This window comes from Heptranchias perlo, chromosome 2 (assembly GCF_035084215.1).
Source record: "Heptranchias perlo isolate sHepPer1 chromosome 2, sHepPer1.hap1, whole genome shotgun sequence".
NCBI classification, from domain to species: Eukaryota; Metazoa; Chordata; class Chondrichthyes; order Hexanchiformes; family Hexanchidae; genus Heptranchias; species Heptranchias perlo.
The window spans coordinates 20,877,474-21,120,420 of record NC_090326.1 but is presented as its reverse complement, the minus strand read 5'-3'; the positions used below and the strand labels follow the sequence as shown (position 1 = coordinate 21,120,420).

General features: G+C 43.5%; 1 protein-coding gene and 1 non-coding gene across 2 annotated transcripts; one reads left to right on the top strand and one right to left on the bottom strand.

The window, feature by feature from the left end:
• Positions 1–16,957: 16,957 nt before the first annotated feature.
• On the top strand, positions 16,958–17,031 carry trnat-agu (transfer RNA threonine (anticodon AGU)). The gene has a single exon. It is a non-coding gene; the product is annotated as a tRNA-Thr (tRNA).
• Positions 17,032–26,579: 9,548 nt separating this feature from the next.
• Positions 26,580–220,231, bottom strand: LOC137335711 (genetic suppressor element 1-like). The gene is made up of 16 exons (XM_068001011.1): positions 219,725–220,231; positions 161,351–161,569; positions 128,512–128,708; positions 100,721–100,884; positions 89,175–89,384; positions 88,218–88,406; positions 80,074–80,438; positions 73,284–73,560; positions 54,270–54,925; positions 51,938–52,050; positions 51,195–51,474; positions 49,008–49,124; positions 38,943–39,305; positions 37,044–37,256; positions 32,089–32,192; positions 26,580–28,567 (listed from the first exon to the last, which is right to left on the bottom strand). Exons 1-16 carry the CDS (start codon positions 219,774–219,776, stop codon positions 28,448–28,450), a joined length of 3,639 nt encoding a protein of 1,212 aa, XP_067857112.1. The 5' UTR covers positions 219,777–220,231; the 3' UTR covers positions 26,580–28,447.
• Between the last annotated feature and the right edge of the window lie 22,716 nt (positions 220,232–242,947).

Genomic DNA, 242,947 nt, shown 5'->3' with positions numbered 1-242,947 from the left:
TATCAGAGATAAAAAAACACACAAGTAAAACTCCTGGATTTCTGAAATAAAAACACGAAACAGCGCTGAGGGAGCGCTGCACTGTCGGAGGGTCAGTACTGAGGGAGCGCTGCACCGTCGGAGGGGCAGTGCTGAGGGAGCGCTGCACTGTCGGAGGGGCAGTGCGGAGGGAGCGCTGCACTGTCGGAGGGTCAGTACTGAGGGAGCGCTGCACTGTCGGAGGGTCAGTACTGAGGGAGCGCTGCACTGTCGGAGGGGCAGTGCGGAGGGAGCGCTGCACTGTCGGAGGGGCAGTGCTGAGGGAGCGCTGCACTGTCGGAGGGGCAGTGCTGAGGGAGCGCTGCACCGTCGGAGGGTCAGTGCTGAGGGAGCGCTGCACCGTCGGAGGGTCAGTACTGAGGGAGCGCTGCACTGTCGGAGGGGCAGTGCTGAGGGAGCGCTGCACTGTTGGAGGTGCAGTGCTGAGGGAGCGCTGCACCGTCGGAGGGTCAGTACTGAGGGAGCGCTGCACTGTCGGAGGGGCAGTGCTGAGGGAGCGCTGCACTGTCGGAGGGGCAGTGCTGAGGGAGCGCTGCACTGTCGGAGGGGCAGTGCTGAGGGAGCGCTGCACTGTCGGAGGGGCAGTGCTGAGAGAGCGCTGCACTGTCGGAGGGGCAGTGCTGAGGGAGCGCTGCACTGTCGGAGGGGCAGTGCTGAGGGAGCGCTGCACCGTCGGAGGGGCAGTGCTGAGGGAGCGCTGCACCGTCGGAGGGGCAGCGCTGAGGGAGCGCTGCACTGTCGGAGGTGCAGTGCGGAGGGAGCGCTGCACTGTCGGAGGGGCAACGCTGAGGGAGCGCTGCACCGTCGGAGGGGCAGTGCTGAGGGAGCGCTGCACCGTCGGAGGGGCAGCGCTGAGGGAGCGCTGCACTGTCGGAGGTGCAGTGCGGAGGGAGCGCTGCACTGTCGGAGGGGCAACGCTGAGGGAGCGCTGCACTGTCGGAGGGGCAGTGCTGAGGGAGTGCTGCACTGTCGGAGGGGCAACGCTGAGGGAGCGCTGCACTGTCGAAGGGGCAGTGCGGAGGGAGCGCTGCACTGTCGGAGGGGCAACATTGAGGGAGCGCTGCACTGTCGGAGGGGCAGTACTGAGGGAGTGCTGCACTGTCGGAGGGGCAACGCTGAGGGAGCGCTGCACTGTCGGAGGGGCAGTACTGAGGGAGCGCTGCACTGTCGGAGGGGCAGTGCTGAGGGAGTGCTGCACTGTCGGAGGGGCAACGCTGAGGGAGCGCTGCACTGTCGGAGGGGCAGTACTGAGGGAGTGCTGCACTGTCGGAGGGGCAACGCTGAGGGAGCGCTGCGCTGTCGGAGGGGCAGTGCGGAGGGAGCGCTGCACTGTCGGAGGGGCAGTGCGGAGGGAGCGCTGCACTGTCGGAGGGGCAGTGCGGAGGGAGTGCTGCACTGTCGGAGGGGCAGTGCGGAGGGAGTGCTGCACTGTCGGAGGGGCAACGCTGAGGGAGCGCTGCACTGTCGGAGGGGCAGTACTGAGGGAGTGCTGCACTGTCGGAGGGGCAACGCTGAGGGAGCGCTGCGCTGTCGGAGGGGCAGTGCGGAGGGAGCGCTGCACTGTCGGAGGGGCAGTGCGGAGGGAGCGCTGCACTGTCGGAGGGGCAGTGCGGAGGGAGCGCTGCACTGTCAGAGGGGCAGTGCGGAGGGAGCGCTGCACTGTCGGAGGGGCAGTGCTGAGGGAGCGCTGCACTGTCGGAGGGGCAGTGCGGAGGGAGCGCTGCACTGTCGGAGGGGCAGTCCTGAGGGAGCGCTGCACTGTCGGAGGGGCAGTGCGGAGGGAGCGCTGCACTGTCGGAGGGGCAGTGCGGAGGGAGCGCTGCACTGTCGGAGGGGCAGTGCGGAGGGAGCGCTGCACTGTCGGAGGGGCAGTGCTGAGGGAGCGCTGCACTGTCGGAGGGTCAGTACGGAGGGAGCACTGCACCGTCGGAGGGGCTTTGCTGAGGGAGTGCTGCACCGTCGGAGGGTCAGTGCTGAGGGAGCGCTGCACTGTCGGAGGGTCAGCGCTGAGGGAGCGCTGCACTGTCGGAGGGTCAGCACTGAGGGAGCGCTGCACTGTCGGAGGGGCAGTGCTGAGGGAGTGCTGCACTGTAGGAGGGTCAGCACTGAGGGAGCGCTGCATTGTCGGAGGGGCAGTGCTGTGGGAGTGCTGCACCGTCGGAGGGTCAGCACTGAGGGAGCGCTGCACTGTCGGAGGGGCAGTCCTGAGGGAGCGCTGCACCGTCGGAGGGGCAGTCCTGAGGGAGCGCTGCACCGTCGGAGGGGCAGTCCTGAGGGAGCGCTGCACCGTCGGAGGGACAGCGCTGAGGGAGCGCTGCACCGTCGGAGAGGCAGTCCTGAGGGAGCGCTGCACCGTCGGAGGGGCAGTGCTGCGGGAGCGCTGCACCGTCGGAGAGGCAGTGCTGAGGGAGCGCTGCACCGTCGGAGGGGCAGTCCTGAGGGAGCGCTGCACCGTCGGAGGGGCAGTCCTGAGGGAGCGCTGCACCGTCGGAGGGGCAGCGCTGAGGGAGCGCTGCACCAACGGAGGGGCAGTCCTGAGGGAGCGCTGCACCGTCGGAGGGGCAGTCCTGAGGGAGCGCTGCACCGTCGGAGGGGCAGCGCTGAGGGAGCGCTGCACTGTCGGAGGGGCAGTACGGAGGGAGCGCTGCACTGTCGGAGGTGCAGTACGGAGGGAGTGCTGCACTGTTGGAGGTGCAGTGCTGAGGGAGCGCTGCACTGTCGGAGGTGCAGTGCTGAGGGAGCGCTGCACTGTCGGAGGGGCAGCGCTGAGGGAGCGCTGCGCCGTCGGAGGGGCACCGCTGAGGGAGTGCTGCACTGTCGGCGATGCCGTCTTTCAGGTGAGATGTTAAACCAAAGCCCCGTCTGCCCTCTCAGGTGGACGTAAAAGATCCCATGGCGTCGTTTTAAAGAAAAGCAGGGAGTTCTCCTCGGTGTCCTCTCAAATGTCCCTCAACCAACATCACTAAAAACAGATTATCTGGTCATTTATCTTATTGCTGTTTGTGGGATCTTGCTGTGCGCAAAATTGGCTGCCACGTTGCCTACATTACAACAGTGACTACACTTCAAAAGTATTTCATTGGCTGTAAGGCGTTTTGGATGTCCTGAGGTCATGAAAGGCACTGTATAAATGCAAGTCTCTCTATTTTTCTTTAAAATGCTGGAAATATAGAGCCAGGTCACCAGCATCTGAAAAAGCAAGGTTAACATTAAGCGTGCAGACTCCATCCCAGAACTGTTCTGACGCAGGGTTTATGCTTGAAACGTTCACCTATCTCTTTTTTTTCTTTTCAGACATTAATGAATCTTCTGTGCATTCCCACTATTTTCTGTTTCTATTTCATGGTATCAATCAGATCTGATAAATATCAGTCATTAGGGACAATATTCATTCAGTTCAGTTTACAAATCTGACCAATTTTAAAGTGCATCTGATCTGTTCTAACCCACACGTTAGTTTAGCCAAAGAGCATGAAGTACAGATTATCCTGAGAATTGAAGAAAGTTATACGATATAAATGCATTTGGTTTTGAGCAGGCACGGTTTATCCACTCTCCTGATAATTCATAGTAACTGTGGAGTGTATCTCACTGTATTTCACTTGAGAGTGAAAATAAACACAGCTCTATATTTTTAAATGGACTTCTGATCAGTCTTGCTTGTGGAGCTCAATACATTTCCAACGTTGGCAGCTTTTTGCATAGAACTACATTGAATCTATAACACAGAAACAGGCCATTCGACCCAACTGGTCTGTGCCGGTGTTTATACTCCATAACAGCCTCCACCCATTCTAATTACTTCTTCCCACCTTGTCTTTATATCCCCCTATTCCCTTCTCTCTCATGTATGCATCAAGCCTCCCTCTTAAACACATCAATGCTATCTGCTTCAACCACTCCATGTGGCAGCAAGTTCCTCATTCTCACCACTCTCTGTGTAAAGAAATTCCTCCTAAATTCTTTATTTGATCTCTTAGTGGCTATCTTATATTTACGCTGCTTTGTTCTGGACTCACCCAACAAGTGGGAACAGTTTCTCCACATCCAACCTATTGAACCTTCCTACTTTTAAAGACCTCTGTCAGGTCTCCTCTTTGTCTTCTCTGTTCCAGAGAAAAGAGCACCAGCCTACTCAATATATCCTGATAGTTGCATCTTCTCAATTAACAGCTGTATCATTGCAGTTCAAATCCAATGATTTGATAACAGGAAATTGCTTCTGGCTATTTTTTACCCAGTGACATGACATCCACCTACAGGTGGGCAAGAGAAAATCTCCGGGAGTGGAACTGCACCAATTCCTTGTCAGGACTGACAAGATACCTGGATCAACACTTTCTCCTTTAGTTCAATAAATCTGTAAAACACTAGATGCTGGAACCACAGGAACATTAACCTTTTTATTTATTCAGGATATACCATGTTGGTATAAATATTGTGCTTTGTTGCTTTTTAATCTGTTATAATGCCCAAAATTTTAAAAAGCACAACTTTTTTTTTTTAAATGGAGTCCATCAACCAGACCGTCACTGAAACCCCATTTTGTGGGATCTGACCATCGTAAAACACAGTGTGTCAAAAATCAGAAGAAGGTGACGGCTTCTTAGCCTATCAGATTCAAATTCTAGACGATGGGTACAATAAATATACTTCCTATTAGTTCTGTCACATTTGCTGAGATTGTATGAAATTTGTAAAAAGGATCTTGCTTATGATATGTTCGTACAGTCAGCAACGTAACAGTGCTCAGGGTGGAGGTTGTATTTCACTTATGTAGATTTTGCATCTGTAATAATGTATCAGTTTGAGCATAAGAATTTCCCTTAACACCAGTAAGCATGCAGTTCTATTCAGGGTGGCAATGGGTTTTGACCAGAACAGCTACAAGTGACTCTCAGAGGGATGGCACCACAAATGATAAAAAGGCAACCTGGGCAAATTAAAATTTGGTGCCAGTAAACTTAGATGATAATTTGCATCCATGAAGCAATCAATTTTCAGCAATGCCCACCAATGGCGGAAAGCTTCAAGTGAACTGCTGGATATCGCATGGTCAACTCCATGTTCATCCAGGCATGAACCAAAGATGGGAACATGGCCAAGCAGTCGGAAAGAGCCCAAGATCGGGAAGTGTCAATGTTTCAGTATGGGAATCTGTGGATTCTCCCTCGTTCAATTAAGCACAACCAGATGGACCAGAGTGGGGAAGTAGGCATGTCTCTCTGTCTAATGTTCAGAGACTAGCGTCTCAAGAACTCCGTATTCTGCAGGTTCTCAGTATCGACCTATTGGCACATTATTTTGGTTGCTGTATATGCTAAAAATATTTTCTGGAATGGTAGAACACTTTTCCTTTATATAGTTGACACAATCTTTCAGAAGTTAGGAATGGGGTGGAGGGTTCAGGAGTGTATCAGGGTGTCACAAAAGTGTGTCAGTATTTGCAGGGGGTCCTCCATACAGAAAAGTTTAAAAATCACTGCTTAAGAGCAAAATAAAAATAAGAACACATGGGGGTAAATTTTAACATACCGGGGGGTCACTACACATGTGTTTTCTCGAGTGATCGCGATTCAATTGAAGGCCTTTAATGTGACTTTCAGGTTTCGCATCTCCGAGCTGCGCAGTGGCCATACTGCGCACCCAAATGACATGCTGGGAGCTGGAGTATTTGAAGGGCCATTGCAAGCATGGATTTTGAGGGAGAAAGGAGAAATCAGCAATATGGAGCAGACCAGCAGTGACTCTTCGCTGGAGTTGCTACTAGCCGGTGTGAGGACCAGGAGGCAAACATTGTACCCGGCTGATAGGAGGAAGCGCCCTGCCTCTGTCACCAAGAAGGCCTGGCTTGAGATGGCAGAGGAGGTCACCAGCAGCAGGAGCACCATCTCAAGGACTTGGATGAAGTGCAGGAAACGCTTTAATGACCTAACCAGGTCAGGAAAAGTGAGTACAGTTACTGATTCACCTGCATTCTGTGGTGTACATCACCTACCCCCCCCTCCCCACTCTGTGTGGCCAAGCCCACTCCATCACATCACTCCTCACACCCACTTAAGTCTCATTATCAACTTACTTTCACTTTCTGTGTACTTCCTCTCCTCCCCATTTGTGAACCCACCTCTCCCACTCACCCCAATCCTGATGCAATGTGATCAATCTGTCTGATATTCACCCCCTGATGCACCTCTTTCACGGGCAGCCTGACCCACAGCAATGCATCCTCGCTCACTCTCACGTCTGTTCTTTCTCCCCTTGTAGGAGAAGAGAGGGCAAAATGGACGGGAGAGGAGTCGGACTGGAGGGGGGCCACCACAAGTAGTGGCCCCTGACAGAGGCAGAGGAGGAGGCCGTGGAGCTCAGCTGAATGCCTGGCCATCGGAGATGGCAAGACTGGCACCCCGCAAACGGCTGGTGACAGAACTTTAACATCTCTCACACATAACATGAATTGATGTTATCAATGATTGACCTGTTGCACACTTCAGTATGGTCATCGCAACATTACTTATGCGATGATTCTTAATATTGCTGTAAGTTCTCTTCCAGGGCTTTCAAGGATTGCTGAAGCAGCAGACAACATGGACGAGGGCGATTCCTCAGAGGAGCTCCCTGCCTCTAAGGGTGCACCGTCACATCTTAGTGAGCCATGCACCAACACAGATACTCACACCTCGGTGGGTCCTATTAGAGAGGTAGTTGGGTTGTCACCTGGTGATTCACCACACACAAGCGAGCACGAGCAGACACTGGTGGCAGGGGCAGCTGTGGAGAGTCCGCGTCGGTGGGCGCACTCCTCTCCAGGCTCTGCTCAGCTGGACACAGATGCTGAACCCGGGAGGCCATCCTTAAGAAGGAGAATGATCGAGGTAGAGATGCACCTTTGCAACGTACTGGATGACATGCTACGCTCACTCTCCACAATAGCGGAGAGGATGGAGGAGTCCACCTCCAGCATTAGTGGATTAATGTTACAGGTAAGTGCGGGAAAGTCTGCGATGGAGAGAGTGGCCGCCTCCATTGAACTTCAAGCACGGTTCACAAATGAGTCCAGTCAGGCCCAGACAACGGCCGTGCGGACTCAGGATGACCAACATTCTCTCGCCTTAAACAGGCTGACAGATACACTAGCACTGGCCTCACAAGGCATCACAGATGTCCTCCAAGCCGTTGTCCAGCAGAGTGGTGGAAGTGATGTGGCCCTGGCCCTGGCCCTGGCCCAGGAGAGGGATAATGGCGAAAAGGGAGATGGAAGTGAGGACTCCACTCAAAGCGCTCCCATGTCTCACCCGTTGTCCCCCCCCCCCTCCCAAACAGTACCCGACATGCTGCCTCCTCTCCCTATGTCCAAGCCTGCCCCTGCACAGGTGCAGGTGGAGCAGTCTTTGGCGGGGGCCTCACGGGCTCCAAAATCCAGAGGTTGTAGGCCGAAAGCATCTCAGCAGTCAGGGCATCAATCTAAGTAACTTGCCACCACCTCTGCTGAAGTCACAGGGGATGCATTATGTAGTAGCGCAAGGAAGAGGAAGACTAGGGTTTTGTCATCACCAAGGGTACGCACAAGGGTGTCTGACAGAATGTCATGCTTTTCATTTATATTTGTTTTTTGTTAAATGCACATTAAATGATATGATTCTCACCATCACTGCCACGTCTTGCCCATTCTTGAGTACCTTTTGTGAAAGCGCCCTTTCATGTGCTTCATCATGAATGCCAAGACATGATGCCACCCATTGGGCGCATGTACAATGGGTGCATGCGTGGTTGAAAGACAGTTTTATGCAAACGTCAGGGGAAGGGGGGGTGGCTGTTGTTGGTGATGGTGGTGGTTGTTCCAGGTGGTCTGAGTAGTCCACTATCTTCAATTTGCAGATCTCATTATGAGAACCTGTTAGATATGAGTGACTCCCTGGCATCACCAGCAGCCATGTGCGCCGCTGCTCTGGTGATGGGTTCCCCATCTTCGTCGTCCTCCTCCTTCTTATCATCATCTTCTTCAATGTTGCCGGCAGATGAAGATGCTTCATGAACGCATTCGAGCTCCTTCACTTGTAACCCTCTCTGTTGAGTGATGTTGTGCAGGATGCAACACATGACTTTTATTCTGCTCACCCTCGCTGGTGAGTACTGAAGGGCTCCCCCAGATCGATCCAGGCAACTGAAGTGCATCTCCAGCATTCCAAGGCTTGTTCAATGACAGACCTGGTGGTGATGTGACTTTCACTGTACCGCTGCTGTACCTCATTGGTGGGGTTATTCAGAGGTGTCATGAGTCACGTCTGCAGGGGGTATCCCTTGTTTCCAAGGAGCCAGCCCTTAAATCTGTCTTGTGCGTGGAAGAGGGCCGGGATGTTGGACTCGCGCAACTGAAGGAATCATGGCAGCTGCCCGGGAATCGGGCACACACCTGGAGAAACCTCCTCCAGTGGTCGTAACCGGCTGCAAATTGATGGAGTGAGATCCCTTTTGGTTGATGAACAGTCCTGGCTCATGTGGAGGTGCTTGGATTGCTACGTGTGTACAATCAATTGCTCCCTGCACCCCTGGGAAGTCAGCCAGAGAGTGGAAACCCACTGCCCTCTCGGTCTGGCTGATGTCCTCACAGGGGATGTTGACATAGTCGGATGCCCTGGCAAACAAGCCATCCATCACCCGTCGTATACACTTACATGCAGACGACGGAGAGACCCTAGTGATGTCACCAGTGGGTCCCTGGAAGGAACTGAAGGCGAAGAAATTGAGCGCAGTGGTGACTTTAACTGCGATGGGCAATGCGTGGCCACTAGGCCACACCATCCCGACTTGGAAATATATCGCCGTTCCTTCATCGTCGCTGGGTCAAAATCCTGGAACTCCCTTCCTAACAGCACTGTGGGAGAACCGTCACCACACGGACTGCAGCGATTCAAGAAGGCAGCTCACCACCACCTTCTCAAGGGCAATTAGGGATGGGTAATAAATGCCGGCCTCGCCAGCGATGCCCACATCCCATGAACGAATAAAAAAAAAGGCCCAGCTGGGAGCAGCTCTGCATGAAGGAGCCTGCAGATGTCTGCGACCACCTGCCAACTCACTCTCAGCCTTTGTAGGCTCTGCTCCTCAGAGAGGTCCAGGAAGCTCAGCCTCTGCCTGTAGACCCTCCCACGTGAGTAGTGCCTCCTGCGACCTCGGCCCCTCCATTGATCCCCTCTCTGCTCTTCTGCAGGTCCGTGTGGCACACTTCTGTCTTGAGGAGCTGCAACTCCCAGAACTTCACGCCGTGCCCGCCCCGGATGCTGATGTGCCTCCTCCTCCGATGAAGTGCTGAATAAACCCATTGCGCCCCCCCCCCCCATCCAGATGGTATCAGTTTGATGGGGTCCAAAATGTAGGTAAATATGTCTGAACAAAGAAATCTGAGTCTAAACACAAAGAACTCCCAGCCAAGGGTTTACCTGAGAGAACTGATCGGCCGGCTGCAAAACTCACCTTTTCTTCACGCGTCAATCACTGGTTTAAAGGGCCAAATGAGGGCTGTCTGCAACTCGCCTCCGTTTCCATGGCGTCTTTCAGAGGCCACGGGAGATACGTTCAGAAGCAGTTAAAATGGCTTGGCAAGTTCAAACCACAAAAACTTAACATTTTTAAGTACTTTAAGTACCTCAAATGGCTCTTAAGGCAGGATTTCCAGGAGTCAGAAGCGTGCACGTACCCAGGCGGGCCTATCCGCCCCCAACCCACCCATTCTTCGGGGTTAAAATTTACCCCATGGTGTTAGAACAGCTGAATGGACAGGAAATCGGAAGTGAAAAAACAAACAGTGAGTAAACGAAAAGAAAAAACATCCTTGTGGAGTAAACTAGAAGAGATATTAAAATCATTAAATTGCTGCCTTCAGCCAGACTTCAAGTGACTGGACATCTTGCAGGAAATTGAGAGATATTTAAACGATGGTGAGGAGTGTATTTGGCAGCTATTGGAGAGATGAAACAATTGCAAAGATGAAACAGACATTTTCCGATATGTTCAAAAAATAAAACACAGATGCCGGAAATCTGAAACAAAAACAGAAAATGCTGGAAACGCTCAGCAGGTCAGGCAGCATCTGTGGAGAGAAGAAAACAGAGTTAACGCTTCAGGTATAGCCCTTCATCAGGACTGGGAGAGATTGCAGGTGAACAGTTTATAAAAAGGAACAGGGGGAAACAAAAGACCGCATGCACAAGAAGAAGAACTGAACGTTCCATACTTAAGAAAAGTCATACTTGCTCTCGAGGCAGTACAAAGAAGGTTCACTCGGTTAATCCCGGGGATGAGGGGGTGGACATATGAGGAGAGGTTGAGTAGATTGGGACTCTACTCATTGGAGTTCAGAAGAATGAGAGGCGATCTTATTGAAACATATAAGATTGTGAAGGGGCTTGATCGGGTGGATGCGGTGAGGATGTTCCCAAGGATGGGGGAAACTAGAACTAGGGGCATAATCTTTCAAAACTGAGATGAGGAGAAACTTCTTCACTCAGAGGGTAGTAGGTCTGTGGAATTTGCTGCCCCAGGAAGCTGTGGAAGCTACATCATTAAATAAATTTAAAACAGAAATAGACAGTTTCCTAGAAGTAAAGGGAATTAGGGGTTACGGGGAGCGGGCAGGAAATTGGGCATGAATTTATATTTGAGGTTAGGATCAGATCAGCCATGATCTTATTGACTGGCAGAGCAGGCTCGAGGGGCCAATTGGCCTACTCCTGCTCCTATTTCTTATGTTCTTATGTAAGAAGAAGAATGAGCTGTAAAGCGATTAGGTGGAGAACAGAAGATGGTTAGGTGACAGAAGTGCTAATAGTGCAAGACAAAAAGAAGGCACAACGAAAGAAATCAGAGAAGTAAGAGATATATACGAGACCCAGAGAATAGGAGAATAGTTAAAGCAGGAAAGCTAATTGAAGAAGGAAGTACCAAAAAGATTGGCAAATGCTCCCGTGGCCCAGGAGTCTGGTGGAAGAGAAAGGCAGGTCGACAGCAGGGGCGCAGACTACCTTGCCGGGAGTGTACTGCTCCAATCGATGGAAAGGAAATCAATAGAAAGGAAAATCTGGCAGGGTGTATGACGGGCAGCGAATCCACATCCCCTACCCTTAAAGACACGTCCCCCACCCTTAAAGACACGTCCCCCACCCTGAAGCAGATATGTACCAATGATAGAAGTTGAGTTGCTGGCATGATATTTGAGAACACCTAATTTGATTTGCCAGGAGTAAAGGTGCTAAAAGATGGCTGAGCGCCTTAGGAAAAATCCAATCTAGTAACAAGGTACTCACAGTAAAGGTTCAGATTGACATGGGGTATGGTACATTTATTTAGGAATACAAAGATCAGCTTCAAGGATTAGGTAATTTGCTGAGCAAAACCTATAGGGATTAAGAAAAGTGAGCCAGTGATTTATCCATTTTTGTCGTGGGAAAAGCTAAAATCTAAAAGTCACAAAGAAAATCAATGAACCAGAATGGGTGAACTCATTAGTATTTTCTACATTACCACAGTGACTACACTTCAAAAGTGCTTAATTGGCTGTAAAGCGCTTTGGGACGTCCTGAGGTCATGGAAGGCGCTATAGAAATGCAAGTCTTTCTTATTTTCTCTTTAATTGTTGACAAAGGGAATTATAAATTGCAATTTTGCTTGAACCTCAGAGAACTCAACAAGGAACACTTCAAACTTCCAATTCGTGAGGAAATTATGGCGCAGTTTGATAATGCAAAGTTGTATGAATACTTGGGCTTTTGGTAACTGACACTAAATGTAGCAAGTTTCAAGTTACATATGTCCAATAGAATCATAGAAGTTTACAACATGGAAACAGGCCCTTCGGCCCAACATGTCCATGTCGCCCAGTTTATACCACTAAGCTAGTCCCAATTGCCTGCACTTGGCCCATATCCCTCTCTACCCATCTTACCCATCTAACTGTCCAAATGCTTTTTAAAAGACAAAATTGTACCTGCCTCTACTACTGCCTCTGGCAGCTCGTTCCAGACACTCACCACCCTTTGAGTGAAAAAATTGCCCCTCTGGACCCTTTTGTATCTCTCCCCTCTCACCTTAAATCTATGTCCCCTCGTTATAGACTCCCCTACCTTTGGGAAAAGATTTTGACTATCTACCTTATCTATGCCCCTCATTATTTTATAGACTTCTATAAGATCACCCCTCAACCTCCTACTCTCCAGGGAAAAAAGTCCCAGTCTGTCTAACCTCTCCCTATAAGTCAAACCATCAAGTCCCGGTAGCATCCTAGTAAATCTTTTCTGCACTCTTTCTAGTTTAATAATATCCTTTCTATAATAGGGTGACCAGAACTGTACACAGTATTCCAAGTGTGGCCTTACTAATGTCTTGTACAACTTCAACAAGACATCCCAACTCCTGTATTCAATGTTCTGACCAATGAAACCAAGCATGCCGAATGCCTTCTTCACCACCCTATCCACCTGTGACTCTACTTTCAAGGAGCTATGAACCTGTACTCCTAGATCTCTTTGTTCTATAACTCTCCCCAACGCCCTACCATTAACGGAGTAGGTCCTGGCCCGATTCGATCTACCAAAATGCATCACCTCACATTTATCTAAATTAAACTCCATCTGCCATTCATCGGCCCACTGGCCCAATTTATCAAGATCCCGTTGCAATCCTAGATAACCTTCTTCACTGTCCACAATGCCACCAATCGTGGTGTCATCTGCAAACTTACTAACCATGCCTCCTAAATTCTCATCCAAATCATTAATATAAATAACAAATAACAGCGGACCCAGCACCGATCCCTGAGGCACACCGCTGGTCACAGGCCTCCAGTTTGAAAAACAACCCTCTACAACCACCCTCTGTCTTCTGTCGTCAAGCCAATTTTGTATCCAATTGGCTACCTCACCTTGGATCCCGATACTTCTTATGGGAGGTACAGGTTCTTGTAGCCTCCCTGTGACATTGGGGGTGATTTTAAAATGGAGCCGGGAAGGGGGCGGGGGGTCAATTTGAGGTCGGGAAACCCATTGAGGTCGGGAAACCCATCAGTACGGGTTTCCCGGACGTCCTTACGATTTTGACGTAAGGACGTCTTTTATTTTTTTTGTTGGTTTCCCGTCTGACTGACCGGCTGATTGACAGGCTGGTCTCAGTCGGACGGGAGATCAGCCAGGGAGAGGACGTCTTCAGGTAAGTCTACAGGTGCCCTCCATTGTTTGCATGGATTGGGGGGGGGGGGGTGGAAAGGGGGGAGCATGGGTGGGCAAGGGGCATGGGTGGGCAAGAGGCATGGTTGGGCATAGATGGGCACGGGTGGGCATGGGGGTTGTGAGTCATGGGAATGGGATTGGGGCTCAGTCACCGGGGGGGGGGGTTGCCGGGATCAGGGGTCATCGCAGGGGTCCGTGATCGTTGAGGGGGATGGTCAGGGGTTGGAGGGTCGGGGTCGGAAGATCGGGGTCGGGGGTGGGAGGGGGAGGATCGGGGTCAGGGGATTGGGGTCGGGGGTCGGAGGAGGAGGAGGAGGATCGGGGTCGGAGTCGGAGTCGGGGGTCCACAATCTGTTGGGGGGAGGGTCCTTTTCAAGGCGTAAAACAGAAGGCCCAGAAATCCCAGCCTCCCAGGGTTGAAATCAGGAATTAGTGAAAAATAAAGGCCTGAAGCCTCCTTGTAAGGTTTTAAGGCCTGACCCGCTTGCTGGGAGCGGGTTGGTCACCTGCTCCTCGTCCCACTCCCGTGAAAACCGGAAATGGGCAGGTTGGAAGCGGGTTGGGAGCGGGTCTGAAATGATGGCAATTTTCAATGCCCTACCGCCCCCAACCCACCCGTTTCTTACTTTTAAAATTGAGCCCATTGATTTTGATTTGGAAACATATCACCAAACCATCCACGTGATATATGAGCACACTGCCGGTGTTGACACGATGATGGAGGACATAATGGTGTGGGGGTTTCCAAAGAGGAATTTAATATCAGACTTCAAAAAGTACTTTGAGTTACTAGAAGAGCCAGCCTGAAACTTAACAAAGACAAATGGGTATTCAGAGTTACTAAAGTGACATTTGCTGATGATATCATCACCTAGTGAAATTCCTGAAGGAAAACAATCTACATGTTAAAAAAAACTAGTTTCTCAATACAACCATGTACAGATAATTATTAGTTTCATGAAGTAAAGAATTTCTGTTTATATTACATGTAAATAAGAAATAGAAAGGGAATAAATAAGTGCAAATATTTATTTGTTTTGAAAGGAGATGTAATGATTCATCAGATTCATGAACTTGAGTATAAAAATGTATACCTTTACTTATAACTGTAAGTGTTAAAAGTTTCAATGTGAGCATGAGAATTTACAAATGTTCCTTTAATGTTTCAATTAATTTGTTAGAATTAAAGAAGCCTGCAAGATGGAGTTTGTAGGCAGAAGTTGAGCTGTTGAATACAAAATTGTTTATAACCATAATAAATCTGGTTGTTATTCTTTTAGAACTTGTTGCTGGATTATTAGGAATTATAGAGACAACATAAATATAAGAGCATATAAAAAACTGCAAATGCTAGCAATCTGTAACAAAAACAAGATGCTGGAAATACAAAGCAAATCCGCCAACGTCTGTAAATACAGAAGGCAAGCTGATCTATTGGTCAGAATGGTTAATAGAATCATAGAATCTTACAACACAGAAGGAGGCCATTCGGCCCATACCCCGGCTTTTTCCCCATAACCCTGCAAATTAATCCTCTTCAAGTACATGTATAGTTGCCTTTTGAAAGTTCCTATGGAATCTGATTCCACCACCCTTTCAGGTAGTGCGTTCCGGATCTTAACAACCCTCTGTGTGAAAACATTTCTCCTCATTTCCCCTCTAGTTCATTTGCCAATTATTTTAAATCTATGACCTCTGGTTACAGCACGGAAGGAGGCCATTTGACCCATCAAGTCCATGCTGGCTCTATGCAAGAGCAATCCAGCTAGTCCCACTCCCCTGCCCTTTCCCTGTAGCCCTGCAATTTTTTTCCTTTCAAGTACTTATCCAGTTCCCTATTGAAGGTCATGATTGAATCTGCCTCCACCATCCCCTCTGACAGTGCATTCCAGATCTTAACCACTCGCTGTGTAAAAAGGTTTTTCCTCATGTCACCTTTGGTTCTTTTGCCAATTGCCTTAAATCTATGTCCTCTGTTTCTTGACCCTTCAGCCAATGGGAACAGTTTCTCTCTGTCTAGACCATTCATGATTTTGAATACCTCTATCAAATCTCCTCTAAACCTTCTCTGTTCCAAGGAGAAAAACCCCAGCTTCTCCAGTCTATCAACGTAACTAAAGTCCCTCATCCCTGGAATCATTCTAGTAAATCTCTTCTCCACCCTCTAAAGGCCTTCACATCTTTCCTAAAGTGCAGTGCCCAGAACTGGACACAATACTCCAGTTGTGGCTGAACCAGTGTTTTATAATGGTTCATCATGACTTCCTTGCTTTTGTACTCTATGCTGCTATTTATAAAGCCCATATGCTTTTTCTAACCGTTTTCTCAACCTGCCCTGCCATCTTCAACAATCTGTGCACATATCCCCCCAGATCGCTCTGTTCCTGTAAACCTTTTAGAATTGTACCCTATGTTGCTCTATCAAAACCCCTCATAATTTGAATACCTCTATTAGGTCTCCCTTTAACCTTCTCTACTCTAAGGAGAACATTCCCAGCTTCTCCAATCCCTCCACATAACTGAAGTCCCTCATCCCTGGTATCATCCTGGTAAACCTCCTCAGTACCCTCTCCAAGGCCTTGACATCCTTCCTAAAGTGTGGTGCCCAGAATTGTACACAATACTCCAGCTGAGGTCTAACCAGTGATTTGTAAAAGTTTGGCATGACTTCCTTGTTTTTGTATTCAATGCTACTATTTACAAAGCCAAGTATCCCATACAGTTTCTTAACCTCCTTATCAACATACCCTGCCACCTTCAAAGATTGTGAATATGCACCCTCAGATCCCTCTGCTCTTGCATTCCCCTCAAAATCGTACCATTTAGATTATACTGCCTTTCCATGTTGTTCCTCCCAAAGTACATCATTTCACACTTATTCACATTAAATTGCATCTGCCATGTGTCTGCCCATTTCACCAGTCTATGTCCTCCTGAAGTTAAACATAAAAACACAAAAGAAAGACAAATTAACAGAAGAACACACTGTCTTAATGTTGTTTCTTGGGCACAACCTGTAAAGAAAACTGCGTTTAATTAAAAAAAATTAGTAAAACAAACCCTGGCGGTCAATTGGGATCCTATTGCGTCTTTGGGCCAGATTGTGCCGGTGACCTACAGGTGCAGGAAACAGCAGGTCAGTCAGTACCGGTGGAGGGAGCAAGACACGATAAAAATGTGTCAGGTGTGAACCTGTTGAGTGTGTGTGTGTGTGCATCCAGCATTTTCTGTGTTTTGTCTTCAGATCTCCACAACAGCTTTTTTTTTTGCAGTTTGTGTCGTAGGTTGTGTCTTGTTTTAGTTTAACAAGTGCCAGGAGCCCACAGGCTAGTTGACCGTGCGGGGCTGGAGAAGACCAGGGCTCTGCACGGACCGAGACTTTGTGCTGCGAGCTGGGCGCGTGACCCGGGCACCACTGATACTCGAGGTTCCATCGGCGCGCGCTCCGCCTGCTCTCTGCTCCTTCCCCTGTCTGACCCTGATCCGATGGCCAGGGACGCTGTCAACAGGGTGACACCGATCGACCTCCCCCTCCCCACACGCGTAAAATGAACGAACGGGCAAATGCATCGACCATCGCTGCGTCATTCAACTTAAAAAGCAGCGGAGGACGCACTTAAGCAATCACCAACAGGCTGCAGAGACTGGAAGTTGCAAACGTTTGTCAAAGTTTTGTAGCCTTGCAGCCAAGGCACTGCCGCGGCGCCGTGGCTTAGTTGGTTAAAGCGCCTGTCTAGTAAACAGGAGATCCTGGGTTCGAATCCCAGCGGTGCCTGCCGATGGTTTTTTTTCCCCCCCACACCTTGTTGTTTATACATTTTACAATCTTTGCATATGTGGCGAATATCCATTAAATACTAGAAATAATTTAATCCCTGTAGTTTATAGCATTTAAACATTTTACACCAGTAAATCAACGCGTAAAGTCTATCTGTTAGGTTGCCCCCTAGTGAAGTTTTTTTTTGGAGGAGTGGCAGATCAGAAACATTTCGAGAGGATGATCACCTCGCATTTCGTCTGTCACAGTTACTTTAGGCGTCACCCTTTACACGCAAATTTCTGCAAATTAACTCAAACCTTATATTCACAAAACAACAAGAAATCACAATTTCAGCCCCTATTAATTTATTTTTGGTGACATAATTGTTGCAAAATCTAGTGTTTTATCCATATCTTTTCATTATACTACCTTTGGAGTTAAAAGCTGGTTCACTTAGAGAAAATTACCCAGTCTGTTTGAAACAATTGATAAGTCTCTTGCAGGTATCAGCGAGACATTAATATATAAACGCCTTAAACTGAACCCTTATTTACTAATTTGTTCTGCTCATTGGCTTTAAAGGAGCCGTCACAGTTAGATTCTTTCAACAGCTGTTTGGTGGCTGTTTACATTAAACCTGGCAACTTCCTGAGTGCCATCTCCTTGGAGACAGTTTATGGGAAGCTCAGCCATTATCTGTGACATTTTAATGCAAACAGGAAAGATACATGCTTGATTTTTTTGTTGCTTTTAATGGCACATAAAATAATTTTGTAAATATTCTTTGGGGAGTCAGGGATCAGCTCTTCAGTTCTTCTGAAGCCATCAGAGAGAAGGGGCAGAGGGCTACGTGGAAAGTTATGTAGCAAACTCCCATGTAAAGTTTTTATTAAGGGATGTTATCAAGTCCAGTTTTACTGTGAGGCTTAACATAGGAGTTTCAACTGTGTATTTTCTATATTCTCAGGTGTTTTGTACGTTATTCTAAATCTGCTGTTTGTCTATGCCACTGTTTTCTTATCTATTTATTGTTAATATTTTTTTTCTGTATAGTTTATAGCCTAAGCCACAGTCTACTAGAGTTTTCTACTACTTTCCCAAGTCAAGGAGATCAAGTGCCGGCATGTGATATATCCAGTAAGCCGAATACAGTGACAGGCATTTTCTGTTTACATAAGAACATAAGAAATAGGAGCAGGAGTAGGCCAATTGGCCCCTCGAGCCTGCTCCGCCATTCAATAAGATCATGGCTGATCTGATCCTAACCTCAAATCTAAATTCATGTCCAATTTCCTGCCCGCTCCCCGTAACCCCTAATTCCCTTTACTTCTAGGAAACTGTCTATTTCTGTTTTAAATTTATTTAATGATGTAGCTTCCACAGCTTCCTGGGGCAGCAAATTCCACAGACCTACTACCCTCTGAGTGAAGAAGTTTCTCCTCATCTCAGTTTTGAAAGAGCAGCCCCTTATTCTAAGATTATGCCCCCTAGTTCTAGTTTCCCCCATCCTTGGGAACATCCTTACCACATCCACCCGATCAAGCCCTTCACAATCTTATATGTTTCAATAAGATCGCCTCTCATTCTTCTGAACTCCAATGAGTAGAGTCCCAATCTACTCAACCTCTCCTCATATGTCTGCCCCCTCATCCCCGGGATTAACCGAGTGAACCTTCTTTGTACTGCCTCGAGAGCAAGTATGTCTTTTCTTAAGTATGGACACCAAAACTGTATGCAGTATTCCAGGTGCGGTCTCACCAATACCTTATATAACTGCAGCAATACCTCCCTGTTTTTATATTATATCCCCCTAGCAATAAAAGCCAACATTCCATTGGCCTTCTTGATCACCTGCTGCACCTGCATGCTAACTTCCTGATTTTCTTGCACTAGGACCCCCAGATCCCTTTGTACTGCAGTACTTTCCAGTTTCACGCCTTTAAGATAATAACTTGCTCTCTGATTTTTCCTGCCAAAGTGCATAACCTCACATTTTCCAATATTGTATTGCATCTGCCAAATCTCCGCCCACTCACCCAGCCTGTCTATATCCCCCTGTAGGTTTTTTATGTCCTCCTCACTCTCCACTTTCCCTCCCAACTTTGTATCATCTGCAAACTTTGATATGTTACACTCGGTCCCCTCCTCCACATCGTTAATATAGATTGTAAAGAGTTGGGAACCCAGCACCGACCCCTGCGGAACACTACTGGCTACTGGTTGCCAGTCCGAGAATGAACCATTTATCCCAACTCTCTGCTTCCTGTTTGACCCCTGGATTCACTACAATTGCGCAGATATCAAGTGTGTAGGGAATGAATGGGCACACTCCAGTTTGTGGGGAGCAAAGGCTCACTTACATGAATAATTTTTGGTGCGGAGCATGAGGAAAATATCTGAAGTAAAAGTCCAAAAAAAATAACTCCAATCAATAAACACATCACTGTTTCTGAGCAAATCTCACAAATTTCCTTCCAAATCCTTTCAGGGGTGGTTGTGCACTTCTCCCTCATTCACTCACAGTGGGTGATTCAATGGAAGATCTATTCATATGTATGATATATTAAAATACTTATGTAAGGTTCACATTGCAATGAAACCTGCAATGTAAACATTTCCCATGGGAATTCCAATGTTAACATGTCAATACTTACTTGTAACATTCCAGTAATACCACTAGGTGGCATTACAACGGGAATTCCAATGTTAATATCGCCGCTGTTCCTTGTCTCACCACCAGGTGATGCTGTAGAACCGGATCACCCCGTTATAGCTCCTGTAGGGCTCTCCATCTGTTCAATTTCTGGAGTTGGTATTACATTTTACTTAAATTTTTCTGAAACTTCAGAGTAGATTTTTGTCTTCACTGCTTGGGCGATAAACTGGAGGAAAATCAGACGGGTTCTATAACAGGCGGATGATCACTCCGCCAGTTTACTTTTAATATATAAATGTTACCATATTTTTTTAAAGGGATAGGCCAGTTTTACCAAAGAATTGCCTCAAATGGCCTAAATTTAGCAAATCACCAATTCAGTTTGGCACTTCTATCGTTAAATTAAAATTTCCTCTCAGCCCCACTCACCCATGCCCTGGCTGGCCCCACTGATTTTTTTTTGTGACTCTCTTCCTGTGCCCTGCATTCTCCGCCAGAAAATACAGGCTCTGCCCTGGATCTTTAGGCCCAGCTGCCAGACCCTTCTTGTAGCCCAAAAGGCCCTGACGTCTTCCCCTCCAAGCGGCAACTGGCACCTGGCACTCACTGACAGGAATCGCATCACATGGCCCTCGGTAGCCCTCATCCCCGCCTCACTGGTGCCTCGCAGTCACGGAAATTTTTGCAGGCTTTGATGTGAATGGAAGAAAATCCATGAGATATGTAAAATGGCCTGTGGAGGCGCTATCACCCGATTTTTGCCCGGCAATAAATATCAATAACTTGCATTTATATAGCATCTTTAATGTTGTAAAAAGTCCCAAGTCGCTTCACAGGAGTGTTATCAAACAAAATCTGACACCGAGCCACATAAGGGGATATTAGGAGAGGAGAGTTAGGTTTTAAAGAGCGTCTTAAAAGAGGATAGAGAGATAGAGAGGCAGAGTGGTTTAGGGAGGGAATTCCAGAGCTGAGGGCCTAGGCAGCTAAAAGCTTGGCCGCCAATAGTGGAGCGCAAGAAGCCAGAATTGAAGGAGTGCAGAGATCTCGGAGGGTTGTAGGGCTGGAGGAGGTTACAGAGATAGGGAGGGGTGAGGCCATGAAGTGAAAATGACTCCCTATGACCTTGCAGTACAAATCTGGTCAGTTCTAATAAGAACATAAGAAATAGGAGCAGGAGTAGGCCATCCGGCCCCTCGAGTCTGCTCCGCCATTCAACAAGATCATGGCTGATCTTCTAATTCAACGCCATTTTCCTGCACTATCCCCATATCCCTTGATGCCTTTAATATCTAGAAATCTATCGATCTCTGTCTTGAATATACTCAATGACTGAGCCTCCACAGCCCTCTGGGGTAGAGAATTCCAGATTCACCACCCTCTTAGTGAAGAAATTTCTCCTCATCTCAGTCCTAAATGGCCTACCCCTTATTCTGAGTCTATGACCCCTGGTTCTAGACTCCCCAGCCAGGGGAAACATCCTCCTTGCATCTACCCTGTCGAACCCTGTAAGAATTTTGTATGTTTCAATGAGATCACCTCTCATTCTTCTAAACTTTAGCGAATACAGGCCTAGTCTACTCAATCTCTCCTCGTACGACAATCCCGCCATCCCAGGAATCAGTCTGGTGAACTTTCGTTGCACTCCCTCTATGGCAAGTATATTCTTTCTTAGGTAAGGAGACCAAAATTGTACACAATGCTTCAGGTGCGGTCTCACCAAGGCCCTATATAATTGCAGTAAGACATCTTTACTCTTGTACTCAAATCCTCTTGTAATAAAGGCCAACATACCATTTGCCTTCCTAATTGCTTGCTGCACCTGCATGTTAGCTTTCAGTGACTCATGTACAAGGACACCCAGGTCCCTTTGAACATCAACATTTCCCAATCTCTCACCATTTAAAAAATACTCTGCATTTTTGTTTTTCCTACCAAAGTGGATAACTTCACATTTTTCCATGTTATATTCCATCTGACATGTTCTTGCCCACTCACTTAGCCTGTCTGTATCCCCTTGAAGCCTCTTTGCAGCATCCTCACAACTCACATTCCCACCTAGTTTTGTGTCCTCAGCAAACTTGGAAATATTACATTTGGTCCCCTCATCCAAATCATTGATATAGATTGTGAATAGATGGGGCCCAAGCAATGGGCCCAAGCAATGATCCCTGCGCTACCCCACTAGTCAGTCTGCCAACCTGAAAAAGACCCGTTTATTCCTACTCTCTGTTTTCTGTCTGTTAACCAATTCTCAATCCATGCCAGTATATTACCCCCAATTCCATGTGCTCTAACTTTGTTCGCCAACCTCTGGTGTGGGACCTTATCGAAAGCCTTCTGAAAATCCAAATACACAACATTCACTGATTCCCTCTTATCTAATCTACTAGTTACATTCTCAAAGAACTCCAATAGGTTTGTCAAACATGATTTCCCTTTCATAAATCCATGTTGACTCTGCCAAATCCTATTATTATTTTTTAAGTGTCCTGTTATCATATCCTTTATAATAGCATTTTCCCTACTACTGATGTCAGGCTATCAGGTCTGTAGTTCCCTGTTTTCTCTCTTCCTCCTTTCTTAAATAGTGGGGTTACATTTGCTACCCTCCAATCTGCAGAAACCGTTCCAGAATCTATAGAATTTTGGAAGATGACAACCAATGCATCCACTATCTCTACAGCCACCTCTTTCAAAACCATGGGACGTGGATCATCAGGTCCTTGGGATTTATCGACTTTCAGTCCCATTAATTTCTCTAGTACTACTTTTTTTACTAATACAAATTTCTTTCAGTTCTTCATTCTCGCCAGACCCTTGGTTCTCTAGTATTTCTGGGAGGTTTTTTGTGTCTTCTTCCATGAAGACAGAGACAAAGGGCTCAATTTTAAACTTAAATTGCATGTGCGTTGGGGCGGGGCTGCGAAAATTGCAGAAAGGGTTCAGAAGCCGGCTCCAACCCGCCAACTTCCAACTTCCCCATAGACTTCACCTGTGTGCGCTCGGGCGTCCCGAATCCAGAAGTCCTGCTGGCAAATAAAGCAGGCGGGATGGCAGTTAAAGAACCAAATGTACCTCATTGAGGTACTTAAGGCACTTGTGACATATTAGGTAGTTAGAACGATTTTTAACTTACCTGGGCGGCTTTTCCACGGCTTCCGATTCACGGCTGGTTTGAAGGCCGGATCAGGCACAAAGAAACAAAATAAATTAAATAAAAAACCATTGCACAAAGTTAAAACACAAAATCAACCTACCTTTCCATCCTGCTCTGATGTCCGTTATTTCCTTCACCGATGTCCCTCTCAGCCCGATGTCTCCCTCTCCAATGCCCCTCTCAGCCCCCTATGTCTCCCTCTCCGATGTCCCTCTCAGCCCCCGATGTCTCCCTCTCCAATGCCCCTCTCAGCCCCCTATGTCTCCCTCTCCAATGCGCCTCTCAGCCCCCGATGTCTCCCTCTCCAATGCGCCTCTCAGCCCCCGATGTCTCCCTCTCCGATGTCCCTCTCAGCCCCGATGTCTCCCTCTCCGATGTCCCTCTCAGCCCCGATGTCTCCCTCTCCGATGTCCCTCTCAGCCCCCTATGTCTCCCTCTCCGATGTCCCTCTCAGCCCCGATGTCTCCCTCTCCGATGTCCCTCTCAGCCCCCTATGTCTCCCTCTCCGATGTCCCTCTCAGCCCCCTATGTCTCCCTCTCCGATGTCCCTCTCAGCCCCCTATGTCTCCCTCTCCGATGTCCCTCTCAGCCCCCGATGTCTCCCTCTCCAATGCGCCTCTCAGCCCCCGATGTCTCCCTCTCCGATGTCCCTCTCAGCCCCGATGTCTCCCTCTCCGATGTCCCTCTCAGCCCCCGATGTCTCCCTCTCCGATGTCCCTCTCAGCCCCGATGTCTCCCTCTCCGATGTCCCTCTCAGCCCCCGATGTCTCCCTCTCCAATGCGCCTCTCAGCCCCCGATGTCTCCCTCTCCGATGTCCCTCTCAGCCCCGATGTCTCCCTCTCCGATGTCCCTCTCAGCCCCCGATGTCTCCCTCTCCAATGCGCCTCTCAGCCCCAATGTCTCCCTCTCCGATGTCCCTCTCAGCCCCCGATGTCTCCCTCTCCGATGTCCCTCTCAGCCCCCGATGTCTCCCTCTCCAATGCCCCTCTCAGCCCCCGATGTCTCCCTCTCCGATGTCCCTCTCAGCCCCCGATGTCTCCCTCTCCGATGTCCCTCTCAGCCCCGATGTCTCCCTCTCCGACGTCCCTCTCAGCCCCCGATGTCTCCCTCTCCGATGTCCCTCTTAGCCCCCGATGTCTCCCTCTCCAATGTCCCTCTCCGCCCCCGATGTCTCCCTCTCCAATCTGGCCTCTTGCGCTCCACATACTTACCATCCTTTTAGTGAAAACATTCCTCCTGCATTTCCTATTTCCTCTTGTTGACCTCGTTCTACTACATTTCCTGCTTTGAAGACCAGAGGATCTGGCACAGTATCTCAGGTGATGGAGGTGAGTAGAATCCACAGACCATTCTATTATAACCTCAGCGCCAATGCATGTAGTGATTAGATTACATCTGACTGGAAAAATACATTTATGAATCACCCCATATCCTTGTGTGTGAAATGGCAATGTGTGAGGTTAGAATTCCTTGCTGAAAAAGACCAATTGTAAACAATTTTACAACACCAAGTTATAGTCCAGCAATTTTATTTTAAATTCACAAGCTTTCGGAGGCTTCCTCCTTCCTCAGGTGAACGTTGTTGGAAATGAAATCGCATTTATAAATCACAGAACAATGCTTGGTGATTACAGACAGTTTTTTCAACTGCCCGTTGCCAAGGCAATCAGTGTGCAGACAGACAGGTGTTACCTGCAAGGTCTCCGAATATACAAATCACCAAAAAAAGAGGTAGAAACATAGAAAAGACAGCAACTGACCCGTTATATTAAAAACAGATAACATTTGTTCGCTGGTGGGGTAACGTGTAGCGTGACATGAACCCAAGATCCCGGTTGAGGCCGTCCTCATGGGTGCAGAACTTGGCTGAATGTCCTTGACTGCTGAAGTGTTCCCCACTTCAGCAGTCAAGGACATTCAGCCACCGACCTTCGGGTAAGCGTACTCCAAGGCGGCCTTTGAGACACACGACAACGCAAAATCGTCGAGCAGAAATTGATAGCCAAGTTCCGCACCCATGAGGACGGCCTCAACCGGGATCTTGGGTTCATGTCACGCTACACGTTACCCCACCAGCGAACAAATGTTATCTGTTTTTAATATAACGGGTCAGTTGCTGTCTTTTCTATGTTTCTACCTCTCTCTCTCTTTTTTTTTGGTGATTTGTATATTCGGAGACCTTGCAGGTAACACCTGTCTGTCTGCACACTGATTGCCTTGGCAACGGGCAGTTGAAAAAACTGTCTGTAATCACCAAGCATTGTTCTGTGATTTATAAATGCGATTTCATTTCGAGGATTTCATTTCCAACAACGTTCACCTGAGGAAGGAGGAAGCCTCCGAAAGCTTGTGAATTTAAAATAAAATTGCTGGACTATAACTTGGTGTTGTAAAATTGTTTACAATTGTCAACCCCAGTCCATCACCGGCATCTCCACATCATGAAAAAGACCAAGTTCTTCCTGTGTTTATGAGAGACATTTTTTGGGTTCTTTTTCTTGGGTTCTACATTTGACTCACTGTATTCGGAGCTATGTTGATACATACACATTGTTAGAATGAAAAGCAAGAATTTGCATTTATATAGCACCTTTCACGACCACAGGACCTCCCAAAGCGCTTTACAGCCAATGAAGTACTATTGTTTATAAGTGTAGTCACTGTTGTAGGAAACACGGCAGCCAATTCGTGCACAGCAAGGTTCCACAAAAAGCAATGATCAGATCTGTTTTAGTGATGTTGGTTGAGGGATAAATGTTGGCCAGGACACCAGGAGAACTCCTTACTGTTCTTCAAATAGTACCGTGGGATCTTTCACACCCACCTGAGGGGGCAGATAGGACCTCGGTTTAATGTCTCATCCTAAAGACAGCACTTCCAACAGTGCAGCACTCCCTCAGAACTGCACTGAAGTGTCAGCCTAGATTTTGTGCTCAAGTCTCTGGAGTGGGACTCGAACCCACAACCTTCTGACTTCTGAGGTGTGTGCGCTACCACTGAGGCACAGCACTTATTTTATTCTGCCCATCAAGAAAGTTTTGCGAGTGAATTTTCTGGCCAGAAGGGGCCTTGTAGTTCTAGAGCTAGGAATAATAGATGTAAATTAGTTGTTTTCACTCCAATTTGTTCATAATGATGCTGGATTCCCGAAGGTTTTCTCATGAGGAGGAAGCTCAAGCTGAATTATTTGAAGCAGTTGTACAGTAAATTAGGGTGGTCTGGAAAAGTTTACTGCTTTGTCTGCACTAATTTACTTCAGATTCAGAGGCAAAGGTCTGGATGTTGAAAGTTGGCAGCTTTAACTACTATCAACGTCTTGAGTGGCTGCTGTAGAAAAGGTCTGGAATTGTTTCTTTCTATCACATAAGGAAGGTGGTGAAGGAAAGTACTACCATCCATTATACAACTAACTAGCTGATACTGAACTGCAGTCCCTGAAGAATTCAGAGTATGAGAATGGATGCAGGGTTGGAAGGAGGCAAAATCTTATATCCCCAAAGTAAAACACCTCTGCAGCAAGTGGCACAACTCCTCTTAAATGCATAACTGCATACTGGTGTGGTGATGCATTCTAACAGTACATACATTATACACATTAAACAGGGGATGTATGTATGAGTGTGCATGTGTGAATTCAGAAGTTTATAGAAATTATACAATGTTAAAGGCTTTCTACTGCTAAAATCTGATAGAAAAGTGTAAATCACACTGAACATACCAATAAAAAGGAGAAACGTGATGCGTACAAAACTTTATTAACAAATGCTTATTTTAGTCACAGCAGACATAATGAATAAATATTTAAAAATCATGACTTCAAATAATAAATACCTGTTACAATTTCAAAATTGTTGCTAATGGTAAAGGCTAGGCTTTGTTAAAGAACTAATTGGCTAGTCTTCTCTTAAGGATGTGACAGTTGGTTTGTTCAGTTGGCCAATGCTTAAAAATCACTGAGTAAAAGAAAACCAACTCATTTCGGAGGACTTTCGGTAAACAGTCATAATTCCAAATAATTCCACTAATAATTTAATAAAGAGCTACTTCTTAAAACAGTTTGAATGTTATCTTTTTAGTAACTGCTACGAAATGCTTAACTGAAGCAAAGTTTTAGTAGCACAGAGGCCATTTTCTTAAAAAAAACTACATTGCACAAAAGTGCATCAGACTGCATATAACAATTCCCTTAATGCTCACAATTATACATTATTCAATTAAAAAACTTTATTTTAGACAATGTTTTGCTAACTCCATTCACTTGAATTTTTGCCTTTCTAGGCAACTGAAAAACCTCACACAGTATATTCTGTTAAAAATATCTTGATGCTCGGGAATAAAGACATTTTATGATCCCTATTCTTCCTCAAAGTGAGGCCAGTTTCACGTACCTCTGTGACAGCAAGAAATCTGCTTTAATTAACTTCATTACAAAAAAATAGAAAGAGTACTTCAAGTAATTTCTAATATTAGAAGTGGTGCTGTGTAGTAAAAGGTAGTTTTTGCTCAGCATTTACATTATTTAAGCAACAAAGTAAAATAACAGATCTATTCTTTTACAAAATCCTGTCCCTAGCGCTGTTTTAATCTATTTACTTCAATGCAAATCTGTACCTTCTGACAACCAACAACTGGATTAAAAGCAAACCTGCTGCAGAACTTCAAAATATACATTTAACCTTATAATCACTGAATAATGCTGTAAAACTGCACTGTAATATACAAACCAAAAAAGGATTCACTGATAATATATATAAACATTAAAATTACATAGATCCAAATGTTAGGCAATGTGTGGCATTTCAAAAAAAATTACTTTGAAGGAAGTAGAGGATAAAAATGATGTTATGAATGCTGAATATACCCGCATCAAATTCCTTGCCCCATTATTTTAATAGAGGCAATAATCTGAAACAGGTTAACGCTTCTGTTAATGTAGTGAAGAGAGGAATTTCATAAGAGTGCATTAAGTGTTGGTGTCACATTGGTGACAGTCATTTCTACCCTTATTACTTATATGGGGCACACAAAATAAATGAATAGTTAATAATCTGCATCTGTATTTGCTTGAAACCTTGCATGTTCAGTTTATTTTATACAGCAGGCCTTTTCCATTAATTGCCCTTCTGGTTCAAATGTACAAAGAAATGCTTCGTGTAGCTAAGATACAAATTGTAAACAAAACAAAAATAGATTTTCCATTAAATACAGAAAGGTACTTTGATTACACATTCATTTCTTTAATGTGGCTGTATTTGCATTATTTAATATAACCTGAGGATCCTCAAGGTGTCAACATCCAACTTTGCATTTGAAGCCCTCAATGGATCAACGCTAAAACTACAGTGGCTTTGGATCTAGCTTGGCCGTGAAGGGTAAGCATGCAAGCTGAAGCACTGAGCTGTTTGGCAATGGGCACCTCCTGACAGTGGAGCGGCTCGGTTTGAGAATACTTTGAGAAGTCCCACGCTGTATCCTGACGATTCTTGAAAGAAATGATAACGACATGAATAGAAACTAATCAATCTACTCGGAAGGAGCAACTTATCTTGCAGCCAGAGCACGCTTTTCCCCGCTGGGGTTTCATCTTTGCTCGAGCGGAGTGAAGCTCCCCCGTTCACCTGTATGACGACGCGGGCAGGCAATGTGTCAGGTCAAGGCACTTGCGCAGGTGGTGGAGAGCAGCCTGCTGGTGCTGTCGCTCCATTTCATACCTCTGTTTGCACATTCTCAGCTCCTGCAGGAACAAAATGCCAGAGGAGTGGGTGTTTAATACCACGAACTGTTAATTAGAATTGAAAACAGTGGCCTTTCTTTAAATTTATTTGTGGAGGCAATTGAACCTTTGTTTTTAAAAATTGAGGTCAGCCATGTTTCATGCCTTCTTGGGTCATGGTGCATTAGAGGTATCAAGATGTGGGAATTGCAAATACATATTGAAGAACTTCTATAATTCTACACATTTTCACAGCACTACATATTGAGGGTTGACAGGACTAGGGACCACCCCTTGATTGAGTAGGGAGGATGGGTTGGTGATCTCACTCGGCACTGGGTGTGGGTTAGGTTTCGGCAGTATACAGTTTCTAGAGTTGTTCATCTGGGACTTCTCCCCTTTGAGTAACGGATTTTTAAATTTACACAACATACATTTTAAAAAAATTATTAAACCTTTGATGTTCATAGCTGGGATTTTCCAGTTTGGCAGAATCCTGATGGAAAGTCAGACGGGCAGACTTTGCGCCAACCCAACTAGGCTGCTGCTTATCCTGGTGAATTTGCCAGAGTCAGGCCCATTTAAGTGATTTGGTATCAGAGCTGGATTCCCACCTCTGCTGGGGGGAGGGAATGATTGCTGAAGGCCTTTGACAGCAGAGCAGGGCGGGCTGCTCGTGGGGCAGCTGAAGATTAGTCTGATTTAAAAAAAAAAAAAATTTGGTGGTTGCGGGAGTGTAATCAATCATTTCGTGACTGATTACATTCCTTGGGGACGGACTTAAGTTTTAAATATCCTCCCAACCGTCATTCAACGATTGCTGTCACCTTTGGTGAGAAATCCTAGCAGGGAGTTGTTGGAACAGCTTCCCAGCTGATTTCCAAATCCATTCACCCCAGATCCATCAGAAATTGGGGAGGAAAAAAAAAAGGTATCAGTAGATCAGGCCACATATATTTAATTGTTGCACTGGCTCAGGCAAATTGACTCACCAACTACGATGGAGAATTTGAATCTTTAGGAAGAACTAATAACTTTTTTTAAACTGCTGCAGCAGAACTGTTTTGTACTACACTCATATACATTTGATTCGTGCTATTTAATAATTGTTAGCACAGAAAAGCTGCGGTTTCCTAGGTAATGTTAGACAAAACATCATTGGTCTTTCTGACAAATTAAACTTGCAAAGTTCTAATTATCTCTGATGGCCAAGCATGCAAAATGTTATGGTAAGCAGCACTTGGGAGCATGGGGCGGGGCGAACTAGGTCTACAGTTAAGCTGTAGCAAGGATCTCATGTTTCCATGTGGTTAACAGGATAAGGCAACCCTGGAAACCCAAGAAGCTCTTTTCAAAATGATCCTGGTATGGTGCCTGAAAGATTACTGTTAGAAGCAGAATGATTAAAAACATAGCAACTAAACTACAGGGGAACTGCCCCCAACCACCCCCCCCCCCCCACCCAATTTATGTTTTTTGGTGAACTGTGTAGATTTTGGAATCAGTTCTTCTTTCAAGTATACCATGTTCACCGCTGTATATTAAGGGGTAACTTTTACCATGTCTGTCTTAATACCATCTCCCTCCACACCAACTCTGCGTTGTGATGCTCTCTTGTTTACTGAGTCATGTGAGTAACCCTTGCTTCAATTTGTAGATTATACAGGAACAACTCACTGCAATAGTCTTGGGTATTAAATGACTGTTGATATTAAACAGGGCTTGTGGTTCTTCTGTTAATGCAGAAACCACGTAAAACATCCTTTGTATAAACATGCACCAGGCAATAACTCTCTTTAACGGCCCTCAGGACATATTGTTTTACAGAGGATCCACTTGTATAGGGTCTTACTGCTTTAACTAACACTAGTAAGTCAACAGGAATAAGCAACAAGTAAAGACCAAGGGCTCAATTTTAAACTTAAATTGCAGGTGCATTGGGGGCGGGGGTGCTGCAAAAATTGCAAAAATGCAGACCGGGTTCGGAAGCCGACTCCAACCCGCCGACTTTCAAGTTCCCCACAGACGCACCCGTGTGCGCGCGCGGGCGTCCCGAATCCGGAAGTCCCGCTGATGATAGTTAAAGAGCCAAATGTATCTCACTGAGGTACTTAAGGCACTTTACTTGTGACATATTAGGTAGTTAGAATGATTTTTTTAAACTTACCCGGGCGGCTTTCCCACGGCTTCTGATTCATGCCTGGTGTGATATCACAATATCAACCTACCTTTCCACCCTGCTCCGATATCCGATGTCTCCCTCTCCGATGACCCTCTCAGCCCTGATGTCTCCCTCTCTGATCTCCCTCTCTTACCCCCTCCGATATCCCCCCGATCTTCCACTCTCCCCTCCCCCCGACCTTCCACTCTCCCCTCCCCCCGATCTTCCACTCTCCCCTCCCCCAACTGATCTTCCGTTCCAGCGCCGGATGATGACTCTCTCTCTCTCCCCCCACCTCGGCGTTGCAGCTCCTGTCGGCAGCCAGCCTGTCAATCAGGTTAGTTTTAATGTCTGGCATTAATCTTCCAGTTTGTTTCAAAACGCAGCACTTACATGTTATGGTCCTGAAATTCCTCTTGGTTGCCGTGTGAGGGGCGAGCCCTCCATCTGCCTCGCACAAGGTATATGATGGTGAGGGGACAGACCCAAGGATTCCCTATGCCAGGTGTTCCCACTCCTCGGGCTGCATGGGAAGGTGGCATATCTGCAAAGCAGGGTAAGGCATGCCGACCTGCACAAGGTAGAAGTGGGCCCCACTGGTGAGGCCCAGGCCCGGCAAATGGCCAGGACCCACAAAGGGAGCAAATGATTTGTTTAAAAATCTGAGGGAAAATTTCCCCCACCCCCCCAACTGTGTAATCAGTGGGCCGAGGAGAACGTGGCCAGGTTGGGGGATCTCTCCACCGCCCCTCAACCCCCCCACCCCCGCTATGGCGGGCGAAGGCTGAAGTTTCTGGGCACATAGGGCAGGCAGGTGGTACAGAAGTAATCGCTGGGATCAGGTCTTAATTTCGACCCCTACAAATCACATGAAATGTACATGTGATTTATGAAAAATGTACATATGATATGGACTTTGTAGTGAGCGTTCCCCCTAAAACTGATAATTACCAAAAACATTCTTCTTCCTACAATATCTGAAGACTCTGGTTTCTGATAGCATGCTGCACACAGCATAAAAAGGCTCCTCCAGTAGAGGTTACATCTGAAAGGACGAACATCAGCAAATATTCAGAGCTCTAAGTCCTCTGAAACATTCTTTTAAAATCACTGGATGTCTCTTTGAATTAAATTATGACAAATGATGGTTGACATTTTACTGTAATATACTGCAGGTACACCTCCCATTTTCACACAAGTGACCTGGTACTGGATGTCTTTTGCTGGAATTAAGAGAATTTGAAATCATCAGGACGGCAAAATGTCACATTGTGCCAAAACGCTCCAGCATGCAGGGGGTACCCTACTTAATAAACACCAGCTCTTAGAAGCAGCTTTGTGTCTAGGCATCTGGCTATTGTAGAGCCAAGTCATTTCTTACCAACATGTGTGCACTGAGGTGCTCTGCTGTCAAATTCAATTCATGATTTTTTTCCTTGAGATGATTCAGCTGCTCCTGAAGGACTCGCTGCTCCAGGTTTTTCTCTGCGTAATGAAAATAATTTAACAATTGCATTAATAAAAGTCACATAAGCTAGCTTTATCCTTTCTCTTCATATCATACAGTCATTTCCTGCCTCCTGTACACCGAGTCTGGCTTTTACATTTTTTTTTAAACAAGAACAAAATTGAAGCAATCAGGATAGTTTCTTTTTACAGTTCATTTTAACTACAGCTATCTCTGCAATGCACGATTATACACTGTGCGCAGTGAATTAAGAATATTAACAAAGACAGAAACATACCAGGCAGTGAGAGTTAAAACAGGAAGACTAACACATAAAGAAGAGACAACATGAATCAGAGAGGTATGAAGAGAGTAAGACAAATGACCATGTGAAAATGCAGACAAAGGAACAAAACAAAACTGGAACGAAGCAGGCCGGCAACATTCAGTGAAAATAATAACCAATGGGACAGGAAGATGAAAGACAAATTGCCAAACTTCTGATTTGTCTTTTTTTCTCAACATTTTTCCTCCAAACTGATTTATCATTTTGTTTTCTTTCTCTTTGATCTTAAATCCTGTTTAACATGGCACTTAACATTACTGCACTAGTGCTCTGGAAACAGTCCTGCAATATAACAACAACTTGCATTTATATAGTGTCTTTAACTTAGGAAAACGTCCCTAGGCACTTGAAAGGAGAGTTCTCAGACAAAAATTGACACCAAAGAAGGAAATATTAGGATGGGTGATTAAAAGCTTGGTCAAAGACTTGGTTAAGGAGTGTCTTAAAGGAAGAAAGAGGTTTGGGGATGGAATTCAAAAGCTTAGGGCCTAGACAACTGAAGGTACAGGCCGCCAATGGTGGGATAAAGTGAGCTGCACATGAGGCCAGAGTTGGAGGAATGCAGATTTCACGGAGGGTTGTAGGGCTAGAGGAGGTTACAGAGATAGAGAGGGGCAAGGCCATGGAAGGATTTGAACACAAGGATGAGAATTTTAGAATTGAGGTGTTGGTGGACTGGGAGCCAATGTAGGTCAGGCAAGCACAAGGGAGAAAGTTGACCAGGACTTGGTGCGGATTAGGGTACTGTTAGGATCTGTCTTCAGATGGTGTCGTCGAGGTGCAGAATGTAGATGAGAAATAGGAGGGGGCCAAGGATAGATCTTTAAGGGACTCCAGAGATAACGGTGTGGTGGCGAGAAAAGAAGCCATTGCAGAAGATTCTCTGGCTACGACTGAATAGGTAAGAGTGGAACCAGGCAAGGGCAGTCCCACCCAGCTGAACGATGGAGGAGAGGCATTGGAGGAGGACGGTGTGGTCGACCGTGTCAAAGGTTGCATCGAGGTCGAGAGGGATGAGGAGGGATAGTGCACCATGGTCACAGTCACAGAGGATGTCATAAGTGACTTTGATCAGGGCCGTTTCAGTGCTGTGGCAGGGGCAGAAACCCGATTGGAGAGGTTCAAACATGGAGTTGTGGGAAAGATGGGCATGAATTTGGGAGGCGACAATACTGTTAAAGAATATATATTTGCTTTTCCAGGTTTTACTGAAACCAAGGCATAACAGCTAATGCAAGAAATATGGGTAGGATAAAGTGTAGCAATATGGGTAAAAGATAGTTAGCCTAAGAAAGCTTCTGCACATAGCCTTTTTGAAGCCGTAAACTCATGATAACACATCATGAGCAAACGATACAGGAAGCAGAAGTTTAACATTTTAAATAGCTTACTTTACCAGCTGCCCAGGAAGGTATTTCACCAGAGACATGTGTAATGAAAGATAATTGACCACTGTCTTAAAGGATGATAATTTTTGACAATGGAACAGAATCTGATAAGGATGAGGCCCCCTTTGGTTGTGCATGTTCAGCAATCTGTTCGATGACTTATGAGTCATAAGATGCCCAACGAAATTAAACTCAATGACCTAAGGGTCACAAGCTAAAACTTGATGACTTAAGTGAATTGTAAAAGTCACAAATGTGACCATATATGGGCAACAAAATGACTATAAAGCGGGGGAAAAGTTCTTGCTATCTGTCACTTCGGCAGAACAGGAGAAGCATCCAAACCCAGCCAAGTGTCTTAAGTGTGAGTATGCAGTCAACTGCTTAATTACAGCTTGTATTAGAATAGGTCTGATTGACTTTTATTAACTGTCTATTAATGTAGTGTCTAATTAAGTTCGTATGGACTTTTGACTAATAAAGTAATATTTTGAACAAACGTCTTATGAGTTCATTAGAAACCAGAACTTAACAAGTACGCTCATCGACTTTGGAGAGGAAAGGGAGTTACATTAAGTTACATTGAAACTATAGCACAGAAACAGGCCATTCGGCCCAACTGGTCTACACCAGTGTTTATGCTCCACACAAGCCTCCTCCCTCTCTACTTCATTCAACCCTATCAGGATACCCTTTTATTCCTTTCTCCCTCATGTGTTTATCTAGCTTCCACTTAAATGCATCTAAGCTATTTGCCTCAACTACTCCTTGTGGTAGCGAGTTCCACATTCTTACCATTCTTTGGGTAAAGAAGTTTCTCCTAAATTTCCTATAGGAGTTATTAGCCAATATTTTATATTTATGACCTCTAGTTTTGGACTCCCCCAAAAGAGGAAACATTTTCTTCACGTCTACTCTATCAAACCTTATCATTATCTTAAAGACCTCTATCGGGTCACCCCTCAGCCTTCTCTTTTCTAGAGAAAAGAGCCCCAGCCTGTTCAGCCTTTCCTGATACAGATATCTTCTCATCTCTGGTATCATCCTTGTGAATGTTTTCTGCACCTTCTCCAATGCTTCTATATCCTTTCTATAGACCAGAACTGCGCCCAATACTCCAAGTGTGGTCTAACCAAGGTTCTATACAAGTTTAACATAGCTTCTTTGCTTTTCTATTCTATCCCTCTCGAAATGAACCTTAGTGCTTGATTTGCCTTTTTAATGGCCTTATTAACCTGGAGGTTGGAGATAGGGCAGTAGTTTGCAAGGGCAGAGGGGACAAAGGTGGTTTTTTTTGGGGGGGGGGGGGGGGGGGGGGAGGGCGGCAGATTTGAAAAGGAAGGAGACAGTACCTGAGGAGTAGGAGCCGTTTACAGTATCTGCTAGCATGGGGGCCAGGAAGGTCAGCAGTTTAGTGGGAATATGGTTAAGAGAGCAGGAGGTGGGTCTCAAGGGCAAGGTGAGCTCGGAGAGGCCATGAGGGGAGCTAGGAGAGAAACTAGAGAAAGAAGCAAGTTCAGGGCTAAGGCAGGGAGGAACCTTTGGGGGGAAGTTTGGCTTGGTGGGCAAGGGGAAGGGTGGGATGCAGTAAAGGCAGCTGAACAAATTAACAACTTTAATGATCCCTAACCATTAACCAACCTTCCTTATGTCTTTGCAATTTTTAAATTGTCTTTTCTTTTTGAGTTATTTTTCTCATTGTATTTCCTACTTTCCCTGTGATCAATGAGCTGCACATTTGCCTTTTGTAGTTGACTATGACTATGCTTAGATGTTGTGATAGGAATAAAGAGAGCCATTATCCACATATTCAGTGTTATTACAGCACTGGCTAAAGGGGTATTTCAAGATGGAAGAGGTTAAAAACCCTTCTTCTCCAGCATTTAAAATATGTAGATGTGTGCAATTATACGAATTTCACCTTTATGTACATTATTATTGGTATGACTGGAAACAGAAATATGGATTTCTGTAGCAATCTCCAGGAAACCAAACCAGATCTGAAGTGCTTCCAATGCCATTAATCATCTTCACTATTTCAACAGGCCATCAGCCAGGCTTGGTTCTAATCAGTTGAAGCTTACAGGAGTAATGCACTAAAATGAATTAGCATTTTGTGACACAAAAGTTTATTTGTTCCCCAACAAACATTTTGGCACTCTGACACTGTTTATTATTCTTTCTATGTGTCTCAAGGATCGAACATGTTATTCAAATATAAAGAGTGGAGTTTCAACTACATTTGAGGACTTACCCCTCTCCTCTTACAAGGACACATTTTGAAAATATTTTGTTTTTCATGCCTGTCAAACATGCATTATAAATGACTCACTACAATCAGGGGATCAAACATGTGGAACACAAGCCCCCTGAGCAGTGAAAACCAGGCTACGTAGACCATCACTGGGGACTGACCATTTCCTTATTTTTCCTGGAAGTCCCATCTTAATGGGCAGTTGTCAGACGGAGCTCGCCTGCTGGAGGTCCCAGCCATTTTGAGGCCCGGGCCTCATTTACATGCTGCCAGCGAGCTACGGGTGCCTTGCTGCAGTTCACTGGTTGTGGGTGGGTGGAAAATTGGCTGGCTCCCAGACTGAGCCGGCTGACAGTCAGAGCCTGAGAAAGGAAGGAGATCCGAAGAAGGGGGTCTTGGACAGGCTGGCAGCTGGCCCAGAAGCAGCATTCCAAATATTAAACATTTCTTGGATTTTTTTTCTGAGTGGCCTCCAGCAGTTCCTTTAAGGAGCACTGGTTAGGTCACTCAACGCTTGGTACCAATAGGTGCAGCATGTGTGGCGCACGCACTCCACCCATTTGTACTTCAAAATTACAGTCGGGGCCACTGGACCCCGATTTACAGGTGGACTGAAACAGGCTGATGCTCTGGTCGTCCAACTCAGGACCGTAACCAAGATGGCAGTGGCCGGAGCGTGAGAGTAAACGGGGCGCTAAGTGACCTGATGCCATTTTCAGGCCGTTATCGCCCCGCTTATGCAGGCTAAAATTGTCCCTTATGATTCTAATACATCATGGCTTCCAGGAAAAAGCGTTACCATAATTTTACATGGAATATAACCCAATCCTGTAGACGTTGCACAGTTGCATCCAAAGTGGTCTGCAAGTTTGGTTCAGTTGGACTCTTCTCTCATCCTCACCTTCAAGGTATTCTTGGTAGGCTTCAAGGACACCTGTCACTCCCTGCCATTTTGGCTGCTGATCCATTTCATCCTCACTGTCCAATTCCTCAGGCTGAGGGTTAATTTGTCTGCTTTGATCCATGATCTCAAGTGCTTGCTGTTTTGGTACATCACACAGTGATGAACTCTGAGTCAGTGAGCAGCAATTCCTGTCGCTCTGCCTATCACCCACTGAAAAGTTAATGAACAAAATGATATTTCAGTTAATAGATACATGCAAGGTGGATCAGTTACTACTTTGAAGACAGCATATTTGTGAAAGGATATAAAATATTTATTGGCTGAGATTAAACCTTTGAACTAAGTGTTAGAGTTGTCATGGTAAATAGCCATTATCAGGGATCTGTATAGTAATCTGTACTTTGGCGACAGCAATGGGCCGAAGAGGCTAATCTTTGGTCTCGTCATCCTCGTTTTTAAAACAAAATAACCTAAATATAATGGTTCTAAGTCGTATCTAAAACATGAAACGGACTCAAATGTACACAAAGGATTAGATTTTAATTGTAAATAAAAAATGGCTTGTTATCACAGCAGCGTTTGTCCCAAAGAGCCACCATTTGTATTGATGTAATTAGTCGAGGTTTACTCACACTTAAATTCATTACATGCTGCTACTTCATCTCAGTTTTACAGCCCCAGGTATAATTTGCAGTTCCTGAGTACTGACTAGTAGCGGGTACATTGTGGATCAAAAAAACCAAACAGACTGAGCACAAACCATTGACAATTTGATACCCTTTTTCATCACCATATGATGTGTACTGACATTAAACAAAGGATTGTACAGTATGAATCCCCTCACTGGTAGAAGAACAGGATTTCCTTACTGCATTGCAGTGGAGGGGATGGGAATACATTGTTACCATGTAGCAACTAGCAATGCTCTCCCTTCCCCCAGGTTTCTCCTCATATTGGAATATGGTTCCATGGGCATTGGCAGTCTTGAGGTGACTGACTCTACAGCCATTCCTCATGTTTGAGCCTGGACAGTGAGTGTTCGCAAACTACTTGAAAGTGGGAGGCAACGCTTTCAAGTAGCTTGATGCTATCCTCGCCTGATTTTTACATGTGCACAGGTTTCAGCACTTTTTTCTCTCTTGCCTCGGGACATTGACCTTGTTGATGTCTCTAAGAAATAGGCTAACTGAGTATAGTTCAGGGATCATACATGGGGCCACACCATGTGGTGGATTTATAAATTATGCCACCCAGCCAGTATCAAATATCACTTTTTTTCTTGAGGGTGACACACTTACTCTTTTTAAGTTATTTTTCCCCTACCCTTTTCTTTGTCTCCCTAGGTCGCAAATCATCTGCGCCTGAGACAATGCAGAGTTAGGAATGAATGACACAAATCAGAATTTAAATATTAATTTGATGGTGTTAAATTTAAATTTGTGCTAGGAAATACATTCTCAGCCAACAAACAGCTACGACGAGGGCTCGTGATTTGTTATTGCTCAGAAAATGGCATTTTCACTGCTTCCTGGATTTTTTTTTAACACAAATGGCACTATATTATGGGTAAGTGTAAAAACTCACGTAGTTTGCTACAGAATGTCATGCTGCAACAAATTACATTGCAGTCTATCAGCATAGGCTAAAGAAGAAAAAAAAATTCCACCCTCTGACCCAGCTCATTTGAACTTCCTGTTGCCCAACTGTGGCGAGGGATTGATGCCAGTCACACAATTTTCCAGGCTGGAGGAGAAGAATGCCAGGTGGTGAGTGCCCAGCAAGAAGAGAGATAACACAGGGCGAAGACTCGAGGGGTGAACTGGGTCTTTTAAATAAACAAAAAAAGTACAAATTATATTCATAAGTAGGGTGGCTTATCTTAACTTGGTGCATTACCTTTGTGCTGATCTGAAGCCTGGATTTTAGTGCTCTGCACAACAGACTGGCGGAACTTCTGCAAAAACTCGTCCAGCAGTTTGATTTTTCCATTCCTGTCAGTTACCATCCCCGATGGTTTAGCCTTGTCACTGGAGGCACTGCAAGAATCTGCTGCTCCCAGCTTGTCAGATTTGTTCTCATTTACGCTGCTTGTGTGATCCTTTGACACAGTCTCCGATGCTTCTGGTGTCAACAGTGGCCTGCGTCGCTCTGCCTGAGGCTGGGCTGGCAGTTCCTCATGAGAGCGAGCAGTTTGATTGCTGTCAGGTGGAAGCACCGAGAGACAGCTGATGTCAGCTACACCTGTCGTGCCGGGAGCATCTGCAAAAATAAAAACAGATCATCTGTTTGCTTTCTGATGTCTATATGAGTGTTTGTGTTCCTTGGTGTAAATAACCTGACAATAGCATTGCTCACATCTTGTGTCGAGAATTTTTCATCTGGGGACAATCTAGTTGTTTTGAATACTTGATTGAACAGCTGAGTCTAAACCAAACCTGACATAAAACCTGGTACGGATGCTTGCAGGGGTCAGCTCAGCAGTTGTGGCAAACTTTAGCTGGATGCCGGCAATGAAAGCCAAGTTAAGTTGATCTATTAAAAGCGGCCTAAGGGCTCATGTATTTCATGTCCCCACTGAAAATTGTGCACCATCCAGTTTGGTTTAGGTCAGCTCAGATTTCCTGCATCTCGTCAAAATTCCCAAAACTTCAGTGAGTAGAGAAATAAAATCACGTTGATTATGCACAGCTGGGGTCCTGCCTCGCTGAGGAAGGGACCCCAGATTGTAAAAATAATTCAATCCTCTCATCAATAGTAAGGTAATAATGTTTACACAGACCCAATGAGAGATCGCGTTAAGTCGTGTCAGCTTTTAGTTGTTTTCCATTTTGCTGTTCAGAGCACCCAATTAAAGCAGTGAAAAAATCATCACTGGCAGCTCTGCTCCTTGTTGATCAGCCTTTACCCTTCTCTGAGTGCAGGCCCTAGTACCTGGCAATCCACAATAATCTATTCCTGCCATTACTCCCCTTAAATAGGAAATTAAATTATGGCCAGCATGTCTGATTAGATTTTAGGAGCTCGATATTAGCAGGGCGGCGGGTTTGCAGCGAGGGGTCGACTGGGCGCGTGGGTAACGCGCCCAGTGAAATCAGGGTGCTCTGCATGCGATTTCAGCTTGATTGGAGCCACTTACTTGTGCTTCCGGGTTTCGCGCTGGAAAGCTGCGCAGCGGGCGGACTTGAGCATGCACAGCATAGGCTGTCAGCTGGAGGAGCCCGATTTAAAGGGGCAGTTCTCCACTGACTGATGCTGTAGAAAGGAGCCAAAATTACAGCATGGAGCAGCCCAGGGGGAAGGCTGCTCCCAGGTTTAATGATGCCTCACTCCAGGTATTATTGGATGGGGTGAGGAGGAGGGGGAGGACAGAGATCTTCCCTCTGCCAGGCGGGAGGAAGTGGCTTGCCTCTGCCACCAAGAAGGCCTGGCTCGAGGTGGCAGAGGAGTTCACGTGCACCACCAAAATATCGCGCACCTGCATACAGTGCAGGAGGCGCATCAATCACCTAAGTAGGTCAGCCAAAGTGAGTACACTTACTCATTCCCCTACACTCCGTCTGCCACATCACCGCCCCCACCCCACATCTCCTTCTGCACTGCCAACACTACTCTGTCACCTCACTCCTCACACCCACTCAAAACTCATCCTCATCTTACCTGCACTTACTCACCTCGCCAGTACTCATCCCGCCACTACCACTCAACCCAATCCTCATACAATCTCATGGCTCTATCTCATACGCACCCTCTCATGCATCTCTTTCATGGTCAGCCTCCCTCAACTTGCCACTACCTGTGCTGCAGCCACAGGGCATGCATTACATATGTGTAGTAGCCATGATGTGGAGATGCCAGTGATGGACTGGGGTGTACAAATGTAAGGAATCTTACAACACCAGGTTATAGTCCAACAGTTTTATTTGAAAATCACAAGCTTTCGGAGGCTTTCTCCTTCGTCAGGTGAGTGTCGAGATTCATTGAAAATTACCGCATTTATAGTCATAGAACAATGCCTGGTGATTACAGATAATCTTTCCAACTGCCCGTTATCAAGGCCATCAAATTAATTGAATAGTGTTCAGACAGAGAAACCTTAGATACCCCAGACAACTGAATATACAAACGGCCAGAACCAAAGAAAGAGAGAGAGAGAGAGAGAGAGAGAAACATCCGAAAGGAAGAGAAAGAGAGAGAATGACCAGTTGTATTAAAAACAGATAACCTTTTTTTCCCCTGGTGGGGTTACGTGTAGTGCGACATGAACCCAAGATCCCGGTTGAGGCCGTCCTCATGGGTGCGGAACTTGGCTATCAATTTCTGCTCGACGATTTTGCGTTGTCTTGTGTCTCAAAGGCCGCCTTGGAGAACGCAAGGCCGCCTTGAAGCGTTCTCCAAGGCGGCCTTCGAGACACAAGACAACGCAAAATCGTCGAGCAGAAATTGATAGCCAAGTTCTGCACCCATGAGGACGGCCTCAACCGGGATCTTGGGTTCATGTCGCGCTGCACGTAACCCCACCAGCAGGGAAAAAAAAGTTATCTGTTTTTAATACAACTGGACATTCTCTCTCTCTTCCTTTCGGATGTTTCTCTCTCTCTCTCTCTTTCTTTGGTTCTGGCCGTTTGTATATTCAGTTGTCTGGGGTATCTAAGGTTTCTCTGTCTGAACACTATTCAATTAATTTGATGGACTTGATAACGGGCAGTTGGAAAGATTATCTGTAATCACCAGGCATTGTTCTATGACTATATATGCGGTAATTTTCAATGAATCTCGACACTCACCTGACGAAGGAGAAAGCCTCCGAAAGCTTGTGATTTTCAAATAAAACTGTTGGACTATAACCTGGTGTTGTAAGATTCCTTACATATGTGTAGTAGGAAGCGTAAGGCAAACGTGTCGTGAGCAAGAAGGGGATGCACAAGGGTGTTTGAGGGTTTGTCATGGTTTTTACCTATATTTAATCTCTGATTAACTCACTTTACATATTATATTGTCACCACTACTGCCACGTCTTTGCGAATCTTGTCTGGTTTGTGCAATAATGCCCTTTCCTGAGGATCACTATGAAGACCCAGACCTGATGCCACCCATTGTGTCACTGCAGAGTGGGTGTAGGTATATTTGCAGGGCTGTTTTGTGCAGACGACTGAGAGACGTCAGCGATGTGCCCGGTGATACCCTGGAAGGATGCGGAGGAGAAGTTGTTGAGGGCAGTGGTGACTTTGACAGCGACAGGTAAGAAGATGGTGCTCGGGCCAGCCGGGAGCAGCTCGGCATGAAGGAGGCTGCAGATGTCCACGACTACATGTCAAGTGACTCTGAGCCTCCATGTGCACTGCTGCTCAGAGAGGTCCAGGAAGCTGAGCCTCGGTCTGTAGACTCTGTGCCGAGGGTAGTGCCCTCTGCGACGCATCTCTCTCTGCCGTTGCCCTCCCTCCTGTTGTGCAGGTGGATGTGTCACAGCACTGTGTTGTGGAGCTCCACGTGTCAGAGGTGGACAGCGTGGCCGGCGAGGCTGGTGATGCTGTTCGCCCTCTGAGGAGGTCATGACTGCAGCTATGGCGGCCCCCATCCGGAAGATGTACATCTGAGGGGGTCTGCAAGGTAGGTAAATGTGTCTGGACACAGGGTAAGCGTGCAAGTTTGTGAATTTAATTGTTAGGAGGAGGGTGGTGGAGGCTAAACTTTGTCCAAAGTGACAGAGTGGCCTCCTGCAATGAGTGAGGGTCTCCCCCCGCCCCCCCCCCCCCCCCGACCTGTCAAATGGACCTTTGCAGCTGCCACAGGCTGATGGCTGCAACACGTCCATTTGAACTGGGAGTGTATCCCCCAGTACGGGGGACAGTCTCAGTTAATTTCAAAATCCCAGCCCTTCTAAAAAATCAGGTCAATCAGGTCTGTAAACAACCTGAAGAACCTGTTTAAGTACTTTAAGTGGCACCCCGCCGGCTTTAAATGGCGGTGGGAGTCCCAGATGCGGGGGCTGTGCGCGCATGTCAGCGCGTCACTGGAGCCGGGCTCCAGACCCGCCCCAGGAATCCCCGATTTTCGCAGCCCCCCCGCCACGAACGCACCCGATCAGGGGTGCGAAAATCGAGCCCGAGATGTATGCTTGATTATCACTGGACAATTGCACAGCTAGGTAATCTCCACTGATCCAATATCACCAGTAAGGAAAAATGGGTGGAGTGTATAAAGGGCAATGATCCAATACCATCAGTCTTCCACCCCCGCTGAAGTTGAAAGTTACCCCCTTCATTGTTAGTTTTGAAATTAAATAATTGCAAAGAATAGTGGTATAAATTTAAGGATAAATTTTGGTACTCGTCAAGTAAGTGTGTGTGTGTGTGTGTTTGTGGGGGGAGGTGGTGAATGCCAACTAAGTGATACAGTGGGTTAGCATACTGTTCGTCAACCTCTGGATCCTGGATTTGAACCCACACTGCTATGATGAATACCTTCTCTCCCTGTAGACTGTGAGGTCCTAGAGTGACAAGGGAAACTTTGAACTTGAAATGTTGCTGTGCTTTAATGTCCATTTTGTGATGTGTTCTGAGTGATTGGGGCAGCTGTGTTTCTTTTATTAATGTGTTTCCTTTTGTACCTGAGAGTGAACATAAAGCAGGAAAGAATTAGCATAAAGGAGGGAAATCCTGGAAGAACTGTACCATTATTAAAGTTCGGAAGGAGTGGATTTGAATAAAGTCCTGAATTGAAACATGTCGGCCCCGAATTTCCTCAGGGATTCCTGAGGCAGGATTCCAATGCAGATGATTAGTGGGGGTGGAAATGGGGTGTGACCCAATAACACTGCGACTCTGCCCTGAAGATCTGGATATAGAGCAAGTGTTTCCTATGGGCAGAGTAGCAAAACACAACCAGTAATGTGCATATCAACCCCTTCTCCCCTGTGGCAAGAGACTACCGGGGCTGGCTTTGCTGAAATGTTGCTCATGGCATTAGGGAAGTGGGTCAGCATGTTAATGACTATTATTTCCCATGTGGGAGTTAGTGGCATTCAGAAGCTTGAGTGTGAGCTATAAAACAACACCATCTTCCTATTAGGAGGTGATAATGATGGTGATGGAGAAAGATCCCAGTCCCCAATCTTGGACTTCCCTAAGTTAAACTTAGTGGTAAAATCAGATGTAAAAGAACCACATATCTTGGGGAACTGACAAAAATAATGGTAGATTTTGTTTTTTTACCCTCTGACTCAGAGGCAGGAATGCTGCCACTAAGCCAAAGGCTCCCTACAATCAAATGAACCAACAGTGCAAAATTACCCGTAATTCGACAAGGCATTTGACAAGGTGCCACATCAAAGGCTACTACACAAAATAAGAGCTCATGGTGTAGGGGGTAACATATTAGCATGGATAAAGGATTGGTTAGCTAACTGGAAATGGAGAGTAGGCATAAATGGGTCATTTTCAGGTTGGCAAGATGTAACGAGTGGAGTGCCACAGGGGTCAGTGCTTGGGCCTCCACTATTTACAATCTATATCAATGACTTGGATGAAGGGACCAAATGTATGGTTGCTAAATTTGCTGATGGCACAAAGGTAGGTAGGAAAGTAAGTTGTGAAGAGGACATAAGGGGCTCAATTTTGAAATGGTGGTGAGTTGGCAGTGGGGTGGGGGCGGGTGAAGGTGCACGTGGCAAACCCGCATAAACAAAACTTACCATTTCCGACGCTATCACATTATAATTGATAATGATTAACATGCTCTCCGGGTTTCGCACCCGGCAGCCAGCCTGATTGATAGGCTGACTGCCTTCAGCAGCTGCAACGCGGCGGCGGTGGGGAGGTGGGTGGGGGAGGGGTGGGGGGGTGGGGGGAGAAAGAAAGCAAGACGTCATCCGGCGCTGGAAAGGAAGATGGGGGGGCCAAGAGTGGAAGATCGGGGGTGGGGGAGAGAGGGGAAGATCGGGGGTGAAGAGGAGAAGATCGGCGGTAAAGAGGAGGAGATCGGCGGTAAAGAGGAGGAGATCGGGTGGACATCGGTAGGGTGAAGAGGGGGAGACATCGGACATCGGAGCAGGGTGGAAAGTTGGTTGATTTTGTGTTTTAACTTCGTGCAATGGTTTTTTATTTAATTTATTACGTTTATTTTTGCCTGATCAGGCCAGGCGTGAATCAGAAGCGGTGGGCAAGCTGCCCAGGTAAGTTAAAAATCGTTCCAAATACCTAATATGTCACAAGTAAAGTGCCTTAAGTACTCCAATGAGGTACATTTGGCTCTTTAACTATCATCCTGCCGGCTTTAATTGCCGACGGGACATCCGGTTTCGGGATGCCCGAGCGCACACAGGTGCGTCCATGGGGAACTTGGAAGTCGGCGGGTTGGAGCCAGCTTCCGAACCCGAACGGAATTGCCCCAATTTTCGGAGCCCCCCCACCCCCACAATTTCCCAGGAAAATCGAGCCCAAGGAGTCTGCAAAGGGATATAGATACGTTAAGTGAGTGAGCAAAAATTTGGCAGATGGAGTATAATGTGGGAAAATGTGAACTTGTCCACTTTGGCAGGAGGAATAGAAAAGCAGTAAATTATTTAAATAGAGAGAGATTGCAGAACTCTCAGGTACAGAGGGATCTGGGTGTCCTAGTACATGAATTACAAAAAGTTAGTATGCAGGTACAGCAAGTGATTAGGAAGGCAAATGGAATGTTGTCATTTCTTGCAAGGGGAATGGAATATAAAAGTAGAGATGTTTTGCTACAGTTGTACAGGGCATTGGTGAGACCACATCTAGAATACTGGGTGCAGTTTTGGTCTCCTTATTTAAGAAAGGACATAATTGCTTTGGAGGTGGTTCAGAGAAGGTTCACTCGACTCATTCCTGGGATGAGGGGGTTATCTTATGAGGAAAGGTTGGACAAGTTGGGCCTGTATAGTTTAGAAGAATGAGAGGTGATCTTAATGAAACATATAAGATCCTGAGGGGACTAGAAGGGGTAGATGCTGAGAGGATGTTTCCCCTTGTGGAAGAGACTAGAACTAGGGGACACAGTTTAAAAATAAGGGGTCTCCCATTTAAGATGGAAATGAGAGGAAATTTTTTCTCTCAGAGGGTCGTGAGTCTATGGAACTCTCTTCCACAGAGAGTGGTGGAGGCAGGGTCATTGAATATTTTTAAGGCTGAGTTAGATAGATTCCTGATTAACAAGGGAGTCAAAGTTTACAGTACATAGATGGGAAAGTAGGGTTGAGGTCACAATCAGATCAGCCATGATCTTATCAAATAGCAGAGCAGGCTCAAGGGGCCGAATGGCCTACTCCTGCTCTTAATTCGTAGGTAGGTATGTTTGTATTCGGCACTGTATTAGAACTAAATTGCCACCCATAGTGACCATAAACATACAACAGAGGGTACTCTTGTGAAGTTGGATTTAAGACACGGTGCAAAGGGAGCTTTACTTTCTCTGGCCCAAGTTATATCTAAATTTGAGTGTTGATGCTAAAACTGAGTGCAAAACATGCAAATTCTTCCAGATTTTAACCCAGGCTGTTTAAGGCAATGTGTCTTTCTTTTCTTATTAGAAATAATTACAAAACTGAATGGGAAGATTTAACATGGCTCTGTACATGGAAAGAGCTATAAGAAATGCCACCATCAGTACCACTTTCATACATTGTTTTCCCTTTGTCCTATGTCTTATAGTAGCCTAGTGAATGATGACTTGTTCCCACGTTTCAACAACAAGCAGTATGCTAAATAACTTCTCTGCACTTTTTTTCAAACTGAGAAACAGGGTGGAAATTTATCTTGAGTGGTAGTGTAAAACGGGTGGTATATCAGCCACCTGTTATACTCCCCCACCTGATAATAAGCTCCACTGACATCAACAGAATTGAATATCAAGCAAGGCGTATAACGGGCGGCCCACGTGATACTGCCCAAGTCGAATTTTGCCCCCATAATATTCCCGCAAACACGTCTATCACTGAACTTGCCAAAAATGTTTTTTAAGTCATTTCTCTGTTGCAACCAAAATGATTATAACACACATATACCCATCACTTTGTATACATGGGCAATTGGATTTACTGAAGCCCATCAACTGCATTTCAAAAGATAACTAATTCCCAGTGGAATCAAGGATGAGCAGAACGTTCTGAGGCATCTCCAACACAATCATTTTTGAGAGCATTCCAAATATTTTTTTATTGGTTCTGCTGAAAATAGGTGGAAGGGAATAAAATACAAACTTTCTTCAATTATTTAAAATAGTGAAGAGATACCATCATTGTGCTCCAAAGCGTTAAGTACTAAAGTTATTTCTTAAACATGTTAAAAAAAAATAAAAAACACTTTTGATCACCAACTTATAATCAGGATATTTCCCTGACAATGTCACACATTCAGGTTTCTCCTGTCAAACTATATAATAAAATATTCTGTGGAAGAGAGTTGATAATTAATTATGGCCGCGGCAGTATAATTCAACCAAAGAGAAATGTCAGTGTGGTTTACATATGTCACCATCTGTCCACACGTACTAGCGGGACTACTATATCAATATCAGCAGTGAATTCTTCAATTCTCTCAGGCAGACTGCAACGAAGCTGCTCCATCCCTCGATTTTAGATGGGAATGTCCTTCCAGGGAGGGGAGTGAAGTACTTCTAATGTAAATTACACTCCTCAGGCAAAAGTGTCTAAAAAGATCTTTAAAACATCCCCAACTTTAAAGGACACATTCTCAGATGAAACAATCTAACTGCAACATCACAAAGAACGGACATGCAGTGATTCCTGGCTGGAAGGACCTCCACTCTGGTTGGCTATCATTCAGAGGGGATTGGTATTCTTCCCTCTCATTGTCAAATTCACTCTTGGAAAATAAATAATGAGATGAGTATTGGTCAGGAATTCCCAAGACTGCAATGGCAGACAGCTGAGAGGATCTGTCAGATATGTCAACAGAGCAAGTCTTTTCTGTTCAGGAGCCCTACAATGCCAGGTTTCCATGATGATGCTTTTGTACTGCCAAAATAGGTATAATTCCTGTCAGTGAGGAGATACCTCAAACAACTTTCTTTCAATGCTTTTGAAAATGATTTTCTCTTCAAGCTCTTTTATTCTCTTCTCTTTAGTTCTCCCTATGCAATAATCATTCCTCAGCTGCAATAACCATCACAAGAACTTACTCCCAAGCCTTTGTCATTGTTGCTCTTGAGCAGGTCCCGAGGAAGAGTACGGCCTTCACTCTGATTCCTGTGTGGAAGACCCTGGCCTCTGGTTTGCATCAATTCCTGGCAGACTTGCAGAGATTGTGAGCTTGTTATGTAGTGAATAACTGACATGGACCTGTGCTGTACAACTTCACAGCACAGCATACTGGAGCAGAAATGTTTCAATAAATATTTGAACATATATTAACAAGATAACAAGGTGGATTAGACTCAAATACCAAATTATCACATCATCTTGCGGTGTCTTGTGAACAGGCCGTATAATGGCAATCTGCAACATTTGAACGCTCATTTCTAATAAAAACACAAGTGCTGGAAATGCACAGCCGGCCTGTCAGCCTCTGTTAAGAGTAAAGACAGGTTAGCATTTCAGGTGCAACCCTGTACAAGTTCTTTCCTTTGTTTTCTAGCTTTAATGAAATTGTAAACATGAGTATAAAAGATAGGCTTATGATTTCATACAAATAGCAAACAAAGAAAATCCTCCCCCTTAATGAGTAAAAGGAGATGATGAGGAAAAAATAATGGTCACAAAAGGTGGTGATCAAAATGTGTAATAATGAAGTTTAACTGCCACTCCTGTAAAGACAACACTGCTGAGATGATACATGTCAGACCACATAAAACTAATGGTGGTAGCAGGAAAACAGGTGAGCACCCACTCTGATCACTGCCATTACCCATTTCTTTCAGTATGATCACTATAGTTAGGACTGGAATATTGGTAACATTACTGTACAAACAGATGATTCCTACCTGAGCACAGAGTTGGGTCCTTGTCAGACTGAGCTGAATCTGGAGGTTGTGAATGTGTTTGGGAAGTGCATTTTTTCTCACTTTTACTTCGGAGCTTCAACAAAGTCTCTTCAACATCTGTAATGTAATAGTTTTACTTTACTATGCAGTACCATTTATGGTTAAAAAAAAATAAATAGAAAAAGAAACATTTTTCTGAGGTGGCATATTTGCTTGAGGATTGAAGGGCCAAATCCTTGTAACACAACTATTAAGTGGCTCTTGGATGATTAAGTTGCCTTTGAATTAGACAGTGTCATGATTAAATGGAACATTCAACTCCCAATGCATTTTACATTACTTGGAATCCTTTGACCATACCATTTACGCCTCATTCACTTCCATCCTTTCCCTCTTTCTCCTCCTATTCAATTCGACCCATTATTCTCTTTCCTCCTTCACTTATACCCATCTATCTCTCTTCTCCTTTACTTCTGTCTCTCTTCCTTCATTTCTGTCTCTCTATTCCCTTTACTTCCCATCTCCATTTCTTTCTCTCCTCCTTGACTTTTGTCTGTTTCTTCCTTCACTTTTGCATGTCTCTCTTTGTCCTCATCTAAATGTCTTGCTCTTCCCTCCTTTCTCTCTTCTACATTTCCTTTTTTCTTTGCCTTTCATTTTTGATGTTGTTAACTCTCCCTCCAGTCTATTTCTACAATTGTGGCAGCATGAGGGACTCAGCAGGAGTGCACTGGATTGACATTCAGTGCCCACACCCAGTGTTGTTTTCCCCTTTCAGTTGGGACATGCAATATCGGAGTTTCCCACGGGTAGGTCCCAACTGAAGGCGGAAAGCATCGCTACTGGAAGTATGATATCATCTGTCAACTTGGTATTTTTCTGCCTATAGGAGAGATCAGTTGGGCATGATTTTAAATGGGAAAAACGGGTGAGTTGGGTGCAGGGGGAGGGGTAGGCAGTAAAAATGTTAAAGATCTAAAACTCGCCCCCAACCCGTCCACTTCCAGTTTGCACGGAGGTAAGACGAGGAGCGAGCGACCAACCCGCTCTTAGGAGGTGGGTCGGTCGGAGCTTTCAAGGAGGCTGCGGGCCTCCATTTTTTACAGATTTTTTGTTTTTAACCCCTGGGGGCCGGGATTCCTGGGCCTTCTCCTTCACGCCACGTGAGAGGTGGTGATTAGGCCCGAAAGTGCAGGTAAGTGCCTTTATAGCACAGCTTGTGGGCCCAGAGGAGTAGGAGTGCTTCCCGTACACCCAACAAGCCTACCCACAGCGACCCCCCCACCATGACCTCCGACCTCCACCCCCCCCCCACGATCTCCGAAATGACTCTCCCCCGCCCCTGATGGCCGAGCCCTTCGATGACTGAACACCCCCCCTGACGACCCCCGACCCCCATCCCTAACACTTACCTTTTCACATCCTCTCCCTGGCTGCTCTTCCGTCCGACTGAGACCAGCCTGTCAATCAGGCCAGCCTGTTGGGCGGGAAACGTATACAAAAAAAGTAAAAGATGTTCTTACATCAAAACTGAAAGGGCGTGCAGGAAGCCCGTACTTCCGGGTTTCCCGTCAGGAATTCCAGCCCCCCCCCGCCCTCCCGTCTTCCCGATAAAATCATGCCCGTTGCGTATGTTGGGCAACTTGTACCATTTCCTTATACCCCAGAAGTATGAGGGTGGATTGTTAACCCTGAAATAATATCCCAGCCACTTCCTGTGCAAGGTTGAGTTTCAGTTCAGGAGTCAATGACTTGCGTGTGGAAGCTGTCTTTTCTGGTGAGTATGACCAGAAAAGGCAGGACCTCCAGTTCATGGAGTAGCGAGGTAGCAGTGGAAACAAAAAATAAATATATTGACCAGGATATTTATAATCATATTCAGCTATTTTTGTATGCAAGGTATGCTGGAACTTTCTGTTCATACTATTTTGGGATAGAATAAACATTCATTCGAATTTTCTACGCTAACTGCAGAAAAAAGGGAGATATTGCATTTCGAAAAAGTAACTTTGCTTTCTCCCTGCACTTACCCTACATTTATTCAAAGGTCAGCCACTTGACTTGAAAAAATTGTGAACATAAAAAAAAACACATTGTATTTTCCATTTATTGTTCAATCCTATCTATCCTGGGCTATTAACTCTCATTTGCAGAAGCTGTGATGTCACTTTAAGAGTGTTCACCAACCTTTCCTCTGTGCTGCAGTCAAGTGCTTTAAGTCGAAGAGTGCAAGAAATTGTTTCTTTTCCTCAAAATCAGTTGCCTTGTTCAGTTCATCTGGAGAGTGGCTGATAGAACGGACTCGAGGAGGAGGAAGAGGAAGAGGGGAGCGTCTTTTCTTCTTTAAACAAAGTGGGGACGGGCTGCGTTCTCTCAGCATCCTGCGCCGCTTTCTCATCTTCTGTTGTTTGACTTCTTCTTTTTTGCTCTGAGTGGTCAGACCCACTGCTCCAAGGAACAGTAGTTTCTGTGATGGGACGTGAAGTAGATAACAGAAATCATTTTAAATTAACTTTTTTTTTTATTCGTTCATGGGATGTGGGCGTCGCTGGCAAGGCCAGCATTTATTGCCCATCCCTAATTGCCCTTGAGAAGGTGGTGGTGAGCCACTAATATCTATCTGGCTACATAGAATGAGCATTAATGAATAAGCCTGCTAGTCTTTTCTTGTACTTCAACTATGTGACACATGTATTTCAATCATGTGGGACATAAAATTCAACCATGTAACACATGTAATTCAACCATGTAACACACAGGTGAATTAGTCAGCACTACATAACCGACCCTGGGGGATAAAATTCCCCCCTTAATGTCAGAATCTCAAGAAACATCTACAAATAATTGCGTTAAGCCCAGTTACACCGTGAACATGTTGATTTGAGCAATCACAAAGGATTACCACTTATATGAAATTTCTGTGCACCTACCCTAGGAGTGTCATCTAGCTTGAGAGGAGGTCGCTCTGTCAGTCTGTGTATCCTTTCTCTTATCTCTCCCTTGCAGACTTCGCCATCTGAAGAACTACGACCAGAATGCTGTCCTGAGAAGTGGAAATCAATAAAGAGAAATAAGTGCATCATAAAAAGTATGTGTATCACCAAAACAAAATCATAAATTTCAGTCTTATGCATTCAACCTCTATTGTAACACTTCTGCATCAAATTATGAAAAGGTGTAAATTAAGAAAAAGCAAAGTAGAGCAAGCAGCACTCAATCCTTTCAATTTATTCACTATAGTTACATCATTCTGACACAGCCCAAAACAGCTTGTTTACATCTGTCACACTCATGAGTTAAATGGTTCAGTCAATGCAGCTTATGTTATTTCGTTTCACTCACCGACTTTCTGACATGTATCCTCATGCACATTGGACCCAAAATCTGAGTTTGAGGCAGAGATCTGGCATAAAACTAACGGAAGAGGACAAGCGGAGGAGGAAAATAGGCGGGACCCAGAAACACTGGGTCTCTACCCCAATGGCTCCTTGGGATTTCCTGCTGGGGACAGGGGTGGGAATGGGAAAGGTGGTAGTTCCATCCGCTTCCCTGGTGGACTGATGTCAAGAAGGAGGTTGGGCTGGTGCGACCAGGAAGTGTCAGCTTGGCTCAGTGATAGTACTCTAGCCTGAAGGTTGCGGGTTCAAGCTCCACTCCAGGATTTGAACACGTAATCTAGGCTGAGATTTTAGTGCAGTATTGAGTGAGTGCTGCATTGTTGAGGTACTGTCATTCAGACGAGATGTTAAACCGAGGCTCCATCTGCCTTTTCAGATGGACTTAAAAAATCTCATGGCACTATTCGAAGAGCAGTAGGGGAGCTCACCCCGGTGCCCTAGCCAACAGCAAGGGTGTTCTCCCTCAACCAACACCACCAAACTGGCCATTTATATTGTTGCTTTTTTTGGGACATTGCTGTGCAAACTGACTGCCGCAGTTGCCTACGTAACAAGAGTGACTGTAATTCTGAAGTGCAGTGAAACCTATGAATTACGAACACCTAAGGGACTGGCATCAGCATGTGTCCTTATTTTCAAAATAGCCATTGTATGTACTGACAGGGGCTGTGGGGGTATTCAAACCCCGATACAGGCAGGCACAGGGGCTGCAGAGGGGATTCAAACCCCGATACAGGCAGGCACAGGGGCTGCAAAGGGGATTCAAACCCCGATACAGGCAGGGACAGGGGCTGCAGGGGGGATTCAAACCCCGATACAGACAGGGACAGGGGCTGCAGGGGGGATTCAAACCCTGGATACAGGCAGGCTCAGGGGCCGCAGGGGGAATTCAAACCCCGTTACAGGCAGGGACAGGGGCTGCAGGGGGGATTCAAACCCCGATACAGACAGGGACAGGGGCTGCAGGGGGAATTCAAACCCTGTTACAGGCAGGGACAGGGGCTGCAGGGGGGATTCAAACCCCGATACAGACAGGGACAGGGGCTGCAGGGGGAATTCAAACCCCGTTACAGGCAGGGATAGGGGCTGCAGGGGGAATTCAAACCCCGATACAGACAGGGACAGGGGCCGCAGGGGGAATTCAAACCACAGATACCGCAGGAACAGGGGCTGCAGGGGTGATTCAAACCACAGATACCGCAGGGACAGAAAGGAATCCAGTAACAATCCATCAGTCATCACGATCCTCAGACTCAGATACAGTACGTACTTTGAACATTTTAAAGTGTGACATCAGGCTGTATTTAAGGTGTAAATGGGCTTGGTACATTGAAGGCTGTCTGTAGTTCATAATTTGCGAGTGGCCGTGGTTTCAGAGTGCCTCTTGTAATTTTACAATGTAAGTTATTTGGGACTGTCAATAAGTCCCCATTTTTTGCAGGTGTCCGTTTTTTGGGAGTGTCCGTTTATACAGGTTTCACTGTAATTCATTGGCTATTTTGCACTTTAGGACATATAAGGTATCGTATAAAAGGAAGTTTTTCTTTTTCTTTCTTCCTATGTTTGAAGTTAAGGAGAAGGACATTTTCAAAGATATCTTAACTTAATCATTTTTAATTTTTGTGCTGGCTTTCCGACCTTCAAATATGTTGCACTAAAATTACTACACCCTGGAAACTGGCACACAAATTTATGCTATTTAAGGCAGCCAAGCCCTTTACTATATCCAAATTAGAGAGAGACAGCAGTGGTCATTTACAATTACAAAACTGTAGAAATAGGACTGAGGTGCAAACTGAATTAATGGGGTGGAGGAGGCTGTGCTTAAATATGGGGCAAGTTTACCACCATACAAATGTCATACCATTCATCCTGGCTTCCTTCAGATTCTTTTCTGCCAGATCTAACTTGCTGACAACAGGTCTCTGGGCTGGCAGCTCCTCGTTGTACGTGATGCTGACAGAGCCATCATTGCTATGAAGCATAGACGTATTGGGCACTAGAGAACTCTTTCTGTTTTTCAGACTCAGATCTGTTGCTCCAGAGGTGGCAGACAGGTCCAAACATTCTTTCTGTAGCTCTTCAAGGCGACTATCTGCAATTTGATGTTTGAAGTCACTGTTGAAATCTTTTATGGATCGATGATTCGAAGCCTGGCCCTTCAAGTGTGGCACCGTGTCAGTTTTTAAACTTGGCATTCCAGATTTCTTAATTACACTCACATCTTTATCAGTGCAAGATTTAGGAAGTTCTGGGTTAAAGTGTTCTCCAGTGGTCTTGTTGAAAGCATTATTTCTCAGATTATTGTTGTGAAGTCTTTCTGGGTCCCTCTGTGCATCATGGTTGATCCTGGAGCAGTTATTGCTGTAGTTAAGTGCTTGAGCTGGTTGAAGCGCATGAGCCGATAGAAAGGGTCTCGGCAGAGGGGAGGAATCTCTCAAAGGATGCTGTGGTGAGATGAGAGGGGGAGGAGCTCTTAAGCGTAGTGGCCAGTCCTGCTTTTCATCTTCAGGGATAACTCTGCAACAAAAATGTAGGTTTTAAGAAATTACTAACAGTTTTATTTGGTATTGCTTACATGAAAACTCTCCACAGATGCAATATCTTCAACAGATTATTTGCTAACACAAACTGTACATTTAAATTTATTTTTGATTATCACTCTTGTTTTTTTGCCCAGTAATGATGTTTACCAGAGCTCAGTTTTGAACCATTTCAACCAAAGTCGTTTTAAAAATTGTACATGTAGTTACTCTTTTGGAAGTCATTTTTCTTTTGGAAGTGTTTTATTTCAATATATTAGCAATGGAAAAATAAGCAATTTTAAGTTAATGCTGGAGCTCAAAACAATTAGACTTTTGTAAAATGTTTTAAAAAAAGACAATGGCCTCGATATTAACTCCCCCCACCCCTCCCCACAACGGACGGGAGAGTGGTTAAACGGTCAAATGCGGGAAACGCGACAATAACCCGCTGTGCACACGCTCGTTTCCGTTTTAACAGCGGCGGATAACGGGGCATCCGAGAATCCCACCGTGGAGAGGTGGGTCGGTCATTAATATATTTAAATCGGGCTCCTATAATGCGAATGGGAGCCCAATTTGGAATTAGGAGGTGCTGTACGGGTGTCCCAGGGTCGGGAAACTTGGCAGTGAAACCGAGGCAAGACTGAGCAGCACTTTATTGGGGTGGTTAAAGGTCAGGAGGCTCAATCTAAATAAAGACTCAGTGCTCACAGTTGCATTCTCAGTTCCCTCTGAGAAACGGTTTGGAGTGAGTACTTGTTGTGAGAGACTTATTTGGAGGTGTTCACACAGAGAACATCATGATGGGTGGTCCAATGGCTGCTTTTGATTGGACTTCGGACGAGGAAGGGAATGAGCATCATCAGCAGCAAGGTCATGCTGTGGAGGGAGCTACAGGTGGCCAGCAGAGAAGGGAGCAACAGAGGGGTCGAGGTCGCAGAAGGCACCACCCACCTATCAGGGTCTACAGACAGAGGCTCAGCTTCCTTGACCTGTCAGAGGAGCAGTGCTTCTGAAGGCCGAGATTGTCAGGTGGTTCCAGACATTTGCAGCCTCCTAAGAGAAGACCCCCGGTGCCTGCTGGACCTGGTGGCCACACATTACCAGTGGCTGTTAAAGTCACCACTGCCCCCAATTTCTTTGCCTCCGGTTCCTTCCACGGCTCTACCGGAGACATAGAGGGTCTTGCAGTTGGCTGCACATAAATACATAAGGCAGATAACGGATGGATTGTGTGCCAGAGCTGGGAGGTATATAAACTTCCCCTGCGATGACAATAGCCAGAGTGAGCGGGAACTCAGATTCGCGTCTCTGGCTGGCTTCCCACAGGTTCAGGGTGTCACTGACTGCACACATGTGGCAATCCGAGCACCACCAAATCAAACAGGAGCATTTATCAACCACAAGGGATTTCATTCCATCAATGCTCAGCTGGTGTGCAACCACAAGAAAAGGTTCATGCAGGTCTGCGCCAGATTCCCTGGGAGCTGCCGTGATGCTTTCATACTGCGACAGTCCAACATCCAACATGTTCAGACCTGGAACCACTCTTAAGTAGTGGCTGCTAGGCGACAAAGGATACCCCTTTCAAACCTGGCTGATGGCACCTCTGAGGAACCCCACCGATGAACAACACGAGCCATATGATAACCAGATGTGTCATTGAGCAAGTCATCGGCACGCTCAAGTTGTGTTTCAGGTGCCTGGACAGGTCTGGAGACGCCCTTCAGTGCTCACCAGTGAGGGTCTCCAGGATAATCATGGTGTGCTGCGTTCTGCACAACATAACGCAGCAGCGAGGACGAGGTGCAGGAGGAACAAGCGGCTCAACACACCTCATCTGACAAGGATTCCAATACCGAGGAAGAGGAAGAGGAAGATGGGGCTCCCAAAGCAGCCGATCACATTGCTGCTTGAGATGCCAGGGATGCCTCGAAGGTTCAGTTAGTCACTCACACTGGACCAAAGTAAGTATAACATCCCCCGCCCCTTACATAAGCAGTCCTGTAACCATCCATCCACTCGTTCCACATCCACCAACTGATGTCAGTCAATTCCATGTATTCACATTCAGCACCAAACAAATGGAAAGCAGAGTTGATACTCAGCATTCAAGAATGGGGAGCACGGGAAAGTGGTGCAAAGTAATAAATTTAAGGTGACTTAATAAATTAAATATATTAACAAATTTTCGGAAACACCCATGTGCATACCCTGGTGAACTATAAAGCTTTTCTTTTTCTCTCTCCAACACTTCTACAGGAGCTTAAGTGCAAGAGCTAAAGCACACTTGCTGTGGGTGCACCACAGATTGGACATCCACAAAGTGGAAACCCTGAAAAATGAGGCAGGGGGTGTGGTGAAATAACTCCTGTCTCATTTTAATTTCTTTCAATACTTGTACTTCTTCCAGATGCAGGCACTATGTCCCCCCCCTCAGGAAGTACATGAATAATGCAAAGGGGGCAGAGAGCTGGCATCCCAGGTCTCCAGCTATTTTCCGCTGCTTTTCATTCCCGGACACAAAGCAGAGGAAAATCATCACTATTGTCTCCACTTTGGGCACTCAACTTTAGAAAGGATGTCAAGGCCATTGAGGGGTGCAAAAAATATTCACTAAGATGATTGTACCACCATAGGCTATAGTTATAAGGAAAGATTAGAAAAACTAGGTCTGTTCTTTACAGCAGGGAAAGTCAAGAGGAGATGTGCTAGACATGTTCAAAATTATGGAAGGTTTGATGAGGTAAATAGGGAAAAAACTATTTCCAGTGGATGGTGAGTAGGTAACTTGGAAGGCATAAATTTAAGATCGTCACCAGAAGATAGAAGGGAGAAGTCAGGAGAATTTTTTTTACACTGAGGGTTATTAGGATATAAGATGCCATACAAAAAACAGGGGTGAAAGCAAAATCCACAATAGCTTTTAAAAGGAAAGTGAATAAATATTTCAAAAACAAAAATGGGAAAGGATAGGATTATGGGACCAAGTAAATAGCTCTTTCAAAGAGCCACCACTGGCACAATGGGCTGAATGGCCTTCTTCTGTCCTGCAAAATGTTATGATTCTCTACATGGTGCAACCCCTGCGGCTTCTGCAGAGGTAGGGACAGGCTGCTCTAATACCTGCTCTGACTTTTGAGGTGCTCACGGCGGACGACCTCTGGGTGTTGGAGCCGGTGAGGACCCTACCAAAGACTGCTCCTCCTGCACCTGTGCAGGGGCAGACTGGGCCAAAAACAGTTACAAATACATCAGCAGCCAGAAGCAATAATCCACAAACTAACCTGCAAATCCTGCATGATCCCTTTAAATAGCTCTGGTGGGGTGGGGCGCGCCATGCTGTTTACCACCTGTTCAGCTGTGCGAGGCTAAGACGTGCGTTGGCTGGAGTGTTGAGTTCCAAAATCGTAAATACCCCTTTAAATCAGTGTTGCGCACTGAACTACTGCATATTCTCACTTTACATGCTGCCGGCGTTCGTTATCTGTGTGTGCGCAAACGCCTTTAACAAGATGGCGTCCAGCACATGTCACGCTAGAAGTGGGCGCGCGCATTCCGGATGCCATTTTGGATCTTTAGGAAGCCGTTTAGCGCCTACAAAACAGGCGCAACGCGGCCCAATTTATGGCCCATAGTGCTTTGCTGCAGGGTGACAGAATTAATCTCTCAGACCCACATCTCCTACAAGACAAAGTCACCTTGACTTGACTTCAGCACTCAATGAAATATGATCACCCAAATCACATGCATTTCAACATTTGTACAATCCCATCACGAAATCATATTCGTCTCTTCTCTCCTCCAGGGCCATCACTCGAAGAACAGGAACCCCTGCCCAGAGATCATGAGGATTCCTCAGAGGAGCTCTTTCCTGCTGAGGGTGCACCGTCACAGGACACCTGTGTGCCAGGCACCAGTACAGATACGAGCACTTCGGTGTGTCCTGTTAGAGAGTTAGGTGGGATGTCACCAGGTGAATCACACTTCATGTGAGCACGAGCAGAGAGTGGTGGCAGGGACAGCTGTGGAGAGTCCGGGTCAGAGAGCGCAGTGGAGAGGAGGCAGCATGTCAGGTACTGGTTCAGGGTGGGGGCAAAGGATGAGAGGAGTTTGCACTTTCAGCTCCCCTATCGCTGTTGTCCCTCTCCTGGACCAGCAGCACATCACTCCTGCCTCTCTGCGGGAGAACAGCTTAGGGGTGATCAGTGACGTCTTGAAAGCCCACATCTAATCTGTCAACCTGTGTAAGGCGGTAGACATGTTGGCATTCAACGTTTGCACGGCCGTCGTCTGGGCCTGCAGGGACCGATCAGTGCGCCGTGATTCAAGTTCCACAGAGGAGGTCAAACAAATGTTTGAGCTGGACTCCTCCATCCTCTGGGACATTGTGGACAGTGTGCCTGACAGGACTACCAGTACCTCCCACAGTTGCTGCTGACCCTCTATCATTCTCCTTTTCATTGATGGCCTCCTGGGTTCAGCATCTGTGTCCAGTTGAGCAGAGCTTGGAGTGGACTGCGCTCTCTGACCCGGACCCTCCACAGCTGTCCTTACCACCACTCTCTGCTCATGCTCACATGAAGTGTGATTCACCTGGTGACATCCCACCTAACTCTCTAACAGGACCCACCGAAGTGCTCGTATCTGTACTGGTGCCTGGCACACAGGTGTCCTGAGATGGTGCACCCTCAGCAGGAAAGAGCTCCTCTGAGGAATCCTCATCATCTCTGGGCAGGAGCTCCTGTTCTTCGAGTGATGGCCCTGGAGGAGAGAAGAGACGAATATGATTTCGTGATGGGATTGTACAAATGTTGAAATGCATGTGATTTGGGTGATCATATTTCATTGAGTGCTGAAGTCAAGTCAAGGTGACTTTGTCTTGTAGGAGATGTGGGTCTGAGAGATTAATTCTGTCACCCTGCAGCAAAGCACTATGGGCTATAAATTGGGCCGCGTTGCGCCTGTTTTGTAGGTGCTACGCGGTTTCCTAAAGATCCAAAATGGCATCCAGAATGCGCGCACACGCTTCTAGTGTGACATGTGCTGGACGCCATCTTGGTAAAGGCGTTTGCGCACACGCAGATAACGAACACCGGCAGCATGTAAGCATGTAAAAGTGAGAATATGTAATAGATCAGTGTGCAACACTGATTTAAAGGGACAGATACAATTTTGGAATTCAACACTCTAGCCAACGCACGTCTTAACCTCACACAGCTTAACAGGTCGTAAACAGCATGGAGCACCCCACCCACCAGCGCTATTTAAAGGGATCATGCAGGATTTGCAGGTTAGTTTCTGGATTATTGCTTCTGGCTGCTGATGTATTTGTAACTGTTTTTGGAGGTCTCCTATACTTGAATACTGGGACGAGCGGACATAACCTACATGCAAAGGGTGGTAGAAGTTTGGAACGCTCTTCTGTAAACAGCAGTTGATGCTAGCTCAATTGTTAATTTTAAATCTGAGATTGACAGATTTTTGTTAACCAATGGCATTAAGGGATATGGGGCTAAGGCAGGTATATGGAGTCAGGTCACATGTCAACCATGATCTCATAGAATCATAAAAAATAGGAGCAAGAGTAGGCCATTTGGCCCTTCGGGCCTGCTCCGCCATTCAAAATGATCATGGCTGATCGTCTAATTCAGTACCCTGTTCCTGCTTTTTCCCCATATCTCATGATCCCTTCAGCATTAAGAAATATATCTATCTCCTTCTTGAATATATTTAATGACTTGGCCTCCACTGCCTTCTGTGGTAGAGAATTCTACACCCTCTGAGTGAAGAAATTTCTCCTCATCTCGGTTCTAAATGGCATACCCCATATCCTGAGACTGTGACCCCTGGTTTTGGACTCCCCAGCCATCGGGAACATCCTCCCTGCATCTAGTCTGTCTAGTCCTGTTAGAATTTTATATGTTTCGATGAGATCAGCTCTCATTCTTCTAAACTCTAATGAATATAGGCCTAGTCGACCCAATCTCTCCTCATACGTCAGTCCTGCCATCCCAGGAATCAGTCTGGTAAACCTTCATTGTACTCCCTCCATGGCAAGGACATCCTTCCTCAGATAAGGAGACCAAAACTGCACACAATACTCCAGATGTGGTCTCACCAAGGCCCTGTACAACTGCAGTAGGACATCCCTGCTCCTGTACTCAAATCCTCTTGCAATGAAGGCCAACATACCATTCGCCTTCCTAACTGCTTGCTGCACCTGAATGCTCGCTTTCAGAGACTGGTGTACAAGGACACCCAGGTCTCATTGCACCTCCCCTTTTCCCAATCTATCACCATTCAGATAATAATCTGTCTTTCTTTTTTTACAACCAAAGTGGATAACCTCACATTTATCCATGTTATACTGCATCTGCCATGTTCTTGCCCACTCACCCAACTTGTCTAAATCACACTGGAGCCTCTTTGCATCCTCCTCACAGCTCATATTCCACCCCAGCTTTGTGTCGTCTGCAAACTTGGAAATGTTACATTTAGTTCCCTCATCCAAATCATTGATATATATTGTGAATAGCTGGGGCCCAAGCACTGATCCCCACGGTACCCCACTAGTCACCGCCTGCCACCCGGAAAAAGACCCGTTTATTCCTACTCTCTGTTTCCTGTCTGTTAACCAATTCTCAATCCATGCCAGTATATTCCCCCCAATCCCATGTGCTTTAATTTTGCACACTAACCTCTTGTGTGGGACCTTATCAAAAGCCTTCTTAAAATCCAAGTACACCACATCCACTGGTTCTCCCCTATCTATTCTACTAGTTACATCCTCAAAAAACTGCACTAGATTTGTTAAGCATGATTTCCCTTTCATAAACCCATGCTGACTTTGTCCAATCCCATTAATGTCTTCCAAGTGTTCTGTTATCACATCTTTTATAATAGACTCTAGCATTTTCCCCACTACTGATGTTAGGCTAACTGGTCTGTAATTCCCTGTTTTTTCTCTCCCTCCTTTTTTAAATAGTGGGGTTACATTTGCCACCCTCCAATCTGTAGGAACTGTTCCAGAGTCTATAGAATTTTGGAAGATGATCACCAATGCATCCACTATTTCCAGGGCCACTTCCTTTAGTACTCTGGGATGTAGATTTTCAGACCCTGGGGATTTGTCAGCCTTTAGCCCCATTAATTTCCCTAGCACTATTTTTTTACTAATACTGATTTCCTTCAGTTCCTCCCTCTCACTAGACCCTTGGTTCCCTAACATTTCCGGGAGGTTATTTGTGTCCTCCTTTGTGAAGACAGAACCAAAGTATGTGTTCAATTGTTCTGCCATTTCTTTGTTCTCCATTATAATTTCCCCCATTTCTGACTGTAAGGAACCTACATTTGTCTTCACTAATCTTTTTCTCTTGACATATTTATAGAAGCTTTTACAGTCAGTTTTTATGTTCCCTGCTAGTTTACTCTCATACTCTATTTTTCCCCTCTTAATCAATCTCTTTGTTCTCCTTTGCTGAATTCCAAACTGCTCCCAATCCTCAGGCTTGCCGCTTTTTCTGGCAATTTTTTATGTCTCCTCTTTGGATCTAATACTATCCCTAATTTCTTTTGTAAGCCACGGTTGAGCCACCTTTCCTGTTTTATTTTTGCGCCAGACAGGTTGCAATTCCTGCACATGTTCATTAAATATTAGCCACTGCCTATCCACCATCATCCCTTTTAGTAAAGTTCCCCAATCTATCCTAGCCAACTCACACCTCATACTTTCGTAATTTCCTTTATTTAGATTCAGGACCCTAGTTTTGGATTCAACTACTTCACTCTCCATTTTAATAAGGAATTCTATCATGTTATGGTCGCTCTTCCCTAAGGGACCCCGCACAACTAGATTGTTAATTAATCCTTTCTCATTGCACAAAACCCAGTCTAGGATCGCCTGTTCTCTAGTTGGTTCCTCAACATGTTGGTCTAGAAATCCATCATGTACACACTCCAGGAATTCCTCCCCCACAGTATTATTGCTAATTTGGTTTGACCAATCTATATGTAAATTAAAGTCACCCATGATTATAGTTGTACCCTTCTTGCACGCGTCTCTAATTTCCTGTTTAATGCCCTCCCCTACATCTCCATTACTGTTTGGGGGCCTATAGACAACTGCCATCAATATATTCTGCCCCTTGGTGTTTCTTAGTTCCACCCATACAGATTCCACATTGTGATTTTCCGAGCCAAATCCTTCCTCACTATTGCATTGATTTCCTCCTTTGCTAACAACGCTACCCCACCTCCTTTCCCTTTTTGCCTGTCCTTCCTAAATATTGAATACCCCTGGATGTTCAGTTCCCATCCTTGGTCACCCTGCAGCCAATGTCTCCGTAATCGCAACTATATCATACCCGTTAATATTTATCTGCGCTGTTAATTCATCTACCTTATTGGGAATGCTCCGCGCATTAAGACACAATGCCTTTAGACTTGTCTTCTTAAGATTGTTAGTCACCTTAGTATTATTTTGCACTATGGCACTATTTGTTTTTTGCCCTTGTTTTCTCTGCCTTCCATTATTGCTTTTTCCCTTTCTGTCTTTTGTTTCTATCCTTGTTTCCCCCTTCTCTGTCTCCCTGCTCAGGTTCCCATCCCCCTGCCATTCTAGTGTAAACCTTCACCAACAGCACGAGCAAACACACCCGCGAGGACATTGGTCCCGGTCCTGCTCGGCTGTAACCCGTCCCACTTGTACAGGTCCCACCTTCCCCAGAACCGGTCCCAATGTCCCAGGAATCTAAATCCCTCATCTCATTGAATGGCGGAACAGGCTTGAGGGGCTAAATGGCCTACTCTTGTTCCTATCTTCTTATAATAAAGTTTCAATACTCTACAGGGAGTGGGCTGGCTAGCTGACTAGCAACAGCAAGGGCACTGGCAGAATGGCAGGGGTGGGATAGGAAAGCTGTCATCCTGAGAGAGGACAGCAGGTTCATTTTCCATGGAGCCACTGCCACTTGCTGCCTCCTGTTATGCGCCACCTTCTCCTGCGAGAAAGCTAGACATGTGTCGGTGAGTGTCCTGCAGGATGTTTGGGTGATATGCCTGTCATGGTTGAATAGCTGCCGGTGTGTGTGACCTGTGAGTTGAGGGTGTGCGGTGTGCAACAGTGGTAAGGTGTGAGGGTGAGAGGAAGCATCTGATTGGAAGAGTTGAGAACTGATTGAAAGAGTTTGTTGGTATGTGGGTGATGGGGGGGTGTAGTGTGTGGAGCAGTGGATACGGCTAGTGGTGTGGTTGGTAGGAGATGTCACCTGACAGTTGACCTCACTCACCTTGACCGTTCGTGTCAAAGCATTAAACTTCTTCCTGCACTGCATCCATGTTCGTGGTGCTATGTGCCTGGCATTGACTTTGTCCCCTGCTGCCCCCAACTGCCTTGGGTGCATATGTCTGGACGGCCTCTTGCCCCCCCCTCCCCCCGCGGATATAGGATGCTCCTCCTTCTGTCCACCTCTTGCACCAAGGCCTCTAGTGCATCTTGGTGCACGCTCTCTCGCAGACCTGGTATGAACTCAGATCAGTAGACTGGTGAGGTCTGGTGTGCTGATTGGAGGATGCGGGATTTTGTAGTGCGCAATCTTTATTCAATGTTTTAACATAACTCATGAGTTTGTAAACATAGGGACGGGACCTGCATCTGTGTTTTAGGTGTGCGGTTTCTGATCTCCGTTCAGATTCCGTGCGGACCTGTATCTTATATTTTGCAAATAAGAGGTGCAGGCTGCCTTTACATGGCGCTAGCCACTTGTATGATATTGGGCACCCCCCTGCTGGTGACAAGTCACTGAACAATGCAGCTAGGCCTGGCTGCTTACGCTGGAAGCAGGTAAATGACCAGGCAGCACAAATCTCACAGACTGCCTGCATCGGAACGACCGAGCGCAGGTTAATCGCGCACCGCCACCTCCGCGTCCAGATTCGGGCGGGGGGGGTTATCGAATTTAACCCACTGTCAGTTTCGCCATCTCCGCTGCTGAGGGAGGCAGAGATGCCGCTTATCTCCAAAGCCTCGTGTTCCGCATTGGTGACTTCAAAATCTGTGGGGGTCCGCCTCCAGTCCTTGCCCTCTCCCTTGTATTAGAATCATAGAATCAAAGAAGTTTACAACATGGAAACAGGCCCTTCGGCCCAACATGTCCATGTCGCCCAGTTTATACCACTAAGCTAGTCCCAATTGCCTGCACTTGGCCCATATCCCTCTATACCCATCTTACCCATCTAACTGTCCAAATGCTTTTTAAAAGACAAAATTGTACCCGCCTCTACTACTGCCTCTGGCAGCTCGTTCCAGACACTCACCACCCTTTGAGTGAAAAAATTGCCCCTCTGGACCCTTTTGTATCTCTCCCCTCTCACCTTAAATCTATGCCCCCTCGTTATAGACTCCCCTACCTTTGGGAAAAGATTTTGACTATCTACCTTATCTATGCCCCTCATTATTTTATAGACTTCTATAAGATCACCCCTAAAACTCCTACTCTCCAGGGAAAAAAGTCTCAGTCTATCCAACCTCTCCCTATAAGTCAAACCATCAAGTCCCAGTAGCATCCTAGTAAATCTTTTCTGCACTCTTTCTAGTTTAATAATATCCTTTCTATAATAGGGTGACCAGAACTGTACACAGTATTCCAAGTGTGGCCTTACTAATGTCTTGTACAACTTCAACAAGACATCCCAACTCCTGTATTCAATGTTCTGACCAATGAAACCAAGCATGCCGAATGCCTTCTTCACCACCCTATCCACCTGTGACTCCACTTTCAAGGAGCTATGAACCTGTACTCCTAGATCTCTTTGTTCTATAACTCTTCCCCAACGCCCTACCATTAACGGAGTAGGTCCTGGCCCGATTCGATCTACCAGAATGCATCACCTCACATTTATCCAAATTAAACTCCATCTGCCATTCATCGGCCCACTGGCCCAATTTATCAAGATCCCGTTGCAATCCTAGATAACCTTCTTCACTGTCCACAATGCCACCAATCTTGGTGTCATCTGCAAACTTACTAACCATGCCTCCTAAATTCTCATCCAAATCATTAATATAAATAACAAATAACAGCGGACCCAGCACCGATCCCTGAGGCACACCGCTGGTCACAGGCCTCCAGTTTGAAAAACAACCCTCTACAACCACGTCTTCTGTCGTCAATCCAATTTTGTATCCAATTGGCTACCTCACCTTGGATCACGTGAGATTTAACCTTATGTAACAATCTACCATGCGGTACCTTGTCAAAGGCTTTGCTGAAGTCCATGTAGACCACGTCTACTGCACAGCCCTCATCTATCTTCTTGGTTACCCCTTCAAAAAACTCAATCAAATTCATGAGACATGATTTTCCACTCACAAAACCATGCTGACTGTTCCTAATCAGTCCCTGCCTCTCCAAATGCCTGTAGATCCTGTCTCTCAGAATACCCTCTAACAACTTACCCACTACAGATGTCAGGCTCACCGGTCTGTGGTTCCCAGGCTTTTCCCTGCCACCCTTCTTAAACAAAGGCACAACATTTGCTACCCTCCAATCTTCAGGCACCTCACCTGTAGCTGTCGATGATTCAAATATCTCTGTGCTCTCTTCTCCTGCAACGGTGGCATGACAGACCTATGAGTGTCTGTAAGGCATGTGCGCATCCGATGGATGCAGTGCATTCGGTAAGGGTGACACAATCAGACAGATGCATCACGACTGGCACTGGAATGCATTTGAGGTAAATGTTGACAGTATCATTTGAGAACGTGTGCTGAGAATTGGGTGAGCTGACTGAGGTGGTATCAGATTACATGAGGATTGGGGTGAGTGGCTGTGGTGGGTGGAGGAAGGGGAAGGTGAGGAAGTGCATTGAAACGGAACGATGAGTGCTACTGACACTTAAGTGGGTGTGAGGAGTGATGTGAATGGAGTATGCTTGACAAGACAGAAGGGGTGCACGACAGGATGTAGGTGAATATGCAACTTTGCTCTTCTTTCCTGACCTGGTTAGGTCATTAAAATGATTCCTGCACTGGATCCATGTCCTCATAATAATGCTCCTGCTGCTCACCTCTTGGGCCACCTCCAGCCACACCTCCTTTGTAGTGGCTGCAGGTTTCTTTTTCCTATTGCTGAGAAACAAGGCCTCCTTCCTGACCCTTACTGCACCCAGCAATATGTCTAGGCATACCTCGTTCAATGTGGGCGCAGTCTTTGCCCTCCTTGCTTTAATTCTTCTCCTTCCACTTAACTAAAGATTAAACACAATACATAAAACTCCAAACCTCCTCCTCCATTGAATTTGTGAACTGGGCCTTTAAATAGTTGAGGTGAAATAGCGTCATGCGGGTGCGCATCATTCCTGCTCACACGCAGTGGAGTCGCAAAACCCGGAAGTTAAATGATAATGAGGCATCCCTGTTGAAATCGGATATTCCCACACGCTCCACGATCTTGCCCGTTTGTTGCCTGCTATCGGCGCCCCCCCCGCCGCTCAGATCCCGTCTCCGCGTTAATATCGAGCCCAATCTTCCTTTCAAAACCAACAGTACGTGTTCCATTATCCCTGCTGTCACAATGTTGTAATGGCGTTCAAGAAACTTACCACACTTTGAAAGCACGATTCAATGGAGATCATTCTATGACCGTGCAGGAGTTTGACGAATCAAAAGCAAGATGGAAACTTGTGTTAATTTCGCTCATTTTTTTTGCTGAGCTATTAATTCCCTAAAATCTCTGTGCATAAAATTGACTTATAAGCTCCATCAAAAGCTTAGTGGGTGAATGCACTGCCTCTGGTGTCATACTGAGCCCCACAGCTGTGATAGCTGGTCTCAGCCAGGGACAACTAATGGCCTCAGCACCTTCGTGATAGGGAGTGGAAAAAAAGCAGCCAAATTTCCCACAGCTAATCGCTATCCATAGGTAGATGCTCGGAGGGGGCGGAGAACGTGATGCTGAGGCTGGACGAGAAGCGGCCCGCAGTATTGTTGTGGAGGCAGGTAAAGCATTCCAGCTCCATCCGGTTCCACAAGAAATCAGTTTTTAAAACTGTTCTGTTCATTTTCTGATTGGAACGCCACTACACATGGGCGGAGGGTTCGCGTCGTAAGCTCCGCCCATGTGTCCCTTAAAATTGTAACCGGGGTCCTAACTACATCATTAGGACCCCGATCTACATGGGAAAGAGGCCTACTGCTTTTTTCAGGCAGATACTTTGGCCACCCCGTGTTAGGCTTCTGTGAAGGTTACAGCGGTCAGCGGGGCAGTAAGACTGCCAAGCCATTTTTAGGTCCATACTGCCCCGTTAACGCTGATTTCCCGAAGTGAAAATCAGCCCCATGTGTGATATAAGACAAGAGCATAAGTTATGTAACTTGAAATCCTAAGACAGTTGAGAACATCCCTAGAAAATTATGTTAATATGGAGCTCTTATGATGCAACCGTGTGTGCAATCTTCAGGTTGAGAAGCTTCATGGTTCTTTTTCTTCTGTTGTCTGAAGATTATCTTTGATCGGAAAGTGCTATTTTTTGAGGGGAAAGAAGAGAAGCTAGAATAGGCTGAAGTTCTTAAGTACAAAAACAGGAGCTCAGGGTGTATTGGATCTGTCTTTTGGGAAAATAGGAGACATACTTGGAAAATGGGACTTTTCAATTCCAAAGACAATCGAGTGAACTGGTTATGAGCAAGAAGCAGGTTTTGGAACTGAAGTTGTTGGATCACAAATATTATCAGTTTATCAAAACTATTATAGATGTTCCTCATGTTCAATGACAGCTGATGAAAAAAAGGACTTTTCCAAGCATCATTCAGGGATGAAGTTTCAAATATCCTTGACCACCATTTACCTTTGTAAACAATTTTACAACATCAAGTTATAGTCCAGCAATTTTATTTTAAATTCACAAGCTTTCGGAGGTTACCTCCTTCCTCAGGTGAACCTGAGGAAGGAGGTAACCTCCGAAAGCTTGTGAATTTAAAATAAAATTGCTGGACTATAACTCGGTGTTGTAAAATTGTTTACAATTGTCAACCCCAGTCCATCACCGGCATCTCCACATCATGGCTACCATTTACCTTGAACAAGGACTATTTATAAATGAGCATGCACAGGCTATAGTTTCAATTCATAACTAGCCATGATTCTAGAATGGACCTGACACATGACAAGTTCATATGTGGAATCATTTTTGATTCATCTAATTTTAGCCAGACTGCACCACTATATCCAATAAAGGGGTGGATGGGGGACAGCTGCTGCATACATTGAGTTCCTAAATAATCAATTGGTCTGGAGCCAAGCAAAGAAGCAAATGGGGGAATAACAATGGTGCTGCTGCTGCCACAATCACAAACCTTCAATAATACTGGCCTCTGCACAGAAAAGGAGCCAGATGGTGTTGCTTAATATGGAGGCTTGGGTTTGAGGCCAAGAGCCACTATTGATAACTGTTCGAGAGAGGGAATGAAAAAGAAAGAGGGTATGAGAGAGACAAGAAAGGAAATGAGAGAGACAAGGAAAGAGGAAGTGAGAGACATAATTAACAAGACAGACAGGGAGAAAGGAAACAAGAGGAGAGAGAGAATGCAAGAAAAAAAGGAAGAGGAAATGAGAAAGGAGAAAGGAAATGAAAGAGCTATGGAGGGAGGGAACGAGAAAAGCTAGGATAGAAGAAATGAGAAGCAGTGATGGAAGAAATGAGAATGAGAGAGGGGAAGAGAGAACGTGAGACAGGTGGAGAGGAAATATGAGAGAGTGAGCTAGAGACTGTGTGAGAGAGAAGGATTTTGAGATAAGAGAAGTAGAGACGGAATGAGGGGAGAGGAGGAATGAAAATGAGGGGAGGACAACTGGGAGAGAGTGGAACGAGAGAGTACAATCCAATCTCAAGTAAATAGCTGGAAATAAACCTTGTCAAAAATCACATTAATGGGTTAAGTTTCAAAATTTCTTTTTCATAGATTGTACAGCATAGAAACAGGCCATTCAGCCCAACAGGTCCATGTGGGTGTTTATGCTCCACAGAAGCCTCCTCCCACCCTTCTTCATCTAACCCCATCAACATATCATTCTATTCCTTTCCCCCTGTTATCAAACTTCCCCTTAAATGCATCTATGCTCGTCGCCTCAACTATTCCTTCTGGTAGCGAGTATCCACATTCTAACCACTTTTTGGGTACAGAAGTTTCACCTGAATTCCCTATTGGATTTATTAATGACTATCTTATATTTATGGACCTTAGTTCTGGTCTCCCTTGCAAATGGAAACATCTTCTCTATGTCTACTCTTCAAACCCTTTCATAATCTTAAAGACCTCTATCAGGTCACCCCTCAGTCTTCTCTTTTCTAGAGAAAAGAGCCCCAGTCTGTTCAATCTTTCCTGATAGGTATAACCTCTCAGTTCTGGTATCATCCTAGTAAATCTTTTTCGCACTTTCTCCAGTGCCTCTATATCCTTTTTATAATATAGAGACCAGAACTGGTCACAGTACTCCAAGTGTGGTCTAACCAAGGTTCCATACAAGTTTTACATAACTTCTCTGCTTTTCAATTCTATCCCTCTAGAAATAAACCCCAGTGCTTTGTTTGCTTTTTTATGGCCTTATTAACCTGCGTCACTCCTTTTAGTGATTTGTGTATCTGTACCCCCAGATCCCTCTGCTCCTCTACCACATTTAGACTCTTATTTTCCAAGGATATATTGCGTGATATGTTTATCTTTGAGTATATTTTGAGAATATCAGTGGAGATACTAATAGATATTGTAGGGTAAACTCACCAATCCTGCGTTCAAATGAAGTGTGGTTGGATATAGGGCTACAACACCGTAGCACCAACGCTCGAGTATTGCTCCTCACTGGGAGAATGAGATTTGTGGGGTTTTTTTGTTGGTATACAATTTCTTTTTCTTGCTATTGAGCCCTAATCAAGCTAACAAATAAATGGACGTTTGGACAAGATATTGAAGAACTATTGGTGCCGCTGGAACTGTACACAGGGGAGAGAATTAGAAAAAAAAATCAACTTAAAGTTGGCCTTATCGTGGTGGAAAAAAAATTTAATGCACCAAACAGCTCCTATACCATGGCAACAACCAGTGTATTACTTAACTTTTGGTGACCAACCACTATTATTTAACAAGAACACACATTGTCTGATTGCCTTTGTTAAGCAATCTGTAGCTTAATTTTTACCATTTGAGTCAAAATGCAAAACAGTGGCTGAAATGGGAGTGAATTACTGTCTGTGCCATCAGAATGTCAGAACATTGTTAGAAAATCAGCCCACTGACAAAGGGAACTGTTTTTTTTGTTAAGTTTGCTGCAAGTTACAAAAGCTATTTGTGCTTCACAAGGGAAAATTAATTCCATAGTGTATGAACCAAGATTAGTTACAAACATGAGATTTAATTTTCCAGATAATGAGGATTAATTAAGTAAAGTTTAATTAAACTGTTGAAACTTTCAAGATTTACTTTCAGTTCATTTCCTTTTCCAAATTGGCAAATAGATAGTAGTAATTTTATCTTGTAGGTCTATATTTATAACCAGCAAGTCAGTTTAGATCTCTGAGTTCCCAATGCAGGAGACGGAGTACTCAAACATGAACCGCTCTTCATTCTTCAAATGAAGTGATCCTCCATGTACCGTGAGTAGTAATCTGAAGACAGGATAGCTTCCCTCCTTCAGGGAAATGTTCCCTTTATAACATCATCCAAACACGCGACATTCCCCAAGCTCCACATTCTGTCCTCAAGCCGTCTCTTTTCTGATTAACGGCTTTCTAATTGCCCAGAATTCAGTTAGAAAAATGGGATGTAGCTATGGTCTCCGCCAGATCTGGGTCTGAGGTCCAAATTTAGCACGGCCTGATAACAGGAAAGGATTTTAGGGACCCAGTATTTTGTGGAGTTCTCCTTCCGTCCTAGGATTCGAGAGAAAACATCTGTCACCTGGTATTTTACACAGGTTGAGTAGTAAGTTTTCTCAACAACATAATAGTCTATATTACCTGTGGTTGTACGCAAATGGATACTTAGCCTTTCCTGGTTAATAATTCACCAAAGGTTGGAGAATAAAGTTCGATTTACGGGAGGGTTAGAGGGCTGAGTTGTCAACACGTCCTGTATAGTTGATCAGCATTTATCAGACCGTGCCTTCTTTCTTAATTTTTCCAAAGAGCAAGGGGATGAGAGGAAAGGTGGAGAAGCAAATAGTACTTTCCCCATTCAGCAAGTTGACAAGTTTTCAATGACTAAGGTCTTGAAATCGTTAAAGTGGTAATCATGGGTCAGCGAACACTCAAATTTCTGATTTGTGCTGCTGTCAGACAAAGCTCCCTACCAGCAACATGGACTTGGAAAATAATCCCTACTAAATATTGCCCCACCAGCTGAAACCGGGCATGGTGCTGAAGAGATTCCCTCCCTTCTAGAATCATACAGCACAGAAAGAGGCCATTTGGCCCACTGTCTCTGTGCCAGTTCTTTGAAAGAAAAAGGAAAGACTTGCATTCATATAACGCCTATCACGACCTCAGGACATTCCAAAGCACTTCACAACCAATGAAGTACTTTTAAAGTGTAGTCATTGTTGTAATGTAGGAAAGAGCTATCCAATTAGGCCCACTCCCCTGTTCTTTGCCCATAGCCCTGCAAATTTCTCCTTTTCAAGTATATACAAAATTCCCTTTTGAAAGTTGTTATTGAATCTGCTTCCACCATGCTTTCCGATAGTTCTTTCCAGATCATAGCAACTCGCTGCATAAGAAAAATTCTCATTTCCCGCCTGGATTTTTTGCCAATTATCATAAATTTGTATCCTTTGGTTACTGACCCTCCTGCCAGTAGAAACAGTTTCTCCCCATCTACTCTATCAAAACACTTCATATTTTGAACACCTCTATTAAATCTCCCCTTAACCTTCTCTGTTCTAAGGAGAACAATCCCAGCTTCTCTAGTCTTTCCATATAAGTGAAGTCCCTCATTCCTGGTACCATTCTGGTAAATCTCCTCTGCACTCTCTCCAAGGCCTTGACATCCTCCCTCTTTCTCAGGTTTACACAAGCAATAAAAGTTATGCTGGGTAAGAGATAAAGATCTGAAAGAAAGAATATGAAGAATGGGAAAGGAGAAAGAAAGAAAGAACATGCATTTATATAATGTGAATGGAAAATGCAGTGTGCTCTGAAGGAGGATAGCATGCTGGATAACATGAGCTTTGATTTTTGCACAAAAGAAAAGACAAATCTTTCTGGACTTAATGTAGATACTGCTTGTTCAGGAATAGTCTGTTCAAAGCCCCCGAACTCTTTGCTTGTGGAACACCAGCACTGATTGACATGTTACTCACCTGCTTCTGTCTCTCTCCTGCTCTGAAAACTGATGCCTTTGGGTCCTATCAAGCTGCTGAAGGTGATGCTGACGGAAGTCAATTCCACGTCCCGGTCGTTCCTCCTTCCCCTGTTGCCGATGGCTGTGGCGCAATGCACACTTCCCCTCCAAGGATGAGGAATATGAGGGAACATTTGGGGGGACCCCAAGTAGAGAAGAGGAAGCAGGTAGGGCAATAGGTTCCCGAGGCAATGTTCGCACCTTTCCAATTCCCAGAGAGGGCTCTTTGGCTTTATCTTTGAAAGAAAAAGTTGTCGATCAGAAAGGCCATTTTCTGCTTTTTAAAAATATATACATATAAAAAAACAACACAATTAATAATGTACCAAGTTATCGAATTTTGGGACAAATATTATTTTTAAGGATTATTAAATACAAATCCTACAACAATGGTTTTAAACACCACAGGGGGTGAAATTGGTCTTGGGTGGTAGCGCATAACGGGCGATAGCGAATCAACCGCCCATTATACATCCCGATGAAATCGAAAATGGGCGAGATATAGAATGGGCGGCCTATTCTCTATCGTCCGTTTTGCACTACCTTCCAAAACCACTTTAACCTCCATATTTCTTTATTATGGCCTGTTCTCTTTCCTTTGAAAAATAGCCTAGAAATGACTGCTGCTGATAATAGCAGATGAATGCTTAACTCGTTTAGCTGACATTCCTTTGACTGCTACGATAACGCAAGCATTAACACCATTGATTTCAATGGAAATGAAAATGGTGCAGTTTCTACAATGGGCAGCTGATCAATGCCAGCTTTACGCCTGGGTTGCAAGTAGAAAATCTACCCCAATGTATCTGACCTCGTTGCCCATTTAATGCGGGTGAGCTGAGCGTATAGTGCATTCCTTGTGAGAAAATTATCACGCCATAGTATCATAATAGCTACAGCACAGGAGGCTGCCATTCGGCCCATCATGCTTGTGCTGTATCTTTGAAAGAGCTATCCAGTTCGTCCCATTATCCTGCTCTTTCCCTAGCTCTGTAAATTTTTTCCCTTCAAGTATTTATCCAATTCCCTTTTGAAAGTTACTATTGAATCTGCATCCACCACCCTTTCAGGTAGTGCATTCCAGATCATAACAACTCGCTGCGTAAAAAAACGTTCCTCATGTCACCTATGGCTCTTTTGCCGATCACCTTAAAACTGTGTCCTCTGGTTACCGACCCTTGTGTCACTGAAAACAGTTTCTCCTTATTTAATCTAGCAAAACCGGCCGGATGAAATGTATCCCAGGCTGTTAAAAGAAGCAAGGGAGGAAAGCGGAGGCTCTGACTATCATTTTCAAATCCTCACTGGATACAGGTGTGGTGCCAGAGGACTGGAGGACAGCTAATGTTGTACCATTGTTTAAAAAGGGAGTGAGGGATAGACTGAGTAATTACAGGCCAGTCTGCCTAACCTCGGTGATGGGCAAATTATTGGAATCAATTCTGAGGGACAGGATAAACCGTCACTTAGAAAGGCATGGAGTAATCAAGGATAGTCAGCATGGATTTGTTAAGGGAAAGTCGTGTCTGACTAACTTGATTGAATTTTTTGAGGAGGTAACAAGGAGGGTCGATGAGGGTAGTGCATTTGATGTATTCTACATGGACTTTAGCAAGGTTTTTGACAAGGTCCCACATGGAAGACGGGTCAAAAAAGTACAAGCCCATGGGATCCAAGGGAGAGTGGCAAGTTGGATCCGAAATTGGCTCAGTGGCAGGAAGCAAAGGGTAATGGTCATCAGGTGTTTTTGTGACTGGAAGGTTATTTCCAGTGGGGTTCCACAAAGCTCAGTACTAAGTCCCTTGCTTTTTGTGATATATATTAATGATTTGGACTTAAATGTAGGGGGCATAATTAAGAAGTTTGCAGATGATACAAAAATTGGCCGTGTGGTTGATAGTGAGGAGGAAAGCTGTAGACTGCAGGAAGATATCAATGGATTGGTCAGGTGGGCAGAAAAGTGACAAATGGAGTTCAATCTGGAGAAGTGTGAGGTAATGCATTTGGGGAGGGCAAACAAGGCAAGGGAGTACACAATAAATGGGAGGATACTGAGAAGTGTAGAGGAAGAGAGGGAACTTGGAGTGCATGTCCACAGATCCCTGAAGGTAGCAGGACAGGTAGATAAGGTGGTTAAGAAGGCATACGGAATACTTTCCTTAATTAGCCGAGGCATAGAATATAAGAGCAGGGAGGTTATGCCGGAACTGTATAAAACACTGGTTAGGCCACACAGCTTGAGTACGGCATACAGTTCTGGTCACCACATTACAGGAAGGATGTAATTGCACTGGAGAGGCTACAGAGGAGATTTACGAGGATGTTGCCAGGGCTGGAGAAATTTAGCTATGAGGAAAGATTGGATAGGCTGGGGTTGTTCTCTTTGGAACAGAGGAGGCCGAGGGGTGATTTAATTGAGGTGAACAAAATTATGAGCGGCCTAGATATAGTGGATAGGAAGGACCTATTTCCCTTAGTAGAGAGGTCAATAACCAGAGGGCATAGATTTAAAGTGATTGGTAGAAGGATTAGAGGGGAGCCAAGGAATTTTTTTTCACCCAGAGGGTGGTAGGGGTCTGGAATTCACTGCCTGAAAGGATGGTAGAGGCAGAAACCCTCAATTCATTTAAAAAGTACCTGGATGTGCACCTGAAGTGCCATGGCCTACAAGGCTACAGACCAAGTGCTGGAAAGTGGGATTAGGCTGGCTGGCTCAATTTTGGTTGGCGCAGACACGATGGGCTGAATGGCCTCCTTCTGTGCCGTAAATTTTCTGTGATTCTAATTTTGAGCACCTCTATCAAATCTTCCCCTAACCTTCTCTGTTCTAAGGAGAACAACCCCAGCTTCTCCAGTCTCTCCACATAACTGAAGTCCCTCATCCCTGGTACCATTCTAGGAAATCTTTTCTGCACCCTCTCTAAGGCCGTGACATCCTAAAGTGTGGTGCCCAGCATTGGACACAATCCTCCAGCTGAGGCACAACCAGTGTTTTATAAAGGTTTAGCATAACTTCCTTGCTTTTGTACTCACTACTCCTCGATTAATAAAACCCAGGATCCCATATGTTTTTTTTAACAGCCTTTTCAACTTATCCTGCCACCTTCACAGATTTGTGTACATACACCCCCAGGACTCTCTGTTCCTGTACCCCCTTTAAAAATGTACCATTTAGTTTATAATGTCTCTCCTCATTCTTCCTTCCAAACTGTATCACTTTACACTTCTCTGCGTTAAATTTCATCTGCCATGTCTTTGTCCATTTCACCAGTCTATGTCCTCCTGAAATCTGTTACTATCCTCCACATTGTTTATTACATTTCTGAGTTTCGTGCCATCTGCAAACTTTGAAATTATACCCTCTATACCAGAGTCCAGGTCATTAATATATATCAAAATGAGCAGTGGTCCTAATACTGACCACTGGGAACACCACTGTATACTTCCCTCCAGTCTGAGAAACAACCGTTCACCACTAGTCCTGTAGCCAATTTTGTATCCATGCTGCCACTGTCCCTTTTATTCCATGGGCTTTAATTTTGCTAACAATTTACTATGTGGCACTTTATCAAATCACATCTACTATGTGGTACTTTTGAAAGTCCATATACACAACATCAACTGCACTACCCTCATCAGCTCTCTCCATTACTTCATCAAAGAACTCAATCAAGTCAGTCAAGCATGATTTTCCTTTAACAATTCTGTGCTGACTTTCCTTTACTCGCCCATAATTTTCCAAGTGCCAATTAATTTTGTCCCGTATTACTGTCTCTAAAAGTTTCCCCACCACCGACATGTTATGAAAATGGGAGCATGTTGTATAGCTTCAATGGTGGATTTGCATTTTTGACCTGCCTGATCTCTAAAAGCTGGCACAGCAATAGTACAAGGAATCTTTGGAGAAAAATGTCCTCAGTTTTAAAGCATTTTAGTTGTCAAGTAACATCTATCGGAAGGATTTTCTGTATGTTCTTAATGTTGAATATTACCAAATACAAGTAGAGACTGAAACCACAAAATGTTCCTTACCTTGCAATACAATTCAAGAAAAGTAAACAAATTTTTAAAACCCAGTCATTTTTCTCCAGGGCAGAAATTAGTTAGTCAAAGAGATTTAAAAAATCTACATTTCAAAGTTAACGTAGCACATTTCAAAACCCTGTCAAAAATAGCTGTCAGTTCCTCTAATCAGCAGAATTGGTCAGAAAGGAGTGTCTAAAGCAGCATATAACTGTTAATGAATGACCTCCTACATATGCAAAATAATCCTTTTCTATAACAACAGGCTAGAAGCATGTCAATAAAAGTTTCTCCACCACTGATGTTAGAAAGACTGGCCAGTAGTTGCCAGGTTTATCCTTCTCCCCTTTTTTAAACAGGGGTGTAACATTTGCAATCCTCCAGTCTCTGGCACTGTCCCCATATCTAAGCAGGATTGGAAGATTGTGGCCAGAGCTTCCACAATTTCCACCCTTACTTCCCTCAGTGACCGAGAATACATCCCATCTGGACCTGGTGACTTTTTTACTTTGAATACTGCCAATCGTTTAAGTACCTCCTCTTTATCTATTTTTATCCTCTCCAATATCGCTACTACCTCCTCCTTTACTGCTATAATGGCAGCATCCTCTTCTCTAGTGAAGACCGAAGCAAAGTATTCATTTGGTACCTCAGCCATGTCCTTTGCCTCCACAAGAAGATCTCCTAATTGGTCCCACCCTTTCTTTGACTACCGTTTTACTGTTTATATGTTTATAAAAGACTTTTGGGTTCCCTTTTATATTAGCCGTTATTCTATTCTCATACTCTCTCTTTGCCCCTCTTATTTCCTTTTTTAGATCTCCTCTGTACTTCCTGTATTCAGCTTGGTTCTCTACTGTATTATGAACCTTACATTTATCATAAGCCTCCTTTTCTGTTTCATTTTAATCTCTATATCTTTAGTCATCCAGGGAGCTCTGGCTTTAGATGCCCTTCCTTTCCCACTCGTGGGAATGTGTTTACTCTGTACCTAAACCATCTCCTCCTTGAAGGCCTCCCATTGCTCAATTACTGTTTTGCCTACCAATTTTTGATTCCAATCCACCTGGGCAAGATCTCTTTTTAACTCACTGAAATTTGCCCTCCTTCAGTTTAGTATTTTCACATTTGATTGTTCCTTGTCCTTTTCCATAACTATTCTAAACCTCATGATATTATAATCACTGTTCCCCACATACACCCCCACTGAAACATGCTCCACCTGCCCTACTTCATTCCCCAGAACTAGATCCAGCATTGCTTCCTTTCTTGTTGGGCTGGAAACACTGGTCAAGAAAGTTCTCTTGTACATATTTCAGGGACTCCTCCACCTCTTTTCACTTAACACTGTTACTGCTCTAGTCTATATTGGGATAATTATCACTACTCTATAGCTCTTGCATCTTTCTGTAATTTGCCTGAAAATTTGCTCCTCTATCTCCATCCCACTATTTGGTGGCCTATAGTGTACACTCAGCAGCGTAATAGCTCCTCTATTGTTCTTTAATTCTAACCAAATAGATCCTGTCTTTGACCCCTCAACTACATCATCCCTTTCCAGTGCTAGAATAGTTTCTTTGATTAATACTGCCACCCCCACTTCCTTTCTTTCCGTCCCTATTTTTCCTGAATACCTTGTAGCCAGGAATATTAAGTACCCAATCCTCCCCTTGTTTGAGCCAGGTCTGTTATTGCCACTATATCATGTGGCAACTTGTACCTGCAGCTCACCAACCTTATTTACCATGCTACGTGCATTTACGCACATGATTTCAATCTCATCTTAGACTGCCCTGTCTTATCCCTCCTATTTCTGAACTATTCTTTACTCGAGTGCTATTTGTCTCTCCCAGTCCTCTGTGCACCTTGTTTCTCCTTTATAATGTTTCATCCTGGTGCCAATCCTCCAGCCAAATTAGTTTAAACCCTCCCACAGCACTAGTTAACCTCCCTGCGAGGACACTGGTCCAAGCTCTGTTGAGGTGCAACCCATCCATCTTGAACAGATCCCTCCTGCTCCAGAGCCCCAGGAATCTGAAGCCCTCCCTCCTGCACCATTTCTCCAGCCACACATTAACCTACTATTCCTATACTCACTAGCGCGTTGCTCTGGGAGTAATCTGGATATTACTACCTTTGAGGTCCTGCTTTTTAACTTCCTCTCTAGCTCCTAAAACTCTGACTGCAGGACCTCAACCATTTTCCTTCCTAAGTCATTTGCTTCCACATAGACCACAACTTCTGGCTGTTCCTCTTCCCACCTCAAAATGTTCTGCACCTTCTCAGTGATGTCCTTCACCGTGGCACCAGGAAGGCAACACACCATGCGGGACTCACGTTGTTAGTTGCAGAAATGCAGGTTTTCATGTTCAATTTAAGCTCTCGCACATTTTGCGTAAGGCCACTTAAGGCTAACATTGTAAGAAGATTGTGTGCTGTGCTGATCCCTTTTACTCGGACTTATCCTGGAAATCAGAACATATACCGTTCTGTGTATAAAGGTCTATTGTCTTCCTATCAAAGTGTTTGGCAAACCTGTTTTTTGTTTGGGGGCGAGGTAGGGCAGGAGAGATGCATATGTCTTTTTTCGCATTTGCTCATGCATTTTTATGTGATTTATTTCATTGTGCTGTTTGTATTTAATTGGAAAAAAGCTTTATCAAATAGTGTTTGTGAAGATGGTAGCACTTTAAGTAAATCAGAGACCGAAAATTTTCAGACAATACCTGGTTGAGTAGATGGAATAATGCGCCATGAGTTTGTGTGTTCATCATTCCTTTGAATAGGCTGGAACTGTTCCATTGCAGAGATGAAATCCTTCCACCCTTCCAAACGTCTCTTTCCCGTATCACTGATTGGAATTGCATTCTTCCCGGCTCCATATTCAACGTCGAGGTCTTTTTCCTGCTTCATTTCTTTCCTTCGTTTAATCTCTTTCGCCCATTCCATTTCTTGCTGTTTTTCTCTCTTCCTGTCCTGTTCTGTTATTACTTCTGGCTCCCTTTCTCGAGGAGTCCCCCATTCCCAATCCTTTTCTTTCTCGTGTTCGCATTCCTTTTCTCGCTGTCTCACGTCATCATCGATTTGCGATCTGCGATCACAAACATAAGACATGTGTTATTTTTTTCCTCTTGTTTTATTTTCTTTATTCCCTTTTTTAAAGTTCCTCCCAACAGATGCCATTCATCAAATGAAAAGGAGGGTGGATGACTTGTTTCTAGGCCAATGTCACTGCAATGATAGTAGGGTGTTTAAAATATTATTTGCTAATGACACAAGGCTATATTGACAGATAATGAGCAGAAAGGATGATTATCTTCATATTCTTTGATGAAGTAATGGAGAGAGTCGATGAGGGTAATACGGTTGATGTTGTGTATATGGACTTTCAAAAGGCGTTTGATAATGTGTCACATAATCGACTTGTTTGCAAAATTAAAGCCCATGGGATTAAAGGGACAGTGGCAGCATGGATACAAAATTGGCTAAGGGACAGAAAGCAGAGAGTAGTGGTGAACAGTTGTTTCTCAGACTGGAGGGAAGTATACAGGCGTGTTCCCCAGGGGTCAGTATTAAGATCACTGCTCATTTTGATATATATTAATTACCTGGACTTGGGTATAGGGGGTATAATTTCAAAGTTGCAGATGATACAAAACTCGGAAATGTAGTACATAATGTGGAAGATAGTAACAGACTTCAGGAGAACATAGACAGACTGGTGAAATGGGCAGACACAAGGCAGATGAAATTTAATGCAGAGAAGTGTGAAGTGATACATTTTGATAGGAAGAATGAGGAGAGGCAATATAAATTAAATGGTACAATTTTAAAAGGAGTGCAGGAACAGAGAATCCTGGGGGTTTATGTACACAAATCTTTGAAGGTGACAGGACAAGTTGAGAAGGCTGTTAAAAAAGCATATGGGATCCTGGCATAGAGGCACAGTTTTTAAAAAAAAATCGTTCATGGGATGTGGGCGTCGCTGGCGAGGCCGGCATTTATTGCCCATCCCTAATTGCCCTTGAGAAGGTGGTGGTGAGCCGCCTCATGTTTGCCCAGTTTTGAGCTGCACTGTGGGCCATCAGCAGCAGCAGAATTGTATTCCAGCACAATCTGTAAGCTCATGGTCCGGCATATTCCTCACTCTACCATTACCAACAAACCAGAGGATCAACCCTGGTTCAATGAGGAGTGTAGAAGAGCATGCCAAGAGCAGCACCGGGCATACCTAAAAATGAGGTGCCAACCTGGTGAAGCTACAACTCAGGACTATATGCATGCTAAACAGCGGAAGCAACATGCCATAGACAGAGCCAAGCGATTCCACAACCAATGGATCAGATCGAAGCTCTGTTCTGAATCTATCCCATTTAGCACGGCGGTAGTGCCACACAACACGTTGGATGGTGTCCTCAGTGCGAAGATGGGACTTCATCTCCACGAGGACTGTGCGGTGGTCACTCCTACCAATACTGTCATGGACAGTTGCATTTGCGACATGTAGATTGGTGAGGACGAGGTCAAGTAAGTTTTTCCCTCGTGTTGGTTCGCTCACCACCTGCCGCAGGCCCAGTCTGGCAGCTATGTCCTTCAGGACTCGGCCAGCTCGGTCAGTATTGGTGCTACCGAGCCACTCTTGGTGATGGACATTGAAGTCCCCCACCCAGAGTACATTTTGTGCCCTTGCTACCCTCAGTGCTTCCTCCAAGTGGTGCTCAACATGGAGGAGGATTGATTCATCAGCTGAGGGAGGACGGTAGGTGGTAATCTGCAGGAGGTTTCCTTGCCCATGTTTGGTCTGATGCCATGAGATTTCATGGGGTCCAGAGTCAATGTTGAGGACTCCCAGGGCCACTCCCTCCTGACTGTATCTCACTGTACCGCCACCTCTGGTGGGTCTGTCCTGCCGGTGGGACAGGACATACCCAGGGACAGTGATGGAAGAGTCTGGGACGTTGACTGAAAGGTATGATTCTGTGAGTATGGCTATGTCAGGCTGTTGCTTGACTGGTCTGTGGGACAGCTCTCCCAATTTTGGCACAAGTCCCCAGATGTTAGTGAGGAGGACTTTGCAGGGTCGACTGGGCTTGGTTTGCCATTGTCGTGTCCAGTGCCTAGTGGTCCGATGCCGGGTGGTCCGTCCGGTTTTATTCTTATTATGACTTTTTGGAGCGAAATTTTACAACTGAGTGGCTTGCCAGGCCATTTCAGAGGGCAATTAAGAATCAACCACATTGCTGTGGGTCTGAAGTCACATATAGGCCAGACTGGGTAAGGATGGCAGGTTTCCTTCTCTAAAGGACATTCATTGAATTTAATTAATTAATTGAATTTAAATTCCCCAGCTGTCGTGGCGGGATTTGAACTCATGACTCCGGATTATTAGTCCTGGCCTCTGGATTGCGAGTCCAGTAACATAACCACTATGCGACCGTACAAAAGCAAGGAAGTTATGCTGACCTTTATAAAACACTGGTTAGGCCACAGCTGGAGTACTGTGTTCAATTTTGGGCACCACACTTTGGAAGGGATGTCAAGGCCTTAGAGAGGATGCAGAAGACATTTAGTAGAATGGTACCAGGGATGAGGGACTTCAGTTATGTGGAGAGACTGGTGAAGCTGCGTTTGTTCTTAGAACAGAGAAGATTATGGGGAGAATTGATAGAGGTGTTCAAAATCATGAACGGTGGTGACAAAGTAAATAAGGAGAAACTGTTTCCAGTGGCAGAAGAGTCAATAACCAAAGGACACAGATTTAAGGTAATCGGCAAAAGAGCCAGAGGCGACATGAAACATTTTTTTTAACGCAGCGAGTTGTAATGAGCTGGAATGCACTGCCTGAAAGGGTGGTGGAAGCAGATTCAATAGTAACTTTCAAAAAGGAATTAGATAAATACTTGAAGGAAAAAATTTACAGGGCTATGGGGAAAGAGCAGGGGAATGGGACTAATTAGATAGCCCTTTCAAAGAGCTGGCATAGGCACGATGGGCCAAATAGCCTCCTCCTGTGCTGTACTTAATATGATACTATGCAGATGGGCTGAGACACAGCAGATGGATTTTAATATGGACAGATAAAATGCAATGCATATAGAAACAGTAAATTTGTGTGTAACTTGAAAGGCTCTCATTTCGTGATAAGCTGGAATAAATGCTAAGCAAGGCAAGTCCGGCCCCATAGGTACACAAGCAAGTAACTCCCCTTAAAGGGGCAACACCACTAGTATTTCCAGGGAGAATGGTCTACCCAAATTGATTTGTAAAACTAAATCAACAAACTAAGTTAGAATGATAAAATTAAGATAAAAACAAAAATTCCATGTGGTGCCCATTAGTCATGGAAGTCATCCAGTGAACTGGTAGGCACTGCATGTTTGTGCCCATTGGATCACCCGGAAATCATTTGTTCTTTTTGTTGCCTGTTAGCTGGGATAGAAATGGAAAAGGATAGGGGTGTGATCAGTAATTATACCTTGAAAGTATCTAGTTAATGTGATGCAGTTGTTAAGAAGGAAAACTGAGCATTGAGATACATCAGGAGGGTATTGGATTCTAAGTTATAATGATGTATAGGTCAATGGTGAGGTAAGTCCAAAGTATGCTGTGCAATTTTGGTCACCCTATCTCACAAGGACTATCGATACATTGGATAGAGTTCAGTGTAGAGTGGCAAGAATGATTCCAGGCGTTAGGGGCTTGAGTTGTGAAGAAAGAATCAGATGACTGAGTTTATTTTCACTGGAGAAAAGACTGAATGTGATGCAGGTCTTTAGGACAATGAAAGGTAGAGATAAGTCGGCTACTTAGCTTGGGCAGTCGGCACAGAACTCAAGGGCATAATTTAAAAATACACAAGCCTTGAGCAAAACTAGAGATTTGAAAATTCTCCACCTCCACCCCCCACCCCGCTGAGGAATAGTAGCTTTGTAGAACACACTACCAGAAAATGTAGTTAATTCTGGATCGGCTGATACCATTGAAAAGGAACTGAGTTAATACCCATTGAAAAAGGAGTCTGAGGGTTATAGGTATTAATGGATCTGTTTTCACAGGGAAGTTAGAGAGTATAGAGATCTTGGGTGGGATTGGGATGAAGTCCATGACTGAGATAGTCATGCACGGACTGTGAAAGGAAGGGGCTTGAGGGCCAAATGGCCTTTTCTTGTTCCAAACTTTCTTGTGTTTTTTATGAGGAATGGCTCATCCAGCAGCTGGGATGTGATCTGCAGCTCATTTGCATTGGGAACTGTGGGTACAAACCTCATGCTCACATTTCCAAAGCACAGCTTTTTGTATTCCAATGTGCTGCAACGCACTGCCTTGGAAAAATAATTAACAAAAAATCTTTCGAAAGAGGAATCCTCACAATTTAAATTGAAACTAAAATACTTCATAGCGCTTTCCCAATTTTTCTGAACATACATATACTCTCTTTAACTTTACCATTGATCACAGTAAATCAGATCATTGCTGCTAATGAGGACAGCATAACTACTGCCAATAGCCATGTGAACTTAGTTTACATACTGGAAATGTAGTCAGTTCAGAACTTGCTGACTTCCAAAATCTGCGGCCATTCCAGCAGACTCCTGCCGCAACTTCAACGAGTGTCCATTAGAACGGCCGCAACTGCATTAGAACGGCCAGAAACTAGGCCAGGGCCTCGATACGCTAAGTCTCAGCCTTGCACCAATGTTTCTGGGATGGCCTTGTGGAGGTAGAGCCTTCGCCTACTCCTTACAGGGCCATTGATATAAGTGAGGCGAGGGGGATGAGAATACTCCTGCACTCCGAAACTTTGTTGACCCACAGCATATGGTTGGTGCAACTACACTTGGTAACACCAGGTCTACTGAATAATCAAGGGGCAGATATTGGGCCCACCTGGGGGTCCGGGCCCAGAAAATGGTCCGGGCCCCCAAATGTTTGACTGTTAAATGTTTCAAAAGTTTAAAGTGGCCCCCTTTTATAGTTGCACCAAGCCTGAGACTCTTTTGCCAGACTTTCTGGCCTCTTTTGTGGAGGACCGGGGGAATTTCCACTACGCTTTGTGAGAAGAAGTGCTTTCTGATATCACTCCTGAACAGCCGAGCTCTAATTTTCAGGTTATGCCCCTTTGTTCTGGGCTCTCCCACCAGAGGAAATAGTTTCTCTCCACCTACCCTATTGAATCCTTTAATCATCTTGAACACCTCAAAAAGATCACCTGTTAATCTTCTTTACTCAAGGGAATACAAGCCTAGTATATGCAACCTGTCCTCATAATTTAACCCTATTTGCCCCGGTATTATTCTGAATACGGTTAGCGGAGGAGGACTGGGGCAGGTGCAACTCGGCACTTATGCTGAGATGTGATACCTCATGGATTTCCGGAGCTGTTCCGTTTGCAATTTGATCCCAGATTAGTGACCAAGGTTGGGATCATTTCTTTCACTGGTACAACTCCCATCATTTCCCTCATTCATCGAGTTACATTGAGCCTACAGCACAGCAACAGACCATTCGGCCCAACTGGTCTATGCCCGTGTTTATGCTCCACACAAGCCTCCTCCCTCCCTACTTCATCTACCCCTATCGTCTGTTTAGTCTTTCCTGATAAGTATATCCTCTCAGTTCCAGTATCATCTTTGTGAATCTTTTTTGCACCTTCTCCAATGCCTCTCTATCCTTTTTATAATATGGAGACCAGAAGTGTGCACAGTACTCCAAGTGTGATCTAACCACGGTTCTATGCAAGTTTAGGATAACTTGTCTGCTTTTCAATTCTATCCCTCTCGAAATGAATCCCCAGTGCTTGGTTTGCCTTTTTAGTGACGCTCCTTTTAGTGATTTGTGTATCTGTACCCTGAGATCCCTCTGCTTCTCCTTTTTTATTATTCGTCATGGGATGTGGGCATCGCTGGCAAGGCCAGCATTTATTGCCCATCCCTAATTGCCCTTGAGAAGGTGGTGGTGAGCCGCCTTCTTGAACCGCTGCAGTCTGTGTGATGAAGGTTCTCCCACAGTGCTGTTAGGAAGGGAGTTCCAGGATTTTGACCCAGCGACAATGAAGGAATGGCGATATATTTCCAAGTCGGGATGGTGTGTGACTTGGAGGGGAACGTGCAGGTGCTGTTGTTCCCATGTACCTGCTGCTCTCGTCCTTCTAGGTGGTAGAGGTCGCGGGTTTGGGAGGTGCTGTCGAAGAAGCCTTGGCGAGTTGCTGCAGTGCATCCTGTGGATGGTACACACTGCAGCCACTGTGCGCCGGTGGTGAAGGGAGTGAATGTTTAGGGTGCTGGACGGGGTGCCAATGAAGTGGGCTGCTTTGTCCTGGATGGTGTCGAGCTTCTTGAGTGTTGTTGGAGCTGCACTCATCCAGGCAAGTGGAGAGTATTCCATCACACTCCTGACTTGAGCCTTGTAGATGGTGGAAAGGCTTTGGGGAGTCAGGAGGTGAGGCCCTAGCCGCAGAACACCTAGCCTCTGACCTGCTCTTGTAGCCACAGTACTTATATGGCTGGTCCAGTTAAACTTCTGACTCCCAGGATGTTGATGGTGGGGGATTCAGCGATGGTAATGCCGTTGAATGTCAAGGGAAGGTGGTTAGACTCTCTCTTGTTGGAGATGGTCATTGCCTGGCACGAATGTTACTTGCCACTTATCAGCTCAAGCCTGGATGTTGTCCAGGTCTTGCTGCATGCGGGCTCGGACTGCTTCATTATTTGAGGGGTTGCGAATGGAATTGAACACTGTGCAATCATCAGCGAACATCCCCATTTCTGACCTTATGATGGAGGGAAGGTCATTGATGAAGCAGCTGAAGGTGGTTGGGCCTAGGACACTGCCCTGAGGAACTCCTGCAGCAATGCCCTAGGGCTGAGATGATTGGCCTCCAACAACCACTGCCATCTTCCTTTGTGCTAGGTATGACTCCAGCCACTGGAGAGTTTTCCCCCTGATTCCCATTGACTTCAATTTTACTAGGGCTCCTTGGTGCCACACTCTGTCAAATGCTGCCTTGATGTCATGGGCAGTCACTCTCATCTCACCTCTGGAATTCAGCTCTTTTGTCCATGTTTGGACCAAGACTGTAATGAGGTCTGCAGCCGAGTGGTCCTGGCGGAACCCAAACTGAGCATCGGTGAGCAGGTTATTGGTAAGTGCCACTTGATAGCACTGTTGACGACACCTTCCATCACTTTGCTGATAATCGAGAGTTGGCTGATGGGGCGGTAATTGGCCGGATTGGATTTGTCCTGCTTTTTGTGGACAGGACATACCTGGGCAATTTTCCACATTGTCGGGTAGATGCCAGTGTTGTAGCTGTACTGGAACAGCTTGGCTAGAGGCACAGCTAGTTCTGGAGCACAAGTCTTCAGCACTACAGCCGGGATGTTGTCGGGGCCCATAGCCTTTGTTGTATCCAGTGCACTCAGCCGTTTCTTGATATCACGTGGAGTGAATCAAATTGGCTGAAGACTGGCTTCTGTGATGGTGGGGATATCAGGAGGAAGCCGAGATGGATCATCCACTCGGCACTTCTGGCTGAAGATGGTTGCAAACTCTTCAGCTTTGTCTTTTGCACTCATGTGCTGGACTCCGCCATCATTGAGACTCCAATTAGACTCTTATTATCCAAGCATTATGTGGCCTTCTTATTCTTCCTACCAAAATGCACCACCTCACACTTATCCATATTGAAATTCATTTGCCAATTACACACCCATTCTGCAAATTTATTAATGCCTTCTTGCATTTTAACGTAGTCCCTCAAAAGAAACCAAAAAATTGTTAAAAAATAATACACTGCAACTCAAGAGATAATACTCTATTCAAATCTACATTTCCCATAGCAAAAGATGTGAATGCTTTGTTTAATACTGACCTTCCTGCTGTAAGGACCGACAAATGATCCGAGCGTAAGCCTGAGAGAGAAGGGTGAGCTACATCCAGTGGCTGTCTCATGCCAGCGAGGGACAGATGCATATTGGCAGTTTGGAGAGGTGGAAGGGTACCAGGCTGTGGAATGTGAAAGAATGGTGCTTGAAGTGACAGGACATAAGGGTCATCGATTCTGCAAATGAAACACACACAGATTACTCAAGCTGTTCCCAAAGACTACAAGCATTTGTTCTGAGCAGCTGTTTTTCATTAACCCATAAACATTTAGAGCAACATTTTCTGAGACCCTGAGCCACCAGTGGGGCTTCACATGCAGCTGGTAGTTTATCGAAATATCTCAGGGGCAACTGCGATTTTCTGATAAACTGCCCGCTGACAGTGAAAATCCGTTGGTGGGATGGGATCGTGCAAAATTTCCCTCGTATTTACTTAAAGAAAGCTAATTCCTTGGCAAAACTTAACTTCAACAATGTTCTTACTATTTCCCCTGAAATGAAACCAAAGTGATGCTTTTCACCCTGATGGCAATATAGATAATTAAAATGATTTGAAAGCAAATAACTCGTAAAATAAAGTCGTGCCATGGGTGAGGCAACTGCTTTCAGTTTTAGTGCTATTTTTGTATCAATCACTAAAGTTGCTGCACTCTGTTACCAGCCTGCCGTTTTGAGTGGAGCATTATGGATATCAGACCTAGCACAAGCATATCATGCAAACCAAAGAACATTTACAAATCAAACCCATTCTAAGATAGCGTGGCATGGTATGGCAGTACTTCCTGGATTGCATGGTTCAAGTGCTTAAGTCAACTTATAAAGCTATATAGGAAATGGGAATCTTATTTGTCTAATGGAACCATTGGAAATTGATTTGAACTTTTTATTCAGTTTGGTACTCACATCAAACAAATATTTTTATTGTGTGCTACCAAGTTACTAACCTGTATGTTGGATGCTGATAAGGAAGATGGGATAGGAAGGCAGGATGGTAGTAAGCTGCAGATGCAGCAGCTGTTGGGGAATCCAATCCTAGCGAAGGCAGAGAAGACAATGTTCGGATTTCATCTCGTCCATGGTATGGACGAAAGCCTGCGAGAAAATCATCAGATCTGCTGCTGGAAGATACCAAGTGTGGAACTGGTCTCTGTAAACTGCAAATTTATAGGCTGTTAGGAAATACATACTATTAAAGCTGAGAATTCAAATGCAATTACTAAACTCAAGAGATAATACTCTATTCAAATCTACATTTCCCACAACTTTATAGGGTCTGAATGTTTGTCTTTTGGAAGATCTATGAATCTTCGGTATCTGCAACATATACGTCCCTATATTTCAACACAAATTCTCACAGGTCGGTCACCTAGCTACCCCATACAGGTGACATCCATTCCAATAGTATACTGATGTTTGGAACTAGAATTCTTTTTAAGATGAGAGATATTAAGTTAGGGAAAGGAGCATTCACTGCATTCACCATCAGCGTTCAGCACAACCTGTTCAGATGCAGATAAAGTTTCTAATGCGCTACCCCAACAATGTGCCTTCATCCAAAATTTCAGAGCAGCATCACGTTTTTTTGTACTTTTATTATTGAAGCTTCCCTGTGTGAGAATTGTGCTACTGCATTGTAGGTGCTAATTAGAACAAAATTTTGTATTGTAGATCCAAACTCACTGGAAACTAGATCAAAACAGCCCAAACACATTTCACTTCATGCATCAGTTTGGTTTGGATTCCATCCTGTGTCCCAGAGGTGAAAGAACAGCAACTAACCCACTGCACCTGACCCCTGTTCCTGAGTTAACAAAAATTCCAAATCATAGAGTGAGGATGTGGCACAAGACGTGGCTTTTAACATAACTGGCAAAAAAGCCAGGGGGAAATGAGGAGAATTTTTTTTATGCAGTGAGTTGTTATGATCTAGAATGCACTGCCTGAAAGGGTGGAGGTAGCAGATTCAATAGTAACTTTCAAAAGGGAATTGGATGAATAGAATCATAGAAAGGTTACAGCACAGAAGGAGGCCATTCGGCCCATCGAGTCCATGCTAGTTCTATGCAAGAGCAATCCAGCTAGTCCCACTCCCCCGCCCTATCCCCGTAGCCCTGCAATTTTTTTCCTTTAAAGTACTTGTCCAGTTCCCTTTTGAAACCATAATTGAATCTGCCTCCACCACCCCCTCAGGCAGTGCATTCCATATCCTAACCAATCGCCGTGTAAAAAGGTTTTTCCTCATATCATCTTTGGTTCTTTTGCCAATTACCTTAAATCTATGTCTTCTGGTTCGTGACCCTTCTGCCAATGGGAACAGTGTAACTCTATCTACTCTGTCTAGACCTTTCATTATTTTGAATACCTCGATCAAATCTCCTCGCAACCTTCTGTTTTTTTTTGTATTCGTTAATGGGATGTGGGCGTCTCTGGCAAGGCCATCATTTATTGCCCATCCCTAATTGCCCTTGAGAAGGTGGTGGTGAGCCGCCTTCTTGAACCGCTGCAGTCCGTGTGGTCAAGGTTCTCCCACAGTGCTGTTAGGAAGGGAGTTCAGGATTTTGACCCAATGATGATGAAGGAATGGCGATATATTTCCAAGTCGGGAACGTGCAGGTGGTGTTGTTTCCATGCTTGCTGCCCTTGTCCTTCTAGGTGGTAGAGGTCGCGGGTTTGGGAGGTGCTGTCGAAGAAGCCTTGGCGAGTTGCTGCAGTGCATCCTGTGGATGGTACACACTGCAGCCACTGTGCGCCGGTGGTGCAGGGAGTGAATGTTTAGGGTGGTGGATGGAGTACCAATCAAGTGGGCTGCTTTGTCCTGGATGGTGTCGAGCTTCTTGAGTGTTGTTGGAGCTGCACTGATCCAGGCAAGTGGAGAGTATTCCATCACACTCCTGACTTGTGCCTTGTAGATGGTGGAAAGTCTTTGGGGAGTCAGGAGGTGAGTCACTCGCCGCAGAACACCCAGCCTCTGACCTGCTCTTGTAGCCACAGTATTTATGTGGCTGGTCCAGTTAAGTTTTTGGTCAATGGTGACCCGCAGGATGTTGATGGTGGGGGATTTGGCGATGGTATTGCTGTTGAGTGTTAAGGGAAGGTGGTTAGATTCTCTTTTGTTGGAGGTGGTCATTGCCTGGCACTTGTCTGGCGTGAATGTTACTTGCTACTTATCAGCCCAGGCCTCGATGTTGTCCAGGTCTTGCTGCATGTGGGCTCAGACTGCTTCATTATCTGAGGGGTTGTGAATGGAACTGAACACTGTGCAATCATCAGCGAACACCCCCATTTCTGACCTTATGATGGAGGGAAGGTCATTGATGAAACAGCTGAAGATGGTTGGGCCTAGGACACTGCCCTGAGGAACTCCTGCAGCAATGTCCTAGGGCTGAGATGATTGGCCTCCAACAACCACTACCATCTTCCTTTGCGCTAGGTATGACTCCAATCACTGGAGAGTTTTCCCCCCGATTCCCACTGACTTCAATTTTACGAGGGCTCCTTTGTGCCACACTCGGTCAAATGCTGCCTTGATATCAAGGGCAGTTACTCTCATCTCACCTCTGGAATTCAGCTCTTTTGACCATGTTTGGACCAAGGCTGTAATGAGGTCTAGACCATCGGTCAGCAGGTTATTGGAGAGTAAGTGCCACTTGATAGCACTGTGAACGACACCTTCCATCACTTTGCTGATGATTGAGAGTGGACTGATGGGGCGGTAATCGGCCGGATTGGATTTGTCCTGCTTTTTGTGGACAGGACATACCTGGGCAATTTTCCACATTGTCGGGTAGATGCCAGTGTTGTAGTTGTACTGGAACAGTTTGGCTAGAGGTGCAGCTAGTTCTGGAGCACAAGTCTTCAGCACTACCGCCGGGATGTTGTCAGGGCCCATAGCCTTTGTTGTATCCAGTGCACTCAGCCGTTTCTTGATATCACATGGAGTGAATTGAATCGGCTGAAGACTGGCTTCTGTGATGGTGGGGATATCGGAAGGATGCCAAGATGGATCATCTTCTCGGCACTTCTGGCTGAAGATGGTTGCAAACACTTCAGCCTTGTCTTTTGCACTCACGTACTGGACTCTGCCATCATTGAGGATGGGGATGTTTATCGATGTTAGTTGTTTAACTGTCCACCACCATTCACAACTGGATGTGGCAGGACTGCAGAGCTTTGTTCTGATCCGTTGGCTGTGGAATCGCTTAGCTCTGTCTATAGCATGCTGCTTCCGATGTTTAGCATGCATGTAGTCCTGAGTTGTAACTTCATCAGGTGGACACCTCATTCTTAGGTTCACCTGGTGCTGCTCCTGGCATGCTCTTCTACACTCCTCATTGAACCAGGGTTGATTACCTGGCTTGTTGGCAATGGTAGAGTGAGGAATATGCCGGGCCATGACGTTACAGGTTGTGCTGGAATACAATTCTGCTGCTACTGATGGCGCACAGTGCCTCACAGATGCCCAGTTTTGAGCTGCTAGATCTGTTCTGAATCTATCCCTTTTAGCATAGTGGTAGTGCCACACAACACGTTGGATGGTGTCCTCAGTGTGAAGACGGGACTTGGTCTCCACAAAGACTGTGCGGTGGTCACTCCTACCAATACTGTCATGGACAGTTGCATCTGCGACAGGTAGATTGGTGAGGACGAGGTCAAGTAAGTTTTTCCCTCGTGTTGGTTCGCTCACCACCTGCCGCAGGCCAGTCTGGCAGCGATGTCCTTCAGGAGTCAGTCAGTAATGGTGTTACCGAGCCACTCTTGGTGATGGACATTGAAGTCCCCTAACCAGAATACATTCTGTGCCCTTGCTACCCTCAGTGCTTCCTCCAAGTGGTGCTCAACATGGAGGAGAACTGATTCATCAGCTGAGGGAGGGCGTTAGGTGATAATCAGCAGGAGGTTTCCTTGCCCATGTTTCACCTGATGCTATGAGATTTCATGGGGTCCGGAGTCTTCTTCAACAACATCTCCCAAACCCGTGACCTCTACCACCTAGAAGGACAAGAGCAGCAGACACATTGGAACAACACCACCTGCAAGTTCCCCTCCAAGTCACACACCATCCCGACTTGGAAATATATCGCCGTACCTTCATCGTCGCTGGGTCAAAATCCTGGAACTCCCTTCCTAATAGCACTGTGGGAGAACCTTCACCACACAGACTGCAGCGGTTCAAGAAGGCGGCTCACCACCACCTTCTCAAGGGTAATTAGGGATGGACAATAAATGCCGGCCTCGCCAGCGATGCCCACATCCCATGAACGAATAAAAAAAAACTCCTTCCTGACTGTACATCACTGTACCGCCACCTCTGGTGGGTCTGTCCTGCCGGTGGGACAGGACATACCCAGGGACGGTGATGGAAGAGTCTTGGACGTTGGCTGAAAGGTATGATTCTGTGAGTATGGCTATGTCAGGCTGTTGCTTGACTAGTCTGTGGGACAGCTCTCCCAATTTTGGCACAAGTCCCCAGATGTTAGTGAGGAGGACTTTGCAGGTTCGACCGGGCTTGGTTTGCCATTGTCGTGTCCAGTGCCTAGAGGTCCGATGCCGGGTGGTCCGTCCGGTTTTATTCTTATTATGACTTTTTGGAGCGAGATTTTACAACTGAGTGGCTTGCCAGGCCATTTCAGAGAGCAATTAAGAATCAACCACATTGCTGTGGGTCTGAAGTCACATATAGGCCAGACCGGGTAAGGAGGGCAGGTTTCCTTCCCTAAAGGACATTATTGAACCAGATAGGTTTTTACAACAATCCGGTAGTTTCATGGCCACCATTACTGATACTACTTTTTTTTATTCCAGAATTTTTATTCAATTCATTAAATTTAAATTCGCCAGCTACCATGGTAGGATTTGAACTTATGACTCTGGATTGTTAGTCCAGGCCTTTGGATTACGAGTCCAGTAACATACCCAGTGTGCTACTGTACCCGGCAGAACAACCCCAGCTTCTCCAGTCTATCCACGTAACTGAAGTTCCTCATACCTGGAATCATTCGAGTAAATCTCTTCTGCACCCTCTCTAAGGCCTTCATATTCTTCCTAAAGTGCTGTGGACACAATACTCCAGTTGTGGCCAAACAAGTGTTATATAAAGGTTCATCATGACTTCCATGCTTTTGTACTCTCTGCCTCTATTTATAAAGCCCAAGATCCCGTATGTTTTTTTAACCACTTTCTCAACCTGCCCTGCCAGCTTCAACGATTTGTATGCATATACCCCCAGATCTCTCTGTTCCTGTAACCCTTTTAGAATTGTGCCCTTTAGTTTATGTTGCCTCTCTTCGTTCTTCCTACCGACATGTATCACTTTGCATCTTGCTGCGTTAAATTTCATCAGCTATGCGTCCGCCCATGCCACCAGCCTGTCTATGTCCTCTTGACGTCTATCACTATCCTCCTCAATGTTCACTACACTTCCAAGTTTTGTGTCACCTGCAAATTTTGAAATTGTGCCCTGTCCAAGTCATTAATAAATATCAAGAAAAGCAGTGGTCCCTGTACCAACCCTTGGGCAACACCACTGTACACCTCCCTCCAGTCCGAAAAACAACCGTTCACCACTACTCTCTGTTTCCTGTTACTTAGCCAATTCAATATCCATGCTGCTACTGCCCCTTTTATTCCATGGGCTTCAATCTTGATGACAACCCTATTATGCGACACTTTATCAAACGTCTTTTGAAAGTCCATACACGCCACATCAACTGCATTGCCCTCATGTACCCTCTATGTTACCTCATTAACTAACTCGATAGAGTTTTTTGAAAACAATATGCCTTTAACAAATCTGTGCTGGCTTTCTCTAATCAATCCACAGTTGTCCAAGTGACTGCTAATTCTGTCCCGGATTATTGTTTCTAAAAGTTTCCCCACCACCGAGGTTAAACTGACAGGCCTGTAGTTGCTGGGTTTATCCTTACACCCTTTTTTGAACAAGGGTGTAACATTTGCAATTTTCCAGTCCTCTGGCACCTCCCCCCGTATCTAAGGATGTTTGGAAGATCATGGCCAGTACCTCCGCAATTTCCACCCTTACTTCCCTCAGCAACCGAGGATGCATCCCATCCGGACCGGGTGACTTATCTACTTTAAGTACAGCTAACCTTTCCAGTACCTCCTCTTTATCAAATTTTACCCCATCCAGTATCTGAACTACATCTTCCTTTACTGGGACTCTGGCAGCATCTTCTTCCTTGGTAAAGACAGATGTAAAGTATTCATTTAGCACCTCGGCCATGCCTTCTGCCTCCATGAGTAGATCTCCTTTTTGGTCCTTGGACTTGTGCTCCAGAACTAGCTGCGCCTCTAGCCAAGCTGTTCCAGTACAGCTACAACACTGGCATCTACCTGACAATGTGGAAAATTGCCTGGTAGGTCCTGTCCACTAAAAGGACAAATCCAATCCGGCCAATTACCGCCCCATCAGTCTACTCTCAATCATCAGCAAAGTGATGGAAGGTGTCGTCGACAGTGCTATCTAGCGGCACTTACCTCACCAATAACCTGCTCACCGATGCTCAGTTCGGGTTCCGCCAGGATCACTCGGCTCCAGACCTCATTACAGCCTTGGTCCAAACATGGACAAAAGAGCTGCATTCAAGAGGTGAGGTGAGAGTGACTGCCCTTGACATCAAGGCAGCATTTGACCGAGTGTGGCACAAAGGAGCCCTAGTAAAATTGAAGCCAATGGGAATCAGGGGGAAAACTCTCCAGTGGTTGGAATCATACCTAGCATAAAGGAAGATGGTAGTGGTTGTTGGAGGCCAATCATCTCAGCCCCAGGACATTGCTGCAGGAGTTCCTCAGGGCAGTGTCCTAGGCCCAACCATCTTCAGCTGCTTCATCAATGACCTTCCCTCCATCATAAGGTCAGAAATGGGGATGTTCGCTGATGATTGCAGAGTGTTCAGTTCCATTCGCAACCCCTCAAATAATGAAGAAGTCCGAGCCCGCATGCAGCAAGACCTGGACAACATCCAAGCTTGGGCTCATAAGTGGCAAGTAACATTCGCACCAGACAAGTGCCAGGCAATGACCATCTCCAAAAAGAGAGTCTAACCCTTGACGTTCAATGGCATTACCATCGCCGAATCCCCCATCATCAACATCCTGGGGGTCACCATTGACCAGAAACTTAACTGGACCAGCCACATAAATACTGTGGCTACAAGAGCAGGTCAGAGGCTGCGTATTCTGCAGCGATTGACTCACCTTCTGATTCCCCAAAGCCTTTCCACCATCTACAAGGCTCATGTCAGGAGTGCGATGGAATACTCTCCACTTGCCTGGATGAGTGCAGTTCCAACAACACTCAAGAAGTTCGACACCATCCAGGACAAAGCAGCCCGCTTGATTGGCACCCCATCCACCACCCTAAACATTCACTCCCTGCACCATCGGCGCACCGTGGCTACAGTGTGTACCATCCACAGGATGCACTGCAGCAACTCGCCAAGGCTTCTTTGACAGCACCTCCCAAACCCGTGACCTCTACCACCTAGAAGGACAAGAGCAGCAGGCACGTGGGAACAACACCACCTGCACGTTCCCCTCCAAGTCACACACCATCCCGACTTGGAAATATATCGCCGTTCCTTCATCATTGTTGGGTCAAAATCCCGGAACTCCCTTCTTAACAGCACTGTGAGAGAACCTTCACCACACGGACTACAGCGGTTCAAGAAGGCGGCTCACCACCACCTTCTCAAGGGCAATTAGGGATGGGCAATAAATGCCAGCCTCGCCAGCGACGCCCACATCCCATGAACGAATAAAAAAAAAAATCGGCCTCACCCCTCCTCTTACTACCCGTTTACTGTTTACATACCTATTGAATACTTTTGGATTCCATTTTATGTAGTTGAAACAGAAAAAATTGTAGGCTGTGGGGAAAGAGAGGGGGAGTGGGACCAATTGGATAGTTTTTTCATTGAGCCAGCACAGGTATGATGGGCCAAATAGCCTCCTTCTAAGGAATTTGTACCCAATTTAACCATGCAATTAATATGTGCACTGATTAGAACTCCACCATTGAAAATATTGTTGAAGGGGAATTATAGATGGTGTAATGGGATGGACAAATGTGATTTAAGGGGGACCATTCATCAGCTTTTATGATCAAATGGAAAGTTCAGTTTTGTTGGGAAACTGACTTCACAACATTTTTATCAAAGAACCAAAAGAATTAAAGACAAATGCAAAATGGGTAATTTACACTTTGCACAACTTTTCTTACGTATTCAACTTTAGCCTCTGCTACTGGAGAGATGTAATTTTAGTTCTGTGTTCATAACTCCATTAGCTGTACAAATTTATGAATGATTCATTTATAAACGGCTCATCAATCTGACTAATTATATGGTTTGCCCCCATTTATGCAACTCCCTGTGACTTGCTGTTTTATCAGCTTTCTGCAATATCAGCTCAGGGGTTCTTCCCAATGATCTGCAGTACAATTTCAGCAAAGGCCAAGATTTTGTGGATATGCCTTTCCTCTCAAGGTGGGGGAGTCTAGGACAAGGGGACATAACCTTAAAATCAGAGCAAGGCCATTCAGGAGAGAAGTTAGGAAACACTTTTTCACGCAAAGGGTGGTAGAAGTGTGGAACTCTCTCCAACAAGAAGCAGTAGCTGCTAGCTCAATTAATAATTTTAAATCAGAGATTGATAGATTTTTGCTAGCCACGGGTATTAAGTGATATGGTGTCAAGGCAGGTAAATGGAGTTAGGGTTCAGATCAGCCATTATCTCACTGAATGGCGGAACAGGCTTGAGGGGCTTAATGGCCTACTCCTGTTCCTGGGTTTCTATTTACTCAATGGATCAAATCCTTGAAGGTTGGGGAAGGGAATAATTTATGTGTTGCAAGGAAAAGCAAGATGGCATATAGGGTGTCATTTTACATAACCAAGCTACTAGCAGGGAACTTCGCCAGCTGGGAGTGGGCTTTAGAAATTCTGGTCATGATTTTGTGACCATGTAGATTAATAGTTTGAAAACCATGAGCAGTATGTGCATGAATTTCCAATGTGTACTCTCGGTGGGTGAGACTCCCACCAGCAGTGCGAAGTCTGAAAATTACTCTGGTAGACAAAAATTGCAAAAGAATAGGAGATGTTTTAAACTAAGAACGATAAATCGTGAAATTCCATCTCACAAGACCACAAACGTGTTTATAAAGTTCACAGGGTGGTAAGTTCATGTTGATATTCTAATGCTGTAGTGATTAGGAGAGTAAGTGACAGCTAAATATTTTTCTTTGGTGTTCCTGGCACAGAGCCTTATGACGGGCAGTACATATCAGCCCCACAATTAATGGTTGGAAAATCATGGGGTGTGCACCCTAATTCCTGATGTGCACTCCAGGCAGGCCAGGCTTTGAACTGGTAATGCTGAAGGTGAAAATTTATCCCAAGGGTGTCTTAAAGGTGGGTAGCTTTGTAGAAGTGATACATATTGGCCATTCAGTAGTGATACATACTGGTTAATCATCCACTTTTAAAGTCTCTTGTACAAAACTGTAACAATGTGCCTTTTTTAAAGACCGATTTGCTTGTGAAAATGATCATCATGTCTAACATGATATATTGCGGAATATACCGGATCGTAAATGGGTTGCTAGGTGCAGTGGTAAGGTACCTAGCTGACAGACAAAACAGAAAGTTGGCAGGGGCTGGCAACATCTTGGATCTCAAGTCAGGATCCTTTGCCAGCTGGCAACCGTGCATCTTGGAGCGGAGGCCATGGAGATGTCTGCAGCGGCCCGCTCATCATTTCTATCAAAACATTGCAAAACGCAACAACAACAAAAAATCAAATACACTACTTACTGGCAGAGAGTTCTCAAACCAGTCCAATTAAACTATGAGCAGATACGTTTCTTTGGAGGAGAACTACGCTTGCCATATGTTTTGCCCTATTTAACAAGCGGATTATAAAAATTGCAGTGCCAGGGGAATAATTAGGCAAATCCTAAGTTGATAGTACTATGCTCCTATGAGGAGCATTACCGCTGAGACTGTGCAGCTCCTGAGTTTTTGTTTATGAATCAATTTGTTTGTGTTTAAAACACTTCTGCAGCAGTTCCAGCACTGCCAGTAGTTGGATTGCAGCTATCCCTTTGGAATTCCATAACCAGATGTCTGGCAACAGAAGCTCAAAAGGAACAATTGAGACCCAACCGACTATAGCGTCATAAAATGATATGGCACTATAACTCAGAGTGATAAAGCAGTGAACCATTGTTATAAGGTGAGGAACGAAAGAGCAAAGAAATATGCAACATGAGGCTATTTGCCCTCCTAACTCCATCTCTTCCACAGACTGTATTCTAGTTGATCTACCATGGGCTTTTAAATTACGCTGTGAAATAAAAAACGACCCCCTGGACTTTATTCAACTTGTCAGTCGCCTCTCTTCCCTGCCATAAAGCCACCTTTAATGCGGGTGCTATTACCTCACGCGCACTTGAATGCAAACATGAGTAAATTTGCACATTCTCTGTTAACTGCTGCTGAACAGGTGTTTAACAAACAGCGGGTAAGTGCGGGCACATGTAATAAACTGGTTCATTTCCAAGTACAATTTTAGGAGCGTGGTCAAAAATTAGCAATCACTGTGTTAGTGCTGATGTATAAAATGGCTGCAACTCGCACAGAGGAATTTCATCTGTAACTCATCGAGTTACGTCATGCATCTTGGTTATGTTGTAGACTACGAGGTTAAAGATTGGAATGAGAAACCAGGATGTTTTATTGTGAATTTTACCTCACATTCTGGATTTTGTTTGTTGGAATGGGTGGATTCAGTGCTGGCTCATGAACATGCATCGAGGCTCAGTTTGGGCTTAGCTCCTTATCAATCAATGCAGGACAATGATTCTGATGTCTTTTTCTGCTTAATTTTCTGCACTCTGACACAGAAATAGAAACGAAGGAAAGACAGAGAGGAAGGCTGTGGCAGATAGAGTACTAAGAACTAAGCAATGCTGGTTGGAATAATACAGGACATAAGCTGGGGGACTGGGCGATGAGAGTTTAAAGTTTAAAAGGTTGCCATTCCTAACTATGCATTTGCGTAAGTCACATCCTGCACTACACAATATCTAAACTTCCACGATTAAATCAGCGATAATTACGATACTGGTGTGATGTAAATTTTTAATATAATAAAAACAGACAACATGCCTCACAATACAAAAATCATATTGGGGGGAAAAGGCCTAGTTGAGGGAAAAGAATTGAGTAAAATATATTACAATGTCAAAGTATTATTGATTGTAAGACTTGCGCTAATGAAATTCCTCTGTGCACTAACTGTTTCTTACTGGTTAACATACTGTGTCAGACTTCTGGGTGCGCTATTTTAAACGGTTTGACAACTTCCTAAAAATAGTACAGAGAGAAATTTCAACTTTCTAATACTGTAGCTGTTAAACCAAAAGCCACTGTTCTGGTGACAAATATAATCAGGATATATAAACACTTACTTGATGGTTGAATACGGTGACTCTTGGACGGAATGACTGGATAGATAAAAAGCAGGATGCGAGGAAGCAAGGTGTGTGGGCATTGGCGGCTTGTCCTTTTTTAGCAAAGACTCTGTGGAAAGTGGGTGGTCGCGACTTCTGGATCTCAGGGTGCTGTCTGAGGGCTAAGGAGAGAATATATAATTATTGTTAGATATCAAAAACCTTAACTCCAGCATCTGCTCTAAACAGCAAGAAGGAAGAATGTGTCATTTCACATACAATTAAACAATTACAGTTTGATTGGAGAGGTAATGGAGAAATACTCATTTGCATATTTGCATGCCGCTGCTTTCCTAATTAATCCTTCTCTCCGTTTGCAGTCTTACTGCAGCTGGCCTCTGTCTTTTTAGATCTGTGTTGCTTTCTCACTCCAGGGAGCTAATTTTGTGTGATTTGCAACAGAGGAAAACTGCATTAGTACCGAAAAGAGTGCCACAAATTCAGTTTAGTTGCGAGCACAGTGCGACAAAAGCAGATTAGTGCCATGCACAGTGCCCCAAATCCTGTTTAATGCCACATTTAAAGCCACAAAGACAGTTTCAAATAAAAATGCTATAAATGCATTTTACGCATGTGCCACTATTTGTACTCAGGTATTTTGAAGGAGGTGACTGAATGAAAGAAGTAAAAATAAATTATATGCTGTTGCCACCTTTATCTATTCCACTACGGGAACATTAAATTCAATCTTAGCAGATGTTGGGATCAACAACATTGATCCCAGGTGGCTGCCAAGTAATGACCTAAATCACATTAAAAAAGAATCAGGAAGATGAAGTGATAATACAAAGAGACAGAAGGGGGAATTATAATTCCCTCTGTCCAGTGGAAACCGGGCAGAACGGGACTTAAATTGGAAACAGTGTACTAACTGCTCGATTCCCTCCTGGTAGCCATTTTAACACCGCTGTTTTTCTCAGCGGCTGTGGTTGCCTGGCTGATTCAGGTGGGGGTCTCATATATTTATGCAAATTGGGGTCCTATCACATTGATAGGGCCCAAATGCAATTTTAACGGTTCACTGAGTGAGACATCCACTGCAAGGAAGAAGCAGAGGGTAAGATAAGGTAAGGTAAGGTAAGCGTTAATGTTCTCTTTATGTGGCCAGGAGGAGCCTGCTCACATCACTCTACACACATTAGGGGTAATTTTGAATTTGGGTGATAGCATACAACGGGCAATATCGATTCAGGCGTCCATTGTACATCTCTCCATCAATGGAAATGAAAATCGGGAGAAATGTATAATGGACGGCTGATCCGATATGGCCCATTTTACATTATCGCCCAAAGTCATAATGACCCCCATTGTGACAGGATGTAATGGTACGTAAATAAATATATTGGGGCTTGCTCACTATGCTGTATGCAGATTTTGATGGGCTATAATGCAATGTAAATCACTGCATGTTGGGACTAACATCGATCTATTGTGAAACCTGTACAAACAGACAACTCCAAAAAAGGGACACTCATTTACAGCCCCAAATAATTTACATTGTAAAATATACAAGCTGCATCTTGAAACAACGGATACTCACAAATTACGAACTACAACCTTCAATGCACCAAGTTACGAACATATGAATTAAGAGCAGGAGTTGGCCAATCGGCCCCTTGAGCCTGCTTTGCCATTTTGACATTTTGATAAGATCATGGCTGATCTGATTGTGACCTTAACCCTACTTTCCCGTCTACCCACTATAACCTTTGACTCTCTTGTTAATCAGGAATCTATCTAACTCAGCTTCAAAAATATTCAATGACCCTGCCTCCACCGCTCTCTGGGGAAGGGAATTCCACAGACTCACGACCTTCTGAGAAAAATTTCCACTCATCTCCGTCTTAAATGGGAGACCCCTTATTTTTAAATTGTGGCCCCTAGTTCTAGTCTCTTTCACAAAGGGAAACATCCTCTCAGCATCTACCTCTTCTAGTCCCCTCAGGATCTTATATGTTTCAATAAAATCACCTCTCATTCTTCTAAACTCCAGTGTATACAGGCCCAACTTGTCCAACCTTTCCTCATAAGATAACCCCTCATCCCAAGAATCAGTCGAGTGAACCTTCTCTGAACTGCCAGCAAAGCAATTATGTCCTTTCTTAAATAAGGTGACCAAAACTGCACACAGTATTCTAGATGTGGTCTCACCAATGCCCTGTACAACTGTAGCAAAACATCTCTACTTTTATATTCCATTCCCCTTGCAAGAAATGACAACATTCCATTTGCCTTCCGAATCACTTGCTGTATCTGCATACTAGATTTTTGTGATTTATGTACTGGGACACCCAGATCCCTCTGTACCTCAGAGTTCTGCAATCTCTCTCCATTTAAATAATATACTGCTTTTCTATTCCTCCTGCCAAAGTGGACAAGTTCACATTTTCCCACATTATACTCCATCTGCCAAATTTTTGCCCACTCACTTAACCTATCTATATCCCTTTGCAGACTCCTTATGTCCTCTTCACAACTTACTTTCCTACCTACCTTTGTGCCATCAGCAAATTTAGCAACCATACATTCGGTCCCTTCATCCAAGTCATTGATATAGATTGTATATAGTTGAGGCCCAAGCACTGATCCCTGTGGCACTCCACTCGTTACATCTTGCTAACCTGAAAATGACCCATTTATGTCTACTCTCTGTTTCCAGTTAGCTAACCAATCCTTTATCCATGCTAATATGTTACCCCCTACACCATGAGCTCTTATTTTGTGTAGTAGCCTTTGATGTGGCACCTTGTCAAAAGCCTTCTGGAAATCCAAGTACACCACATCCAGAGAATCCCCTTTATCCATGTTGCTTGTTACTTCCTCAAAGAACTCTAATAAATTAGTCAAACACGATTTCCCTTTCACAAAGCCGGGATGACTCTGCCTGATTGGATTGAGATTTTCTAAGTGCCCTGCTATAACCTCCTTAATATCAGATTCTAGCATTTTCCCTATGACAGATGTTAAGCTAACTGGCCTGTAGTTTCCTGCTTTCTGTCTCCCTCCTTTCTTGAACAGAGGAGTTACATTCACTATTTTCCAATCTGATGGAACCCTTCCAGAATCTAGGGAATTTTGGAAAATTAATACCATGCATCTACATTTCTGCAGCCACTTCTTTTAAGACCCTAGGATGAAGTCTGTCAGGACCTGAGGACTTGTCGGCTTTCAGTTCTAATATTTTTTTCAGAACCCTTTCCCTGGTGATTGTAAATGTTTTAAGTTCCTCCCTCCCTTTCACCTCTTGATTCACAATTATTTCTGACATGTTATTTGTATCCTCTACAGTGAAGACGGACGCCAAATATCCATTCAATTCATCCGCCATTTCCTTATTCTCCATTATTAATTCCCCAGAGTTAAGCAATTCAACAACCAACGGATCAGATCAAAGCTCTGCAAGTCCTGCCACATCCATTCGTGAATGGTGGTGGACAATTAAATAACTAATGCGAGGAGGAGGCTCTGTAAACATCCCCATCCTCAAAGATGGCAGAGTCCAGCATGTGAGTGCAAAAGCAAGGCTCACGCGTTTGCAACCATCTTCAGCCAGTAGTGCCGAGTGGATGATCCATCTCGGCCTCCTGCCAATATCCCCACCATCACAGAAGCCAGTCTTCAACCAATTCGATTCACTCCACGTGATATCAAGAAACGGCTGAGTGCACTGGATACAACAAAGGCTATGGGCCCCGACAACATCCCGGCTGTAGTGCTGAAGACTTGTGCTCCAGAACTAGCCGCGCCTCTAGCCAAACTCTTCAAGAACAGCTACAACATTGGCATCTACCCGACAATGTGGAAAATTGACCAGGTATGTCCTGTCCACTAAAAGCAGGACAAATCCAATCCGGCCAATTACCGTCCCATCAGTCTACTCTCAATCATCAGCAAAGTGATGGAAGGTGTCTTAGACAGTTCTATCAAGTTGCACTTACTCACCAATAATCTGCTGACCGATGGTCCAGACCTCATTACAGCCTTGGTCCAAACAGGGACAAAGAGCTGAATTCCAACGGTGAGGTGAGAATAATTGCCCTTGATATCAAGGCAGCATTTGACCGAGTGTGGCACAAAGGAGCCCTAGTAAAATTGAAGTCAATGGGAATCAGGGGGAAAACTCTCCAGTGGCTGGAGTCAGACCTAGCACAAAGGAAGATGGTAGTGGTTGTTGGAGGCCAATCATCTCAGCCCCAGGACATTGCTGCAGGAGTTCCTCAGGGGCAGTGTTCTGAGCCCAACCATCTTCAGCTGCTTCATCAATGACCTTCCCTCCATCAAATTGAATCCGGGACAGGGACTCAATAAAATTAACATAAGTAAAACAACAGTAATGAAGAAAATTAAATCACTGAAGAGTGACAAATCCCCAGGACCAGATGGTTTCCATCCCAGGGTTTCAAAGGAAGTCGGTGAGCACATTGCAGATGCCCTAACTATAATATTTCAAAGTTCTCTAGATTCGGGAACTGTCCCTCTAGATTGGAAAATTGCATGTCACTCCGCCTTTTAAGAAAGGTGAGAGAGGGAAACCAGGGAATTATAGACCAGTTAGCCTAACATCTGTTGTGGGGAAAATGCTGGAGTCTATAATTAAGGATAGGGTGACTGAACACCTTGAGAATTTTCAGTTAATCAGAGAGAGCCAGCATGGATTTGTGAAAGGTAGGTCGTGCCTGACAAACCTGATTGAAATTTTTGAAGAGGTGACTAAAGTAGTGGACAGGGGAATGTCAATGGATGTTATTTATATGGACTTCCAGAAGGCATTTGATAAGGTCCCACATAAGAGACTGTTAGCTAAGATAGAAGCCCATGGAATCAAGGGAAAAGTACGGACTTGGTTAGGAAGTTGGCTGAGCGAAAGGCGACAGAGAGTAGGGATAATGGGTAGGTACTCACATTGGCAGGACGTGACTAGTGGAGTCATGCAGGGATCTGTCTTGGGGCCTCAATTATTCACAATATTTATTAATGACTTAGATGAAGGCATAGAAAGTCTCATATCTAAGTTTGCCGATGACACAATGATTGGTGGCATTGTAAGCAGTGTAGATGAAAACTTAAAATTACAAAAGGGATATTGATAGATTAGGTGAATGGGCAAAACTGTGGCAAATGGAATTCAATGTAGGCAAATGTGAGGTTATCCACATTGGATTAAGAAAAGATAGAACAGGGTACTTTCTAAATGGTAAAGAGTTAAAAACAGTGGATGTCCAAAGGGACTTACAGGTTCAGAAAATAATTAAGAAGGTTAATGGAATGCTGGCCTTTATATCGAGAGGACTAGAGTACAAGGGGGCAGAAGTTATGCTGCAGCTATACAAAACCCTGGTTAGACCGCACCTGGAATACTGTGAGCAGTTCTGGGCACCGCACCTTCGGAAGGACATATTGGCCTTGGAGGGAGTGCTGCGCAGGTTTGCTAGAATGATACCCGGACTTCAAGGGCAGGCTACAAGAGCGGGTCAGAGGCTGGGTATTCTGCGGCGAGTGACTCACCACCTGACTCCCCAAAGACTTTCCCCCATCTACAAGGCTCAAGTCAGGAGTGTGATGGAATACTCTCCACTTGCCTGGATGAGTGCAGCTCCAACAATACTCAAGAAGCTCGACACCATCCAGGACAAAGCAGCCCGCTTGATTGGCACCGTATCCACCACCCTAAACATTCACTCCCTTCACCACCGGCGCACAGTGGCTACAGTGTGTACCATCCACAGGATGCACTGCAGCAACTCACCAAGGCTTCTTCGACAGCACCTCCCAAACCCACGACCTCTACCACCTAGAAGGACAAGAGCAGCAGGCACATGGGAACAACACCACCTGCAAGTTCCCCTCCAAGTCACACACCATCCCGACTTGGAAATATATTGCCGTTCCTTCATCGTCGCTGGGTCAAAATCCTGGAACTCCCTTCCTAACAGCGCTGTGGGAGAACCTTCACTACACGGACTGCAGCGGTTCAAGAAGGCAGCTCACCACCTTCTCAAGGGCAATTAGGGATGGGCAATAAATGCTGGCCTTGCCAGCGACACCCACATCCCATGAACGAATAATAAAAAAAAGTTACGAGGAGAGATTACACAAATTGGGGTTGTATTCTCTGGAGTTTAGAAGGTTAAGGGGTGATCTGGTCGAAGTTTATAAGATATTAAGGGGAACAGATAGGGTGGATAGAGAGAAACTATTTCCGCTGGTTGGGGATTCTAGGAGTAGGGGGCACAGTCTAAAAATTAGAGCCAGACCTTTCACGAGTGAGATTAGAAAACATTTCTACACACAAAAGGTAGTAGAAGTTTGGAACTCTCTTCCGCAAACAGCAATTGATACTAGCTCAATTGCTAAATTTAAATCTGAGATAGATAGCTTTTTGGCAACCAAAGGTATTCAGGGATATGGGCCAAAGGCAGGTATATGGAGTTAGATCACAGATCAGCCATGATCTTATCAAATGGCGGCGCAGACACGAGGGGCTGAATGGCCTACTCCTGTTCCTATGTTCCTATTGGGTCAGAAATGGGGATGTTCGCTGATGATTGCACAGTATTCAATTCCATTCGCAACCCCTCAGATAATGAAGCAGTCCCGCTGCAGCAAGACCTGGACAACATCCAGGCTTGGGCTGATAAGTGGCAAGTAACATTTGTGCCAGACAAGTGCCAGGCAATGATCATCTCCAACAAGACAACAGTGGCTGCAGTGTGTCCCATCCACAGGATGCACTGCAGCAACTCACCAAGGCTTCTTTGACAGCACCTCCCAAACCCACGACCTCTACCACCTAGAAGGACATGGGCAGCAGGCACATGGGAACACCACCACCTGCACGTTCCCCTCCAAATCACACACCATCCTGACTTGGAAACATATCGCCATTCCTTCATCATTGCTGGGTCAAAATCCTGGAACTCCCTACCTACCTTCTTAAGGGCAATTAGGGATGGGCAATAAATGCTGGCCTTGCCAGCGACGCCCACATCCCATGAACGAATAAAAAAAAACTCTCTAGAGGACCAACGCTCACTTTACTTAATCTTTTCCTTTCTAAATACCTGTAGAAACTCTTACTATTTGTTTTTATATTTCTAGCTAGCTTTCTCTCGTACTCTAATTTCTTCCTCTTCATTATTCTTTTAGTCATTCTTTGCTGTTTTTTATATTCTGTTCAATCTTCTGACATGCCACTAATCTTTGCAGAATTGTATGCTTTTTCTCTCAATTTGATACTATCTTTAACTTCCTTAGTTAGCCACAGATGGTACGTCCTTCCCCTAGAGTCTTTCTTTCTCACTGGAATGTATCTTTGCTGAGTGTTATGAAATATCTCATTAAATATCTGCCACTGCATCTCTACTGACATTTCCCTTAACCTAAGTTCCCAGTTCACTTTTGCCAGCTCTGTCTTAATGCCCTCATAATTGCCCTTATTTAAGTTTAAAACACTAGTCTTAGACTTAATCTTCTCCCCCTCAAACTGAATGCGAAATTCAATCATATTCTGATCACTGCTACCGAGAGGCTCCTTTACAATGAGGTCATTAATTAATCCTGTCTCATTACACATTACCAGATCGAGAATAGCCTGCTCTCTGGTTGCCTCCAGAACGTGCTGCTCTAAGAAACTGTCCCGAAAGCACTCTATGAACTCATCTTCCAGACTACCTTTGCCAATCAGATTCTTCCAATCTATATGTAGATTAAAATCACCCAAGATTATCACTGTTCCTTTCTCGCAAGCCCCCATTATTTATAAGAACATAAGAAATAGGAGCAGGAGTAGGCCAATCGGCCCTTCGAGTCTGCTCCGCCATTTAATAAGATCATGGCTGATCTGATCCTAACCTCAAATCTAAAGTCATGTCCAATTTCCTGCCCGCTCCCCGTAACCCCTAATTCCCTTCACTGCCAGGAAACTGTCTATTTCTGCTTTGAATTTATTTAATGATGTAGCTTTCACAGCTTCCTGGGGCAGCAAATTCCACAGACCTACCACCCTCTGAGTGAAGAAGTTTCCCCTCATCTCAGTTTTGAAGGAGCAGCCCCTTATTCTAAGATTATGCCCCCTAGTTCTAGTTTCACCCAACCTTGGGAACATCCTCACCGCATCCACCCGATCAAGCCCCTTCACAATCTTATATGTTTCAATAAGATCGCCTCTCATTCTTCTGAACTCCAATGAGTAGAGTCCCAATCTGCTCAACCTCTCCTCATATGTCCGCCCCCTCATCCCCGGGATTAACCGAGTGAACCTTCTTTGTACTGCCTCGAGAGCAAGTATGACTTTTCTTAAGTGTGGAGACTTCCTGTTTACCCTGTCCTACAGTGTGGTTACTGTTAGGGGGCCTATAAACTACTCCCACAAGTGACTTCTTGCCTTTACTATTTCTTATTTCTACCCAATCTGATTCTACATCTCGGTTTTTAGAACTAAGGTCATTTCTCTCTGTTATACTCACGTCATCCTTCATTAACAGAGCTACCCCTCCACTTTTTCCTAGCTTCCTGCCCTTACAAAATGTCAAGTACCCTTGAATATTCAGGTTCCAGCCTTTGTCATCTTGCAGCCATGTCTCTGTAATGGCTATCAGATCGTACATATTTATTTCTATTTGAGCTGTCAATTCATCCATTTTGTTACAAATGCTACCCGCATTCAGATACAAAGCCTTTAGTGCGGTCTTTTTACTATTTTTGCAACCCCTAGCCTTATTTGCTGGCGCACTCTTTAGTTTGCATGCTCTGTCCCTTCCTGCCACTCTCTGATTATCATTTCCCTTTTTGCTACCTTGCTCTCTTGACTTGTCTTCTTTCTTAAATTTATCACATCTCCCCTTACTTGATCCCTCACCCCCACTATTTAGTTTAAAGTCCTCTCTACCGCCCTAGTTATACGATTTGCCAGAACACTGGCCCCAGCACGGTTCAGATGAAGGCCGTCCCAAAGGTACAGCTCCCACTTTCCTCAGAGCTGGTGCCAGTGGCCCATGAATCGAAACCCATTTCTCCCACACCAATCTTTGAGCTACGAATTTAACTCTCTAATCTTAATTACCCTATGCCAATTTGCTCGTGGCTCAGGTAATAATCCAGAGATTATTACCTTTGAGGTTCTGCTTTTCAATTTAGCCCCTAGCTACTCATACTGCCTAAGCAGAACCTCTTCCCTCGTCCTACCTATGTCATTGGTACCTAAGTAGACCACGACAACTGGATCCTCTCCCACCCACTGCAAGTTCCTCTCCAGCCCAGAGTAGATGTCCCGAACCCTGGCACCAGGCCGGCAAATCAGCCTTCTGGACTCTCGTTCTTGGCTACAGAGAACTGTGTCAATCCCCCTGACTATACTGTTCCCTACTACCACTACATTCCTACTAACTCCCCCCCGCTTTTCATTTACAACTTGAAACATGGGACACGCAGGTAAGCGCGTGGCAGCAGCAGGTGAAAGAAACAGCTTTTGTGTAATGAAGATCTCTTTACCCAGCATCCATAGCGGCAGAGAAACCACTGTATCTCTGGGATTGAATGTTTGCACAGCTCTATCCCGGGATAGAGCGTTTTTTCTGCCGCTATGGATGCTGGGTAAAAAACTCCCCATTCCACAAAAGCTGGGAACTGCATTGCTTGGTGCTGTCACGCAGAGAGCCGCGTCCGGCCTGGGGGAGTCCGAAATCCGGGGCGCTGAAATTGCCGGGGGAGGTGGGGGGAGAAAAGAGGAGTGACTTGAAATCGTGGGGGGAGTGGCCTGAAATCACACGGGGGAGGGCGGGCTGAGCGGCCTGAAATCACTGGGGGGCGGGGGGGGGGTGGCATCTGCAAATAAAAGATACCTGGTGCAAGTCCCTAATAATTTACAGGTTTCATTGTAGTTCCATTCCCCTGAAAAGTACACAAGTATGTACTTCCAATCTATTGCACCTGCTGTTTACACAAAGCCTGACTTTATCACAAAATCAGCAAGGTCTTGCTGTATCTCTTCTGCAGTTGGTGTTTTGGAAACTATACGAAGTATGCTGACATTCAAATTACTGAGATCCTGCACAATCACACCCATGTTAGATGTTGTCATAAAAAACAAATATCCACTGATAAAATACTCTCAACGCACTGTACGTTTGCATAATGTGATTGCTAGCCTTTTAACTGTGAATTGCCACTTCTAAATCGTCAAACCACATTTTAGTTTTTATTTTCTGCTGTCTTTACATGTTGTTCTTTTGATTAATGCATCTCTTTCTCATTTATGTTTGGCATACATACTTATTTATTCAGTCTTGATAAATCATCCTGCTAACTCCTGACCCATCTTGTTAACCTATTCTTTTGCTTTTGTCACAACACTCTCTTGCAATATGCTCATAAAAAAACATATTTGGCCAGCAAGTGACAAAGCTCCATATTAAACTGTACTTGTATGCAAGTTAATAAGTGTTTGGAGCATGTTGCTAATTCTCTACCAGTGTAGGGAACAAGCATGAGGATAAATTCAGACCTTAGATTCTGAATCAGAGTTTCCAAACCTCACTTCCGATGATTCTAAATTTCACATATTCCATTATACTACTTTGAATACGGGTGAGCAAGGAAAATGCTTTTCACAGGTCATCAGGAATTCCCAGGCATCTCGATCAGCCCAAGTACCATGCCAGGTTTCTCCACTAGACGACCAGAGCGAGGGCGCACCCTCTCAATAGACTGCCATATAAGGAGTGGGATTCTACTACCAGTCAGTGGGTAAAATTCTGACCCAGATCAGTGCAGAATAGTGCACTGTTTGTCTACTGCAATTTTTTGAATTGAAGTTTCATAATATAAGAATTTCCTTATTAAGTACCGATGTCAATGATAATGGATGTTCAATTCTCTTGCAATGCATTTTATTTTGTTTTCCAACAGAGTGACTGAAAATTGACTAGAACATTTATGATGTTACAGCGCTCATGCCAGGAAGACCTTTAGATATCTACCGATGACGTTGTTGCAATATAACCAGTATAAAAACATTTTTTTTAATAGTATTGCTATTAAAAAGTTCAGTTTTCTGTAGATAAGCAGTGAGGTAATGAATTCCAAAGTCTTCACACTTGCAAATATCTACACACTTACAAAAGTGTGTATTTAGAGTTTGTTATTTATTTAATTTCTTCCTTGTCCTATTGGCGCCGATTTTCATTTTCAAGTGTAAAACAGTCTTGCTTTAAGAACCGTCTGAATCTCAAGTGCTACTAGCATTGAATTATCTGGTCTAACCTAATTTGCGTAATTGTTCACAATTCTGGGTGCAAACTCAAATGGCTCTAGAGATGACACTATTGGTGGGAGAGGAAAATTGTATGCAAGTCAAATTTAAAGGGATGGGATAAATTAAAAGGTAGTCTCATAAGGAAGGGGGCAAAAGTTTTCAAGCTCTCCAGAAGCTTTCCAAGGAATCTAAACCCACCAACCTTTGTCAAGGCTGAAGATGTAAGGGATTAAGAAGTGGCAGGAAAGGGACCGCTCTGTGTAGGCATGAGTCCGCAGACAAATGATGGCGCAACCCAGTAGCTAATGGCTGTTGAAGTTGAGCTGGTGCTGCATGAGATGCTTGCAAGGAGAATTTTCTTCACTCCATAGCACCACTGCAATGCGGAGAAGTTTCTAGCCACAGCTGACCATTGCTGTCCCTGCAGTCTATGCTATATAGTAGCAGCAGGTGCCTTTGTAGCAGATGGCACACCTTGGCATCTGCCACTCTGATGATCCATAAGTTCCCATTGTCAGTCCCGGGTTCCAGGGCTGCAGATATGACTGCAGGTGTGCCAAACAGGCAATGCTGGCATGTCTACTTTCATGCAGTACCATGTGAAGCATGGGATGCTATGATTGGAGGCGGACAGGGATTCCTATCCTATATCTGTACCCTGGAGCTAGCCTTTGGCTTAGTGGTAGCATTCCTGCCTCGGAGTATTCTCTGTAAAGTGTCATCGACATCCATTTCAGATGAGCCTATATTGCATCTAATACACGTAGGGGCACATTTTCCAGCTGGTAGGCTTGGTCTGCCAGTGCAGTAAATGTGGACCATGAAACTGTGCAGGGAATCCCTTTTGTGGTAGCCCCATCCAATTTGCAATTTCTTGTTTTATGTGTACACTCAACTCATCCATAGAAAACAGTAGAAGACAGGTAACTACTCGTGCAGTCACCTCGAAGTTACGAGCATAACGTTAATAGAACTGTTCATTCATGAATATTGCGCATATGCAGTTAGTGCAAAGTTGTGTTTGCAGCTCAGCCAACTTCAGTAGGACTCTCCCTGATATTGGATGAAGGTCCATGCAGATGAGCAATACTAAAAGCCCACCTGTGGCCAGACCCAAACCGGCGACCCTGACCCTGCTGCTACCGTCAGCTACTGTTTAGCTTTGCCAAAGGTCAGAGGCACTGAGAACATTGTCCACTTAGGGCGACTCTTGATAATTCTAATAGCACAGCTGATCCTATGTTTACTTTGCAGGGTTGCTTCTGATGGTGCTTTTGCCACTGGAGCCTGTAAATGGCACAAGTTGCCCAAAGTCTAGGGATAATCTTTCTTGCTAATAAAGGAGCAGCTAAAGTAAGAAAGAAAGAAGAGCTTGCATCTATATAGTGCCTTTCACGATCTCAGGACTTCCCAAAGCGCTTTACAGCCTATGAAGTGCTTTTGAAGTTTAGTCACTGTTGTAATATAGGAAACATGGCAGCCAATTTGCACACAGCAAGGTCCCACAAACAGCAGTGTGATAAATGACCAGACATGCTACTTTTAGTGATGTTGGTTGAGGGATAAATATTGGCCAGGACACTGGGGAGAACTCCCCTGCTCATCTTCAAAATAGTGCCATGGGATCTATTACATCCACCTGAGAGGGCAGACAGGGCCTTGGTTTAACTTCTCATTTGAAAGGTGGCACTTCTGATAGCACAGCACTCCCTCAGTACTGCACTGAAGTGTCAGCCTACATTTTGTATTCAAGTCTCTGGTGTGGGACTTGAACCCACGACCTTCTGACTCAGAGGTGAAAAAGTAAACAAGTCTTATATAATCTCCACAGATATGTTTAGTCTCCTAATATATACACTCTTTGGAACAATGTGCTACACATTTTTAGAAAATCTTCAACCTTATCCAGCGGTCGAGGAGACCAGTAGTCTCACAACACAAATGCTATAGCCACCTGTTAAATCCACAGACCCAAAGATAACAACAGTTAACACCCACCCAAAATATTTTTTGTCTCACGGAGGTGAGTCCTATTTACGATTTGGACCTGCATTCATTGTCGTCTGGTATTGGTAGTGTAGTGGATCTCATGCTTTTTCAACGTAGATGTCTCCAGCTCTTTTGTGTAATAACCAGTTTTAGAATCCTGTTCCACATCTTTAGAGTATATGAAATCAGGAGTGAATTTAGCATTATCTGTTTGAATATGTTTAAAGCTTTGCCATCACACGTGGCTCATCTTTGGGTCCCACGAGCACAAATCTCCAGTCTTTCAGCATCACTGGAGACCTAACTCACTGGGTCTGGCGGAAATATTAAATGAGTACTTTGCATCGGTCTTCACTCTTGAAGACGATGCTTGACTATTACAATTTAATGACGATGTTAATACTAAAACTAGTAGTATTAACATAGATGAACATATTGTTTTAGATAGAATTAAGAACCTGAAAATTGATAGAGTAGCCAGGCCGGATGATATCCACCAGAGAGTCCTCAGGCAGAGGGACAGGTGCTGTGCGAGCTCCTTGCCTGTATCTTTAATTGCTCACGGCACTCTGGGATGGTTCCCATAGACTGGGAGGAGGCTAATGTAGTCCCCATCTTTGAAAAAAAAGACAAGACGGACCCAGATAACTATAGGTCCATTAGTTTGACATCAGTAATGGGAAAGATGCTTGAGGGTATCATTAGGGATGTAATATATGATTACTTGGATGGAGAGGGACATATTAGGGACACCCAACATGGCTTCCAAAAAAAGGTCATGTCTAACAAATTTGATTATATTTTCTGAAGAAGTTACCAAGATGGTGTTTGGGGGAAGCCCAGTAGACTTCCAAAAAGTTTTCAACAAGGTACCGCATAGGAGGCTTCTCTACAAGATCGAAACCTCTGGTATTAGTGGTAATATATTGAGCTTGATTGTGAACTGGCTAGAAGGCTGTTGGAAAGTAGTTATACATCCATTTGGATCTGTTTGGAGACCGGTCACCAGTGGTATCCTGGAAGGATCGGTGTTGGGACTGTTGCTCTTTACCATTTTTATTAATGATCTAGATGTAGGTGTTGGGGGTATGATCTGCATATTTACAGATGATACCAAGATCTGTGAGAGAGTCAGGACTGTAGACTATGTTCGACTGCTTCAGGTGGATCTTGATGTATTGGGGGACTGGGCTCGTGACTGGCAAATTATGTTTAATTTGAAGAAGTGCAGTGTTATGCATGTGGGCAGGACAAATACTCAACATACATACACCCTTCGGGGAAAACCATTAAAGCTGGTGGAGAAAGAAAGAGATCCGGGCGTTCCAGTGCACAGATCTCTAAAGGTTCATGAGCAATGCCATGAAGCGATAGCTAGAGCAAAATAGGGTGTTGGGTGCATTTATAGGACAATTGACTGAGACAAAGCATTCTATTTTGTCCTTGTACAAGGCCTTAGTTAGGCCTTATTTGGAATATTGTGTCCAGTTTTGGTCTCCTCATATGGTGGGCAATATTGAGGCTTTGGAATGGGTGCAGAGAAGGGCCACTAGACTAATTCCCAGCTTAAAGCACCTTAGTTATCAAGATAGGCTAAAGGAGCTGGGACTCTACACTTTAGAGAAGTGTAGACTTAGAGGTGATCTGATCATGGTTTATACGATGAAAGGAATAGATAGTGTTTAAGTTGACAGTTTGTTCCAATTAAATACGTTAGAGAGGACCAGGCGTCACAATTTTAAGTTGTATTAGGCCAGATCTAAGTTAGACGTCAGGAAATGGTTCTTTTCCCAGAGAACAGTGAACCTCTGGAACAGGCTGCTGGCTCATGCGGTGAATTCCTTCAAGCGAAAGCTGGACCTGTTTTTGGCTGGGGTAGAGATCACCTTGTACAAAGGGTAGGTAATGTAATGCATAGAATTATCAGAGCCAGAATGATCTCCTGGACTACTGGTTTTGATCACCAAAGGTGTCGCGGAGGAATTTCCCAGCTTTTTTCCCCAAAATGGCCTCGTTTTTTAAAATCTGGTTTTTCACTTCTCCCAGATCACATGGTTTTGGGTGGGTATCACAATTGTGTGGAACAGCCTGGATAGACCAAAGGGTCTTTTCCTGTCCGTCATTGTTCGTAACTGACTGAAGAAAGGAAAATTTGAATTGCAGGAAGTAGAACCTTTGACCCTAATTAACTCTGAATTTCTGCTGGAGTTGGTTGAAAATACATTGCATGCCATCAATATACACTCTCCCAGTGCCTTAATATCAGTTGTTTTCGCTTTGACTAGTTTTCTGGCCTTCCTCTGGTTGTAATGAGCAGGTTTTTCCATGTTGGCTGTGATCCAATTATCTTAACGAGTTGTTGGCTTAATTCCCAGCAGACTGTGTTCTTTATTAAAGAACTTTGTTGGCCAGTGTCAAGGACAGGAATATTTAGGTACTGTCTTCATATATGACAGGGAACCAAGTTCAACCTTTGCAAGGAAATCCCATTTAATTTCTTACCATTCAGGAGATTCTGCTTGCTTGGCAGCAGTGCACTATAATGTACCAGTGATGTAATTTGAAAAGCCAGTACAACCAATGTTTTAATAGTGAATTCATTTGGATGATCAACTTTTAAATCTGTCTCCGGCAACAACTAGTGTACAAGTAGAGCTGCCATTTTGTAATGGGATTATAACTTTAATAGTAAAATCACAGGGTAGTCACAGACAAAATTACAAATATTCACAGACAGCACCAACACAATTTATATGCAAAAGTTCCATTCCCAGTGAGATGGATCATCAGGAGAAAGGGGATTGTGTTCATCTGATAGTACACAATCTCATTGTGCATTATAGCAAATAGGAGCACTCACCTCTTTATAGACCTGCAAGAGGTGAGACTGTGTGCACAGGGTTGCCAGTGGAAAGCCGCTGATAGCAGATACATATTTGCTGCACTCTTACTATCCACGTGCAAGAGAAAACATGTTGGGGAGAAAGAGAAGACACCAACAGATTTGTCAAAGAGGTTTTCAAGGCATTTTGAGTAGAAAGGATGCCAAGCAACTCAGGGAAGTAGAGTAAAAAGAAAGATTTGCATTTACATAGCGCCTCTCAAGACCTCAAGCGCTTTATAGCCAATTAAATACTTTGAAGTGTAGTCACTGTTGTAATGTAGGAAATTACAAGTAGCCAAGGAATGGAATTGAAGAGACATTGGTGAACATGGAAGATTAGGGACATCAGGGGATTAGAGAACATAAGATGATGGGGAACTCTGTGGATGAGGCACTGTAGGATAAGATATGCTACATTTATGTCTTCTGCTAAAAAAAGGGGCAAGAAAGAAAAAAAGAGCTGCCAAAAAATTACAAGATACTTGACCTGTGTTATACATTGCCCAGCCCTAAGAATGAATACCAAGTCTGCACTTTCTTGCCACTCGGCTTTCATTATTACTCTTAAAGGCTTTTTTGCAGCAACATTAGAGACATGAATATACAGGAGAAAGAAAATAAAACAGCCATCTCGGTCCTGGTTATAATCAATTAGCTGACCTGAGAAATAGTAGCGATTTCCCCAGTTAGCTGGCATAATGTTAACTGGTTGTAACTTACAGCAGACCACCAGAGAAAATGAGAGGTGTCCCTGGTTATCTGGGGTAATTAGTGCTGGCTTGTTATTAAATCGGTCGGCACTTCACTGGGGAAGAACACAGATTCCCCTAATTAGGTCCCTATTCACAAAGCATTTGCACAGCCACAAAAAAATGTGGTTTCTCATAATTATTTTCACATTTGTGGAATTTTTACTAACCAATTATAACATTTCTGAAAAAAGTTAGGCAAAAATAATCGTATTACAGATCCATAGAAGCTCCATGAATGAAGAATGGTTAGTTGTAATCAACAGGGTAAAGCCATGGGCATTTAAACAGGTGCCCTATTAAGATGTCATTCTTCTTGGCCTTTTGTCTACACTCCTCTATGTATTCACATACATGCTGCTACTTTGCTTATGGTTATTTCACCAGACAATTTTTTTTTTAATTGAAAAAAAACTAGCTGTAGGGCTACGGCCCACATTGCACAGCAACATTAACATTGAAAAGTCTAGGAAAGAAGATGCAGTGTATCAAGGAACAGTGATTAGGTGTTGCCAAGCTTGGGTCTTAAATCTGTGTCGAGATTGTAGCAGGAAGGGAAGACGGAGGGGAGAAACGAACAATAGTTTTGAAATCCTGGGAAAGAATGAGTTGAAGTAGGAGACTGCAATGGAGTCCTAATTTAGACATAGGGATACAAGAAGGAGGAGGAGAAAGATCACAGCAGTAATGATAATAGCAGTATTAATAAAAGAGAGAGAGAGAGACAAGAAAAGTTGTACAGAAAGAGTTTGGAAGCTAGAGGTATCACCTGGCAGATGACAAGCTTTTAATTCATTGGCCCAAGCATCTCGTTGCTTCTGCCATAGTCTTCGTTTACCCATTTTGTCTGCTCACTTTCTAATACTATGTCAACTGCAAGGCCAGTATCTATCCCTGCAAGATGTATTGGTACATTAACTTTGGGCGATAGTACCAGAATTTTTTAATTTAATCTGGCACTTTTTTCTTAAACACTTTGGGGGTAATTTTAACTCCCAAGAACAGGTGGGTTGGGACGGGTGGGAGGTTAAGGTAGCATCCCGGCTCCAACGCGCCCATTTCCAGGTTTAACCCAGGCACGCACAACAGAAACCCAGAAGTCCCATCCCCACTTAAAGCCGGCGGGCCGATATTTATCGGGCCAATTCAGGTAGTTGAAACACTTTAGGTACTCAACTTTTTGTGAATTCCGCAACAGAAACAGATTTAACTGCTCCTGAACGTGACTCCCCTGGGTTCAGAAATACACCATTAAAACGGAGACGAGTTGCAGCCAAAGCTCATTAGGCCCTTTAAACCAGTGATTGGCACATCTCAATAAAAGGTGAGGTATTGCAGCTGGGCACTCAGTTCTCCCAGTCAAACATTTGGCTGGGAGTTTTTTGTGTTCAGACTGAGATTTCTTTGTCGAATCTGAGAATTCGTGTGTTCAGACAAATTTACCTCCATTTTGGAGCCCCTCAAACTGACAAGATCAGGAGGTGGGGGGGGGGCGCAATGAATCTATTCCACAGTACATCGGAGGAAGAGGAAAATGAAGATGGGGAACCCGTCGCCAAAGCAGCCGTGCACATTGCTGCCCGTGATGCCCTCATCTCTACCAGGTTCTCATAATGAGATGTGCAAATTGAAGACTTTGAAACACTCAGTCCGCCTGGAACAGCCACCACCACCAACCACCCCTCCCTTTGCACAAAACAGTCTTTCAACCACGCATACACCCATTGCACACACGCTTAATGTGTGACACCATGTCTTGGCATTCATGATGAAGCACATGAAAGGCGAAGTCACAAAAGGGACTCAATAATAGCCAAGACGTGGCAGTGGTGTGATAATGATTAAATTTAATGCGCCATAGCAAAAAAATATATAAATTAACAACATGACAGCTCAAACACCCTTGTGCATATCCTTGGTGAATTACAATTACTTAGCCTTTCTCTTGCTACCGCTTCGACGTGGTGCATCTCTAGTGACTTCAGCAGAGGTAGTGGAGGGTTCCTAAGATCCCTGACCTGACTGCTTAGATGCTCTTGGCCTATGCCTTCTGGGTTTTGGAGCCAGTGAGGCCCCCACCAAAGACTGCTCCACTTGCACCTGTGCAGGGGAAGGCTCGGCCATCGGGAGAGGAGGCAGCTTGTTTGGTACTGGTTGAGGGGGAGGCAACGAGCGACACGTGGGAGCTGTTTGAGTAGAGTCCCCGCTTCCATGTCCCCTTTCGCCATCATCCCTCTCCCAGGCCAGTGCAACATCACTCCCACCACTCTGCTGGCCAGCAGGTTGGTGAGCAGATATGCCGCGTTATAAGGCCACGACTAAAGACGATCTGCCTGCCTGTTTAGGTGGCAGACATGTTGGCATCCAGAGTCCACAATGCTGTTGTCATGGCCTGCATGGAGCGTACTTGAAATTCAATGCAGACTATGATATTCTATATCACAGGCATTCTCGCACTTACCTGAGCCACCATTCCACTAGCGATGGAGTTCGACTCCTCCATCCTCTCCACTATTGTGGAGAGTATGCTTGGCACTTTTCCCAATACCTAGCAACGTTGCTGTTCCAAATCTATCATTCTCCTTCTCAACGATGGCCCCCGGAGGTCAGCATCTATGTCCAGCTGAGCAGAGCTTGGAGAAGAGTGTGCCCCTCAAGAGGACTATCCACAGCTGCCCCTGCCACTAGGGTCTGCTCGTGTTCATTTGTGAGTGGTGAGACTGACCATGAAAGAGTTGCATCAGAGGGTGACTATCAGACAGATACACCACGTTGCATCAGGATTGGGGTGAGTGGCAGTGGTGGGTCGATAAATGGGCAGTTGAGGAAGTGAAGGATGTTTGCTGCTGCTGACACTTAAGTGGGTGTGAGGAGTTATGTGATGGAGTAGGCGTGCCAACACAGAGTGACAGGGGTGGGGGGGTGGTGTTGAACAACACAGGATGTGGGTGAATCAGCAAATGTACTCACTTTTCCTGAACTGGTTAAGTTATTAAAACGCTTCCTGCACTGAACCCAAGACCTGGGTACCGTGCTCCTGCTGCTCACCTCTTCTGCCACCTCCAGTCAAGCATTTTTGGTTACAGAGCCAGGTTTCTTCCTGCCATCCACTGGAAACATTACCTCCCTCCTGGCTCTCACTGCAGCCAGCAGAACATCCAGGGAGACATTATTAAATCGAGGGGCAGCCTTTGCTTTACTTTCCTGGACTCCAATTCTCCTTTTCCTTCAAAATCCATTCTTGGACTGGCCCTTGAAATAGTGGGCTTTAAATTTCATCATTCGGGTGCGCAGTAGGCCCGCTGCGCTGCTGGAGACGCGAAACCCGGAAGCAAATTGACTGCAACCGAGATATAATCGCAGATTTAAACGCGCTCACTTTGCCTTCGAGTTCCCCATGCGGATATCCACCCTCCCGCTGACTTCCCGCCACCATGATAAAATCATGGCCTTGATAACAAAGATATTGTGATCTATTTAGTATTTCAATTCAGAGTTTCAGTTCTGCCTATTGCATTCAGTATTTCACTTCGGTTTATTACATTCAGCAGTTCATTTTATCATTTTAATTGTACACTGTGTCATTGATCATAAGTCAGATAACACATAACTAAAAAATAGTGGTTTTGTTTGGCTAGGTTTGGTTTTGTGGCTGTCCCTTTAAATCCAATTACTGTAGTGGCACAATAGGGGTGCCCAGCTAGAGCAGGAAACAGAAATCTGGAGTGGCATCCTGCTGCTCCAAGATGGGAACCCAAAGGCCTAGCAAACCGAAGCAAAAAAAATGAATCTTGGAAATCCTCTTCTGATCCAATGCTGGTAGTCCCAGAATGGCATAATATTTGATTACCATTCGATTCCCACTTGGTGGGGCCTTCATGCTGCCCAGGGGGTACTTACATCTGCTTGCAGACCTATTGCTGTGCCAAGCAGAAGCATAGCTAGTGGGATTCCTGGATACACCCCTCAGATATGCACCCAAACTGCTGTTGGGATATGGGGGCATGGGCAGAAGAAAAGGCTTGTGCCTCTAGAAGGAGCAGAACTTCTGGGCTTATGTACATAAAGTTTATACTTTAAATAAGGATCATTAAAGTATTAAAAACCCGTTTTTATATTTTCCAGGTTCTATTTTTAAGGGAGAAAATCAGGGGGGAAAAATTGGATTCAAACATAGGTAAATGTGGAGAAAATCCGTAAAAATTCAATTGAAGTGAATGAAGCCACAATTATTTACACAGTTCACAGACACCATTGCTGTGGGCCTCGGTGGCAATCCAAAAGTTCTGGCAAGTGTGTGTATAATGGAAAAAGTATAACTAAGTGCTGATCCTCCTACAAGAATATTTCTCAGCACTGTTTGCTCTCCATGGGGTTAATTTTCACCCGCAGTGCTCGGATGTAAACTCCTGGAAAGGTCCCCCAAATATGCACCAAAACTGCTGTTGAGATATAGAAGTATGGGCAGACAAAAGGCTTGTGCCTCTAGAAGGAGCGGATCTTCTGGGCTTATGTACATAAAAGTTGTATTTAATGGTTATAATTCAAGGGTTTTAATGCCAAAATCTGTTTTTAATCGATCCACCAACCAGAAAAAAAAATCCAGAAATGTGTGAGATTTGATAAGGAACATCTTTAATTCCTATCTATAAAGGAATAATTTAGCATTAGATTATATCATTGTTAGATTATACGCTTGTTTATTCTGTAACAAATTTGCTTAGTATATTAAATTTAAAATGAGTTTTGATGTAATACTCCTAACAGTTATGACAACTGGAGGAAGATCCTGTTGAGCCATAGGATAAATTCCAGTAGGTTAAAAATTATTACGAGAGTTTGCTGTTCATTATCCTGTGGTCAATTAAAGGGTAATTAATTTGGTGTTTACAAATTTCTATCTCTAAGAAATCAGGATGCTTTTTATATACTTTTGACATTTTGAAGTGTGATGGTCACATGTCAAATATATATAGTCAGTCTGTCTGTCTGGGATATTTCAACTTTGAGGGCAGGGATACACATTATATCAAAATGTGATTTCTTTAGTTTAGGGTCAAGATAAACGCTCTTCTGGAATTAAAGTTGGAGATTTTCTTTTAGTTAACGCGTACACTCTTGAATACCTTGCTTCCAACCGTTAGAATTGTTAATGCTGGCACTTGTATCTGACAGATATTCCACTGGGAAAAATTAGAATTCCCTAGATTAGTTGAGACCATAAGTTATAATCCACAGACAACACAAGATGTGGCCAAAGTTCACCTTCTTACTGATTGGGTTTCTAGCTATGAATTTCAAGTAAGAACCAGAGTCTTTGAAATTCACTAGTGGTTCCTGTTGCTGAGTAATCATTCCATGGTGAGTGGAATTTTAGACTCATCTAGGAAACAAAAGGTTGTATCTTCAGTTTCCAGTTAATCTGTCTCTTAAAAGTTAGCACTCAGCAGGTACACAATATAATACTCAATATCAGAAAAATGCAGTCAAAGCTACAATAATGTATTTTGGAACAAACTATAAAGCAATAATGATTAAGGAACTGCTTTGCCAAACACTTTCTGTACGCAAGCGTGAACCCCGAGCACCCCGTCAGTTGCCACTTCAATTTCCTGTCCCAACCCCCAACTCTGACCTCTCCGTCTTTGCCCTTCTATGCTTTTCCAGTGAAGCTCAAAGCAAGCTTGAGGAACAGGGCTGTATCTTTCTGTAAGGCACTATGCAGACTTCTGGCTTTGATATTGACTTTAATAACTTCAGATCTTAACTTTAGCCCCTTTGCCAGCGTTTCCTGTTTCCATTTCAGACCTGCCTCACCCTCACTGCCTCAGCTATTCACAAGTTCTCCGTGTCTCTTAAATATTTTTAACTTCTTTCAGTATGCTTTTTCCTATTCTTTCATCTTAATATCACTTCAATCATTTAACCATATCCCGATTTCCATTTAGGCACCATTAGGTCATTCTATTTCCTCTCTCATTTGCGTGTGTGTTTTTTCCCTTCTCCCTTCCCATTAGCTGTCAGCCATGGGTAGCACTCTCGCCTCTGAGTCAGAAGGTTGTGGGTTCATAGTCCCATTCCAGAGACTTGAGCACAAAAATCTAGGCTGACACTCCCAGTGCAGTACTGAAGAGGTGCATGTCTTTTGGATGAGACATTAAGCTGAAGCCCCGTCTGCTCTCTCAGGTGGATGTAAAAGATCCCACGGCTCTATTTCCAAGAAGAGCAGGAGAGTTCGCCCCGGTGTCCTGGGCAATATTTATTCCTCAACCAACATTGTTAAAAAAAGATTATCTGGTTATTTATCACATTGCTATTTGTGGGACCTTGTTGTGCACAAATTAGTTGCCACATTTCCTACATTACAACAGTGATTTCACTTCAAACTTGGCTGTAAAGTGCTTTGGGACGTCCTGATGTCGTTAAAGGCACTATATAAATGCACGTCTTTTTCTTTCTTTTTATTCTCCTCCTTTTAAAATGCTGCTCATTTGTCATTTTTTCCAGTTCCGATGAAGGGTTGTACCAGAAATGTTCATTTGTCTGTTCTCCCACAGGTGCTGACTGACCTGCTGAGTCTTTCCAGCATTTTCTGTGGCTGTTTTTTTCCAGATTTCCAGCAACTGCTGTTTTTTATTTTGCTTTTTACATAAATAAGAACATAAGAAATAGGAGCAGTAGTAGACCATACGGCCCCTCATGCTTGCTCCGCTATTCAACAAGATCATGGCTGATCTTCGATCTCAACTCCACTTTCCTGTCCCATCCCCATATCCCTTGATTCCCCTAGAGTCCAAAAATCTAACTATCACAGCCTTGAATATACGATGAATGGACAATGTTCTGTCTTTCAGTCATATGATTGTAGAATGAGCAGGTTAAATTTCCAGGTTCTGGCCAATGGACTGTGACACCAGTGCACTGAAAGCCTTGTGCACATACCAACCAGAAACAGCCAACAGCCAAGGATCTTTCAGGGTCGGCCCTCACCCAGATGGTCGAGAGGAGCACAAAATTCTATGTGGATGGGAAATCTCGCCAACATCTCTTCAAATATATCATATTTAAATGAAGCTCTTGAATGGTTTATATGAGACCAGTTTAAGACAATCAGAAAATCATATGGTGAGCTAATGGGCCAGGGATCCAGAAAAAATTGTCGGTCTTCACATTCACATTTTGTGCTGAGAGGACTGATCTCACCTCAAAATATCCTTGTGCTTTTTATGACTAAATGTTGAGAGCTACTGATGCAGAGAGAAGGAAAAAAGGCAAAGAAAATACTTACTTAGAGCAAGTGGGAGGAAAAAATTCTTCCAGTAAAATTCTTTATAAAAATAGATAACTGAAGTTTTATGTGTCAGCTTTGGCTCAGTGGTAGCACTCTTGCCTCTGTCATGGGTTCCAACTCCACTCCAGCGATTTGAGAATATTTTCTAGGTTAACATTTCAGCGCAGTACTAAGGGAGTGTTGCACTCTCGGAGATGGCGTCTTTTAGATGCGGCATTAAAAGTGAGACCCTGTCCACCAACTTAAGATGGATGTAAAAGATCTTATTGCACTATTTGAAGAAGAGCAGGTGTGTTCTCTGGTGTCCTGGCCAATATTTATCGCTTAACCAGCATCACTAAAACAAATTATCTGGTCATTTATCTTATTGCTATTTGTGGGACCTTGTGCCATACATTACAATAAAACTACAGGTCAAAAGTACGTCATTGGTTGTGAAGCACTTTGGGATGTCCTGGGGATGTGAAAGGCGCTATATAAATACAAGTTCTTTCTTTCTTAATTGCCAGTTTTAAGGTAATTAGAAAGTTTGTAAGTCGTATATGTTCCTTTTATTCCTGTTCCTTTGTATGCCCCATACAAAATCCTGCTGGGCCATCACCCTCATCCTCGCTGACCTTCGCTAACTCCCTGTTCCCTAACACATTAAATGTAAAATTGTTCTTGTCGTTAAATCCTTCCACTACTTCATCCATTGTCTCTGGAATCTCCTGCAATTCTATATCTCACCACCCACCCCCAAACATCATGTTCCTCTGGTCCTAGCCTTTGGTGCATCCCATCTCCCTTCACCCTATCATTAGCAGCAGACCTTTAGCTGTCCAGATCCTAGTCTCTGGAATTCCTTCCTTCAACCTTTCTGCCTATCAACCTTCAAAAATCTTCTTCACAAAGCTTTCAGTCACCGTCCTAACCTCCCTTTTTCTGGCTTGGTGTCTGTTTTCCTTATACCTGTCTATAAAGGTTTATCATGCCTCTATTTATATAGCCTAGGATCCCGTATGCTTTTTTAACCGCTTTCTCAACCTGCCCTGCCACCTTCAACGATTTGTGTATATATACCCCCAGGTCTCTCTGTTCCTGTACCCCTTTTACAGTTGTGGCCTCTAGTTTATATTGCCTCTCCCCGTTCTTCCTACTGAAATGCATCACTTCGCATTTTCTGCGTTAAATTTCATCTGCCACGTGTCCGCCCATGTCACCAGCCTGTCTATATCCTCTTGAAGTCTATCACTATCCTCCTCACTGTTTACTACCATTACAGGTTTTGTGTCATCTGCAAATTTTGAAATTTTGCCCTGTACACCCATGTCCAAGTCATTAATATATATCAAGAAAAGCAGCAGTCCCAGCGCTGACCCCTGGGGAACACCACTGTACACCTCCCTCCAGTCCGAAAAACAACCGTTCACCACTACTCTCTGTTTCCTGTCCCATAGCCAATTCTGTATCCATGTTGCTACTGCCCCCTTTATTCCATGGGCCACAATCTTGATGACAAGCCTACCGTGCAGCACTTTATCAAACGCCTTTTGAAAGTCCATATATACCACATCACCTGCATTGCCCTCATCTACCTTCTCAGTTACCTCATCAAAAAACTATCAGGTTAGTTACACACGATTTGCCTTTAACAAATCCATGCTGGCTTTCCCTAATCAATCCTCCCTCGTCTAAGTGACTGTTAATTCTGTTCCGGATTATCGTTTTTAAAAGTTTTCCCACCACTGAGGTTATACTGACTGGTCTGTAGGTGCTGGGTTTATCCTTACACCCTTTTTTGAACAAGGGTGTAACGTTTGCAATTCTCCAGTCCTCTGTCACCACCCCCATGTCTAAGGATGTTTGGCGGATTATGGCCAGTACCTCTGCAATTTCCACCCTTACTTCCCTCAGCAACCTGGGATTCATCCCATCCAGATCGGTGACTTACCTACTTTAAGTACACCTAGGGCCTAGAAAGGTATCACTGCGATCCATATGGAGGTACAGGTTGCCACTACAGGGCCCTCTCCCAGAAGAAAATCCCACTCAAAGTTTAAATCAAGTTATTTATTCTCATAATAAGAAACTGATCATACATAGAAGTTCAATATAGATACATGTAAAATAATTAGTATGGGAGCAAGTAACTAAAACAGGTAGTATGTGTTAAAGGGAGCAGCAATACAGGAAAGAGACCCAAGAGTTATGAAGAATAAATCTATGAAACTGTCAGCACAGTGCTTAGCTGCAGGAAAAAAAACAAATAACTTGCAGTAACAGAGGGTTAGAGTACAGATTAAAATAGGTTGTTGCCACATAAGGTTTTGATCAGACTCCCTCTGGAGTATTGTGTGCAGTTCTGATCACTTTAGCAGAAGAAGATGATACAGGGGTACAAGGGCATGCAACAAAACCAATTCTGGGTATCAGGAATTTAAGTTAAGAGCAGGGGCTAAAGAAGTTGAGCTTGTTTTTTTGTGGAAAAGAGGAAACTTTGAGGTGACCTCACTGGAGTTTCAGAAATTATGAAAGGAACTGGCAAAACTGATCCTTCCAAATTGAGTTTGAGGGTACCACTTACAGGGCTGGATTCTCCTCTTCATGATGAGGAACCAACGGGTTGAGACCTCCACCCACCACTGTAACCTCCGCCAACTGCTGTGACCTTGCCGTAAAACCCTGACCCATAATCCTTGGTCAGGGCTATTTTGCCACTGCTGAAGATTGGATTCCGGGCAATGATGCAGTGGGAGCGCTGCTACAGCAGACAAAGAGGCAGCCACCAATTTAAAAAGCCCCAAAGAGGAAACAACTTTTATTTAGGCCTCAATCAAAACCGAGGCCTAGAAAAGGTATCACTGTGACTGATATGGAGGGACAGGTTGCCACTACAGGGCCCTCTCCCAGAAGAAAATCCTGCCCATAAAGTTTAAATCAAGGTTTTCATTAATTTGCGTATATCTGGTGAAACTAACAGATTTTAGTGTTCTGACTTAGAATTCAACCATGAATGAGGCACAATGCTAAAAACAGTCCTTTCCAAACCTCAAACGGAACAAACCAACAAATAAGAAATATAAGTACAAATAGGGATGAGTTACCTGGGACGAGGGCTGAATTGCCAGCGCTTGGGCATTGGATGTGGCTATAGGACTGTAGGTTGGACAGCCCAGGCCAAGTGAATCCCTTGCACTGCACTGAGATATGTTAGTAAGGACACCATGGTAATTATATTGTCTGTTTTGTTCTTGTAATGTTACGGTAATAACAATCATAAATGAAAATGCCAGTAATCAAAGCCCAGCAATTACTGCAAGTGGTGTATTCGTCCGAATGCTTGATGCCTGCACATCAAATTAACAGAGGCAATAACCCATTTATTTTAAACGGTTTAATGCCTCCGTTAAAATAGCTAAGAGTGGAATTCAATACAAATATTTTACATGTTCATGGAACACATCACTCAATGTCACTTCCTGGCTTAAAGAGCGCATTGCAATATTGCGATAAATTCCTAAACATTGTATTATAGAACAATAATCATTTGAGACCCCTAAGCAGCATTGGATGCAATAGTTTTATCAGATTTCATTTTCCTACCTGTTTGCCGTCACCTCTCCAAAGTCCATTGACTGTTTGTGTTGGAGCAATGGTAACCACAGGTGGAGTATTTGCCACTCTCTGGCTCCCAGGTGGAACTATTATTGTTCCTGGACCACTTTTGGGAGTGCCAGCAGGAGAACTGTGATTGGCAACTGGCGACGATATAGGAGAACATTCACTGCCATGGGAAGATCCTGAAAATATAAAGATTAAAATTGAACAAGACAGTACTATATGGCATCTATTACTCACCACTGTATTAATTAGGTCAACAACTTTCCCCCCATCCAACACTCAACATAGTGTTCAATACTCAAAGAATACACATCTATTATTCTTCTTGAAGATGATAAAAGAAAGCATATTTATCTAACATATCACAACCTCCTATCTAACTCATTCACAAAGTTTTCAAATTAGTTTCCAGAGACCCTAAATGGGTCCCGCCAAGGCGATCCATAGGTCGGGTGAGGTCATTAGTTATCTATCTATCTGGAACCAAGCATGCTGCACACTGCAAGCACAGTGTTTCAACAATTGTATACTCTATTGGGCAAATTCACCGATACCGTGCTCTCAAGGGAACTGCACTCAAGAGGAGTATGGGTCGGAGAATCAGGGCTACAATAATCTGGTTCTGGAGCAACAGACAGAGAATCAGGGCTACTGTATTCTAGTTCTGGAGAACGGGTCGGAGATTCGGGGCTACAGTATTCTAGTTTTGGAATATTGGTCAGAGAATCAGGGCTACGGTATTCTGGTGCTAGGGTATGAATCAGAGAATCAGGGCTACGGTATTCTGGTGCTAGGGTATGAATCAGAGAATCAGGGCTACGGTATTCTGGTTCTGGAGTATGGGTTAGAGAATCAGGACTACAGTATTCTAGTTCTGGAGTATGATTCAGTGAATCAGGGCAACAGTATTCTAGTTCTAAAGTGTAGGTCAAAGGATCAGGGCAACAGTATTCTGGTTCTGGAGAATGGATCAGAGAATCAGGACTACAGTATTCTTATTCTGCAGTAAGGGTCGGAGATTCAGGTCTATAGTATTCCAGTTCTAGAGTGTGGGTCAAAGAATCAGGGCAACAGTATTCTAGTTCTGGAGTATGGGTCAGACAAATAAGGCTATACTGTTCTAGGTCTGGAGTATGGGTCAGAGAATCAGGGCTACAGTATTCTAGCTTTGGAGTATGGTTCAAAGAATTAGGACTGCAGTATTCTAGGTCTGGAGTATGGGTCGGAGAATTAGGGCTACAGTATTCTAGTTCTTCAGTAGAGGTCAGAGAATCAGGGCAACAGTATTATAGTACTGGAGTATGATTCAGTGAATCAGGACTAAAGTATTCTTGTTCTGCAGGATGGGTCAGAGGATTAGGACTACAGTATTCTGGTTCTGGAGTATAGGTCAGAGAATCAGGACTACAGTATTCCAGTTCTGGAGTATGGGTCAGAGAATCAGGGCTACAGTATTTTAGCTTTGGAGTATGGTTGAACGAATTAGGACTGCAGTATTCTAGGTCTGGAATACAAGTCAGAGAATTAGGGCTACAGTATTCTTGTTCCGGAGTATGGATCAGAGAATCAGGACTACAATATTCTAGTTCTTCAGTATGGGTCAGAGAATCATGGCTACGGTATTCTTGTTCTAGAGTATGGGTCAGAGAATCAGGGCTAAAGTATTCTGATTCTGGAGTATGGGTGGGAGAATCAGGGCTACAATATTCTAGCTTTGGAGTATGGTTCAAAGAATTAGGACTACAGTATTCTAGGTCTGGAGTATGGGTCAGGGAATCAGGGCTACAGTATTCTAGATCTGGAGTTCAGGTCAGACAATCATGATTAAAGTATTCTAATTCTTGTGTATGGGTAAGACAATCAGGGCTACAGTATTCTGGTTCTGGAGTACGGCTGGGAGAATCAGGGCTACAGTATTCTAGTTCTAGTGTATGGGCCAGTGAATCAGGGCTACAGTATTCTAGTTCTAGTGTATGGGCCAGTGAATCAGGACTACGGTATTCTTGTTCTGCAGTATGGGTCAGTGAATCAGGGCGACAATATTCTACTTCTGGAGTATGGCTCGGAGAATCAGGGCTGCAGTATTCTAGCACTAGAATATTGGTCAGAGAATCAGGGCTACAGTATTCTGGTTCTGGAGTACGGGTAGGAGAATCAGAACTAAAGTATTCTAGCTCTGGGGTATGGTTCAGAGAACCAGGGCTATAATATTCTAGTTTTGGAGTATGGTTCAAAGAAATAGGACGACAGTATTCCAATTCTGAAGTATGATTCAGTGAATCAGGACTACAGTATCCTTGATCTGCAGTATGGGTCAGAGGATTAGGACTACAGTATTCCAGTTTTGGAATATTGGTCGGAGAATCAGGACTACAATATTTTGGTTCTGGAGTACGGGTCAGTGAATCAGCACTACAGTATTCTAGTTCTGGAGTATAGCTCAGAGAATCAGGCTGAGACCGAGGCCTTCACTAGATAAGGGTTCCAGGCTAAATGGAGGGCGAGGTGCCTGTTACTTGGTCCTTTTCCTTCCCCGGGAGACTTTGGAGCATCCTGGTGCTATCCCAGGCTTCACTTGGTGGTCCTGGAGAGCAGCAATAAGATGGGCCGACAGGAAGGAAATTGGCCCAAAACCCAGGCCTTACCTACCCATCGGCAAGTGCATGCGGCAGGCAGGGAAGGGAGGGTCAGCGGCAGCGGTGGGAAATTAAGGTCTGGGTGGGGAGGCAGCCCTAGGCCTTGCTGCCCAATGATGGTTTATTTTTATTCTGGTATCAACAAATAGGATTTTTCAGATGTTATCATTCTGGACTATCCAGCTCTGGTATTTAGTACAGTACAAAATCAAGGCGGCAACTGGCTACGGATCTTAGGACCATATAATGGCATCTCATCAGCTTGGTTTAAGGGTTTGATGGTATAATTCTGCAAATCGTCATCTTCAACGATCAACTGCCAAATGCAATTGAAGAGAAAATCAGAAATTCTCAATATAGCACTGAAGTTCTGGTTGTTGTTGTCTGTCAATATCACTTTGCCCTTATTTTGCTGATAATTATTTATAAATTTTCCACAATTGCTATGTAATTCCATCTTTTTACGTGCACTCCAATCACAGAATGACATGCAGATGTGAAATATTTTTAACATGCAGAAAAATACGATAGCATGCAAACAGGATAATGTTGTCCAGAAGGCATTTCTGTACTGTACTCCTAACTGTATTGTAAGATTGTGCCCGAATGAAATACATCTCCGGAGACACAATCAGATTAATTCCAGGAACAATTCAATGCAGGTTAACTCTCCTAGAGCCTTATCAAGGTTCAGAACTGAAAATAAAAGTGGGCTGCTGGCAGTCTCATGGTAATCAGAATGAAAATAGATCTCAGGACTCTGAATGAATCATTGAAGGAGGCCATTTGGCCCATTGTGCCTGTGCTTGCTCTCTGAAAGAGCTATCCAATTAGTCCCACTCCCCCCTGCTCTTTCCCTTTACAAATTAAATTTCTCCTTTACAAGTATATATCCAATTCCCCTTTGAAATTTATTACTGAATTTGCATCCACCACTCTTTCAGGCAGTGCATTCCAGATCATAACAACTCGCTATGTAAAAAAAATTCTCCCTATCTCCCCTCTGGTTCTTTTGTCAGGTGCTTACATTTCAGGTCTCCTGCCAGAAAGAGATATAAAGGTCACATGAACCTGAAATTAAATAAAAGAACAGTGGCAATTTTTTAGCCACTTATTGGTTAGGAATCTACAATGTGGGGTTTGCTCTGATGAGTGCATATATGAATTTGTATAATGTAGTATACACTTGATGGTTGAGTTACACTGTGTAGCTGGTTGGGCAGCAAAATGGCCAGTGGGAGCAGCAAAAAATGCAGCAGGGCACAAGGTGGGCAAGGGTGACAACAAGGGGGATTTGGCAGCATGAAGAATGCCAGGTTCATAGCTGCAAGAGAAAAGTGGGTATGCAGTGCAATGAACCATTCACTATTCACTGCAATCAAAAGCTGAAGAAAAATCAGTTTAAAATACAAACACATTAAGAAATTCTAACAGTCTCAATTTTCTGTCTATCGACCAAGAAATGGATAAAACTTTAGCTCCAATCAGACCTGCAACTTTACCAAAAAGGAAGTATCCTGTATAATTTAATGAAGAATGTTGCTTCACCTCAACCATTTAGCAAGAAATTATTTGCCTACTTTCTGAAGACAAATTGAGAGAGTAGCACCTTCTGATTGTTTGAACTCACAAAGCTCTCCCCCATTATTATGTGCGCAAATTGGTTGCCGTGTTTGTCTACATTACAACAGTGACTACACTTCAAAAGTAATTCACTGACTGTCAAGTGTTTTGGAATACCATGAGAATGTGAAAAATCACTATATAAATGCTCTTTCTTTCTTTAATCTGTTGTAACTATTTAGAAGCACATTACTAGGCCCGCGATGGAACTTACGCCTGCTCTCAGAGGGCCTTTCAGGAGGCACAATTGGTGGAATTTCCCAGGGACACTTGGGAATTCCCCCATTCATGTCCTTTGATGGAACATTTAAATAGCTAAACTAAGGTGTGATTCACTGTTGGCATGCCACAGAAGATCTGGTAGTTTGATAAAAACAATTTGGTCTACATTTGCCATAAAGCACCAGTTAGTATTCAGTGAATTTAAGGTACCAATCTAATTTTTGTTGCTCAAAAATTGACATAAATCAACTTGCCCAAATTTTTTTTTGCAAGCCTTGACTGAAACCCCTCAGGTTAATTGTATTATAATCTTCAGCTGCCGTAAGAACATTTACTTTCTGTAATTTGCTAATGCCAATACAAAGCGCAATGCACAGTTAAAAAGAAATTGTTTTGGTTGATGACACAATACTAAGTTTAGATGGGCTGAATGAATAATACGTTTTTACACCATAAGAATCAACCTATAACTCTTGGAAGTATCCTTACAATGCTTTATAGTACAAGAAGCTATATCTTAAAAACAAAATTTTAAAAATCCAAATTAATTCAAATGTCCTTGAATATCCTTGGCCCTAATCATGCTCAGAAGTCAAAAATTACTAGCTTTATTTAAAATGAATTTATTTAGGGATTATTGGTTTAATGACATAACTATTTGCAGGTTATGGGCTGTTCTGGCCTGAGTCCATTATGTCACCAAAACAGTTAGTGTTAGAAGATTTTATTTGTGGAATTTTTGGCACTGCAGTATTTGGAATTTCTATTTAACTGCCTCCTTGAAGTGGTGCAGAAATCCTACACCAATACTGATGGCACCTTGTAATAAGACATATATTTAAGTGTTAGCCTTGGTTCAGTAACACTCTTGCCTCGGAGTCAGAAGCTCATGTGTTCCAAACTCTGCGCCAGGACATGAGCACATAATCTAGGCTGACACTCCAGTGCATTACTGTTGGAGGTGCTACTTTTCGGAAGAGACATTAATCCGAGGCCCCATCTGCCCTCTTTGGTGAGGTGGACTTAAAGATTCCACGGCACTATTCGAAAAGGAGCAGGGGAGTTCTCCTGGTGACTTGGCCAACATTTATACATCAACCAACACCACCAAAAACAGATTACCTTGTTATTTATTTAATTACAGTTTGTGGGAGCTTGCTGTGTGCAAATTGATTGCCCTGTTTGCCTCCATTATAACTCTGACTGCACTTCAAAAATAATTCATTGACTGTCAAGTGTTTTGGAATGCCATGAGAATGTGAAAGTCACTATATAAATGCAAGCTTTTTCTTTCTTTAATGTGCTTCTAAATAGTGTCAGTGGTGGTAATTTTAACTTTTATCGCTGAGCGAAAAACAAGTGAAAGCATTATGTAAAGAAAATTGGGCGAGATGTAAAATGGGCTGCCGATTTGCTATCATTCATTTTTCGCTCAGCGATAAAGGTTAAGATTACCTCCAGTGTCACAACTACAGTGCGAACTATACTTAATAGTTGGAAACGGGGAACAGAATTTTGCCAGGATTGACTTTAATATAGTGGTAGTTGCTGTTAAGTACTTCAATAGCACAATCTAAATCTATAATGGAATTTAGTGTCAGGAAAACCACCATTGGTAAGGGAAGAAATTGTGATGCATCCCTAGGAAGAATGCTACCAACAAAACGCCACTCTCTGCTTAACCCCTTACTGTCAATCTAACCATGCTGGAGGCAGCATAGCAGTAATAGTATTTGCTGTTGAAATTTTAAGACTATAAGAGGTAGGAGTGGGAGTCAGCCATTTGGCCCTTCGAGCCTGCTCCGCCCATTTAATGAGATCATAGCTGATCTGATTTTTAACCTCAACTCCATTTTCCTGCCTTTCCCCATATCCTTTGACTCCCTCGCCGATCAAAAATTTATCTAACTCAGCCTTGAATGTATTCAATGACTCAGCCGCCACAGCTTTTTGGGGTAAAGAATTCCAAAGATTCATGACCCTCTGGGAGAAGAAATTCCTCCTCATTTCTGTCTTAAAATGGGCAATCCCTTATTCTGAGACTATGCCCCCTAGTTTTAAATTCCCCCATGAGGGGTAACATCTTCTCAGCATCTACCCTATCGAGCCCCCTCAGAATCTTGTATGTTTCAATAAGATCTCCTCTCATTCTTCTAAACTCCAATGAGTATAGGCCCAACCTGTTCAATCTTTCCGCATAAGACAACCCTTCCATATCCGGAATCAACCTAGTCAACCTTCTCTGAACTGCCTCCAATGCAAGTATGTCCTTCCTTAAATAAGAGCACCAGAATTGTACGCAGTACTCCAAGTGTGGTCTCACCAACACCCTGTACACTTGTAGCATGACTTCCCTGCTTTTATATTCCATCCCCCTAGAAATAATGGCCAATATTCCGTTTGCCTTCCGCACCTGCTGCACCTGTAAGTTGACCTTTTGTGTTTCATGTAAGAGGACACCCAGATCCCTCTGAACCGCAGCATTTTGTAGTATTTCTCCATTCAAATAATATTTTGCTTTTTTATTTTTCCTCCCAAAGTGGATGACTTCACATTTTCCCACATTATATTCCAACTGCCAAATTTTTGCCCATTCGCTTAACCTCTCAATATCCCTTTGCAGACACTTTGGGGTCGATTTTAGCACCCGCGATCGGGTGCGTTCCTGGCGGATCCGAAAATCGGGGATTCCCGGGGCGGGGCGGGAGCCCGGCTCCAACCCGCCCACTTCCGGGTTTCCCACAGACGCACTGACATGCGCGCGCAGCCCCCGCATGTGGGGCTCCCGCTGGCAATTAAAGCCACTTATGCTATTTATTTTGGTATTTCAGGTAGTTTACAGACCTGATTAAGGAGATATTTTAGAAGGGTTGGGATTTTACATACAACTGGGACTGTTTCCCGTTCCGGTGGAAACACTCCCAGTTCAAATGGACGTGTAGGGGGGGTTGGTGGGGAAGACACTCACTCATTGCAGGAGGCCACTCTGTCACTTTGGACAAAGTTTAGCCTCCACCACCCTCCTCCTAACAATTAAATTCACCAACTTGCACACTTACCCCGGGGTCCAGACACATGTACCTACCTTGCAGACCCCCTCAGATGTACATCTTCCGGATGGGGGCCGCCGTAGCTGCAGTCATGACCTCCTCGGAGGGCGAACAGCATCACCAGCCTCGCCATCCACGCTGTCCACCTCTGACACATGGAGCTCCACAACACAGTGCTGTGACACATCCACCTGCACAGCAGGAGGGAGGGCAACCGCAGAGAGAGATGCGTCGCAGAGGGCACTACCCTCGCCACAGGGTCCACAGACCAAGGCTCAGCTTCCTGGACCTCTCCGAGCAGCAGTGCACACGGAGGCTCAGAGTCACTCGACATGTAGTCGTGGACATCTGCAGCCTCCTTCATGCCGAGCTGCTCCCGGCTGGCCCGAGCACCATCTTCTTACCTGTCGCTGTCAAAGTCACCACTGCCCTCAACAACTTCTCCTCCGCATCCTTCCAGCGTGCCACCGGGGACATCGCCGACGTCTCTCAGTCGTCTGCACAAGAGTCCTGCAAATGCACCTACACCCACTCTACAGAGACACAATGGGTGGTATCAGTTGTGGGTCTTCATGGTGATCCTCAGGAAAGGGCATTATTGCACAAACCAGACAAGATTCGCAAAGACGTGGCAGTAGTGGTGACAATATAATATGTAATGTGAATTGGTCAGAAATTAAATAGAAGTAAAAACCATGACAAACCCTCAAACACCGTTGTGCATCCCCTTCATGCTCACGACATGTTTGCCTTACGCTGCCTACTGCATATATATGATGCATGCCCTGTGGCTGCAGCACAGGTCGTGGCAGATTGAGTAAGGCTGACTGTGAAACAGATGCATAAGAGGGTGAGTATGAGATAGTGCCATGAGATTGTATGAGAATTGGGTTGAGTGGTAGTGGCGGGATGAGTACTGGCGAGGTGAGTAAGTGCAGCTAAGATGAGGATGAGTGAGTGTGAGGGGTGATGTGACAGAGTAGTGTTGGCAATGCAGAAGGAGATGTGGGGTGGGGGCGGTGATGTGGCAGATGGAGTGTAGGGGAATGAGTAAGTGCACTCACTTTGGCTGACCTACTTAGGTCATTGCAGCGCCTCCTGCACTGTATGCAGGTGGGCGATATGTTGGCGGTGCAGGTGACTTCCTCTGCCACCTCGAGCCAGGCCTTCTTGGTAGCAGAGTCAGGCCGCTTCCTCCCGCCCGCCGGGGGGAAGATCTCTGTCCTCCCCCTCCTCCTCACCCCATCCAATGATACCTGGAGTGAGACATCATTAAACCTGGGAGCAGCCTTCCCCCTGGACTGCTCCATGCTGCACTTTTTCTTATTTCTTACAGCATCAGTCAGTGGAGGACTGCCCCTTTAAATAGAGCTCCTCCAGCTGACAGACCTTACTGCGCATGCGCAGTCCGCCCGCCGCGCAGCTCAGCAGCAGGGAACCCGGAACAAGAGGTAAGTGGATCCAATTAGCCTGCGATTGCGTTCGGGGCAGACTGATTTCACCGGGCGCGTTGAATCGCCCCCCGCCGCGAACCCGCCGCCCTGGTAATATCGGGCCCTTTTTTTCCTCACAATTTGCTTTTCCACCTATCTTTATATCATCAGCAAATTTGCCCACAATACACTCTGTTCCTTCATTCAAGTCATTGACATATAGTAAATAGTTGAGGCCCCAGCACTGATCCCTGCGGCACCCCACTAGTTACAGATTGCCTTTTGAAAATGGCCCTTTTATCCCGGCTCTTTGTTTTCTGTTAGTTAGCCAATCCTCTATCCATGCCAGTATATTACCCACAACACCATGAGCTCTTATCTTGTGCAGTAATCTTTTACCTTATCGAATGCCTTTTGGAAATCCAAATATACTGCATCCATTGGTTCCCCTTTATCCACCCTGCCCGTTACTTCCTCAAAGAACTCTAATAAATTTGTCAGACACCATTTCCCCTTCATAAAACCATGTTGACTCCCCTTGATTGTATTATGAGTCTCCAAATGTCCTGCTACTACTTCCTTAATAATGGATTCTAGCATTTTCCCAATGACAGATGTTAGGCTAACTGGTTCTATAGTTACCTGCTTTCTGACTCACTCCCTTCTTGAATAGAGGTGTTACGTTGAACCTGTCAATATCCCTTTGCAGACACTTTGTATCCTCCTCGCAACTTGCTTTTCCACCTATCTTTGTATCAGCAGCAAATTTGGCCACAAGACACACTGTTCATCCAAGTCATTGATGTATATTGTAAATAGTTGAGGCCCCAGCACTGATCCCTGCGGCACCCCACTAGTTGAAAATTGAAAGCTACAGCCAAACATTTTTCACCCAAATGCCACTAACCCTGATGGTGTATGGGATTTCCAGTGGACATTCTGCTGTTGCTATTCTCTTTAAATTTTGCCATTGTGTTCCTAAGAGCCTTGCAAAGATCTTAGCCTACAATCAGAGTGCCACAGTTCAGAAAAAAAGGCATGATGAACATTAGTTTAAATTTAGCTATTATGGTGCCGTGATTTGGGCTTCCTCCACACACTTAACTCAGTAAAGTGGCACTTTCCATGAGGATACTTAGTTTCCTATGAACTGAAACCTACATCCTTTTGTATGCCGTGAACAGATAGCACACTAGTGAACAAAGGTTACCCTTTGAATATGGTATTACACACTGGAGGCCCACCAAGCTTTCCTGTCCACTCTGATTTCATCTCGTTCCACCAGTTTACATAGATTAACACCTCAAAAGGAATGACGTAGACATCAAATATTTTCTCATATATTTCTGAAAGAGGCAACAATATCAATGAAGAGAACCATCTCGGACAGACAAATTTTATTGAAATGCAACTGAACCAGGAGTGTTTTGTTTATGGGCTGCTCTCTGACACAAAAACACTTTTAAAGATGCCACTGATCCAAAAGCAATCCGTAATTCACATTACTCTGTCTAACTAAAGTCATATAAATAAATACAGAAATTTTCCCTATTTGATATATAATGAAATTCTGCTGCGCAGTGTTGCCAAATAAAAAGGACATCTTTTTTGCCAGGTTTCTTGGAATTGCAATTTGTGTAGGGTGTTAACCATGACATAAGAAGAATTTAGTCTCATGTTTCTGCCTAATTCTATCTGCTAACCTACTGTACTAATAGGGACTTAAGAGGAGAGATTACACAAATTGGGGTTGTATTCTCTGGAGTTTCGAAGGTTAAGGGGTGATCTGATCGAAGTTTATAAGATATTAAGGGGAAAAGATAGGGTGGATAGAGAGAAACTATTTTTGCTGGTTGGGGATTCTAGGAGTGGGGGCACAGTCTAAAAATTAGAGCCAGACCTTTCAGGAGTGAGATTAGAAAACATTTCTACACACAAAGGGTGGTGCAAGTTTGGAACTCTCTTCCGCAAACAGCAATTGATGCTAGCTCAATTGCTAAATTTAAATCTGAGATAGATAGCTTTTTGGCAACCAAAGGTATTAAGGGATATGCGCCAAAGGCGGGTATATGGAGTTAGATCACAGATCAGCCATGATCTTATCAAATGGCGGAGCAGTCTCGAGGGGCTGAATGGCCTACTCCTGTTCCTATGTTCCTAGGATGGCAGGATATGAGAAGGGAGTAGTTTGTGGCAGAGAAAAGGAGTTTCGAATCATCCTAAAGTGGTCACAGGATTTGGCTGAATTAATATGTGGCTAACAATTAGAAGCATGTCATACATAGTGCAGCACTGACCATCTATCAGTGATGGTTTCTGAGCCATCTGTGGCCATTTTCAGTGTCAACAAAGAAAGTTTGTAATTTTGGACTGAAATATTAGATTTCATCGGGGGTCATTGAGGTGTGTCACAGCTTATCTTTGGAACATTTACCTCCCTTAGAACGTTAAATAAACTGGGTAGTGTGTGTTGGGGCATATTTTACCCCCCCCACCCCCATTTCCTGCCCAACATTTCACCCAAATGTTCCACTGTTTTCCCCACGTTACTGTAAACATCGTCCCATGTATTTCTTTTATGTACTACCAAAAACTAAACGGCTATGTTTTGCTAAATAAATGTTGCCTATTTCATAGCTAATTAACATTAACAGTTAATTTATACTGAAAACCCCACAGATCAGCAAACCATTACTGCTTAGATGGAGTCTTGATGTGGAGATGCCGGTGATGGACTGGGGTTGACAATTGTAAACAATTTTACAACACCAAGTTATAGTCCAACAAATTTATTTTAAATTCCACAAGCTTTCGGAGGCTTCCTCCTTCCTCAGGTTCACCTGAGGAAGGAGGAAGCCTCCGAAAGCTTGTGGAATTTAAAATAAATTTGTTGGACTATAACTAGATGGAGTCTTGCATTGTCAGAAGGGAATTGACTTGTTAGTTGTGGGAGGAGGTGTCAGTCTGAAGGATTAATGACTGCAACATAAGCAACACAAGTATTTTGAGTGATAATCAGCAATAGATCAGTATATATTAGAGAAAAACATAATACCCAGACATTTACACCTGACATTAAATATATATGGATCATTAAAGCCTTTTTTAACCGATTTCCTCCCATAAATGAACATACTTTTTAGGGTTAGTGGGTTTGTAAAAAGCAATCCTTCCCTGATTTTGGCATTAAAACCCTCAAATTCTCCCCTGTCTTTGTGCTGTAAATCAGGTCCCAAGATGCACATGCATCACATTCGTGACAGGATCATGTATGTTGTGTGATGTGTGTGACATATTCATGTACAGTGTTTACATGGCACGGTGCACGTGATGATGTCACTAATGTAACAGGCACATCTTGGGACTTGGGTTGCCAACTCTGGCTGGATGTATTCCTGGAGGTTTCACTACATGACCTCCTTCCTCCAACTGCCCCGCCCCCATGAACCCCTCATTGGTCGCCCGACACGCCGCCTTCCCCACCCCAATTGGAAAGTGAACAGACTCTTCGTTACCCGATTGGGTGATTCTTATGGGAGTGCAGCGTAGGTTTACTAGAATGATACCCGGACTTCAAGGGTTAAGTTGCGAGGAGAGATTACACAAATTGGGGTTGTATTCTCTAGAGTTTAGAAGGTTAAGGGGTGATGTGATCAAAGTTTATAAGATATTAAGGGGAACAGATAGGGTGGATAGAGAGAAACTATTTCTGCTGGTTGGGGATTCTAGGAGTAGGGGGCACAGTCTAAAAATCAGAGCCAGACGTTTCAGGAGCGAGATTAGAAAACATTTCTACACACAAAGGGTGGTAGAAGTTTGGAACTCTCTTCCGCAAATGGCAATTGATACTAGCTCAATTGCTAAATTTAAATGCGATAGATAGCTTTTTGGCAACCAAAGGTATTAAGGGATATGGGCCAAAGGCAGGTATATGGAGTTAGATCACAGATCAGCCATGATCTCATCAAATGGCGGAGCAGGCACGAGGGGCTGAATGGCCTACTCCTGTTCCTATGTTCCCAAAGGTATTCAATTATGAAGGCTGTTATATTTGTATTGCCAGAGCATTAGAAAGCAGTCCAGCATTGCCACCAATGCCACCAATGATTAGTGCCAAAATTGAACCAAGGGCACTTTTCAATGTCCACGGAAAAATTCAAAACATCACCTTCGCATATACATCCGCTTTAGAGGCACAAATACACAAAAAAGACTTTTAAAACCACGCTATGTAGAAAATTCAGTTTTGTAATGTATAAGCCAACACAAATTACTCAAAACCCAAAAAACTAGGGGACATAAATATAAGATAGTTACTAATAAATCCAAGAAAGAATGCAGGAGAAACTTCTTTACTCAGAGTGGTAAGACTTGCTACCATATGGAGTGATTGAGGCACATAGCATAGATGCTTTTAAGGGGAAGCTAGATAAGTACACGAGAGAGAAAGGAATGGAAGGATATGTTGATATGGTTAGATGAAGAGGGTTGGGAGGAGGCCCGTGTGGAGCATAAACACCGGCATAGACCTGGTGGGACGAATGGCCTGTTTCTATGCTGTAAATTCTATGTAAAATGAGAAGTTGGACTAGTATATCACAGCAGATAGTAATATGATACACTGTTAATTAAATATATTTCAATCAGCTACATCATATAATAGGTAGTGATATTAGCTACAGCATATATGTGGTGCATATGGACTTTCAAAAGGCGTTTGATAAAGTGCCGCACGGTAGGCTTATCATCAAGATTGCAGCCCATGGAATAAAGGAGGAAGTAGCAACATGGATACAGAATTGGCTATGGGACAGGAAACAGACAGTAGTGGTGAACGGTTGTTTTTTGGACTGGAAGGAGGTGTACGGTGGTGTTCCCCAGGGGTCAGTGTTGGGACCACTGCTTTTCTTGATATATATTAATTACTTGGACTTGGGTGTACAGGGCACAATTTCAAAATTTGCAGATGAACAAAACTTGGAAGTGTAGTAAACAGTGAGGAGGATAGTGATAGACTTCAAGAGGATATAGACAGGCTGGTGGCATGGGCGGACACGTAGCAAATGAAATTTAACACAGAAAAATGCAAAGTGATACTTTTCAGTAGGAAGAACGAGGAGAGGCAACATAAACTAGAGGGCACAACTGTAAAAGGGGTACAGGAACAGACGATCTGGAGGTATATGTGCACAAACCGTTGAAGGTGGCAAGGCAGGTTGAGAAAGCGGTTAAAAAAGTACACGGGATCCTGTGCTTTATAAATAAAGGCAGAGTACAAAAGTAAGGAAGTCATGATGAACCTTTATAAAACACTGGGTCGGCCACAACTAGAGTATTGTGTCCAGTTCTGGGCACCGCACCTCAGGAAAGATGTGTAGGCCTTAGAGAGGGTGCAGAAGAGATTTAATAGAATGATTCCAGGGATGATTAGTTACGTGGATGGACTGAAGAAGCGGAGGTTGTTCTCCTTGGAACAGAGATGGTTGTGAGAAGATTTGATAGAGGTGTTCAAAATCATGAAGAGTCTGGACAGAGTAGATAGAGAGAAACTGTTCCCATTGGTGGAAGGGTCAAGAACCAGAGGACATAGATTTAAGGTGATTGGCAAAAGAACCAAAGGTGACATGAGGAAAAACTTTTTTTTTACACAGTGAACATACATATGTACGAACATATGAATTAAGAGCTGGAATAGGCCATTTGGCCCCTTGAGCCTGCTCTGCCATTTGATAAGATCATGGCTGATCTGATTGTGACCTCAACCCTACTTTCCCGTCTACCTACCATAACCTTTGACTCCCTTGTTAATCAGGAATCTATCTAAATCAACCTTAAAAATATTCTATGACCCTGCCTCTCTGGGGAAGGGAGTTCCACAGACTCACAACCATCAGAGAAAAAATTTCCGTCTTAAATGGGAGACATCTTATTTTTAAACTGTGGCCCCTGGTTCTAGTCTCTCCCACAAGGGGAAACATCCTCTCAGCATCTACCCCTTCTAGTCCCCTCAGGATCTTATATGTTTCAATAAGATCACCTCTCATTCTTCTAAACTCCAGTGTTTCCAGGCCCAACTTGTCCAATCTTTCCTCATAAGATAACCCCCTCATCCCAGGAATCAGTCGAGTGAACCTTTTCTGAACTGCCTCTAAAGCAATTATGTCTTAAATAAGGAGACCAAAACTGCACACAGTATTCTAGATGTGGTCTCACCAATGCCCTGTACAACTGTAGCAAAACATCTCTACTTTTATATTCCATTCCCCTTGCAAGAAATGACAACATTCCATTTGCCTTGTTCTACCTGAATACTAACTTTTTGTGATTTATGTACTGGGACACCCAGATCCCTCTGTACCTCAGAGTTCTGCAATCTCTCTCCATTTAAATAATATACTGCTTTTCTATTCCTCCTGCCAAAGTGGACAAGTTCACATTTTCCCACATTACACTCCATCTGCCAAATTTTTGCCCACTCACTTAACGTATCTATATCCCTTTGCAGACGCCTTATGTCCTCTTCACAACTTACTTTCCTACCAACCTTTATCTACAATTATAAAGGTTTCGTGTGGTGTGCCAGGTTGGTTGCTGAGTAAACTGTTACAGGAAGTTCAAAATAGACATTTCCTTGTCCTTTTGACATGAGCATTAGGTAATAAATCACCACTCGGGTTTAGGCCTATTGTCTAAACAAAAAAAAACCCAGAATCAATTGGCAACAAGACACTTTGGGATTTTAACATGCTCCCAGCAGCTCGTGTCTCTATCGGTTGGATGTGTCAGGTAAGTTATTTCTGTGATAAAGTTTGTTGTTGAAGTGTTCCCCATTAGATCTACAAGCTCTGCAAGGACTCAGCATAGTGAACAGCTACAAGAACTCTTTACAGCTGGCAGTATCGATGTTTCAAAAACTCCGCACCCTTGCCTACCAATGAAATGAATAGGGGGTAAAGCGCCCTCGGAGTTTTGGCACATCAGGGATGCAATTACTTTGCCACCGTACATTCTGATATATTTCATTTCCCGTTTGATCCTTATAGGGGCATTACTGATTCTGAAATAGCTATTGATATTGTTTTTTGAAAAAACATTGATAGTTTGTATTCATAAGGATGTTTCTTTTTAATTCATTCACGGGGGCGTCGCTGGCAAGGTCAGAATTTATTGCCCATCCCTAATTGCCCTTGAGAAGGTGGTGGTGAGCCGCCTTCTTGAACCACTGCAGTCCGTGTGGTGAAGGTTCTCCCACAGATGAGGAGATGGAAGCCTGCACCATTTTGGTGAATCAGTGTCAGTATAAAGCACTCCCAGCTTGGGTACAGCAAAGGTAGCTGCAGAGTTAAGCACCTTTTGCTATGTTACAATAGTGACAATGTTAAAAAGAGCACCCTCTATGGCACCAACGTGACACTTGCCTTTTGCATATCGGTGAAATTGCCACTTTGATGTTAATTAATACCATATCAGAGACAGTGATGGAATGTGTGCTTTTGGAAACTAGGAGATTACCAGAGATCATTTCCTGCAGGTCTCTTACAACCAGCAAACAGAGGAAACTTTCATCCTATCAGTCTCGGATGGATAAAATCCAGGTCCCAAAAGTGAAGTTGCTAATCCACTCCATTGCCCAGTCCCAAACTGAATTTAACAAGTGCGGATCAGCACCAGTCTCTGGGCCTTGTAAAACACAATAAAAGCTAGTCTCCTGCTGCCTGGTTTCAATCTAAACTGAATGGATTCACTTCGGATGCAACCCATGTAAATATGCCTTTTTGAGGCTATAAATGAATGTACGGTTATGTGCAGTGTGAGACTGTATACCACTGAAATATGTTCAGACTGTAAGCACAAATTCTAATTAGTATATAGCCAACTGAGTACAGCGTGATATTACAAATTGAGAGGAAGACTATGTAATTTATTACATTTTTAAACTATTCAATGTATTGAATGGACATTGATTTTGGGTAGATAGTAGAAATGACAGACTCTGAACACCCTCATATTGTCAGCACGGTAACTTCACACTGCAGCAGTGTAACCTTTTGGAATTTTTCAATTTGTTTATCTCGAAGTAAAGATGGTTGATGATGCAAAGACATCACTGCTAATTAATTAAATATCATGGACTGTGGGATTGAGATTTCGTGACTTGCGCTTCTTGCAAACACCACTCCTTGCTAGGTGTGCCTGATCGTGAAATCAGCCCAATAAAATCAAGAACATGGGCCAAAGGCATAAAAATAAAGACTGCCTCTGAAAAAAAAAACGTGGCAAGTATGCATCCAGGGTTTCAAACACCTCCCACAGCACAAAACTTCAAACCATGAATGACCTGGAGGTCTAAAATTGTATTTTTGCTACCTTCAGCAGATACCTTGAATGTGTTAATATGTCTGATTTGATCAAAGCCTTCCTGTGCCTGCTTTATAAAGCAAGTGAAGTTTGCTAGTTGAAATCAAGTTGCACTGAATTAATTTCCCAACGTTTGTATAAATCAGGGCTCATCGGTACTGAATGCAGACTACGTGAATGTGAAAAAATGAAGGCATACTTGAGCACCCAGATTCAGAACAGCATGTCCATGATGATGTTTTCCAGCTCACTGTAGTTTGTGACTGCTGTCTGGATCCATGCCAGACAGACTGGGATTAGTGCCAGAGGTCAGAGGTGCTTTCTAATGTTTTTGTCGCCAGTTCTGAAGCATAAATCTGTCTCTCAAGTGTAAACACATCCCCGAGTCCGCTCAGCCACCTTGCCTGGTCGGGGAGATGGTGGGCCTGATTTTATCTCTTTTTTTTCTCCATGGGTTATTTTCAATCTGATTGTTGGTGTGTAAGTATTCTGCCAACTGACAAAACAAAATTCTATTACACTTTTTTTAAAAACCATTTGACTGTATATATATCCATTTCAGGGAGGGGAAAAATACGAGTTGGCAAAAAGCTCGCACCAGTAACAGGCTCCAAAATAGCCTGCAGCCCATTAGGTGCGGGTTGCTGTTTTATTGAAGTTTCAATGCACAAATATCAAAACCTCCTCTTCTGAAGGCTTAAATAAGTCCAAGTTTGTTTTTAATTTAAGCCAAGCACTTAGACCTAGATGGTAAACAGCCAAATTATTTTTATTTTAGTTAATGAACACCAGGGGTGGGTGGGGTATGTCCCCACCCAGTTCAGGCCAAATCCTTGCACCTGAAGTTGAATCATATGATTATTTTGATATTTGCTGCAAAACAATATATATATATATATATATATATATATAAATATAATGTAGTGTCAAATTCAGCACCCAAAGTGCATATGAAATTGGGACCCTCACTCTACTCAAACATGGTTGACTGTATCCCGATTGTTTTTTTAAGGAGGGATTTGATCTTGAACAATAGTTCCTAACACTGTGTCCAGTTGAGCGCTGTCCAACTACCACTCCAGCTCTAATACAGTCTTGTCCAATAGAAATCGCTGACTAGCCACAGGTGTGGCTATGGCAACACCGTTTTAGCCACATGCACTAATTTTAGTAGAAAATGCCTGACGTACAAAACAGATAAAATATACTTCACAGGTGTATATTTACTTAAAAAACATCTACCACCATTCAGTAACCAAGGAAGTAAAGCAGCCACAATCAAAGAACTTTTGCAAACTCTGTTTTTTGTCTTACCATCTGACTAACAAACACACAAAAAGGTTAAAGTTCACATGCACACAGCGTGCGAATATGAGTATTGAGATACCATGCCCAACGACAGTGTCTATTACTCATTTTTTAATTTACTAATCAGAAATGCAATTTGCCACATCTGGATTCCCAATTAGCCACGTGACTAGTGGCTAACATATTGGACAACACTGTTCTATCACAATCTCAAATCTGGACAATTTGCTTGGTTTGTTTCCTAAACTCTACTACAAAGATTAAACATTAAGAAAGGCAGCTAATAATTTAAGACTACTTGTGTTGTATGTGGGAGTAACTACACATTATTATACAATATAAAATTTGAAAGACATGTACCTCATCATTCACTTCTCGTGTCTCTTGCACTGGATTACCGGGCAATTGTTCTACTTGCTCAGTGACTATGGAATCGTTGCATTAGTGCTTTAAGTAGGGAGCTGTAGGAGGGCAGGCATGGAGGAACACTAGGTGAAAAACATGCTACTTGATTCAGGGTTATTGGAAATGCACCAAGGGAATACTGTGGAAAAGTGGGGTAGATGGCCTAAAGGTCTTCTCCTGCCTGAAACTGTTACTATTTTACTTACTATATCTAATACCTGATAGCTTCTTAATCCATTTAAATTCTGCCTATAACATTTTCAGTTATTAATATCAGTATTAATATATTAAATGATAGAGAAAGGTTAAATCCAGATCCATCTTGACTGATTCACACACCTCCTGGATCAATTTGGGGAGACACAGCAATGTTTTTATTTTTGCACTTCAAGTGTGTTTTCCATCCTTATTTCGTTGGGGTTTGTTTAATCTCCAAATTTGCTCACAGAAAAAATTGAATGTTATATTTGATATCGCAATCGGACTGGTACTACTTTCTCCTTACTGTAACTCTAAAGTAGCTACACTCTGAGGTTGCTAAAATAACCTGACTGCAACGGTTCAAGAAGGCAGCTCACCACCACCTTCTCCGGCCCTTCTGCCAATAAAAACAGTTTCTCCTTATTTACGCTATCAAAACGCTATTTTGAACACCTCTATCAAATCTCCCCTTAACCTTCTCTGTTCTAAGGTGAACAACTCCAGCTTCTCCTGTCTCTCCATGTAACTGAAGTCCCTCATCCCTGGTACCATTCCAGTAAATCTCTTCTGTACCCTCTCTAAGGCCTTGATGTCCTTCCTAAAGTGTGGTGCCCAGAATTGAACACAATACTGTGGCTTAACAAGTGTTATATAAAGGTTTAGCATAACTTCCTTGCTTTTATACTCTATGCCTCTATTAATTAGCCCCAGGATCCCACATGCTTTTTTAATAGCCTTCTCAACTTGCCCTGCTACCTTCAAAGATTTGTGTACATACACCCCCAAGTCTCTCTGATCCTGCACTCCTTTTAAAATTGTACCATTTAGTTTAATTTGGCTCTCCTCATTCTTCCTACCAAAATGTATCACTTCACACTTCTCTGCATTAAATTTCATCTGCCAAGGGCAATTAGGGATGGGCAATAAATGCTGGCCTTGCCAGCGACGCCCACATCCCATGAACAAATAAAAAAAACCTGTAGAGTTTTACTGATTTTTCAATGTACTATTAGCTCTTTCAGAACCTGTGTCAACTGCAATAGGTCAGACAAATGGCAGGGAAATGACATACATACCAACATACATTACTATGGAGAATGATATTCTGTCGTTTGAATTCCTTGATAAGCATTTTGGTCGAAACAAAGAAAATCTGTGACCTCTATGGCTAAAACAAAGAATTATTAATTCAAAATTTGGCAAATAAATGGATGGTGTTTTAATGAAATCCTTATTTGAGGGAGCTAGCAGTCTGACACCGGAATCAGAAGGTCACGAGTTTGAGCCTCAATTTTAAATTACATTTTTTGGATATTGTGAGACCTGATTTCCCCGAGTGGCGCTCCCAGAGAGGAGCTGTGCTTGCAGGTGGGATCTGCAGCCCTCGATTTTCCATCCATTAGTGTATTACATCTCTTCTTACTGTTTTTGCTTTGTTCCTCTTTTGTTTTATATCCCTTCACATTATTCCTTTGTTTTTCCTCTTTCTCTGATCGCCAGCATATTGGCTGAACACTTGAATTAGATGTAACATACTACATGGATTGATGCATATAGACACGCTGCCTTCTTGTAGTAATGCACTGTGACCAATATTAAAACCTAAGCAAAACTCTTCTCAAATTCATTTACTCCCATTAAAAATTTATAATTAGTACCTCTGAAGATTAAAGAGTCAGTGACAGCTTAAACTGTACATGGTCTGTTTGAAAGTCTGTTGTTTGGCCAACTGGCCTTTGCCTTTTTTCATTCATACTTTATGTTCTTCAGTACTGCCTTCTCAGTGAAATCATAGGAGTAAAAATTGGTTATGGCTCATTTTGAGCCTCAAGTCTCATTTGAACAATTTTGGCGACCTAATGGTGCCTGCCTCGCCTCCCAGGGGAGCTCACCCATTGCCACCATTTCAATTTGGGCCTACTGCCTCGCCAGGGCAATTTTAGCCAATTATGTAAGCAAGTTATCATCGTTCCTTTAATCCCATATGCTTCTATTTTCTGAATTGCTAGACTACACCCACACCAGAAAAACGACAGCAGAGCTGGCCCAGGGCTCAGTGCAGCCAATTTCCCAGAGGGGACCTAAAACAAACGCTAGGTCCCACATTAACATACACAAGGGGCCTAAGGCCAATCTGGGGTAGGACATATTTCAGGTGCCATTGGGGTGTAGGAGACAGCACCGTGAAATTGGGGTTTTTGGCCCCGTTGTGCACTCGAAATATTCATTAGTCTGTTGCTACTTTATTTGCAGTGCTCTTAGTTCAAAGGTACTCGAAGCACACACTGTTTGATTTCCTGGCCTCAACTGCATCATTATTGTACTGATTTTGGAGGGCACTGATCTATTACGCCAAGCGACTCAAAGACCTAGACAGGTAAACACAAATGATCAACACTCAGGAAGTAATTTGAGTTGTTAGGAGCGCAGTAATTTTTAGTGGAATGGTCTGAAATGTCTCAAAAACAGCAAATTAATCGTAAAATAGGCCGCAAACAAAACAGAGTTTGGAAACTGGGTGACGGGACCCTGTACATATATTCAAGTACTACACTTTTGGTCGCGTCTCTGGTTGATTGCCAGCTAATGACACACACTGAACACTCTCGCCTCTTGACATCACTCAGCATACATGTTAGGGACCTCCACCTGGTCATGTTTAGCATTTGTCTGAAGATAAATATAAAGCCTACTGGCTTATATTGTGTGCAGATGATTAGACTCATTCAAGAGACAGTTGGACGACATGACGGTGGGTGTGGGTGGGAAGGTGTTTTTTTCTTTATTCTGAAGGGATGAGCTCAGATGGATTGATCATCTGTATCGATCTTGTGACATGTAGGCTTAGTTTGATTCTGTCCCATTTTGTTCTAGTTCAGTTACTGCGTATTTATTTCACAATAAAACCACAGAGCTCCCAACCTTGGCCCCATTTTTAACATGCCACATTTGATAGAATAAACAGCAGTATTTGTGGGGCTGAGCCCATTGTTGGCGTGACCTATATGGCACTGCAATGGGGTAGCAGATGGTCCACGATGAATAGTACATGCGCTGCACCAGTGGTGTTCCTGTCACTGTCTATAGGCCCTCAATCAATCAGCAAGAATGTCCCATTTTAGATTTACAGAATGAAGCACAGTGGAGTCCTATTATATATAAGTTGTAGATTTAAAAACAAAAGAATGCTATATAAGCAGGCTCGTATTTACAAGGCTATCTGTAATTTCACCAAAAGTAAGCAGCAAAATTGGGATTCAGTAACAATTTGTTTATAATATACTCTCTATAAAGTACTGAGAAACAAGAGCATCACATTGTACAAAATAACCTTATGACACCCTAGCAGTTGTCATACGGCTATCAGGCATTATTTGCTTTTGTCGCAATGCAGTACACCCTGAACTTCACCAATAAATGGAACAATCGCCAGCATGTTCCACAAAAAGTAAAATTGATACGGTCAGAGAAGACACTCAGTGCGAGTCTTAAAACATCTCTAAAAGGACAAAAAAGAAAAAAAACGGTAAATCTGAAACAAAGAAAATATTGGAATTACACCGCAGGTCCGTCAGCACCTGTGAGGAAAAAAGGAGAGTCCTACTGAAGGGCTTGCTTATCTATCAGTTTCCAGTTCTACACTAGAACGGTAACCTGTCTTTTCTCTTTTAGATACCAGCAGACCTGCTGTGTATTTCTAGCATTTTTGTTTTTTGTTTCAATTATCTCTAAAAGAGAACCTTGTATACACATCAAGATATGAAACAGAAGATGTGGAGAGTATGTAATAGGTTCTATTGAGGCAATTCTATAAACGACTTGTGATTCTTATGATTTGTGACATCATTAGAGCTCATTGATCCTTTGTAACACACTTTCAGGCTTCTATTATACATTATATACACTATTAACTTGCTTACATCAGGGTTGTATATATGTAATATAAGATTTTACATGTAGAAACATGGAGACTACACAGGTATTCTTCATAAAAGTGTAAGTATTGCCTTGACAGCCATCCAGAATTAAATAAATGGTTGATGCCATGGATTGCTAGGGTGGAGTCCGCACCTGCTATAGCGCTGGTGAGCTGTCCTGCCATTGTGGATAAGCACCCACCAGCTGACTGATTATGGGGAGGGGGCAGGGATGAATAGAGGGTGGCTGCTCTCACATCTTTCCCAATACAGCAACATAGGCAAAAATCGGAGCAAGCTGCACACCCAGCCTCTTCAGAAGGAGATGATGCACAGTGCAGGATAGTGATGATGAGGAAAGAACCAGGAAACAAATTAAACTTAATGAACACCCCTTGCTTTAGAGTTTCAGACTTTCAGTGCATTACCACACCCATGATACATGATTTATCTGACAGTATCAGAGAAATTTATACACTTTCACACACGAGCAGTCTTACAGTGAGGCATACTACATTTTGTTAAATAATGTATATTTTTATGTTTTCAACAATGGAGCAGCACATTACAATTGTCAGTTACAATTACAAGACCGGGATGAAAAATGACCTTTTGCTGATTTATTACACCATTAAAAGAAAAGGATTCACTTGGTAAGTTTCGCAGTGAATTGCTGAAATGCAGGAACTGCACAATCGTGGGTTCTGGGAAAGCCATTTATGACTCTTAACAGTTAGATTTGAATGGCTATTGAGAGTGTAATTCTGGAACATTATATATCAAGTTACTAATAAATCTGCTTGCTTCTAATACTGGCAATGTTTCAGTGCAGAAGTAGGAAAATGACCTGCCTGTGGTAAATGGAACTACGACAGAAGAGAACACAGTAAAGGAGGCAAACGAGGCAGTTAAATAAATAAGCTGCCTGATCTCAGTGTTTCTTAAAGATTCTTATTTATAGCAGGATTTCACCACCTGGTGTAATCATACTGTACTTCATATTTACAACAGCTAGTACTTACAAGAAATACCACCAAAACACACACACACAGTCAGTAACGTGTGCATTTAATGTTTAAAATGTGTCCTGCTGCAGTTAGATAGCCAAAATTATATTTTCTAATAAATATGGGGAAGAACGCCCCATGAAAATTCCAAGACCTAAAGAAATAGCCATAGATGGGGAATTGTTTTTAAATGGGCATATGTCATTAAATTTAATTGGTGCAAAACTCTAAAATGTTTTCCACAAATGTGACAAAAGGCAGCTATGTCTTTCCTGAGCACAATGAGTGCCTGATTTTGCTCTGTATGCAGATTATCTGAATCCTAACTGCATTTAACTGCTTGCCATCTGTTCTTTTCATTAATGTACATAGCTCTGCTTTTTATTTATACAAGTTGTAACCGCTAGTAGTCTACAGGTTGTTACTAAATTGTGTCTTCGACATATTATGAGACTAGTAGGTGGGTACTAAAACATTGATTTTCAGTGAAATATCAGGTATTCACTACGGTTACCTTCAGGGTAAATTGTCAATCTCAACTGCTTCATTATAAACAATTTTACAACACCAAGTTATAGTCCAGCAATTTTATTTTAAATTCACAAGCTTTCGGAGGCTTCCTCCTTCGTCAGGTAAATGTTCAGGAGCTCCTGAACATTTACCTGACGAAGGAGGAAGCCTCCGAAAGCTTGTGAATTTAAAATAAAATTGCTGGACTATAACTTGGTGTTGTAAAATTGTTTACAATTGTCAACCCCAGTCCATCACCGGCATCTCCACATCATGCTTCATTATAGGGAGGGGCCGAGCGGGGGTCAGGGCATTTCTCTATTGGGAGAGAGGAAAATCACAAAACTTTCTTTTGTTCTGATGAAAGCGTGTGAAAACTATCAGCATCAAGCAGTCTCCAGGGACTAACATCAAAGCCTTGTTTCAGTCAGTGAAATCCATTGACAGATGTGCCATATAGTTGCCAGTCTAGACTGCTGGGAGTCTTACACTGGCGCTGGCTATTTGACTACAATCATATAGACCACAGGTGGAATAAATTATACGATGATATACTGAACTGCCACAATATTCCTCAACCAGCTCACACTGAGGGCCGAGGAAGTGAATGCCTGGGGGATTGGGCTCAATATCATATATCCAGTTGGCCCAGTGATAATTTGGTATTAATTTGAAATACAGTAGGGTAAAATGTGTGAGGCTCAGCTAGGACCTTGCACACAACCAGTGAAGATTCACTGCCTGCGATTTTCTGTCCATTGAAATCAGCACACACCCTTGACCTGCACTGGCTCGTGCATAACTTTGCCTGAAGATTTATCCTGGTATGTAATTAAGGATCATTAGAGTTGTTTTTTTATTGCCAATTAAACAAAAAAAGAGTTTATTTCAGGTTCTACTTTGAAGGTCAAAAACTGGGAAGGGGGGCACGGGGAGCGGAGTGGACCCTGAAGAAACCCAGGTACATTCGAAGATCAGCAAAAATCAGTTTTTATTTGGAACATGGTTAGGAGTAAAGAAAACAGGCCAGGGACTAAAAATAGACAAGTTGAAGTAAATGATGACCCACAATTATTTACACAGTTCACAGACACCACTTTTATGGGCCTCAGTGGGAGTCTAAAAGTTCTGGCAAGTGTATGTTCAGTGCACCATGCAGATTAAAAGAAGCTTCTGACACTACATAATGGAAACAGGACAACTAAGTGCTGACCCTCCTACAAAAATATTTTTCAGTACTGTTTGCTGTGCGGTCTGATACCACAAGCCTCACTGTTGTCAGCCAAGTCTTTGCAGTGCCTCATTATTGTATAGAAATGCATTTCTGCACCCAAGGATACCTCAGACACAATGATGCCCGATTTGATCAGAACAATCTCATTAACTCATCATTGAAAGAGTTGATAAAAACAATCACCGCTCAAACTTAGAACTCACTTCAATGTTCCATTGATTTGTTCTGTAAATCGGGTCCTAAGAGGGTTACCAACCCTCCAGGAATTGTCCTAGAGTCTCCAGGAATTGAAGATTAATCTCCAGGATACTGCTGGGAGCAACCCAGGAGTAAAATCATAGGGACATTAAGTAAATAATTTTCTTTCAACACTTTTGTTTATTTGTTATAAAAATGTTGATGATGGGAAAGAAAAGGCTGTTTGACTGACAGTCAAGAATCACCCAATCGGGTAACGAAGAGTCTGTTCACTTTCCAATTGGCGTGGGGAAGGCGGTGCGCTGGGAGAATGGACGTTTCGGGCGACCAATGAGGGGTTCATGGGGGCGGGGCAGTTGGAGGAAGGAGGTCATGTAGTGAAACCTCCAGGAATACATCCAGCCAGAGTTGGCAACCCAAGTCCCAAGATGTGCCTGTTACATTAGTGACATCATCACGTGCACCATGCCATGTATACACTGTACATGAATGTGTCACACACATCACACAACATACATGATCCTGTCACGAATGTGATGCATGTGCATCTTGGGACCTGATTTACAGCACAAAGACAGGGGAGAATTTGAGGGTTTTAATGCCAAAATCAGGGAAGGATTGCTTTTTACAAACCCACTAACCCTAAAAGGTATGTTCATTTATGGGAGGAAATCGGTTAAAAAAAGCTTTAATGATCCATATATATTTAATGTCAGGTGTAAATGTCTGGGTATTATGTTTTTCTCTAATATATACTGATCTATTGCTGATTATTACTCAAAATACTTGTGTTGCTTATGTTGCAGTCATTAATCCTTCAGACTGACACCTCCTCCCACAACTAACAAGTCAGTTCCCTTCTGACAATGCAAGACTCCACCTAAGCAGTAATGGTTTGCTGATCTGTGGGGTTTTCAGTATAAATTAACTGTTAATGTTAATTAGCTATGAAATAGGCAACATTTATTTAGCAAAACATAGCCGTTTAGTTTTTGGTAGTACATAAAAGAAATACATGGGACGATGTTTACAGTAACGTGGGGAAAACAGTGGAACATTTGGGTGAAATGTTGGGCAGGAAATGGGGGTGGGGGGGGGGGGGGGGTAAAATATGCCCCAACACACTCTACCCAGTTTATTTAACATTCTAAGGGAGGTAAATGTTCCAAAGATAAGCTGTGACACACCTCAATGACCCCCGATGAAATCTAATATTTCAGTCTAACATTACAAACTTTCTTTGTTGACACTGAAAATGGCCACAGATGGCTCAGAAACCATCACTGATAGATGGTCAGTGCTGCACTATGTATGACATGCTTCTAATTGTGAGCCACATATTAATTCAGCCAAATCCTGTGACCACTTTAGGATGATTCGAAACTCCTTTTCTCTGCCACAAACTACTCCCTTCTCATATCCTGCCATCCTAGGAACATAGGAACAGGAGTAGGCCATTCAGCCCCTCGAGACTGCTCCGCCATTTGATAAGATCATGGCTGATCTGTGATTTAACTCCATATACCCGCCTTTGGCCCATATCCCTTAATATCTTTGGTTGCCAAAAAGCTATCTATCTCAGATTTAAATTTAGCAATTGAGCTAGCATCAATTGCTGTTTGCGGAAGAGAGTTCCAAACTTGCACCACCCTTTGTGTGTAGAAATGTTTTCTAATCTCACTCCTGAAAGGTCTGGCTCTAATTTTTAAACAATTTTACAACACCAAGTTATAGTCCAGCAATTTTATTTTAAATTCACAAGCTTTCGGAGACTTCCTCATGACTACCATCTAATTTTTAAGACTGTGCCCCCACTCCTAGAATCCCCAACCAGCGGAAATAGTTTCTCTCTATCCACCCGATCTGTTCCCCTTAATATCTTATAAACTTCGATCAGATCACCCCTTAACCTTCGAAACTCCAGAGAATACAACCCCAATTTGTGTAATCTCTCCTCTTAAGTCCCTATTAGTACAGTAGGTTAGCAGATAGAATTAGGCAGAAACATGAGACTAAATTCTTCTTATGTCATGGTTAACACCCTACACAAATTGCAATTCCAAGAAACCTGGCGAAAAAGATGTCCTTTTTATTTGGCGACATTGCGCAGCAGAATTTCATTATATATCAAATAGGGAAAATTTCTGTATTTATTTATATGACTTCAGTTAGACACAATTTGTGTGATCTCTCCTCACAACTTAACCCTTGATGTCCGGGTATCATTCCAGCAAACCTACGCTGCACTCTCTCCAAGGCCGATATGTCCTTCCGAAGGTGCGGTGCCCAGAACTGCTCACAGTACTCCAGGTGCGGTCTAACCAGGGTTTTGTATAGCTGCAGCATAACCTCTGCCCCCTTGTACTCCAGTCCTCTAGATATAAAGGCCAGCATTCCATTAGCATTATTGATTATTTTCTGCACCTGTTCATGACACTTCAATGATCTATGTATCTGAACCCCTAAGTCCCTTTGGACATCCACTATTTTTAACTTTTTACCATTTAGAAAGTACCCAGTTCTATCCTTTTTTGATCCAAAGTGGATGACCTCACATTTGACTACATTGAATTCCATTTGCCACAGTTTTGCCCATTCACCTAATCTATCAATATCTCTTTGTAATTTTATGTTTCCATCTTTACTGCTTACAATGCCACCAATCTTTGTGTCATCGGCAAACTTAGATATCGGCATCCTCACCTCTCAAGTCAAGTGTGAGGACCTGGTGCAAATCTTTGTTTGCAAAATTAAGGTTCTCTCTTTGACTGCCTTGGCCTGGTTTTCCTCCTCCACTCCTTGATAACCCTAGTCCTTCCCTTAGCCTAACTCTGACCCCACAAAATTCTGTGGCAGAATTCTGATGGCATTTCCCCATCCCTCAGCAGGCTCATTCACTCCACAAGATCACCTCTTGTTCCTCTGAAGCCCCTTTCAAACTAGCTTCAGGCCACTCAACTACCTTTCCTTGGCCCAATGCTTGCTGACATCACTCTAATCAGAGGGTCAGTGTTTGTATACATGGAAGGGTTTCAAAGCCTCCAACTCTACCTCAGTTGCCCCATTAAGGAAACCCTTAAACATGCTGTTGTCATCTCCAGACTTGACTACTCTTACAACTCTCCTTGCTAGCCTCCCATCCTCCACCCTCCAACTTGTCCTGCCACACATATACTGTCCCACACTAAGTCCCGCTCACCTATGAGCCCTGTCCTCGCTGACCTATACTGGCTCCCCATTCCCTAGTGCATTCAATTCAAAATCTTTGGCCTTGCCCCACTCTACCTCTGCTATTTCCTGCAGCCCTCTATCCCCTCCTGAACGCTCCATTCTTCTGACTCCAGTCTTCTGTGCATTTTCCCCAAGAACCCACTGTTGGTGGCACAGCTCTCAGCTGCTTCAGTCCTACCCTTTGGAACCTCCTCCCTAAACGTCTCTTCCCTCCAACTTTAAAAACCTCCTTAAAACCCATCTCCCACCTAGCATTCGGTCACCACCTACCTCCTCCCCCTCCCAATCTCTTCCTTCGGCACAATGAAAATAGACCCTGAGCCACTATGTGTTAAGTACCTTGGTAGGTTTTTTTACATTAAAAGGCACTATATAAATTCAAGCTGTTGTTGTATTGCTGGCAATACCTAGCTTCACTTAGAATCATAGAAGTTTACAACATGGAAACAGGCCCTTCGGCCCAACATGTCCATGTCGCCCAGTTTATACCACTAAGCTAGTCCCAATTGCCTGCACTTGGCCCATATCCCTCAATACCCATCTTACCCATGTAACTGTCCAAATGCTTTTTAAAAGACAAAATTGTACCCGCCTCTACTACTGCCTCTGGCAGCTCGTTCCAGACACTCACCACCCTTTGAGTGAAAAAATTGCCCCTCTGGACCCTTTTGTATCTCTCCCCTCTCACCTTAAATCTATGTCCCCTCGTTATAGACCCCCCGACCTTTGGGAAAAGATTTTGACTATCTACCTTATCTATGCCCCTCATTATTTTATAGACTTCTATAAGATCACCCCTCAACCTCCTACTCTCCAGGGAAAAAAGTCCCAGTCTATCTAACCTCTCCCTATAAGTCAAACCATCAAATCCCAGCAGCATCCCAGTAAATCTTTTCTGCACTCTTTCTAGTTTAATAATATCCTTTCTATAATAGGGTGACCAGAACTGTACACAGTATTCCAAGTGTGGCCTAACTAATGTCTTGTACAACTTCAACAAGACATCCCAACTCCTGCATTCAATGTTCTGACCAATGAAACCAAGCAAGCTGAATGCCTTCTTCACCACCCTATCCACCTGTGACTCCACTTTCAAGGAGCTATGAACCTGTACTCCTAGATCTCTTTGTTCTATAACTCTCCCCAAAGCCCTACCATTAACGGAGTAGGTCCTGGCCCGATTCGATCTACCAGAATGCATCACCTCACATTTATCCAAATTAAACTCCATCTGCCATTCATCGGCCCACCAATCTTGGTGTCATCTGCAAACTTACTAACCATGCCTCCTAAATTCTCATCCAAATCATTAATATAAATAACAAATAACAGCGGACCCAGCACCGATCCCTGAGGCACACCGCTGGTCACAGGCCTCCAATTTGAAAAACAACCCTCTACACCCACCCTCTGTCTTCTGTCATCAAGCCAATGTTGTATCCAATTGGCTACCTCACCTTGGATCCCGTGAGATTTAACCTTATGTAACAACCTACCATGCGGTACCTTGTCAAAGGCTTTGCTAAAGTCCATGTAGACCACGTCTACTGCACAGCCCTCATCTATCTTCTTGGTTACCCCTTCAAAAAACTCAATCAAATTCGTGAGACATGATTTTCCTCTCACAAAACCATGCTGACTGTTCCTAATCAGTCCCTGCCTCTCCAAATGCCCGTAGATCCTGTCTCTCAGAATACCCTCTAACAACTTACCCACTACAGATGTCAGGCTCACCGGTCTGTAGTTCCCAGGCTTTTCCCTGCCGCCCTTCTTAAACAAAGGCACAACATTTGCTACCCTCCAATCTTCAGGCACCTCACCTGTAGCGGTGGATGATTCAAATATCTCTGCTAGGGGACCCGCAATTTCCTCCCTAACCTCCCATAACGTCCTGGGATACATTTCATCAGGTCCCGGAGATTTATCTACCTTGATGCGCATTAAGACTTCCAGCACCTCCCTCTCTGTAATATGTACACTCCTCAAGACATCACTATTTATTTCCCCAAGTTCCCTAACATCCATGCCTTTCTCAACCGTAAATACCGATGCGAAATATTCATTTAGGATCTCACCCATCTCTTGTGGCTCCGCACATAGATGACCTTGTTGATCCTTCAGAGGCCCTACTTTCTCCCTAGTTACTCTTTTGCCCTTTATGTATTTGTAGAAGCTCTTTGGATTCACCTTCGCCTTATCTGCCAAAGCAATCTCATGTCCCCTTTTTGCCCTCCTGATTTCTCTCTTAACTCTACTCCGGCAATCTCTATACTCTTCAAGGGATCCACTTGATCCCAGCTGCCTATGCATGTCATATGCCTCCTTCTTCTTTCTGACGAGGGCCTCAATCTCCCGAGTCATCCAAGGTTCCCTACTTCTACCAGCCTTGCCCTTTACTTTATAAGGAATGTGCTTACCCTGAACCCTGGTTAACACATTTTTGAAGGACTCCCACTTACCAGACGTCCCTTTGCCTGCCAACAGACTCTCCCAATCAACTTCTGAAAGTTCCTGTCTAATACCATCAAAATTGGCCTTTCCCCAATTTAGAATTTTAACTTTTGGGCCAGACCTATCCTTCTCCATAGCTATCTTAAAACTAATGGAATTATGATCACTGGTCCCAAAGTGATCCCTCACTAACACTTCTGTCACCTGCCCTTCCTTATTTCCCAAGAGGAGGTCAAGTTTTGCCCCCTCTCTAGTCGGGCCATCCACATACTGAATGAGAAATTCCTCCTGAATACACTCAACAAATTTCTCTCCATCCAAGCCCCTAATGCTATGGCTGTCCCAGTCAATGTTGGGAAAGTTAAAGTCCCCTACTATTACCACCCTATTTTTCTTGCAGCTGTCTGTAATCTCCTTACATATTTGCTCCTCAATTTCCCGTTGACTATTTGGGGGTCTGTAGTACAATCCTATCAACGTGATCTCTCCCTTCTTATTTTTCAGTTCTACCCATATCGACTCCGTGGGCGAACCCTCGGATATATCCTCTCTCACTACTGCCGTGATGTTCTCCCTAATCAAGAACGCAACTCCCCCTCCTCTCTTACCTCCTGCTCTATCTTTCCTATAGCATCTGTACCCTGGAATAATTAGCTGCCAGTCCTGCCCCTCCCTTAGCCATGTTTCAGTAATAGCTATAACATCCCAGTCCCATGTACCCATCCATGCCCTGAGTTCGGCACGACCCACGATTCCACCACTGTGATCATCCTTTCAGTATCTACGTTACATTTCTGGATAACTGTGGAGAATTTGCTAATTTTGTTAAATTTCATTCTGACTGCGCCAGCTTCATACTTGTTTCATTCACAGAATGTCATGCAGGTGTGCAATTTTCCTGCTTAAGCAACAATAAAGAAATCAACAGTGCAATCAGTATAGGTAGTCTGGATCTTCCCCCGATGTGTGTTTAGATCTGTATGTGAATTTGTGCCGGTGAAAGGTTTGACAGATTGCTACTTATTTCTGAACTATACCTCTTGGCTCTTCTGCTTGCTTGGCCAGTTTTCTAAGAGCTGCAGCGAAGCTGGCTGTATGACCTCCTCGGGCATTCGGTGTTCCGTGAGCTGACTGACTCCCATTTGTAACAACTGGTCCATTCAATGAGGAAGGGGTTAGGGGGTTCACAGTTGCTGTGGTCCTCTGTGCTGCTGAGATCATACCGAGGGAAGGTGACTTTGGCTCATGGTTCATGCCTGCAAGTAAAGATAATCACAACATAACACTGATTTAGATCCTAAAAACCATTAGTAAATTTATTCCAATACATTCACTAGAAACTTATCCTTCCTTTGTTTTAATGTATTACAAACTTTGGCAGGATCATGATACAGTTGAAAGATTCTCTAAAGCAGAGCACTCGCCTCAAATTTAAAGTTTGCAGTAGTGTCGACCCAAGTTTAAGAGCTTTCATTTTACAGCAGTTTCATGCTATTCATGTTTCAGCAGACTCAGAAAATCCTTTGAGCAGTTACAGAGCTGAAACAGCTGATTAGCAGACAAAGGCCACGCTTCATGCCTCACTCCTTTAATCACCTTAAGGTTTACTGTATATAACCAGCAGTCACCTGACTGTTCAAGGCTGCAATAATCCTGGGGCTTTCTGAAGTCTTTTTAAACTGATACCAGCGTTTTGTTCTTATACAATTGAAGATTTAATGTTATTTTTAAACTTTCTTCCATTCTTTGAACTTGTGACATGCGACAGGGATGAAATTTGTTGTTGCCACTTGAGCTCTTTCAATCCTTTCACTGAAAGCCATTCTTGAAAAAATAAACTTCTCCATTGAAAACTTTAGGAATTCCCGAAAGCTGTGGATGGGAAAACTTAACATTTGCACCTGGATAACTTCCATGTGAAATACAAAATTGGCCCTTCTTTGGTTCATTCTTTTCCTTCTACAGGGTTCTGAGATCAAAGAAATCAATGGTGAATGCTGGAGACTTCTCAACAACTGGTATTAGTGTGCTTCTTAAATATTAGATTTTCTCTTCACATCTTCCTAGGCCATGCATCATTCGGCAGCTGAGACGGTGTACAACTTGCTGCCAGACCCTCTGAAGGTAGACGGGAGTGGATTGAGGTGTCTTTACCGTCTGATTTTCACGGCACAGCCAAAATCAAGTCCTTAACTTTTACCGGGGTTATTACCAGTATCTCTGGTAAGACTATATTCACATTGCTAAATACTTATAGTGGTATCCTAAAACTAGTAAATGAGCCCAGAGCATCTGTATTTTAAACAATGCCAATCCACCTTAAATTTAACAACACAGAGATGACTTAGTGCCATTGTCTGTCAGCTCCTTCAGATGGCCCCAGCTTTGAATGCCAAGGTTGTATATATTATTCAGATAAAATCTTATGTCTGAATGCACTTCCTGTCAACTTTTCCCATTACAGATACCTATGTCCACATTTCTAATGGAAACTGCTTAGGTAAGCTTTTCTTGCTGCAATTATATCCTCTTGCCAGTGGTGGTGCTGTGGCGCTACAACCAGCAGGAGAGTGTAATTTCAGCTTGACAAGTTTCTCTTACAAGTGTGGACATAATTTATAATGGAAATATAAAAATAAGAACAGAATGCACGATTTTAACATGGGGACTGAAGTATAGCCGCACATGCTGGTTCATTTATTCCCTGACCTCGTCATCTGAAGAATACACTTAACCTTGACTCGCCATATACAACCCCATGGAAGATCGACTGGTGCTTTAATAAATATGCTATGCCACTGTCACAAGGAATGTCATTTGTTCTCAGTTTGGCAACCAGGTGCCATGCCTGGGAGAAGCTGGGTCTTTCACCCCTCCCTCCCGAGGAAGAAACATTGGCATGGCTCCCATTTCTGCCCTTTGTGGAAAAGTCCCCACGATTGTCCATAATCTCCGCTGAAGAATGTTCTGCAGAGAGAGATAGACCCCAGTGAGGAAGAAACACGGGCGAACATGGAAACAAAATGGGAAAAATAATTTAAACAAATCAATGATATTAAAAATATTTTTGTCGTCAGCTGTCCAATGATGTAATGGTTAAGACGTGTGCTTCAGAATTTTATGGGTTTCAATCATTTTAAGTACTCCATATTTATAGTATGCAATATACCTACATATGGCATACCAGACACATTATAACCTACTGATTGCAGATCCTAGTAGCACACTTTCATTCCCACAGATTAGTTGTAGGCACTCAGAAGTGGCCTCTGGTCTCCAGTATGAGAAGTGGAAATTTGCATACATTAGTGTGAGCTACACGGTCATGATCTACAGGTGTGTTCCATTAGATTGAGAGCATCATTGGTTCCATGACTGCTATTTGGAGTGCTTAGCTGGCGAAAATCAATTCAGTATCTGTATCCCCCTGCTGTGAGCACATCTCCTGACGATTGAGGAATAAAGGAAGATTGTTATCTCAATCTTCAAAAAGAAATTCTCTTTCAATGTCTGTTGGAGTAAAACCAAGCAAGTAAGGGGAGATAAAAAAAGAATTAAAAAAGAACTGAAATTCATGATAAATTCAATCTTAATTAATAAAACAAAAGCAAAATATTGTGGATGCTGGAAATCTGAAAAACAGAAAATGCTGAAAACACTCAGCAGGTCAGGCAACATCTGTGGAGAGAGAGAAATAGAGTTAAAGTAGACCCCTAGGGTCCACCTGCCTTTCTTCCACCACATTCCTGGGCCATGGGAGCCTTCACCTCTTTGCCAGATTTTCCGTGTTTCCCTCGTCCTCTGCTATTCTGCTGTAACCATTTACACCTCCTCTGGACCCATCCTTTGTTTCTATACTTGTCTCATTATCACCTCCTTTTGCCTTGCACCATCATCCCTCTTGTCATTTAATCACACCTGCCCTCCACCCTATCACAGATCTCTCATCACAGATCTCTCTCTTGTTCTTTTCTTGCCCCCTCTCCCTGGCTCTGCACTTGTTTAAAAACTGTTAATGTCTAACATCTTCCAGTTCTGGTGAAAGGTTATCGAACTGAAATGATAATGCTGTCTGACCTGCTGAGCGTTTTCCAGCATTTTCTATTTTTATTTCAATTTTAATTAAAATCCTTTCAGAACAATAAAATAAGGAAACACAGTCTCATTCTTTTTTTTTAAATTTGTCCTCAGATGTGGACAATGTTGGCAGGGCTGCATTTATTGCTGCATCCCTAGTTGCATTGAGAAGGCGGTTATTGGCCTTCTTATTGAATTGCTCCAGTCTTTGTGATGATGGTGCTTTCACGATGGTTGTTAGGTAGGAAATTCCTGAATATTGACCCAGCGATTTATTATCACTGCCTATCAGTTAAATATTTGCCAACAGAATTTACATGATAGTGGGGTGATGTCTTTAATACCTATCTGCAGTACTTTGGGTCATTTTGTCAGGAAATATTTCACAAGTACCCCTTTCAGAAAGATTTATTGCATCTATTGTTTGATGTTGGTCACAGAAATTTTCAATTAAGTGCAGATAATTACTTCAGAACACTCTATAAAACGAAACCTGTGTTACAGCTACTATATTAGAATGAGAGATTATTATAACCAATTAATTAAAATTGGAGCTCAGCCACTTTGGAGTGAAATCAGGAAGCACTTTTCACACAAAGGGTCGTGGAAATCTGTAACTCTCACCCCCAAAAGGCTGTGGATGCGAGGGCAATTGAAATTTTCAAGACAGAGATCGCTAGATTTTTGTTCGGTAAGTGTATCAAGGTAGATAGAGTTGAGATTAGCCATGATCTAATAGAATGGCAGAACAGATTCGAGAGGCTGAATTGCCTACTCCCATTTTTACGTTATTGTATATTCTCTCTCTTCAACAAATCAACTAAAGATGGAATTATATTTTACACACAAATTGCAGAATGAGCTATCTCTGGGAGCCACATAAAATGTATATAATTGAGTGCAGTATGTTATAAAAGAGTGTTTTATGTGGCTTGTCTATTAGTGAAGAAACAGTACACCGTGTCTACTGGAGATTAGGACATAGTGGAGTATTATAGTGAGGTTCGATTCCAATAACTTTCACGGATTCATCGAGTTACATCGAAAATATAGCACAGACACAGGCCATTCGACCCAACTGGTCTATGCCAGCGTTTATGCTCCACACGAGCCTCCTCCTTCCCTACTTCATCTAACCCTATCAGGATACCCTTCTATTCCTTTCTCTCTCGTAACTTATCTAGCTTCCCCTTAAATGCATCCAGGCTAGTTGCCTCAACTACTTCTTGTGGTAGTGAGTTCCACATTCTAACCACTCTCTGGGTAAAGAAGTTTCTCTTGAATTCCCTATTGGACTACCTTATATGTATGGCCCGTAGTTCTGGTTTCCCCTGCAAGTGGAAACATCTTCCTTACGTCTACCCTATCAAACCCTTTTATAATCTTAAAGGTTGCTATCAGATCACCCCTCAGTCTTTTATTTTCTAGAGAAAAGAGCCCCAGCCTGTTCAATCTTTCCTGATAGGTATAAGCTCTTAGTTCTGGTATCATAGAATCATAGGAGGTTACAGCACGGAAGGAAGCCATTCGGCCCATCGAGTCCGTGGCGGCTCTATGCATGAGCAATCCAGCTAGTCCCACTGCCCCACCCTATCCCTGTAGCCCTGCACATTTTTTCATTTCAAGTACTTATCCAGTTCCCTTTTGAAGGCCATGATTGAATCTGCCTCCACCACTCCCCCAGGCAGTGCATTCCAGATCCTAACCACTCGCTGTGTAAAAAAGTTTTTCCTCATATCACCTTTGGTTCTTTTGCCAATCACCTTAAATCTATGCCCTCTGGTTCTTGACCCTTCCGCCAATGGGAACAGTTTCTCTCTATGGTATGTTGGCCTTCATTGCAAGAGGATTTGAGTACAGGAGCAAGGATGTCTTACTGCAGTCATAAAGGGCCTTGGTGAGATCACACCTGGAGTATTGTGTGCAGTTTTGTCTCCTTCCCTAAGAAAGGATATACTTGCCATAGAGGGAGTGCAGCGAAGGTTCACCAGACTGATTCCTGGGATGGCAGGACAGTCGTATGAGAGATTGGGTCGACTCGACCTGTATTCACTCGAGCTAAGAAGAATGAGAGGGGATCTCATTGAAACATTTAAAATTCTGACAGGGCTAGACAGACTGGATGGCGGGATGTTTCCCCTGGCTGGGAGGGTCCAGAAAGAGGGGTCACAATCTCAGGATACGGGGTAGGACATTTAGGACTGAGATGAGGAAAAATTTCTTCACTCGGAGGGTGGTGAACCTTTGGAATTCTCTACCACAGAAGGCTGCGGAGGCCAAGTCACTGAATATATTTAAGAAGGAACCAGGTAGATTTCTAGATACAAAAGGCATCAAGGGGTATGGGGAGAGCGTGGGAATATTGTATTAAGATAGAGGATCAGCCATGATCAAAATGAATGGCGGAGCAGGCTCGACGGGCCCAACTCCTGCTTCTATTTTCTATGTTTCTATCCACTCTGTCTAGACCCTTCATGATTATGAACACCCCGATCAAATCTCTCCTCAACCTTCTCTGTTCCAAGGAGAACAATCCCAGCCTCTCCAGTCTATCCATGTAATTTAAGTCCCTCATCCCTGGAATCATTCTAGTAAATCTCCTCTGCACCCTCTCTAAGGCCTTCACATCCTTCCTAAAGTGCGATGCCCAGAACTGGACACAATACTCCAGTTGTGGCCGAACCAGTGTTTCATAAAGGTTCATCATGACTTCATTGCTTTTGTACTCTACGCCTCTATTTATAAAGCTCATATGCTTTTTTTAACCGTTTTCTCAATCTGCCCTGCCACCTTCAACGATTTATGCACATACACCCCCAGATCCCTCTGTTCCTCCATCCCTTTTAGAATTGTGCCCTCGAGTTTATATTGCCTCTCCTTATTTTTCCTGCCGAAATGCATCACCTCGCATTTTTCTGCATTAATCTTCATCTGCCATGTGTCCAACCATGCCACCAGAGTGTCTATATCCTCTTGAAGTCTATCGCTATCCTCCTCACTGTTCACTACCCTTCCAAGTTTTATGTCATCTGCAAATTTTGAAATTGTGACCTGTACACCCAAGTCCAAGTCATTAATATATATCAAGAAAAGCAGTGGTCCCAGCACTGACCCCTGGGGAACACCACTGCTCACCTCCCTCCAGTCCAAAAAATAACCGCTCACCACTGCTCTTTGTTTCCTGTCATTTAGCCAATTCTGTATCCATGTTGCTATTGTCCCCTTTATTCCATGGGCTGCAATCTTAATAGCAAGCCTACCATATGGCACTTTATCAAATGCTTTTTGAAAATCCATATACACCACACCAACTGCATTGCCCTCATCTACCCTCTCTGTTACCTAATCAAAAAACTCTATCAGGTTAGTTACACACGAATTGCCTTTAACAAATCTGTGCTGGCTTTCCCTAATCAATCTACACTTGTCCAAGTGACTGTTAATTCTGTCCCGGGTTATCATTTCTAAAAGTTTCCCCACCACTGAGGTTAACCTGACTGGCCTATAGTTGCTGGGTTTATCTTTACACACTTTTTTGAACAAGGGTGTAACATTTGCAATTCTTCAGTCCTCCAGCACCACCCCCATATCTAAGGATGTCAGGAAGATCATGGCCAGTACCTCTGCAATTTCCCCCCTTATTTCCCTCAGCAACCTAGGGTGCATCCCATCTGGACCAGGTGACTAATCTATTTTAAGTAGAGGTAGCCTTTCTAGTACCTCTATCAATTTTTAGCCCATCCAGTATCTTAACTGTATCTTCCTTTACTGAGGCTCTGGCAGCATCTTCTTCCTTGGTAAAGACAGATGGAAAGTACTCATTTATTACCTCAGCCATGCCCACGGCCTCCATGAGCAGATCTCCTTTGTGGTCCCTAATCGGCCTCACCCTTCCTCTTGCTACCCGTTTACTGTTAACATGCCTGTAGAATACTTTTGGATTATGTTGGTCGCTAGTCTATTCTCATATTCTCTTTGCCCCTCTTATTTCCTTTTTCACTTCCCCTCTGAACTTTCTATATTCTGCCTGGTTCTCACTTGTGTTATTAACCGGACACCTGTCATATGCCGCTTTTTTCCGCTTCATCTTATTCTCTATCTCCTTTGTCATCCAGGGAGCTCTGGCTTTAGTTGCCCTACCTTTCTCCCTCGTTGGAATGTACCTTGTCTGTACCCAAATCATCTCCTCTTTAAAGGCCGCCCACTGTTCAATTACAGTTTTGCCTACCAATCTATGATTCCAATTTATCTGGGCCAGAACTGTTCTCATCCCACTGAAATTGGCCCTCCTCCAATTGAGTATTTTACTTTAGAGTGGACAGAGTCCTTTTCCATAGCTATCCTAAACCTGGACACTATGATCGCTGCTCCCTAAATGCTCTCCCACAGACACTTGCTCCACTTGGCACGTCTCATTCCCTAGAACCAAATCCAGCAATGCCTGCTTCCTCGCTGGGCCGAAAACGTACTGGTCGAGAAAGTTATCCTGAACACATTTCAAAAACTCCCCCCATCTTTGCCCCTCATGTTATTACTATTCCAGTCTATATTAGCCGGCGGGATGATAGTTAAAGAGCCAAATGTACTTCATTGAGGTACTTAAGGCACTTGACTTGTGACATATTAGGTAGTTGGAACGATTTTTTAAACTTACCCGGGCGGCTTACCCACTGCTTCTGATTCATACCTGGTGAAACTGATGTCTCCCTCTCCGATCTCCCCTTCTTCACCCCATCCCCGATGTTCCCCCGATCTCCCCCTCTTCACCCACCCGATATTCCCCTCTCCCTCCCCGATCTTCCGTTCCAGTGCCGGATGAAATCTCGCTCGCTCTCTCTTTCTCCCCACCCCCCCCCACACCCGCCGCGTTGCAGCTCCTGACGGCAACCAACCTGAAACCTGGAGAACACGTTAATCACCATCAATTATGATGCAATCGTGTCGGAAATGGTAAGGTTTATTTATTGGGGTTTGCCACGCGCACCTTCACCACCCCGCTGCCAACCCACCACCATTTCAAAATTGAGCCCTTATTTTCCAAGGAGTACGTGGCCTCTTTATTCCTCCTACCAAAATGTATCACCTCACACTTATCTATATTGAAATTCATTTGCCAATTACACGCCCATTCTGCAAGTTTATTAATGTCTTCCTGTATTTTGTCGCAGTCTTCCTCAGTATTATCTATATCTCCCAATTTGGTGTTGTCCGCAAATTTTGAAATTGTACTTCCGATTCCAGAGTCCAAATCGTTTATGTAAATGGTGAACAACAGTGATCCCAGCATCAATCCTTGCGGAACACCACTTCCCACCTTTTGCCAGTCTGAGTAGCTACCCTTAACTCCTACTCTCTTTTCTGTTTTGTCGCCAACTTTCTATCCAATCTGCTACCTATCCCCTGATTCCACATGCTCTGACCTTAGCCATGAGTCTAGTATGCGGTACCTTATCGAAGGCCTTTTGAAAATTCAAATATATTACATCCACTGCACTGTCCTCGTCTACTCTTTCTGTTACTTCTTCAAAGAATTTAATAAGTTTGGTCAAGCATGACCATCCCTTCTGAAATCTGTGCTGACTATTCTTTATTATAATTTCATTCGCTAGATGTCTTTCTATTACATCTTCGAGTAAAGATTCCATTATCTTTCACTGACAATAAGCTAACTGGTCTATAGTTCTCTGGACTTATTCCTATGTTTAAAAAGGGAGAGAGAATAATATTAGCCATCTGCCAGTCCTCTGGCACTGTTCCCTTTTAGTGAATTTTTATATATAAAGTATATAAATTATATATTGGTACCAACATGGACCACGACAACTGGATCCTCCCCCTCTCTTTCCAAGTTCCTCTCTAGTTGCTCAAAGATGTCCTTTACCCTTGCACTAGGTAGGCAACACACCCTCCTGGACTCTGGGTGGCGACTGCAGAGGACGCTATCTATCCCCGATTATAGAATTCCCCATTACTACAACCTTTCTATTGTGATCCTCCTCCCCGCCCCCCACCTTGGACTGCCTCATGCTCCGCGGTGCCATGGTTATCATTCTGGGCATCCTCTCTGCAGCCTTCATCCTTATCCTCATTAGGTATCAAGTGCCTTGTACGTGTTGGATAGGACCAGTGTCTGCAGGACCCCCTGCTTTACCTACCCCTCCCTTATGTGTCGAGTCTCTCTAACTCGCACTCCAGCTCAAAGACTCTGAGCCGGAGTGTTTCAAGCCAGAGACATTTACTGCAGCTGTGGCGATCCGAGACAGTCTTGCTGTCCGCAAACTCCCAGTCCCAACACACAGCCTGTACTGCCATTTCTAGTTTCTATCTATTCAATCAGTAGTTTATTTCTAGGACTAATCATAGAACACAGAATCATAGAAAGGTTACAGCACAGGAGAAGACCATTTGGCCTTTGCCGGCTCTTTGTAAGAGTAATCCAATTAGTCCCACTCCCCTGCTCTTTCCCCATAGCCCTGCAAATTTTTTCCCCTTCAAGTATTTATCCAATTCCTTTTTGAAAGCCATGATTGAATCAGCTTCCACCACCCTTTCAGGCAGCACATTCCAGACCATAACTACTCACTGGGTAAAAAGTTTTTCCTCATGTCGCCTTCGGTTCTTTTGCCAAGCATCTTAAATCTGTGTCCTCTGGTTCTCGACCCTTTCACCAATGGGAACAGTTTCTCTTTATTTACTTTATCTAATCCCTTCATGATTTTGAACACTTCTATTGAATCTCCTCTCAACCTTCTCTGCTCTAAGAAGAACAACCCCAGCTTCTCCAGTCTATCCATGTAACTGAAGTCTCTCATCCCTGGAACCATTCTAGTAAATCATTTCTGCACCCTCTCAAAGGCCTTCACATCCTTCCTAAAGTGCAATGTCCAGAATTGGACACAATAATCTAGTTGTGGCCGAGCCAGTGTTTTATAAAGGTTCAACATAACTTCCTTGCTTTTGTACCCTATGCTTCTATTTATAAAGCCCAGGATCCCGTATGCTTTTTTTAACCACTTTCTCAACCTGTCCTGCCACCTTCTAAGGTTTGTGCACATATACCCCCAGGTCTCTGTTCCTGCACGCCCTTTAGAATTGTACCATTTAGTTTATATTGCTTCTCCTCATTCTTGCTGCCAAAATTATCACTTCGCACTTCTGCGCGTTTAAATTTAATCTGCCACGTGTCCGCCCATTCCACCAGCCTATCTATATCCTCTTGAAGTCTATCACTATCCTCCTCACTGTTTACTACCCTTCCAAATTTTGTCTCATCTGTAAATTTTGAAATTGTGCCCTGTACACCCAAGTGCAAGTCATTAATATATATCAAATAAAGCATAGTCCCAGCACCGACCCCTGGGGAACCACTATACACTTCCCACCAGTACGAAAAACAACTGATCACCATTACTCTCAGTTTCCTGTCATTTAGCCAATTTCATATTCATGTTGCCAATGACTAATAGAATCACTTGAGATCTAGATTATATTTAGAAAATGGATTTAGCTTGATTTCAAAATAATTAGTAATTACTTAGTATTTTTTTTTTAAATTGATTTTTTTTTAAGTTTTAAAAATAGATTAGTTTATAATCCCTTGGTTTAAATCGCTTAGCACCTCCTTCCCCCTCTGCACCTAACTCCCACACTCACCAAATTCCCAGTTGAAAGTCCTCACTCTGTTAGCAATTCACTCCCTGTCTTTGCCAAACTCTTAAGGTTCATGGAGCCACAAATCTACTAAACACTGTAAAATGTGGTGTATTGGTAGAACCAGTTTAATATTCACACGGCGCCCCCAACAAACACCCCCAACACACACAATTTCTATGAACCTGGCTAGCTGAAATAAGCATCAAATTGTCAGGCAGAAAAACCTACATGGGCCTGTTACCCAAACACATGATTTTACTGGATTTGGTGCATAATTATTTCAGGGTACGAAAGCAATTTGGGAGAGTAGGAAAACCATGTACACCCACTACTTGTCTGTAGCAACATGACAACATAAAAAGAAACTATTTATATAGCACCTTTCACAACTTCAGGATGTCCCAAAGCGCTTTAGAGCCAATTTTTTTTGGAAGTGCAGTCACTGTTGTAATATAGGAAACGTGGCAGCCAAATTGCACACAAGAAGCTCCCACAAACAGCAATGATATAAAGAACCAGATCATCTGTTTTAGGTGTTGGTTGAGAAATAAATGTTGGCCAGGCCACCAAGGGAACCTCCTGCTCTTCTGCAAATAGTGCTGTGGGATCTTTAAAGTCCACCTGAACAGGCAGATGGAGCCTCGATCTGGGGCTTGAACCCACAACCTACTGACTCAGTGGCAAGAGGGCTACCACTGAGCCAAGGCTGACACTTAATCATGAAATTCCTATACACACTAAAGATAAGAGGGCTGAAATTCTTAGGCCCGGGGTGCACCAGTGTCATCTGGGCAGGCAGGGGCAGAATTTGGGGGCTGCACCTCTGCTCTTTTTCTTGTTCACAATTGTGCCATAAGTGGGGGAAGGCACTTCTTGCTCCATGCAAAGGTCGAAGAGGAGGCATAATCTATCAGAATTCCCACCAGTTCTACCTCATTTTCCCCCACCAAGCAGCTATATTTGCTTGCTAGGACCCGATCCCGGTGAATATTTTCGAGAGGTTCATCACATGATGATGGTGCTGAAAAAGACAAAAGGTCTGGGCTGGCTGGATTAATTAACATAACATTTGATACTCTAATTTCCATCTAATCTAACCTACCCCTATGGAAAGGTAAAATAAAGTGGTGGTATGGTACAGGTTTTATATTGTGGGGGAGTAGGAAAACCACGTACACCACTACTTGTCTGCAGCAACATGACGACATTTTGATATGCGTGTTTGGCATGTGGTTTCCCCAGAACTTGCCGAGCTAAATTATACTTCTACCGTCTGTGGGGGATGTGGGAAGAAGAAGGAAATGCAGTTACTCACAAATGGCTATTTGTGCATTTTCTAATTGTAGAAGAAATTTGTCACTCGTGGAAATGATTGTGGGCGCCACATGTTAACAAGTCAGGAACAGTTCTGTGCATAGAAGCTCCATTTACTGCTGGTATTATCCATTCCAGTTACAAACTTATTAGAAGACGCTGTTTTATTTGTCCTGACCTACGGCATATAGCGTGACACATTTGTACTCTCTCGTTATCTTATGAGTTTTATTAATAGGCAAGCACCAGTTTTAGTTATCATGGCCAAATGCACTTTACTTGAAACAGCACCCACGCTTTTAAATCCATGAATCCGATTGATAATTTCACTGTTAGCAGGCTCCATATTTCAAAGCAGTGAGAAAATCATCAATAATTCACACAAGCAATATAACACTTAGCCAGCAACAGCTCACAGTGGTGCCAGAATTTATTTGAAGGATGCACTTAACGTTGTATCAGGAGACAGGTCCATGGAATGAACAGAATAATTGAAAGGAAAGAGCATCATAATTCACCTGTGCCAGGAATGCTGATGAGTTACAAGTTCTCACATTCATAATCGGATGACCTAAGATGTTCTCTGTATATCCCTTCGTTGTGGGCAGTTCTGAGACCACCTTTACTGGCAAAAAGCACAGTAGGCCAGTAACTTGAAGCACACATTCCCATTCAGTATAAGGCTGCCGTATTCTGTCAGCTGTACAGTCCTGTTCTGAGTGGGTTGCCTAAGATATAAACAAGACACTGAGGGAAGGGATGGGGGGTGGCGGGATGGAATTTGTCTCCAAGGCAGAGTTGTGGTGGGCCTGGCCTTCCTCCCACCCCTCTGAATCCATCCCACTTTCCTCGGATGCCACTGCAGCACCAAAAGCGGCCAAGCACCTTAAAGGGAAGAACGCCCGAAGATCACAGATGTCCCACTGAAGGCCTTGCTAAGACCGGAGCCTTCAACGGACAGAATGGAAGGAGAGGAGGCAGAACTTAGAAGGTGGTGAATTTGACATTAAACACATCAGCGGATTGCTTTATTTTGGGGCTTCCCAAAGCACTTCACAACTAATGAAATACTTTTGAAATTTAGTCACAGTTATAATGTAGGCAAACTACAGAGTTCATAGATTAGACCTGGGTTATGCTGCTACATTCATCTGTTAACATCAGTGACTCAAACCATTCTTAAGGTTGGCCAACCAAGCTTCAGAAAGCAGTCGCACAGACATTTCATTTAAAGTTAATTCTGATAAGTTTCTTTTGCAATCACACACATAGAAACATCATAAACTCTTACACTTTCAAAATCTAGATCTGAATCCAGCTTATACTAATAGGAGAAATGTTTCCTCTCTCTATTGGCTATAAGTGTCAGTCTTAAGCCAACTCTAAGTAGATACAGATCCACAACAGAATACTATCCTCAAATCTGACACCAAGCTGGTAAATCTCACTCAGAACCATATGACTGGTGTGGGAAATAGAAAAGCTCACATTGGTGCAGTAGGTTCTGATGCACATTGTTGGGGTAGATTACAGGGACCTTAACTCTATCTCTCACCCATAGTTATACCTATCTTGGGAGTGCTTGATGCTGACCCTAAGTTCCTGAAATGGGGCAAGTGTTCCAGTGGCCAGCACTACTATCCCTTGATTTAATGAGAACAAATATAAAAAGAAAATCACCATTTAAAAAATAAACATGCTTATTTCAGCAATCAAAGATTATATAATTTTTTGTAACTATTGAATCCATTCTTTTATTCACCTCTTCCCCCCCAGCCCGACCCATGCAGACACCTAAAAACAGCTACATGCCTCTTAAAAGCCACTTTTATTGAGAAGGCACCAAGATCCATAGCTGTGACCATCTGATAGGAAGCACTCTTGTAGTTGGACAGAGTAAGCAAAGTGACGTACTTATTTCCCTTTGACATCAATGTACACAACACAATTAGTTGTGCAGCCTCAATTCACCAAAATACAAACACCTAAAGTTGTGAGTTTGATAGTATTGCTGAAAGCAATGGCTGCATTAGTATGTTTTCACACCTGCAGTTTGTCAGGATTTACTCTACCATTGGAAACCTGCACTGGGGCCAAACCAATCATCGTTAAAGGTGGAAAAATGAAGATGAATACCTGAGAGATGCTTCAGGTAAATTGCTGAATGATGGGAGGGGCTAGGAGCACCAGACAGGACACCAACACATCAGCCTCTCTAATGGCAATATCAGCCACAACTGCAAGGCCAGCCACTAAGATGTATGTTTTTCCTATCAAATTTGAAAGTAGTAAAGAAATGTCCGAACTAAAAGAAAACAGGCTGTGATTTCAGGATATAAACTTGAAGTTAAGACCATTACTGAATCTCTTCTTCAAATATTTTGTCTTCACAATATACTGTTAAAGTAGTAACATGAATGTCCCACACAAATATGCCAAAGAAAAATGCCCCTTCCACATAATCTCCACATTTTTGTGTCAAAATGAAGACATACACCAAGGTCCGTAGAACAGTGAATGAAGCAACCGGCTCAGAACCAGTGACAATGGAGTTAAGATTTAGCTTAATTTAGTTGCATTTTGCTTGTACCAAATTTAAACAAATGCTTTGCTGATTTTGCAAACTGCAAAGTGCCCCTGACATATTTTTAAATCATTGCTACCTGTGACTCATTTGTCTCTATATGCTAGTAGGAAACAGCAGTTCTATTTTCTTGCCATTCTAAGGCAATTTTCATTGCTCAAGTCAGTCATGATACTGCAAAACATCTCAACACATTCTGAACACTTCGATAGATACAGTTATAGTTATATAGATGCTGGGGCCTGTCACACTAAACAGGCCCCAGCATCACTATTAGGTCAGTCAAACATCATCACTCCTCATGACATTTCCTGTTGCAGTTCACTTTCCAAGAGAAAATGTAGACTGGGAAAAATGCAGCGAGTGAGCCCAAGAATACTAGAGGTCACAATATTTCAAAGACGATCTGAGCACAGCTTAAACACTTCAACTTGAATGCAAGTTGAACCTGGATTTTGAGAAAACTCAAAAGAATTTCATTGGTAGTCTGCCTTGTTCAAAATGTCTGTAAGATATCTTTGGTGATACCGGAAATGACTCCTACTGTCTGAGATCCCAGAACTGTTACTATGCTATTACCAGCATTGTACAACATATTGGACCAGAATTTACTGTCAAAATAACGGTGAGGCTAATGACGCTCACCATTATTTATGAGCAAATCACACAGCAACTTCAGACAAGGGAAGATGCATGGTTAAACGCGAAAATCCGGAAGTTACTGTCAAAGATGTGCCGCTCCGCCGTTAGCTTCACGAAATCAGCATCGTGCTGCCTGACTCACCATTCAAATGCATCGAATAGCGTGAAGTTCCTGTACTTGCATGGTGGATACAGACTAAACTCACCACAAAAAGTCAGGGATTGTCCATTTCAAGCTAAGTACCATTTTTAACAGCATGATACGTCTTAATTACTGCCAATCTCTGTGGCACTGAAAATTAACTTTTACAAGTGTAGAGTCTCATTCCTTCAGCTTTTAATTGTTGTTGGAGATTTTAAAAAATAATTTAAATCTCTTTTTTCCTCTCTCAATCCAATCTTTCTGTCCCTCTCTATTTTGTTTTCTGTACCTGATTTGACCTTGAATTCACTATTCTAACTTACACTTCCTGGTTCATTAACAATTCTTCAATCTGATTGGTTGAGGATTTACGCAGTTGTTTGCCCTGTTCACACAGGTCCCAGATGCCCCTGCAGAGGGCACCATGCTGTTTCCATCTCTCAGATGCAGCAACTTGCCGTGCAAAAGCTCATAGAAATTAAACAGGCAAGGGCAAGTCTAACGAAAGGAGGGCACCATTCGTTTGCCAGCTACAGTAAATTCTGGCCCATTACTTTCCATTTATTTTAGTGCAAAGTAGAATACTTTCAAATTAAATGTGATTGCTGTGGGCCACAAATCACCTCACTCACTCACTGGTCCATGACATTTATAAGGAGAGAGAAAAGCTCCATATGCTGCCACAAAGTATACATTTAAGATGCCCTTTTTTGGGTGTACTAACACTATGGCTTAGTGCTTTGTGCCTGAGATTTCCCAATTATGGAACTTACAAACCCAGCGATGCTATGCAAGGGGTGCAGAGTCATGTGGGCAGATGTGTGATACTTCCCTCATGCAGGGAAGGGAAAAAATCATGAAAGAAAAAAGAAAGAACTTGCACTTACATTGTGTCCCAAAGCGTTATATAGCCAATGAAATACTTTTGAGTATTAATGAGTTTGAATTAATCCAGACCCCTCTCTCATACCTTCCAACAGCCAATCCCAACTACCCTAGGCAGAAACGTGGAAGCAGGTTGTATTCCCTTTTGGATGGGGAAAAGTGGATGGTAATAATGGGCTGGGGGATGTAACCTAAAGAGGATAAATATTTAAATGTTGTGTGCGCATTTTTAAAAATAAGCTCCTTTACCCCACCAAAATGAATGGGAAACTGAATCATATTCATTTTTTTGGCACTAACTGTTCAGAGATATGAGTACCAGTCTGCCAAAAGTATGCTGAAGGAAAGAGCTGTTGGCTGAAAAAGTCACTGCCTTATTAATGCCCCACTGGTACTGTACACATGTTTTGTTTTTCTTGTAGACTGGGGTTCCTAGTCTTTCAGCTGCTTCCAAAGGGAAAATAAATAGGTGAAAAAGAAACAAAGGTCTAACCTATAGTGAATGACTTTCGACCCATTTCCCTGCCTGCCGTTTTTTTTTAAAAACAGCTCTGCAAAGTGAAACTGTAGTCGTGAGCCAGATCCCAGGAGGTCTGTAGTACTTGTGATCTTCTGGGCTAGATTAAAGTTTCCAAGGAGAGGAAATAGAACCACCGGGTCAACAACAGCTAGCCTCGTAGCAGTTCCGAATAACATATGCCTTAATGATGAATCAGACTCACAGCAGTGACAAGTTAGTTCATGTTTAAAACTTGGTTTCTAATTCTACAGGATGTGTAGAAGTTATAAAAATGAGCATCCAGCCTCAGAGACTAAGCATTCACAGTAGTTCCTAAATGGAGGACAGTAAGCTAGGAGAAATAATTTATTCTTGCAGTGGTAGCATTCTGCAGAAACACTGTGGATGCACATTGCTCTGTAATATTAAAATCACATCACAGTCATGATCATTGCCATGATGAAGTGATTTACACGTCATTCTGTCAGGGGTTTGTAAGCAGTGGTACAAAGTAGTGAGACTGGTGATATGGGTTGTGTCTGCTGCTATAGACACTCTGCAAATGTCCCCAGAAAACTGACTGTAACTGTTCAAGCTACAGCATTAATCTTTCCCACCATCAGTAAGATGGCTGCGAAGCAAGAGTTTTAAATCCAAACTGTAAGGGACTGTTGGAGGAACTAAATTATACTATTGTGATGTCCTTTAAAGCCCCAAACGTTTCTGCACATTGAGGCGAAAACAAGGATTCTTTTTGAAACTTTAAAACCTTTCAATTTTGTTTCGCTCATAGCAATTTTATTTATGTGTTCAACCTCCATCAAAAAAAAAGCTTCCAGTCATCTGGTATCAACATTAGCTAGGTAATGAGCCTAATTGGTGACTTTTGACTTTGAATAAGCATTATTGATTGAAGTGCAGTGTGAGGGGTGAAAGGAAGATAACATTATTTGCCCACACAGCTTTCTTTGCAGTCTTATTTGCTTGCTACTGCTTTGAGATAAGTACAAACTTTTGTGAGTTTGATTTACTTGATCTTGTTTGTAATTAATCTAATTAAGTGGTAAAATGATTCATACAGTTATCGCATTTTGAGGAGGGATGTAATACAATCACATTAATTGATTGTGTGCTACGATAAGTCCTGAACATAGCCATTATTTTTTTTTTCTCCTAGGTTGGGGAGCAGAAAGGAAATTAACCCTTAGACTGCAGGTGGATCCAGGAAAATTCTGTGTCTCTGGGGAGACTGGGGTTAATTTTAACTCTGGGCGATAGTGTAAAATGAAATATATATTGGAATATATACATAGCCATCAATTATACACAACACCCGATATTCCTTTCTACTGAAGTGAATAGAAGGGAAAATCGGGTGGGATATATATTGGCCAATTCGATATCACCCATTTTACACTAGCAGAGAGGTTGAATTGGTTGGAGCACATGGGTTTCTCTGCAGTACAGGCTGAGGAGCTGGGAGATGCAAAGCTGAGGCACTACAGCACCACCACTGGAGTGAACAACTTTGTATTGCAAAACAAATGCATTTAATGAGTAAACAAAGGCTCAGCAGCCAAGTGGTTAATACACATTTCATCTGAATTATTACTGAATTTAGATTACAAATTGATTACATTTATAAAAAAAAACTACTCTGAACATAACCAGGGTAAAATACTTCACTTTTATGTGTATTTGATATACCAGCAGCCACAATTACTGTAGTTTTGCTAGAAACAAAATACAATTACTACAGTTCAGTATATATTGATTTTGCATGCTCATTGCCTAAGGGTCCAAACTGCCTAGTCCCAGAGACCTTGTTATCTTTTGATAAACACATCTGTAATGAATATTTCAGCAGCAGTAGATCTCACTGCACTACTCATTAGTAAATTGTACAACATCAGTCCTCCTACTTCTGCTCAAGCTGATGTTGCTCAACTTTAAAATAAAATGAATTGAGCACAATCTCTCTGTTATGGTACATCCTCCTATCTTTCCCCAGGTTACTTCAGTGTCACCCTGCATGGAACACTGCCTACTCCAGAGTCTGGTGTAGCATGCCCTGTATTAAGTTTCAAATACAATTTGGATTCCGTCATTTTCGTTCACTGCTATTTTAATCTGCATGTATAGCCTTGTAGTTTGCAGTATTACCCCTTTCTCCTATACAAGGTCATGTTATCGCCCCACCTTCTCTCTGAAAGCATTTTCTTATTCCTTTGCCTACCATTATCTCTTCAATACTTGAAATCCTAAAATAAGTCAAGTTTTGACAACTGGATTGTTTTGATACTCTACCTTCTATCTTTGTTTGCTTTGTAATATTAAAAGCTAAATTTGACAAGGTAAACATCTCATACTATAACACTGAGTATCAGGGGAGTAAGCTCTATAATCTCTTAATTATTAGGATATTTAATATAGTACTTTGTAAAATAATTCAATAGATGTTTGATGGCTTTTAAAACATTAAACTGTTCTTTATATACAGAATAATGTGGAATTTATAATCAAATTCAAAACTAAAACAAGAAAGCAAATTGAAGAAACTATGTAATCACTATAGGGAATTATTCACATTTATCCTCAGTTCCTGCAATGCAGCACCCAAATAAATCCCTGGGGAATAGCTGGCAAAGCATCAGGCAGTTTGAGTTTTTTGTCCAAAAATAGACTGTTTCATAACTACTAGCAGATCTCCCTTGGCATTGGGCACTGTGAGTTGGAGGTTACACTGCTTTATAACAATAGGGGTATTATCATCAAAGTGTGATGGAGAAAGTGGTACAGGCAGGAAGTGTGACACTTATAGGAAGTGCACGTTATATGCAAGACTTTAATATATTACAGATATTTAGTTGACCATATTTGTAAATAAAGTGTGAAGTCTCGCTGACCTGTCTTGCCCCTTCACATCAAATTAATTTGGAGGAACCTCTTTTAATGAATGCCCCCTCCTCCGCACACCTATTGGTGGCCACAGAGTGGCATTGCCAGGTACCGGGAGAGGTGGGGAGGGGAGGGGAGACATAAGTCACCTGTTTGTCCCCTTGGCTGCTCTATTTGTGACATGGTGGAGCTTAGGAGTGGGTTAAGTGAAGAATATACTTCTTAAAAACAGAAGTGTTGGGTAAACGAACAAGTGAGATGAGACCGAGCAATATAAACCAGAAGCTCCCAGCATTGATTCACAATCTGTGCTGAGTTGACTTATCTCAAACAAGTTGGCAGTGGGGAGGGAGTGATCCTAGACTGTGAAGGGGGAACAACCATGATTCCTAATCAATATCCACTGACCCCCTGCTGAGATGCACACAGGCGTGGGTATTGGATGACAATAGGAGTTAGGCCCAGCTGTAGCCCTTTCCGCAGTCAAATAGCTTGCAGACACTGTCTAAAAGAATGGCCACTTGGAGAAGTTCAAGAAGGGCTGTTGGCACCAGATGGAGTCACTGGGGGTAAAATTCAATTTCTGGCGGGGTAGGAAAATCAGGCGGTTTGTATAACGGGAGGCTGATCCATACTGCTGTTTTCCACTCCGAAGTTGAATTTTACCCCCACTGTCTTGAGGGGAGGAGAGGGAAAAAATTACCAATGAAAAGAATCAAATATTATGCTGCTCTCTTCAAAAAAAGTACTATAATGAAAATGATTCTCCTCTGGTATCACGATTATACACCAGCAATGACCATTTTAACATCAACAAATTGTCTATGCCTGCTGTATTGCTATACCTATGTGTGAATCTATATGTATTTATACAAACACAGTGGCCCAAAATTTCTGTGGGCCTTCTAATACATTCCCACTATAAGTCATGTAGAAGTGAAGTGGAAAGTGCATGAAGTAGGCTTGGACCCCAGCCTGCACTGCCAGTATCTGCAATACCTTATTTGGGGGTTTCTCCAATCCCCGAGTCCAAGGCCCTGGGCTTTACTGGACAGCTGGTATACTGGGTGAGCCAAGGCGTACTGGCCTCCTGGCAGGCAGAGATAGCGCCTAAAACTCAAGCTTCCATTATTTAATAATCAACTCCCTGCCAAAAAGTGGCTGGGGCTGCTGGTGTACTTTCAAGCGACTGTCCTCCACTGCCTCTCTTGCCCCGCCTGTTTGGGTGGGCGCCTGAAATGCACCCATTGTGGCACAGGTGCCCGTTAGCTTTATGATAATAAGGGAACCTCCCCCATGGCCCCGCTTGCTCTGGCAGAGTCAACAAAGCTTCGCTCCGGGGACTTACACTGAAATCAAAGGCTCGTGCATATTCGAGTCTAGTACCTGTATGCTCCATTTTGTGTGTTATTGCTATTGTAAAATAAGTCAAATTAATATATGCAGAATTTAGAATTCAGTGTAGTCAAATTCTCCAGATCACTGTGTTCTTTAAAATAAATCATTATTCTCCATGTGTAAATTGAATATATTTTTACTTTGCACAAGCATGGAGGCCCTCAAGATGCACTAAAACTCGTTCAAAGCTTCAGAAGGCTGCCGTTAATCTGTTCCATCTGTTTCTCTTGCTGTCGGAGGTGTTTTGAATGTTGGGTTAATGATCCAAATGTCTAATCAGTGAAGTGAATGGACCAGTATAGGTTTTGATTGACTAGCTGGTACGGCTTAGGTCACCATTGGTTCCAACCCAGTGACTCTGGCTGATGAATTTCTGATTACAACACAATGTAGTTCTGCATTATTGATGCTGTCCTGAGGTGATTGTTCTTACAATTAAAATAAAGACTCCAGTGAGCTCACAATGCATTATAATTAGCCTGACAGTATTAATATGTCGTACATGTGGAAGTAAATAAAGAACACATTATTAATTATCAAGGAAACTAAATTAAGAATGTACATTGAGGAAGAACTTTGAGTTGGCCTGTTGAGATCGATTGTTTTTCAGATAAGTAAACCAACCCCACTTAAGAATTTCCGTTGAGTTTTAAAAGTCAAAAGCTGTCAAATAATTTTTAATTAACCTACATTCAGTTCAATACGAAAGGCTACTTTTTATATCATTTTTATTTTATACTTTGTCAGTCCCCAATTTTACACATAGTCTGGCCTTTCTGATTGCATACCTGTCCCGCTTAAGTCCTATTTACCCACTGCTGCTCCTGTGTCCACTTACACTTAAGAGTACCTGATTTGAACCAGTTTTATTTACATGCTCAGATTGAGACATAACAGCATTTAGGAGTGGAACTCAGCGAGGGTATCAAGCACTCCCAGGCCAAATATGGCTCAAGACAGATGTAAAGCAGAGCTCTCATCACATTACCATGTGTGCTCAACCTTGGAACAGCAACCTGTATTACAGCAGCACCTCTGAGCAGGTTAATGCCTGTGTTAAATTCATGCCTGCACTAGTTTAACACAAGTATGTCTCTGAATCTTGTGTGACTTTAAAAGAAAACCATCAGTTTTCTTACATTTATAATCTACCCTAGAACAAGGTCTCCTTCGGTGTAGGCTGCTCCAGTGATAACATTGATGGGAGCTTCCCTGTGTAACTGGAGGGCTCCATAGTAAAAAGCAGGACCCACAACTTCAAATCAGCCCGAGGGCCAGTTTGGAATTGAAAAGAGCATCAATCCTTCCCTTTTCTTCAAATGCTATGAAACATTTCACTGCCTTACAATAAAAATATTACATGCAGCCCCTCACCTGCGGGAACCATAAACTGTGATTTTTCTTTTGTATGAGTCACATAATAGTTACACGATTATGGAATAATAATACTTCCTATATAGTTCTGTCATAAAATTGTTCACGTGCCTTGTACTGATGGAAATTGCCTCAGTATGGCTACACAACAGTTTTCCACGCTCACCAGCTGCTCCAAATATGCATAACGGGGGGGAATTTTAACCCCCCAGGGCGGGTGGGACAGTTGCGGGGGTGGGGGGGGGGGGGGTTAAATTGTTAAAAATAGGAAACCAGACCCCAACCTGATGCGAAGGTGCCTACTTCTGGTTTAACCGGGGCAGTTGGGGGTTGGGCGTGTAACCCGTTCGAGAGGCGAGGCAGTAATTACAATATATTAGTGAGGCTCCATGCCTCAGATTTTAGCAGCTATTTGGGTTTAACGCCGCCAGCATGGGTTTTCCAGGGCTCGGGAAACCCGGCAGCTAAAGGAAGGCGGGAACTGCTGCATCCAGCAAATAAGTGCAATTCCAGCAAGGCCCGTGGACCAGGGGGAGCAGGAGTGGTTCCCCCGACCCCCCAAGTTTACTTGACATGATCTGCCGACCCTCCCCCCCTCACTGCGTGCGACGTCTCCCTCCAAATCCCCGCCCCCACGTGATCTCTCTCCCCCCCTCCCCCCACTGGGATCTCTCCCTCCTCTCTATCCCCTGGCTGCAGCCTTGTACGGCAGGCTCTCACCCAGCAGCCAGCCAGCCTTTCAATCTACCTAGCTGCCGTACAGGAAACAGAGTACAAAAATTCTAAAGAATTCTACCGTTAAATTTGTTAGGACCTCCGCCTTTCCTGTATTTCCAGGTTTCCAGGTGACTGACAGGCAATCCCCAGTGATGCAATCTCTCCTCCGACATCCCTCCGCCCCCCCCCCCACCCCCGGTGATCCGATCTCTCCCCCCCGTGATCTGTTCTCTCCCCCCCCCTCCTTTGATCCGCTCTCTTTCCACCCACCCCACCGTGATCCGGTCTCTCCTCCCCGCCGTGATCTGATCTCTCCTCCTCCCCGCGATCTCTCCCTCCCCTCTCCCTGGTCACTGCGGCCTTCTACAGCAGGCTTTCTTGCCCTGTAGTAGCCAGCCTCTCAATCTGGCCGGCTGCCGGGCGGGAAACAGAGTAAAAAAACTCTAATGAGGATCTGCCATTAATTTCCGGGTTGCCTGGCCGCTCCATCCCCGCCTTCCCGTAAATATCGGGGCCAATGTGTTTCCTCATAACCTGTTACACTTTAACTGCTGCCCATCCAAAACATTCACACAATGATATGGCAATTCGGATGGCCACCATGCAGTGCATGGCCATACTTCAGCAATGCTCAAATTTAAGCTGCAACTCAAAACTGAAACTGTTGTCACACTGAAATCTTAGAGGGGCTTCATACGCTAAATCTTTCTAATACAGCCTATCTACATAAAGCATCTTCAGTTAATGACACACACGATGGCCTAGAAATTCAAGAGCGCCCATTTTTACGCTCAGGAAAATCAGGTATACATGGGCCTAACAGGCAGTTCTTAAAGGGACTGTCCGCAGCTCGCTGGCTCAATGGTAAAAAGTCCTGAGGCCCAATATCAGTTACGCCTTGGGCCTCACCATTCAGACGCAGGGATTGTTCCCTGTGCCCCCAACGTGCCAAAACTATGCGTGCCCGAATTTCTAGGCCAACATCTCTTACCTTTGATTACTCCTCCCTTAATCCTTCTTCATTTATCACATTGGTGACCTTATTATCCCCTCTGACCTCCAACGGAATTTCCACATCAACTCCATTTCTAAAGTTGCCTCCAAGAAACTTGGTTTCCTTTTGTGGACCAAACACTTCTCCACCCAAGACTAGAATATTGCTCCTATTTTTGGGGAGATATTTTCTGACACGTTCTTGCATGCCTGGGCAAGAAGAAGCTGACAAGCAATCCTTGGCTCACCTCAACCCTTTAACTTCTTTCCATTACAACTTTTCATTGCTTCTCACTTTCTCTCTCTAAAATTAAGGTCCAAACACTATCCTACATGTTGTACCTCCTCTCTACATTCTTACTGCATTGAAATCAAGGTTCATCACAGTCTTATACTCAAATTCATTCAGTCTTGTCTTCTCTTCTACCCTTTTCAATCTTGGTGATGCCTACACTATGAACTTTTGTTTTTCAACATTGTTTCTCAAACACTAGATCCTACACTACCCTGCCCACCGCACGTAAAAGATAGCAGGGAGACAGGTCTACCTTGCCTTATGCCACTGATCCTGCGGTCCCTAGAGACTGCCCGGAAAGGGATGGCCCATTGATACCCCTTTTGGGGGGAGACAATCCATTAGAGGGCACCTCTCCCCACCCTTGGGCCTCAAACACTTACTTTTTAGACCTCAGCTCAGTCCTAGGCCTAACAATAAATAACTCTCCGATCTTTGGGACTGTTCTGCCCACATTATGTGGTCTCCTCCTCTTCAAGTACTATAGCAGTGATCCCGCTACAGCGCAACTTGAAATTCCTGGCTGGCAAGGTGTGGGCTCCCTCTTGCTAGCAGGTATCCCAGCAGGAGCACACCTACCATACTTACTGACACCCGATCCGGAAACTGTACCAAGGTCATGGCAGGGTCCGGACAGCAGGCAGATATTCTGGCCAACCCTCATGGGGTGAATTCAGGTAAATCCAGCCCCAGTGCTCCACCCTCCTAGTCAGCAAGTGGTAGGAGACATTTTCATACTGGCAATCCTCACATATTAAGTTCCTTTGCTATCAGGTGCTTCCCTACAGGGAAAGGAAGCCAGAGGACTAATTGCCTGAATGGACTCTCATACACCTCATGTATGAGAGTCCATTCATAGAGAATTCGCAGAGGCCTGGGATTGGGTCACAAACACATGCTTTGTTTGGGGAATAGTGTATGATTTAAAGAGATGGGGGGGGGGGGGGGTGGGGGGAGTTTTTAAAAAAGGAGTAAACTGCTACATTTGTGACTCATTGTATCATGAAGCGACGTGATCTAAAATATATTTATTACTGATAAACAAGCCTTGTCCTAACAATGCACACTGCCCAGAACACTCCTAAAAAATGTGGGTTTCATATTGTCAGAACTTCATCCCGCCAATATGTTGTTATCACTAGGAGAAACAAATCAATCAGATTTTTAACATTTTTGTAACAGATTCCTTTAGATACTTTGGGGGCCTACAGTTAATCAAAATCTCAACCTCTTGAAATCAAGCACAATTGTCATTCGTTGAAAGTGCAGTGTCGCCTGAGATTTTTGGCTTCTAACAGCAAAAGCATGCTGACATCAAGACAACGAAAACCCATTAATTTAAAAATGGTTCAGAAATTATTGAAAAAATCATCATGGTCAAAAATCACCATTTTCAACAATATTTACAGCTGCTTTCTCATTAGGAACTACATCATGTGACGATATTTGGTCAGGAGGAATTTCTGGTTTACAAATCACAAATTGTGTTCAATAGAGGGTGTTTATCATCATGGGGGTGGGGGCATGTGATCTTGTCATTAACCCACCACAGCAGCTGCTCTCTAGGTGCTCAAAGCAATTGCAGGCACTGCCAAGGGGAGACGTATTAGTCTGACCCACAGGTTAATTTATAGTCCATTTCTTAATGTTTTTGTTCCCCTTTTATACTATTAAAATATTTGCGCAAGATAGAATGAACAGCATCATTACACTAACTCACACGTCACTACTGAATGACAGATCACTTTTGGGCTGAATCAGCTATCATTATTAGAGGACTACTCAGTACTTCCTCGCCGTTGGGCAAAAGTGTCCAACGCGATGGATGGGAGTCAAATGAAGCCAAGCAGCCGGTGAAGAATTTACTATTGTGCATTAACCTCTGCCACAAAAGTCTGATTGTGGCTTCATGGCATATTTAACTAAACCACTGAGGTATTACGTTTCCTAGTGAAGGTAATGCCCACAGAAGCCCAAGGATTTTAAATACTGAAATGCAGGATCTTACAATCTCATGCTTCTTAGCTATAAACAAACAGTCAACCCTTCCATATTTTTTTGTTGTACTTCTGCTTACGCAACCTTATCAAGAACAAATTAAAACCACAAAAAGACAAAGATGGACAACAGGATGTTCATGGTGAATAAGCTAAAGTCAGTTCTGTTTCAATGGTGTATCCCAAGGGAAATCTTCTGGAAAATGCAGAAAACAGGATTTTAATTGCAATAATGAAATTATGAAACAATATTTGATAATTCTGTCAGTATAAGAATATGTTTATAAAAAATTATGAAACATAAGTAAGGCAAAAAAATAAACTGTACGGTAACGTAGAGCTGTTGTCAATACTAAAAATACAGTAATGATTTCTTTATTCACAAAGAACCTTTCAAATGCTATTGATGGTTTCGAACGGGTTAATGTCCAAGCTTCACCACTCAGAGAGATGCCAAGAGAAGTTTGGAAATTTTACACGGAGTGGAAAACAGAAGGGTCACTTGGGGACAATCTTGTAAACCTCCTTGTGGCCATTCGTGTAGTAACATTGGCAGATTTCTGGGAGCATGTTAATGGCCTGATGCTTTCTTAGAATGTGGCAAATAGAGAGCTGGAACTCCCGTCCCAACTTACCTTATAGTCGTCAGCTCTGGCCCGATTTACAATCTATAATCTGGTGAGCTGTATTGGTGTGCTTGTTTGACACCGTGCACCTCACCTGGAGAATTTAAACGAGGCCGAAACCTCAAAATCACGGGGGCCTCTTCATCACAGGAATGGGCGTCTGACAAGCATGTTCCGCCGATCGGCAGCCCAAAACTCCAAATCTCCCCCAATGATCTTTCAACTGCTCTCCCTAAGGGACCAACCCACCAATGGTCTCTTGGCAGATAACATTCAAATGAAAGTATGCTGTCTGACAAATCACTGGGACAAGTCCCTATGTATGGGCTGTAGTAGAATGCATGAAAACCAGCAGACAGTAAACCTTTCTGTTGCTGGTTCCTTGCCTTGCCTTTCATGGTGAGGCTGTTCTGAGCCTTGTATTTCACTGTGAGGCTCTTCCTGGTCTTATCTTTCACTATGAAACTGTTCCTTGTTTTGTCCCTTCCCTGGTCTTTTACTGTGAGGCTGTTCCTGGCCTTGTCTTTCACTGTGAGGCTGTTCCTTCCCTTGTCTTTCACTGTGGGTCTGTTCCTTCCCTTGTCTTTCACTGTGGGTCTGTTCCTTCCCTGGTCTTTCACTGTGAGGCTGTGTCTTGTCTTGTCTTGCACTGAGGCTTTTCCTAGCCTTGTATCATAGTATGGTACAGCATAGGAGGGGGCCATTTGGAAGAGCTATCCAATTAGTCCCATTCCCCTGCTCTTTCCCCATTGCCCTGTAAATTTTTCCCCTTCAAGTATTCCCTTTTGAAACTCAAAGTGCCCTTTTGAAAGTTACTATTGAATCTGCTTCCACCACCATTTTAGGCAGTGCATCCCAAATCACTACAACTTGCTGCGTAAAAGAATGTTTCCTCATGTCACCTCTGGCTCCATTGTCAATCACCTTAAATCTGAGTCCTCTGGTTACCAACCCTTCTGCCACAGGAAAGTTTCTCCTTTCCTTGTTCACTCTATCAAAACTGTTCATGATCTTGAACACCTCCATCAAATCCCCCCTTAACCTTCTCTGTTCTAAGGATAACACCAGCTTCTCGTCTCTCCACATAACTGAAGTCCCTCAACCCTGGCACCATCCTAATAAATCTCTTCTGCACCCTCTCTAAAACTGTGATATCCTTCCTAAAGTGTGGTGACCAGAACTGAACACAATACTCCAGCTGAGGCCTAATCAGTGTTTTATAAAGGTTTAACATAACTTCCTTGCTGTTGCACTCTGTGCCTCTATTAATAAAGCCCAGGATCCCATATGCTTTTTTAACAGCCTTCTCAACATGTCCTGCTACCTTCAAACATTTGTGTATGTACACCCCCAGGTGTCTCTGTTCCTACATCCACTTTAAAGTTGTACCATTTAGTTTATATTGCCTCTCCTCATTCTTCCTATCAAAATGTATCACTTCACTCATCTCAAAAATCTCAATGCGATCAGGCAGAGTCATCCTGGCTTTGTGTAAGGGAAATCGTGTTTGACTAATTTATTGGAGTTCTTTGAGGAAGTAACAAGCAATGAGGATAAAGGGGATCCTGTGGATGTGGTGTACTTGGATTTCCAGAAGGCTTTTGACAAGGTGCCACATCAAAGGCTACTACACAAAATAAGAACTCATGGTGTAGGGGGGTAACATATTAGCTAACTAATCCTTCATCCATGTTAACAGGAAACAGAGTAGGCATAAATGAGTCATTTTCAGGTTGGCAAGATGTAATGAGTGGAATGCCACAGGGATCAGAGCTTGGGCCTCCACTATTTACAGTCTATATCATTGACTTGGATGAAGGGACCAAATGTATGGTTGCTAAATTTGCTGATGACACAAAGGTAGGTAGGAAAGTAAGTTGTGAAGAGGACAGAAGAAGTCTGCAAAGGGATATAGATAGGTTAAGTGAGTAGGCAAAAATTTGGCAGATGGAGTATAATGTGGGAAAATGTGAACTTGTCCACTTTGAAGCAGAAGGAATAAAAAAAGCAGTATATTATTTAAATGGAGAGAGACTGCAGAACTCTGAGGTACAGAGGGATCTGGGTGTCCGAGTACATGAATCACAAAAAGTTAGTATGCAGATACAGCAAGTGATTAGGAAGGCAAATGGAATGTTGACATTTCTTGCAAGGGGAATGGAATATAAAAGCAGAGATGTTTTGCTACAGTTGTACAGGGCATTGGTGAGACCACATCTAGAATACTGTGTGCAGTTTTGGTCTCCTTATTTAAGAAAGGACATAATTGCTTTGGAGCCGGTTCAGAGAAGGTTCACTCGACTGATTCCTGGGATGAGGGGGTTATCCTATGAGGAAAGGTTGGACAAGTTGGGCCTGTATACATTGGAGTTTAGAAGAATGAGAGGTGATCTTATTGAAACATATAAGATCCTAAGGGGACTAGAAGGGGTAGATGCTGAGATGATGTTTCCCCTTGTGGAAGAGACTAGAACTAGGGGCCACAGTTTAAAAATAAGGGGTCTCCCATTTAAGACGGAGATAAGGAGAATTATTTTCTCTCAGAGGGTCGTGAGTCTGTGGAATGCCCTTCCCCAGAGAGCGGTGGAGGCAGGGTCATTGAATATTTTTAAGGCTGAGTTAGATAGATTTCTGATTAACAAGGGAGTCAAAGACTATGGTAGGTAGTCGGGAAAGTAGAGTTGAGGTCACAATCAGATCAGCCATTATCTTATCAAATGGCAGAGCAGGCTCGAAGAGCTGAATGGCCTACTCCAGCTCTTAATTCGTATGTTCGTACGTATGTTCACACTTCTCTGCGTTAAATTTCATCTGCCACGTGTCTGCCCATTTCACCAGTCTGTCTATGTCCTCCTGAAGTCTGTTACTATCTTCCACATTGTTAATTACATTTCCAAGTTTTGTGTCATCTGCAAACTGAAATTATGCTCTCTATACCCAAGTCCAGGTCATTATTATATTTCTGTGCTCTTTCTCCACATCCTTTTATATTCTCCCTTTTCAAGTATTATTCAATTTTCTTTGAAATGATGTTATCATCTCTCTCTTGCAATAACTACTTCTGATAATGTATTCTATGTTCCAAAAACATTCTATGGAAAAATGTCTTCTAGTTCCTCCACCTTTTCTGCTTCTAACAATACTCGCGTCTATGTCCTCTTATTACCGAATCACCAAACAATGGAGAGAATCTCTTACTACTTGCCCTCTCAAAACTTTTCATAATTTTTAAACGAATATTAGATTCCAGTGGAAAAAAAAAATATTTTTAAGCCTTTCTTCAAAATGATTCCCTCTTCTTTCTGATTTAATTCTGGTGAATCTTCACTTTCCATGGCTATAATATCCCTCCTATAATTGGGTGCCCAGACCGGCATGAAATATGGCAACTAACCAATGTCTTGCTCTTGCTTTTATATTCATTGCTCCTGTACATGAAATGCAGAATCCCACTGTCTTTTTGCAGTCTTTTCTACCTGTGCTCCCACCTTTAAAGATCTATGAATAAAAACAGAACATGCTGGAAACACTTAGCAAGTCAGGCAGCATCTGTGGAGAGAGAAACAGAGTTAACGTTTCAGGTCGATGACCTTTCATCAGAACTGGAAGAAGTTAGACATTTAACAGTTTTTAAAGCAAGTACAGAGCCAGGGAAAATGGCGAGGGTGAGGAAATAACAAAGGGAAAGGTCTGTGAAAGGGTGGTAATTTAAAGTTAATTACCTGTTTTGATGTTGTCACCCTTTTTGACTATGGGCATTGCATTAGCCTGTTTCCAATCTTCTTGTATCTTCCCCAGTGCCCAATTGACTCCCTTATAATGAATGTCAGTGCTTCACAAATCTCTGCCCTAATCTCTTTCAGCACCCTGGAATAATTACCATCTATCCTTGGGGATTTATTTGTTTTGAGGCAGATCAGCCTGTCTACAACTTCCATCTCATTTATAACAAAGTCACTGATTTTACTTGGAATAGCTTTGTTATGAGAAGGCATGTTACCCCTATCTTCGCTTGTGAATACCTGGAGAAAGTATTCATTCAGAATATTTACTATGTTGTACACATCCTCAACTTCAAGCCCATTTGCATCTGTATGGCTTTCAACTCTTCTCTAACTGTTGTGGTACTGAAAGAATTTTTTACTCCAGTGCTTAGTCTCAGCTGCTATGCTTTTTTCCCCAGGTCTCGCTCTGCCCTCTGATCACCATTTGAACTCGTTTCTGCGATTTCTTGTATTCATCCCAGGGAGTCCATTCTCCTTTCTCTCTACAGGATTTGTACATGTCATCTTTCCTCTATCACACTTTTAATTTGTTTGATGATCCATTCGAGATCAGCTTCGTTTAGTGTGGGCTTGTCGATTTTGGGAATTTATTTATCCTGCATGCTCAGCATTAAACCTTTAAAAGGTGTTCCATTTGTATTTTACTGACGTGTTGAACAACTTCCCTCATTCTGTTTGCATTAGTTGCTCCTTCATTTCATCGAACTCAGCCCTTTTAAAGTTATGTACCTAGCTTCTGGTCTTGGGTATGTTAGTCTTTATCATTCTGTGGTCACTAACCCCCCTTCCCGGTGCTATAACTTCCATTTCCTGTACATTTTCTGAGTCATTTACAAACACCACATCAAGATGGCTTCCTTATTTCAGAGGGTCAAGAAGCAGTCATGAACTACATCTACCAACTATGACTCTACATAACTTTGGTTTTCCCAGTTCATATTTGGTTGATTGAAGTCTCCCGTGAAAGTAACTTTCCTTTCCTCACGTGCTCTTTCGATCTCTTCATAGAACAAAGTGCTTCCCTTCTTTTGGTGACCTAGGGGTTTACAACATACTCCCAGTGTTAGCTTTGGGTTTTTGGAATTAGTGATGTCTGCCCAGAGTAATTCATTTAGTAACACAAGAATATAAGAAATAGGAGCAAGAGTAGGCCATACAGCCCCTCGAGCCTGCTCCGCTATTCAATAAGATCATGGTTGATCTTCGACCTCAACTCCACTTTCCTGCCCAATCCCCATATTCCGTGATTCCCTTAGAGTCCAAAGATCTATCGCTCTCAGTCTTGAATATACTCAACGACTCAGCATCCGCGGCCCTCTGGGGTAGAGAATTCCAAATATTCACCACTCTCGGACTGAAGAAATAGCTCATCTCAGTCCTAAATGGCCGACACCTTATCCTGAGACTATGCCCCCCGAGTTCTAGACTCTCCAGCCAGCCTCTCAGCATCTACCCTGTCAAGCCCTTTCAGAGTCTTATATGTTTCACTGAGATCACCTCTCATTCTTCTAAACTCCAGAAAGTATAGGCCCATTCTACTCAATCTCTCCTCATAAGACAACCCACTCATCCCAGGAATCAATCTAGTGAACCTGCATTGCACCACTGCTGAGGCAAGTACATCCTTCCTTAGGTAAGGAGACCAAAACTGTACACAGTACTCCAGGTGTGGTCTCACCAAAGCCCTGTACAATTGCAGCTAGACTTCCTTACCCTTGTACTCCAACTCCCTTGCAATAAAGGCCAACATACCATTTGTCTTCCTAATTGCTTGCTGTACCTGCATGTTAACTTTCTGTGTTTCATGTACAAGGACATCCAAATCCCTCTGAGCACAAACATTTAATAGTTTCTCACCATTTAATAAATATTCTATTTTTCAATTCTTCCTACCAAAGTGAATAACCTCACAGTTCCCCACATTATGCTCCATCTGTCACCCTCTTGCCCACTCATTTAACCTATCTATATCCCTTGCAGACTGCTTGGCCCTGATATTAGCGGGGAGGCGTGATGGCAGTGGGGGGGCGATTGGGCGCATTGGTAACCTGCCCAATAAAATCTGTCCATTCCCCACGCGATCGCAGGTAAATTGGAGCCACTTAACGTGGCTTCCGGGTTTGCCATTGGAAAGCTGCGCAGTGGGCGGACTGCGCACCCGCATCACAGGCTGTCAGCTGGAGGGGCTCTATTTAAAGGGGCAGTCCTCCAATGGCTGCTCCTGGAGCAAACACCCACACACCACAGTGGAGCAGCACAGGGGCAAGGCTGCTCCTAGATTCAATGATCATCCCATCCAGTAGCACCTGGAGTGAGGTATGAGGAGGAGGGATGTCTTTTACCTGGCAGACGGGAGGAAATGGCCTGCCTCTGCCACCAAGAAGGCCTGGCTCGAGGTGGCAGAGGAGGTCACCAGCAGCAGCAACATCTCCCGCACATGGATCCAGTGCAGGAAGCGCTTCAATGACCTAACTAGGTCAGCCAAAGTGAGTACACTTACTCATTCTCCTACATTCCGTCTTCCACATCATCGCCCCCACCCCTCAACTCATTCTGCGCTGCCAACACTTCTCTATCACATCACTCCTCACACCCACTCAAAGCTCATCCTCAACTTACCTGCACTTCCTCATCTCCCCAGTACTCATCCTACCACTGCCACTCAACCCAATCCTCATACAATGTCATGGCTCTGTCTCATACTCTCATCAATTGATGTTAACATGCCTTGCCATCTTCAGCACCTCAACATCTGTCATCATGCTTAATATTGCCTTCAGCGACCGCTGTGACAGCGGAGGATGATTCCTCAGAGGACCTTCCGGCCTCTGAGGGGGCACCGTCACATCTGAGCAAGCCATCCACCAGCACAGATACACACACCTCTGTGGGTACCCGTCCACAGTTAGTTGGGGTCGCACATGGTGAGTTATCACACACGTGAGCACGAGCAGACACCGGTGGCAGGGGCAGCTGTGGAGAGTCCACGTTGGCGGGCGTCTCCTCTCCAGGCTCTGCTCAGCTGGACACAGATACTGAACCCTGGGGGCCATCCTTTAAAAGGAGAATGATCGAGGGGCAGTAGCACATTTGCGAGGTGCTGGAACAGGTACCACGCGCACTCTCCACAATCGCGCAGAGGATGGAGGAGTCCAACTCCTGCATGAGTGGAATGGTGGCACAGGTAAGGGAGGGCATCTCCGAGATACTGTCACAGGGATGTAAGGGCATCTCTGAGATAGTGTTGCGGGTAAATGTGGGAATGTCTGCAATGGAGGGAAGGCTAGCCTCCATGGAGCTTCAAGCATGAGTCACAAATGAGTACATTCAGGCCCCGACAATGGCCCTTTGGACTCAGGATGAACAACATTCTGCCGCCTTAAGCAGGCAGGCAGATACTCTGGCACTGGCCTTACAAGGCTTCACACATGTCCTCCAAACTGTTGTCCAGCAGAGTAGTAGGAGTGGTATGGGCCTGGCCCAGGGGAGGGATGATGGCGAAAGGAGACACGGAAGTGGGGACACCATTCAAAGCGCCCCACGTCTCACCCGTTGCCCCCCTTTCAACCAGTACCCGCAATGCTGCCTCCTCTCCAGGTGGCCGAGTCTGCCCCTGCACAGGTGGAGCAGTCTTTGGAGGAGCCTTCACGGGCACTGAAACACAGAGGGCGTAGGCCCAAAGCATCTAATCAGTCAGGGCATGAACAAGAGCAACCTGCCACTACCTCTGCTGCAGCCACAGGGGATGCACCACGTAGAAGTAGTCGGAAGCGAAAGACGAAGGACGAAGATTTTGTAAGCACAAAGGGGATGCACAAGGGTGTTTGACGGTTGGTCAAGTTTTTTAAAATTTATATTTGCTTTTTGTTAAACGCACATTAAATATTATTATTGTCACCACTACTGCCACGTCTTGGCCGTGCTTGACTGGCTTGTGTAATAAGGCCCTTTCACGAGGTTTACCATGAACGCCCACCCACTGGATCACTCTTCAGTGGGCGTATGTGTAGTTGCAAGACTGTTTTGTGCAGGGATTTGGGGGGAGGCAGGGGGGGGCAGTGCTGTTGTGGCCGCTGCTCTATCCAGGTGGTGAGAACTGGACTCTTCACACTGTCTGATGTTAGGAGAACCATTAGCATATCAGTTACTCCCTGGCCTCATGAGCAGCCAAGTGAGCCGATGTTATGCCCATAGGTTGCTCCTGCTCCTCCTCCTCAATGTGGGTGGCAGATGTGGATAGGGCCTCCTCAAGCGGCACCCCTCTCTGTTGTGCAGGGCACAACACACAACTATAATGCGTCCCACTCTATCTGGTGCGTATTGAAGCACTACCGGTGCCACGTGCTAGTGAGTATAGGAATAGGAGAATAGACGGGATGAAATGCGTGGCTGCAGGGATGGTGTAGGAGGGAGGGATTTAGATTCCTGGGACATTGGGACCGGTTCTGGGGAAGATGGGACCTGTACAAGCGTGACGGGTTACACCCGAGCAGAACCGGGACCAATGTCCTCGCGGGGGTGTTTGCTAGTGCTGTTGGGGAAGGTTTAAACTAGAGTGGCAGGGGGATGGGAACCTGAGCGGGGAGTCAGAAGGGAATAAAGTTGAGAGCAGCAAGAGAGGGGAAGACCCAGGGGAAATCTACAATACAAATAGTACAAACAGTTGTTCAAGAACAAGTGAAAGGGAAAAGCGTAGAGCAGCGGAAAGAAAGTGTACTTTGGACACGACAGATAAAATAAAAAGTAGAAGGCGTAAGGCGATTAACCCAGCATCAAAGCTGTGGCAGGGGGTTGGGAACCTGAGCAGGGAGACATAGGAAAGCATGTCAGGAAGGGACAGAAGGTATGGAGTAAAAGGTAAAGTGTTAAAAAAGGAAAAAGCAGGAACTAAGTGTCACAAAACATATTTGAAAGTTCTTTATCTGAATGCACATAGCATTCGTAACAAAATGGACGAGTTAACGGCACAAATAACTACGTATGGGTATGATCTTGTGGCCATTACAGAAACATGGCTGCAGGGTGACAACGACTGGGAATTAAATATGCCAGGGTATTTAACAATCAGGAAGGACAGGCAGGAAGGAAGGGGAGGTGGGGTGGCTATGTTAATAAAGGAAGGAATCACTGTAATACAGAGAAATGATATTGGGACAAAGGATCAGGGTAATGAAACAGTTTGGGTAGAGATAAGGAATAATAAGGGGAAAAAAACACTAGTGGGCGTAGTATATAGGCCTCCTAATAGTTGCAACTCTGCTGGAAGAAGTATTAATCAGGAAATAGTCAGGGCATGTAATAAGGGAACAGCGATAATTATGGGGGATGTTAACTATCATATTAACTGGACAAATCAAATTGGGCAGGGCAGCCTTGAGGAAGAGTTTATTGAGTGTATTAGGGATGGATTTCTTGAGCAGTATGTAACTGATCCTACAAGGGGGCAAGCAACCTTGCACCTGGTCCTGTGTAATGAGCCAGGATTAATTAATAATGTCCTAGTTAAGGATCCCCTTGGAATGAGTGACCATAACATGGTTACATTCCATATCCAATTAGAGGGTGAGAAGGTTGGTTCTCAAACAAGCGTACTGAGCTTGAATAAAGGAGACTATGATGGTATGAGAGCGGAATTGATTAAAGTGGACTGGGAAAATAGATTAAAGGGTAAGACGGTACATGAGCAGTGGTGTTCATTCAAGGAGTTATTTTACAACTTTCAAAAAATATATATTCCACTGAGAAAAAAAGGGTGTAAAAGAAATGACAGCCATCCGTGGCTAAGTAAAGAAATTAAGGATAGTATCCGACTAAAAACAAGGACATATATGGTAGCCAAACTTAGTGGGAGGATAGAAGATTGGGAAGTCTTCAAAAGACAGCAAAAAGTAACGAAAGGATTGATTAAGAAAGGGAAGATAGATTATGAAAATAAATTAGCAAAAAATATACAAACAGATAGCAAGAGTTTCTACAGTTATATAAAAAGAAAAAGGGTGGCTAAGGCAAACGTAGGTCCCTTCGAGGATGAGACCGGGAAATTAATGGTGGGAAACATGGAGATGGCAAAAATGCTGAACAAATATTTTGTTTCAGTCTTTACGGTAGAGGACACTAAGAATATCCCAACACTGGACAAACAGGGGGCTCTGCCGGGGGGGGGGGGGCGGGGGGAGGAGCTAAATACGATTAAAATCACAAAGGAATTGGTACTCAGTAAATTAATGGGACTCAAGGTGGATAAATCCCCTGGACCTGATGGCTTACATCCTAGGGTCTTGAGGGAAGTGGCAGTAGGGATTGTGGATGCTTTGGTAATAATTTTCCAAAATTCTCTGGACTCGGCAAAGGTCCCGGCAGATTGGAAAACTGCTAATGTAACACCCTTTTTTTAAAAGGGTAGTAGGCAGAAGGCTGGAAATTATAGACCAGTTAGCCTAACATCTGTGGTGGGTAAAATTTGAGTCTATTATTAAGGAGACAGTAGCGGAACATTTGGATAAACATAATTTAATAGGACAAAGTCAGCATGGCTTTACGAAGGGGAAGTCATGTCTGACAAATTTGCTTGAGTTCTTTGAGGACATAACGTACAGGGTGGATAAAGGGGAACCAGTGGACGTAGTGTATTTAGATTTCCAGAAGGCATTCGACAAGGTGCCACATAAAAGATTATTGCTCAAGATTAAGAATCACTGGATTGGGGGTAATATTCTGGCATGGGTGGAGGATTGGTTATCTAACAGGAAGCAGAGAGTTGGGATAAATGGTTCATTCTCGGACTGGCAACCAGTGGCCAGTGGTGTTCCGCAGGGGTCGGTGCTGGGTCCCCAACTCTTTACAATCTATATTAACGATTTGGAGGAGGGGACCGAGTGTAACATATCAAAGTTTGCAGATGATACAAAGATGTGAGGGAAAGTAGAGAGTGAGGAGGACATAAAAAACCTACAAGGGGATATAGACAGGCTGGGTGAGTGGGCAGAGATTTGGCAGATGCAATACAATATTGGAAAATGTGAGGTTATGCACTTTGGCAGGAAAAATCAGAGAGCAAGTTATTATCTTAATGGCGTGAAACTGGAAAGTACTGCAGTACAAAGGGATCTGGTGCAAGAAAATCAAAAAGTTAGTATGCAGGTGCAGCAGGTGATCAAGAAGGCCAACGGAATGTTGGCTTTTATTGCTAGGGGGATGGAATATAAAAACAGGGAAGTATTGCTGCAGTTATATAAGGTATTGGTGAGACCGCACCTGGAATACTGCATACAGTTTTGGTGTCCATACTTAAGAAAAGACATACTTGCTCTCGAGGCAGTACAAAGAAAGTTCACTCGGTTAATCCCGGGGATGAGGGGGCAGACATATGAGGAGAGGTTGAGTAGATTGGGACTCTACTCATTGGAGTTCAGAAGAATGAGAGGCGATCTTATTGAAACATATAAGATTGTGAAGGGGCTTGATCAGGTGGATGCGGTAAGGATGTTCCCAAGGATGGGTGAAACTAGAACTAGGGGGCATAATCTTAGAATAAGGGGCTGCTCTTTCAAAACTGAGATGAGGAGAAACTTCTTCACTCAGAGGGTAGTAGGTCTGTGGAATTTGCTGCCCCAGGAAGCTGTGGAAGCTACATCATTAAATAAATTTAAAACAGAAATAGACAGTTTCCTAGAAGTAAAGGGAATTAGGGGTTACGGGGAGCGGGCAGGAAATTGGACATGAATTTAGATTTGAGGTTAGGATCAGATCAGCCATAATCTTATTGAATGGCGGAGCAGGCTCGAGGGGCCGATTGGCCTACTCCTGCTCCTATTTCTTATGTTCTTATGTTCACTCCCCAGAACCGTCAAGGCACCTGAAGCACATCTTGAGCAGCCCAATAGCATGCTCAATTTTAGACCTAGTAGCGATGTGGCTGTCGTATCGACGTTGTTGCTTGGTGGTGGGGTTCCTCAGAGGTGTCATGAGCCACGTGTGCAGGGGGTATCCCTTGTACCAGAGGAGCCAGCCCTTGCGGTTGTTTAGTGCGTGGAAGAGGGGCAGGACTTTGGACTCCCGGAGGATGAAGTAATTGCAGCAGCTGCCAGGGTATCTGGCGCACAAGTGAAGGAATCTCTTGCGATGGTCACAGATGAGCTGAGTGTTGATGGAGTGATACCCCTTCCTGTTAATGAGCAGTCCTGGCTCGTGTGGAGGTGCACGTATTGCTATATGGGTGCAATCAATTCCACCCTGCACCCGTGGGTAACCAGCCACAGCATGGAATCCCACTGCCCTCTCTGTCTGATTGAGGTCGTCCATGGGGAAGTTGACATAGCGCGAGGCCCTGTGAAACAAGCCATCGGTGACCTGCCTTATGCACTTGTGTGCAGACGACAGAGATCCCGGCAATGTCCCTGGTGGCACCCTGGAATGATCCGGAGGTAAAGAAGTTGAGGGCAGTGGTGACTTTGACAGCGACCGGTAAGGAGATTCTGCTCAGCCCAGCCGGGAGCAGCTCAGCATGAAGGAGGCTGCAGATGTCTGCGACCACCTGGCAACTGACTCTGAGTCTCCTTATGCACTGCTCCTCAGAGAGATTCAGGAAGCTGAGCCGTGGTCCGTAGACCCTGTTGTGAGGGTAGTGCCTCCTGCGACGTTGTTCTCACTGTTGTTGCCCTCCGCGCTCTTGTACAGGTGCCTGTGGCACAGCACTGTGTTACAGCACTGTGTTGTGGAGCTCCAGGAGGTGGAGGCGGATGCCGTGCCTGGCGAGGCTGGTGATGTTGCTCGTCCTTGGATGAAGTGGAGAATGCAGACATGGCGCCCCATCCTGACGTCGTGAATTTGAGGGGGTCTGCAAAGTAGGTAAATATGTTTGCACAGCAGGGTTTTAGGTGGAAAGTAAGAATTTTGAGTGAAAACACAAAGGTCTTGCAGCCAAAACTTTGTCTGAAGTGAGAGTGCCCTGCTGCAATAAATGAGGTTTTCGCCCCATCTATCAAATAAGAATTTGCATCTCCCATTGGCTTTTTTTTCCATTCGTTCATGGGATCTGGCATCGCAGGCGAGGCCAGCATTTATTCCCCATCCCTAATTGCCCTTGAGAAGGTGGTGGTGAGCCGCTTTCTTGAACCGCTGCAGTCCGTGTGGTGAAAGTTCTCCCACAGTGCCGTTAGGTAGGGAGTTCAGGATTTTGACCCAGCGATGATGAAGGAACAGCGATATATTTCCAAGTCGGGATGGTGTGTGGCTTGGAAGGGAACGTGCAGGTGGTGTTGTTCCCATGTGTCTGCTGCCTTTGTTCTTCTAGGTGGTAGAGGTCACGGGTTTGGGAGGTGCTGTCGAAGAAGCCTTGGCGAGTTGCTGCAGTGTATCCTGTGGATGGTACACATTGCAGCCACAGTGCGCCGTTGGTGAAGGGAGTGAATGTTAGGATGGGGTGCCATTCAAGCAGGCTGCTTTGTCCTGGATGGTGTCGAGCTTCTTGAGTGTTGTTGGAGCTGCACTCATCCAGGCAAGTGGAGAGTATTCCATCACACTCCTGACTTGTGCCTTGTAGATGGTGGAAAGGCTTTGGGGAGTCAGGAGGTGAGTCACTCGCCACAGAATACCCAGCCTCTGACCTGCTCTTGTTGATACAGCATTTATGTGGCCAGTTGAGTTAAGTTTCTGGTCAATGGTGACCCCCAGGATGTTGATGATGGGGTTTTCGCCGATGGTAATGCCGTTGAACGTCAAGGGCTGCTGGCTGAAACACATCTGCTACAACAGGGAGTGTTTCCCACAGCACGGAAAACACATTGAGGAGCCTTCAAAATTGCACCCCTTCCAAAATGCCTAGTCAATCAAGTAGTTCAAGTACCTCAACTATCGGAGAAACTATGCAAATTATCATCCCGCCGGCTTTAATTGCTGGTGGGACTGCCATATTCGGAAGACGTGCATGCACCCGGACGCATCACTGGGGATCCCGGAAGTCAGCAGGTTGGAGCCGGGCTCCAAACCCACTCCAGATTTTAGGGATTTTCTAAGCCCCCCCCACCCCGAATGCACCCGTTCCATCATCCGAAAATCGGCCCCTTTGTGTCCTCCTCACAGCTTACTTTCCCACCTAGTTTTGTATCGTCAGCCAACTCGGATACATTATGCTCAGTCCCTTCGTCCAAGTCATTAATATAGATTGTAAATAGCTGAGGCCCAAGCACTGATCCTTGCAACACCCCACTAGTTACAGCCTGCCAACCTGAAAATGACCCGTGTATTTCTACTCTGTTTTCTGTCGGTTAATCAATCCTCTATCCATGCTATTATATTACCCCCTACCCCATGAGCCCTTATCTTGTGTAACAACCTTTTGTATGGCATCTTATCGAATGCCTTTTGAAAATTCAAATATACTCCATCCACTGGTTCCCCTTTATCTACCCTGCCTGGTTACACCCTCAAAAAAACTCTAATAGATTTGTCAAAAACGATTTCCCTTTCATAAAACCATATTGACTCTACATAATCATATTATGATTTTCTAAGTGCCCTGTTACCACGTCCTTAAAAATGGATTCCAGCATTTTCCCGACGACTGATGTCAGGCTAACTGGCCTGTAGTTCCCTGTTTTCTCTCTCCCTCCTTTCTTGAATAGTGGTGTTACATTTGTTACCTTCCAATCCACTGGGACTGTTCTAGAATCTAGGGAATTTTGGATGATCAAAACCAATGCATCCACTATCTGTGCAGCCACCTCTTTTGGAACCCTAGGAGGTAGGCCATCAGGACCAGGGGATTTGTTGGCTTTTAGTCCCATTAATTTCTCCATTACTTTTCCTTTACTAATATTAATTACTTTCAGTTCCTCACTCTCATAGACCCTTGGTTCCCCACTATTTCTGATATGTTTTTTGTGTGTTCTACTGTGAAGACAGACAAAAAACATCTGTTCAAAGTCTCTGCCATTTCCTTATTCCCCATTATAATTTATCCTGTCTCAGCCTCTAAGGGACACACATTTACTTTCGCTACTCTCTTCCTTTTTATATGCTTGTAGAAGCACTTACAATCTGATTTTATATTTCTTGCTAGTTTACTCTCCTATTCTGTTTTCTCCCTCTATCAATTTTTTGGTCATCCTTTGCTGGTTTCTAAAACTCTCCCAGTCCTCAGGCTTATTACTCTTCTTGGCAACATTATAAGCCTCTTCTTTTAACCTAATACTATCCCAGTTTTCTACCCCCCACAAAATCAACTTCTCTTCCAGATATCCCTGACACATAGAGCTTTTTTGTCCACTCTATATCTGCCTGTCAACTTTATTTATTCTATGTCCACATTTATATTGAAAACTTTATTAAACTTATCACACTGCGATCACACCCCCCAAAGGTGGCACTAGTATCACCATTAGCAGAAAGTATAATTACAGAGTGACAAGGTTACGTATGCAGTTCCCATTATAAATGTAGACACAGGAATTTATAATTGAAATATAAAAATAAAGACAGACTGTACAACTTTAAAATAGGGTCTTGTCTTGGTCCAAATATCACCTGGCTTCTTCTCATTTCACCTGAAGACTACACCTGGTCTTGATTCCCCATGTGCGCCATTATTGGAGATTGACTCATAATTTTAGATCCTGCATAAAGTTTTCTCTATAGGCACTTGGAAAAAAAAACACTGGAAAACTTGCTGCTCTGTGATTCTATATTTCCATTTAATGCGGCATGTTTTTGGGGGGTTTTGTGATATCTCCAATATGCCTACAGGCATTGCCAAGCCATCAGTGATGCTGCTTATTACACAAAGAAAGCACCAGCTTTTTTTTTTAGGGGTGTTTCACGGAAATACGGTCCCTTTCATCAATGATGACAAGTTATGACACATTCTTCCTAGTACAGACTGCTGCAAATGACAAATCGACTGTTACAGCCCAGCAAGAATTTGATAAGCAAAATATTTTTTTGAGAATCAATTTTCCATTTGCACTTTGCAAAAACGGAAACCATTTATTGAAGATCAACAAGGATTGCATGTGATTAAGTTACAATCCTAACTACATTTTTCAAAGCTTTTTTTGACAGTCTTATACCTCTCCTGTAATAATTGAAGGAACTGATCACACTTCTTGCACCACAGATTCCTCACAGATGTCTCAGATGTACTGCATGTTGTTATCTAGGCAAAAGTAAATCAGTAAAAAATAATCCTAATGTAGAGCATTACTAATTATTGCGATAATCAATCATTCCATTGGATTACTGAAGCAATTAATTAACTATTTAGAGACATTGCTAGATACATTATTGAACCCGAGAGACTGTTTTGGCTGGGAGAGTGGGCATTGATGTGTTATAAAAGCTTGTGTTCTTATAACGGGTTCAGTGATCAAATACAGTCTCACATATCCTTGACTTAAGAATATATATTTTTTAAATAAAGGAACATTTAGCTCTATCTACTTATGGTTATAATGATTTTTCAAACATATCTCGTGACCAGAGCTATACAGGATTTTCGGTCAAATGTCACATTCTTTGCACAGTTGGAAAAAGACAGATTTCATGGGTTATGCACGGACTTAATAAAAAATATAATAAATCAAACCTAGACAAAGAGCAAATGCTGAATGTTGTTAGTGCACATGTACATACTCGTGTTTCTCACTGACATAGGTGTGCACCTTATTGCTTTGGAATCATATGCATATTGCTGGTGATTTTAGAAAGGAGTATCCAATAGTTGTGTAGTAATTTTTTAAAACATTATTTTTGTGGGACCTTATACGGAATCTGTGCAACCACACATGGTATGAAAAAATATACAGTCCTATTTATGATAGCATTCCAATACAAACAAACAGAAAGGTTTGTTACAATCATATTATAAATGGAATAGTAGATATTGGGGTTGTTACTGTTTTCATATTCTTCCCTTGGAGAATAGTGTAGAGTAGTGGAAGGATTCACAGACTGATTAATGGTCACAACATGAACGCTCCTTCCATGGTCCTAACCATCTTTACACCAGGTGATAGAGGGGTTAGTCCTATACAGCGAGAGGGTTTTATGGGCTCCCAAAACCCTTATGATGAGGGGAGGCAAACCCACACCCACCGGATGCAAGAATCCCACTGGATGTCAACGCAGAATTCAGAGCCGGAGCTCCGGACTCCACTCGTCAGGACTGTCTGGAATGGGGTTTGAACTCTCTGACTCAGAGGCAGGAATGCTATCACTAAGCCAAAGGCTCACTGTGACATTGGGGTGAATTATAAACATCTTTTGGTACCACATTGGTTTTGTGCCAACATTAACAAACTGCAAACATGTCTATAGATAATCCTAGGACACTCATTATTATTTTGTATAAATACATACAAGTTCCTTTTCGGCATCTCTTGATTCCTGAAAGAAAAGGCCTGTGATGAGCTGGCTGAGCAAAGAGGTACTGATCAATATGTAACTATGGGTGCACAACATTACCTGTGCATTATTAAAATTGTGTTGTTTGCTGCAGGTGTAAACTTATAACAGTCGGCACATTTTGAACTTAGAGATACTGAATGCAAAAGGGGAATTTTAACTCCTTCCGCCTGATGGAAGCAAGGTAGAACAGGAGTTGAAATCCAAGCAATGGACATACCACTCTTTACCCGCCCCACAGCCATTTTAACGTCGCTGTTTTCTTGGGCGGTTGAGATATTCTCCTGACTTTAGGTGGGAACTTCATGAATAAATGTAAATCGGAGTCCCATGATGTAATTATAATGTCCGACATGGACACTCTGCTCAATAAAAACCGGATACCCAGTGGAGGCCCCATCATGTAAGTTTAAAACTTATCTCTGTAGGGCCAGAGGATTGGCCGTGCACCTCCGGGCCACATGAATAAAGTTTGGGCTGCAGCCGTTCTCTGTTTCCCTCCCCCCTCCCGAACCCCACTGTGACTTACCCGACTCCTGGCCTGGTGGCCTCTGGGCCACCCAATTTTTGCAGGCCTAAAGCCGGCAAACTGCACATGTTGGGCAATGTTAATAAGGCCCGGCCATTAAAATGGACCGGGCCTCCCAATGCAGCTCCTGGGCAGAAAGCGGTTTCAAATCTATGGTCCTGAAATTATACTACTGGATACTAACACACGAAAGCTTAACACAACTGCCTGGAATTCCTTTCTCTGCTATTTAGTCAAGGTGCTAGCCTGTTTGAAAATAGCAGAGAGGAATTTCATATAATCATGTTAAGCATTCACACATTAGTATCCTACAGTGTAATTTCAAGCCCTAGTTTTTTTCCACAAATTACAGGGCAATGAAAAAACTTGTACAAATAGAACAAGAAAATAAAAGGTTAATAAATTTTAGGAATAGGAATGTTCCATTAATCTAACAAGCCTATTCTTACTTTAAAGATTAACTCTACACTCCCTGTCTTTGCACCAATCCCTTCTGAGACCTAATTGTCTCTTGAATCCAATTGTACTATCAGCTTCAATAGCCTTCCATGGTAAATTATTCCACAACTCGAATACCCTTTGGGTAAACAACTTAGCATTCTCACAAGACTGGTGTTTTCACCCGGTTCAATGTGTTGTATTATGAATTGTAAAGCATTAGCCTGAATGAACTCCAGCTCATTCAGATTACATTTCTCAGCTGTGCACAGGTCAGCTGCACAACTAATAAATGAAACACCAAATATACATTTCAGTGTTAGCATTGTTGTGTGTTGCAGCAGTTTTACCAGTCTGAGACCAAACAGAGTCAAAGGTCTCTGTGTTGTATGTTTCTCATTATTTTTCTGTTAATTTAATTTTTTTTGGTGATCAGTGAGTTTGAATTAATGAGTCAGCCCAGAATTCTTTATAAGCGGTGCAGAGAATAAAGAACACAAGATAGAGTATTTATTAACAACATTCTTTGAATAAACGGAAAGATGTAAATACTGCTACTGCATCTTCTACATTTTTGGGGGTGGAAAACATCCCAAAGCACAAAAAAAATGCTGAAGCCGTCATGATTCTGAAAGTGATAAACAAAGCTAAAACAATTAAATTCTTGTGTACCAGATTATAGTTGTTTGCTTTACAACAATAGCCAAATAAGTAATTTACCACAAACACGATTTATTCAAACCTCACTTTGAACTTTTAGTATCTCTTCCATTTGGAACTTTCATCAGGATAACTAGTGTTATATATTACTCCAGGAAATATTACTGACACCTGGCTAACCACCAAGCTGCCATTATCCCCACCAATAAAAATAAGAGAATGTCAGCAGGTCAAGCATCTACCAACAACAAGCACAAAAAGCTGTCTAACCTTTGACCCTGAAAAGTCCAAACCCAGTGCTACCGTTGAACAGTAAATAACTGCAACACAGCAGGAATTTTGAAAAAAGCAATACCATATTCGCTGATAGAATATACTGTGCAGCAGCCAAATAGATATGTATGCCCTGATATTTACGGGGAGGCGGGAAGGGAGCGGGGGAGCATGTTTGCGGGGGGGAAAACCCGGAAATCCCGGAATGAAGTCCTGCCAAATTTAATGGCAGGACCATTATCATTTTTTAAATTCTGTTTCCTGCCCGGCAACCAGCTAGATTCACAGGCTGGCCGGCAGGAAAACCTGCGGTAGAAGGCCGCAGCCGGGGACCGTTGGGGACGGTCCCTGCCAATTGGGAATGATTGCAGGTTGAAGGGAGGGGTTGGCAAAAAGCATGGGGCATAAGGCTTGGGATCTCGGGTTTGGGCTGGGGCGGGGCGGGGCGTCGGCCGATCGCAGCATAAGGTTTGCTTGAGGGGCCAAGGGAAGCACTCCTGCTCCTCCTGGCTCACAAGCAGTGCTATAAAAAGCACTTATCTGCTGGATCCGGCTGTTCCCGTCTCCATTTAGCTGCCGGGTTTCCTGAGCCCTGGGAAACCCAGCCAGCCAGCGTTAAATTTAAATAAGGCTCCCAACTGCACTGTGGGAGCCTGATTTAAATATTATAATGAACTGTCCCGCCTCTCGAGAGAGAAACACAGACATGGGTCACAAACCACTGCCATAAAAATGGCGGCAGGCGAGTACAGATAGGTTGGGGTATGCGATTTTTAATTTTAACCCACCCCCACTACCCTCTCCCACCTGTTGTTGGGGGAGGGGGTGGAGGTGGAGGTTAAAACTCCCCCTGTACACTCAGCATTTCAAAAGTCCCTTGGTGGCATAGTGGAGTAGCACTGTGTGTCATAGAGTGGTAGGATATGCCCACAATTCCCACATGGCAGATTCCCGATTGAGACTCATGCCACTGGGGAAGATGTTATGTTTCCCCACAAGAGGGAAGAAGAAAATCTGCAGAGAGATTCCCCCACCTCAAAGTTCCTGTTGGCGGCCAACTGCAGGAGAGTGTTAGCGGAAACTTAGCAGGTGGAGGTAAAAATTATGAATGTAAAGTGGAGTGGGGATAACTTTAATAAACAGGCATAAAAATCTACTACACAGACAGGAGATACAGAAAGCATGCTGACATTTCTTGGTAAAGTTTACACAGGTCTTGCTCCTGTTCCCTGTTCTCATCTAGGATTTTGCATGGTAGTCGGAGTCTAGGTCTAGAAATAGGCTAAATTTAATAGTGACCATACAATAGAGGTAATTAACTCACTTCCGATAATCACTCAACTCAGTTTAGTACAGCAACAGTTAGATCTCCAGGGATTAGAGAACACAATGTTCTGAGTAGTTTTTTTTTGTTCAACACTGGGATAGTGTTTTAAGGAAATGGCTTAATTTAGTAATAAATGAAACAAAACTGAAGCCTCAAAACACAAGTACAAAACAAGTTCTATCACTGGCTGTGGTTTGGTTACGTCACTGGTTTCCATGGGTATTGCCATCCAACTCAACATTGACCACATCACAGTTGCACTCCTTTTTGTTAAGCTTTAGCATATGGTTATCTCTAAGGTGCCAAGAAAACGTATCCTTTATCTTGTAAAACAGCAATTTCCTAAATGTCACGCTATCATTATTGTGTGAAAGAGCCAGCTCTCAGCTCAATTCAGTAATAGTAAGTGACCCAGATTGCATACAGGGACTGTTCTAAACAAGCAAACCCCTAGGAATGATAGTACTTATCCCAGGGATACTAAGAGAGATGTGGGGATTTCTGAACACTGACCATCAACATAAGGGAGTTGATTTGTGCTGGGAAGGTCTCACTATATTGAAATAAGCTAACACAGTACTTATAATCACAAATGGTGGGAAAACAGACCCAAGCAATTACAGACCCATGGTCTTCTATCAAAAACTGGCAAAGTAATAAAACTGATCAAAAGCAGATTTGAAGCCAACGCAACGGATTTTGCTGTGAATGGTGAATAAACGGCTCCAGCCATTCATTAGACTTGCACTTGCCCTTACACTTTCAATGTGGTTGTGCATGGCAAGTTACTGTAAATTAAAGATCCAAGCGGCACGGCACCCTCTACAGGGCATCTGGGACCTGTGTGAACAGGGCAAGCAGCTGTGTATCTCCTTAACCACAGATTGAAGAATCGTTGATGAGCACTGCAGAGTCTGAACCAGGAAGTGTAGAATGGTGAATTGAATGTCAAATCAGGTACAGAAAGAGAGGGAAACAGTAAGAAAAAGTTTTAAAAAATTATTTAAATGTTTTCGAAAATCTCCAAAATATTTAAAAGCTGAAGGAATGAAACTCTACACTTGTAAAAGTTAATTTTCAGTGCCAGTGGGGTTGTTTGGCAGTAATTAGTACTTATCACGCTGTTAAAAGGGTACTTACACTGGAGTGGACAAGCTCTAACCTATTGTGGTGAGTTTAGTCCGTATCTACGATGGCAGTACAGGAACTTCACGCTGTTGAATACATTTGAATGGGGAGCCAGATGGTAAGATGCTGTCTTCGCGCAGCTTACGAGGGGCAGTGCATCTCAAACAGCAACTTCCGGATTTTCGCAGTTAACTGCGCACGTGCAGGACCTGCCGGCGAGCGCACTTGCGTAGTTAAACACACCTTTTATGATTACGAGTACCCTGTTAGCTTATTTCAATACAGTGAGACCTTCCCAGCTAATGCTGTTAACCTCACCATTATTTTCACAGAAAAATCCGGCCCATTATGTACTGTAAATAGCAGCCAACAGGCTTCAGAAGGGAAATATCATGTAAATCCTTGACCTGTTTGAGGAAGTAACATTCCAATGAGCTGTGGAAAGCCTTAGGACATGGCGTGCCTTAACCTATGGCCAACCTTCCTCATGAAGGGCTGCTACATAAGCTCAAAGCAGTAGGAATTCAAAGCAAGCTTGGCTATCAATAAAAAATTGGGTCAACAACAACAACTTTGCGTTTATATAGCATCTTTAATGTAGTAAAACGACTCAAGGTGCTTCACAGGAGCATTATCAAACAAAATTTGACACCGAGCCACATGTGACAAAAAGCTTGGTCAAAGAGGTAGGTTTTAAGGCCTGTCTGAAAAGGAGGAGAAGTACAAAGGCAGAAAAGTTTAAGGAGGGAATTCCATAGCTTAGGGCCTAGGCAGCTGAGGGCATGGCTGCCAATAGTGGAGTGAAGAAAATCAGGGATGCACAAGAGGCCAGAATTAGAGGAGCGCAGAGATCTCGGGAAGAGGCTGCAGAGATTAGAGAGGGTCGAGGCCATAGAGGGATTTGAAAACAAGTTTGAGAATTTTAAGATCGAGGCTTTGCCAGACCGGGAGCTAATGTAGGTTAGCAAGCACAGGGGTGATGGGTGAATGGGACTTGGTGCAAGTTGGGATATGGGCAGCACAGTTTTGGATGTGCTCAAGTTTACAGAGGGTGCAAGGTGGGAGGTTGGCCAGGAGAGCACTGGAATAGAGGTAACAAAGGCATGGATGAGTGTTTCAGCAGCAGATGAGATGAGGCAGGGGCGGAGACGGGCGATGTTACGGAGGTGGAAGTAGGCTGTCTTGGTGATGGGAGAGGATATGGGGTTGGAAGCTCAGCTCAGGATTAAATAGGACACCAAGGTTGCGAACAGTCTTGTTCAGCCTCAGACAGTGGCCAGGGAGAGGGACGGAGTCGGTGGCTAGGGAATGGAGTTTGTGGCAGGGACCGAAGTCTTCCCAATATTTAATAGGAGGAAATTTCTGCTCATCCAATACTGGATGTTGGACAAGCAAAATTGGGTCAACGAAAGCAAGGCGTTGGTGCTTGGTGGGAAGTGATGTTGGGGTGGCGAGAAATACTGAGCGGAGTGCTCCATGAAATGATATAATGGCCCTTACTTTTTCTAACTTACATCAGCAACTTACTTTCAGAGAGTTAATACAATTTGGTCAATATTGAAGTCATTAAACTGGGGTGGGGGGGTTGGGGGAGGGTGCTGGAGTAGTCGAGACAAAAAGATGCACAAAAGGAGCTGGATTTAGTCTGTAAATGGATTGAACAGTGGTAGATGAAATTTAGTATGGATAAGTGCAAGGTACTGTACACTGGAAGAATAAAATGGGTGACAAATGTACTCTGTGTTGAACTATACAATTGAAAAAGATCTAGTGCTGTTAGTGGGTTTGGCACTTAACATAGTCAGTCAATGTAGAGCAACAATGAACAAAGCAAACAGAATGCTGAATTACTATAAGCTAGAACCGTACAGTACTCTGGTCAGACCATACCTTGAATACGGAGGCCAATTTTCACCACCTTGCCCGGTGGGAACAGGGCCGCAAGTGGCAGTGCCCCACTTGTTGTCACATTCCTGCTCCTGTTATAGCTGCCGTCATTTCCGTTGGAGCCTTCACATGGGTGGCCCAGGTCCACGCCTGTTTCAGGCAGCAGCCTATTTGCAAAATGCTAAATTGGGGTCCTGTGATGTACATAGGACACCAATGCAATGTTGAGGTACCAATGGGCAGAACGTGCAAAGTGCACACTCTGCCCATTGGCACCAGGAGTAATCAGCAGTGCTAAACGGGACTGCTACAGGCTACTAAGATAAAGGTAAGAACCTTTTTTTTAAAAAAAAGATATTCTTATGGGGTAAGGAGGCTGATCTTTAATGTCAGAGGATTGCATTGTGAGCAAAGACCGGAGAAATTGGGCTCTTTATTGTTGAAAGAAGGCAAATGCAAGAAAATCTTAAAGAGATATATAAACTACAGGGTAGACTTTCAACTTGCAGTCCGGGCATAAAACTGGCATTGCAGATCAGCTGGCCATTGTAGAAACTGCCTGATTTTTATTTCCATTGATTTAATTTCCATTTACCCCTAGTAATGTCAGGTATCTCTACAGGGCTTCTCCTGTTTCACCACCGAAAATTCCCTTTATGCTGAAGTTACAGCAGCGGAATGGGAAAAGCTTCTGAGCAACTTCCCGGTGTAAATGCTACAGAAAAAATAAATCTAGAGCACTACTTCAAGATATGCCATGAAAGTAGGACAAGGTGGCCATAGGTTTAAACTGGTGAAAGGCAAATTTAGGACCTCTGTAAAGGCATTCCTGTTCATGCAAAGAGTGGTAGTAGGGTAATGGACGCAAAAACATTGTAGTACTTTAAGAGAGATTTAGATGCTGTGATTTGGGGGGGGGGGGGGGGGGGGGAGATTATCGCTTTGTGTGAACAAGGGATGGGCAGCAGATGGTGTGATCGCACTGCCCACTCACTGACCTCGGTGGAAGGTACAAGCCATTTTGAGGGATGGGCCTAATTTTTTTTTTACAATTGGCAGGGCTACGAGAGTTCACAGGCAGCTCGCCAGTCAAAGAGGTGGGAAACCTGGTAGCTCCTCCACGGAGCCGAGGCAGAGGAGGGGGAGAGGGGTTGTGCGGATAGGCCAACAGCTGGTGGCAAAATTTTAGTGGGGCCGGAAGGAATATTCATACTCTACCCATTGGTACCTCAAAATTGCATTGGGGAACTACGTGTGTCATAGGATCCCGATTATCTTATTACAAATAGGCTCCCTTCTGAAACAGGCCGCCCTGGTGGAAGCGCTGGGGCAGATCTGGAATGGGAAGGGGGCAGTAAGTACTGTGCCTCAATGTTCAGGGCTCTTCCACTCTGTAGAAGGTTCACTCGGTTAATCCCGGGGATGAGGGGGCGGACATACGAGGAGAGGTTGAGTCGATTGGGACTCTACTCATTGGAGTTCAGAAGAATGAGAGGCGATCTTATTGAAACATTTCAGATTGTGAAGGGGCTTGATCGGGTGGATGCGGTAAGGATGTTCCCAAGGATGGGGGAAACTAGAACTAGGGGGCATAATCTTAGAATAAGGGGCTGCTCTTTCAAAACTGAGATGAGGAGAAACTTCTTCACTCAGAGGGTAGTAGGTCTGTGGAATTTGCTGCCCCAGGAAGCTGTGGAAGCTACATCATTAAATAAATTTAAAACAGAAATAGACAGTTTCCTAGAAGTAAAGGGAATTAGGGGTTACGGGGAGCAGGCAGGAAATTGGACATGAATTTAGGTTTGAGGTTAGGATCAGATCAGTCATGATCTTATTGAATGGCGGAGCAAGCTCGAGGGGCCGATTGGCCTACTCCTGCTCCTATTTCTTATGTTCTTATGTTCCTGCCAGGTGGCGGCCCTCAAAATCACCCTTTAGGTTTTTCTAGGTGGGTGAGCTAATATGAACTGAATGGCTTTCTTTTCCCATAATTTTCCCCTGGAATTCCAGTCTTTTAAGTTCCATTTACTACTGATCTAGCAGTTTTCTTATTATCATGGTTCGTGATAATCAAGATGGAGGAGTTAACAACTGGTAAAATAATCAAGCACTTTACGCATTACTATAATGCAATATTGTGATATCAGTAGCGAGTAGGAAGGAGGAATTTTCAACTGGAAACTTTTTCTAACCTGAAATTCCTCATGTGGATTTTGCCTTTTTTCTTTGATTCAAAAATGAATGCAGGCCATGGGAAGTGGGAGAGTGGAAGAATTGCTCTAATGAGGAGATTTATTTTAATTCATTAACTAGAACGTATCACTATGATGTCACTTGTTATAGCCCACATCCGCTCTGCACAGCTGCCATCTGATGCCTTCCCAAGACCAGGAACTGCTGTGGGCATGATGCCAAATGGCATGTCTATACATTGAATGAGATAAACAGCAAGTTCCCAAGAGGGGCAATCACCCATATATCAATGTGTATGGATGTTGTGATTTCAATCCATGTTCTGCAACTATGTCAAAGCTCCCTTTTTTCCATATTTTAAAGAATTCATGCCTACAGCTAAGAAAAATAAATAAGTCATTTTGCACAGAAGACATATTCAGGTACTTATTTATAATACGCCAGCTATACTCCTATTGAAAAATGATAGGAGAGTGAGGGTACAAAACCACATTTTGCTCATGATAGTACTCCACTTATTTGCAATGACAAGAAAAATAAGAAAGAATGCCTTCTCCAAGAGCAACTCAACTCAAAAGCACTGAAAATCATCTCTTAATAAAGATATTTTCAAATTATATCAAAATGTTATTCTTTTAAAGTGTTAAAACTTAGTCTGGATTATAAAATACTGACTTTGAAATTAGACCGACAGCTGAGGAACTTACTGCACAGAATTATAATGACTATGGTCCACCCTTAGTCTTAAACTAGAATCCTTTATTTTTTATATTACTTATGTGGCAGTGTAAATACAAGACTTGGTGGTTTATTTGCTTGATGACATTATTCATGTGTTCAAGATACTATGTTCACATTGTCACAAGCTCTAGAACCAGGGGACATAGCTCAAACTTAGAAAAGGGAAGGGGCACAGACTGTTTAGATTACATACATTACAAAAAGGGAGCTCAGGGTGTGGAATGGAATATCCAGGGAGGCATTGGCAGCAGATAGTTTAGGAAATTTTAAGGGAAATATTTGAGGGTGCGGACAATTGAGGCATATTGAACAATGCTTTTTCATCCTGTACTTTCCTATGTTCCTATGATTTCCATCAGAACTTTAAAAACAAAAAGTGAAGTTTTTAAAAAATTGAATGCACAAATACATTTGGAAGATAATGAATAGGCATAATATAGTCCCATGTTCAAGGAGGGGTAATGGGAAAATAATAATTAGGAATAGTACAGCTCTAATACAAAAAGGGAGTTGGAAGATGACAAATTAGGAACACCTAGGTTTCCTTTTTCATGCCAAACCCTTATTTTTCCTGCAACAACTCTATTAAGGCCCAAGTCGTCTCAAGACATGAATATTGCTCCCATATCTGGGAGGTTCTGTAAACACCTAACTTGCACTACTGGGCAGAATACAAAACAAAAGCTCCTTGTCGGATTGACAATTCTCTCTCACCTCTGACGCCAATCTCTCTCTCTCTCTTGTTCGCAACATTTATGGTCTCTCTCTATTAGCAATACTACAATTGCCAGTGCACCTCTAAAATTTCTTCTGACAATCCTCTGAAGTTCCAAATATGTCATCTCACACAAGCTTCCTCCTTTTTTGTCTCTCCCCTGTTTTGAAATCAAGATTCATAACACCATCTCCTACTCTAGCTCATTCTTTCCCAGGGTCTCAAAAGCATCCATTACCTCCCTTCCACCTGCAAGCTTTTAAAGTCCAAGCTTGGCATCATCTAATCAGTACTTCTTGATTTATCTCACCAACACACTTGCCTCTTTCAGCCTTGGTGGTATCAGTTGTTCTTCACATTGGTTTCACAATTTAAAACAAAAGTCATAATGCACAAAGCAGATGGGGAGGTTAAGTATTAGAGAAAGTAGATTCCCAATGGACAAAAGATGAGGAGAAAATGAAATGGCTGGAGCAATCCTGATACAAAAAAAAGAGCGGGAAAGATGAAGAATTCACAATAGTACAGTCTCACTACATTAAACATTGAGGAAGATAATGAATGGAGGGGTGGCCCAACTTTAATGCATAAAAGTGAATGGGGGAAATAAATTGGAAGTACAGTAATACATAAAATGGGTGTAGAGATAAGGAATTGGGTAAGACCTGGTTCCAATACAGAAATGGGTGGAGATATAATGAACTGGACATAGTATAGTTCTAATGTAGGAAATATTAAAGAAACATTGATGTAAAGAAACAAAATGTCAGTTAAAACTACAGTAAGATTCCCCAGTATATACGTAGAAACTGAAGAGGTCTAACTATTAAAATTATTTAATGCTAATGGTGTCCATTGTGGAGACATAACTTTTTTTTTCCAACAGAGATTGTCAAGAATGCATCATTTATTTTATTTTCATGCTACCTATTCCTTGCCTTATGGCTCTTGCAAATCACAAAACTAGTGTCCAGGGCAAAGGGCAGAAATCGGTGGTGTGAACACAGAAACCCCTACATTCCTGAAAATGACCTCCACTGTCAAAACTTGAATACCACGTAATGGACCATGCAGTCAGGTAGGCATCTTTCAAGATGCTCATACATCAAGAAAACGTAAATTACAGGGCTACTGTGAGTAACTAGAGCTTCAAATCCCAAAATACAGTACAAGCGCTATAATTTAACCCCTATAATCCACAGGCAGAATTAACTTGTATTTACTGTAAATCACACTGGTATCATCATTACCGTTCACAATAATGTAAAGTTTATACCTGTGACCTTTATGTCAAGAGCCAGTCAGTGACCAAAAGTTGAATATATAAGTTACACCACCAAGTTTGCAGGTCATAAAAATCTGTGCAAAAGGTATGCTTTATACATCAGATGTTGTGGTAATATGTTTGAAACATAATTTACCTGCAATGTTGTAAATGATTTAAGTGCTATTAATAGAACAAACAGCAGTTTTAACTATGTTAGAGTAATGTTAATTCTTCTCTGGTCTTCAGTAATATTTTTTCTCCTTTAAGCCAATTTTCTCCCCTCCTCTGCTGCTAGCATTAACTTATGCCGGGATAATGTCTCACGAGTATTGACTGCCCTCCAACACCTGGCAAAGTGGCCATTCTTCATGTGTGCCTGATCCTGTCCTCACCTGCCGGCCACACATTTATAACAGAAGTCAGTGAACAGCAACGAGAAGTGAATTGTAGCTTCCCATACTGCTATTCGACACACAACTAAGACCTTCCTGATCTTTAAGGCTCAGTTCCACACTGGGCAGTGCTTTGACCAATTGAGTCACCAGGGGAACCTTTTTCAGTAAAATTTATAATGGGATAAGAATTATCATATGCTGAAAAAAAAACATACTTTTCAACTCTCATACACTCTTGTTCTTGTCCCTCTAAAATACAGATTGCTCCAGTTTCCAGCTTATTACATTTGAGAAGTGAAGCAATCCAGTGTATTTGTCAAAGGATGGCTGGCAGCACAGTCAGTAGAACATCTGCCTCCCACTTAGATGAAGATATTTGAGGTCCTGGGGCTGCCTGGAATCCAAGCTAGCCTGTAACTCCTGCAAGAGAGTCATTAGTTTGCCACTGAGTTACTGGACCATGAGATGAAGAGCTGTGCTGCGGAGTGGAGCTCATGCAGTTGACATACACCCCTACAAGAGCACCTGCTGTCAACCAATCATGCAGCACCATCAAGAGTGACCGAGTAGATACCCCTGACTGAGATCATCCTGCCCTCCTACTAAAGGAAACACTCTACAGTGAATCACATGGGGGAAGACGATGGGTAACAATGGACCACATTTTAAAATTATATAATATAATTTTGTTAACCTGTGAAGCAAGTATATTGCCATCAGCGTTTAAGAGGTTAATATGTTTTCAACTACATGTTTAATGAGGTATACGAAGACTATGGTAAGTGCAAGCGTACTTTTGTGTGTGTTGTTCTTAATTAAGTTACGAAAGCAGAAAGGTCACTCCTCCCTGTACAATAATGCCACAGTACTTGCTGTCATCTTGTCAGCTGCCTCATGTATTACTTTAATTAGGATAGATACAGCCTACCTATTTCCCTTAACATCAAGATTTTACCTTACACATCACACTTTCCAGGATTTGTATTCTACAGCCCTTTGCTAATGGAGCTGGACCCTTTGCTCAACTGCTCTGACACATTACTAATGTACATGCTCAAAAGCTATTAGAAGAAAAATAGGATGAAAAAGGGTTTTTTACCTCTTAATTAGGCACTACAGGAAAGTACTTCATGCTTTGACCCATCACACAAGACAAGCCATCCCAAATTGCAGTTTTAAATACTGTTGCTGTGGAAACCAGTAATAATTGCTCAATACCATAGTGCTTTACCTATATTAACGAGATTGCACAAATTAAGTGCAATTTCATACAGTTAAGACTGTGTACAAGACAGTTTTGATGTATTTTAAAAGGTGGGAACATGTTTGTGAATATATTATTTTCTTCTCACACTTGAACAGATTGACTTGTTCCAGTGCAGTCACTGCAGTCCATCTGAAGGATAAATAAATGGCTAGTTAGATGGGGCAATTCAATCATTGTTAATATGGGTCCCAGCTATGCAGAAGCAGGTTAAAGTGTTCAGGTCAGTGATGCTGGCAGGTTTCTCAGCTCGTTCCATTTAAAGCAGTCAAATTCAGTAAGAAAACAATCCCACATGGAATAGGAAGAATCTAATAATGCATTTCCCTTTTAACATATTCAACCTGTACTGACCTACAGGAAGAGATTTGTACAATGTCTGTGTCACAACTCAAATGTAATATAAATTTTGTAACAAAAAAATCCACTCCATTGTACGCCAGCGATTTCTCTAAGGTCATACATGTTCACATTTCTGATGGGAAAACTGCCACTTTCTAGGTTAAATCTATGTGCTCAGCGCAGTTTAAACTAATACACAAATCAGGTACAGTACTGACAACGTCGACAGGACGGCTGGTACTATTCAGCAGAGGAAAGGTTGAATTAATGTTCCAAAACAAAATTTTTACATAAATATCTGATCTTTATTTGTTATTTTTAAAATATTAATATCGATCTGCTGTTTTGCGGAGTCACCTAACCCTTGATCTCAGCAGGGTTGTAAAGTACGAACTATTTGAGGCAGCAGTTAGAATGGGGGGTGGTATTACCCACAGTAACGCTGTAGGTTAAGCGACTATACATTTCATCAATACACAAATATGACCATTTTGACACCGGTAATACACACACATACACAGCACTGTTCCAGTTAACTAGGCATTCGAGAAAACAAGCGCAAACAGGAGCGTTTAAACCACACCAAGTTGTTGAAAATGAACGAAGGGATAAAGTGACCTAACATACGAAACCATTCATCTTTCTATCCGCTTGGGATTTGCTTTCTTTCCCCTCTCTCTTCCTCCTTCTTCTCACACAGATGATAAAGTGCTCGCTGCTATTGTGTACACTGCCTGTGGATTCATTTGCCTCCAAACGCTCATAAAACCGAGACAAACAAACGACACGTCCAACATTGTTGGTGCCAGGTTTTGCATTCGTTTCGAAGACTTATTTGAACGTGATTCCATTAACACAAAATGAATTAATGAAATCATTGGTTTAAACGGGATTAGTTTTTTTAAAAACTCAACTCAAAGCAGCGAAACTAAAATGCCCGGTGAGTTTGGGGTAAGGAGCTAAAATTGATCTTACCTGTGAAGAAGTACGTTGAGGATTTTAATCCGAACATGTTCCTTCTCAGCATACCTTTGTCATGGTCAAAAAATAAATAACTCTAAGGGAGCTATTTTAATTGCAGAGAGAGAGAAATAAAACCCTTGATAATTGTACGAACAAAGCATCCGGGAGGCTTGTTTGCAGGGAGCGAGTAGCCGTGTGGCGGAGATCCGCCCGCAAGGTACGGAGCACAGGGGAGAAAGGCTCCTGCTGCCCTCTCCAGTCAGCTGGAGGTCCCCGGCACACAGAGAGAGAAAACAAACCAAAACAAGGAGAGACGGAAGGATGCGAGAAGTCAGTCGGCAGCATGAAGACACATTGAAGGCGCCCCGGTTCCTCACATTGGTCCGCCGTTTGAATAAGGGGAAGGGAGGGGGAGGGGGGGCTCTGCTTTCAAACTCTGGGAGTCATCAAACTACAAAAGGAGCCCCTGCTGGCCAAGAACCAGAAGGGAAACAAAATATATAATCAACCCGCTCTTTCTCCACAAGATTGCTCTCTGACTAGCTGCAACTCCGGACTCGTGACAGCAAGGGAACTGGTTTTCAGCAGAGACAGATATTCATGCTCCCTCTCTCTCCTCTTGACTTCATCCTAGTCAGCGAGGAGTGCTGACAAAGTGAAAGCAGGGACACCTTTCTGGCTGCAGATGTCACCAGGCGGTGTACAAATATCCTGCTCCGGTTTTACATGACGCGGTGGCCCCGGGCAATCTTTGTGCTGGTTTGTTGCTGGCGGAGTGACAACTAGGTTTAACCAGGGCTCGCTAGTTCCCTTAATGTGTCTGAGCAGCCGGGGGAGGCGTGCATACACACATACACACACACAGCTATAAGGGACAGCCAGAACCCCTCTAGCTCTTCCCACACCCTTACCCACTGAACCCTCGTTACTTTCTACGTTGTGCGCTCACCCTTACTCTCTGCCCAGTTTCCTACCCCCTCAACCCTCACTCATTATGCCCTCACTTAGACAACCCTCAGGAGTAATTCAAGAAAATCACTTATGAATAAAACACCTTTTAAAGGAATATACAGTCACCCCACCCACCCACTTCCCTTCCTTCCTTTTCTATCCCCTCCACAGTTTGAGGCCTCACTCAAAGGTCAGGAACCAACCAGCTTGCAGGAGCCCTGAGCCGGTGACCCTGTGAAAGTAGAATTGTGAGAGAGCAGGTAATGAGGTGATCCCTTTGAGGCCCCGGGAGACACCAAGTCCCGTACAATCAAAGCACTGTTTGATTTACAGCAGGGGGAGTCAGCAGACTCCTAGGAAACCGTGAAGGAAACACTGGGCAGATGTCCAGGTCTCTAATAACCCTCGGATGCACTCTTCCCCTCGGATACTGTAGTTAAGAAAAACAGTGGCAACTGATGCGTGACATCCCCCTCAATTGTCATATAGTATGACTTCATCCACAATCTTTATACTAAAGCCCATTTTTGTCTGAATGTTTAAGATCTTTATTAAGCGTTTGCTCTCTACTGCAGGTTTCAGCGAATGAACTTAATGTGCCTAGCAGTACTTTAAATCTGCAGTTATACAATGCTGCTAAATCTGTTTTGATTTATTACGACAAAAAACAAAAATTCCCCCCAAAGATTAAGTCACACATATTTTATATTTTTGCGCACATAAAAACGTTCCTTTATTATTAATTCCAATCAATACAGTGGTGCATGCGTTCCAATTAGTTAAATTATTTCAAATGTAGATTAATGCAGAGTACACGCCTCCCAACTTTTAAGGCTGTGTATATTGGCTCAGAATTTGCTGTCAAAATAACTGTGAGGCTAATGGCACTCACCGTTATTTATATGCAAATACTACAACAATTTCAGGTGAGGGCAGATGCACGGTTAAATGCGGAAATGCAAAAATTGCTGTCCGAGATGCACTGTTCTGCCGTTTGCTTCGCGAAAACGGCATCTCGCTTTCTGCCTCACCATTGAAATGCATTCAATGTCATGAAGTTGCTGTATTTACATGGGACTGAAAATTAACTATTACAAGTATGGAGTCTCATTCAGGTTTTAATTGTTTAAATTTCTTGATTTAAAAAAAAAATTTTTTTTAACTTTTCCTTTCTGTCTCTCTTTTCTCTCTCTCAATCCAATCTATTACCCCTCTATTTCTCTTTCTGTACCTAATTTAACATTGAATTCACCCACTCTAACTTACACTTCCTTCTCAGTCCTAGCACTTTTAATTTCACAATCCTTCGGTCTGATTGGTCAAGGAGATACACAGTTTGCCCTGTTCAATTAGATCCCAGATGCCCTGTAGAGGGCACCACGCCATGTCCATCTCGCTCTTCCAGCAACTTCCTACAGGATGCACAGCAGCAACTCGCCAAGGCTTCTTCGACAGCACCTCCCAAACCCACGACCTCTACCACCTAGAAGGACAAGGGCAGCAGGCACATGGAAACAACACCACCTGCACATTCCCCTCCAAGTCACACACCATTCTGACTTGGAAATATATTGCTGGGTCAAAATCCTGGGTCAAAATCCTGGAACTGCCTTCCTAACAGCACTGTGGGAGAACCTTCACCACACGGACTGCAGCGGTTCAAGAAGGCGGCTCACCACCAACTTCTCAAGGGCAATTAGGGAAGGGCAATAAATGCCGGCCTCGCCAGCGACGCCCACATCCCATGAAGGAATAAAAAAAAATCATGGAGATTAAACAGGCAAGGGCAAGTCTAACTAATGCCATTCATTGCCCAGCTACAGCAAATTCTGGGCCATTTGTTGTGCTTCCTATCAGTAATCTACCAAAATCTACCACAGTTAACTTAACATAGTACATCTAGAAAGTTTGCCTTGTCTCCAGGTATAATGCAAACAAAAGGCAAAAAACTGCAGATGCTGGAAATCTGAAAGAAAATCAAAAAATGTTGAGAAAATGAAACAATTGAATTCAGACAAAGGGTCTACACCTGAAACCTAAACTGTTCTCACAATTCTGTTCTTGCTTCCGAAAAATAATGATTTGGTTATCTGTATAATTTGCAATTACACCAAACTTATTCTCAAAATTTTAGTGTGGGCCTTATAATTTTCCGGCCCAGTTCACATCAGCATAATTGAAGTGCAGGTCTGCGCTACAGTGAGATACAACCATTTACACTGCACATGATATATGGTACAAGTAGCCAATGCATTATTTCTGAACCAGCCTCTTTTATTGATTTCTGAAAATATGCAAAGGACCCTGTAATATGTGCATGTGCCATCCACGATGGAAGCATTTTGAACTGTCCTCCATTCTGCCATTAACAGTGAACTGCAGTGCCCCACACTAGTAGGAGTCCACACATAAATGTTCCCTGTCATTCAGTCTGTCTGTCTCTCTGTTCTATCTGTACGGTTTTCTTTCGTTGCCTCGTTCTCTGTCTCTCTCCTATCAAATCTGTCCAATTGCTGTTTTCTCCACAATGCCAAAAACATTGTCGACTACGTCTCATTTCCAGGGACGGAATAATGCATGGGCCTATAGGGCCTTGCTCAGCAGCCCTAGGCAAATATCGGGCCCCCAGTCAAATTCACCATAATGCAGAAAAACTGCATACAGCTGCAGGATCAGTTTCATTTAAGTGTAGCATATTGTGCTATGATTTGCTTTATTAATAATTCAGTGTGTAAACATTCTAGGGGCCTATTCATGCGCTTAACTTTACGTTTGTGTTTTAATGGATCAGAGGGCCCCAAATGTTCCTAGTGCTCAGGGCCCTAAGAATTCTAAATCCGGCTCTGCTCGTCTCTCTACCACGTGCATACACTGTGGTCAGCCTGCCTTGATACTGAACTCAGCAATTGCCACACAACCTCATCACAATACAGTTACTGTATATCATGGAGTATGCAGAAATTTTCCACAATGCTGTGTCTGTCCACATAAAGTAATTATGTTGTCATAATTTTTCTAAACTAACTGAATGTGCAGTAATAATTGAACATATGGTATAAATAATACATAATTATGTTTGGGTGGTTGATAGAAAAATAATCTACCTGTGAATTGGGCCTACGTGATCCTTTGAACTCCTGAGTTATGTGGCTAACATCACTCAGTGGTTTACTTTTCAACAATCACCAAGTCCAAATGTGTACCTCTCTTTATCTCAGCAATGAAAAAACAAAAATACTAGGATAAATTAAAAAATAGAATAATTGCTGCAGATACCAAAAAATTACAACATTGCCAGATCTCCATTATTCACACTACCAGTCATCTTGAAGAAAGCACTGGACTTCTTTCTAAATACGTTTATTTTTGTTCCTGCGCTAAGAAAAAGGATAAACATTTTTTCTTTGTTTGGGTCCCTGGTATCTTGCTTCTTATCATCCTTTTTTTATAATTGAAATGTTGGCATGCATGTCACATATTACATTCACATGTGCAGATCAGTGTTACTTAATATTGGAGTTCCATTAATCTTGACCTGCTTAAAACTCCATGTAGTACAGTTATCAGTCAGTCGATGCAATGTTTTCTTAAATTCAGAATGCTATTTTCTTATGGAAATACACATACCCATTTTCAAAGTTATAAATGAAAAGGATTTACCTCACTCATACCAGCATCTTTAAAATGTAGACAACATAGGGTGGTTTTAGCAGGGATTGGAGGGATGCAAAAAGTCTACATATATACATTTAAATCCAGAAATCCCACAAGGGACACATTCAACTATTTACACGCAAATTGAGTTACATCATCGACAACCAAACATTGGGACTCAACAAATAATTTTAAGGCATAGGTGTTTACATGTGAGTGAGATATAATGTAACTTAATTATTTTATTTTCTTCCCTCCATTAGAATATTTTTCTCCCTTTGAACCTCTGTGCCAAGAATCATTCTCTGACTGAAAGAATAGGCAGGTGACTCCATTGCAAGCTTCCGCTCGTGCCACTTTGGAATCAGCCACCAGGATATACACGAAAGCAGCCTGGATTAACTTTCCCTCTCTGTGGAAAGCAACTTGTTTCTGTCTAGTGACTTTCCCTATGTGTTGTAGCACTTTGAAATTAAGTTAATTCCAATGTTTTTGGATGTACCAGAATTAGACAGTGAAAAAATTGCAGCAAAAAATCTCCCCTCCACACTCACACAAGCACATACATACATGCATGAGCCCACTCACATACAGATGCACACATGTAAGGACACATATACACATGTGCATGCACTCATATGCAAACAAACACTTCCAACGACAATCAATTTTGTAACAAAACACTTAGGGAAAGTGACAAAGCAAAAGCTACTTACAGATTAGTGACCCAAGCAGAAAAATAGACTGCGGGTTGGTTTGACAGAATGACAGAATTATTCTTGTTGTTGCAGCCATTTTCTAGTTTAGTGCTCCATCTGTTCCTCTACTTGCATTTGTCAAGCTGACTGCTTTTGTACATTTATTTTGGTTTTACATATAACTAATAATTAAATTCACATATCGAAAAGTCAAGGATACAGTAATGATTCTACATGGGAAAACATGATTTGAAATGATAACTAGGACTGGGTATTAGAGAAGTGACTGTGTTTGTACAGGACTGGATGTTAAAGAAGTGACAGTATTTATACAGCACTGATATTAATTGAAGTGACAGTATTTATACAGGACTGAATATTAAAGAAGTGACTGTATTTATGCAGGACAGGATGTTAATGAAGTAACAGTAATATACAGGACTGAATGTTGAAGAAGTGATAGTATTTACACAGGTCTGGATATTAAAGAAGTGACAGTATTTATACAGGACTGGATGTTGAAGAATTGACAATATTTATACAGGGCTGGATGTTGAAGAATTGACAATATTTATACAGGACTGAATGTTGAAGAATTGACAATATTTATACAGGACTGAATGTTGAAGAATTGACAGTATTTATACAGGACTGAATGTTGAAGAATTGACAGTATTTATACAGGACTGAATGTTGAAGAATTGACAGTATTTATACAGGACTGAATGTTGAAGAATTGACTGAATATTGAAGAAGTGACTGTATTTATACAGGACTGAATGTTGAAGAATTGACAGTATTTATACAGGACTGAATGTTGAAGAATTGACAGTATTTATACAGGACTGAATGTTGAAGAATTGACTGAATATTGAAGAAGTGACTGTATTTATACAGGACTGAATGTTGAAGAAGTGACTATTTATACAGGACTGAATGTTGAAGAAGTGACTGTATTTATACAGGACTGAATGTTGAAGAAGTGACTATTTATACAGGACTGAATGTTGAAGAAGTGACTGTATTTATACAGGACTGGGTGTTAAAGAAGTGACTGTATTTATACAGGGACAGAATGTTAAAGAATTGACAATGTTTATATAGGATTGGATGCTAGAGAAGTGCAGCAGGGGCGGACTGGCCATATAGGAAATCGGGAGATTTTGCGAGTTCCCCTGTGAATGGTTCCAGGGCGCCACATTACTGGTGCCGTCCTTTTGCCATGAGAATCCTGGAGAATTCCACACCTTTTTGGGGGAGCTTGTGACAATATTTATACAGGACTGGATGCTGTTGAGGTGACAATGTTTATACAAGACTGGATGTTAGAGAAATAACCATATTTGTGTAGCACTGTGTGTTAGAGCAGTAACCCTGTTTATATAATGATGTGGAGATGCCGGTGATGGACTGGGGTTGACAATTGTAAACAATTTTACAACACCAAGTTATAGTCCAGCAATTTTATTTTAAATTCACAAGCTTTCGGAGGCTTCCCCCTTCGTCAGGTGTTCACATCGTTCACCTGACGAAGGGGGAAGCCTCCGAAAGCTTGTGAATTTAAAATAAAATTGCTGGACTATATAACCTGTTTATATAAGACAGTGTGTTAGAGCTCTGACTGTGTTTATGAAGGTCTATGTTTGGGTATCAGAGAAGTGACTGTGTTTATACAGTGTTAGATTTTAGAGAAGTAATCATTGTTATACAGGCTTATATGTTAGACAGATGGCCATGTTTATATAGTATTGGGTGTTAAGAGAAGTAACAGGGTGTATATATTGCAGGATGTTAGGGGAATTAAGGTGTGGGGACAGTATTGGAATGATACGGAGCATGCTGAACGACATTACAATCTGGTCCAATTAGGATCACTTGTCTTGAACCCCAGTTTATTATCAAGGCATGCCAACTTTCTATCACTGTCATGTGATTAACTTACGCTCTTTGTGTGATATCATCAATACTGAGTGTTGCACTGATAACTCATCACCCTCATTTTTTGCTCCAGTTTTTGTTCTTTTTGCCTATTTTATATGGACAAAAATGTTTCAACAGATCTGCAGAACTTAAATGGATTGGGGCTTGCTTTACTTCTGGCAGACATTTAGTCTGCATCACTCAGCATTTGGATTGTGAATCAAAATAGTTGGGTGACCCAGCAGTGTGCAGAGCAGTGAACTATGCTCTGTTTTTATCAGATAGACTGGTGTAAGGGCTGTTATGGCCTGGTGAGCTGATTAATTATTCAAGTGTCAGTCAGTAACTTTGCAAGGGCAGGATGTCGCGTTATCAGCCTTGCACTTGGGAGTCTATTCATTCTGTGTGAGCAACGGTCTGTCAGACATCTACTGAGCCAAAGCATGTAGCACAGAAAATGTGGAATGGATTTCTCACAAGATGGTACTTCTATCATCAAATAGACTCCGTGACCTACAGGAATGACATATCCAATTTTTCAACAGAATTAATTTTATGTCCAATTATAAAAGGATGTTCATGTTCATAAATATATTAAATCTGCATGTGGAATATGAAATTTTTACATTTGTTTTTCCCCGAGATCTGTACTTTCATCATACTTTTTATAATTTGAGGTGCTAATTAGTTCCTGTAACAAAGATATACTTTGTGTCTGTATTTCTGATTTGGATTCTTCATGGCTAGAATCAGCATGTAAGTGGTTAAAATCCCACAGACGTGCAGAGTATTTCTCAACAGAAAAGCTATCAACTCAGAGACCAGACAGGCTTACTGCAGGGGCTTCACTAAGTGTGAGTTTCTACGGTAAGCACAATGGGACGCCTAAGGCGTAAATTACTTAAATTGGCCGGAGAACCTGCATTCAATCACACACTTCCTTGCCATTGTCAAAGATTGGCTATCCATTCAATACTCATAAAGAAATGCAGCTTTCCGTGGATGGCTGTGGATCAAATATAATTATGACAGATGTAATTGCTTTTTGCTTCTGTATAACTCCAAAGGTGTTTAGATCAAATTTCTATTAATAAGCATGTCTGCAGAGGTAGTCCCAAGCCATCTTGGCATGGATCAAAGAATCAGGCCTAGCCTGGGATAGTGGGATTGACTGACAGCTAAGTCTGAAACCTTTGAGAAGGAGCCAGTGTCATTGATTAGCTTATAGTCCACTTACTGGACTGGCCAGTGACGATAAACCTGATAAATTACCTAGTGTAAAAACCCCAAAACATGACAGTTCCATAATTCAATAGTGCAAAATGTCTACCCCAAGTTCCCCAATATTTCCAATAGAAACCTGGGGGTAGATTTTAAATCGCTGACCAGCCGCCTGATAGTGCTGGCAGGAGGCTCAGTCCATTTTGAGGGCTGGGCCTCCTTACCATATGGACGATGGATTGCGGTGCCAAATGGGCACTGGCGGCAGCCTGCTGGCTCTGGACCAGCACAATATCGGGCAGCCAAGGTGGGGTTAGTGGAAATGAGGGAACCCGATGCGGCAGCTGCCACATTATTTTTATGGATCCCAGAGGAGCCTTGGCCACTATTTCTGTTTGGTCGGAAAGTCAACAAGACTTATCTTTTAGGGGATGTTGCTGCTCAAATCTCTGGCTTTCTTATCTACCATTAGAGATATGTGTCTTAAAACAGATTTGGTGTCTTCATATATTCTTATGCTACACAGCTGTTACATATAAAAGATATGGGTCAATTTTAACCTGGAGTGGGTTTCGGGCCGGCAGGGGTGGGGTGGGAGCAAAATGCACTCATTAGCCTAGATTTCACACCCAGGACATTTTAGCTCCCAGGCCTCATTTAAATTCCATTGGTGGGTTTTCCACCCAATATATATGCAAAGGAAATAACATGCTGGTAAGTCAACGAATTCACAAAAATACAGACCATTGATGAGAGATAGGAGAAATCTGTTAATCTCGGGGATTTCTTAGGAACCCTGATATAGTCCCAGAGGATCGAAAAATTCCAGTTTTTAAACCTATGTAGTAAGATGCAATCTGATTAGAGTACTGTATGGTTTATGCTTGACTTCCTCTGACTAGTGCTGTACTGTTCAGCATTCTATTTGCTTTGTTGATTACTGCTTCAAGTGGTTGGAAATGCTAAGCATCCAGTCTACTATTATCCCTGGATCTCTTTCAGTTCCACTTTTAGTTATTTTAACGTCATATGTGGAGTATATTTGTTGCCCATTTTTCTTCCTAGGTACACTTATATCCTTACTAAATTTCTTCTGCTACTGTCCTACCCACATACTTATTTTTGTCTAACTCATTTTATCGGTACCAGACAGCTATTTGGATTCAACTTCTTATGCCTGAGTTTGGTATCGTGTCTGAATTTGATCGTTTTGAACTGAGCTTCTGAATCTAAGCAATTAATGTAAATTAGAAATAGCAGGGGTCGCAATAGCATTCCCACTCAGCACTTAACCCTAGCCTGACGTCACTACTGGAATTACTACAAACTGCTTTCTATCCTTCAGCCAGTTTCTTATCCATTCTCACATTTTACTTGAATCCAAGGCACTATAAATTTAGTTAGCTGCCTTTCATGCAGAACTTTGTCAAGGGCCTTTTTCCAAGTCCAGGTACACTACGTCATAGGACTTTCTACATTCCCCTTGGGAGATGTTATTTCCTCAAAAATATCAAGGAGGTTGGTCAGACGGCATATTCCTCTTCTGAATCTATGTTGGTTGCTGTGTACTAGGTTGTTATCATACAGCTAATCCTAAAGTTTTCTCTTGACAACTAATTCTAACATTTTACTAGGTATTGATGTAAGACTGATTGGTCTGTTTTGTAACCTTTTTTGAAAATGTTAGCCCGCTTCCAATCCAGCAGAATTTACACAGTGTTCGTCAAGTTCCTCATAATGACTATCAGCACCTCACAAATTTCATCCCTTATCTCTTTTACTGCATGAGGATAAATACAATCCATCCTCAGGATTTAATTTTTGTCCTGTGATGATCACTCATGACACTCCTAGACCAAAACAAACCTTTTTTCTTACTTGTTTTCTGACTGAAAAGAAATCATCATTTAACTTGCTCCAAACAAGCCAAACTCTCATAATGATGCTCATTTCACTGGTGAATGCCATCCTGTTAGTGCGTGTATAATTGCCAATTTTCCATTTGAAAATGCTCAAATTCCATTCTGCAGTAGAAAAGAGTGCAGTATCTATTTTTAAATTAACTTTCTTATCAATTTCATAGAATCTTGAAACCAATGAGCCATTTTCTGACAGATTAGTTCCAACTTGGTCAGGTCCAGGAGGATCACTGATTACCTGAATCTTCATTTTCTGAACTTGATTTAAAAAAAATGTTTTACAATTGATGTTGTGGGTTCAGAATCTATTTCCTTCCTAGCATTAAATGACGTACAGTGCTTATGATGTAACAGATTATGTTAAGAGCCGACCTTTTATTTTCTTATGTACCAGGTTTTGATTTGCAGCAGGAAAATGTAGCAGTAACACAAAGGCTTTGCTAAAGTGTCCTACACGTACAATGCCACAGTTGGCTTTTGATATAATATTGCACCATTCAATTTCACCACAGTTTTGCTGGAGGTTCTGGCAGCTTGCCACTGGCTGCTTTCAATGGAGGATTTTATTAGCTTTGTCTCCAGCTCATTACAAATAATCAGAATGAGCATCTGGTTTATTATTAAAACAAGGAGGAAAAAAAAAACTTTATTTCAGATCACAAGTAAATAGAATTATTACCATCAGGAATAGGAAACTGTGGGATAATTCTCCATCCCTAGAATACTAAAGTTAATGGCTAAAACTGCATATCAGTGCATGCACTCTGCAATATTGCAATTGACAGCTCTTAAATCAATTAAGCTTGGATTTCTCAGACTCCAATATCAACACCGAGCTAATCATAATTTTGTGATGTAACCTATTGTTGTCCTAAGTCCAAAGAGGATGAAGAAGGTAGTATAAACAGCTTTAATGTTCGTTTCCTCCTTGCTTTTACAATGTTGTCATCAATTTTCCTCAATTCCCTACTTTGTTGGATTGGTAATTGGTTATTTTTCCTCATTTTCACTTTTCTCCTCATGAACTGAAATCTTCACGTGGAAAACAAAACTTAAATGAATGAAATGGCACCATTTTTAAAAAATATTTTTGTTTCATAATGGAAACAAAATGAAATGAATCATCACTTTGATCACAGTACAGTATAAGTAACCATCAAAATAAACACATTCAACTTATGTTCAATTGGTTCTATTTCCAATAGAAAGAACTTGCATTTATATAGCACCTTATCACATCCTCAGGAGATCCCAAAGCGTTTCACAGCCCGTGAATTACAAAGTATAGTCACTCTCATTACGTAGGTAAACACAGCAGTAGCCAATTTGCACACAGTAAGGTTCCACAAATAGTAAATGAGATTAATGCCCAGTTACTCTGTTTCTCAGTAATATTATTTGAGGGAGGTGTGTTTTTCTGGGACACCAGAATGACTCTTTGCTCTTCTTTGAACAATGCAACAGGATCTTTTACAGCACAAGCTCATGACTCCTCTCAGAAACCGACGCTTGCCATTCAAACTGTGCTACAACCAGATCTGTCGACTAGAGCCCTCATCAAGCAGGCCAAAGGAGTATTAAAACAACAATCCCGCTGTCTGATCAGGTCTGGGGCTTACTCCAATACAGCTTAGAGAGAATGTCCTGTTTCATAGTGGTTTTCTGCATGGTGTATAACTTTATGGGGCAACGGGAACAACAAGAGGAGCCATCATTGGGTGAGGACATTCAACCAGATGATGAAGACGACACAGAAGACATCGAGGACAGTGAAGAAGCGGGAAGGCAAAACCAGCCTGCAGTCAGAGCTCTCTTACACCATCTCCAACATATGAAGGTAGCTCTCTGGCAGGCTGCCCAATACACTGAGCATTGTTAGTGTACAGGAAACATCAGTCTTTTGAAGGCTGGACCTCTTCATCTCTGTCCTCTTCAGCAGAACTAGGACCTGAGCCATTCCTTGGATGTCCTTCCCACTTGTAACTACTCCTGCCCACTTGAGCTGAGTGAATCACTCTGTGCAGACCCCTCAACTCATTATCTATACCGCTTGGGGAGCCGATCTCTGTGCTGGTGCTTGGGAATGTATGATTTAGTGGTCCTGTCTATGTATGTCGACATATTTATCATGACACCTGTCTGCCTTCTGAGGGAAACAGGGCCTCCTTCCTGGGCCTGACATCTTCAATAAGCGCCCTCACCAGAGTATCAGAAAATTGGGGAGCCCTAGCCATTGACATTGTGTCTGCCGCCCCCACAATACGCTTTCCACACACAGCCATTTAAAATTACACCTCCCCTTTAAGAGGTGCAAGCTGTCTTTAAGAAGTGGCAAGCCTGCCAGATTTCTCCCCCTCCGAAATGGCCAGCTGCCTATAAGTAGCGCGATTAGCAGTGGCAGCTCGCTACTCATATTTAACTAAGGCCCAATCACCAAAATTGATTGGGCCTCCTGCTGATATCATCAGGCAGGTGGAGCGAATATCCTGCCCACCGACTGCCCACTTTACGCTACCCAACACCCCCCCCCCACACCGTAATCCACAGTTGATCACTGGAAAAAGCAGTCAGTATATATTATAACGTAACACAATATATACAGACCAAAGAATTCCTGATAAATTACTTGTCATTAAGCTTACAGTATTTACACCAGAACTATTAATCCTTTGTCAATGGCCTGTGTTAATTACTGTAGCTACTATTGATTCCCAGATCCTTGTGCAGATTAAGAACCCCTGCTCTTATAGATAGGAAAAAGCAAACCCCACTAAGTTGTGTATTTTTTTTATCACGTTTTACATTTTTACCAAACATTTTGATTGTCATTGTGCAGTCTCTTGACTCAGACTTCCTTCTCCACCCCCCCCCCCGTCATGTTGTTCCCAAATACTTAAAATGGCACTAAAAGTATATCACAGACTGATTGCTCAGTCACATACAGCCATGATATTTCCTTTTATTACCTTTATTTGAACTCTAAGATTAAATTGTAGCCTTGAAATCACTGCATGATATCTAGTCTTTATTTTTGTAATTACACACTTTAATTTTAGGATTGCTTTTAGTCAGTTTTGCTCTGTTTCTGTGCCAGCGACAGCCACCAGTGCAGATGACGGCTGGACAAAAGAGCTGAATTCTCATCAGTAGATACTGTCATTAACTCAGGGTGATTCCATTGTTTTGTTTTCAGCTATGTGCATGATAATTCAGCTCCATCACACTGTTGGAATCAGTAACTCCTCCAGGCCAGGAATCCCTGGGTAATCCAGTCATCCCTCATTGTTTAAGCAAAAATATTCAAAGGAAACAATAGAGGTTAGATTTTCCTTTCCTTGCTAAATATAGTGGAAAAGTAGACACAAATATAAAATGGTGTAATGTCAACAGAAAGCACTAATGCACATCAGCGAAAAGTGAAAAAATAAAACAAAATTTTTGCTTTCAAAAGCCTTGGTAAGGTCATTAATGACAGACCCATTCAGCATTCCACAGCTGCAGACAAATCGGCAAGTGCCATCGACGTTGCCAGTGTGAGGCCCAGGCGGTTTAACTCCCGGGCCTCATTTGAACATGATTGAGGACTGCTCGCCCGATAGCGTCAGGAAACAGGCAGTCCACCCATTTTCACAGCGCAATTTCCGGCAGGCCTCCCAAGGTCTATTTAAAGAGGGAATGCGCCTCTTAATGTTGCATTCCCTGCTTTCATATTTCGTGGCAACGCTGTGGATACAATTCTCTTGGCAGTAATGCTTAGTGAGGCGGTGAGGAAGGTGATATGTCTGCTCACTGGAGGGGGGGGGAACCCTACTTTTTGCCTTCTATATTTTTCCATCGGGCCTCTGTTTCTTGCTCGAGGGAGGGGGTGGTTAATTGATCGTGTAACGTTACATTTACATTGCCTCCTAATGATGCAATATCTTCAGTATTTTTAGACCACTCTCTATTTCTAATATATTATAGACACTAGTGTATTTCCCACTGCATTGGTCACAGTGAGTCAGACAATATATTGCTGTGTAACTATAGGACTGTTATACTGTGTAACACAAGGGGGAGAATATTAATCTCCCAGCCCGGTGGATTACCGTTTGATTCCCATCCACCGCGATCTTAATTGGGCCCTTTATTTAGGTGGGCAAGGCACCTGCTTGACTCAGGCAGGAGCCCCATTAATACATGCAAATAGGGGTTCCAAGACGTCATTCGGACCACAATAGTAATTTAACAGCTTACTGTAAATCCTGGCAATAAAGAAAGCCCACTATGGTAGGTCAAAAACTTTCCTCAGTGGGGCCAGGAGGAGCAGGAGAGCATCGTATGGGCCTCTGCTCCACCAGGATTCTCTCCCCTTCCCACCCTGGAAGCAACCCTGATCCCTCCCTCACACAACTTACCTTGGTGCTGGTAGGTGGCCTCAAGCCCCAAATTATGACCTGCCCGAAGCTGAACAGCTGCCTCTTTCTGCCCGTTTCCAGCAGCCAACTGGCCGGCAGGATGTAAGTGAGGCCCGAGAGTTAAAACATCCCGGGCCACAAAGTGATCATATCGGGTGGGTTTGACACTCAACTCGCCAGTCAAAAACCCACTCCCAGTTAGAATCACCCCCAAGATGTCACAGAGAGGCTGCTGTAAGGAAGGGGTTGGGGCAGGAGTGAGTTGGAGAAAGGGGCCATGTTTTTGTTCTCTATTTCTTTGTGTCTATATTTTTTGAGGTTCCTTCATTACTGTGTTTTTTTTTTGTTTCTAACTCTATTGTTTCTTTCTAGGGTACATTTTATGCAATTGTGCTCCCAGTGTGGAGCCTTGCCTGCCAGCAGCAGAATTGAAGCACCTGTCTCCCATGATTTTCCATCTATTGATTTTAACATTCTTTCCATAATGAATCTTTGTTGAAGTGTGGTCTTGATGAACTTGGAGTGAAAAATACAAGTCACAGAATCATTGTATCGCTGTTCTGTTTGCAGTTTTTCCCCTGTTGTAGTCTACTCCTGTTAATTTTAAGTTGTTTTTTGCTTGGAAATAACTGAATTATCTAGTAATTCGAATTAAGCAATTTAAATAAAATAGCACGAGGTATTCTTTTTGCACAATTTCAATTTGAATTAACAGATAACTTCGAATTGAGAGGAGTAGGCAGTATCACTTTAAAAAAATATATAATGGGTGTGAAATTTGACTTGGGCAGGGATGCAAAACGAGTGGTATCACATCTGCTGCCCATTATAAGCCCTGTCCGATATTTAGGTCCACTGACTTCAATGGTACTGAATATCTGGTGCGGCGTATAACTGGCAGCAGATGCAATACTGCCTGTTTTGCATCGCTGCTCAAGTCGAATTTCACCCCCACATTACTCTCATTTCTTTTTTCCTTTTCCAGGTTTATTTTCACTCACCCTGTTTCTCAATCCCACCTAACACTTTAAATGTTTATAGCTTTCTCTATTACAGTTTCAGATTCCATGGCAGTGTGGAGCCACTCTGATCAACGGTAATAATATATATAGCTGTTAGCGCTGACTAGAGGGGCTCCATCCGGCAGCAGAGATTGAAGTTAGGAACTGCCCTTCTTTCAGATTGTAAAGGCCACTCAGGATTTAACATTCCCAGGATGCAATGATCTCATCAGAAAATGTGGGCCTAAAATAACATTTTTTGCATGAATTCCCAAGGTATAGCCATATCCAAAGTCTGAGTACAAACCTATACCTCTTTGAATACAGAAGCACTGCTGGCTTTATGAGATGCAGATTTGTACACAGAGGTTTAATACTATGGGCTGCATTGTTCACTCAGTGGTACGATACCAACAAGATTTAATTTTCATGATTAGGACTTACAGGACATCATTTCAGCATGGTTTAAAATGACATGCTCTTCAGCTGAGCACGACGATGTGTGTGACAGGGAGCTGTGGTGATTTCCTCTCTGATTCCCTGCCTTTACCATGGGAAACGCCTGGTCTTTCCCTAAAGCACCTTCCTTATAGGCGTGGCTGAGATTCAAACTTCACCACATGGAGACTCATGCCTGAGGACTTGCGTAGCAGAATGTGTTAGAGCATCAATATGTTGTGCTATTGCAATTCTCGAAGTTTTTCTGTTTACAGAAAATGTGCTGGGGACCTGTTGGATAAGACATTCAATGGATACAATTGTGGTCATATTATATTTGTGACTGCATTACTTGTGTATTATCTGGTTCCAAGCATTCAGTGGCTAAAGATATATCCCACTGACAAATATCCAAGTGCCAATTTTAACCCCCCATTTCTGACAAGAACGGGGCATGCAGGGGGTTAAAATTGGAGCGGCCTGGTACCTTGTTGAAGCAGCATGCGCGCTCTGCACCATTTTAATAGGCTTTTATGGGGCAGCATCGGAGGCCCTTGACCCAGGCAAATGAGGGCCTCATTAAGGTGCAGAAGTTGGGGTCTGATGACGTCATTCAGACCCTGACACCATTTTAACATAGTGTCATGTGTTTGGCATCCGGTGCTGGCCTTGCCAGGAACACCGGGCACCAAGAAGCATCAGGCCCAGATGAGATCTGGGAAGGTAAGGAAATATATTTTTTAAAAGGTTTTCTTGTGGACCGGGGGAGCAGGATTCAGACCGGAATTGGCTCTAACAAAGCTAATGAGGCCTAAGAGTTAAAATGGCCCAGGCTTCACATCGCTGAGCCAGAATGAGCCTGCTGCTAGCCCCTCCCCCCACGCTGAACTCTTGGCCTGAGTTAAAATCAGGAATCCACTCTTTAGCCTTCTGTTTTTAGTTATTTTTTCCTGTTTTCAGGATCAACATTAACAATATCACCAGCAAGTTTCTAATTACTTGAGTGGCCTTTGCATGAAAGCAATGCAATAGCACCAAATTTACAGCACATCAATATGACTAATTCAAACCACGGCAGGCAAAATTGAATATGTGTACCAATTTATGTTGTATGCTTGCACTGACCAAGCCATGTGTTCATTCAGCTGTTTTCTAATGTACAAAGTTCTTCTTTATTTCCAACATCAGGTCAAATGTCAGAGTAAGTTGACAATAACAGAATAGTTGCACTCAGTAAAATTATCTCTATACAAACAGAACATTACTTTAAATATGATAATCTATGGAGTTTAAATTACAGAGCAATCTTGTGTCACCAATCTGCATTTTTTTTTGTAAAAGACTAGATTGTATGCATTAAATTGAAAGAGGAGCCTTTTTTCTGAAAGAACTGAAGCATCCATATAAATGGCTATTCAATAAGGCATAAACACAAAGCAAAGCATAGAAGTCATAATACAACAATATGAACTTGTCATGCCCCAGTACCTCCTTTGACCAAAAAAAAGCCATGCATTTCACATGCAAATGTGTCTCCTTGGAACCCATTCTGTGAACATGTACGGCTGCCGAACAGGTGCATGCAGTAGCCTTTCGGTCATGAGTTGGGAGCACAGGACTCGCAAAGTTCATTTATATCTATACTAGTACTGAACAAAAACTCTCAGGGCGTCACATTCACGTTTAATAACAAAAGTGACAGTGGGTTATTGAATAAACTAATACATTCTGTGTAAAATTATATTCTGCAACAGAAAATAAATTCTACATACAATTCACAAACATTCATAACAATGTTTGTATTAATTTTGGTAACTTAGATTTAAAGTTTCCAGCGACAACTTTATTATTTCCCCACTTTTTATTTTGTCTTGAAGCCTTGCAGTGTCACGTATCATTCTCTAGTCAAAACAGCAAGCAGAAAGCTTTCTCCTCAGCTTCTATTAAAATCATTCCTGAAATGGGTATAACAAGGTTGCTATGCATAACCTGATTTCTACTCACTGTCTGTCCCAGAAATTATGGCTGATACTGGACTTCACCATTTGGATCGTCATAGAAAGAACTCACATGCTACCTACCATTCAGTGGACAGGACATTGTTGCACCACTATGCTACCAGTTTTTAAATTTAACTTGAGCTGAATGGAAAAGTAAGTGCAAGAAACAGAAATGTCACATGATGTGGTAATGCACCATACAGACCAAGTAGGTGCCATGTCATTCATAGGTCTGCCCTGAGTTAGCTGATCTCAGCCAGGACAGCAATAGGGGACTACAGTTGGCTTCGGTGAAATAGACTTAGGAAAAATCAGCCAGGATTTCCACTTCTGATCACTGCCTAGCAACTCCAGCTGGAAATATGCATGAGTAGATGTTAGGTGGGAACAGGATTGGACTTGGCTGTAATGCCCCATATTGTTGATTAGCCTGTTGACATTCATGGAACAGATATCTGATTAACCTATTATTAATTATCAAGACTTCCAAGTCACAATTATGCTTTCCAGAAAAAAGAAAAGTTTTCCTAATTCCAATCAGCATTGAGGAGTCACTATTAGCCCATTGTAACTTCAACAGGTCGTAGAGTAATGACCTTTTTGCTGATCCCCGCATTATGACAGGCATTCGCAGCATTTATGACATTCTTGTATGAAACCCTATTCTGATGCTGTTTGATGTACTTGATAATATACATCATGTATAGGAATGTAGATTTGAAGTATCTACCAGAGGTCAGTAAACACACAATATTTCCAAGATTTTGCCAACACTTTATTAGTGAACAAAGACTCAATGTTAATCACAATACTGATTCTGGATCAGTTGGTGTTAGCTAACTCTCGATCGTGTTTCTGATGAGAATATAAAATTGTTTTAAAAAAAAGTCACATTGCTTTTATTTCTGTGGTCCTGTTTATCATTTATGTTTTCCCTTAATCTCTTTTTAGGAATCTACCAATCCCACTTTTGAGCCAGCTACTAGAAGATGTATGACCATCTTACTTTGTCCCTTTGTGGGAAAGCACTTATGCTCTGATCGGCATCTCCCCTGGTTACACAGCCAAGCACAGATGCTTCACCATACAAGGAAGCTTGAGTGCATCAGAACACCAAAATGGTACGACACTTCATCCACCCAAAAAGATATTTTTAGAAATCATATGTGAAGAGCTGGTCATGAATTATCTGTGAAGGAAGCTTGTTTGACTGTCTTTGGAAAGAAAACACGTTTAAAGATAGTCTCAGTGGGCTAATTGCTGACGATTCCATTGTTCAGCTCCATTCGCACCTCCTCCAATAATGATATGCCCATGCCAGTCTGCAGCAGGACTGGAATAACATCCAGGCTTGGGCTGATAAGTGGCAGGTAACATTTATGCCACGTAAGTGCAAGGGAATTACCATCTTTAATAAGAGAAAGCACAGTCATCTTCCCTTGATCTTCAAAGGTGCCACCATTGCCAAAACTCCCACCATCAACATCTTGATCAGAAACACAACTGGACCAGCCACCTCAACACCATGGCTACAAGAGTGGGGCAAAGGCTGGGTACTATGTGACAAGTGGCTCACCTCCTGACTCCCTAAAGCCTCTCAATATCTACAAGGCTCAAGTCAGGAGTCTGATGGAATAAGCACAACTCGCCTGGATAGATGCAGCCTCAGCTACACTTAAGAAGCGCAACACCATCCAGGACAAAGCAGTTTGCTTGATTGGTGTCCCTGCCGCTGGACTCAGTATCTATTCCCCGCACCCCCCGCCCTCCCCAAACAAACACACCTGCACCGTGGCTGCAGTATGTACTATCTGCAGGATGCACTGCAGCAACACCAAGATTACTTCGACAGAACGACCGCCAAATTGGGCCGTGCAGCGCCCCCCATCTTGGTATAGGAGTTAGCACAGGCGCAGATAACGAACGCTGGAATCATGTTAAGTCGGGATAAAATGGCTTCAATCAGTGTGCAACGCTGATTTAAAGTGATAGACGCCATTTTGGGACTTAACGCTCAACTCAACGCACAGTCTTAACCCCGACCATCTGAACATGTCTTAGAGTGCCTGAAGGACCCCCCACCAGCGCTATTTAAAGGTACCATGCAGGATTTACAGGTTACTGGCTGGGTTATTGCTTCTGGCTGCCGAGACATTTGTAACTGTTTTTGAAGGTCTCCTAGACTGCAATACTAGGATTCGGGGACATAGCCTAAAATTTAGAGCCAGGATGTGCAGGAGTGAAGTTAGGAAATGCTTCTACACGCAAAGGGTGGGAGAAGTTTGGAACGCTCTTCTGCAGACGGCCGTTGATGCTACCGCAATTGTGAATTCTAAATCTGGGATTGATAGATTTCTGTGAACCAAAGGTATTAAGGGATATGGGGCTAAGGCGGGTATATGGAGTTAGGTCAAAGATCAACCATCAACTGAATGGCGGAACAGGCTCGAGGGGATAAATGCCACTGCCACTTGCTGCCTCTTGATATGCGCCACCTTCTCCTGCAAGAAAGCGGGATGTGTGTCTGGGTGATGTGCCTGTCATGGTTGAATAGCTGCCAGTGCGTGTGGCCTGTGAGTTGTGGGTGGGCGGCTTGAAGCTGTGGTAATGTGTAAAGGTGGGAGGAAGCATCTGATTGGAAGAGTTGAGTACTGATGGAAAGAGTTTGTTGGTATGTGGGTGATGGGGGGCGTAGTGCGTGGTGCAGTTGGTAGGAGACGCCACTTGACAGTTGACCTTACTTACCTTGACCATTCATGTCAAAGCATTGAACTTCTTCCTGCACTGCATCCATGTTCATGACGCTGTGTGCCTGACATTGACTTCATCCCCCGCTGCCTCCCACTGTCTTTTGGATATATGTCTGGAGGGCCTCTTGCCCCACCCCCGCCCCGTCCCTGCGGATATAGGATGTCCCTTCTTCTGACCACCTCTTGCACCAAGGTCTCAGCAGAGAACCTTGGTGCTTGCGCTCTCGCAGGCCTGGTACCAACTCAGATCGGCAGATTGGTGAGGTCTGGCGTGCAGATTGGAGGATGTGGGATTTAGTAGTGCGCAACCTTTATTCAAAGTTTTAACATGACTTAACAGTGTGTAAACATAGGGATGGGACCTGCATCTGTGTTTTACATGTGCGATGTCTGATCTCTGTTCAGACTCCATGCAGACAGTAGACTGTTATTTTCAGCAAATAACAGGTACCAGCTACCTTTAAGAGATTTCTAAGAAACATCCTCCCTTTAAGAGATTGCACTCCCTCTGATGGTGGAAAGTGCAATTTGCATTGATTCCACATGCAAGGCCTGGAATGGAACGCTGATTGCAGGTAAGTCCTGGGGTGGGCTGAAACTTGCGTCCTGCTTGCGCAGGTGCCATTGGGAATGGGGTAATAGCACATCACACTACCTACGCCCAAAAAACGGCCCCAATCCAATTTTTTTTCCCCCATCTCTCTCTTCTGTGACCTCTACCACCGAGAAGGACAAGAGCAGCAATGTTGTGGGAACACCATCACTTCCTAGTTCTTCTCCAAGTTATACACCATCTTGATGTGGGCGTATATCACTGCTTCCTCATCGTTACTGGGACAATATCTTGGAATTCCCTACCTAACACCACTGTGGGAGAACCATCACTCTAAGGACTGCAGCAATTCAAGGAGAAGGCCCACCAGCACCTTCTCAGGGTAACAAGTCATGGATAATAAATGTGCCTTGCCAGCGTTGCCCACAACTCGAAAATAAATAAAAGAAGTTCACTGGAGCAGAAAGCTGAATATACTTGCATTCATGGCCCTTAGTGAATCTTTTAAATCTATGGAAGGTAGTCAGAATTAGGGAGTGCGGTACTGTTGTGAAATGGTTTATGGAACAACACAAGTCTTTTAACATGTTGGAGTGAAGGGTGTAACATGCAGCTTATGTTGACCTGGTAATGACCCATCATACTTCCTCTGATCCTGAACTGAAGCCCATGGTAAATCAGTGCAACAACATGAAGGCAGCAAGAGAATAAAACAAAACAACGGTCGTGAACATTCATTATATCACTGTTCCCTTTCTAGAACACCCATACTTAAAAGATAATATTATTTTTTACTCTGTTTATTGTGTTATGCTTGCTGACTTTCAGAACTATGATGGGTAACTTTTTCAATGTCACGTAAATACTGGTATGGCAATATTTCACAACAGAATTTTTTAATGATGTGTTTTCATGAATATAATTACAATATCTGACAGGCCACTGATTTGAACTATTCTTTCATTAAATTATCTATTTGTAGTTTTACCAACAAGAAACGGTGAATATGGAAGAGCAGAAGGAATGACCCTGGCTGATAATGATGTGATATTTACCAGACACTGGCTGCCAGTACACTTTGCAAAACATATCAGCCTATTAACTTTTTTAATGATTTGTTTTTGTTGAAAATACAGATTGGAGGAATAGGTTACCATTGGCAATATTAGTGAACATTTATTTAAAGCATTCATGTAACATTAAAATAAACAGGTTAACATCTCTATTGAAATAGTAGACAGCACGAATGGTTTATGAATGGTTTAAGTATTTGCCTGTTAATATTGCATGTAATAATTTCCAGCTTTATGTGGAGTAATGTTTACAGGTTATAATCAATTTTCCTCTATTTCACAAAACTTTTCCCAGTATCTTAACTCTTATCTTTTTATCAATTCTTTGAAGGCACAGGGGTACATTTTTGTCTTCACTGCCTGGGCAGTGATCTGGTGGAGCGGATCGCCAGGCTTTATAGAACTCACATGATTTTCATTCCATTCGTTTCTTTGTTTCTTGCAAATCCAACCTATAGCTACCATTCTTATGTATGATGGTTCCCTCCTAGTCTTTCCTCTTTTGTGACATTCTTGGCCTTACTATTTCCTCCAATTTCAAATGGATCTCACATCTTCATGCTAAAACTGTCTGCAAAAAGCTCGTTTACAATTTTTCTGCAAAATTCTTTTTCACCTCAACAACTTTGAACTCTGTATAAAGTCTAAATCTGTATAATA

Bases quoted from the DNA above. Each gene is read 5' to 3' on its own strand.
- LOC137335711 (XM_068001011.1), bottom strand. From the start codon at position 219,776: ATGCTGAGAAGGAACATGTTCGGATTAAAATCCTCAACGTACTTCTTC. The intron at 128,709-161,350 runs GTATAGTTCAGA...TTATATTTTCAG, and splicing joins GCAAGCAGAAGAGCCAAGAG to GATCTTCCCATGGCAGTGAA. The intron at 89,385-100,720 runs GTAAGTGTTTAT...ATAAATTTGCAG, and splicing joins TCACCGTATTCAACCATCAA to TTTACAGAGACCAGTTCCAC.